Genomic DNA, 276000 nt, shown 5'->3' with positions numbered 1-276000 from the left:
GAAGTTTATCGTTCAATGGAGAAAGTTAAATGATATACACAGTCCTTAGGGAGTACAGTGTAAGATAGGGAAAGAAGCTGGTGAACAAAAGGCTTTAAAACACACACACACACACACACACAACACTCACTCACACTCACTCCACTTTAATTCATAGGATAACCAGAATGCAGTCGTACTGTTTTTTATCTTTCTTGTCTTGGATTTGAGTGCTGAGAATTTGGGGGGCTCTCCGAAATGTTAAATTGATGCTGATTTATTGAAAATGATAATGTGACATTTCACTTATGAGTCTACAATTATGTCAGGCTTTTAAGTACTTGGTTGTGATTTAAGTATTTGGTTGTGATGTTAATAGAGACTAAAACTATCTTTAGCTGTTATGTCAACCTAAATGAAGCTGTCTGGGGGGCAAGCTCAAAAAATGAGTTTATTTGGGAATAGCCGAGGAATTGCAATTCTGGACGTGCAAACTATGGTGAACCATAGGCAAGTTGGAAGAGACAAGGGGAAAGTTAGTTTTTATTAGGTGTTAGGAGGAAATTAAGGAGGGTTATTTAGAATAAAAGTTCATTGGAGAAGAACAAGAGTGTAAGGTTGTGACAATGCGTTGTCGCTGCGGCAGGGACGGATCTTCCTTCCTTTTCTTAAAAGCAGGAGATGAAATTCCTAGGTGAAGATGTCCTCCGTTGCACCAGCAGAAAAGTTACATTCTTATCATCACGGATAAGAAGTTGGGACTGAGAGAATTTTATACAAATAGGCCTGGTTAAAATAATTCTTATCGTTCCATCTTCCTGCCAGTTAGGCAGGCAGCAGTGAGTGGTATGTACGTGAGAGGTCCCCCTTCAGGGTTTCATGACTCCATTTTAAAAGAGGTTTTCCTTTATTTTCACACTTACTATGAACAAAACATGTTCCAAGACACTACTAGTCTGAGTTTTTCTGTGATGTAATATGTAGAGTTCCAGGTGCCACCAGCGGTTCTATCAACTGACTTCCGTTAGTTGGGAGTAGGACAGCTCAATTTTATCTAGAGACATGCACAGCATAACAGCGTTTGGGTCAAGGACGGAGGGCATATAGGAGGGTGGTCCCGTAAGATTAGTACCATATAGCCTAGGTGTGTAGTAGTCTATACCATCTAGGTTTGTGTGAGTACACTCTATGATGAATTGTGTAAGTACGCTCAATGATGAAACTGCCTAACACATTTCTCAGAATGTATCCCCATCATTGAGCAATGCGTGGCTATATTTCTGTCATCCTCCCCTCTTAGCCAGTCCAAATGCTGCTATTCCTGCAAGATTCACCGAAGTCTTACATCCTCTAAGGAACCTTAGTGTTCTAATTAATCTCTTTGTCCCCCAGATAAGAGAAAGAAAGAAATATAGTAATAGAAAAAAGACAAAATTAGCATTATTTTCAGAGGATGATGATGCTAAGGTGTTTAAAGCAAAAGCCAACTGAGTAAATTTGAAGATCGAATTGGCTCTATTCAACAATTCATGAATTGAGCAGCATCCCAGCTAGCAAATAGAAGGGAGGTCCAAGGAGCTATGCAAAGTGGAAGGCTGTTATGGGCAGAAGGGACGGAATAAAGGAAGTTTCTAGCAAAGAGCAGATTCGGGCAAGATCACCTTCCTTTGGGGAAGAGTAGTGTGGGGATCTATGAGGCAGATTACTCACTCATGCCGACCAGGTAATTCCAGATTGACTAGTTAAAGGTCACATTCCTGTGAGAGACTGAAAGTGCAATTAAGTCTTGATTTATTGATGTGGGACTTAGCACAAGTGACACCATTTTGTTCCTGTTTTTTCTTTTTTAACAGTTCTCCCCCTTTGCATGAGACTCTTAGCATAACTTGAAAGATGTGATCAAAATTTAAGGCATTAGTGCCACTCTCAGCTACCGCTCTGTTGGTCTCGCAGCTTTTACTGTTTCTCCGTGTTATAGTCACAGGTCATGAGGTTTTCTGCTGAATCCTGTGGTATTCACAGGTCACGACTTCACATTCATTTGCTTGATGGTTAGCAGCTGCAAACACGCATTTAAAGCTTTTGAGAGAATACAGTGCATCAGGGAGATTACTATGACTGTTACTGGTAGGATAATTCCCATGTCTGGAGTGCACTTCAGAGCCATGGTCCCCAAGACCCAAACCAATCAAAATCCAATAAGTGAAAGAAATACTCTGTTGAAGGAGTCACCTTTTTAAGCCAAGTGGCGCACTCAGTGATTTTATGTAACTAAATTTCAGCTTCCCCAGAAGTGTTAATCCAGGTGCAGCGGGTGGTGGCCACAGCACAGACACATCCTTGCTCAGCTAACAAATGATCAAGGGCTGTCATATTATCAAGAACTACTTTGAGCTGAGAGTCTAGAGATTTTCATTGGGCAGCTATTGCTTTAGCAGCGAATTCTGCAATACTTTCAAGAGTTAAGGAGGGATTTCTGATCACAGCCTCATTTGTACTCACTCCTAACAAAGGAAGTAGGGACCTGCCGAAAGAAGCACATCCTGAATCATGAAGGCCTCCTGGCAGGTCTTTTCGAATTGGATGATTAGGGGAGTTGACCAATGAAGTGTCTTAGCCTATTTGAGAACAGTTGAGTGGCACAGTTAGATAACCTAAGGGGCATTGCCCAGTTATGTGTTAGCCATCTAAGCATTTATAGGTCCAAGGAGAATGATCACCACCACCGATGAAATTAAATCCTGTTGGGGCGTAAACCATTACTGCTCAGGTGGCATTGTTCATGGGTTCCAGCATCATGAACAGATTGGAGTTTTTGATGATGAATCCAGCTGTCTGAAAGGTTGCTCTCCCTTAGTAATGGCTTGGGAGATATGATGGTGGCATTATCTTGCCAGGCCAATGCCAGAGTAAAGGAAAGAAAGAGAGGAAGACAGTGTTTCATGTTTAGTTAAAATGGGAAATCTTGATCTGGTGTCTTGGGTGGAAGCAGTCTACGTCAATGTCAGCTGCTTCTCCTGCTCATCAGTTTGATTCAGAGGTCTTCAGTGTTTGTAAAGGACCAGAGGTCAGGAGGAGCTTTCTTCCACTGTGAGATGTGTAGCCAAGGTTTAAGTCCTGGAGGTTTGGCTGCCATCTGGGTCGGGAGGAAGACCTAGTATATTCCTTTCCAAGGAGATTCAAGGACAGTCTTTGGTCTCAGTGATTCCAAATCAGAAGGATGGGAGGAAATAGGAAACATTCGGTTGGAGAGTGGTAGCCAGATATTTGAGAAAATTAGAAGAATTTAGGATCCAGTTCAGTTTACAGGTATATAACAAAACCTCAAAGACAATTAACAGGGTTAGAATCTAAATATCTACAAAGGTGCAAACATAATTTTTCTCTCTACAATTACCCCATTTTTTACCAAAGATAATCAGAGTAAAACTAATTTGTTTGTATTAAACTTGGCCTGATTATTTACATGAGTGTAGCAAGAATGGTGATTGACCACATAAGCTCTTTTAAGACTGCTTTGCTGGAACTTTTTATAAGGAATCTCAGATTTGACTCTTTCAAAGCCTCTGAGGCCAGGAAGCCGAGCCAAGTTTCAGGCAGTTCCTTACAGCTGTCTGGTCATGTCTGAATCTATGCATCTCTCTCTCAACTATGACATTCCAGTCAAAGCCTTGGTAACATAGCCAATGTTTTCAATTGTACCCTGTTAGAAGGAGAACAGATTCTTATTGAAATTATGCAAGTAACTTACTGTATTGCCATGAAAAGAACACTTGAGTTTCTAAATTCTGGAGGGATCATACAGGGAGAAAAAGTAAATGTTTCCTCTTTGTTTACAAAGGTATACTTTACCAATTGTAAATCATAGGTAGCTTAAGAGAAAAAGTTTCCTTAAATCTGGAAAAACAAAACACCAAAGAACCAGAAATGTTTCAAACAAGAAGTCGTAAAAATTGTAACTATCCTTCTCAGCTTATTCAGTCCCAGGTTATTAATTCTTGTTCTGCTTGAACCCAGTTGTTTCTTTTAGTTCTGGAAATTCTTTTAATCTTAAAAACTAATTCTAAAATTCATAAACATGTAGGAGTATCCAGGAATGTTAAAAAAGAAATAGAGTAATTGGCAGTTTATTGAAGGGGATTAGAATGCACCACCCAAAATATGCCATATGGATTATTTTGAGGTAAGGCCATTGAGAATCAACAGATACAGAAAGAAGCCTTCTTGGAGATTCTTTATCTGACTAAGAGCAGAAACTTCTAAAAACTGAGGGCTGCCATAAGTCTCTTCTCCTAAGGGAGTTTTATGGCTATGAAGAAGACAGAAAATCGGCACCAACATGAGCCTGCACAAACAAATTTTAATAAATAACCTTTATCTTTCCTTAGTTTCCCCCTATATTTACCTCCTCACAATTTACCACCCTTAGAAGCTCAAACCTCTTTTCCTTTGTCTTGTCATTTCTTCACAAATTTATTTCCCTTTGTGAAAATGGTAACAGTCTGCCTCTTTAGGATTTTCATGTCATTTCTGAGGCCCCTCCACCATATGCATATGAAATAAACCTTTTTCTCCTGTTAATCTGTCTTTTGTCAGTTCAATTTGCAAGACCCCAGTTATTGAACCTGAGAAAGTAAAGGAAAAAATTTTTTTCCTCCTCATCAACATCATCTAGAATTACAAAAATTGCAAGAGTAAATTACCAATGTAGGAAAGGATAAGCAGATCAGGTCATTTACTGAATGCCCTTAGTTACTCAGATTTATTTCTAGAACAGAATTAAAACTCCAGGAAAAAAAAAAAAGCACACGGGAGAAATAAGTACATATTAGAGGTGGCATTTCAAATCAGTGGAAAATGATAATTTTTCAGCAAATGATATTAAAGTAATTGGCTACATTTGGGAGAAAATTCAGGTGGTTCCTCCATTATTCCTCCCACCAAATTTTAGTCAGTATCCAGAAATTCAAATGACTAGCATTTACAAGGAAGTGCCCAACTTTTCTAATAATTAAAGAAGTACAAATTAAAACAATTTATTACTTTAGATCCATGATATTGGAAAGAGTGGAACAAGCTTAAATTGCGTACACTGCTAATGGTGTGTGGTATAAAAGGGAATGACCCTGAAGAACAATTTGGGAAGATCCAGTAAAGTGGCAGATGTGCATAGCTATGACCCAGCAACTCTACTCTGGGGGCCTACTTTGGAAACCCTCACATGTACGTACACAGAGAGACATATAAGAATATTAACTGCAGCGCTCTTTCTAAATTGAAAACTGAGAACAACCTAGACACTCATCAACAAGAAAACGGATAAATTCATTTATATGTGAAAACACATTAAAGTACCATATATTGTTTCTTTCCGATGTTTTATAAGATATGTGATGTACAATGAACTGCACATACCTAAAGTGTACAATTTGATAAGTTTTGTCTTGTTATATACTACTCAAACTATAACCACAATCAAAATAAGGAACATATCCATCACACACAAAACTTCTCTTGCTCCTTTGTAGTCTATCCCTGTCTCTTCCCTCTGTGCCCCATCCCCAGGAGACCTCTGATTATTTTGTCACAATAGATTTGTTTGCATTTTCTAACACTTCTTTCTCTCAGCATCACTGTTTAGAGATTCATCCATGTTGTTGTATCAGTTGTCATTTCTTTTATTGCTAAGTAGCACCCATTATATAGATATAACGCAATTTGTTTATCTGTTCCCCCGCTGATGGGCTTTTGAGTTGTTTGCGGTTTGGGGCTATTACAAATAAAGCTGCTATAAAGAATCTTGTACAAGTTTTCATGTGCATGTATGTTCACATTTCTCTAGGAGTGGGAGTACTGAATCAACTGGAAGGTGAAGTCTTGACTGTTTAAGAACCTGCCAAAATGTTTTCCAAAATAGTTAGTTTAAACATCTGATCAAATCTTTTGCCCATGTGATAAACTGGATTGTCTTATTATTATTGAGTTGTAAGAATTTTATGTCTATTCTAGATACAGTTACTTTGTCAGATACGTGTTTTGAAAACACTTTCTCTCAATCTGTGGCTGGATCGTCTATTTTCTTATGTGTCTTTTAAGGAACAAAAATTTTTAATTTTCATGAAGTCAAATTTATTGACTTTTCTTTTATAGTTTATGCCTTTTATTTTAGTTTATGCTTTATTTAAGAAATTTTTGCTTAACCCAACATCACTAAGATTTTCTCCTATATTTTCTTCTAGAAAATTTATAATTTTGGCTCTTATATTTAGACACTTATTATGATCCATTTTGAACTAATATTTCCATATGGTGTGAAACAACGATTAAGACTTTTTTTTGCGTATTGGCTCTCCAATTTCCTATCACCATTTATTGAAAAGATGATCATTTCCTCTTTGAATTCTCTTGGCTTCTTTGTCAAAAATCATTTGTCCACAGGATAGCCACATAAAAAGAATGAAGTTGTACAGCTATCTCATACCATATACAAAAATTTACTCAAATGGATCAAAGAGCTAAATGCAAGAGCTAAACCTATAAACTCTTACAAGACTACGTAGATTTAAATCTTTGTGACCTTGGATTAGGCAATGGTTTCTCAGATTTGAATAGACATTTCTCCAAAGAAGATATACAAATGGCCAATAAACACATGAAAAAATACTCAACATAATTAACTAATAGGGAAATGCAAATTAAAACCAAATGAGATACCACTTCACATCTGCTTGGATGGCCATAATCACCAAAGACAGGTAAGTGTTGGCTAGGGTGTAGAAAAATTGGAACATTCATGCTGTTGGGAATGTAAAATAGTGCAACTGCTTGGGATATTTTCCAAAGTCTGGCAGTTCTTCAAAAGGTTAAGCATAAAGTTACCCAGCAATTTCACTCCCAAGTATATAACCAAGATAACTGAAAACGTATGTCCTCGCAAAAACTTGTAAACAAATGCTCATAGCAGAATGATTTGTAAAAGCCCCAAAGGGGAAGCAAATGTCCATCAACTCATGAATAAATAACCAAAAGGTGGTATATCCATACAATGAAATATTACTAAGCAAGGAAAAGAAATGATACATGCTACAACATTGAAAGCATTAAACTAAGTGAAGAATCCAGTCACAAAAGACCACATATTGTATGATACCATTTATGTGAAATGTCTAGAATAGGCGAGTCCATTGAAACAGAAAGTAGATTGGTGGCTGCCTAGGGCCAGGGTAGGAGGATTCAGGAGGAAATGGGGAGTGACTGCTAATTGATACAGGGTTTCTTTTGTGGGTGACCTAAATTTTCTAAAATTAAATAGTAATGATGGTTGCGCAACTCTCTGAATATACGAAAAACCATTTAATCGTACATTTAAAATGCGTGAATTGTATTGTATGTGAATTATATCTTAATAAAACTGTTACTTTAAAAATCTATTGTCCATAAATTTGTGAGTCTACTTCTGAACTCTCTATGGTGTTCCGCTGGCCTGTGACTATTCCAATACCACGTTGTCTGGATTACTGTCTCTTTATGATAAGCTTGGAATCAAGTAGTTTTAGTCCTTCTACTTTGCTCTTCTATTTCCAAGTTGTTTTGGCTATTCTATATCCTTTGTAGTTCCATATTCATTTTAGGGTTGACTAATGTATTTCTTCAAAAGAACCTATTGAGATTTTCATTGAGATTCTCTCAAATCTACAGGTCAATTTGAGGAAAAATGACAACTGAGTCTTCCGATCCATGAACCAGTATCTCTCTCCATTTATTAAGGTAATCTTGGATTTCTGTCAGCAATGTTTTACACTTCTCAGTGTATAGTCCTGAATATCTTTTCTCAAATTTATTCCTAGAAAATCCATGTTTACGTTATTGAAAATGGTACTTTAAATTTCAGTTTGACCATTTCTTGCTAGACATAGAAATGTAACTAATTTTTGCATATTGACCTCGTATCTGCAATCTTGCTAGACTCACTTAAAAGTTCTAGTAGCTTTTATTTGTAGATTCCTCAGGGTTTTCTTAGACAATTATGCACTTGAAAATAAAGACAGTTTTACTTCTTTTCCAATCTGCATGTTTGATTTTTTCTTTTGCCTTACGGTACTGTCTAGGACCTCCAATAGAAGTGGTAGGTAAACATTGTTGCTTCATTCCAGATCTTAGGGTAAAAGCATTCAGTCTTGCATCCTGAAATATAATGTCAACTGTAGGGTTTTTGTAGATACTCTTTATCAGGTGGAAAGAATTCCCTTTTATTCCTTGTTTGTTGAGAGTTATTGTACTGAATGAATCTTTGTGCATCGAATGTTTTTATATATATATTAAAATGATTATTTTTTCTTTAGTTTGTTGACATGGTAAACTATATTAATTGATTTTAACATTAAGTCAACTTTGCATTCCTGGGTTAAACCCCACTTGGTCATGATATATTTTGTTTTTTCACTCAATTCATGATAAGTTGTTTGTTCAAAAATTGTGAAGAATTTTTCCATCTATTTTCATGAGGGATATTGGTTTATAGTTCTTTTTTCTTGTAATGTCTTTATCTGGTTTTGGTATCAGGATAATGTTGGCTACATAAAGTGAGTTGGACAGTATTCCTTCCTCTTTAAAAGTCTGGAAGATTTTGCGTAGAACTGGTATACTCCCTCCTGGGATGTTTGGAAGAAGGTGGGGGGGGAATAGGGAAATGCTTGTCAAAGGGTACAAACTTGTAGTTATAAGACAAATAACCTTTGGGTCCTATTGTACAGCATAGTGATTATAGTTAATGATACTGTATTGTATACTTGAAATTTTTTAAGAGAGTAGTTTTGTTTGAGGAAGATTAGCTCTGAGCTAGCATCTGCCACCAATCTTCCTCTTTTTGCTGAGGAAGATTGGCCCTTAGCTAACATATGTGCCCATCTTCCTCTACTTTACATGTGGGACGCCTGCCACAGCATGGCTTGATAAGTGGTTCCCATGTCCGTGCCCAGGATCCGAACCGGTGAACCCTGGGCCGCTAAAGCAGAGCACGCAAACTTAACTGCTATGCCACTGGGCCAGCCCCAAGACAGTAGATCTGAAGTGTTCTCACCACACACAACAAAAAAGTAACTGTGATGGATGTGTTAGTTAACTTGACTGTAATAATCATTTCACAATGTATATGTATATCAACTGTTTGCATTGTACACCTTAAGTACATGCAATTTTTATTGTCAATTATACTTCTGTAAAGTTCGAAAAAAAATGTTTAGTAGAATTCAGCCATAAAGTCATCTAGGCCTGAAGTGGAAATCAATTTCCTTAGTAGGCATAAAGCTAGTTATGTTCTTTATATCTTTTTATTAAGGGTAAAAAACAGCTTTATTGAGATATAATTTACATACCATACCACTCACCCATTACAAGTGTACAATTCAGTGGGTTTCGATATATTACATTATTGATTTTTTAAAATTGTGGTAAAATATATTCAACATAAAATTTGTCATTTTAACCATTTTTAAGTGTACAATTCAGTAGCACTAATTCCATTCAAAATGTTGTGCAACCTTCACCACTGTTTTCAAAACTTTTTCATCACCCCCAACAGAAAGTCTGTAATTGTTAAGCAATAAGTCTCCACCCTACCCTCTCTCTAACCCCTGGTTATGTCTAATCTACTTTCTATTTCTATGAATTTGCCTATTCTAGATACTTCATATAAGTGGATTCATACAGTATTTGTCCATTTGCATGGCTTATTTCATTTAGCATAATGTTTTCAGTGTTCATCCATGTTGTGTCATGTATCAGATCTTTATTCCTTTTTATCATTGAATAATATACCTTTGTACATATACACTACGTTTTGCTTATCCTTTCATCTGTGGATGGACACTTGGATTGTTTTCACCTTTTGGTTTTAGTGAATAATGCTTCAATGAACATTGACATAAAAATATCTGTTTGAGTCCCTGCTTTGAATTCCTTTGGATATATACTTTCAGCTTTCAACATCTGACCATGATGCGTCTTGGTGTAGCCCTCCTTTCATTTCTCCGACTTAGAGTTTGTTGAGCTTCAGGGATATATATTGTTTTTATCATATTTGGGAAGTTTTCGATCACTACATAGTCAATATTTTTCTGCTCTTTTCTCTCTCTCCTCTCCTTCTGTTACTTCCATTACACATATGTTGGTGTGCCTAATGGTGTTCCACAATTCTCTAAGGCTCTGTTCATTTTTCCTCATTCTTTTTTCTCTCTGCTCCTCAGATTGCATAATCTCCATCAGTCTGTGTTTAAGTTTTCTGGTTTGTCCATCTTTCGGTTCAGATTTATTGTTGGGCTCCTTTAGTGAGTGATTGTCCAGCCACACCCTTGATGTTCTCTCCAGAACAGATTTTCTCATTGTTTTTTGCAATGTACATAGGTTGAGAACTTTCAAATCTTCAATTTTGGTTTCTTTTTCTAACTTGCACCTCAAAACTCTTCCAGCCTCTACCCATTCCCCAGTTCTAAAGCCACTTCCACAATTTTAAGTATCTGTTACAGCAGCACCCTACATCCTGGTACCAAAATCTGTATTAGTTTGCTAGGGCTGCCTTAACAAATTACCACAGACTGGGGGGCCTAAACCACAGAAATTAATTTTTTCACAGTTCTGGAGGTGAGGAGTCCAAGATCAAGTTGTGGGCAGAGCTGTTTCTTCTGAGGCCTCTCTCCGTGGTTTGTAGGTTACTGTCTTCTCCCTGTGTCTTCACGAGGTCTTCCCTTTAGACGAGTCTTTGTCCAAATTTCTTCTTCTTGTTTGGACGCCAGTCATCTTGGATTAGAGCCCATCCTAATGACCTCATTTTAGCTTTATTACCTCATTAAAGACCTTTTCTCCAAATACAATCACATTATGAGGTACTGGGAGTTAGGACTTCAACATACGAATTTTTCAGGAACACAATTCAGCCCGTGACATACTTCCTGGGATGGAACCTGCATCCTGTCAGCAAGCTGGGGTGTGGGTGCTCAGGGCCCAGTGTTTTCAACCTGCTCCTACCTGTGGTAGAGTTCCACCTTCCAAGTAGGGGCTACTTGGGGTAACAGAGCCCCAGTCCTCTTGGCTACATTTGCCTGGAATAGAACTTCTGCAACATGAAGCTGAGAATGTTAGAGACTGCAGCAGCCTGCTCTCCCAGGGAGAAACTCTCACCCTAGACTGCGAGCTAAGAGGAGAGAGAGGGTCTCATTCTCTTGTAAAGCTAGATCACTCCGACTTGTAGGAGGGGTGGAGGTAGGAGTGGGACATGGCTTAAATGGCACAGACTTGCTATTCTTACCCAGATTTACTAGATTTTCCTGAGTAAATGTTTTTTAATTAGCTGTATGCCATTAGGACAATTTCCAGAAAATTTAAATTTAAAAATAATAATAATTTTTACCTTTTTTTTTTTTGAGGAAGATTAGCCCTGAGCTAACATCTGCTGCCAATCCTCCTCTTTTTTTGCTGAGGAAGACTGGCCCTGAGCTAACATCTGTGCCCATCTTGCTCTACTTTATATGTGGGATGCCTACCACAGCATGGCTTGCCAAGTGGTGCCATGTCCACACCCAGGATCCGAACCGGCGAACCCCGGGCCGCCAAAGTGCAATGTGCGAACTTAACCACTGTGCCACAGGCTGGCTCCAATTTTGATCATTTAAATGATCGTTTCATGGGGAAATGTTCTGCCGAGCTCCTTATACCACCATTCTGGAAGTCCTGTCTCTATTACTTCTTGAGTCAACTTGGCTAGTTTGTGTCTTTCAAGGAATTTGTCTATTCAATCTAAGTCATTAGTTTGTTGGTGTAAAATTGTCTACTATATTCCCATATCACTTTTAATGTTTGAAGGTTCTGTAGTGATGTCTTCTCTCTCTTTCCTGATATTATTTATTTGTGTCTTTTCTCTTTTTTATCCTTATTGGACTTGCTTGAGATTTGTCAATTTTATTGATCTCAGACAAATCGTTTTTGGTTTAATTGATTTTCTCTCTTTTTGTCATTTTTGGTTGTTTTTTATTTTTATTGATTTCTTCCTTTTATTTACTTTTTTCCTACTTATTTGGGTTTATTTTGCTCTTCTTTTTCTGGCTTCTTAAGCTTTAACCATAGTTTTGAGAATTTTCTTCTCTTCTAATATGAGTTTTTAATGCTATAAATTTTCCTCTAAGAACTGCCTGGCTATACCCCACAAATTTTGATATGTCATGCTTTCATTTCCATTCTATTCAAAATATTTTAAAATTTCTTCTGGGATTTCTTCTTTGATGCATGAGTTATTTAGAAATACGTTTAGATTCCATATATATGCGGATTTTTCAGTTATCTTTTTTTTTTTAAGATTTTATTGTTTTCCTTTTTCTCCCCAAAGCCCCCTGGTAAATAGTTGTATATTCTTCATTGTGGGTCCTTCTAGTTGTGGCGTGTGGGACGCTGCCTCAGTGTGGTTTGATGAGCAGTGCCATGTCCGCGCCGAGGATTCAAACCAATGAAACACTGGGCCGCCTGCAGCGGAGCGCGCAATCTTAACCACTCGGCCACGGGGCCAGCCACTCAGTTATCTTTCAAATACTGTTTTCTCTGAGTTTGAAAATTTTTGTAATTGAGGTCACATTGGTTTTTAATATTGTGTAAATGTCAGGTGTACATCATTATATTTCAGCTTCTGTATAAGTTACATCATGCCCACCACCAAAAGTCTAGTTTCCGTCTGTCACCATATATATGTGCCCCTTTACCCCTTTTGGCCTTCCCCCACCCTCTTCTCCTTTGGTAACCACCAATCTGTTCTCTGTTTCTGTGTGTTTGCTTGTTTGTTTGTTTATATTCCTCATGAGTGAAATCATACAGTATTTGTCCTTCTCTGTCTAACATTTCACTTAGCATAATACCCTCAAGGTCCATCCATGTTGTTGCAAATGGCACAATTTCGTCTTTTTTATGGCTGGGTAGTATTCCATTGTGTACATATACCACATCTTTATCCATCATCTGTTGATGGGCACTTAGGTTGCTTCCCGGTTGTGGCTATTGTGAATAATGCTGCAGTGAACATAGGGGTACATGTATCTTTGCAATGAACATAGGGGTACATGTATCTTTTCAAATTAGTGTTTTCATCTTCTTTGCATATCTACCCCGAAGTGGAATAGCTGGATTGTATGGTAGTTCTATTCTTAATATTTTGAGAAATCCCCATACTGTTTTCCGTAGTGGCTGTAGCAGTTTGCATTCCCACGGGCAGTATATGAGGCTCCCCTTTTCTCCACATCCTCTGCAACTCTTGTTATTTCATGTCATTTTAGTAATAGCCATTCTGATGGATGTGAGGTGATATCTCATTGTAGCTTTGGTTTGCATTTCTCTAATTATCAGTGATGTTGAACATCTTTTCTTTTCTTTCCTTTTTGGAGAAGATTAGCCCTGAGCTAACTTCTGCTGCCAATCCTCCTTTTTTTGCTGAGGAAGACTGGCCCTGAGCTAACATCCGTGTCCATCTTCCTCTATTTTATGTGGGATGCGTGCCACAGCATGGCTTGAGAAGCATTGTGTAGGTCTGCCCCCGGGATCTGAACTGGAGACCCCAGGTTGCCAAAGTGGAAGGTGTGAACTTAACCGCTGTGCCAACGGGCCGTCCCCTGAACATCTTTTCGTGTGCCTGTTGGCCATCTGTAAATCTTCTTTGGAAAAATGTCTGTTCATATCCTCTGCCCATTTTTTGATTGGATTGTTTGTTTTGTTGTTGTTGAGTTGTGTGAGTTCTTTATATATTTTGGAAATTAACCCCTTATTGGATATATGACTTGCAAATACTTTCTCCTAGTTGGTGGGTTGTCTTTGCATTTTGTTGATGGGGAAGACTTTTAGTTTGATGTAGTCCCGTTTGTTAATTTTTTTCTTTGTTTCCAGTGCCTGAGGAGACATGGTATTCAAAAAGATACTGCTAAGACTAATGTTGAAGAGCATACTGCCTATGTTTTCAGCTAGGAGTATTATGGTTTCATGTCTTACATTCATCTCTTTAATCCATTTTGAGTTGATTTTTGTGTATGGTGTAAGATAATAGTCTACTTTCATTCTTTTGCATGTGGCTGTCCAGTTTTCCCAACACCATTTATTGAAGAGACTTTCCTTTCTCTATTGTCTGTACTTAGCTCCTTTGTCGAAAATTAGCTGTCCGTAAATGTGTGGTTTTATTTCTGGACTCTCAGTTCTGTTCCATTGAGCTGTGTGTGTGTTTTGTACCAGTACCATGCTGTTGTGATTACTGTAGTTTTGTAGTATGTTTTGAATTCAGAGATTGTGATACCTCCAGCTTTGTTGGTTTTTCTCGAGATTGCTTTGGCTTGTTATTAGTTTCTATTTAATACCATTGTGGCCAGAAAGCATAGTTTTTATTATTTGAATTCTTTTACATTTATTGAGACTTTCTTTACGGCCAATCTTAGAGTCTATCTTGGTCAGTGATCCAGTTGTATTTGGGAAAAATGTTAGGTAGAATGTTGGTTGATAGAGTTATTCAAGTCTTCCTTTACTGATTTTTCTGTCTACTTCATTTGTCATTTATTGAGAGAAGGGTATTGACATCTCTAATAGTGGCTATAATTGTGGATTGGTGCAGTTCTTTTAATTTTATCATTTTCTGTTTTATGTGTCTTGAAGTTCTGTCATTAGGTGAATATGTATTTAGTGTTGTTGTTCTTTTCCATACAATTTGACAGTCTCTACCTTTTCGTGACAGTCTCTATCTTTTCATGTTTCAAAAATCTCTACCTTTTGATTTTTTTTACAGCATTCACTGGTTGTTGTGATTAAAGTGGTTAAATGTACCATTGTGCTATTTATTCATTCTATCTCTTATTTGTGATCTCTTTGTATTTTTTTTTCTGCCTTCTTTTAGAAGGCAGAAAATTTTACATTTTCTAATTCCATTTAATCTCCTTTATTCACTTGTTAGGAATAAGTCAATATTCTTTTCATATTATCTGTACTCTTTGTTTTCTTTATTTTATAAGTTGTTTTAGGGTTTATATTAGACATCTTTCACTTATTACGCTCTACCTTCTGATCATATTATTATCCTTCATGTATAGTATAAGCTCATTACAATAGTTTACTTTCATTTCGCCTTTCCTAGATTTTAGGTTATTGTGGATATACATTTTATTTCTACATATATTAGTAACCCCACATGCATTGTTACGTTTTTGTTTTAACCGGTCAGTAATGTTTTAAAGATATTTAAAAATTAGGGAAAAGTGTATTTTGTATTTACTCACAAACCTTCCATTTCCAGTGCTCTTTATTTCCTTGCGTATATCCAGATTTATAGTTGGTGTCATTTTTCTTCTGTCTGGAGGATTTTCTTTAATATTTATTATAATGCTGGGCTGCTGGTGATGAATTTTAGCTTTGATATGTCTGAAATAGTATTTATTTCATTTTCATTTCTGAAATGTATGTTTACTGTATATAGAATTCTAGGCAACCATTGTTTTTCTTTCAGCTCTTTAAAGGTGTTGCTCCGTTGTCTTCTGGCTTTCATTCAATCCAGTGAGAAGTCTGCTGTAATTCTTATTTTTCTTCTGTACACGTGTCTTTTTTGGGGCTGCTTTTAAGTTTTTTCCTTATCACTGATTTTAAGCAATACAATTATGATGTGCATTGGTGTAGTTTTCTTTGTTTCTTCTGCTTGGGGTTCATTGAGCTTCTTGGAAATATGAGTTTATGGTTTTCATTAAATTTGGAAAAATTTCATCCGTAAGTCCTTCAAAATTTTTTGTCCTATCCCTCTCCTCCTTTTTGGGAGTGCAGTTATATCTGTATTAGGGCACATGATGTTTTTCTATAGCTCACTGATATTTGTTTTTTTCCAATCTTTCCTCTCTCTCATTTTAGATGATTTCTGTTGTCTTTAAGTTCATTAATCTTCTTCTACAGTGTCTAACCTGTTGATAATTTTAACCATAGTATTTTTCTTCTCAGACATTGTATTTTCACTTCTAGATGTTTATTTGTGGTTTGTTTTGTTTCCTTTTAGATTAACAAAGGTTCTTTTACCATGCTAAGAATATAAAATATACCATCTTAGCCATTTATGAGTGTAGCACAATTCAGTAGTGTTAAGTAAATTCATATTGCTGAGGAATAGATTTTTTTACATCTTCCATATCTCCTTAAAATGCTCATCTTTCATCCTTTTTGAACATATGAACTATATTTATACTAAGTGTTTAAACATTCTTGCCAACTATTTCTGTCATCTCTGGGTCTGTTCATATTGATTGATTTTTCTTTTCATTTTAGGTCTTATTTTCCTGTCTCTTGCATATCTGGTAATTTTTTTTTGTCAAGTGCCACATAGTGTGAATTTTATTGTCTTAGTTGTTGGAGTTTCTGTATTTTTTTTCTAAAATATTTTCAGGCTTTGTTTTGAGATTCAGTTAAGCCATTTGTAATCAACTCTTCCATTTTGAGGCTTGCTTTCTTGCTTTGTTAGGTGGGTCCAGTACAACTTTTAGTATAGGACTAATTTGGTCCCAACACTGATGTGATACCCTTTTGAGAATGTCCTTGTATTAGGAGGTTTTTTTATTTGGCTAGTGGGAATATAGAGTATTACCAGCCCTGTGTGAGCTCTGGGATGGCTAGCTTGAATCTTTCTCATGGTCTTTCACTGGCCTTGAGTAGTTTCCTCACACACCTGCATTGATCAGTACTCATTTGGAGCTCTTCCTGCGCAGATCTGTCTTCTCTCATACTTCATCCCATAAATGCTCAGAAGATTTCCTTGTATGAACTCTGTATCTTTAGCTCCTGGAACCAGCAGGCTCCATTTGGGTACTTCCTGCCTGCACATAGCCTAAAAATTCTCTCCAGGCTGTAAGCTGGGGCAATAATATGGCTCACATCTTTTGTTTCATTTCTCTCAGAGATCATTATCTTTCACTGACTGTTGTCTAATATCTGGAAACCACTGTATGCTTTGTCCGGTTTCTTAGTTGTGTGTGGTGGGAGGATAAGTCTTGTTGTTTTCTTTTTAATCCAGTTGTTTTTACCCCATCATTGCTAGAACCTCAAATCTCAAAAATACTGCATATTGATAACAGATACATACAGATGTAGTAAAAGTACAAAGAAAAGCACAAGAAGGAGAAATTCTCAATTCAGAATAGTGGTTACTTCTGGGGAAGCTGGGAGAAAGAGGAATGTGATTAGGTATAAAAAGAGACCTATAGGGGGCCAGCCCCATGGCCGAGTGGTTAAGTTCATGCTCTCCACTTCCACGGCCTGGGGTTCGCTGGTTCGGATCCGGGGCATAGACCTACACACCGCTCATCAAGCCATGCTGTGGCAGCCTCCCACATAGAAGAACTAGAATGACTTATAACTAGGATATAGAACTATGTACTGGGGCTTTTGGGAGAAAAAAAAGAGGAAGGTTGGCAACAGATGTTAGCTCAGGGCCAATCTTCCTCACCAAAAAGTGTGAAAAAACAAGACCTATGACTATTTTTATAATATTTTATTTCATAAGCTGGGTATTGGGCACATAGGTATTTGGCTTAGCATTAGTCACATTTAATATCAGTCCTGAAATATTTCACAATTGAAAGATTTCAAACAGAACAAAGGATTAAGTTTTTTGAAAAGACAAACTGAAAATACTAGAAGAAAAAGCAGGTATGTCTTAGTTGTGTCTATAACCTTGATTGAACCTTTTACTCCCTCTACAAATGGATGTATAATATGTAAGAAACAGTCTTCAAATTAATATTATCAATGATTCATAAAAAAACATTGAGCCGGTCTTGTGCCCATTTCTTTGATTTTTGCCCTGAGAAGTTGATAGGGAGAATATATGTATTTCCAGACTGTTCCTGTCTTTTAGAAAAGTTTAAGGCAACTTGACTGAAGTGAGCCAACTAGAATCCTGAGTAGGGAGAATGAGGTCACATTCTGTGGATTCATTCTTCCAGGTCTGCAAAACAGTAAGAAACCATTTCCTCAGTATTAGAGGGATAAGATAGCAGCAAGACTCGGAAAGCTTCACCAAACTGTCTTCTGTTTCTACCATATGCCTCCCAGAGGAACCAGAACTAGCAATTCTAATGGCCTTGCACAGTTGTAGGAGAACTCCTGCCACTACCATGCATGTATCTCTGACTTTCCCTCCTTTATATTTTCCCCTGTGAACATGAAGGACTATAGTAGTAGTTAATTATGTTTTCCGAATATTTCTGATTCTCTGCCTTCCAGGACATGGTAGGACTGCAATTCCCAGATTCTTGGTTTGGGTGGGGTCATGTGAATAGTTCTGGTTAATAAAGTATAGGTGGAAGAAATATGTGTCACTTGCAGACTAGAGCTTTTCATTGCTGGTGTGAGGCCCTTCAGAATCTTATTTCCTTTTGTCACAGCAACCTGCAAGTTTCAGTTTGGTGGCTGCTCTCTCAGCCTGGGTCCTGGAATTAGATAAAAAATAGAGTTCCCAGATGATCCTTGATGAGATTATGATATAATCAAGAAATAAACCTTTGCTTAGAAAGTGCTAAAAATTCCTTTGTATCATTCAGTTCAAATGTCCCTTCAGAGAGGCAATCCTTGACCATGCAGTCTAAAACCCACCGCAAATATCAGTTGCTGTCTAACACAATCCCCTGTTTAATTGTCTTCATAGTACTCTTTACTTTCAGAAACGGTTTTATTTATTTGCACTTCTTTATTCTATTCCCCACCCCCTGCCCAAAAAAGCCCCCAGAATACTCCATGAGAATAGAAGACTTGCCTGTTTCATTCACTGCAGTATTCCCAGCACTTTGAGGATAGAGAGACATGAAAGAATCAGATTAGCCTAATTTTTATAGGCCATGGTAAGTGTAATGTGAAGTCACTGATGGGTAATGAGACTCTGACTACTTTTGGAGAATGGACTGGAAGCGGGCAACAGTGGAAGTGAAAGTAGATCAGTCAGTAAACTCTAGCATTGTTCTAGGCAAGATAAAGGGGGGTTGAACAAGTATGGTGTTTGTAGATCAGAAAGATAGGTCTTGTTTATGTGGGAATTAGGGAAGAGAAGCATCAAGAAGACTCTTAGGTTGCTGGCTTTAATAACTAGATAAATGGAGGTGCCATTTAATGAGATGGGGAATATAAGGGAAGAGCACTTTGGGGGGACTGTGGCAGAGAGTTGGCTATCTAGAATTTCCTTTTGACTATGTTATGAAGACATCCTCGTCAAGATATCAATTAAACAGCTAGATACTGTCCATGAAAATAATCCATAACCAATCTATAAACGAAAATTTGGGTGAATTTGTTCTGAGCTGAAATCTGAGGACCATGGCCCGGGGCCTTTCTTCCCACAGGAAGAAAGGGCACCAAAGAAGTGAGGTGTACAGAGTGGTTATATACCCCCAAGCAGGACGTTTCACATATGATTGAAATGTCCCTCCCACAATAGTCACAAGATTGCCCTGTCGGCACAGCTCTTGATGGACACCGCAGGTAGTGGGTCTGCTATCTCAGAGGGCGTAGCAGGAGGCAAGTCTGTTGTCTCGAGCTGGGCAGTCACAGGTGAGCACAGCAATCAGTTTCTAGCCTAAGGAAAGACGCTTAAGCCTTAAGGAGATGCCAACTTTGGGAGAGGGAGGGAAGTTGCACCTTTATCTCAAGGGCCTTTGTTCTTGCCATAGGGAATATCTAAAGCAGATATACAACGCGTGCTCAACAGCCACGGTCAGGCCCTTTTGGAAAGACAAGGTCAGGCCGAATTAGGTTTACACCAAATGGCTTCCTCATATTCTCCAATATATCCTATTGATTGCCATTTTTATTTGTCAATACAAACAAGTTGAACTCAGATTTGGGATGCAGATATAAACCTGAGAATTTATAAACCATTTAAGATCACCTGTGTTGGGGAAGTGGGAGAATTCCACCCCCCTTTTCCTTAAGGTTCTTATGGCTGGTCAAATAATTTAAAAGGCAGGTTAGCAGGAGAAAAATCAAACAAAGTTTAATAGCATGTATACATGGGAGAGACTCAGGAGAAACAGTAACTCAGTCATCTGGCTGAGGCTGCCTGTTTAAATTTCTTCAGCCACAGACAAGGAGGATGTTGGGGGTAGTGATTTGGAGCTTCAAAGGGGAGGAAGGCAACTCCTGGAAATGGAAAAGCAAATGTTTGGTAAATAGAACTTTGATAAGAATGGGCTTAGCAAGGATCGTCCCAGTCTACCAGATACCCAGAGTTATCTAAGGTGATGGGTTGTCCTGGGGACTGGCCTTTATTTTAAATTTCTTTTAGGCAGTTGGGGAGAAGGTGGAATGTTCTTCCTGAGTCTTCTGATCATTTATTTTCTTCAGCTTGAAATAATCCACATACCAGAGTGGCGCATCTTGAGGGGGGCGGGGGGAGGCATGCCCTGAACCCCATCACCTGCATAGGAAAAATAGATTTCAACATTTAGGGGTTAGATAGTATAAGAGGAGCCACTAAAAGTGAGAGAAGCATGGGCTATCCAGAAACCCAACAAGAAAAGTATTTCAAGGAGCAAGTGCTCAACTGCTTTGAATGCTGCTAAGAACTCATTTAAGAGAACAGAGAATTTATATTTTTTCAGCTTTATTGAGGTATAATTAACATTAAAAAATTGTACATATTTAATGTATACATTGTGATGAATTTGGACAATATGCTTACACCCATGATACCATCACCACAATCCTGGTAATAAATATATCCATCACCTCCAAAAGATTTCTTACATCCCTTTGCTTTTGTGTGTGTCTGTGGTAAGAGCATTTAACATAAGACTTATCCTCTTAAGTTTATAATGTTGTAGATCTCTAGAACTTATGTATCCTGCATAACTAAAACTTTATACTGAACAACAACTCTCCATTTTCCCCACTCCCGTCCCCTGGCAACCACCACTCTATTTTCTGCTTGTCTAAGTTTGGCTATTTTAGATACCTCATATAGGAGAAATCATGCTGTATTTGTCATTCTGTGACTGACTTGTTTCAGTTAGCATAATATCTTGTTTTTTATTGAGTTAATGATAGGTTACAATCTTGTGTGATTTCACTTGTACATTAATGTTTGTCATTCGTGTTGTAGGTGCACCATTTCACCCTTTGTGCCCGCCCCCCACCCCACCTTTCCTCTGGTAGCCACTAATCTGTTCTCTTTGTCCACATTTTTAAATTCCTCATATGAGTGGAGTCATACAGAGATTCTCCTTCTCTAACTGGCTTATTTCACTTAACATAATTCCCTTAAGGTCCATCCACGTTGTTGCAAATGGGATGATTTTGTTCTGTTTTTCAGCTGAGTAGTATTCCATTGTATATATATACCACAACTTCTTTATCCATTCATCTGTTGATGGGCACTTAGGTTGCTTCCATGTCTTGGCTATTGTAAATAATGCTGCAGTGAACATTGGGGTGCATAGGACTTTTGGGATTGCTGACTTCAAGCTCTTTGGATAGATACCCAGTAGTGGAATGGCTGGATCATATGGTAGTTCTATTTTTAATTTTATGAGGAATCTCCATACTGTTTTCCATAGTGGCTGCAGTAGTTTGCATTCCCGCAAGCAGTGTATGAGGGTTCCATTCTCTCCACAACCTCTCCAACATTTGTTACTATTAGATTTAGATATTTTTGTCATTCTAATGGGTGTAAGGTGATATCTCAGTGTAGTTTTGATTTGCATTTTCCTGATGATCAGCGATGATGAGTGTCTTTTCATGTGCCTATTAGCCATCTGTATATCTTCTTTGGAGAAATGTCTGTTCATGTCTCCAGCCCATTTTTTGATTGGGTTGTTTGATTTTTTGTTGTTGAGTTGTGAGAGTTCCTTATATATTATGGATATTAAGCCTTTGTCAGATATATGACTTGCAAATATTTTTTCCCAGTTAGTGGGTTGTTTTTTTGTTTCAATCCTGTTTTCATGTGCCTTGAAGAAGCTCTTTAGTCTGATGAAGTCCCATTTGTTTACTCTTTCTATTGTTTCCCTTCTCTGAGAAGACATGGTGTCTGAAAAGATCCTTTTAATACTGATGTCAAAGAGTGTACTGCCTACGTTTTCTTCTAGAAGCCTTATGGTTTCAGGTCTCACCTTTAGGTCTTTGATCCATTTTGAGTTTATTTTAGTGAATGGTGATAAAGAATGGTCAGTTTTCATTCTTTTACATGTGGCTTTCCAGTTTTCCCAGCACCATTTTTGGAAAAGACTTTCTTTTCTCCATTGTATGCACTCAGCTCCTTTGTCGAAGGTAAGCTGTCCATAGATGTGTGGTTTTATTTCTGGGCTTTCAATTCTATTCCTTTGATCTGTTCACCTGTTTTTGTACCAGTACCATGCTGTTTTGATTACTGTAGCTTTGTAGTAAGTTTTGAAGTCAGGGATTGTGATGCCTCCCGTTTTGTTCTTTTCTCTCAGGATTGCTTTAGCAATTCGGGGTCTTTTGTGGCCCCATATAAATTTTAGGATTCTTTGTTCTAATTCTGTAAAGAATGTCATTGGGATTCTGATGAGATAGCGTTGAATCTGTAGATTGCTTTAGGTAGAACGGACATTTTAACTATGTTTATTCTTCCAATCCATGTACATGGAATGTCTTTCCATCTCCTTATGTCGTCATCCAATTCTCTCAGAAAGGCCTTGCAATTTTCATTATATAGGTCCTTCACTTCCTTGGTTAAATTTACCCCGAGGTATTTTATTCTTTTTGTTGCGATTGTGAATGGTATTCAGTTAGCATAATATCTTCCGGGTCCATCTATGCTTTTACAAATGGTAGTATTTCCTTAATTTTTAAGTTTGAATAATGTTTAATTGTGTGTATATCCCACATTTTCCTCATTTTCTTTATCCACTTGTCTATTGATGGACATTTGAGTTGTTTCTATATCTTGACTATTGTGAATAATGCTGCAATAAATGTGGGAGAGTAGATATCTCTTCACAATCCTAATTTCAAGTCTTTGCATATATACCCAGGAGTAGAATTGCAGGATCATGTGGTAGTCTATTTTAATGTGGTTTTTTTTGGTGAGGAAGATTGACCCTGAGCTAACACACCTGTTGCCAATCTTCCTCTTTTTGCTTGAGGAAGATTGTCGCTGAGCTAACATCTGTGCTAATCTTCCTCTACTGTATGTGGGATGCTTTCACAGTGTGGCTAGACGAATGGCGCTAGGTCCATGCCCAGGATCTGAACCTCCGAACCCCAGGTCGCCAAAGTGGAGCACACGAACTTAACCACTATGCCATCGGGTTGGCCCCAGTCTTCCTCTATTTTTTGTGCGTGGGATGCCACCACAGAGTGGCTTGATGAATGGTGTGTCGGCCCACACGTGGGATCTGAACCCATGAAACCCCAGCCGCCAAAGTGGAGCGAATGAACTTCACCACTATACCACCAGGCCAGCCTCTATTTTTAATTTTTCTTTTTTTTGAGGAAGACTGGCCCTAAGCTAACATCTGCTGCCAATCTTCCCCTTTTTGCTTGAGGAAGAGTGGCCTTGAACTAACATCTGTGCCAATCTCCCTCTATTTTATATGTGGGTTGCTACCTCAGCATGGCTTGACAAGTGGTGTATATCTGCACCCGGGATCTGAACCTGCAAACCTGGGCTGCAGAAGCGGAGAGAGCTGAACTTAACCACTACACCACTGGGCCAGCCCCTACTTTTAATTTTTTGAGGAACCTCCATACTGTTTTCCATAGTGGCTGCACCATTTTACATTCCCATCGACAGTGTACAAGGGTTCCAATTTCTCCACATCCTTGCCAACACTTGCCATTTTTTGTTTTTTGGTAATAGTCATCCTAACATTTGAGATAGGTGATATGTCAATTGTGATTTTGATTTGCATTTCTTATCAGATTTGGCAATATGGAGGTTATTCATAGGAAAACGTATGAATCAAAGAGGAGGAAAAGAGAGTCCACGTAGAACTCTTTCAAGAAGTTTTGCTATGAAAGCAAGCAGAGAAATAGGCTCAGCTAGAGGGATTACGGGGTAAAGAAAAGTGGTGTTTTGTCTTTGTTTTTTTAAGATGAGCGATATTACAACATTTTTTATCATGAAGAGACCATCCAGCCTGAGGAGAGATTGATGATGCAGTAAAGAGAGGGGATAAGGAAAACAACTAAACCCCTAACTAGGTGGCAGACATAGGAGTCCAGATCACAGCTGGAAAGACTGAACATTAACAGAAGAAAAGCCACTTCCTTCTCTTTAATATGATGCAGAAGATAAATGCAGTTGTAGGAAGGATTGTACATTTAGTGGTGGGATGTGGGAGAAATTCCCTATCTCGTGACTTTTTTCTGAAGTATAAAGGAAAATCATTGGCCAAGAGAGAACATACAAAATAGTCGTTGCGGAGAGCAAAAAAGTAAGTTTTCTAAAACCCTGGAAAAGGATGACCGGCTTAAGGTTTGTGATCATGAATTTAAAGAAAGCTTGTCAGCCTGAAAGCCAGTTCTTTGTGGCCAGGAAAGAGGGCAATAATGAAAAGTGTTCTAGAGACAGCAAATACAGTAATTGTTGTAGCTTCTTATTTACCCTAAGTGATCACTTAAAGTGTATAAGTACATTATAATCTATAACAATGTTAAAGAAAATATATAGCTAACAGAAGTTGGCAAGCAGAAGGAGCAAAGAAGTGTGAGAGGTTAGGTGTGTAAGTATCTTCATCTCGCACAGAGTGAGGAGCTAATGTATAATTTTGAAAGTTGAAAATCCAAAAAACAGATGTTTGAAGTACTTACCTTATTTAAATTATATGGTTTATCATAAAATAACTAAAATACTAAGAGGAAATAGTTTAAATTATCTAAATCCTCACCTGTCATAAGATAAGTGAATCCACAATGTCAAAAATTGATAAAACAATTAGTGATTGAGATCCTTTAATTTATAAATATGGAGGCAGTCACCGGAAGAAATAAAAAAAAAAAGTGAAAAGTAATTGCCTGTGGAGAACTTTTGTTCCTCATTATTATTTTGTATGACTCGATTTTTTTCATAACAAATGTATGCGTTAGTATACTTTAATAAAATTAAAACAGAAACTATTTAGCTGTGAATGAAGGCCTTGAAGTCAGGGCCAAGCTTTGATACAACTGGGTAGGTTTTGTCGAGGTGACATTTATTTCCAGCCCCTTCCCGTGCCCTCTGATTAGCTCTCTCGGAATTGGTTTTCTCCCAGTATCAAAGGGATTCACTGCCCTCCTGCCCCTGGCTTCCTCCCACCTTCACTGAGGAAAAGCACATCTCTGGTTGTTTTCTGCTCCTCAACTTTGATCATTACAAAATGAGTCTATTCTTGGTCTCATTCTAAAAATGATTTGTTTTTGGCTCATGGTAAAAATCAGTAATAATCTAATAACTGAAATTCCCTTCCTCCTCCTGTTCCCATCCCTGCCAAATATTATTTAATGTGTGATCTCATTTAGGGAGATTAGATGGGAGAGTTTTATATGCATGTTTTTGTTGTTTTTTAATCTCAGAAACAGAGGGTTAAATTGATCAGATGCTTCACTTCACGGTGTATTATTACTATGGTTCATACAAAGTACCTCATCTGATAAATTTATCCCCTTTTATTTTCATCCCCCTCTCTCATTCTCTACCCACCTTGAGAATTTTAATTCTAAATAATGAGCTCAAAAGAATTCATCTCTGTTGGCAGACTGTTAAGGCACTGGGATAGGTAGGGGAAAATTATTTGGGAGTGTGTGAGAAAGAGGCCTTCCCAAGGAACTTCAAATTACACCATCTTTACAGGGCTTGTTTTATTCTTTTTACATAATGATTCAGTAGTCACTATCAACTGGGACTGGAATTAGGATGGACTTTAAATCTCTTGTTGAGATGTTTTCTTATGACAAGGTCTCATTAACATCATTTAAGCAGAGTATAGCACAACACCCCAAGCAGGTGGGTGCTTAACCAGTATTATCATGCAATGATAATGATGATGTAAAACTACAGGCTTAAGGTAAGGGTTGATGACTTATTCACCACACACCTTAACCTACATTCTTAAAACACAGATGAAACTCATTAAATTATTTTGACAGTTTTATATGCTTCATCAGCATGTTGGATATGGGATAAACAAACGGCCTATAATTAACTACAAACAATTATTTCCACCATTATTAACGTATGTTCACCAATAACACTATATAACCTACACAACAAAGAGCATCTACTTGCAAGAAATGCAGCACATTGTTTTTTATTTCCTGTATCTCATTTATTCAATACACATTTTTTCCATGAGAAACATTATTGGTGTTAACACTCATCCAAAAGTTCATTACTTAATGCAAACGATTTTCTAGCTAGAGAAAAAAATTGTATATATTTCTGTAGATTAGAGCACATTTTGCAACATATTTTGTAATTTTCCTCTCAGAAGTATGAAAACTCTAAAGAAAAGATTATGAAATATATTGAAGTGAAACCTCTTAAAGGCAGGAACTAGCTTATTTTTTTTCAGTATTTTCTTTTGTACTTCTAAATAGAGTCTGGACTTTATCTTCACATTGTTTTATAGAACTCATATATCTGTATTTTTCTTGAATTTGCATTATTAGGTCCACAAGAGACGTACTTTTTTTTTTAACTTTTATAAAATACTCAATTTGGGAAAGTCTGTCCTACTAGATTTCAAACAACGTGGGAGCAAGATCTTGTTTGACTTCATCCACGTATATCTTTCAGTAACAAGTTTCAGTGTCTTGCTCATAAATATTGTTTAAATAAAGCATGAATGCAAAATTTTCTTTTTGTAGTATTTTATACTTGTTTTAAAATAACTTCAAAAGGGTTTAATTAAACATAGAAGTAGCTCCCCTCCAAAAATTTCTCTCCTTCACTATTTGTGATCACTAAGAGGAACCAGAAAGAACAACTCCCCAGCAAGACAGTGAAATATAAAAAGAATAAGAGAGAAAAAGAAAGGAACCTTGTCTTCTATACCACATTCACTTAAGACAAAAATAGGGAAGTTATTTTTTTGCTTGAAAATAATATTATGTATTCTATGCTGCAGATATTCAATTTTATATCATAGGAAACACTACTGTTCTACTAGGAGGCAGTGTAAGTGTGAGTCCTGGCTCTGCCGCTTGTTGTGAGACCTTGGTCAAGCTACCCGACCTTGCCAACCCTTACCGTCCCGGTCCGTAAAAGGTAGTAACATCTAGCTCCACAAGCGATTGATCGAATAAGGCTGACAACACAGCAATGACACGTGCCAAGCGCTCCTATGGCACCTGTCATCACGAGCAGCAGTTCAGTGAAGTTCGTATCTCAGCGACTCGGTGGGTCAATGCAGTACACGTAGAAGCACACTGATGGGAATGCGTAGGTTGAATTTCATTACACAGGTTAGTATTAGTCAGGCATTTTACTAGCTGGACTCTGAGTATTGTTTAATCTCACTGTGTTTAATTAGCCAAATTCAAAATTAGTAATTCTGCGCTCAGGTTATCTCATTCTCCACGGCGCGGTCAGAGAAGACACTGCCTCTTGAGGACCGCACACTGCAGCGTTTGCAGTGCGCGTTTGCTGTGGCGGAAGAGAACACCGACGTTCAAGCCCGGGCTCAAGCCACGATCTCTCAAACCATGAAGACATCCGCAGCGAATTTACAAAAAAAAAAAAAGGCAGAGCAACACCGACATGTCAATCTTCTAAAGCTTCCGAAGCCGCTGCCGGAGACCAGGGCGCTGGCGCGCTCGCGGCACTGCGACAGGGGCGGGGCCGCAGCCGTAAAGCAGCGCCCCAGACCACGTGGGCTCCGACGCGGCCCGGTGCCCTTGGAGGCTCTCTTGGGGGGTCATGGCAGGTTTGGTGCAGGGCAGTGGGTCCAGGGCTCTGGACCTGCTCCGGACCCTGCCCCGGGTTAGCCTGGCCAACTTAAAGCCGAATCCGGGCTCCAGGAAACTGGTAAGTGGCTGGTGGCGTTGCGGCCAAGCGCTGGCGCCCGGGGCGATGGAAGCGGCCCTGCACTGCCCGCGCTTTCCGGGGACTGCTTATTCCAGAGGGTATTGGGATGGAGGTAGGGTTTCTGAGTCCCTGTTCTCCTTAACTGCAGAGGAAAATCTTCTCGCGTGGTGTCAACTCAGATGGTTTATGCTTAAAGCATAATTATGCTAGGGCGTAGGAGCGAAGTCGCACTGCAAAATGATTGTCCCGTTCAAAATTGGAATTAAAATGAAGGACTTTTCCAGTATAGCTTCATGGGAAAGAGTTGAATTGATTTATTCCGTTAGATGTCTCTTCAAATCACTAAATACAGCCAGAAAAGCTGTTAGGTGACGTACTGTAATTTTGAAAATCAGTTCGTTGCCTTCGTGAAGTGACAGGAAGTAAATTAAGAAAAATGTTTTCTTTATAAATTAATCTTTAAATAAAATAATGTATGGGTAGCAATGACATATTTACAATTCCAAAATAGAATTTCTTAACTATCATGTAAGCTTTGTTTGTTGTGGATGTTTAACTCTAGGTTTTTTTCCGTTCGAGCCTGTTGTAGAACCCTTATCCCCATCCCATCCTTGGAAGTTTGCCTTTGAAACACAGCTTGCACTTTGGTTGCAAGAATTAGGTACATCTTCAGAGGCAAAGATGCTGATTTAGAGTGTTTGGACGCTAGAGCAGCTAGGACAGTGCTTGGCACAAGGTAGTGTTAGCTAGTACTGGTTGGTTGGATGAATAAATGGTGTAACAAAAAATATACAACGAAAAGATGAGATACAGTTTATAAAAAGGCATCTGTAGATCATAAAACTTTGTTCTTTCCTTTAGGAAAGACGACCGAGGGGGCGGAGAAGAGGTAGAAGATGTGGCAGAGGCGACAGATAAAGGAGAACGACAGAGAGGAACCCGGCCCCGACTGGGCTTTGAGGGAGGCCAGACTCCATTTTACATACAAATCCCAAAATACGGGTTTAATGAAGGACATAGGTAGGTTGCTTTGCTTTTTAAAGTAGAAAGCCCTGTTTTTCGCTGAGAATCACCTAAAAAATAGCTTGGTAGAAATTGATAGTCACTTTGAAGCAAACTTTTGCCCCTGTTCCCCTGAAGCATCTTTAGTCGTGCAATTAGTTTGGAATAGTAGGGAAAATAGCCCAGACATTGAGACTGCAAAATGGAGATAATGATGCCTGCTCTCCTGGTTGTTTAGAGGCTTAGCAATAATATATATAAAAACCTGGCTCATTGTGATTACCCAATAAAATGACAACTACCATGGTTACTTTGAGTTCCATTAATGCATAATTCAGATAGTGGGTTAAATTTTCCCCAAATTTGTTTGTTGATTTGTGTGAATGAGTGAAGTAAAATGCTTAAGAGGCAAAGTATTTTTAGCAAAATAAAGGAAATACTGGTTTTGTTTCGTTACCAAAAATCAAGCAGTATAACGTTTCTGTTGTAGTCAGGAGGGTCTTATTTTGTTACCATCTAAATTGTTGGAGGAAAATAGAGAACAAAACTTTTAAGTTGATTTGGAGAACTTAGAGGAAGAGAGTTGAGTTTTCCAACTGTTACTTTCTTGTTTTGTAGCTTCGGACGCCACTATCAGCCTTTGAGTCTCAACAGGCTGCAGTATCTTAGTGATTTGGGTCGAGTTGATCCTACTCAGCCTATTGACTTAACCCAGCTTGTCAATGGGAGAGGTGTGACCATCCAGCCATATAAAAGGGATTATGGTGTCCAGCTGGTAGAGGAGGTAAGTCTGGATTAGTATTTTTGGAGTTAGATAGGAGGCTATTTCTGATTTTCATATAATCTATACTCTGCCTCCTTTGTCTTATTCCTTTTGAATTGTTATAACCATTACATAGTGGTGATTGTGTTTATACTCAGTTGTGGTTTTAGAAAGCCAGCATGATCACGTCAGGGGCCTCTGTTCCCATGGTCCGGGAATGCTCTTCTCCCGTGTGTCCGTTCAGCTTGTTCCCTCCCTCCCTTTGGTTCTCTGTTCAGATCTGATAATATCAGAAAGGTCTTTTTTGATTTTCTTTTATAAAGGAACACTCAGCCCCCACCCGCTTCCCCCACAGTCGTACTCTGTCTGCATTACTCTGCCCGAAAGTATTTTTTCTTTGAATATATGAACACCTGACATTTATTACTAAGTAATGCATTTATTTTTCATTGTCTTCCTCAGTGTGATGTAAGTTCTTTGAGAGCAGGTACTGTGATTCATTCCTATGTTTGCAGGATTGGAAATATTGGCTCATGAATGATAATAACTCAGTATTTATGGAAGAAAGGGATCAAATCCAATTCTAATACAATTGCAGCAAGGACTTTTCTATTTATAGACATTGGCCAGGCATTTCATAAGCAAATAAACGTGTTGTTAATTAACTGCTCCTCCTCCTTGTTGTCAGTAATGTAACTGTGTGAGTAACTTAGTGTCCACTAGAGGGAGGCATATGCTTATGGAAAAACCTTTTAGATTCCTTTGAAAAAAGAAACCTTACGGATAAAGGATTTTCAAATAAGATGATTTGAAGATAGATTACCAAATATGCGATTAAGTCTCAGTATCCTACTCTGGGTGTATAAGGGAATGCACATGTAAATTGACATGGAAAAATCCGTGACCTCTTCAGCTGTTAAACTGCGCATCCCAGCAACTCACAGGTATGTGTCTATTAAACTAACAAAAATAATCCTGAAAGCGACACCAGGGCAGTGGTTGTGTGAGTACAGTTCCACATCGTTTACAGCGCTGTAAATTGATTTCCGATTTGTAGTAAATAGTGGATAATAAGACTTTCTGATCCTTCAGCATAAAATTACCAATTTGGAAAGACATGTTTTCAAGGAAAAACAAAATAAACCTAACTGATAGAAAGACATTCCTAAAAATGCTTTTAGCACCCTAAAATACTGAAACTAACCCCAATGTCCAAGGATGGGGAGTGGTCAAGCAATCTATGGAATAGTAATTAAAAATCACAAATTATAGGGGCTGGCCCTGTGGCCTAGTGGTTAAGTTTGGCGCCCTCCCCTTCTGTGGCCTGGGTTCAGTTCCTGGGTACAGACCCACACCACTCGTCGACGGCCATGCTCTGGCAGCAACCCGCAGACAAAATAGAGAAAGACGGGCAACAGATGTTAGCTCAGGGTGAATCTTCCTCAGCAGAAAAAAAAAAAAAAATCACAAATAATATGGCAAGACCTTACTTTATTGAGTCAAACGTACCATAATTATTAAAATGCAGGTCGGTATCATAGATGGAAAAAGTGTATCTTAGAAATTGATGGAATATTTTTTAAATATATTAAAGGTTCATAATTAATAAAAGGAACTTGATTGGGAGCCAGCTTGTTTCAACCACACCAAAATAGGAAAAAATTCTTATCACTACAAAAAGAAATGGTAATGATGCCATCTTTTTATTTTTGTCATAGTTTCTTGTTTTGAAATTAAAATATAGCACATCCTAACTAAAGTGATCAAAAGTAGAACTTAAAAAAGTTCAGGACTACATTTTTCAGTGTTGACCATGGTAGGGAAAGGTAAACTTATTTTCTGTCAGTTTAGAGGCTGTAGTAAAGTCAATAATGAATGCAAAGTGAATTTCTGTTGTCCTTTGCTCCCTTTTTTCTTAGAGGGGGTGACCCCTCCAAAGCTCAGATATTTTATTCTTTCGCTGATTCTAGCCCACTCGTCCCCCTCTTTAACCTTCTCTTGGCCTCTTGCTTGTTAAGGGATAGGAAGATAAGTCATGATCTGTATCCTACAGCATAATGTTGTGGTTAAGAACACATACTGTGGCTGGACTGTCTGGGTTAGAGTCCTAGCTTTGTGATTTTGGGCAAGGTATTTAACCTATCTGTGCTTCAGTTTCCCCATCTGTGAAGTTGGTTTAGCAATAATCCTGTCATAGGGTTGTTATGAGGGTTAAACAGCCAACTATTACCGAAGTACTGGGAATGGGTGCTTATATTGGTGTCTACGAAATACATCAAGTGAAAATATAGTCATCTCTGCTCACAGGGAAGGAAAATTGGTAAAAAGAAGGGGGCCTAGAAAATGTAAAAGAATTTGATGTTATTTGATAGGACCTGGAAGCAGAAGTCTTTGAAGTAGGAATTGCTGTTACATTGTGGGCATTTTGGAGGAGGAAACACAGTGTAAAAGGAAGCTTGCCATAGTTAATTTACTTTTAGCCAAGCTAGCTACTCACAGACTATTTTGACGTGTTACAGGGTGCTGATACCTTTAAGGCGAAAGTTAATATTGAAGTACAGTTGGCTTCGGAACTAGCCATTGCTGCAATCGAAGAGAGTGGTGTTGTTACTACAGCCTTCTGTGATCCCAGAAGTCTGGGTAAGCTTGCTCCGCAGTCATTTTCTTCTCTCCCTCTTTGTCTCATGCTGGCTGCATGTGAGGATTGTAAAAGTCCTCATGGCTGTTTGACTTGCCGTTTGGACACCTCTGTTTTCTGTTTCAGGATTTCTTATTAGTGCTGTGGCTGGTGGAGCTCTGTCCTCTGATAGACCTCAGCCAGTAGGTCATAAAAAGGTTTTGTTTTTGTTTTTGAACACAGGGCTTAAATACAATGTTACCTATGTCTAGAAACTCACTAATGGTTGGTAACCCAGGAGTAACTCTGACTTTCAAGATACAAACTTTTGAAAATTAAGCATTTCCATTTGTTTACTTAAAACAAGCTTATTTAATTAAAAGAGTTCTTGGAATTAAGTTCTCATCTTGGTCATATTTAAAAATTAATGATTATAAAATACCATTATTAAAAGAAAACCATCATGTAAATAAAATAGTCAACATTTGCCTTTCTCTTTTTTTAATTTAAAAATTGTTTTAGAAATTCTATGCAAACCTGTTCCATTCTTTCTGCGTGGACAACCCATTCCAAAACGAATGCTTGCACCTGAAGCACTGGTGCCGTATTATACTGATGCAAAGAATCGTGGTGACCTGGCGGATCCGGCCAAATTTCCTGAAGCAAGACTTGAACTCGCCCAGAAGTATGGTTATATTTTACCTGACGTTACTAAAGATGAACTCTTCAAAGTTACTACTCGAAAGGACCCAAGGCAGATTTTCTTTGGTCTTGCTCCTGGACGGGTGGTGAATATGGCAGATAAGAAATCCTGAAACCTACAGAGGAGAATGTCCTCAAGTATTACAGCTCATGAATTCCCTTCCAAGAAAGCAGAGTTGGAAAAGAGGACTGGAAAAGGAGGCCATGCGATAAAACAAAGAATTGGTGCGGTCACTGTGTTTGAGTGATGTCTACGACCTGGCTCTCAATAATACTTTCATCTTGGTCATTGTATTATTTCTTATCATAGTCATTATCAAGGAAAGTCTGCCTAGCAATGGCTTAAACAAATTAGTTTTTTTTCTTATTTTTTATCACCTAAGAAGAATTGGTAGTGACGGTAATAGCCATAGCAGTTCAATAATCTTGCAGTTTCTTGGATTTGCACATTCATCGCCTCCCAAGACCCTAAGATGATCACCATGGCTCCAGTAAGAATAACCTTAAGGGCAGGGAGAAGCGGGGAGAATGGTTCAAGCTATAGCTGCCCTGTTCATAAGGAAGCAAAAGTTTTCTCATGACCACCCCTTGCAGACTTTCATATACATCTTATTATCCATAGCTGTGTCATTTGATTCCCTCTAAGGGCAATGAGGCTGACGCACTGAGACTTAACTATGCCTGCCTCTACAGTTGGTAGATGGGAGAGGCAGAACATCCTTGGGGATGGGAAATTGATTAGCCAACCACTAAGGACTGCCAACGTCATCAAAAAAGTTATTCATTCAGTATATATTTGTTGAATGTCAAGTATTCTAGGTTCTATTTAAATAACATAATATACATATATTTTATAGGGTACTTGATATTTACAAAATATATTTTTATAAATATAAAATAATTAAAAATACTTTAGAAAAGGTGCACTACTTCAAAAAAAAAGATCATAATAGAAGTTTTCAATGTACATTTTTTAAAATGTGCTTTCAAAAACTGTACCTAGGCATTCTGGAAAATGTAATGAAAACAGGTATTGCAGTTTGAATGGTACTACGCTAGAAAACAGAAGTAAATAGTTGTAGCAAAAACTTGTAGATATAAAGATGTTTCTGTGAGAACATAAAGGGCTGATGTACCCATAATGCACATGACAGAGGGTTTAACAATGTGCTGCCAGGCACCGTAGCTTTTATATACTCGTTGATCCGTTGCTGCTGCTATTAAGTTGGTTTTTCTTACTAACGCAATAGGATAGACTTAGGGTAGATGATAATAACACATTGTGTTCTGTGAGAAAATATTGGGCCGTGGAAAAGAGAAAATTAAAAGGGGCGATTTAATTTTGAAGTTACATATATGATCCTGAAAGAGATAGAGAAACAACAGGAATAGTATTATCTTATAATAGCACATCTATTTATTTGGTAAATTTAAGACAACTGTTTAATAGTATCTTTATTATGTTCAAGATTATCATTATTATGTTTAAGATATTATTATTATGTTTTTAAGACATAATTTTCACTCTGAGCTCATTAGTAACAGTATAACAAAAGTTGAGGCAAATTCATTTTTGTTTTCAATCTGAAAAAAGTCACTTTTGGAAGTTTCAAGAATGGAAAAAGTGCTATAAATGTGTTTCATTAAATTGTTCTTTTAAAAATGTATTTTGAAAGTCTACAACAATGTATGAACACACCATTTTACTATTAATTTCTTCTCCTGTACATATCCGTGAGACCAGAATAAAAATGGACTATTTTCCTGGCTAGATATGCATTTATTTCATAAAGGAGCTCCTAATTGCGGAAATACTTGGGTGAAACCATCATCTCCATTCTCTGGATCCATTCCCAACGTCAGATGGAGAGACGAATGTGACTGGATTTCACCTGTTCAGCTTGTAACCCCAACCTTTGTCTCCACTTGGAATAAAGTTGTGTACTTTCGCTATCAAAAGGAACTTCCCATTCACCATCTGGCCCTTCAGCAGTCCCCTAAGCACTAAAAATAAAAGTAAGACTAAACGGGTGAAATTAATTTTAATGATTTGTTTTAGTTAAGCCAGTATTTCCAAGTATTGTCATTTCAATATGTACGTAGTGTACACTTAGTAATGAGATATTTGATCTTCTTTTTTTGTACTAAGTTTTCAAAATCTGGCTTTTACAGCCTATCTCAATTCAGACTATCTGCATTTCAAGTGTTCAATAGCCAAATGTGGCTAATGGCTACTGTGTTGGACAGTCCAACTCCAGAGTATCTGGGATTTAGCTACTCTGTTTCCAGTTGACTAAAGCAGCACAGCTACCGTGACAATCAAGTTCGGTGGTGGGTTAAAATAGTTCTATATGAATTGATGTGCATAATGAAGATGCATGCCTAATTAAAATACAAAACCACCTCCCCTTGGAGAGAAATCAAGCAGGTACCATAAGCCAAAACATAGACCACACATCAGAAAATATTTAGATAATCATCACAAATCTGCTTTTAATTTTGAAATATTTGAAACATAACCATCCAATATTAGAAGACTAACAGAAAATATTTGAAGTAATCCAATAGTACAAAATAGAGGCAATAAAAGTTATGAGTATTTAATAAATGTTGTGTTTAATAACATGGATAATATAGCCATGAAGTATCTTTAAGTAAAAAGAGTTAGAAGACACTGTGTCTGATATTACTTCATTTTGGGTAAAATAAAAACATTTATCATTATTTGAACAAATACATAGTAAAAAACATTGAAAATGCTTATTTATGTTTTCTAAAGGCACCATTTTTTGTTCATAACAAAAAATAAAATAAGGCATGGCACTGTGCATGAGTAGCTAATCTGAAAAACCTTCCACTGTAAACGCCTGGATATGCAAGACAAATTATATCAAGCATTCTTGTACCTGCAAAATTGAGGTCATATAAAGGAAAGCACAATGCCTCGTTTTCCACAAAGGAGGAGGAGTTCAGAACAAGCTCAGTCAGCATCCAGTGCTGAGGCTGGTGTACCGCTTCCCTAAGTTGATGGGTATGGGAGGATGGGCTGGGGAGCTTCTCTAGAACCTAGAGGATTGGGTTTTACTATCCCTACTGGAAGAGGAACTCTGTACTGGGACCCTGAAGGATCCGTGTTTCACAATGAAACCCCTACAGTAAAACTAACCCTCAATGAAAAACTTGGCTGAAATAGAAACCCACAAACACAGGGAGTTGACAGACAAGTCTTTGTTTTTTTCTTGGACTCCAGCTGGGATTCCTCTAAGAATTTGTCACTAAATGTGTGCCATCCAGTTGGTGTGGCTTCAGTGTCCACCACAACTGTACCTAGGAAAAGTCTAAGCCGAAAAATAAATATAAAGTATATTCTAAATTAATTGCATTTCCGTAGCAAGAGAAACTCTACACCCAGGCTACACAACAGTTTCAAGATAAAGCATTATGAAGTTTTAGCTTCTAGTATAAATATAAATTTACAAATCCTATATTGGGGTTTCTATTGTTAGATAACAAATTCTTACAAAACTACTGGCTGAAAACCACCTTTCCATATACTTATGGGTTCTGTGGGTTTAGAATTCAGGAAAAGCATAGGAGGAAGCTTCTAACATGTTGCAGTGGGTGTCTGGGGCACAGGCTCGTGAAGACTTGACAGGTCAGGGTGACTCCGTGGCTGGTGGCTGGAATCAATCAGGTAGTTTCACATGTCTGTGAGTTGATTTTGGCTGTAGTCTGGGTCCTCAGTGAGGGTTCACAGGAGCACCAGCATTTGGCCTCTCCGTGTGACTTGGGATTTCCACTGCATGGTGGCCCCAAGGTTCCAAAAGCAAGCGTCTTTGCAAACAAGTCAGAATCAACATTGCCTTTCATGACATAGCTTCAGGAGTCCTGCAGCATCACATCTGCTATATTCTATTTGTTAAAAGTGAGTTACTTATATCAGCTGAGATTTGAAGGAAGGGGACACGGAAACTGCCCTCAATGAGAAGAGTGTTAAAGGATTTATGGACATATTTTAAAAACACCACAGTCTGCATTTGGGCTACAAATTATTTAAATTCCTCTCACTTGCAAAACATACTTACCTTCTCCCAAGACCCCTCAAAAATTTGATTTCATTACAGCATTTGGGTCCGGTTTCAAGGCCCAGGATCTCATAATCTAAATCAGATCCAGGCCAGATTAAGTTCTTCAGATACAGTCACCCTTGATATGAAGACCTGTGAAGCAAAGTAGTAAGTTTTCTGCCCCCTCTAGCCACACCCCTCTTCCAAACATACACATCTGTGGGGATACAGGCATTGGATAACTGCTACTGATATACCCACTTAAAAAGATGGCAAAAAAAAAAATTTGTTATGTAACAGTGATACAGTGTCGGATACATATGCTGTGTATCCACAGCAATTCTGAGGTACACCCAGGTGCATGCTGGCAGTTCTCTGATGTAGGCTCAGCCCTACTCTCTGGAGGGTTTTTTTCTTGCTTTTGTTTTTCCCCATGGTGCTTGGCTTTGACTTCTGGTTTCTTGGTTCTGTACTCTGACAAGCTGCACGGTATTTCCATAGATAAAGCATGACAAATTATGAGCTAAAGATGCCAAGTTATAAGGCCCATTATGAAAAAACCTAACATGATTGAATGTAATTAATATCAACTGAAAGTAGGTTTAGAATGCTAAGAATTTATAAAAGTGGTATGATAAATTATAAAAAGCATATTTTAAATGATTAAGACACAATCTTAAAATCTAAAAATAAGATACCACGAGGGTAGGTATAAAAAAGTAGAATTTTATAAACAAAAGTTTTATTAAAATTTAAAACACCTTACACGGGTAAAATAACAGTTTAGATACAACTGAAGACAGAATTAGTTAACCAGAAGAAAGGACTAAAGGGAATGCAGATTAGAGTGAAAAACAAATATGTAAGGTTTAATGAGCTTGTGGGATAAAACTGTATGGTCTAACATATCTAATGGAATGTCTTTGAGGAAAGGAAAGAGGCAATATATGATGTGAAAATGATTGAAAATATTCCAGACTTATCTTAAATCGTTAGATCCCAGAAGTATAATTACCCCCCAAAAGGATAAGTAACAATAAATCTATACCTAGAAATATTCTAAAGGAAATTTCAGAGTCAGATCTTACAAGCAGCCTGGGAAAAAAGACAGGATAACTACAAAAAACAGTAAGCTTGACGTTAAAGTTAACATCAATAAAATGTCGAAAGATAATATTATATATTCATGGTGCTCAGAAAAATTAACTATCATTCTAGAATTCCAAGCCCAGGTAAACTACCATTAAGCGTAGGCATGAAATAGACATTTTCTAGAGAAACCACGAGGCAGGAGGTGTCTACCACTTATAGACATTCATAAAAGAACTTACAAAGGGTGTCATTTAGGAGGAGGGAAGTCTCCACACTAGGAAGGAATAGGATACTAGATCCAATGGGGATCGAAGAATCTGTTAGATACATGGGTAAGTCCAATTAAGGTTTACCCAAGTTCTGGAGATATAAAAAATTATGGGAAAAGAAAATTGTGTAAGACAGGAGGCAGTGGAGTAACTGGAAGTAACAGATAATAAGCATCTTGTATATCTTGGGAGGAGACTAAATCATAACTCACTTTAGACATTCTTAAATGAATTACGGTTATTAAAATTGTTAAAATATCACAAAAGTCAGAGAGAGAAGATAAAACTCTGTTTCAGGAATATAGAAGAGAAGGGACTTTGAAAATTCTCATGAGACAAAAGCACTTAGAATATTGCAAACACCATTGTAAAGGTATACTGAAATGCTCATGATTGAAAGTGTAACACCTCGGCTCCAAAAACAAAGAGTGAATGGACAGCTGGAGTGGAAAGTGAGAGCTGACACAGCTGCTGTGCCAGGAGGCACGTCTGTATAGTGGTGACCGAAGGCTTGGCTGATAGTCGTCCACAAGACAACGTGTAAGTTCTACACTAGGGCTGAAAGGGAGCACCGATGCTTCAGCCGTGCTTGTGGCAATTGTTGATAGTGGTGATCAAAGGGCTTGAGTGCTAATGGTCACATAGGATGTGGGAATTTGAGCAACAGATTTGAGCATGAAGCCTGGACTTGCAAAGGATCTCTGCTCTCCGTGTAAATGTGGACCAAAGAAAATGCCCACCTTCAATAGGAAATGAAAAGAAATATTGTCTGCTTCAGTTCTGGCTGTGGGAAGGGTAGAAAAAAAATTTTCCCCCTAACATTTTATGACCACATGCTTCCATTCACATGGATTTTTGTGCTCATATTTGTATTGCTTTACTTATGAGGTCTGGGAACTCAGACGACACAGGATTTCTGAGATAAAGTCGCACCAAATGGAAACTTTGAATCTAAAATAACAAAATACAAAGAGGAAGCAAGCTATCATGATGTCAGCAGCAGACAGAAACAAATCGCATCACTAATCTGTCAAGAAAAGCAGAATAGAATTATTGGACGGAGACTATGTGGTGTAGACTGGCTAGCTGTTGTCTCAATGTATTTCATCTTCCTCTCGGATTCAGAGATGGAGTCATTACATCTCCAAGTTTCCCTTATGGTTGGCTATGGCCATATGACCAAGTTCTGGCCTATGGAATGTGTCACTTTCAGGCCTACTTGATAGAAACTTCCAAAATACAATCCTCCATTCTCAACCTTGCAGAATGGAGAGAACAGTATGGGTTTGGAGGAGGAGGATCCGATGTATACTCAAATAGGCACAAGGAAGACCACTCAGCCCCAAATACCTGTTGATCTGATTTCTGTTTGCAAGGAATATATGGCACAGAGACTGATTGCGTTTTTGCAGCAACAGCTAGCACTAAACAAATCAATAAACTATAAAATATGTGTAAGTGATTAAACAGATAAAAGAAGGAATTGAAAATAAGAAAAAGAAAAACTCTTTCAGTAAGGACCAGGCAGATTTGGAAAAGAACCAAAGTGAATACCTATAAATTATATGCGTCATCTTGTATATCTTGGGAGGAGACTAATCATAACTAACTTTAGACATTCTTAAATGAATGACAGTTATTAAAATTGTTAAAATATCACGAAAGTAAAAGAGAGAGAAGATAAAACCCTGTTTCAGGAATCATATGAAAGCCTGGGGGAGGGTGTGGTCTTTACTCCCAGGGATCATCATCTGTATTATTGATCCTTCAGCCAGTTGCAGCTATGTGACAGTGAGGTCCAGAGACGGTCCTCTGCTTCAAGCAAATTTGGAACTATTCCCTTTAGCGGCTGCCACTCTGATCCTAGATTAATCCATAAAGGCTATGATCTTAAGCATTTTCCATCAAGCTAATGAAGCTCAGCCATCAGGGTTCCTACACTTGCTTGCACTCCTTAAGGGCCTTGGGATAAAATCCAGCAGTTTGTTCACCTGGTCAGAGATTTTTTTGTAACGTTGAAATAGTTTTAAATGCAATTGACTCCTGTCTCCAACTCTCAACTTTCCCTACATCCCATATTCTCTCGTATCAGAAGGCTTGAGAACGACAAAGCTGACTTAGGGTATGACTAAATTTGGCTGAATGGCACTGATTTTTGTGGTTTGCAGTCACATCTGTATTAAGTTATTTAGAACAGATGTAGCAAGATGACCACTCTCCACTGCGCTCATTTATCCTGCACCGTTGTGACACAACAGTGTCACAAAATACGTCAGGTGCAGCGCATGTCCTTTTTTTCATTGGAGTAAAGGCTTCTACCACAGTTCCTCATGCTGTTGACTATTTCAATATTTTACAATAGTTTACATTTTCTTTGGGAATTTGGCTATTATGTGGAATATGTTGACTACAGAGCAACTTGAGTTTTTCTTTATCATTTAAATGTAATAAGATGCTCATTATACAGCTGTTCAAGCCTTGTAAGGTGAGTACAGCAAGGTTCTGAAAACTAAAACATATTTTTGCTGAATTAGAGGAGAAACCCATTCACAAATGAGATGCAAAATATGTATTTAAAAAGCTAATAAAGTTTGAATCCTCTATCTTAACTGAAATGACATTTGGAAGAGTTTCAATGAACCCTGTTAGAAGTGGCAGATTCCTGGTTGGGTGTAGGAAGTTGCTGTGGCTGGGTGGCACGGAGGCTCCAATATTTCACATCCCTCGGTTTCTGTGCCCTTCGCCATGTGACTTGCAGCGTCTGCCAACTCAGCCCTTCGAAACAGGCCTAGACTTGTGAGCTGCTTTGGTCAACAGAGTGGGCAAATGTGCCAGTGTGCCAGTTCTGACCCTAGGCCTTCAGAAGCTGTGTGTGCCTGTGGAGTTGATTTCCCCTCTGTCGTGATCATGAGAACACGTCTGTGTAGCCTGTTGGGGGATCAGGAACCATGTGGAGGAGAGATGCCTCACTCCCCCTAGAGGACATTCCAGACCAGCCAGCACCCAGCTGACAAGCCAGCTGAATGCGGACACCTGAGTGAGCCCAACAGAGCTCGGCAGAGCCCGTCCGAGACCAGCGCAAGCAGCCAGCTACCCCCGAGACTGTGCAGAAATGGTCAGTAACAGGTTTTTTGTTCTACCCAAGTTATGTTTTGAAGTGGGTTTATTATGCTCGTTATTGTGACAACAGATGCCTGACATAGAGGGATGCATTCTTTGTTTTTGTTTTTATTAATGAAAGAAATAAGAGGAAAAACAGCTAAGAATTAGGGAAATATGGGAAATGTAATAAAATGAGCCCTAAACTTCATAGACATTATTCAAATACTGTAGTGGGCTGCACGGTGGTCCCCAAAAGATATGTCCACATCCTAACCCCTGAAATTGGTGACTCTTACCTTATTTGGAAAAAGGGCCTTTGCAGTTGTAGTTAAATTACAGATTTGAGATGAGATCATCCTGTAGGATCCAAGGTGGGCCCTCAATCCAGTGACAGCTGTTCTTATAAGACACACACAAGAGAAGACAGACATAGAAGAGGGCGAGCGTGAGGACAGAGACACATTGAGGGATGTGGCCACCAGCTGAGGAAGCTTCAGCCACCAGAAGCCACAGGGGCGTGAAGTGGATGCTCCCCGCAGTCTCTGCAGGGAACGCGGCCCTGCCCGACAACTGGATCTGAGAATCTTGCCTCCAGAGCTGGAGGAGAGGACATTTATGGTTTTTTTAGGCACCAAGTTTGTGGCAACTTGTTACAGTGACCCTAGGAAATTAATGCAGGTACCCAGAAGTAATTTGTAGTCAAAACATTTTAGATTCTGACCAAGCCGCTGCCTCAGAAACCACACGAGCCTCTTATTGTCTGTGATGGTCTCTAGGGAATGAGCTGGTCAGAGTCAGGAAGGAGGGGCTCGAGACCTTCCCATCTGTTCACCAGCAGCGATGCCCTGACACTCACCTGAGCAGGTAACAGCGCTTCCCCGGGCCGTTCAAGCCTCATTATCTTCTTCACCCTGGGATCACGGGATTATCCAATTCTTTCTCTACCACAAGTATCAGTATTTTCCAAGATTTTTGTATCTTAATGTCACGGTCATTAGCACTTCCTTAGGCCCATTCCTCACTAACTTTAGTAAGCACATCCTGCTTAACACTGTTCAAAAATTATTTAAATACACTGTTTTCGTTGTCCCTCAGTCACAAACAAATGTAGATATTAATCAAACAGAATACTAATCTGTGATAGGAAAAAGCTGTAACCAAAGCCCTGTCAGACACAGTACGTCCGCTAGTTCCTGTGACTGCATCTATTTCTATTAGGATTTTATGGATTAAGCACTGAAGATCCTAAAAAATAATATTCATTATGTGAACAGTATTTCCCAAGTATGACAGAAATATCACTAGTGGCGTTTAAAATAAAGTTATCTACCACATGTTGGGATTTTTAAATAAGTATGTATTATTCAAATAGATATTAGGAAAAAATAACACACCAATCTATGTCTCCACATGTATTACTTCTTATGACAATGCTAAGTTTAAAAAAAAAAAAAGTGAGAAAGGGGCCGGCCCTGTGGTGTAGTGGTTAAGTTCGGCACATCTACTTCAGTGGCCCAGGTTGGTGGGTTCGGGTCCCAGGTGCAGACCTACACCACTCATCGGCCATGCTGTGGCAGCATCCCACATGCAAAATAGAAGAACAAACTGGCACAGATGTTAGCTCAGGGAGAATCTTCCTCAAGCAAAGGAAGCTTGGCAACAGACGTTACCAAACAAACAGAACAACAAACAAAAAACAAGAGTGAGATAAAATGCTGTGGTATAAAACACAGCAAAAACAATGAAGGAGTAGGGAAATGACTTAAGTTTGGAAAATGCCACATCATACATACCTTATACATTTGCTAATTTTTCAATTATGTAAATTCTAGGAAATCAATAAAAACTAATAATTCTTAGCCCTAAGATCATTATTAAACGAGAGTGCTCTGAAGATCAGTCTCTCCTCCACTGCTGGCAACCTTCACAGTTGGCATCACAAAATCCTCATTCACCAGTTTTCACATGAGTAGTAGCCTCCTTCAGATTACACCTCTAAAAAAGTACTGCAGCCTAATAAAACGTCCCAACTCTGTCACATCACACGTCTACATTCTGAGGAACAGATAACAGAATTATACACGTGGAGAAGGAAAACTGCAGAATACTAATTTTCTACATACTCAGAACCTGCCTTTCCTTTGAGATTTGGATACAGTGGCTAGAATCCATCTAACAAGAAGATAATGCCCTAATACCATACTGGTATAAAACGTGCACTTACAACTGGCCAAGCACAACAGAAGTCTCTCTCGCTCTGGTAAACTTCCACGGCAGGCGTTCCTGGTCAGCAGGCGGTCTGTTGCAGGCCGACTCAGGGATCCTGGCTCCTTCCATCTTGCAGCTCTGCCCTGGAGCTTCCTCGTTCCCTGCATCCAGCTGACTGAAGAAAGCAAGCCTGGAAGCAGCAGACTCTTGATGAAGTATCATCGAGACGTGCTCTGAGACAATTCTCCATGTCCCAACCAGCTCTGCTTCCATCTGCTGACCTTTGACTTTCAGTATCTGGTCAGACATAACTAACAGTAGTCTTGCAATCTTGACTCGAAAAGCAGTGTTGGGACCCAGGGCAGACTGCCCCCAAAATATGCTACAAGGGCACACTGATTATTTTGACTTAGTTATTTGAGAAGCAGCTGATGCAAAAATTGCACTTTGACCCTTTCCATTTCCCCCTGAAAGCAGCAAACGAATCTCCCATGTGAAAAACTTCCACGAGGCTGACCCAACGGCATAAGGGTTAAGTTGGCGTGCTCTGCTTCGGCGGCCCAGGGTTTGCAGGTCCGGATCCCGGGGCGGACCTAGCACCGCTCATCAAGCCACACTGCAGCGTCATCCCACATAAAACAGAGGAAGGTTGGCACAGATGATAGCTCAGGAACAATCTTCCTCAAGCAAAAAGGGTGGGGCTGGGGGCAGGGAAGGATTTCAGGCCAGGCTGCCCTGAGGCCACCCTTGTGTGCTCTTTTATTATCACCTAGAGTCCAAACTCTGCTTAGATTGCTTACTAATGAAGCACCCAAACCTAAGTATCTTTGTCCTGTCAAATCCTCACAAATTTAGTGTTTCTGTGTGTAAAAAGTATAAAAGCTGCCTGCTTTGGTCACTTCTGAGCGTTAGTTTAGGATCTCCCACGTGTACGCATTACATTCGAGTTTTCTCTTTTAATCTGTCTTGTGTTCATTTTACTATGAAGCCAGCCACAAGAACTCAAGAGGAATAAGGGGAAATTTCCCCCTCCCGGACAGGGGCATCTACCACTTCCACTCATACCTGCTTTGCCGCAAGGGAATCTGGAAAGGTGAACCTGGAGCTGTAGAACTGTATCTTATGGAAGGACAGAACCGATTTAGATGACAGAAGCCATCTCTGCCACATACCAATGCCCAAAAATTATCATATCGCTTGTCACTCTACCATTAATGAAGGCTTTGCAAGACCTTCAGAAACCTTTTCTGAAGAACGCAACTGTCCCTGGAAGAGCATGCCTGGACTTACTACCTCCACGTCTGTAACACAAGGGAGCCACAGACAATACCAATCATTTATCAGTTTAGCTAATCAGCCAAACATGAATCCCTTGGTCCCACCCATGGAGAGATCCTGATTAAGAGAGTCTGGGGTAAGGACAAGGATCTGTAGTTTCAGAGAGCTCCCTGAGTGATTCTGATGAGCCAGATTTGGGACCCCCTGGAGTAAAGTCCCTTCTAACTTCAAAAAAAAATAATATAAACCTAACATATATTTACTAGACAGAGAGCTGAAGTGTGGAGAAGAGGGGAAAAAAGGAGAAGAAAGGTGAATGAGGAAGGAGAGTAAACAAACGCACTCAATAGGGATGTCACACAGGGATTCCAAAACAATCTCTCATGCAAAATGACTCTGAGGAATGTCACTTTTAGCAAACACTGCCTCCACCTCCCACCCTGAAATCCTAGGGTGTTAAACACCACCCATATGGAAAACCAGATTACAGACCCTGAAGATTCTTAATGAAAACGATTTGGTCTCATTTTTTGAAAGACTATAATTCCTACTACCTCTCCTCGAATGATCTAAATTGTCTAAGCTATTTGTAAAAGCAGATTACCACCTTAGTTTAAATTTAATGGTTTTATAGTTATATGAACTTCTATAACTGTGATTTCTCATTCTAGAATAATTGATCCAATAATACGCATCAAATTCTGGTCCGGAATCCACGATCAGCAGAAATCACAAGTGAATTACACACTTTGAAAGAAGTGGTTTGTTGCTTGCTCTAGGTTTAAAACACAAAGTTTCCATTATCCTTAGTAACTGACAAGCATGCTGGGCTTTGGCTACATTTGATGATTACACTGCTATTATTCCAAATGCATCAAACAATAAATATCTTTTTCCTATTAGGCTTCCTATTACCTTACTTGTTTTTATTTAAAACTTTTCGTGTTTTTGTTTAAAGGGGGAAAAAAGCATATAAGAGAAAATAAAGAGAAATAGGAACATGAAACACATTGAAAAGCACTGGCAATTAAGACTGAGATTATCCAGCTTCAGCAAAATGCATCTGAAACTAGAAGAGCTGAAGTACTTAAAATTTGTTTTAAGAAGCCTATGTTCGGATCTCCAACAAGCACTACATGTGTCTCAAATGCAGACATCCCTGCTATGGAAGGACTCTCCTGGCTGTCAGCTTAGTAAGGGGCTGACTCTGCTGGAAAGCATGACATTACACAATTACAAATGCTTGACAGTTCATGTGGTTTAGACAATTTGAGCACTCTGAATTGAATACCAAACAAAAACAGTAGTGCTATTTGGTTTCATATCATTTGACTTATGGCTCTAAAACATCTTTTAATTTTTTCTGTATTTGTTCATTTTAAGGAGTGACTGTCATACTACGGTGGCTTAAAATAAAGTTTACAATATAACCAATGTTTATCTAAGAAATAGTCCTCATAATATGAGATAATTATGATACAAAAACAATTATCAAAGGCTAGAAAACAATAGGCAAAGGGAGAGTCCCCAAAAGTGCCCTTTTTAGCAACCAAACTGCCTAAGCAAAGAAGTAAGATTTCCCAAATCCTATGGTGTGATCTTACCAATTTCTAATGAACTGGAAGATGCAATCCTTAAAACTAAAAACAAAATCCAATTACTTTTCTGCTTTAGGGACTCAGCATCTGCTAGAATGACACTCATATACGCTGGTTTAGAAACAAACCTAAGATAAAGAAAGCAACTTCAAAAATGCGGGTATATACAGCCTTCCCTCTCCACAGTCTTCCACACTCCCATTCCTATTTTGACTTTTCCTTTTTGTCTCGAAACTCCAACGCTCTCAGGCATAACAGTCTTGTCTGGCTGTCCTCTCCCTCTGACCAGGTCTGACAGAGTGTTAGGAGTCAGCCAGCCTCTACCGTTTTCACCTCTGTATCCACACACACCTTTCCTCCCCTAGGAAACAGGAGGAGTCGTGGTACCAACCCCCATATGCTCACTGTGAGGCTCAATCCTCAGTTAACTGAAGGAGAGCTCTAGTACGGAATGTCCTTAGACCAGTGTTTGGCACCTGGCAAGTGCTCAGCAAGTATTAACCATCATCATCATCAAAAACAATCTTCTGTTTGATATCCCTACTGCTGAAAGTACTTTCAGACCATAATGCTGCAAGAACATATCTTCTCCACCATCACCCCCACCAGATCTTTTTCATACAAACTGAATAGTCCCTGTGTAGACAGACTTCGCAAAAAGAAAAGACATAAGTGTATGTTTTTTAAAAATTTGGCAGGTACAAAAAATAATTCGAATATGTGCGAGGCACTAAGCATAACATAAGAAAACCCTGAGTACAGATCACAGTTTAAGAAAATTAAATTCAGGGGGCCAGCCCCATGACCAAGCAGTTAAAAGTTCTCTTGCACACTCAGCTTCAGGAGCCTGGGTTCACAGCTTCGCATCCCAGATACAAACCTACTCCACTCATCAGCCATGCTGTGGGACAGGCATCCCACACACAAAACAGAGGGAGACAGGGCAACAGATTTAGCTCAATACGTTTCCCCACCAAAAAAGAAAAAAAATTAAATTCCTATCTTTCAGTTCCGTTTCGGATCCCTATCACCTTCTCTCTTCTAATAGAGCTACCCACTAATTTGAATGTGTTTGTAATTAATCTGCTTTATTACTTTGCCATATCTGTATTCCTAACAGTATGGACTTTTGCTTCACATGTTTCAAAACTTTAAAAAGGAAAAATACTATGTGCATTCTTCTGGAAGTAGCTTTTTTTCCTCAATATGATATTCCTGACAATAATCCTCAGTGGTGCAGGTGGCTAAAATCCATTCAGTTGCACTCCTATAGGAATACAATTTATCCATTCTCCTCGGATGGACACTGCTTCCAGTTTTTGCCTTTTACAAACAGTGCAACTGTGAGCATTTTGTCATGTCCTCAGGCACTCACATACATGCGTTTCTCTGGGGCACCAGTTTGCCAATTTTAGCATGCATTAAACCACCTGAACGGCTTGTTAAGACTGAAAGCTGGCTCATCCCCAAAGCCTCTGATTCAATAGGTCTAGGGTGGAGCCCCAAATTTTGCATTTATAAGAAGTTCCTGTGAGATGCTGAAAACACAATTTAGAAGCACTGCTCCAGGATAAAGACCCAGGAGTAGAATCACTGGGTCAAAGTGTACATCCATCTTTAACTTTACTAGGTAATCCCAAAGTTATGGTACCAATTTGACATCTCTACCAGTTGTGTGTAAGCATTCCAGTTATTTCCGACCTTCCTAAACAGCAGACATTGTCAGATTTTTACACTGTTGCCAACCCAATGTTATGAAACTATACACCACGTTGGTCCTAAACTGCCTTTCCCTAATTGCTCTAACCAAGTCGAGAATCTCTGCATGCAGGTTTCCTCTTCTGTGAGATGCCTACTTGGGTCATAGGCCCATTTTTCTATTGTTCTTACTGATTTGTCACTGTTTACCTTTCTAGATACAATCCTTTCTCAATAATACGTACTGAAAATATCTATTCTCAATTGTGACTTGTCTGTTCACTTTCTTGATGGTTTCTTTTCATAACCACAAGCTGTCAAATTAATGCTGTCAAAGCGGTCAATCTTTTCCTTTATGGTCTACACCTTCTGTGATCTGTTTAAGAAGCTCTTCCTTGTATTAGACTCACACAATTACTGTCCTACATTGTCTTCCAAAAATTTCATAGTTTTGCCTTCTGTATTTAAGCCTTTAATTCACCTGTAGTTGATTTTTCTGAATGATATGAATTAGAGATGTATCCCACTGTCAAGAAGTTTCCTATTGGCTAAGGCCCACAGATATAACCAACTATAACTTCAGAGAGGATAATGATTCCTGTTAACCCCTACCTTATTGAGGTTTATTCTGCTCTCTCATCGAGGCAAACCAAACACTGGATAATTTTCATACGGAAAACTTGGAGGGTTATTAGCAAATTAGTCAGACTATGATCCCCACCCCACCATACTCCAGGAAGAATCCTTAAAAATACCACACACACAAAAAAAGAGGCCAGCCCTGTGGCCAAGTGGTTAAGTTTACACACTCGGCTTCAGCAGCCCCAGCTTTTGCCAGTTCGGATCCTGGCTGGCACGGCCATGGCACCGCTCATCAGGCCATGCTGAGGCAGCGTCCCACAGAGCACAACCAGGAAGGCCTACAAGTACAATACACAGCTATGCACTGGGGAGCTTTGGGGAGAAGAAGAAGAAAAACAAAGGTGCAAATCGTAAAAACAAAAAACAAATTTTTTTAACTCTAAATTTAGTCTTATTCTAAAAAACTGAAAGTTGAGCATTGGGGAAAGTGTGGCAAAATGAGCATTCTCAACAGTACTGGCTGGAATATAAATCTATACAAACTTTCTAGAGGGTTATTTGCAATATATCAAAAGCCTTAAAATACATATCTTCTTTGAGCTATCAATGACTCTTTACAGAACTTATCTTAAGGAAACAACTGAACAAAATACATATTTAGGAATATTCACCATGGAACTCTTTCTAATAGAAAAAATTGGAAACAGCCTAATCTCCAACAACGCAGGATGGGTTACAGACGAAGCTGCTGCAGCACATCCATATATGGTCATGCGCCATCTAAGGACGTTTCAGTCAACAGTAGATCACGTAGATGATGGCCATCCCATGAGATTAATACCACAGAGCCTACATGTGTAGGAGGCTATGATAGAAGAAAATTTTATATATTGAGGTGTATGGGGAGCGCTTGGTTTAAATGCGATTTGGACTAAATTTTATTTAAACCAAAGAAGCCTGACTTACAGCCTGTCAAATGTTCGTTGTATATTGTCCCAAAATAAAGAATGTACTCTTTTTTTTCAATATTTCTTTTTCTGTCTATCTCCCCAACCCCCCCTCCACCCCCCCACAGTTGTATATCTTAGTTGCAGGCACTTCTAGTTGTGGGATGTGGGACGCCGCCTCAACGTGGCCTGATGAGTGATGCCATGTCCGCACCCAGGATGCGTACCCTGGGCCGCCGCAGTGGAGTGCGCGAACTTAGCCACTCAGCCACAGAGCCGGCCCCAGAATGTACTCTTTAAAGGTAAGAACCAATGCCTCTCTTCTTATGACACCAGTACTTTTTGAAGGTGAGTGTCCTTTCCCATGACACTGGGGTCATGCTGACCCACTGTGCATGTACTAATCTATAACAAAGTATCTCCTTGAACCCTTGAGAGAATGTACCCCTGTCACACTTGATGTATGTCTGTTTGGAAATGGTATATAATGGTGCTGAAAAATCACTCTTCTTCACAGCACTTACGAAGGCTGCACTCCCAGGCTGCAGTCCTCAGCTTGGCTCGAATAAAACTCCCCGCTGTAGAATGACTATTGATTATTCGTGTCAACAGCTCAACCATCTAGGTTTGTGAAAGTACACTTTATGATGTTTGCACAATGATAAAATCACTGACACATTTCTCGAGAACGTATCCCCATTGTTAAGCAAGGCATGACTATAGTGGAATACTATGATGATTACATAGCTGTGTTAATGTGGAAAGATGTTTCTAATAGTCTGGTAATTTCTAAAACCAGTTAACAAGATGCACATATGATATTCTTTTATTCTGAAATATTTATGGAGAGCCTTGTGTATGCCAAGCACCAAGCAAGTGAGTGGTAAACAAAAAGAGATCTGTTCCCTGCTTCTAAGGAGCTTACAAGCTTTGGAGGGGGATGAGGGGGAGGGAGACAGGCCACATACATATCTTCCAACTGACTCCTGTTGGCATATTAAAGGGATATACGTTTTGAAAATACAGACCATTTCTATGTGTCTGTGTATCTATGTAATATCTGCAGCACCTCATCAGCATAGTCTACAAAGAGAACACACACACTCAGCCGTATGGACTAGGAAGTGGGTCAACAAGAGGATACTTGGAGCAACTGCCTTGTGATGAACTGAAGCACACAAATCTTCTACAAAAATGCTCTAGGAGAAAATCTAAGAAACGCAATGTAGTTATGGAAAGTCATCCACTGGAAGACAGATGCGAGACAGATCGCAGAACCACAGAAAAAGAATTGGAACAAAGAGCTTCCGCTGTTGACAATTCAAGACTAAGACTGACCAAGATCAGGTACAAGTTCTTGAACAAATAACTGTTCTTCTACAAGTCTACAGCTTTACCCTTCCCTACTATGTTGGGATCTAACAAATAATAATGAAGCCTCCAAGATAAGAAAGATCTCATAATTAGGGTCAGGCTCAAGGGATTCTGACATTCTATATTCATTTCATTTAAACATCTGCACTACAATCAGTAAACTTACGAGAGTCATTAATTACAAAAGGGAAAATTTTTTTCTTTGGAGCACAGAAACATGTCAGACACCTCAACCAAGAGATCAAAAGTTAACATTCACCAGCGATAAGACCTATCTACATCACACATGTGCCAATATGATGCACTGAGAAGGGAACAACCTCACCACTGTGGTATTCTTGTCACAAATGCTTAACCCTCAATTTAATCATGAAAGAACACCAGATAAATCCAAACTGAGGGACATTCTGCAAAATAACTGACCGGTACTCTGGAAAAGTACCAAGGTCACGAAAGATAAAAAACTGTCACAAATTGGAAGACACCAAGGAGACACCATAACTAAATGCAGTGTGGGCTACTGGACTGGATCCTCGACCAGAAAAAAGACATCACGGGTGAAACCCGAATAGAAACCTTAGATTAACTCTATCAACTGCCTGGTTTCAATAACCGCACTATGGTTACATAAGAGGCTAACAAAGGGACGCTGGGTGTAAGGTATATACGAATTCTCCGGGCTATTTCTGCCATTTTTTTCTACTTCTGAAATTATTTCAAAGTAAAAAGTTTGTAAAAGTAACTTCAGATGAATGATAAAGAGATATGGGGGATCACTCAATAACTCTTACATAAAAATATGCTACCTCCTCGGGGCTGGCCCTGTGGCTGAGCGGTTAAGTTCGTGGGGCGCTCCACTGCAGGTGGCCCAGTGTTTCGTTGCTTCGAATCCTGGGCGTGGACATGGCACTGCTCACCAAACCACGCTGAGGTGGTGTCCCACATGCCACAACTAGAAGGACCTACAACGAAGAATCTACAACTATGTCCTGGGGGGCTTTGGGGAGAAAAAGGAAAAAAAAAAACTATGCTACCTCCTCCAATAATTGTGCTAAAAAAAACCCAGTAATTGCAAATAAGGCGTAAACCAGAATAATCTGTAAGTATTCACTAAAAACCTGTGATTGGGATAATCTAGAGAGCCGACTAACTTTCCTAGGGCACTGAAGTCTCTCCAGATAAATAATCTACCTCATTTTCCCTATTAATCTTTTTTAATTCAATTCAACTTATATTTATTTAACATCTACTATGGGCATGGAACTGTGCTGGGGCCTGATAAGATTTTGATACATTAAGAACATTTCAGTACACAAAATGACAAAGAAAAACATAGAGTAACAAAACTGGAAGGAACTTTTCACTCCCATACAATCTAGCAATCAATACCGGCACCCTTTTTAGTGTGATTGCTGCTAGGAGCTCAAGTGCATCCCCTTCAGCATAAGCGGTTCTGCACTTAATTATTGCACCCTGCATTGAGGATGCCAAAATGACTCTAAAATATATCCTATTTTAAGTACTTTTTTTCCATTAATATTATGTTGTTGGTGCATTACAGTACACAACACAAAATTAAAGAACTTGATTCTCTGAACGTCAAGGAAGGGTCAAGCTGGTATAAACCCACAGACGTTTACTTACTATCCTCTTAGAAGAGGTCAAAGGCAACATCACAGAAGGCCGGGGTTCTCAAAGTGTGCCCTCAGAGTCAGCAGCTTTAACATCACCCAGGAACTTGTCAGAAATGCAAATTCTCAGTCCCAGTGCAGACCTGCTGATTCAGAGACCCAGCCCAGCCATCTGCGTTTTCACAAGCCCCCCCAGCTGACTCTGATGCACCATCAGTTTGAGAACCACTGATGGAACAGCAGAAAGACTGGCCCCGTGAATCTGGAGGCCTGATTCCGATCCTTGCTCTGCCACTAACACCTCTACAATGCATTAGCCGCTCAGCTTCTGTGGGGCTCAGCCTCTGATCAGTGAGGGAACTGCAATAGCTCACTACCACAGTCCTTACACCCTAATTTGATAACCATGAAAGCATTCATTTGTATAAGGCCTAAAAGTGAAAACACCACTGCAGTATTTCACCACGTATTTCTCTCTTTCATCCAAATGAAACAATTAAAATTTTCTCTGGCATCCACCAGCCTCTGAATCAGACTTAACATAGCTACAATAATTTCTTCTGATTTTAAATAAAATTCTGTTTACTACTTTGCTGTAGCAAAAGCCATATAAATGCTAATTTTACAGTTTCCATTTAGTTCTCTATCAAGTCTATTTTGGAGCAATTCCTCATAATAACAAAAATTCCAAGAAACCCACCTACTACAGACTGAATTGTGCACCCCCCCCCCCACACACACACACACAATTTTGATGCCGAAGCCCTAATCACCAATGTGATGGTATTTGGAAATGAGGTCTCTGAGAGGTACTTAGGTTTAGATGAGGTCAGAACGGTAGGGTCTCCAAGACGGGATCAGCGTCTTTAGAAGAAGACGAAGAGAGACCAGAGTTCTCTCTCCATCTCTGCCATGTGAAGACACAGCAAGAAGGTGGCTGTCTGTAAGCAAGGAAGAGCCCTCACCAGGAATCAGCACCTTAATCTTGGACTTAACCTCCAGAACTGGGAGAAGTAAATGACTGTTGTTTCAGCCACCTGGGGTTATGGTGTTTTCCTAGAGCAGCCCACAATGACCAACACACTCACTCAAAATACCCCTCTGCTGTGGGCATAGTTCAGAAGAACTGTGCTCCAACCTCGCATAAAGAACGTGTGTGATCAGACCACTGAAGTACTCAGCAACTATGAAAGAGAAAGAATTTTAAAACGTACAGATCTAGATACTTCCATTACTAAGAAACACAGCTTAATTTCATCTCCTAAGTCATGGATTTATAAACCGCGATTCTTCTCACAGCCTGTGGAAACTATGACAAAAACCTCTCAGGGGAGATGATAAAGAGGGAGAGAGGAGAATCAAATAAGAAGAGTCCGTTTTATAAAGGTTAGAGAGTTCTCTTCGAACACAAACCTAGGTAGCACGAATGTGGGCAGAAATGTCCCATCAATCAAGTGAATACCCACTAATCCTTGAGACCTAACTCAAATGCTGTATCCTGCAAGCTCGCGCCACTCCTTCCCAGGCAGTCAGACATAAATTACTCTGTGCTCCCCTCTCTCCATTTCAGCACTGAGCAAAAGGCACTATACTTGTTTATGGATCTGTCTCTTCCACCAGACCTTGAAATCATCTAGGGCAGCGTGTTACTCTCTCCAGCACCTAGAATGGTGACTGGCATGAAGCAGTTTGCTCAAGTGGAGCCACTCTGCTTGGCTGAATACAAGAGGAACTCTCTGTGCTATCTCACAGCTTTTCTGCAAATCTGAGATTATTCCAAAATAAACAGGTTTTTTAAAAAAGGCACCAGGAGCCAGTGTATTATCAGTAATAATCACACCTGCCTTACATGTCACGCAAGAAGACACCAGCTACTAGAGAGCCTTGCCTCAGTGTTTTTCAGACGTGCCAGCAGGAGTCAGTAACCTTACATGGAGCAAACTTGAAAAAACAATGAGTAACAAACATCTTATGCTAATCCTGACCTTAACTTTGGTCAAACTGTTTAACTTTAGTCTCAGTTTGTGAAAAGGGACTAGTAATTCCGACCCTGCATTGCTGGCCGGGCTACATGAAGTCTACAGAGTATACATCAAATGAGCTCTCCTAACGATGTTCTAATCAATACGTGTTAGTGACCTTCCCCAGGCAGTGTTGCATCTGGACTAACGCTTCACCGCAAACCAGGTGCGTACTGTAACTAGTTCCACCGGCACGGGGACTGGAAGTCCGACACAATCACCATTCGGGCTATGATTACCTAGAAAATAATCCTACATATGTGTCCACAGATGCCAACCCTGCCAAGATGTCCTAGTCCATAAACCCAATAACAGGCTATTCAAAACTCAACGCAACCGCAGGGGTCAGCAGCTCCTGGCACCCACCTCCCCCCGACTAAGCTCCAAAAGCGGGCACGCACACTCAGGCCGTGCTCGCCCACTAGGAAGAGGTGGGTATCTCCAGGGACGATCCCGCTGCTGCCAACAGCGACGTGCGGCAGCCTGGGGTCTCCCGCTAGTCGCTGAGAGCAGCTGGACCCTGAGTGGCCAGGACCGTCCCCTTCCAGGCGTGGGGCGCTCTCGGGCACCAGCATCCTCAACCGAAGGAGGCGCGGGTGGCAGCAGCGCATCGGTGCGCTGGGGAAAACAGGGCGTGGGCGGGCAGCCACGGACACCACCGCCCGGACTAGAAACCTCCCCCCACCGGCAGCTCCCCGCCTGGGCGCCCGCGTTCCAGTCGGAGAAGCCAGGCGGTCGGAAGCGCCCCGACTGCGTGCAGGGCTGCGGGCGGGGGCGCCCGGGGCGCCGCTTCCGCGCCGAGAGCCCGGGCCCGCGGGGAAACGGAGGCCCGCCGGGTCCCCGGGAGCCCGGCTCGCGGTGCGAGCAGGTGACGGCGGGGCAGGGCGGCTGCGACGCCGCGCGGGCGGCGGGCGGGTGTCGGTCGAGTCGGGGCGGCGCCGGGAGGGACCGGCGAGCGGGGGAGGGGCGGAGGCGGGGCGAGGAGGGGAGGAGGAAGAGCCTAGGGCCCTGGCGGGACTCCCGGCGCCCAGCTGCCCGGCCCGAGCCCTCAAGCCACCGCCCCCAGGCCCCGCGCAGACGCTGGACGGTCCCCGCCTCCAAACCTCCCCCCAGGCCCGGCCAGAAAATAACTTCCCCGTTTGCCGACGGGATCGTCTCGCCGGCCCCTCTGACTGACTCCTCCGGCTCGTCGTCTTCCGGTGATGAAACCGGAAGTCCCACCCCTCCCCAAGAGGAAAACGGAAAGCCGAAGGAGTCAATCTAAGGAAGGGGAGACGCAAACATGAAGATATTCAAAGAGATAGTCAAAAAGAAATGATATACTAAAAAACTGTTTTCATAGTTAATAGTATTACAGGTACAAAATTAGGTTCTGTCTCATCTACCATTAAAATAGTTTTAAAAGCAGTTATTTAAACAATAGACTGAAACATACATTTAATAGGCATAGAACATGAATGGATCATTTTAAAACAGAGAGATGTAAATTTTTAAAAATTAGATAAAGAAGTTTGGCCAAAATAGTTCATCAAAAACTGCCAAAAGCAGATTATGAGAGTTTCCATCCATTAAATGAGAAAATACCAAAAATCTAATGCTAATGGTTAGAAGGTGCAGTAAGCTGGACAGCACTCACAAGTGTCAAATGGGTCAGACTTTCTGAAAAGCAATTCAGTTGTATCTAAGAACAACTTTAAAACCTCATCATTCACTTTGAAACCCAGTATGTCTACTTCTAGGGGCCTGTCCTAAGAAAATAATATGAAAAGGTTGCAATGATGTATACAAAAAGATGTCCACCACAGGGTCATATATAAAAGTAAAAAACTGAACAACCAACGTAACAAGCATTAAAAAATGGTCATATAAACCAACATATGCATGCATACGAAGTATTATACTGCCATAAAAATATCTACCAAGAATATCTAATGACAAAGAAAAACACTTCTCACATGATTTTAACCAAAAGCAGATTTTAAAATATTATGCATAGCACATTCAGTTGTGTAATACCCCCCCAAAAAATCAAAATATTAAAGTGGATATGGGTAATTTTTTTTCAGATTCATTAGAATTTATTAATTCCTCTCAATTTCCTACAACGAGCATATAATGCCTTGACAACAAAATTTAGAACTATTTTTAAAGAGGTTTGGGGGCTGGCCCGGTGGTGCAGCAGTTAACTGTGCACGTTCTGCTTTGGCGGCCCAGGGTTTGCCAGTTTGGATCATGGGTGCAAATATGGCACCGCTTGGCAAAAGCCATGCTGTGGTAGGTGTCCCACATATAAAGTGGAGGAAGATGGGCAGAGACGCTGCAGCCCAGGGCCAGTCTTCCTCAGCACAAAGAGGAGGATTGGAAGCAGATGTTAGCTCAGGGCTGATCTTCCTCAATTTGGAAAAAAAAAAAAAAGAGGTTTGGTTTTTTTTTCTTTCACTTCATATACTTCTGGTACAAAATACTAAGCTTCTAACAAACCAAACCTTTCACAAATAACAGCTACGAAGTCTGGATAAAATACTAAAAAAATAACTATGTGATGGCTCTGGAGACTAAACAAAAGCTGGAAGTTTTTAGTGTGGAGTCAAGGCCCAAAGCAAGCAAATGTCAAAAGGTAATCCAGCACGCCTCCCCTTTTGGGAGGCTTTACCCAGAGGATATCCAGGGTCGGAGACCACTGACGAAAGACAGGCAGCTAAATCACAAGGGAAAAACCAGTTGTACTTCTGGATCAGAGGGAAAGTGTCCGAATGCAATGATAGCCACAGAAGAGTAAGAAGTAAATACCATAAAGGAGAGAGCTAAAGGAACACCTGAATCTATGAATAAACCCAGAAAACATAAACCATGTATGAACAAGAGTGAAAGCAGATTGCAATTAAACACCAGGAATGAGATAGGAGTGGCTGACTACTGCAGACATGACAGATAACGATGTGGTCGTAGTCAAGTCATCCGCCTGCTAAAATGAAAACACCAACAATATTTAAAGCAACACAACAAAATCCAGAGACCACACAACATAAAATTCAAAATGACCAAAATTACTTGAGTTAGGAAGAGTTCAGAAAACCGTGTCCAAATCTCAAGAAAAAGATGTATGGCAAACATGATGGCTAAAATGATGGAATTATTTTAAAAGAACCATACAGTAGCTGTTACAACAATATTAAGTGAAGTAAAGAAAATATGTTTGAAACAAATGGAAAAAAAAATAATAAATTTCAGCAAAGAAATAAACATTATTCTTTAAAAAGCCACATGTTAATGTCAGAAACAAAAGATAAAATATTTAGAATAAAAAAAGGGGCTTAATAACAAAATGGAAATGACAAAGTAAAGAATCAGTGAGTTTGAGGACAGATCAACAGCAATCATCTAACAAAAAGAATCTAAGGAAAAAGACAGAATTAAAAAAAAAAGTAAAGAGGGGCCAGCCTGGTGGTGTAGGGGTTAAGTTCACGGACTCTGCTTCAGCGGCTCAGGGTTCATGAGTTCAGACCCCGCATGAGGACTTACAACACCATCATCAAGCCATGCTGTGGCAGCATCCCACATACACAATAGAGAAAGAATGGCACAGACATTAGCTCAGGGCCACTCTTCCTCAGAAAAATAAATAAAAATAAATTTAGAAAGATAATTCTCAGGGTCCTATCTGAGGACTACAAAAGGTCTAATGTATAACTAATTAGCTAGAGTCCCAGAGGAAAAGAGAGAGAGAGAAAGAAAACGGAGCAGAAGACACTTCTGAAGAAACAACGGCTTACTCAGGAATATCCAGCTTTGGCAAAATAAAGAAGTCAGTGGACCTTCTCAGCAGATACAAGTATAAAACTGCATAGGACTGTCAAAAGCAACAATTTTATGATTCTGAAAACCATATTCAGGCAACGAGTGGAAAATGCACTTTATCCAAAGCCCTAGGTAAGAGGCTGAGAAAGGAGCACTTGCCTGGGAGACTACCATCCCCGCGACTTGGTGAGAGAGCATGCTAGCTCTACCAACACATGACTGGCACAAAGAGGAGCTATGAGCTAAGGCGGTGGAGGGAGGAAGCTATTTGGAGCAGGCAGCAAACCTCTATCGCTCTGTCAGCCAGAAGGGACCAAAGTTGGTGGGAAGCAACCAAAGAAATCTCACAACATTGGTCCACAGAGGTATGAGCCCAGTCTGGGCAACTGTCAGACTAGCAAGAAACTCAGCAAGGAGATCCTATAAATGAAAGGCCAATAAAAGGACCAGATGAAGTTCCCCACACATGCCTGGTTGACTAAGCAAAGAAACTTCGAGGGAACGTGAGAGACAGTAAAAGCCCCAGAACAGAGGCTTGGTAACTAGGTAAACTTTGAATGTGCCCCCTGTACACCCACAAACAGAAAGACAGATGGCAAAGATCATAATGGGCTCAAGGTGTTTGACTACAAATTCTGCCCAAATCATTGTGTGACCATTAATTCTTACATTTACAGGGGAAACACCCAGAGAGTAAAGCAAAATACAAGTAAGCAAGCATTTAAAAACTGAACATAAACATCAGTGTCTGTACACCACAGGGAGATAAAATTCTATGCTTTTAAGACCATGCAAGTTAAGGGAAAAAAAGACATTCTAGAAAAGTGCATCAAAATCCAAACTTACCACATCACACTATACAAAATGTCTTATTTTCAACAACAACAAAGAAAGAAATCATAAGCTGTGTTTATAAGAAAATATAAACTATGGTCCAGATTCAGGAAGAGAAAAACGTCAATGGAAAATTGGCCCAGATGTCAATGTAGCAGAGAAAGTCTTCAAATATCTCCTGTAAAGAGGTTCTAAGAACTCTTTCAAATTTTCAAAAATTTTTTAAAAATATAATAACAGTGATTCCACAAATAGGGAATGCGAATAAGGAAATGAGAATGATAAAAACAACCAAACAAATGCTAGAGATGAAAAGCACTATAAGAGAAATGAAAAAATTATTACATGGGAAAACAGCAGATTTGAGAAGGCAGAGGAAAGAATCAGTCAAATTAAAAATAGAATGATATTAATTATCGACTCAGAAGATTGGAAATGAAAGAAAACTTTAAGGAAAATGAAAAGAGCTTCAGAGACCTATGGGACAATTTGAAGTATTTCAACAAATGTGCAGTAAGAATCCCAATAACAGAGAAAAAAGAGGGAAAGGGGTAGAAGAAATATTTTAAAACGTAATAGCTGAAAACTTTCTAAATTTGATGAAATACATTGATCTACAGATACAAGAAGCTTAACAAACATGAATAAATAAAAACACGAAGACAGTCACACCTACAAACATCATAGTCAAATTACTAAAAAGAAAAAGACAATAAGAAAATCTGGAAAGCAATCAAATCCACCACATACAAGGAACAGCTACATGTTCAACAGGTGACTTTGCATCACACTGAGGAGAAAAAAATACAAATAAGAGCTGACTTAGAAGAAATAACAGAGGCCGAAAGCCAGAATAATAATACAGTCAAAGTGCTGAAAGAAAAACCATCAATAAAGAATCACATATCCAGCAAAACTATACTTTAATAATGAAGGGGCAGTAAAGACATTCCCAGATAAATAGAAGATGACAGAATTCATGTCAACACAGAATAAGGCAGTAAAGGAGGAACAGACAAAGAAAACACAGGAGACGCAGAATAATAAAGAGCAAAATAGTATAAATCCAACCAACTACATTACATTAAATGTTAATAAACACTACAGTTAAAAAGAATTATCAGATTGTATTAAAAGATCAAAACTATGTGCTAAGCATAAAAGACACAATTAACATTCAGAGACAAATATATTCAAAATATAAAACCTGGAAATGATACTCTCATGCAATCTGTAACCACAGGACAGCCAGAGTGGGTAGATGAATGCCAGATCTAAGAACAGATTTTAGGAAGAAGACTTACTAAAAAGTGAAGAGGAACAAAGAAGTGAAGGCATAAATACCGGATAAATACAAGTAAAACTACTTCCATTCTCGTTTACATAGAAAATCCTCAGGATGTAAAATACACACATACACACACACACGCCCACACGTAACAATTAAATGAATTTAGGAAATTCAAAGGATAAAAGGTTAATAAACAAAAATCAATTGCACTTTTAAATATTAACAGCATGCGATTTGATTGAAAAATTGTGCAAAAATAAATTTAACCAAAAATGTGCAAGGCCTATGCACTAAAGACTAGAGAACACGACTGAGAGAAATTAAGAAAGACTCGATGGCAGTTTCTTAAAAAGTTAAACACAGAGTCATCACATTACCCCAGTCATTTCCCTCCTAGGTAATTACCCAAGAGAAATGAAAACACGTGTTCACACAAAGACTCAGACAACAGCACATACGACAAGATATAGCAAATTGATTTACAGTGACAGAAAACAGGTCACGGGTTCCCTGTGGCAGGCAGGAAGAGGTGGTGGGCTGCAAAGAGGCATGGGGATACTTAAGGGGGTAAGAGAAATGTTCTTTTATCTTGATTCTGTAGATGGCTTCAGAGGTGTATAGAACTGTCAAAACCCATCAAATTGTGCACTTTATATAGATGCTGTTTATTGTATGTAAACTATTCTGCAATAAAGTTTTTGAGCAAATAAAATAAACAAAAGAATAAGTGAGTGAATGAACAAGGGTTTTAAAGCAAATAAGCATTATACACCTGTTGAAAAGGAAAGAATAAAATTTAAATGGTGAGGAAACTTTGTAAACAAGTTACACTTTTTAAAAAATCTCTAGTTTTGTTTCTTCTAATTTGTCTGTTTTAAGTCTTAAATCTGTCTTGAGCATAAGGGGATAAAACCTTAACAGGTTATACTATAAAAACCAGTCATAGAAACAAATCATTTAACTATGGCTATATAAGGAAAATGACCTCATATCTCATAGATTGTTTTTCGATCTGTAGAAATAATTCAGTTTTACTGCTGAAAGCAGTACCAGCTATCAGATGGAAAACAAGTCAGTTTTATCGTCTGATTCATCTTGAACACATCACGTCTGCGTAGCCCACAGAATCACAAAATGTAAAGCTATTACAGCACTACAGTAGAAAAAGCGTCACTCCCTAACAGACTCAGGAGTATAGTCTACACTTGCCATCTCTCTGTCCAAAACAATGCTGGTGGAAACAGACTCTTCCTGAACAAGAATTGTCACAATAAGTAATTGCACTATGAAACTGAATGACTGCGTTTTTATTACCATTTTCATACAGAATTTTTACATACTTAAAATTCTGACCAGAAAGGTTAGATTAGAATCACCTGGGCCAATTTGGAAATGCTAAAAGATATGTATGGACACACACAAAAACACACACTTACACACTCTCTCTCTCTCTCAGTCACACACAGACATGTTTGTTAGTATATATATTTGTTTTTAAGGTAAAGATAACAGTAACATTAATAACAACATAGTACCTCTCTCTATCTAAATATAGAAACATATCGCAAATGTATAATACTGTCCTAGTTTTGCTTTACTGCCAAATAAACAAAGCAATTAATTCAGAGGAAGGGTTGACTGATTCCTAAACTCATCATTCATGAACTTGATTATTAACGAAATTAATAATGAATAAATAAAACTGATATACCTAATTTCTTCAAAATTGATCACAATAAAAAATGCCTGCTTTGATACTATAATTGAAGTAAGTTATATAAGAACAAATGGATAATATAAGCCTTGTCTATTAATTCTTAAAACATAAACCATTTAAAAGCATTCCTGAAATCAGACAAAACAGTTAGACCACATCAGGAGAGCAACGAAAACAAAATGACCTGAATCGTGATGCAGGGAAACATGAACACCTCAGCTATCAAAAACTCACCAAGGCAGCAACATCACCCACCAAGCCTTAGCTAAAAGTAAGAAACCTGCCCAAAAGGGCTTGGAGCAGCAAAACATATTTGAAGAGACGATGTTTGAATTTAGGTACTGGGATTGAAGGTGAGTTCTAAAGTCTCTCTTCCTCAGATCCATCACCCCTTCCTGATACTTACTGATAAACCTGATTCATTGGCTTCTTATCGATGGCAAATAATGGAGAGCAATTGTGCTACTCTAGACAAGATCACTGATAGCAGTGAAATGGGAAAGGGAAAGAAAAACTAGAAAAAGCAGACAGAAAAAATTAAAAGTAATCAGGGAACATTCAGATATTTAAAAACACCCTTCTCTGGGTCAAAATGCCCAGAGGACATGATTTCTTAGAGCCCAACATGACAACGCACAAAATAATAATCCTAAGTCACTGAGACAATATTAAATCAGGTTATGGAGAGGTTCCAAAAGTCGAAAACTAGGAAATTAATTTTTTCAAAGGTTCTCACGAAAATGATTAAAGTTAAAAAAAAAACAAAAAACAAGAACATCATGAGACATAAGTCCCCAATGATTCAGGTCCATCCACCAAGCCATCTAAGCAGTTATGGCTGGGTGGGCAAGGCTGTGGGTTTCATGGCTGTGGTGACTTGTCTCAGGCCCAGTCATGCTGTCTCTCCCAGAGTCACTGAAGCCCTAGCAGATCACACCCAGCTCTTTGCCTGCACATTCCCATCTGCCCCCACCACAGTTCTTACTACTCTGCGTTACAACTGGCATGTGACCTTCTTGAGCAGAAGAAATAAACTCTTTCACTAGCATCCCAGAACCCAGCACAGTACTCAGCATATAGTAGGATTTCAGTAAATACGATTTTTTTAAACTTATTAAAAAAAACTTAAGCTATGTTCTATCTGCAAAGCATATTTTGATAATAACAACAGACACCCAAAATATGCCACAAGAGCATAAAGTAAGAAGTTCCTGTTGACTGCTAAGATTAGAAAGTCTTCACAGAATGGACAGAGTTCCAACCACACATTCAAGCTCAGGATGAATTTAACCAAATGGCTAAAAAAAAGTACAATGGTCCCCCCCTTACCTGTGGTTTCACTTTCTGCAATTTCACTTACTTATAGTCAGCAGAGGTCTAAAAATATTCGATGGAAAATTCCAGAAATAAACAATACATAAATTTTAAATTTCTCGCCATTCTAGGTAGCGTGATGAAATCTTGTGCCATCTAGCTCCCTCTCACCGGGGCCGTGAATCATCCCTTTCTCCACCGGATCCACGATATCCGCCTGTCAGTCACTCAGTAGCCCTCTTGGTTATCAGAGCGCCTGTCAAGGTATCACAGTGCTGGTGTTCAAGTCACCCGCATTTTATTTAATAATTTCCCCAACGTGTAAGAGCAGTCGTGCTGGAATTTGCAGATGGCAAACAGAAGTTATTGCTGTTACTCTCTCACTTTGCCCAATTTCTAAGTTTATCACAGCAGTGTACATGTCGGAAAAAACGTATATGCAGGCTTCAGTACTATGCAGTTTCAAGCACCCACTGGGAGTCTTAGAACGTATCCCCCCCACATAAGGGGGGACTACTGTATTTCGGGAGACAGGGATACTATAAGCACAAGTAAAAAGAAAACGAGAGCAACTGGGTAACACATAGGTTTTCAAAAATGGCAGCAGTGAAAGGTAAGGCTGGAAAGACAGGCAGGGCTGCAGAGGAGCCAAGAGGGGTTAACATAATGGAACTTAACAAAATGGAGGTTAACATTACGGAGCTTCACACAATGGCATGCTCCAAAGGTCACACGGACACTTAGTCCTCCAGAGCGACTCCCTCTCCGCAACGTCCAGCAGTTTCATTGCATGTAGAATACATTTTGCAAGTAAGAGACAAAAGAAAGACAACAACTTTGCTATATGATTCCTTATGTCAACACTGTTTTACCCTGGACCAAATCAGAGAGTTGATACCATAAAAATACTTCAAAACACTACGTGATGTTACGAGGAAACTACTGGCAAAACTTACTTTCGGGTGGTGATTATTATTCAAACCACACGTGATAAAATACTACTAATCATAAGAAGTGGTACTCTTATATATAATAAAACTGATATGCAATTTTTTTAAATTCTTCAATTTTGAAATCAAGTTGAAAGTACTGTGTCAAAAGACAGTGAAACAACTATCATTAATCTTCAAAACTGACAAACAAAAAAGACATATAAACAAGTGCCAGGATAATAAAAATGGCAGTGTTCATTTTTTAGAAGAAAAAAATAAATTGCACTAAAATTATTAAGCTACAAAGCAACAGAAAAACATGAGCAGAAAAATGACAGTTATCTGCAAAATTCATAAATGCGTCTTTTGTATAACCATAATGATCATATTTTATGCTGTCATTTTGCATTTAATTGCTCACCCTGGTACTTTTCTTCATAGAAGCCATCGATATCCCACAGAGCCAGATGCTGAATTGCAAAAACATACTGTGACCATGGACTTATAAGAAAGTTACTTTGCTGAGCTGTGGTGTATGACAAGTTAATTTTTGTAATTACACTTCTTCCAACAATATATGAAGCTACTGCCTATGATTAGCCTATATTATTCAAAAGAGGCAAGAAAGTATTCTCTATAAAATACTAATCAGATTTTTTAAAGACTTCAGCTGATGTGAGAAAGTTAACTTTTCAAAAAGCTTTTCTATAAGACGGCCAAAAGTAAAAATCACCACCTCAGCTGAAATATATAAGCAGATTAATATGTTAAGGCATGACTATGTTTTCCTGAATGTTATTAATACATAATGCCAAGTTATTTCAAGCCTTTAGGAAACGTCACATGCTAATCTTGGTCTTTTGATCATTACTTTTAGTTCTGCTATATTATGCTAAACATAGTATTCAAAGGATAAATCCATTAACCGTCATTTAGAAAGAAATGGCTATTGCACAATAATCTATCCGCAGGGCGTAAATTGTTTTAAATTTAAAATATTTGCAATGACGGTCACTGTCACATACTCAATAGTAATAAAACAGTAGGACATCATACATTGCTAAAACACAGGCTATTCCCTATAATATAGTATCTTTGTGCACATACTACAAAATTTGGCAGCTATTATGTTTTGTTTTATTCATTAAAAGAGAGCAAATGACATTTCCCTTTTAAATAAAACTTCCCCCATGTTGAAGCCAAAAGAGTTATTTAAAGATTAATGTTAATTATCAGGACAAAACAACCTGAGCCAAGTTTTCCAAATGCCTAGGTCAAATCTGCTCACTGGAGGAGGATATTTAAAAAATAACTATGTAATATATTTTTTTTTAAAAACTCTATCACTTAGAGACTTAAAATTTAATAGAAGTTATGTTTTAATTACATAATACTAACAAAATGGATATTTTCACTGCATTATACAAAAGGAACGTAAGATACTAAAATGCTCTAGATAAATCTGAAGTTTTCCTCAGGATTTTAATAAATATATAATGACCGATTTTTTTAATGTGTAACGTCGTTTCCCACGTCATTTCCTAATCTAAAGGGGTTTGTGTTTGTGAAGGTGTCAACTCAATGTATATTCAAGACTTAATAAAAAGTCCTAGAATTTTGAGAATCTTGGAAATCTTTTATTTCAAATCCCTCGTGTGTTTTTTTCCTAACTTGGACTGCAATTTGAGATATGCTATTTCACGGTTCCACGTCTGCTTAGAGATCACCAACTCAGACACTGATCGTACAACAGGAGAAACATAAAGCACACAGAGCTGAAACACAATCACCAATAAAGCAAATACCTGGCCTTTCGGGTCCTCTTTGTTCTGACCCCTGCTATTTAAAAGGGAATGATAAACTCTGCAGACGTCATCGGGCATATACTAAGAAGGAACATGCTCAAATCCCAGCTATTTGTATTTTTCTTTCCCCTGCCCAGCCTCGATCTTCCCTCCCTGGTCTACTTCATTCATTCTGGCTCTCCAGCCACCTCAAATGGTCCAGGGACTCATTGCCTTTATTTCCAGTCTCTACCTTACTTCTAATCTCAGCATCTCTTCCTGGATGACCTACAGATATCAAACACTCAATACAACCAAAAACAAATTCATCTTGCTCTCCTCTCCCAAACCTGCTTCCATGGAGCTAGTCTGCCAGCTCTCTACACAAAGATCAGTGCTCTAGCTATTCTTAGTTCCTCCCTCTCTCACCTCCTCCTTCACTGGCCCTTAATCCTGTCCTTTCCACATCAAAAATGTCTCTCCACTCTATCCTCTGTACTCTACTTCTACTGCCTTATGTGGAACGTCATCAACTCCAGCCTCTCGCGTGCCTCAGTGGCTCCAGGGAGAGAGCCTCCTCTAATGGGGCCTCCACAGAAAAGCCTCAGTTACTGAAGCGAGCTTCTCACACAGCCCCTGAGGACAGTATTCAGTGTCTGAATAGCTGTGCGAAAGGGAATGGTACCTATTAAGGAAAGGGACAACACCAGAGGGTGGGAGATCTGACAGCTTTGACGGTTTCAACTTGACCATAGGAAAAAGTACCAAGTAAAGCACACAGCCTTCAATTCAAAGCCCTTGACAAACTAAACCTTGTCCTCTTTCGGCGCTTCTCCCTCTTTTTAGGCCCTGCTAAGACCCACATTAGGCTGCTGACTGGTTCTAACCAGGTGTGCCTTCCAACAAGCTGCCCTCTTTGCCTAAAAAGCCCTCTCCTCCTACATCCGCACAGAAAACTCCCATGGGTCTTCCACGTTGCTGTGATATTTTCTGTGACTTCTCCAGGCCAACCTAATTACTCCGCCGTGCACCTCTGGCACTGACAAATGTTCTGTTGCAGCCAGTATCTTGGGACTGACTGCTGGGGTTACTGAAGATTACAAGGACAAGAAGTGGGATGGTTTACTTTTTGTGCCTAGCACAAAGACTTTTCAAAAACTTCATTAATTTTAAATGAAGTGAATTTGTTGGAACATAAAGCATTTTGGGAATTTAAATAAACGGAAAATAATCATTTTCTTTAAACTTAAAATGTTTGACAAGAAATGAAAAAGGTAACAAATTAGTTCTGGAAAAATGCAAACTAATTCCTATACTCCCATTCTGAATCAATCTTACAAATGGGACTAAAGAAGGAAGGAAGCGCCTGTCTGGTTTTTCAAGTAAGAGAAGGCAAAACCAATATGAGCAAGGTAAGGTTCTGCCTGCTCCACAGAACCCATGGTACAGAATCCATGTTTCCGACCTCTTGTTGTGCAGAACTCTCACGTTGCATGTATTAAGGCTGGATTTAAAGACTGTAGAGTAGTCTTAATAATCTGTGCAGAGACAGCATTTTATAGTTTCTAAGCCACGCTCACACACATTATCTCATCAACTACTCAAAGACACATCATTTCTCCACTTGGAGAGGAAGAAACTAAGGCCATTTTCCTACAACTAATACATAGAGGCTGGAATATGAACCCCCAAGAATTCTAACACTAACTACATTGCCTCCCTAACAACCACATTTTAAAGATGTCCAATACAGGCCTCAGAACACTAACCCAGGACACATACATGATGCATGCCAGGGCCAAACCACTCACCTAGCGTTCTTCTGAAGTTCACAATAAAAAACAGAATGAATGAACATTAATAAAATGGTTCACTTTTGGAGCCGTCCCAGTGGTGTAATGGTTAGTTCATACACTCTGCTCCAGCAGCCAGGGGTTCGCAGGTTCCAATCCTGGGCACGGATCTAGCACCACTTGTCAAGCCACACTTTCGCAGTATCCTACATAAAATAGAGGAAGATGGGCTCAGACGTTAGGTCAGTTGACAATCCCAAAGTTATTAAGTGTACAAGCAAAAAGAGGAAGATTGGCAACAGACATTAGCTCAGGGCCAATCAACCTTACCAAAAAAAATATTTCACTTTGAAATAGACCTTAACGAATAACTTTGCTTTAAATTATAACACTACATATTATTACATTTTACACGTTACCACATATTCCATAGACTATGTAACATAACATAGTCACAGATTCTAGCAACTAGGACGTGGAATCTTTTGTATTGGGAGGGATAGGGCTAAGGAGGAGTTGCATTATTCTGCCAACCAAAATAAGCAAGATTACAATTGGATACTAATTAAAATCCAAATTTAATTTTGAAGTTTTGTGCCCCCTCTCCATGAAATGGGTCCATGAGGAATGGACAGAAACAACTCATATCCACTTGTCTAATTCTGACAGGACATCAGATAAATAACAAGAGTGCTACTTTAAAAGACTCTGCCCAATTACCCAGTAAAATGAAGGATTTATCACATTCATTGAACTTGGAACTATTCCTTCTTATACAACTAAGTTTGACTGCTCTGACTTTTATTTTCAGAGACTGTTTTTCCCTTCTCCACTCAGGTTCACTACATTGATTTAAAATGCAGAGGGCAAAACTCAAAGACAATGACTAACTCATTTTGATTGTCAACTTGTAAGCTAGTGAACATTAGTAAACATATTAGATACTAAAAATACAGTAGTAAAACTTATAGCTCTTTACCACTTAAAAAGCATTCTTATTATCTCATTTGACGCTAGCATCACTGTGAGGTATAGTTACAGAAATATTACTCAAATTTTTCAATAACACTCAGAGAAGAGAGGTGATGTTGACAATCCCAAAGTTATTAAGTGTACAGCTGCCTCGGCCCATGAGGACAGTATTCACACTGTCTGAATAGCTGTGGGAAAAAGAATAGTACCTATTAAGGATAGAGGGGGAAAACCTAAATTCAGTAAAAACATTATAACATTTCCCCAAACTACACTATTCAATTATTTTAGATATGATCATTAGAAAAAAAAATGAAGAAAATGTATAATTACACATTTCTACTCAGTAAGAGAAATCTGAATTAATTAGAATTTTAAATTGAAAATATTAAAACAAAAATCAATACTCCTACACTAGAAAAAATGAAAATTAGAAATCTCATACCACACTGGAAAAGTTTATACCATTTCTTCAATTTCATTTTTCTATTAATGTGTGTAAACTCTGTAGAACTAGCCAAAGTAATTAAATAAAATAGACATAATATCCAAAAATCATGAAAGTTTATACATTTTGGTAAACTTTTAAAAGTTAAAATTTATCTTTCCTAATTGAAAACTGGGTTAAAAATCTATCACAAATATACAAGTACAAAATTGCAGTGAAAGTTCCATCTTTGGTATATTCACATGAACAAACAAAATAATTATCACCTCTTTGAACGGAAGTTATAGACTTTTTCAGGTCAAAATTCTGTTAAAATATAACTATTTGAAGTGTTCAAAAATTTGCATTAATGTTAATATGGCAACATTTTAATGTGGACAATAACAGAAAACGTCATTCCCTCCACAGAATTCTGCCTCTAGAAGTACATTTAACAAAGTTGGAGGAAACAGGATGCTTGTTGATAGTGACAGGCTTATTTCAAAACCCAATTATATCTGTTCATTCCCTTTTGCTAATTAAAGCAAAAGGCATCAAAATCTCTCCTAACGCTGTTCTAATCAATACGTGTTAGTGACCTTCCCCAGGCAGTGCTGCATCTGGACTAACGCTTCACCGCAAACCAGGTGCGTACTGTAACTAGTTCCACCGGCACGGACTGTAAAGTCCCGACACAATCACCATTCGGGCTATGATTACCTAGAAAATAATCCTACATATGTGTCCACAGATGCCAACCCTGCCAAGATGTCCTAGTCCAGAACCCCCCAACCCAATAAACAGGCTATTCAAAACTCAACGCAACCGCAGGGGGTCAGCAGCTCCTGGCACCCACCTCCCCCCGACTAAGCTCCAAAGCGGGCACGCACACTCAGGCCGTGCTCGCCCACTAGGAAGAGGTGGGTATCTCCAGGGACGATCCCGCTGCTGCCAACAGCGACGTGCGGCAGCCTGGGGTCTCCCGCTAGTTGCTGAGAGCAGCTGGACCCTGAGTGGCCAGGACCGTCCCCTTCCAGGCGCGGCGCTCTCGGGCACCAGCATCCTCAACCGAAGGAGGCGCGGGTGGCAGCAGCGCATCGGTGCGCTGGGGAAAACAGGGCGTGGGCGGGCAGCCACGGACACCACCGCCCGGACTAGAAACCCCCCCCCCACCGGGCAGCTCCCCGCCCTGGCGCCCGCGTTCCAGTCGGAGAAGCCAGGCGGTCGGAAGCGCCCCGACTGCGTGCAGGGCTGCGTGGGGCGCCCGGGGCGCCGCTTCCGCGCCGAGAGCCCGGGCCCGCGGGGAAACGGAGGCCCGCCGGGTCCCCGGAGCCCGGCTCGCGGAGCGAGCAGGTGACGGCGGGGGCAGGGCGGCTGCGACGCCGCGCGGGCGGCGGGCGGGTGTCGGGCGAGTCTGGGCGGCGTCGGGAGGGACCGGCGAGCGGGGGAGGGGCTGAGGCGGGGGGAGGAGGGAGGAGGAAGAGCGAAGGGCCCTGGCGGGACTCCCGGCGCCCAGCTGCCCGGCCCGAGCCCTCAAGCCACCGCCCCCAGGCCCCGCGCAGACGCTGGACGGTCCCCGCCTCCAAACCTCCCCCCCGGCCCGGTCAGAGAATAACTTACCCGTTTGCCGACGCAATCGCTCCTGCTGGCCCCTCTGACGGACTCCTCCGGCTCGTCGTCTTCCGGTGATGAAACCGGAGTCCCACCCCTCCCCAAGAGGAAAACGGAAAGCCGAAGGAGTCAATCTAAGGAAGGGGAGACGCGCGTCAGGCTGAGAGCCTGGCGGCGTCTGACCGGGAAGGCCACCTGGCACTTCCAGCGGCTCCCCGAGCGGGTAACCCCCGGGCGATCCCGCCTCCTCCCTCTCCATCCCTCCTCACTCCACCCCTTCGCTCGCCCGCCCGCGGTAAAGAACCCCGAGGGCGGTGCGGGAGAAACGGACGCGCCCGGGCCGGGCGGGAGCCGGAGGCCTGCGGGCCGGGCGGCCGGCCTCCGCCTCCACCGGCCCAAGCGATGCCCGGCGCCTCTGAGGCCTCCTCTAACGGAGCGAGGTTTTCCTGCTGTGCCAGGCGCGTGCGCACCTCCGGGTTAGGAGAACAGCCTCTGGATGCTCCTAGCAGGGGTCCTCAGAGTCGCAGACCCTAGGAAGCCACGAGCCGAATTCGGATTCTAACGGGTTCTAATGAAAAATGCAGGAGGATCGGGGTCCAGTTCTCAGAAGAGGGGGCTGGGCTGCGCTGGGCTGGGCTGGTGTCTGGCTAACACAGAGGCTGAGGGAGGGATGCGCTGGAATGAACATGTGGAGCGAGAAGAAGCCCAGACCAGGTTCTTTGTGTGTCTGTGGCCGACTGCCTTCCTCCAAGCTGCAAGTGCAGAGAACGTGTGTCACCACAGGGCTCTTGCACTGTCCAGCACACACTCACACAAGGTTTATTTTTATGAATACAACGTAAAACCAAGAACATTCGCAGTCCTCGTTATCTTCCATAAGAGCATCTACCAAATCTAACTGACAGTCCAAACCTGGACAGTCCCAAACCTGACATGTTGCCCTCCTTCAATACGATGACGTCCCCTCCTGATCATGTCACTATATACTCCCAATAAGTATACTGGGTGGTCATCTTTATCCATGTGCATATGCTTCTTTGGTAAAATTTTTTAAAGCAAATACTTAAATTTCTCTATCCCCAACCTCTTTGTCTTCTTATTATGAGTTAATTGGTCTTCTGGCTAATCACTGGGCGGATTTCTGTCATCCCTCTGAATGTAATCTATCTGGAAAATACTTCCTATCTGGCTCCCAAACCACAGCAAGACCCAGGTAGCCACATGGCTTGGGTTTGGGTAGAAAACGTGGACCCATCAATGAGAGCTGGGGAGACCCATCATGACCCGGGGAGGCAGAAAACCACGGCTCTGGACTCAGGCATCCCAGGGTTGGAATCTCCTAGATTCAATGACCTCATTCGTCCTCCTCCTCCACCCTGTGGCAGCTGAATAATTGACCAAGACACTGCAGGTCTCAGAGATTCAGCAGGAATGCAGATCAGCAAATACATCTTCTTATTTAGTGACTTGGTTAAAACTGATGTTCCCTTGCTCAAGAATGGGTCATATTTTACAACCAACTTTTGTTAATTGACTACTATGAACACCCTTGTTAAAATATAAATTGGCGTCAGGAAACCTCGTGTACAGTTAGTCCTTGGGACCTCTGCCAAATACATCAGGTAGGTCCACGGAATCTGAAAACCTCACAAGATTCAACCAAATCTGGCGAGCATGGACTGTGCTTAAATAGTGACGAGTACCAAACACCTGCGAATATTTAACCAAGAGGACTTGATGTTGTCCAGCACCAGAGAAGAAGTGGCTCCTTATGGATGCCTCAGCGAGGCTGATGCCACAGGTGGGTCCCGTTTCTGTGACAAGAGGCAGGGAAGCTGGCCCCATGATCCAGCCGTTTTAGAGATGACGCAGCAAGCTTTAAAACTGACATTTCAAGCACCCACAAAGAGATGGAATGTGTGGCACTTTGTTTTTATTTGGAATCATAAGAGAAACATTTTTAATAAACCCTTAACTTCTTCTCCATTAATGCTATTTAAATAGTGAATTCATAAAGACTGAAGTGATTTGTTTACTTATACTTAGCTGTAGAAAACTTACGTGCTTTTGTTTATTTGTTTACACCATCAAATCCAATCAAGCCAAACAAAAACATGGTCGACTGAAATGACTGATGAATGCAACCTGAGCTGACAGCTTTAAATTTGGGATGTGTTACTGATGTCAGGTTGATCAGTTCTCTGTCTAAAATTGATGCTATTTAAAGCTTTGAACAATTTAGATGTAGTCACTGAGTAAAATCCCAACGGGGTGAGAGAATTCCATCAGGGCTGATTCTGCTGTGGTGAATTTCCATGTGCGCAGGTGTCAGGGAGAGTGGCCTCTACCGATGGGGTAGTGAGACAGAACAGGATGCAGGAGGGGCGGTGGGCTGGCGTCACTCACAGCAAAGGTAAAGAGGCTTAGAATAAAGATAGACGCATCTTCTCACAAGGAATCCCAAATGGCATAAGAGTGTGAATATTGGTCATTTCTGTTTCAAAACTTTTCAAGAAAGGAAAAAGTGAAGGGGAGGCAAGAAGTGAATATGTATCACGCTTCAATAACTCATCTGAAAATGAACCCCCAGGGAAATCATGGTAGTCGGTGGGGTAGACCAATGTTTTTATTAACAATATAAAAGGAATGTGTGGTGAAAGCAACGGTGACATAAGTACTGACAGTCAGTGGATGAATGATTATGTGTCCTGAGCACCTCAGGACACAGCAAACTAGAGCAATTCCACCAATCAAATGGCAAGAGAAGTCTAATCGAAGAACCATCCTTGTGCTGGAAGGGCAGAATGAGTCCAGTCCGGGGACTACTGGGGCCAGACTTGGGGAAATCAAGTTGTTGAAGGTAGCTGTGACTTTAGAGAGGTGTGCAACAGAGACATTAAGCCATTTCCAGTGTCTCTACCTTTAAAATAGTTTATTACTGGTCCAAATGTCCAAAGACGTATTAAAGAGGGAAAATATTGTTTACTGGACAGAAATTCTCTGGATATTTAGATTCTATTCCTGTCCAGGGATGTGAGAAGGGAGATGTCAGCAGCTCAGATGTAAGCTGGAAGGTTCCCGTCGTTGTTAATGCAGCTTAGCCGTCTCAGGAAAAAGGCAGCAAATAATTGGGATCCTTCTATGTAGTTCCACCTACAAAAGAAGAAATAAAGAGAAACTGTTATTTCCATTCAAATAATGGAGGAAAAGTAGTCTACAATTTAAACAGGAAGATTTGATGACATAAATTCAATCTAAAATATGCAGCATGTCGGAAGGTTACTGATGTGGACACCCTGTGGTTTGCACACTGAGAGATCAGCCCCCTCAAGAACCTGCTCACTGTTGATTTTCTCCTTCTGCGCGTGCTCTCCATCGTCCACAGTGCCCAGCGGGAGCATCATCACACTCTTTTGGATAACATCCTGGAATATATTGGCAATTGGTGTGGTTGATCCATCCCGGATCATATCTGGTTCTGTTCCAAACACTGAAACACAGGAAAAGAAGGCATTGAATAAATTAATGAGAAGACTACCCCCAGTGATCTCCGCAAATGTCGTGTTCACTTTATCTTTCTTTCTTTTTTTTTTTTTTTTTCCCACCATGAAATTTGGTGGCTGGGATAAAGTAAGCGTCCTGATATCATGCAATTTATATTCTAAAATAGTCAATAGAGTCAAGAAGAAAACTGTGGTTGCCTTATTTACTATTATCTACTTTTAAAAAATATTTTTAAATAATATTTTAAACTAACGTTAGACGTACAGAAAAGTTGCAAAAGTAGTACAGAGAGAGTTCTCATATATTCCTTACTCTGCTTTCCCTAATGTTAACATCTTACATAACTATTGTACAATTATCAAGAATAGGAAATTAACATTGGATAATATTATTAACTAGACTCAGCCTTTATTTGAATTTCACTCTTTCCCTTCTGCTGTACCAGGATCCAATGCAGAATCCCACACGGCATTTTGTCATTGCTCCTTAGTCTCCTCTTGTCTGTGACTGTTTCTCAGTCTTCCCTTGTCTTTCATGACCTTGACCCTGCTGAAGAGTACTGATCAGTTGTTTTGTAAAATGTCCCTCAGTTTGGGTTTATCTGACGTTTTTTCACGATTGGAAGAGGTCATGTGTTTTTGGCCAGAGTACCACAGAAGATGTACCTACCTACTTTTATGGTTGCTTCACGAATTAAGTATTAGAAACACTAATATTAAATATTAGGAACACATTTCTTTGGTGTTTTGTGTTTCTTTTGTAACCAACATATGAATAAATCGCTGTACTCAACTTTCACCTGAATGTTGCAGTGTTTGTACTCAACTTTCAAGGTATCCCAGGAAACAGTTTTAATGGATATCCTGGGGTCTAGAAAGAGATGAGTTGAAACCTTCTAGGCTATAGGGACAGTTGCCAGAGATGGAGTGGGCATGAATAAAATGAAAACACACAAAAGAGAACATGCCGTGTCTTCTGGATCCACAGAGCAAGGCGTGAATGTGAATAAAGATGATGTACACTCGTGCATTGCTTAACGACAGGATACATTCTGAGAAATGCATCGTTAGGTGATTTAATTGTTAGATGGTTTAATTGTTGTGTACTCACACAAACCTAGGTGGTATAGCCTACCACACGCCTAGGTGATATGGTGCTAATCTTATGGGACCACTGTCATACATGCAGTCCGTTGTTGACGAAAAACTCATTATGTGGCAGACGACTGTCCTTTGTTGGCAGGACTGGTTTAGCACACAGACAGACAAAAAGGTGCCTTATGCATTCCTGCATTTTCCTGTATTTCATGTCTTTACTGTTGAATTTGACATTTCAATCACACATCTCTCTTCAGCTGGCATTCCATTTAACTTCCTAACTCTTCTTCCTCTTTTCTTCACCCCCAAATTTTACTGGTAAAATACTGCTACAACTGAGGGCAGTGGAGATGATTGTGTAGAGAAGTATGGCTCTCGGTGTTGGACTTGTCCTCTAATTTTTGACGTCTGTGTCCCTTGTACTCATAGACGCAGAGAGTTAGTGCTCCAAGGAGGTCTGGAGGCCATTAAACCCAGAGCTCTGTGACCGGGAAGAGCAAGTCCCCACAGGGCAGCCCGGTGCCAGCTTGCTCGCTCCACTACAGTTTAGCTTCTTCATTTTTAACCCCAGAGGACTTCCTTTACTTTCGTGCAAGTTCAGCTGTGCTTTTAAAAGTTTTTATGTATCGGCCAATATTTCCATGAGTTTTGCAGAAGGAGGGTTGGGAGGTTTCCAAGTCCATCATTTTCCCCCAAATTCAGGTCTCCAGAACGTGAGTTTGAACCCTGGCTTCGCTACTTCTAGCTGAGTGCCCTCCAGCAAATTATTTAATCTCTTCTCGCCTTAATCTGCACCCCGGGGAGGGCTGTTGGGAGGATTCATGAGACAGTGTGTGTAAAGAGCCCTGAACCACACCGTTTACCGTCAGTAATGCAGCCCATATAAAAGGAGAGTCCACAGTGAAGTTTTAAAAGTGTCTGCTTTATCTACAGCCCCACCGGGTACCACCCCTTGTTCCCAGTGTAAACCAGCAATCAAAATAGCATAAGTCTAACCTGTTTTGATGGCTCTTTTTGCTGCAAGATACTGATTATCTTTAATATTTGCGATCCATGGGTGTAGTCCTAGTGCCATAGAAACAACCATCTGGTTGGAACGATTTCTTTGGGAAAATATATATTCAAGATGCTGCTTTACCTAAAGGTAACATTTTCAGTTGTAAGAGAAAATTTTGAAGTAGCTCTCATAGCCTTGTATCAAGAAACTGATTGGAATCCCAAGCTGACGCATTCAAGCGTTCTGATTTTCCCTCAGCTCTTCCAGAGGGAGGACGCGGAGTGAGCCGGGTCTCCAGGACGGAGAGCTGCGCCCAGTGTGAAGGATGCTTGCTCCTACTCCCACCCCTCCCGAGACCCCCCAATCCCCCCTCCCGTCCCCACCCCTCCCCGACCACAGTGTCTCACTGTTAATGTCGGCTTATTATGAATTTGGGTAATTATGAAACCTTGAATGATATTGTGGGTAATACAAATATGATGAATGTTTGAGGTAATTATGAAACACAACACAAGTAGAACTTCTCAATTTGAATATCCCTCTTTTTGGACTTATCAGTATCTTAAGGAATATTTTGGGAACATTACACACTTGGAAATTTCCAAAAAGTGGGAGCAATTTCACGCTAAGCTGTGAAGGAGGCTCATTGACAGCATCTTTCTCTCTCCCCTGGGCTCCATTCCGGTTGCCATTATGGAATTCTCACCCAGAGAAAAACTCCATACTCTGAAATATTCATCCCTTCGACAAAGATTTAGGCACACCTGTCACGTGGCAGGAACTGTTCTAGGTGCTGGGACATAGCTGTGAGCAAGACGAAGACCGTCCTGCGCTCATGTAAAGTGTGTGCTGTGAGGAGGAGGAACAGTCCATCCAGAAAGGGAAGGAGGGAGGAAGATGGAAACAAAAAGACGGAGGGACGCAGAGGGGAAGGAGGATCTTTGAGAATGTAATTAGCGCTAAGACGACGATAAAAGCGGACAGTGGATGGAGAGAGGGCGCCGAGGTATTCCTTGAGCTCCCTTCTTCAGAGTCTACCTTCTGTGCAACTTGAGGTACACTGATGATAGGTCGATACTTCAGGCACGCACCTCCTTCCAGACACAAACATTTTCATTAAGGTGGCTGCTTTCAGGGGGTTCATTTCAGACATCATGGACGAACCAACGCTGGGGGTAAAAGATCCTCCGGTTAGTCCAGCCGTAGACAAGTAGCTTCTCCGTCTGTGTGTAAAACCCATCTTGCCTTTTTACGCACCATTTAGTTTTCAAAAATTTCCCATCACTCCAACTCCAAATGGTTATTTGTCTGATGACTGTAATTGCATATAATTGAGGGAAGAGATTTTTTACTGAACAAAAATCCTGTTGGTTTCTTGACATTTGTTCCAGTCCCTTCTGTATTGGAAAAAAGTGATACTTCAATGCTAACAACTGAGTTGCTCACTACTGTGTGGCATGTGGCTCTCAGGAACGGCGCTGCTGGGACAGAAGAACAATGCACGTTTGTTACCTGGTTTCCAGTCCTCACGGACATGTTCATGTGAGGGACTAGACGGATTGAAAATTTTCCTACAACTCGGCCAGGTATGACTGTTTTAGCTCCAGGCTCCTCAAAGGCGCCCTCAATCCCGTGAATAGAAAGAGATGGGTACCTCCCTAGGTGCATTAGAATTTCCTCCTAAATTGAAATAAAAGTATTTTATTATATGAAAGAATGTTTAATTAAAACTCAGTTGAATTGTATTGCTTGCATCACCAATTTCTGTACATCTGTGACACGGTTAATGGCAAGTTAATTATCGCCTCACTTAGATATGTCTGGACAAACAGTACAAGTGGACTTTCCCCTCAGGACACGAGATCTCTGCTGCCTTCGCCTGCCCAAGCCACTCCCATTGGCGAGGGCCCCTCGTCGCTGAAGTTTGCAGTTACTAGATGGCAAAGGGGCCCTTTCAGAAACTTGGGTTCATTTATAAATTTCTATCCCAGTCATTGCGATGATAATTTGTGTGCTAAATGTATTTTATTTTTCAGAAGGCTTCAAAGAACTCTGCAGATGTTTGAGCCAGTTTTCAATCTTGCTATGGCCGCTGTAGAGCTAGTCTGAGGAAGAGCTACACTTCATGATAAGAAACTCTATCGCTCTCTTCTGCATGCTTCTCCCTCTCTTGGCTGTTCCCCCAGGAACCAGCCATAGCTAGCAAACACCCTAGCAGGCAAGCGTTTTAGAAAGGAGGAGGAGGAGGAGGAGAAGGGAAAAGGAAAAAATCTAAATTTGCCAGTAACGCTTTCGGCTTTGGGTCTACTTATTACACCAAGGCAGCAGTGACGTGGCAGTCTACAGATTAGCCCCTAAGTCTCTTGGTTTTGTCTAGAAAAATGAACAATTAGGGTCATGGAGCTGGAATAACCTCAGACTATCCTCAATCTTTAAACAGTTAGGGAGCCCAGCTCACCGGCTGCAGGCCGGCTTGGGATTGAGTCCAGAAAACTGATTTGGAAAAACGCATCTGTGAAATGAGCAATTGCTCCACGGTTAGGTGCCTGAGTCCGGTGCCAGTGGGACCCCAGATAAGGTCTGCTTGATCTAGACCACAGGGAAGTGGCCTTGAAAGTGAAACTCCCCTTGGAATTAACATCTGCTTTCAGTTCTAAGATGTGCAGATAAACAGGACACAGTAAATTAAGCCTTGGGAAAATATTTGTTACCATCATTCTTTGTTCAGATTATCCATCAACTTGTGATCATACCTTGGTGTTAAGATAAATTTCTTAACCTGGCTGCTATTCCGGTATTCTTCTAGGTCCAGGTCAATGGCTTCGTACATTTTTTTTTTCCTCTTCAGTAAGAGGAGCCACGTGGTCATAGATCTGCTCTGATGTTCTGGCCCTGGAGCAGGATCACTGGGGACTCTCCTGGGCTTGCAGCAGACCTTGTGACCGGCCCTGGTCCCCACAGCAGGGCCACTGACAGCAACTCACATCCCAGAGGTGATGGTCAGAAGAAAGAGCTGGTCACCAGGCAAACTCAGCCTGACTTGGACCCGCGTGAATGTCCACCTTGTCAATGGAGGGATGAAAACACACGGCTCTGCAGTAAATTCCATTGGGTATGACTTACCTGCATTATATCCCAGTTCTCAACTCCACCTTTATATCATAAACAAGCTTCTTTTTTTTAAATTTTATCTTATCCTGAAATAAATTAAAAAGTAACACGTTCATTATTAAGAAACTTTTTTTTTTGAGGAAGATTAGCCCTGAGCTAACTACTGCCAATCGTCCTCTTTTTGCTGAGGAAGACTGGCTCTGACAAGTGACACATTCTTGGGCCTATCGTCCTCTACTTTATACGTGGGATGCCTACCACAGCATGGCTTTTGCCAAGCGGTACCATGTCCGCACCTGGGATCCAAACCAGCAAACCCCAGGCTGCCGAGAAGCAGAACGTGCGAACTTAACCACTGCGCCACTGGGCCGGCCCCCAAAATTTTCAATATATATGTTTATATATATATATATACACATACCTGAGAAACTGAAAACCATCACTCCTCTAAATTCCTCCTACATACACCATAATAATATAATAAATACTCATCTTTAATCAAAAGCATCATATCCCTGAGGTCTAGTCTATGAGATATACATCATGACCACAAAAGCCTCCACAGTGAATAAGAAGATACTCAAATCTGTTCTTTATGAAAGAGTTTTGGACCGATAGGAATGGGAGAAAATCATCAGTGACTATCTATAAAAAGACAGAAGTCAAGATTTAGCAAACACTGCTCAATATCTTGAGAAAGTACTTATCAAAGATACAATGCAACTAGCAAGTAGACGAACAGAAATGACAGGAAAATGTCTCCAGGGCAGCCAACTTAATCCCCATTCAAGTAAAGACACTTCATAAAGATACGCTTCATATTCTTGATGGGACAGTCTTTCTTGACAATATCAGAAAATTACTGCGAAGCACTGTACTTTCAAATCTTTCTGTTAAAGTCGATAATTACAAAGCACAGAGTTGAAGGCTCTATGAGGATGGATGCCTTCCACCTAGTGATTGGACACCTGCTGTGTTCTAGGCCCCAGAGGAATGAATACACAGGACAGCGCTGTCTCTGACCACAAAAGGCTAAATATCAAGTGTGACCCGACATGAGCAGACCACCAGGTGGCTGGCTCTGTAGAGACGCAATTAAAGCCAAGGTAAACACTCTACCAAAATCTACAGTAGTGGGGACGGCAGTAGTGCGATACATACCGGGCTTCCCAGCACTCTGAGAATGATCATAGACAGCAAAGCCCTGAGGTCTGAGGGTGTCAAGGGGAGCAAAATGTGAAGCGATGTCATCACTGTTCTGGTTTTCAACCACATCCTCCTTGGGTCCCTCCCTGGTCCTCCGAGGACTTTGCCCAGACTTGTGTAATCCCACTTTGGGGACAGTACTGCAGATTGCTGTGCATGCATCAGCCTCCCTGCAGGTCCTGAGTTATGGAATTCTCCTCATTTAGCCCAATCAAGCATGTTGTATACTGAGTAAATGACACAAACTCATTAGTAAAATTCAAGTCAAAATAATAAGCTGAGCACTGAGCGATTGGCATGGAGTCACTGATTGGCAGTCCACCCTCTAGCACCCTCACCAAAATCAAAACAAAACATCAAAGTACCGCCAATAATACAATCACTAAGTCTTCCCTTTAGGGTATGTCCCTCAACTTCTGCTGGCATTCTTGTGTGGAAGAACAGAGCTGCAAAGATGAATAAGAGACAGACCCTGCTCACAAACCAGCCAGAAAGATGCAGGGTAAAGAAATAACTCTGGGTCCACGTGCAAAGAGCTGTAAGAGGGGCAAACCGTCAGGAGCACAGAGAGCACACGGTGAACCAGCCAAGGAGGAAGCGTCAGGGAAGACGACGGCATCACAGTGGGGCCTCAGAGGTTGAGTAGGAGGCGACAGGCACAGTCTCAGTGGTGAGAAGAGAGATGCATGTCTGAAACATCCAGATTGACAACAACGAAGACCCGAAATACTCTAGCAGCCAGGATGCTCAGTGTCCATCTTATGACACTGAGCTGTGACATTTTTCCTGTCAATTTAGCTGGTGTTACCAGACATTACCACAGTGCGTGTTTGTGTATTGGGGGATTCAGATGTCATTAGCAAATTAGGCTGTGATTTGAGCAGCGCGGGCTCTCCACATGTCACTGCACATCTCCCGTAGAACTGCCCGGCCCGGTCCTCGGTGTAGGTTTCCACCTCGGACCCTGTTTTCTCAGGACACAAAGCAGCCATCCCAGCTGCTGGCTCAGGCTGTGCCAGCAGACACGCATCCTGACAGGAGAGAAGCGACATGTCCTCCTTTTCCTTCCCTTTACATCCTACGGCGCCGTGATAGTTGGTGCGTCCTTCCGGGCTTCAGAAACAGTTCAGACCTTCACCGAGCCTTTCCAATCTAAAAACTTCTTGCCTTTCCCCTCACTTTCCACCAAGGGGGTCATCTCCTGCTATGTTGATGAGTTAGATCATTACAAGAAATACTTGAGCTCACTGCCGCAAAGTCTACAAATATCCCACCATTCTTAACCATCAATGACTCCTCTCCTGATTCCATTGAAAATTCATCTTGATCCTTGGTTTAACTGACTGTCTCCCTTCTTCCTCCTCTCTAGAGAAGTTTTATTATTGATTCCAAACGTCATGTTCTCTGCTAGCAATCTCCCCTCCCCTCCCCCATCGAATTCCTTTCACTCATTCAATCTCTTCATTGTTGAAAAACAACAGCCTCTCCTGAACCCATTTCTCTCTAGTTCTCGCCCCACGTCTTCCTTCCCCTTCACAATGAAGCTGAAAGATCAGTGTTCATGGAATTACCAGCTCCTCACTCCCCCACACTTCAGACAATGGTCTGTGTATTAATCAATCTTGATAATATCACAGCTATCTCCCCAGAATTAAATCCAAAGAGTGTTTCTGCATCTTTCTATTACTTGGAACAGGCGCAGAACCGGGCCACGATTTTCTTTTGGAATGATTCCCTGTCCTCCGTTTCTCGACATCTCAGGCTCCTGACTGCCTGTGAACCAAGCCCCACACTCCCTGGTGTCCTTCACAGGGTCCTTCTCACACAGCACTATTGCGAAAGCTCAGGACTCAATGTGAGCCCTATTCTCTCCATTGACCCCACGTTGTCTCAGTACTCTTGTGCATTTCTTCTATTGCTTCAATGCCTTCCACTGTTATCTCTATGATGACGATGTCTAAAAACCACGTCCAGATCTTATTTCTGAGCTATAATGCTCCAGGTGTATGTTATAGGCACCTTAAGCAAACATATTTCCAACGGAAGCTGTTAACTCCCCCTCGCCAACTAGACACCCCTTCACCTCTCAGTCTCCGATCTCGTCTGATGACTACAGTTGACATCCAGGGAGTGATGTTTAACGCAAACTCTCAGAACCACCTGACAGAACAAGCACTGCTGCTGCGAGCACACTGAGCAGTCACCCTTCATCTCCGCCCCAGGATCCACACTCGTATTCCTACTCTATACTCCGTTTCAGTTCAAAACGTCAGGTCCTCCGAGATCCCTTTGTTCAAAAACTGCTGCTGAAGTAAGCCTTCCCTCCCCGCCTGTTGTCTGGTGACTTTCCCTTCAGGCCACTGTGGAACAAATTAGGACATTCTTTTGATTGCATATTGTGTAACCTTTGAAATTGTCTCAAATAATTGTAAAATGATTATAATCACAGTGGATATTTGACAACCGAGATATGAAAGTAGAGAGCAGAATCCTGATTCTATAAAAACAAATGCATGTTGACCTCTGCAGGGAAGTCTTCATCCTCTGTCGCACCAAACAGCATCATCCCAGGGGATGAGACAGTGAAGCACGAGGCCTGTGCTCATTAAAGAACAAGGTTCCTGCCAGGAGGCCAGTAAGTTTGTTTTTCCATTGTTTCACCTCACAGTTAGACGCTTTGCGTGCCCTACGTGAGCAATTCATTTGATTTTTTTTGTTTTCTTTTCCAGATTGGCGCCTGAACCAACATCTGTTGCCAATCTTTTTCTTCTTCTTCCCCTTCTTCTTCTCCCCAACCTCCCCTCCCCAGTTCATAGTTGTGTATCCTAGTTGTAGGACCTTCTGGTTGTGCCATGTGGGATGCCCTCTCAGCATGGCCTGATGAGCCGTGCCATGTCCCTGCCCAGGATCCGAACCCTGGGCTGCTGAGGCGGGGCACGGGAACTCCACCACGTGGCCGTGGGGCTGGCCCCCCAACTCATTGAATTTAACATGTGCTCTCTCTCTCTCTCTCTGGGTTGTCTTGTTTCAGTTTCGATGGGCTGGGGGAGTAAGGTGAACATCCCTGAGGACTCCCCTTGCTGAGTGGACATGTGTGGTCCTGGTGAAAGCCCTCACCCAGTGGGGCTCCTAGAGATGTGACTCAGGGCCACTAATTCCCTTTTGGTGCCTGGCAAACTGGGACTCATCTTCCTCTGTCTGCTATTTGCTCTGTATTATGTCTGCTCCTTTGGAAGACAAAAATTTGTGTCCAAGGTAAAGTTCCAGAAATGCTTCCAGGGATGATGATGGGACTTTGATTTCCAAGTGAGTATTTCTGGCATCTGATTCAATTCCGTTGTCCTTAATCAAAAGCTGGCTCGTTCTGGATTGGTTCCATCCTTTCACAGCGATAGCACCATCTTCTACGGTCATTACCAAAAATGATCATTTCGTTTGAGCTCTTCCAAGCCACTGCTGTGTTAGTACTTTATCAAGTTAAAACACTTAATTTTACATGCCTGGGTTTCTGTTTTGGTTTTTTGGTTTTTGAAAGCAGCTGAGCATGTTTGAACTGAAAATGAAAAGTATTTATTATGGAAGTACCCATGCTACCTCATTAGGATAGAATAGGACATATCATTTATTTGTTATAAGATGCGAAAATTCAGAAGTTTTCCCTTGATCGGTAAAATTGCCCCTCTCAAGAAAGGTTTTTTTCTTTATGTTCAGTAACTTATTTTGGAGACCCACGGGGTCATGTCCAGTGAGATAGTTCTGTTGGAGTGAGGATAGTGCTGCTACAACCTGTCCTTCGTGCCACCTGCGACATGCCCTACTCTGCACCAAAGACCAAGGACGGTCCTTCTGAAGACAGGGCTATGTTTGCATTATGAGTTGAGAGATGCTGAAAGACCTCCTATGGTTTCCCTTATACCCTACACTACACAAATAGACACTTATGCTTTTAAGTCTTGACATTTCATCTCGAGTGTCTGTTAAAACGTGAGTATCTAGGATAGAAGCGGCTGTCCTCCAGAATCTTACCAGGGTTTCCTGCTGGCCACTTTGGAGGACAGAGCAGAGTGACCCACTAGGGAGGGGCGCATGACTGCCGGGCCTTGGGGGAAGAGCTGACCGGAAGCTGACTCACCAAGGACTGTCCATGCTTGTCTTGGTTTGCAGTGACAGCAGCTGAACGCAACTTAAAGGATTTTAATTTGCATGCAGCTTTGCACAACAACTTTCCATCTTACTTCATCCTCCTTGCTTCCTGTGACATTTGGGGATGGGATAGTTTCAGGGATTCACTGAACTCGTTTACAGTGTTCAAATAGTCTTGTATGATGTGTGCGCTTGTTAATTGAGGTATAATTGACATATACTTTATATTAGTTTCATTTGTACAATATAATGATTTGCATGTATCGTGAAATAATCACCACGATAAGTCTAACTAACGTCTGTCCCCAGACGTAGTCAATATTCATTTTCTGGATGAGGACATGTTGTGTTTTAAGGTGCAGAAGAATCGGTAATGATGTCATACTTTTCCGTATGCAACTTGATGAATTTGAACATAAGTGTCCACCCATGAGACCATCACCACCATCGAGGCCATAAACATATCCATCATCTACCAAAGTTTTCTCCCACCCCCTTTACTATTATCATTATTTTGCTTTAAGAACACTTAACAGAATATATACTCTGTTATAAATTCGAAGTACAAAACACAATACCGTGAGATTGCTACATTATACGCTAGGTTTAATTTTTAGAGGAACCTCCAGACTATTTTCCATCATTACAGTATTAGTTTACGTTCCCATCAACAGTTGCAAGGCTTCCTTTTCCTCCACAACCTCACCAACATTTGTCACCTCTACTTTTTTTGATAATAGCCGCCCTAACCGGTGTCAAGTGATATCTCCTTGTGGTTTTGATTTGCATTTCCCTAAAGATTAGTGATGCTGAGCACCTTTTCATGTGGCTGTTGGCCATTTGTGTGTCTTCTTTGGAAAAATGGCTATTGTACTCCTTTGCCCATTTGTTAACTGAGTGCCTTGGTGTTTTTGCTATTGACCCGAGAGATGAAAAAAGAAAAAAATGTCCAGGCATTATGGATGCTTCCCAGTTGATGCAGATGATTTTGTCTTTATGGTGATGACAAAATATCGCGTTGTGTGCTTTTTCTTCAGCAGTTATCATAAGACTAGCAGTAGAATGGCAAAGCAGATAATCAGGATCTCCCGGGTTTCCAGTTTTACAACACAAATAAGACGAGTGGTAAGGAATTTTTGATTATTTCAAGGAAATTATTGAGATCACAGTCCGTGGAATGTAGGACTGACAGGTCCACGAGGAAATTAAAGTGAGGACATGGTGATCTGGCATCACTTCCGATCTGAAGGAACAGGTATCTTCTGTATGAATGTTTGAAGACATATTGGAAATCAGGAATTTGTGGTGGATGAATACATTTTCTGAAGGGTTTATTTCTTTATTTAGGAGGAAGATTACCCTGAGCTAACATCTGTGCCAGTCTTCCTCTCCTTTGTCCGTGGGATGCCTCCACAGCGTGGCCGATGAGTGGAGTAGGTCTGCACCTGGGATCTGAACCCGCAAACCTCAGGCCCCTGAAGCAGAACACACGCAACTTTAACCACTCAGCCATGGGGCTGGACTCTAACTTATTTAGTTGTGAACATGATCGTTTGGGTTATGTAAATGTCAGGACCTGGGAGTGAGTCGCTAAGAGTGGGGTAGTTGATAATGTCACAATTGATTTAGACCCTAAAGAGGCTAAGAGCAACAACTGGCCAATGGGTTAACCAAAGGAATAGTCAGAAAACACAGAAAGGATGGGAATTGGGATCTATAGTAAGCTGGGGGATCACGTGTCCTCAGAGAGAGTGCCAGGACTTGCACAGATGAGAATGGCAAGAGCAATAAAAGAGAATAAAATCACACTGAAACAAGGAGGGGGTGTTACGAGACGGGGAGGAAAACTGAATCCTGGAGCAGTCCTGAGTTTTACCTTGAGCTTTCTGTCCTTGACCCAAATCTGCTTGACGATGTCCTGGGACACAGGTCAGAAGAGCTCCAGAGGGAGAGAGGAAGGGTGGAAGTACAGGGAAACTGAGATAATTGTCCTAAGAAGCCATGCTTCATTTCTCATTTGGGTCCAGTTTCATGATTACTTTTACAGGATGAGAGGAAAAGAAGTGATGATGGTCAAGTCTTCGCAGAGGAAGCTGCGTGATCGTGGGAATCAACCCAAACCAAAGCCCGGATTAAGAATTCCCATCTCTTTGAGGATGCGCAGTTACATATTCAGAAGGCCAGTTACTAGAATGCCATCCCACCCAGCAGTGAGGGGTCACTGGGAGAGCACGTGGCACCAGCCCCAACAGGTCTGCTGGCAGGAGAGAAGTGGCAAGCCCTTTGGAACTTGCCGTAGCCTTGCAAAATTGCACCTTGCAGCAGAGGTGAATTCCTGCGGGGTGCGCTCGCATGGGGTGCCCCGTCCAGTCCCATACACACCCCTGCCCTTCCTCAGATTTGGCAGAGATGATTCTGGGAACTGGTCTGGGCATCCCATAGCTCCACGGCCAACAATTGCTGGTGACTGTGGAAGATCTGAGCAAACAGGAGGGGACGGGGAAGAGGGCGGGAGAGAGCGATTGTGGACAGGCTCAGCAGCCAGGCAGAGAAAGAGTGAGCGCCCAAGAAGGATGTGCTGACAGCACCAGGAAAGAGAGGAGACGCTGGTGCCCCTGAGATGGAGCCCGGCACTTCACTGACGTCTCCTTGAAGGGTCCCACGTTTTCTTGCTTGAGCTCTTGCAACTTCAAGACATACCAATCCTTTTCTTTATTAAACTCCTCTGTGGGACGTAGGAAGCATAGACAGGGATTTCTTGTGGAGGAGAGACTGGATTTCAGCTGAGTAGAGCAAGGAGGGCTTTCCGTTTCACGGTGCTCTCGCATTTTCCTTTCCGAAGTATATTATTTATCTGCGCTTGAAAGTCACAGAGAGTTACCGATTCGCGGGATGATTCCGTTGTCGCCCTCACAGCGACACAGTAAAACCTACCTAGTCGGAATGGATCATTCCTTCTGTGCAATACTCCGGTAGACTCCAAAGATCATTTCAAAAGCGCTGGTATATCTCTGTTCTCAAATAAGAGGTCTGCTTCCAGGTCTCCATTTTTGCTCTTTATTGCATGTTAATTCAGAGTTGCAAGGAGGAAAGACCACATTTGCCTCAATCTTTAGATCTCTATGTGCTGGAAATGGGATTCACAGAAATGGACAAGGCCTTTGAGGGATCGTGCTGTCAACAGAGACCTTTTCCGGCATCAGCAACGTGACAATAAACCGCTGCTTGTTAGGACTTGATTGTCTATTGGAGGGATGGAGCTTGCAGTATTATGGAAATCCTCTTTAGAATTGCTTACCTTCACGTGACAGATTTATCAGTTTCTGAGAGTGATGTGTTAAAATAACCTAGGGTGGCGCAGGGCTTAAACTGGCCCACTCCACTTTGGAGGCCCGGCATTGGCACGTTCGGGTCACGGTTCTTGTGGACATTCACACCGCTTATCGGGCCATGCTGTGGCAGACATCCCACGTGTTAAATAGAGGAAGATGGGCACAGATCTTAGCCCAAGGCTAGTCTTCCTCAAGGGAAAAAAAAAAAAAAACCGAGGAAGATTGGCAATGGATGTTAGCTCAGGGTGAATCTTAGCCCTTGGGCATCTTCAGCTGTGGTCATTTGCAAAATATGTAGACCATGCATGTACTGGGCAAGCCCAGGCAGGACAGCGCAGCCGGCCTCCCGCCTGGGTGCTTGGGGCTGCTTGTTGTGGAGCCTCTGCTGGAACCGTCTGGGTGGATTCAGTGCAGAGAATGATGACAACGGACTGCCTTGCTTCACCCTCAGAGTTTCCCCTGAGTTTTCTCCATCTTGACATGCAAAGCAGACACTGTCTGGAGCCCTCGTGTTCCTCTGGGACTCGGGCTTCCCTCTGCTCCTCAGCCTGGAGAGGAGGAAGCCCACGTGTGGACTTCAGGAGATTCCTGACCGAGTTTTGTGGGCTAGCACGTCCTGGGGCTTGAAGTCCCCAGGGAATGAGCAGAATCCAATCCAGGTAGGACTGCCATGACCCAGACCCTTCAGGAAGGCAGGTTATGGTCCCCTAACCAGGCAGAGCACCATGACCAGCCGCGGGGTTTGTGGAGGGCGAAGGGAAGATGAAATGGGTCCTGGAAGAAGGTGCTTATAAATACCAGCTACCGAGAGGGAACCAGCTGCAAAACCGTGCATTTGAGGAGTATGAGTATTATTTCTTGATTCTGTTTGGAATAAGTTAGAGTGCATGATATATTTGTGTGTGAGTGAACATATATATATAGCTCTCTCTCTAAAATTTATATCAAAGTAACATAAAGACTGATGAGATACAGGTGCTGCACATGTGGGCCTCTTTTTGCTGGCGATCAGTTCATTTTTGGCCATTGGAAGCCCAAAGAGGCAGCGAGTTATTGTCCTCTGCCGTCTGGTAGGCTCATGACAAACAAAGCACTGCAACCAAAGGGTCGGCTCTCAGGAGCCTCACGGCCCTGTGAGGGAAACCCCTTGGACACGGTGTCTTCCTCCTGGGCCTGGACTAGCCTTGGGACTTGGCACTTCTCTTTCTCTGTGGCGGAAGGTACAGCCGGCTCCGGCTTCCATTTAGAAAGTCACCTTCCTGGGATGGCTGTGCCATACCAAGAAGGGCCTGGGCTGCTGGGAACCAGCATTTCTCCTCAGCTGCTGGCCGTACTGAGGAGGCCTCCCTGGCAGGGTTCACGCTGCTGTGTGTCTGGGTGACACTTGCAGCCATCAGAAAGGAGGGAGAACTCTAAGGGCCAAGCACTTCCTGTGGTCCTAGTCTTACAGGGTCTTTCCCGGGGTGGGTGGGGGGGGGCGTTCAAAATGCCAGGTGGTAACCCTCTAGCTCCTGGTCACCGGGTGGGTTCTTGGAGTGAGCTCGGAGCAGTGTCTGCTCACCACCAGACTGGAACCATTTAAGTGTTTTAATTTTGTCAGGCTGTGTTTACCCGTCATCCGTTTGCTTGCGTTCCCTGCTGGACCCCTCAACCACCCTCCTCTCACGACTCATCTCTGAAAGCTTCCAACGGGAAAGGTTCACACCCACACCATAAACGGAGCATAAGGCTGGGCAAGAGAACACAGCCCTCCGAGGGGCTGCATGGTTTATAGGCTCAGGTCCTCCTGCCCCGTTAGGATGAGTCAGAAACAACATGCCTGAGTGTGTGAACAGGTGATTGCCTGAGACCAACACACCTCAGAACCACAGGGGCCCAGATGTCACCCTGGGCAGCGAGGGAGAGTATAGGTCATTCTTTGGCCAGGATTAGGGTATCTAATGTTTGCAAGCAGACTCCACCCGTGATCCGTCAGACCCTGCCCAGGAGGAGTGGCCACGAGGTACGGGACAGAGAGGCCGAGGCATTCGAGGGAATTTCTGCCCTTCCAAGAATTGCAGAAGGAAGTGCACGGAGGCAGGAAATCCTGGTGGACAAGGAGCAGTGATGCGTCGGGAAGGATGCCCAGATGTAGCCTTCAAAGCTGCATCACAGATCTGTCCCCCTGGATACCAAACTTGCAGGGAAAGGAATTCAGAGCCGTGGACCAGGATCCCAGAGGATTCCAATCCAGGTGAAGGGTGAACATGGAGCCCCCAGAGGGGCCGGGAGGGAGGGTCCTGCCTGCCCTTAGTCCATCTGCACATGACCTTCTCCGGCCTCTGACCCTCCACATGCACGTTTTGAGCTTTTACATCGTTCTCTGCACTTAGTCTAACCCGTGCTGGCCCGTGCCATTTTAAAGACACCCGCATTCCAGTGGTTGTTGCTCTGCCTGTGAAAGTACCTCCACCCTCTAAATGCCAGGAGCTCTGGGTGCTGTCTCTGCTCCTGGCCCACGTGAACCACACTGAAATGAAGCCGTCCTCTGAGTAAAGGGGGGGCGCGGAGGTGTCCTCAGTATCCAGGGAGGGGCCTGGCCCTTCTCCCTTCTCTCACATACAATAAGCCGAGACCCTGCAAGATTTCTTCATTCCAGGAGGAACGCGAGAGTCTGTGTCTCCTTGACACGAGCACAGGAGGGGAAAGAACCAGACCGTGACTCGCAGGCTGGAACAGAAAACAGGATTTTAACATCAAATTCAAAACTAGCACTAACTACTAACACGAAAGAAATACGGCCCCTTCCCAAGTGGTAAACAGGCGCTGGGGTGGAGCTGCCAGGCCTGTGGGGTGGGTCGTCCCCTCCTCTTGGGCTCCAGGGCTCCCAGGAAAAGGCTTAGAATGTTCTTCTCCCCATCAGCATGGGAGGAGCCGGCCTGGGGCCCCGCGTGTTTCCCAGCCGCGTCCCCGCCGCTGAAGAGCAGGCTGCACTCGAGCTGTTGGAAGGACCGGGATCTGCCACTGTTGCTGGGTTCTGCGTCAGGGGTCTGGTGACTGAAGAGAAGACACTGATGATTGGGGGGGTCACACCAGTATCCCAGCCCAACACCTCAGCCCCACTGCATTTCTGCTCCAAACCTTGTCCTGAGTGTTCAGTCAACACTACCCCATTGTCCCTGACATGGGAGCTGGCATTTCGCTTCACCCATTTCACAGAAGAGGAAGCTGAGTCCCACAAAGGTCAAGGGAATTGTCCCTCACAGGCCTGGTCAGCAGTGGAGCTGGGATCCCCGTGCCGGCTGTCCATCTCCCTAGGCCCTTGGTCAGCCCGAAGCTTTCCGGAGCCCCTGTCTCTCAGTTCTGTCCCTGCCTGTCTGGACACTCACCGAGCCCTGAGCTGAGAGACGCGCGGTTCTCTTCTCTGGGCAGGAAAAACCGGCGCATCTTGCCGGCCCTCTCCTGGGGGCTCCAGGTGGCAGGACAGGCTGTAGCTAAAGGACAGAGGGGACTTTTCAGCTACCGGGAGCCACACCTCAGGTGACCCTCCCAGAGACGGCCAGCAGTTGGAGTCCCAGGGCCCCACGGGTGACCATGCGACAAGCCCCGGGACTGACCCGGAAGCCACGGGCACGGGCTCCCTGGAGCTGGCCATCAGAGAGAGTCCGCCTTGCCCTCACCAACTCCTGCCCCGCCTCACCTCTCATCCTCGCTGAGGGGCTCCATGGCCTCGAACCAGGCCCCAAATCGCTCCTCAGCCTCAATGTGGTAAAGATGGACTGCCTCCTGGAGCAGGACTGCTCAGTGACTTTGAATTCCTGGGGGAGAAAGGACATGATGCAGACGGGGCCTGGGTGGGGGACCGTGCTGGGGACTCAGACAGGTGAGAAGAGGGTCAAGGAGCTGGTCTGGGGTCTTGGCCCACATGGGAACCCTCCTTCCCTCCAATTCCGTGCAGGACTTGCTCGTTCTCACAGTTGGCTTGAAATAGCTCCTCCTGCAGGAAGGTGTCCTTGGTGCCAGCCCCTTCCCCCACGCACCAATGGGACGCCTTTCCCAGCTCTGGGTGCCGAACTCTCCCAAGAAAAGCAAGGCCCAAGGCATCGGGCCAGAGAAGGTCTTCCCCGGAGGAGTCTCTGATTGCCACAGCCCCACCCTCCGCACGGGGAGGCCACAGCTGCTCACCTCACTCCTTTTCTAAAATTGATCTCATTTCCCTGGAAGGCAGAGAGCCAAAGCCCATGAGCAACAGCCCCCTTAGCCCATAGCTAGCCCCCGTCTCCACCCTTTCTCAGGTTGCACTACCAGCAGGGTCGACCAGGGAGCAGGCGCTACCAGAAACGGGAATGGGTCCCGGGCAAGACTCTGAGCTCCAGAGCAAGGAGGCCACGGGGCTATGGCTCAGGGACATTCTAAGACAGCCCTCTCTGACAGACAGACAGACTGAGGCCTCAGGCAGGAAGGGATGCTCAGCCACTCGTGTGCTTCCTGCCTTGGAGGGGCCTGGCTTCACTCCCTGCAGGGGCGGGGCCTGAGGGAGAGGCTGAGTCCAGCTCAGACACACCCTCCAGCAGCTCCGCAGTCAGGCAGCCTGGACTGGCGGCTCACCTGGATCCTATATTCACTCATCACTAAGATGGCCATGACACCCAGCTCCCGGGGTGGCTGTGAGGCCCTCACGAGAGGACTCTGCCAAGGGTTGTGAGCTCAGGCCTCAGTGCAAGTCTCTCCTCCCAAATCTCCAAATCCTGATCCCCAGCTCCACCTCCAGGCTCACTCACCTCCAGGTAATCCTCCATGTTGGTGTCCTCAGCAGCAGTAGGTAATTGAGGAATGTGCCAAGGAAGGGGATGAGCCCCTGTGCCAGCGGGGTGGAGACGGTGATGAGATCCCGCTCTCAGGAGCCGTCAAAGACCTCTCCTCCACTCCTCACCCCAGCCTCCTGCCCAGCCCAAGCTACCCACCTAGGCGGCCTCCCCCCAATTTCCTCCTCTTCTCTCCTCCAGGAACCCCAAACTCCTCCAGGCACCTCCCAGAGCAGCCGGCTCTGGCAAAACCCAGGGTACGTGGTCCCCGCCCCTCCCTGTCCCAAATCCGTTGTGCGCCCATCCGTTCCAGGCCTCCTCCTGGTCACTTCCAATGCAGGCATTTCAGGTCTGTGGCACCAGGAGCAGGGCTGGGAGGAGAAAGGCTCCCTCTCTGCTGGTAGAGACCTCCGGCTAGGAAGGGGAGTCCCCTCTCCTGCGACTCCTGGGCCCCTCCTCCACAGGCACCCTTACCTTCTGGGCACCTGTGGGGCCCGTCTCCAGGCTGGTCAACATAGAAAGTGCCGCCTCCTGCCAGGGTGTTGACAGGGCCAGTGAGCCGACGCTCCCCTCCAAGTGTCCTCCCAAAGACCCCTCCCAGATCGGGGACCCTGGACATGTGGCCCCAGTCACCTGGTGCCCCTGCGGCTCCCGCCTCCAGGGTGCTCTGATTCCAGAGCCATCCCAGCTCCAACACTCACTCCTGTGTGACCTTGGGCCCGCCCAGGCCTCCCTGAACCTGTTACCTCGTCTGGAAGGTTTGACGAACTCTGTCTGCCTCCCACAGTCTCCTGAGGCCCAAGCGTCATCTGACCGTCATCACTGCTCTCCGCTCAAGCCTGCCTCTGGAGCCAGGTCCAAGCTCCCCACATTCCTCCCCACCCGAGCCTCGGCACCCACTGTGAGGCCTGCACCACGGCTCATCTCCCTCTGGCTCCCAGATGAGGAGACCAAGGCCCACACAGGGGCAGGGACTTGCTCAGGGGGCCCCAGAGGAGAGGCTGCTCCCCCTCCCAGCCACAGGCCCTGTCTCCTCTGCCTTCACACCACCCTCTGCCCTAGCCGCTGACCACAGTGCTGTCCTCGGGACTCTCAGGCTGTGTTCGGGCCCCCAGCTGGGCCCGAACCACGGATGGAGGGAGATGAGGTGTCTCAGGAGGCCTGGTCAAGTGGCTTCTGCCAGCCCCAACGCCCAGGAGTCTCTGATCCCAGGCCGAGGCCAAGGCCTTGCTAAAGCCCTCAGCTCCCTAGGATCCCCTCAGGGAGTTCCCCTGCACAGAATTCTTTCTTCATGCGCTGAGGATGGGACCCCGAATGCCACGTCTGACTAGCAGGGGGAGGGGGCGACCAGGGCACTGCGGGGTGGCATTTCCTTTCTGTTTTACGAGGAAACTTCTGACGTCTGGGCGGAAAGGATCCCTGAAGAAGCCATCAGTTCCCTGGGCACTTGCCCTTGCCCTCCGGGGCACATGTCATCGCCAACAAGGACCTGGGTGAGCATCCCACTGGGACTGTCTGCAGCGCCCACTTTAGGGGCCAGAGTGGGGAGCTACCGAGGGGACACAGATCTGTCCCAGGTCCAGTGTCCGTCCCAAGGCTGGGAAGCCCCTGAGTGCCCCCGGCCCGTGGGATCCGGCAGTGCCCATCCCTCAGGCAGGCAGGGTGCCCTTCTTGCGAGGCACAGTGAAGACAGAAGGAGCAGTGGGGCCCTGGCTTCCTGAGCACAGACTGGGCTGACTTCGGAAGAAAGGAAGCCCGCCCACTCGCTCCAGCCAGTGGCCAGGAGGAAGATGCAGGGCAGCTGATGGAGCAGCATGGAAGCCAGACACCGGCACCTTCTGCCAGGTCCTCAGCCTCCTGGAACAGTCCAGCCCGCACCATTCTATCCCATGCCCCTGGCCTCCTGTCCCAAACTGCCCCCACCTGCCCATGGAGCTAGCACATCCCTCTTCCTGTCCATCTTTTCCTGACCAACTTCACGTGACAGGAGAACCAAAGCTCATCCTGCCGGGTCCCCTCCCCTCTCGCTCCCCCTCCTTCCAGATGTGCAGCCTCCGTCTTACCTTCACCAGCTGCCTCCTGCTCACCCACTGGTCTTTGATGAACCTCTTCAACTTTCGAGAGCTCTTCCTGAGGGGAGAGGAAAGGAGGAAAGAAAACCCGGGGCGGTTGAAGGCGAAATGCCTTCTGGCTGAGAACCCGGAAGGTTCAAAGGGCCTGGGGCCTGGACGAGGGTTTTCCCCGTGTTCTTCGGAGCTCTGAGGTCACCGTGGGACTCGGGTGGAGGCTCTCCTGCGGTCACCTGGGGCCTCCATTCCCACTCCGACTGAGCACATTGTTTCTAACAGCGTTGGTTGCCGATGAGGGCTCCGTTGCTGCGAAGTACACCCTTGGAAATCTCCAGTGTGGCTCAATCCAGGATGTGACAAGGGGGAGCCACTGCCTAGGGTCTCAGAGAGTCTCAGAGACCCGAGCAAGGAGGCCAGTCCCCATCCCTAGGGTCCGCTGCCTCCCAGATGGTCCTAGCTGAATGAGGGGTCCATGGCAGTCGCACGGGGGATGTCTGGTCCGCCCTGGTGGTGCTTGGATGGAGCACGGCCTACCCACCTGGCAACTCGTCCCCATGTCTTTTGCAGACGGCTGATGGAGGGGCTCTGCAGAGCAGACACGATGGCACGCAGGGACGCATAATTTCCAAGGACTCGGCACTCCTGAGGAAGGGAAGGGAATGAGCTGCGACGGCGGGCTGGAGCCCTGCTTCCTCTGGCTTGTGTCCCCTCGTGGGCTTCTGCTGTCCTGGATGAGGCAGATGCCCAGGGAAGCGAGGGAGGGCACACCTGGGAGCTGATGAGTAACGCTCGCGGGCAGGAAGATTTTAGCTCAACCCAGGGCGGGAAGGGAGCTTCCCACCACTGGGACCAGCATGAAGGTCAGCAGGCCCTTGCAGCAAGGGGCCTAGGACTTTGCCGAGGCCCAGACCACCGACTTCAAGGCTGAAAGCTGCGAGAGGAGAAGGGGCAGTCCCCCTGACTCCAGGGAGGGGCTCCCTGGGCCCTGCCACTACTGACCTTGGCCACCTGAATCCACAGCTCGACGACTCTGGCCCTGTCCTGGGCCGTCATGCTGAGGTCCCCAAGGCACGTCGTGATGACGCAGCCGGACACGTGAAGAAACTGGTTGATAGTGGCCCGAACCGTGGGAGCCAGGTACTCCTTGCTCCCATTGGGCCGCTGGCACCACACAAAACCCAGGCAGTGGCGGGGCTCCACCTTCTTGAACAGCTCCTGGGGAGGATGGGGACTGTCACCTGACCCTGCCACACCCGAGCTCTAGTCTGCAGGCCCCCGCAGCCCCAGGCAGGAGGCACTGGTCAGCTGCAGCTCAGGAACCTGAGGAGGTGGCCTGAAGCTTCTGGGAGTCTCTGGGTTTTGTCTGTGTCCGCTGAGGCCGCCCAGCGCAGGATGACCGAGGACCCACTAGGGGCGGGGAAGAGAAGTCCCATTGGCTCGCAGCCCAGTCTTGCTTCCCCCAAGCACCAGAACACGGCTCACACCTGCCCATCTCAAGGGGCATCTTCCACCCGTTCTCATCACCCCCTGGTCCCACTCCCCTTTCAGCTGCACGTTCCCCCGAGGCAGCAACAACCATGGGCTTTGTTTGCCTGTCTTCCATGTAGGTAAGGACGCACTAGGTGTCTAATAAGTACGGAGGCTGTTGAGGCCTCCTGGGCCGATGGGTGAGTGACCCAGGACTTGGCAGCACTCCAGTGAGCTTCCCTCCCCCACCAGAGGGCTATTCTCTGCCCCGCTTCCTCTCTGTTCAACCTCATCCATCCGCACAGCCACTCTGCCCAGCAGGTGCCCGCCCTTGGTGTGCTCTCTACTGTCCATGTGGGGACAGCAAGGACTTGGGGGCCAGAAGGTGGCCCAGGTCACCCGGTGGGTAAGTGGGGGAGCTGTGACTTGCACCCACATCGTTGGATTGCGGCTGAGGGAACAGGAGGTCTGGGGCAGCTGATGGCCCACCAAGGCGGGCCCCACCTAGCCCAAGAGCCCCGCTGCTCACCGCATCCATCCGGGTCAGCTGCTCGGCCACCAGCTTCGGAGGGAAGTCCAGCAGCTTAGGCCTCTCCTCTCTCAGCTCGGCGCTCGCTTCTGCGGTGACTTCGGCAGCTGGAGGCAGAGATCGTCCAAGTCAATGGCGCATCTTGCTCCAGCTCAGAAGCTGGCACTGGGGCTGAAGCTGATGGCGCTCGCTCCGGCCCTGGAGAGGCCGATGGAGGTGAGGCTGCTGGAGGTGAGGCTGCTGGGTGGTGAGGCCGCCTCCAGCTCCGGCGCGGACGGTGGAACTACAGCTGGAGCTGCCTCTGGCCCCGGAGCTGGCCCTTGCTCTGGCTCTAGAGCCGGCAGGAGCTCTGGAACTGGCGCTGCAGCGGGAGAAAGAGAAAGTTTCACCTACGTACCCGACTTTACAAGACAGGAGAGACTCCGCTGTCTTGAAGGGAACCCCAGCCCGTGAACCCCACCGCAGACAGTCTTCCCAGACTGCTGTGCCCTCACCTTCCAGCTCTGCCCTCCTGGGCCCCAGATGTTGCAGCTGGACCTGGGGAAGGTAGGCAGGGCCTCCCAGGTGCGACCCAGGCCAGATGACACGCAGAGAGGCCAGCCGCATCCTGAAAGAGGGAAAGGGCGTGGGCTCCCAGAAATCCTGCATTGGGTCCAGCCAGGTTCCCACCATAGAAGACGCGGTACTGGGCGGAAGCAGTTGGGCCACAGAGCCAGAGGCCTGGCCGTCGCTTCCACACTGTCCTCCCAAGGCACCCTGCTTTGGGTCTGGGCCCTGTGCCTGCCCCTTTCCACCAGGGGGGAGTCCCACCCCGGCGCTGACTCCTGTGTGGCCATCCTGGCAGTGCAGGTGGTCATCCAGCAGGTGGAACACGGGGTTTGTGTGAGTCTCTTCTTCCCACTGCCACTCTTGGAAGAGGCTGGGACACAGTCCTCAGCCCAGCCCTCCACGCCCTTGTGCAAGTGGACTGAGGACTGAGGCCGATGTGTGAGCGGCTCCCAGACCCCCTTTCTCTTCTGGGCCTGCTGGTGGTGGTCAGAAGGGGTGGATGGAGAAGGGGAAGCGGGAGGGAGACGGGACTGTGGTGGGGATGGGTCGCCAGGGAACAGCTCAAGCCAGCCTCCCCTCTGGTTCCCAGGGGCTCTGGGACCCCACCCACAGCTCTCTTTCACTCCTATCCCCTTGCAGTAGAAGCCATCAGACCTCAGCCCTCCCAGAGGAATCAAAAGATGAGTGAGATCAGAGTTGTGCCGGGCCCGCCCCAGCCACAGTCCTCTGTCCTCTTGTTCTCCCCCAGCCCTGTTCTGTGGAGACAGGAGGCCCTCGTCTGGCACTCAAAGAACACTCAGGTCTTTAGTTGGCGCTGGGGTCCATCATGCATGAGAACGTGGGAAGAGGCCTCCAGTCGTAAAGGAGCATAGGAGGGCATCCCCTGGGACAGGGGCGGGGGACAGGATCTGTGGATGATATGGTGTGTGACTATCTGAGTCTCAGGCTGCTGCGGGGGTCCAGGGGCTGTGTCTGCTTCATTCACTGCGTTGTGCCAAGTGTCTCTAAAGCTCCCGCATGTCACAGGTGCTTAATATACAGTGTTCTCGAATGAACTCCAACCAGAAGCATCCCCGGTAGCTGAGTGGGCCTGGGGCCCCTCTGCGGCCCCGGAGACCCCTCCTTGGCTACTCCAAGGACCCGCCCCACGACCAGCTGGATGGAATCCCACACTCCCTGCCAGAGTGCTTTCCGTGTGCCTTTGCAAACTCAGAAAGGCCCCATCCCAGCGATGGGGGAGCAGACTGCTCTTCATCGGGGAGAGGGAAAGAATAACCAGGAACAACCACGGCACGTCTCTCAGCCCCTTCTGTAGAGCCAGGCCCCAGGGAAGCACCTGCCGTGGCTCATCCCATTCGTGCCCACCAGAACCCGATGAAGTTTATCCTCTCCCACTCCACTTTGCAGAGGAGCAATCGAAGCTCAGAGAGATGGAGGGCCGTTTCCAAGACACACAGCTGGCAGTGGGCAGAGTCACCACTGTGCTGAGGAGGGGCTGGGCACTCACGTAGCAAGTAGGTGGTCCAGGACCCCGTGGGAGGTGAGGACAGCCGCGCAGTCAAACACGATGGTGGTGACGTTGGCCATGTTTCGAGGCGCCAAGGCTGGTCCTATGGACGGCGGCAGCCTCTCCAGCAGGCCTGCCTGGAGGGCCCGCATCCTGCAGGCCTCATTCCGCTGCCCGAGTGACTCTCCGCGCTGGGTGAGATGAGGAAGGACACAGAGTCACCAGCACCAGCGTGAACCTCCAGGAAGTCAAGGTCTGGAGGTCCCCCAGGAACTGTGAGCCCCTCAGGGATGTGTGCAGAGGAGGGACAGGATTGCCCACAGCCAACCGGTTTCCAGGCTTGAAAAGTCCAATTTGAGTTTGGGCGGGGGGAGGATTATACGATGAGTTCCTCAGGACACTTGGCTGGCTTGGCAAGGACAGACCGCCCCGCACCAAAGCGTGCATTAAGAGCACTGACCAGCGAATCCAACACAAACATCCCCATTCTAGAGATGAGAGGACGGAAGCTTCGGGCTGCCAAGTGGCTGCTCAGGGTCCTGTGGGTCGGAACTGAGAACCGCCCTAAGCCAGGGCTGCAGGACTCCCCCGCTCCCCCACCTGAGGCTTCATGTGCTCCTGACATGAAGGGAAATGTCTGGTGGGAACCTCAGCCCTCCCCAGTCGGGAGACAGTGCACGGGCAGACAGACGCTGTGAGGATCTGGCTGACTACAAGAAAGGACGCTGGTTTTTCTTTCTTTTACACGAAAGGGAGGTTTGAGACCCTCGTTACAGAGGTTTCAGATTCAGAAAATGGCAGATTTCAAAGATGCCCCTGGCCGAGTGTGAAGCGCAAACATCAGTGTTTTGTCTACTCCGCCTAGGGTTAGGAAAGAGCGACTTCCCACCCTCCTAGGTAGCTGGTGAGGAGGCGTGGAAGTCCAGATTCCTTTGGGACTGGGCCCTTGGGACACTCCAGTGGGAAAGCCCTGGGCGGGTCCAGGGGAGGGCTCCAGATTTGACTCTGGATTGTGGACACACCCCGGTGATCTCAGGGCCCCGGGTGTCACTCACTCTCCCCTCAGTCCAGCCCCGGGCAAGGTCGGTGGTCTGCTGCACTTGCCCCCTGTCCAGGGAGATGGAGCCGTAGGACCCATGCGCCAGCTCCTGGACCATCTCCTGGGTGGAGCTCTGCAAAGACAGCGTCCGGTGGCCGCGGCGGCAGGTAGCAGGGGCCTGCCTGCACTTGCCCACAGGGGGAAAACTCTCCCGCACACCGAGCACAGACAGAGGGGCATCCGCATAGACCTCCAGACAGGGAGCGAATGAGATGACACCTCACGGGCTTGGGATTCACCTACGGGTAGGGCGGCTTGGCTCCCAGCACTCACCTTCCATCCTGCCAGCCACCACCTGGGATATGAACACGACATACCGCCAGGCTTCCAAGCCCTAACCGTCTGCTCCCGTCCAGGGTAGCTCCACGCTCATCCCTGCCTTCCGTCACTCCATGCCCGCCAACACACACACACAATAAGGGTCAAGGGGTGTGGGGCTGCCCGCATGGGAGGGTGGGATCACACTTGTGGCCTGACCCGGAGTGGCCCGCCCTGGGCTGCCTTGTGTTACCTGAGGGTTCCTTCTTCCGAATGGCCTGAGGTCTTGGAGGTGCGGTCTCAGCCAGTGTCGACAGCGCTGGAGAAGACTGTCATTGTTGGCTCTCTGTGCGCCAGAGCCTCGCAAAGAGGGGATACACGAACACATCCTCCTGTGTCGAGTGTCTCTGGTCAAATGGGCTATGTGTACAAAATGGCTGCCTGGTGACCAGAGTTCTAAGCTCTGTTGGGGTCGGTCGCCAAGGAAGTGAGGTCATGTCTCCAAGGTTCCAGGATGGGGGGCCCTTCCCTCCATCAGACCCACCCAAAGCCCCCTCGGGGCTGTTGACCGCTCACCCTCCTTGCCCGTGTCATCTCCCGAGCTGTACAGAAAGTTCCATCACAGCCCTCCCCACAGCTCCTTGGGATCGGAACCAGCGCCCCAGCTTTGAAGAGAGAGCGCCCAGTTCGGATCTCCTTTTTCCTAGCAGTTCTGTGTCCTGGAAAAGCCACTGTGCCTCTCAGGGCCTCCCCAGTCTCCCAACCTGCACGATGGGATGGCGCTAGAAACACATTCCCAGGGACGTCTTCGGGTGGACATGTGATAACGCCTCCCATATCTGGGAGGTGGTGCCGCCTGGGTCTGGTCCCCGAACTTAGAGGTGGAAGAATTACAAGAAGGGGTGGATGCAGTCGGGAATACCTCTCCAAACAGGCCTGGATTCCAGCCGTGTGATTTGGGAAAAGTCACTGCCCCTTGGGGGCTCCTTGTCAGGTTCTGCACCTTCAAGGGTTGGAAGTTCGAGGAAATTCAGATATTGTCATTCACTAGCATTCAACCTTTCCCAGTCTCCTGTTGGCCTTAGAACCAGACCCAAGCGCCTCATTGTCGGCCTATGTGGTGGGCAGCCTCCACCAAGGCTCCCAGCGCTCCCTCCCTCCTGCTGTGCACATCCTTGTGGAACCACTACATCCTGAGTAACTGGTTTCTGAGCAATAGAATACAGCCCAGCTGATGGAATGTCACATCCAAGTTTTAATTACAAAAACTCTGTCACTTCCCTCTTGCTTGCTTTCCTGAGTTCCCTCCCTTTATCTCCCCCTCTGTTTCCATCTCTTGCGCTCTCTCTCTGTCACATTTCTGGAAATGAGATAGCAAGTGGCGATGATTTCAGTTGCCCTATGTAGAGGCCAAGGGAGGCGAGATCTGAGGGAGCGCCCAGCCAACAGTCACATGGAGACTCAGACTCTCAGTCCCAATGACTCCTGACACCACCCGTGTGAGTGACTTGGGAGCAAATCCTCCCCTAGTCTAGCCTCAGTTGAGACTGAAGGTCCTGCTTCACGGAGACCTGGAGGCAGAGGCTCCCAGCTAAGCCGTGCCCAATGCCTAGACCACGGAAACCGGGAGAAGTTCAATATTCGTACTTCAGAGGTGCAACTTTTGGGAGCAGTGTTGTGAGAGAGAAACCCAAATGAACGCAGACTACCGGGTTCCCCGGTCTGGCCCCATTAACCGCCGCCCCTGCCGCAGCTCCTGTTGCTTCTCAGGCTCCCTCCAGCCGCCTGGGCAGCTTTCTGACCTCCTCTGCTCACGCTCACTTCTGCCCCAGAGTCTCAGCACCAACAGCGCCTTTCCCCCGACTCCCTGTTCCCGGACCTACGCAGGCGTGGCTCAGTCTTGTCCTTCTGGTCACAGCCTAGGTCACTTCAGTGAGGCCTTTCAGAATCTCCCAGGCACAGTCTCTGCCACCACACATCTCACATCTGGAAGCGTCTTCAATTGTTTCCTCCTTCTTGCTCCCATTTGGATAAAGTGAGCCCAGGACGAGGGGCTGTCTGCTTTGGCTGAAGGAGACGTAATTCCTTCTGGTTACCCCGGGCACACGGCTGTCTCCTCCAGGCTGAGTTTTTCCCACCACCAGTCCGTCGGGAAGGCGCACTAGCCTTCCCTCTCTCCCGTGGGGCTGGTGTCCCAGGAACACGGTGAGCCGTCCTCTCTCCCTGTCATGCAGCACCAGCCCCTCACCCCACGGCCAGAGAACTAGCACCCGGTCTGAGACTCCACCACATCCTGAATTCAGTTACTGCTGAGACCCTCCCATCCATTTGGGGATTCCCTGGTACCTCCTGAGGGCGTCTTTCCCTGAGACCCCACTCCCAGCCTGCCCTTGCTTATTCCAGTAACAATGGCCTTTCCTCAGAGCCCCCCCAGTCTGGAGAAGAAATGTGTTGAAAGGTTCTCCGTGTTAATTTTCAGGGCCGGGGGAAATTGGTAGAAGTAATTTGGGTGTTTCTGTGCAATAGTTCCCAGGAAGAAGATTCAGCCCTAAAAAGAAATGAACTTCTGACACATGGTACAACGTGGATGAACCTTGCAAACCTTACGCTCAGTGAAATAAACGCAACCCAGAAAGACACCTATGATACGGTTCCCCTTACATGACGTGCCGAGCACAGGCAAATTCATCGAGATGGAAGGAAGAATAGAAGTTCACAGGGGCTGGAGCTGAGGGTCATGGGGAGGCAGTGTTTAATGGGGACAGAGTTTCTGTTTGAGATGATGAAAAGAAGTCTTGGAAATGAACACGGTGATGGTTGCGCAGTATTGTGAATGCATTTGATGCCACTGAATTGTCCACGGAAAAATGGTTCAAATGGCCAAGTCTAGGTTATGCATACTTTGCCACAATCAAAAGGCACTTAAAAATGCAGCGGGGGGTCAAGATGCAGGTTCTGGGGCCCTCAAGTCAGCATATGGGCCAGGTAGGTGTCCAGGGTCTGAGATCTTGGACCCTGGTGAGGCTCTGGAGTGGTCCTGATTGATGCTAGTTTACAAGTTCAAAGTAACAGGATTGGAGCAATTTCACCGATTGGGGGATAAGAAAGGAAACAACTGCATTCAGTCCCATCCAACGTGGAAGAGACCTTTTTCTTAATGGGAAGCAAATGTCAGTCCTTCAAGGAAGTCACTTCTCAACGTCTCTACCCCTCCCCAACCCCACCCGCTACTCCCAGAAAGACGCCGCAGTGCAGAGCTCGGGTACCGTGGTTGTGGCCTCATCCGTGAGTCATGTTTGGGGTCAGATCCCCTGTTTTCCTTCCCCAGCCATGTGACCCTGGGCATGTCACTCAACATGACTGAACCTCCATTTCTTCAACCGTAAAATGGGGAGAATCATCCTGGTAGGGAAATTATGAAGGTCACAAGACTTTCTCAGAGGAGGTAGCACATGGCAGAGGCATTATGCTGAGAGCCGCGCCCCACAGGTCACACGTTTTCTGATTCTGTTGATACGACCTTCTCAAAACAACAGCATTATAAAGATGGAGAACAGATGAGTGAAGGCCAGGGGCTGGCCGGGCAGATGTGACTACGAAAGAGCAGCACGAGGGAGGGCTTGTGGGGATGGGACAGTTCTGTGTGTGGATTGCAGTGGTGGTGGCGCAAATCTGCATGTGTCATAAAATGGCATTGAACCGCGCGCGCGCGCATACACGCACACCGCACACACACACACACCCCCCAGTGAGCTCACGTCAAACTAGCGACATCAGAAGTCTGCGGTCTGTGGGTTTAACACTGCCAATTCATGTCCTGGTCGTGACACTGTACTAGAGTCCCGCAAGATGTTAACCCCCGGCGGAAGCTGGTGGAAGGGTCCAAGGCACTCTGTACTATTTTTGTTGCAACTTCATGTGCTTTCATATTTATTCAAAGGGAAAAGTTAACAGTGAAAGACACAACAGGACACAGCCTGGCACGTAGTAAGTGGCAAACAACACGGTTCTCGGTGACAATTCTTTGCGATTGTAATTGCACGTTCATTTCCAGTCTCTCTCCATACACAGTGACCTTGGTGAGGGACGGACACACCTCACTAACGTCGTCTGCCCTCTGCCCAGCACAGAGCACGCGCCCACTCAATATTTGTCCACTAAATCCCCCGTGGTCCCTGCGCCAGGTGTTCTTACGTCCACGTTCACGGACCCTCCACGACAACCTTAGGCAGTGTTATTCTTCGTGCTGGGCAGGTGAGGAAACTGAGGCACAGAGAGGGAAAGTAAATTGTTCCAGGTCAACACACTGGACCGACGAGGAGGTGCCATGCCCTGCTCTGGAGGAGAGCAGAGGCTGTCCATGGCAGCTCCAGGGTCCCTCACGGCGGCTCCTCTCTGCGACTGCCAGGTCCTAACTTTGAGGCCAAATAGCTTGACTTCCTAGAGGGAGCTGGAGAGAGAAGTCACCTACCTGTGGCGCTGGGGGGGGGGTCGGTGGCACCAGTGGGTTCTGTGGGAGGAGCATGGAGGTCACAGCAGCTGAGGAGAAATGGTCTGGAGTGAGACCGGGGACTCCGAGGGGGGGCATGGAGGCCACCGCGTGCATCTTTCCTATCCAGCCTGAGCCACTGATTGCGGGTCCTCTGGCTTCTTCTCCCGTGGGTGCCCTGGGATGAGGAGATCAGTCGCTCTCCCTAAGGGGCCTGCAGCACACGGTCATCAGAGCCCTGAGGACTCACCGCGGGGAGTGAGGGCTGAGGTCCGATGTGTAACCTGCTGTGAGAAAAGGAGACAGAATTGGCATGCAAGAGGGGCACGAATGTCCAAAATACAGCCCGAGGACCACCAGCCCCACCCACAACTGACACTTCCAGTCTACACGGTTCCACATTAGGATTTAGGAGCAACTATCTCTTATTCCTAAAAGGCTGACAAATCAAAGATCCAGTCCCTGTTTTCATGAGTTTGCAATTTATGTGTGAGATCAATGCGCTAACCTTGCTCGAACATGGGTTTGCAAATTGTGCTCTTCAGGTTCCAGAGGTATTTAGAGGTGCTGGCAGGGAGAGAGAGGAATAGCCAGACTCTTGAATGCCCATTGGCTTCAGAGGGATACTCTCTTTCATCTGACTGGAGAAAGGCTTCTGTGCCTCAGGCAAGGGGACGAATCACAGCCCCAGAGTGCAGAGCTGCAAAGGGAAGAGAAGGATTCACAAAGTGCAGGGCCTTGGGGTCCCTGAGCCTTGAGGGAGGTTGCTCAGCTGGAAGACTAGACACACAGGATGGCTCCTGAGGAACACTGGAGAGTGCACATCCTCCTGGGGCCCATCCTTAGCTTCAGTATGGGGTTACTAAATAGATGCTCCCCAACGACGTAGAGGCTGTCGCTGTCCAGGATGAAGGAGCCCAGCTGAGTGCCCCCACAGGTCTCATGTCTCAGCTTCCGTGACAGCCCCTCTTTTTCCAGCTTAAGGCCCACAGTGTCAGGATGGTGAGTGAGGACAGTATCATCTCCGCCGGCTGTTGCAGTTTTCTCAGGCCTGGAGCTGGAGGGACACAGGCATGGGGAGGTGGGGACTCCAGGCAGGGGCGCTGAAACGCCTCCCTGAGGGAGGGGACAGAGACAGCAGGAAGACTGACGGGCAGCTTGGAACAGCCTTGGTGCTGGGGGAGGGTTGTAAGTGAATAGGACAGCCAAGGTCCCTGAACACAGAGGACGTAGCACCTCCAAATGTTGGTGTCGGTGCTCAACTCTGAAAGGACGTTCATGATACGGCAACGCACACCCTAACAACAAAGCATGCGGCAGCGAGCGGAGGAGGACTCTGGGCACAGGACCAGGTGAAGCAAGGCAACATCAAGTTGCTTAAATTGCAGCTCTGCCACTCACTTTCTGCATGCCTCTGGGTAAGTCTCCCAACCCCTCTGGCTCCTTTTCTTCATCTGTCCAGTGAGGTGAGAGTTCAGACCTCACAGCACTTAGCACTAGTAACTGTTCGATGAAAAGCGGCCATTTTCCTTAGGTATTAATAGGGCCCGCATTCTTGGTGTCAATGGACCTGGCAGGGAGAGAGACTGAGCCTTTTGAAGGCAACACTTAGGGCAAGCAGCCGTCCTGGGATGGAGGCGGCGATTGGGCTGTGTGGGATCTCAGAGCCAGAAACATCTCAGGGCCAGTGGAAAGGGAAGACACGCTGCATCACGGCTGCAGGACAATGGCGAGGACCTTTGGAGCTGGGTCGTTTCATCCTCAGACAAACGGGTTCACGACTGGGAGGTTCACACGAGGGCTGAGGCCACCCAAGTGCTCCTGCGGGGGTTCCCACGTGCTGGGGTCCTTCTCACAGTTGGGTGTAAGAAAGGGTGCGAGTCCTTTACCGCTTGTTGTCTACATGTCGGGACCTTTGCTAAGCACTTTTCATTTTCATCCTCACACAAATTCCTCTCCCCAGTGAGAAGCAGAGTCTACTTCCCCATCTCTTGAATCTGGGCTCGGCCACATGACAGGCCTTGGCTAATGGATGTTAGTGAATGTGACGGAAGCAGAGGCTTGGGAAGCACGTGTACACTAGGGCTTGCCATTTCTTGCTGCTCCTGGAACTCGGAGCAGCTCAATGAGCCCAAGGTGCCCACTGGGGGATGAGAGAATGTGCGGGAGACCCGAGGTCCGCCAGCCAGCGGCCGACCGCAGGCACATCAGTGAGCCTCAGCTGAGATCAGCTGAGCCAGCCCCGGCAGGAGAACTTCCCAGCAGCATTCAGAACAAATCACTATCCAGCAGAATGTGGGCTAAATTGGTTCTGCAGAAAAGCAAACTGAGCCCTTCCGATTGACCGATGAGGTGGCCGAGGCACAGAGATGTTTAGCAACTGGTCAGGGACACACAGTCTTGAAGCAGGGAACTAGGATCGGAACACAGGCCTGTCAGACCCCCCAAAAACCATGTGACCACTGTGCTCTACTGCTCAGGAATCCTTCTGGGGGCGCGCAGACATAACTTGGTCTGTAGCACATGTCACATATTTAACATTCTGCTGGAACTAGGCATGTTACACAAATGGTTGAGCTGGTCAGGACGGAGCGGTGAGGAAGTGGAGAGTGTGCATCATGTCTACAGCATGTAGAAAATGTGCAGGGTCTTGACTCACGAAACAAAGAATTCCTGAAGGCGGAATTCAAATTTCAGGACTCCAGTTTATATCCCATGACTCCAGACTCACATGGCAGGATTAAGGGATGGGGAGGCCCAGCCTGGGTCAGGACACAAGCATGAAAAAGACTCATAGACTTGACTTTTTTCTTCTTTTTTTTGAGGAAGATTAACCCTGAGCTAACATGCACTGCCAATCCTCCTTGTGTGCTGAGGAAGATTTGCCCTGAGCTAACATCTGTGCTGATCTTCCTCTATTTTATACGTGGGATGCCTGCCAAAGCGTGGCTTGAGAAGTGGTACATAGGTCCACGCCTGGGAGCTGAGTGGGCCAGTTCACCGGAACCACAGACCGCTGAAGCAGAGTGTGCACACTTAACTGCTACGCCACCGGGCCAGCCCCCATGGACTCAATTTTAAAAATGAATCTTCAGAGCTGGGGTACGACAGGTTCCACGGCATCAATCAAGCCTCTATATCAGGTTCCTGGAAACTCAGGGGCTCTCAGATCCACATTGGGGCCAGATGAGGAGACAGGGCTAGAGTCAAAGTCATGACTAAGATCCAGAAAGATTTTCTGTCTGTTCAAATAGAACCCACAAATGTGGACACGTACAGACATTGCTACATTCATGCATTCATTCCAGCAAGCAGCATAAAGCGAGTGTCAACTAGGTACTCGGCGCCAAGGTGACAAATGCATAAAGACTGAATACAGCAAATGATAGTAAATTCCATGAAAGAAATACTCAGGGTGATATGGGAAGAGAAAACCTGAGGGCCAGGTGTGTATTCAGAAGTGCTACTTCATAGAAGGTGGTCTGGCAAGGTCTTTCAGAGCAGCTGATGGTTGAGCTGAGATTTGAACGGCAGTGAGGTGCCAGGCATAGCTGCTCTGCAGGAAGAGGCAGGATAAAGGCCTGATAGAGGTTAGGACATTAGTAGAACAGACAAGTGTCTGAAGTGGTTAACGACAGAAAGAAACCGAGAGAAAAGATGAAATGAGACAGCTATGAGGAACAAAGATTGGGAATGTGGAGGTCCTCACACACAGGAGAGACAAGACTGAAATTCTTTTGCTAAACGTTGTTTTCTTTCCTCCTCTTCTTCTTCTCCCCAGTGCCTCCCAGTACATAGCTGTCTATTCTAGTTGCAGATCCTTCTAGTTGCACTATGTGAGACACGGCCTCAGCGTGGCCTGATGAGTGGTGCCAGGTCCGCACCCAGGATCCAAACGGGTGAAACCCTGGGCCACTAAAGCAAACCACATAAACTCAGCCACTTGGCCACGGGGCCGGCCCCCTAGACTGAAACTCTAGCCCAACGCTCAGCAGCCCTGCTATCTCTTCCCTCCAGGGCAAGGGCACCTGCTGAAACGACAAGTGTTAAGCAACCCCAAAAGGACTACGAAGGACAGAGGCATCTCATGAGGAAACAGTGCACAGCTACTGAGCCTCTCCCCACTCTTCTCAGGACAAGAGCATGTTGATCAATCTTTTAGAAGCATTATCTATTGTTTCAACGTGGGAACCCCCAAGTAGGAAGAGAACAGAGGCTGTTTGATAGTAACCTCCTAGTTAAGCATCCTTACTGTAACTCAACCAGAGACATGCACGCCACACAATGGGATAAACCCAGATTTTAAGGCAATATTCTCATTTTTCCTGGAGACATTAGTGATGCGGATCAAATTGAAGGCATTAACACCCTCTGAAAAGTTATCTACTTTTCTTCTTTGGCTTTAGGATTATAGTGCCCTTGACACTGTCTAAATAAAGGAGAGTTGAATCTTCATTGAAGAAAGTAAATCACAAAGTGTAACCTAATCTGATGCAAGAATGGCGTGGCTTTGTCTTCTGCCTCCATTTATTTTAAGAAACACATTTATTTTAAGAAGGCTTATTGCTCCCAGAATGTGTTTTATCCCTTAACTCGTGAGAGTGTTCCTATCTGGCCTTAACAACAACAACAAAAATAACACTTTGGAGCAAAGTTGCAGCATAATAGCCCCACACTGGAGGCCAAGATGGAGAAGATCTCCAGGGCCACTATGACCTTGCCCTTGAGGCTGTGGTAGATGGGGAGGAAGGTGACGCAGACACTGCAGAACACCAGCATGCTGAATGTCATGAACTTGGCTCCATTGAAGGTGTCAGGCAGGTTCTGGGCCAGGTTAGTCAAGGAGAAGCTCCCCAGGGGCAGGGAGCCCAGGACACAGCAGAAGGCACTGACCGAGCCGTTGTTGCACACAATGATGATGTGACCATGTTCAGAATGTGCCTCGATGTCAGTGACGGCAGGAGAGGCTCCTAGCCACAGTCCATAGAGACTCAGTTGGATAAAGGAGCAGATGGGAAGATGAAGTTAGCTTCCCTGACACCAACCACTGCCCCATCCTTCTCCCTGGTGCAGCGAACTTGAAGGCCACAACCACAGTAATAGCTTTGGCCAAGACAGTAGAAACAGCCACAGTAAAAACAATTCGAAATGCGACTTGTTAAAGAACGCAGGGGGCTGTGTTGGGATGGCCGATGAAGAGCAAGGAGCAGAGGAAGCACAGGGCAAGGGAGATGAGCAGGATGTAGCTGAGAGTTCTGTTATTGGCCTTGACTATAGGGGTGTATCAACGCTTCACAAAGACCCCCAGCACCACAGCTGTGAGGACAGAGCAGCACAGAGCCATGCAGGCCAGAGCCATCCCCAAGGAGTCCTTGTTAGCCAGAAAGGTCACAGCTTTTTGTAGGCAGCGATCTCGCTCTTTGTTGGTATACTGATGATCTGGACACTTACATGCTGATCCATGTCTGGGGAGAAATGCAAAGTACCATCAGCTCAGGTTCAGTAATTCTGTCTTATTCACAGGTCCCCAAAGAAGGGCATTGGATAAGTTTAGCCAAATTGTCCTCCTTTGTTGCTCTAGACACCAAATAATGAATGCTCTGCAGGGAATGACTCCCAGTTGATAACTGCCCATCTTCTTTATGGGTAATTAAACAGAGCCATTATTCTTCCCAATAGTTATCCTGCATATTTGTGAGAGCACTTTTTTTCCTCACAAGAAAGCGGCAAGACCTATCTCACTGAGTTGTACCCTATAAGCTATGGCCTGGGGTTATTCACTCAACCAGCAAGCACTTATTGGGAAACTCCCATGAGCCAGATAATTTGCTAAGCTCCAGGGAAATAGAGATGACCAAGTCATAGACCTCACTCCTGGGGAGTTTCAAAATGACACCCTTTCCGCCATCTAAAATGGTCTCCAATATGTTTCACCTTGATTTCACTTCTGCTACTTCCGTTAATTCTAGTCACTCCTGTCCTATGATATCACAATAACCTCCTACTCTGGTTCCCTGCCCCAGTCCAGCATCCTGAGTGAAATTTCTATATATAAATGGGATCATGTTTATCACCCACAAAGACCAAAAATAAAGACCAAAATGATACTATATCACCTTGGTCTTGCCTACCTCTACTACCTCTGCTCTGCTTTTTAACATTCTCAAACCTTCATGCAGTTCTCAAACACTTCCACACCCACTCCCCCCTGGACGTGTTAATACATGCTTTTTCCTTCTGTCTGAGGCATCCATCATTCCTTGCTTTCTCCAGGTGACAAACACTCACTTTTCCTTACAGACTTAGCCTGAGCCACCTCACCTGTGAATCACAACCTCACCATGATGAGGTATTTACCTATAGGCTTTTCCAGCATCCTGTACCTTCCTCCATAACTGAACATGTCATGCTTTAATGGAATGTCTGGTTATCTGCCACTTTACACCATTAGATGATGTTTGTTCAATGGAAGTGTAGTTTGTTTGTAAAAAATAGGATTTAGAAAATGTATATATGAGAGAGAGAGACTATTTCCGGTTCTCGGTATAAAACCAATGTTCAAAGTTTTCTAATTCTGTGTGTATACAAACATGCATACTTATATAATGTGTACATATGTATATTATGTATGTATATGCACATGTTTGTATACACACATGCACACATGTATCTACAATTTCACCTTCAATAAGTCAATTTCCATTTTGTTGTCAACTCTGAGTAACTCTGTGTTTCAAGCTGTTATGTCCGTTTTGTTTTGTTTTTTCCCAAACTTTCTGGTTAGACCTCCAGGCACTTTTTAATTAGATAATCATTGTGTTTTTCATTCATTGTTGTGCTTTCATTTTCTCTTTTTAATAAACATATTTTTTGAAGTATGACGTACAATCAGAATAGAGCTCAAATCGTATGTTTACAGACTAAGAAATTATCAAAAAGTGTACATGTGTGTTAACACCACACACGCCAAGAAATAGAACATAACCGCTTCTATTTATAATCGATTATATAGCATATATAATAGATAACTGCAGTTATTGAGATCATTATTTCTCCTTTTTCAGGGGCTAGTGTACTGAATTACATTACATAAACAAAATTGGGTCATGATATGGCTTTCTTATAAAATATAGCTGAATTTGGAATGCTAATTTCTCTAGGATATATGAATTTAGTTCAAGATAAAGAGTGGCCTGTAAATTTCCTTTCCTGTAACAAGCTTGTTAAGATCTACAGAATTTAAGCTATTCTCACAAAACGAATCAAAAAGTTTCCCCATTTTCCCTATTCTCTGCAGGAGCTGGAGTGTCTATTCTTTCTTTCTTGAATGTTTGGTAGAATTTACCAGTGAAGCTGTTAGCCACAGGAAAATTTTGTGGGAGTGTTTTAAACTATGGATTTGATTTCTTTAATACATGTGGGGCTACTCAGATTTTTCACTTCTTCTTGAGACAGTTTTGGTAACTTTTATTTTCATGGTAATTTGTGAAGTTTATCTAAATTTTTTGAAAGTATTGACATGATGTTATTTACTATAGCACACATGATGGTTTCTTAGCCCATGTCAGGGCTGCGGGATTTGGGGGCTGTTGAGTCAGGCAAGGTCTGGCCTGAATCTCCCCGGGGCAGAAGGCCAGTTCAACTCACATGTCCCCACAGCTTCAGGCACCTGGATGGTGGACAGGGAGTTTGTATCTCATTGTAGGAGGAGAGGCTAAATGTGTTCCTGTCCTCTGCTCTCCACTCACACCAGCTCAGAGTACCTTGTGCCTGGGCAGGTTGGCTCACATGTGACAGCTCATGTAAATTCATCAAGGCCTGGTGTATTTTTGGAATTTTATTTCTTTTTTTAATTATTTTTTTTTTTTAAGATTGGCACCTGAGCTAACAACTGTTGCCAATCTTCTTTCTTTTTTTCTTCTCCCCAAAGCCCCCCAGTACATAGTTGTATATTCTATTTGTGAGTACCTCTGGCTGTGCTATGTGGGACGCCGCCGCCTCAGTATGACCTGATGAACGGTGCCATCTCTGCACCCAGGATCTGAACTGGCGAAATCCTGGGTCGCTGAAGCAGAGCGCATGAACTTAACCACTTGGCTATGGGGCCAGCCCCAAGGAATTTTATTTCTTAAACATTCTCTTGAAACTATGTAGCAACTGTTGTATAATTTTCTCTCTTTATTTTATATTTGAGTCAGTTTTGATAATTACATTTTCATTTTTTAAACTTTACAATGCTGTGTCTCTTAGATTCTGAAGCGTTTCCAGTCCTTTCAGTCCTTCGTGCTTTTCCCAAATGTTCCTGCCTTTTGATGATTCCTCCAGGAAGCTCTGAAGTTCCTCTTAGCTTCCCGATTATTGATGGTGGCGGAGACACAAGTTTGATGAGGCAGAAGCTTAGGCAATTTGATTGCCAGCCTTCTGCTGCACCACTCTCAACCCACAGATGTCATGCTTCTCTGCTTACCCCCTTACCTTAAGTCAGAATTCCTCTTCCTCCCCAGGGCTGTCTCCAATCTCATGTTAATATTGTTACTGTTCTATGAAGCATTTAATGATGTGTTCATATGAACAAGCATTTGGTTCTTGAATCAAAGAATCATTTCCAAAACCTACTTTGAATGTGACCTGCTTTTCCATTCATTATACTTTCCTTTGTAAACTGAATAATTTTTCTCCACATGTGTGTAATTCATTAACGTCTTTGCAGAGTGTAAGTTAGGTGATTTGCTTTCGCTGTAAATTCTAAGGCTTCAGGAGAGCCAGCTGTTGACACAGATAGAATGAGTTGACTGGGCATTCACCCTTAATTAAGTCACTGTATTGGATTTGATGATAATCCTGGTTTGAGTCTTTTCCCAAGGATCCCTAGCCCTCCATGCAGGTTTCACTACAAGAACTACCAGTATGATCTGGCCTTGGTTTTTGCCATTGAGGAAATTAACAGAAACTCCCATCTTTTACCCAACACGTTTCTGGGGTTTGATCTCTATGAAGCTCTGCACAGTGAATAGAGGACATTGGAGAGTTCCTTCATTTGGCTCTCAGGGGTGGACAAGGACCTCCCTAATTACACCTGTAGGAGAGAGAGCAAGTCTGTAGCAACACTTACAGGAACACAACAGTCAATTTCTGCCCAGATTGGAAGACTGCTAGAACTGTACAAATTTCCACAGGTAAGGCTGGATGCTATGGGGAGCGATGAAACAATGTCTCCTTTGGTGCCATTCGCAGGTGCCTAAAAAGGATGAAAAGCAGAGACTGGGTTTATGCATCTCTCAAAGGATATAATCTCAAAGAGCAAGTGCACAGAGTGTTGACGGGGTATGCAGATTTTCTTTGTTTGGCAGTCCTTGGTGCTATGATTTCACCTGCGTCCATGGATAGCAAGGTCCCAGGGACTGCCTCCTTTTACGCAGATTGAGTCCCAAGCCTGTGTCAACAAGCCATTTGTATGCATGCCATTTGCCATGATGCAAATGACTTGCATCAGAGGATGTGATGTCAGGTGTAAGGCGAAAGGATCAGAAAAGGTGTATGCCAGTCAGGCTTCAGCCAAGAACACTCTAGCATCATGCCCTCCAAAGTCAAAGATAGGAAGAGACAGCCTCACACGACCAGAGCCCAGGGCAGCCTCAGAACATTTCATGTGTTACGCATGCAGGGCTGCATACCAGTCATGTGTTCAGAACACCCACAAATCCTTGTGTCCCTGCCTGGGGAAGCAATAGTCATGCTGAATTCAGAAAATTCCAAATCAGTAACTCAAGATCAATGCAGAAATAAAGTTGCATTATTGGTTTCTAAAAACTGACCTTCTTTCTTCTTCCTCAGTTCTTTTAACCGTGTTAATCCCAGAGATCAATATGTTGTGATGATCCACTTCTACACCTTCAACATTCGTTTCCTCCATTATTTATGCTGTTGTGAGAACATGGGACTACGTGGGAAATTCCTCCCTTTTCTCACTCTAAAGCAGAGGATACTAGCTGGAAAGAACCCCAATACTCCTCAACATCCAAAACATCTATGACTAGGACAAGAGTCACACTTAACAGACTTCTATGGCCCTGGAGCATCAGGGATTTTAGGGCAGTGAAACTATTATTCTATATGATTCTATAACAGTGGGTACATAGCATTATACCTTTGTCAAAACCCGTGTTAGAGGATAAATCTCTTTCTTTATAATTTTATATCATCAGTCTTAAATAACAAAGATTCTCAATATCAGAACTAAAGAAATTAAAAGTAGTTTAAAAAAGAAATCTCACCCCCGCCCCGACAATTATAGTCATCTCCTTACAGAGACGATGGAGAAAGGGTGCGAGACAGGACAATGGATAAGGAGGTGTAAAAAGGACTTGGATCTTTGGAAAAGGAAAGGAGATGTGGGAGATTGAGAGAGAAAGCTTTATAGGAGAGAGAAAATGAGTAATAGGTTTGGTGAGGTGATAAAGAGGAAAGAGTCAGAAATAGAACTAGTACTGAAACTGATCTGGGGTTTAAGAAGCACGTGCTACATAAACCCAAGAATTTTGGTTGATGGAAAACCATGGCTTAAAACAGTGACAGATGGCTCGTGACACTCCACTGAGTTCACAGAAAAGAAAGGAATAAAGACCGAGAAATTCTAAACCAGGTCTTATTAAAAATTCTTATGATGTTTATCAGAGAACTCTTTTATCTTATAAGCAGCCAAGACGCAGGGGTTCTCAAACCTGACTGTGCACCACCATGCCCTGGGGAGCTTGTTCAAATGGATTCCTAGCCCGGGACTCAGATTCCGATTCAGCAGGGCTGGGGTGGAGCTGGGAAATTTGCATTTTTGACAAGCTCCCAGGTGCTGCTGGTGTTGCTGGCCTAGAGGCCATACTTTGAGAACCACAGCTCACACCCTGAGTCAGACTCTCCACGAGGATTGCTTCAAGCTTTCTCCGAAAGAGTTTTAATTAATTCCTACTGAAATAGAACTTTTTTTCCAAATAATATAAGCTGCATCATGTGCATTGATCATCCATTGAACAAACGTTTACAAAGTGTGTACCACTTGCCAAAGCTCAAACTCAGCACAGAAAAGGATTCAAGACACAAAGACCCAAGAGCAGGAAGTTGACTTGAGGCAGTCCAGGGTCTAAACTGAATTCCTATGCTCTCCTTCACTCTTCACTCTTTCACTCATGTGAAAATGTCTCTACCTCTTGTCCCCCAAATGCAACGTGCAACATTACAAAGGGTTACGAATCCACCAGGGATGTAGGATTTATATCAAGTTCTGCAACGCACAATTTTACAAACAACACAGAAGATTGAAACAGTAAGTCCAAATAAAGTAAGCCTTAGAAAATGAGAATGGAATTAGATGCAGCAAAATTGAACCAGTTTCTTAGACTATGGTTTGAGATTCTAGAGAAAAGTTGCCAAGCTGAGGAAAGACGCCAGCAAGAAAACAGGCAATAGAACTGAAAACTGAAACCATGTCTACAATTGAGTTTTCTTTTATTGGTTGCTTAAAAAAACAAAAACACAGCAGCGAATGTTGAAAGTACTCCACACCTTAGAGTCTTAATTCATTCTGCAATAACTTTAGCTAATAGAACAGGATTTTCAGCCAAAGCCCAAGGCCGTCCGTAGTCGGAAATGTTACTAAGCAAACAGAGTGGCCTGAACATGTTATTACCAAAAGGAACAACCAGGAAACAAATGGGAATCATGACAGTATAACAGCTGATGTTTTCCAATTTTTCCAGTTCCTCTACTAGATGTTGACATTGTATTAACAATTTAGTCTTCTCTTCTCATTTTGATTGTCTCTACAACCCTGGAGAATTATTACCTCTTTGCACAGCAGGCTGTTACTTCTAGAATTCGCCCAGAGAATATACACTTAGATAGTTGTTAAACTCCTAGTAACTCAGGAAAATCCCTTCTCTCTTCAATCCAGCCATCCTCCCAAACCCGTATGCTAAATGAAAGTGCTAGGGTTTTTGTGAAAGCATTAGATTCTGAGTCTCACCTCCTCTGAAATTCCCTTTTAGTAGGTCTGAGATTTACTTTGGGATTTATATTTTCAACAAATACCTCTAAATATTTCTGATGATCAGTCCACAGAGAAGTCTTTGGCACCACTGTTAATGGAAAGGAGGAGTGTATATATTCAGCTGGCTTGACTAGGAACCATCTGCTCCATTTTGCAGCTGGAGATGAATGCCATCATAGCACTGCCTGCCCGCCCCAAAAAACTTGTACCAATACAACTGGAAACTACCTGTGTGCCTGTCAACCTGGTTTGGCTCCAAGTAATGGAAAGCCAACCTTCACACGTGAAAAAGTAAAATGCACTGGTACGTACTGATAAAGCCCAGTGCCTACAGACACGCATATGAAGTCCACATGTTAGGTTTATTAACTTACTGCGACAAAGAAGCACACCTCCCATGGGGAGGCCTGGGTGTCTCAGTAAGATGCTAGGCTGGGCTTCTTGAAGGGTCTGGCCTCCTGCCAGGTGGCTTTGTGGAGAGCTAAGACAGCAAGAGTTTCTTCTGTAAATGGTGCTGTCAAGAAATGAGGGCAATCTGATGATTGGGTATCTTGACTATTAGGTAGGAGATGAGAATAATGAAGTCAGATAAGAGCTGTCCTGGGTTCAGAAGCAGAAGCATCCATTTCAGCCAGGAGAGTGGAACATTTAGGAATTTGTTAGAAATATAAACTGCCAGCTCCCACCCCAGACCTATTGAATGGAAATCTCTGGGAGTGGGGCCCAGCAGTCTGCTTCAACAAGCTCTCCAGGCAGTGCTGATGCACACGAGAGTTTGAGAACTACTGTCTCAGGCCAACTTACATCATACTCTGAAAATGGGGCACAGTACACATCATAAATATCATATCAATGGGGCCCAGTGGTGTAGTAGTTAAGTTCACACCCTCTGCTTAGGCAGCCCGGAGTTTGCAGATTTGGGTCTGGGGTGTATACCTACACACCGATCATCAAGCTGTGCTGAGGTGGCGTCCCACATGTAGAATAGAGGAAGACCGGCATAGATGTTAACTCAGCAACAATCTCCCTCAAGCAAAAAGAGGAAGATTGGCAATAGATGTTGGCTCAGGGCCAATCTTCTTCACCAAAAACTTAATTAATTAAAAATCCTTGGGGCTGGCCCTGTGGCCGAGTGGTTAAGTTCACGCGCTCCGCTGCAGGCGGCCCAGTGTTTCGTTAGTTCGAATCCTGGGCGCGGACATGGCACTGCTCATCAGACCACGCTGAGGCAGCGTCCCACATGCCACAACTAGAAGAACCCACAACGAAGAATACACAACTATGTACCGGGGGGCTTTGGGGAGAAAAAGGAAAAAATAAAATCTTTAAAAAAAAAAAGTCCTATCAAGAATTCTTGCCCACCAACGCTGGTGATAGGTTATACTATATTTTTATATAATAAAACAGGGTCCATGGCTAGTATAGTGAATAGTCTCTAGAGATGAAATAAGGACTTAGAGAGAAATATTTAGGAACTTTTGAAAGCAAACACTCTTCATTAATGTTATTGTCTCCCTGGGTCTCCAAAACATTTTGTTTTTCCTTTTTTACAAAACTTGATTCTATTTCACTGTTAGATACTTGCTGCTACAGGAATCTGAGAAGACAAATGGGGAGAATGTTTTCATCTCGTAAGGTCAGGTAATTCTCTCTCCAACGTCTTTTCATTCTTAGAAATCAATCCTGACTGTTTTATACTTTTATTTGTTAAAAATAAATTTTTAAGAGACTATGAATCCCAGATGAGTTTCACGCCATCATCACCTTGTGTACTGGGCGTGAAAAAGTGCAGACGTGAAATACACTTAAGTCTCTTGTAACAGTTTTGACTATGCTGGGAGGGAGATTTTTCTCCAATTGTGAACTCAAATGTACCAACCCTATTTATTCATCAGATACCCACCAAATCAAATGCCACTTTTTAAACTGCAAGATGATAACTAAAACATCATGAGGTGTGTACAGAAATTCTCTGTACTACCTTTACAACTCTTTTGTAAATTGGGTGGAGAGGTGACTATTTGCCCTATGGTATCCCTGGAGTGGGGCAGTCCCATATACACATGAATTTAGTTCTTACGCTCTCTGGTCTTTTCATTTCACATATTTGCCTATTTTCATATCAGGAACAAATTATTTAATGAATGCAGCTTTACATGTTTTAATAATTCATAGGGAAAGTACTTTATCATTAGTCATCTCTTTAAAAATTTGTTATATTCTGATTTTCTTTTTGTGTACAGAAATTTCCTCTTCTGAATTTCAGTTGAGCATGCCTTTCATTAAAACTAAATACATTGAATGCCACAAAATATCACTCAAGTGTTCAATTCAGATATTAAATCTCTTACCACTCAGATTGTTTTCCATATAGTCTTTTCCTGAGAAGAATTATTGGAAAACTGTATTAACCATCTATAAATGCATAATTAGCCCTAAGTTAATGTCATGGTCACATGAACTATCAGCCACTCAAGGTCTTATAAGTCCAAGTTAAATAGACATATTTCTATGAAGCCCAGATCTCTGTGGTATAAAGAAAATGATCAAATCACCTCTGCTGTGCTTTTTCCTAGCTGAATTCCACACGTTAGCAGAGTAACAGCGGACACATCTGCTCTGCCTTGGCGAGGCTGTCACATGGGTGTGGAGAGGGAAATGCTACACTCTCTTTAAATATCTGAACTGCTTTCTTGTGTTTTGACACCTTTTCATGCTTCGTGATTCTCAAACGTGGCTATACATTAGAATGGTTTGGAGGGCTTTAAAAAATGTACTGATACCTGGGTCTCAGTTGAATCAGAATCTCTGAGGATAGAGCCCTATTGTCTATATTTTTTTAACTTATCAAAAGGTTCTGACGCACAAGGGTGTTTGAGAACCATTATGAATGGCTCCCCAGGTCTCCTCTCAATCATCTGGATAGCGGGCCAGTCTGCTGGAATTCACTGTGAGTGGAGAGAGCTGGCATTTAGCTGGATGATATAGCTATCAACTGGACAGATTTTCTGTTAGTTCCTACAAATGGAAGGTACATCAATGTATGGACAAGCTGACAAAATATTCTCTAGGTACGTGAGTAAGGAGTGCAAAAGCCGTCTCATAAACCGTTTTGGAAAGACTTAGCTGAATCCCAAACGTGATCTTGTTTTCACCTGAGGCTGGAAGCCAATTCATTCCCCTCTAGCCCTGCCTCCTCATGCCTGGAATAGTTTAAATAGCACCTGACTTGCCAGTTCCTCAGACATTTTGGAGGATTTCTTTCTGACAACATGTTCACCTGAGGTATTTCAAGGGAATTTCACTATTATTTTCCATTCTAATTAGTCAGCTCCTCTGAAGCCAGTTGTATTAAATTATATTTTCCGTGAAAAAATAAACACTTCATCCAGATTTTCTAGTTTATGTTCATGGACTTCAGCAAATTGTTTCAATAAGTTTTCTTCTTTGCAGTTAATTCCATTTCCACACCAAGTCTGCTATATTCTGATTTTCTTTTTGTGTACAAAAATTTCCCTTTTTTCTGCATTTCAATTAAGCATGCCTTTCATTAATACTAAACACATCGAATGCCACGAAATATCACTCAAGTGTTCAATTCAGATATTAAATCTCTTACCACTCAGATTTTTTTCCATATAGACTTGTCCTGAGAAGAATTACTGGAAAACTGTATTAACTGTCCATAAATGCATAATTAACCCTAAGTCAATGTCATGGTCACATGAACTATCAGCGACTCAAGGTCTTATACGTACGAGATAAATAGCTCTTTAGAGCTCTCGTCTCCTTAGTTTCATGCATTTGAACTGTCATAAACTAGGAGAGGTGAATTTACTTTTTTTTTTAACTTTTAAGATTTGCTTTATACCTTTTTAATCTTTTCTTTATGAAGGGAATATTTCTATTTGCTGTTGGGGTATAACACTTGAAGTCAGCTTTAAAGTCAACTTGTTTTATTATCTTTTTCTCTAATTAAACCTGTCAGATGTTCAGTTTATGACCCTGCACATAATGGGTAAAAAAACCTGAAGAGATTATAAACTTCAACAAAGTTAGGTTTGTAACATAATTTTCCAGACCTCACACAAAGCCTGGATGTGGATTGCTTTACAAGTGGTCTTTAATGAACTTCAGGGCACATAGAGTACGAGTTACCCAATTTGGGCCAGGAACAGAATGGAGGACTCACCAACCAATTCTCTTGAGGCTAGAATAACCATGACACAAATTTGGGTAGTGAAAAAGTGATTTTTGTCCCATTCCACCGACAAATATAGATGTCATCCTTCTAAAAAATGTGTTAGCTAATAAAATCCAATAAGGTATCAAAAAAGAAAAAAAATTTATGATAGGTATTCTCTTGGCTACCTGTATGCAGTAGCATAGAGAGTGAATGGCCCTCCACTTTGACAAACTAGAGTGAGGGACCCACAGAGTCATGAGCAATGATCCCTGAGACTCTGCCCAACTCTAAAGGGCTCCAACGGATTCTCCTGTCCCCTTCAAGTGAGGAAGTAGAGACTTTCAAAATTACAAAAAAAAAAAAAAAAAAAAAAAAAAATCTCCTTAGCCATCTAAAATTAGGCAAGTCTACCACCTAGTGACCAACTGTGAGCATTTCTCAGTCATTTGGTCTGACTTAATTAGAATCATTAATTATTCATAAGTTTATATTCAACAAACATGCAATGTTCACATACCAGACACAATGCTAGGCATCGGAGATACTAAAACCAGAGAGGCAGAGTTATTGCCCTACAGGTATGCACAGAGCACTAGAAGGGAAGAGACAACTAAGTGAACGAATAAGTAAATCACAGGGCAGTAGTTGCTATAAGTAACCTACACCCAACGCTCTGGTTCACCCTTAATTTTAAACAAATCAGAACCTGAGTCTGGGCATAGCAAACCCAAGTTCTTCATTGGTTACAGCCGGTGACCAAAAAGAAAAAACGAAGAAAAAGGAAAACCAAATCAAAAGTAGCAACAGTGGCTTTTACAATGATTTTCACTTAACTCTCTCAGAAACACTACACAGTTGTTTAGATGTTCACTTTCCCAAGTTTCCAAAACTGACTTTTATAGTACCTCCTGGCATCTTAAGGATACAGAGTAGATAAACTCTTACTTTCTTTTTTGCTGAGGAAGATTGGCCCTGAGCTAACATCTGTGCCCATCTTCCTCTACTTTATATGTGGGATGCGTGCCACAGCATGGCTTGTCAAGCGGTGCGTAGGTCCACACCTGGATCTGAACTGGCGAACCCTGAGCCGCCGAAGCGGAGTGCATAAGCCACCCGGCAGGCCCCAATAAACTCTTACGTTTTTAGACGATAATTTATACATACATATTTGAAAGTCAGCTGCAAACTATTTAAGAAAGAGAAGCCTCAGAACATGTGCATTCACAAGCTAGGGTGAAATGTGGTAGCAAAGTGGTTTAAAGCAAGCGTTTTGAATGAGATGGTCCTGGTGTGTGTCCCAAGTTGGCTGCTTACCCAGGAGGACTATTAAAACTCTATGCCCCAGCAGCTTCCCCTGCAAAATGGCAAGAGCAGTGATGCCCTCTTCAGACGACTGTGGTGCTGAGCGTGAGACAGGAGGTACACAAACCACCTAGCAAGTGCCGGGCAGAGCGAAGGTACAATAAGCACGGACATCCTTACTCTTGTGAAGAAGTTACGTGGATTGCTTCGGGGAAGACAGTCCCCAACGCCACAGACTCCTTTCCTTACGCAGCAGAATCTCAGAGTAAACACTGCTTGAGCTGGGTCCCTCTGCAACTGTTAGGGCCAGAAGTGAGTCATTTTGTATCCACCTGCTTTTAGTTCTCTCAGCTGGAAAATTCATCTCCCAAGGCCAATAGGCTGGGCCCTGCTATAATGTAGCCAAGTCAGCTGCCAGGGAGACAAAAGAGAACATGCAGACGTTTGCTCTTAGAACCATTTTAACAGTAAGGCAGCGGGGAAAGGAGTAAGCGGGTGTATTCTCAGATGTTGTAGTTACAAAAGTAAGGGTTGAGCATGAAAGGAAATTCATTTGGGGGATTAGTTTTTCTGCAATTAGCAATTCAACATCACCAATTCATTTCAACTAATATATTGCCCCTTGTAAAAAAAAAATGGAAAAAGTGAGTTTAACTTATGAATTTTTGAATGTCTAAAACGATATTTATATATAATTACAACTTTCTAATTCTATTTAGACAAGTAGACTTATGGTCAAACTCTTCAAAATTCCATGAACCAGAAACACTAGCATCACTTGGAGCTTGCTAGCAAAGCAGAATCTCAGTCCTCATCCCTCACCTTCTGAATATGAATCTGTATTGTAATAAGATCTCCAGATAATTTGCATACACATTAAAGCTGGAGAAACGCTGATACAAGTTATGGCGCTTGCATATTGCAGTACCAGGTTCAGAACACTAGGAAGAGCCATTTCATCAAATTTCCTATACTTTTTAATGGTGACTTTAGAAATATCGCTATAAGCCGTTTTTGCAATTAAATTTTCCCCCATTAGAATAACATTTTTCTCTTTAAAAGAAAACAAAGATAATACAAAAATCTTATGTATAATACACAAGTTGTATTTGATGAATGATTGTGGAGAAGAAATGTTTTAAAATTTCTCTATTAGTGTCTAAAATATTTTAGAAAGACTAAAACAATTATTGTCCTAAAAGTCCAGGTAAAATTTGAAAATGATATGACATTATTTGTATTATAGGTGGAGATGGAGCTACAATAAAAATAAGTAAATTAAGTTGAAAAACTTTTGCTTTAAACTATGGATGTGTGTACGTGTGTGTATAATTTATTTCAAGAAGCACACTCATTAAAGAAATGTGAAAAGATCTAAAAACAAGGATGGCGTCATTTTATAATGATATAAATAAACTATGATGAACCTTTAACCCATTAAACTTCATCATCAAAAACATCTAGTCAAGGTCACCGGTAAAAATGAACTTCCTGCTTCTTTCCTTTAGAATAAACAAAGAAATGTATAAATTGAGACTTCAGGCTTACGAGCTACAGGGAACTCTTAGGCCAGGCTAAGTGGCAAAAGAGAGCACTTCCAACAGTTCCTTGCCCCGTGCTCCTGGGCCACACAGCACGCTGCCACGGGCCACGATCCCCTGGTTCCAGTCTCCACACAGCAAGGACTGCTGAACGCTTCCAGGAGGGTGAAACACTAGCAGCTCCTTGAAGCACTTTTGTCTTCTCCCCCTCCAGGTCTTCGGAGCAGGCTTCTGGCAGACAGGCGCCCAGCTTGTGTTGGGCCTAAATACACTGGGGGAATTACGGGAATCTTTTCTTTCGCACCAGTCGATCGGCTCATGGTCCTCCTTCAGTTAGCATGAATATTCATCTCTTATGTTACTGCTGTAAGATGCAAATGACTGCGGATGGATGAAGAAACCTGACAGAGAAAGGAGAAATTCAGAGAAGTAGTTCATAAGCATATGAAATCTGCACAACCTTACTAATGATGAAATAATCATCAAAGAATCCAGTGTTGCGAGAATGTGTGGAGCGGGGTTCTCTGTAGCATCATCGGTAGGACTGCATTTTGGCCCAGGCTCTTAGAGCGCAGCTTGACAGTATTTGCCAAATAAAAAATACTCATACTTCTTGGCTCAAAGCCATATTCTAAGCTATAAATGGTATTCTGACACCCGAAGCCTGACAAACTTGCCTGCAAGTTCCCCAAATTACTTTCATTTTCCTGAGTGCCTGCCACCTAGGTTGACGCTATTTATTCTCATCTTACAGAAAAAAACAAAGCAAACAGAACTTTGGTCCTTGTAGCCAATGAATCTTCAAATCAAGATTTCAAAATATTGTTCGAATATTTCCCTTAGAAATACCAAATAGCATCAAAAGCAAATGCAAGGGAAAGGGGCTGATGGTGTTCGACGGTTAAAGTGTCTTACATTTTTTGGAAAAGGATTGTGAAATAAAGGCTTTTCTGGAGGGCACAGTGACCCCATGGGCCAGCTGAGCCACGCTGCCTCCTGCCTGCCCTGTAATTACTCAGGCCATCAGAAGTGGAGAGGGTGTCCTGGTCCTGGCTCCACTCCCTATTCCAACAGCTCCTCCACAGCGAGAACCTTTTGCATCTCCCAGCAAGCTCTCAGGGTGCGGGGGGTGTGTTAGGTGTCACCGTCAGAAAGAGAAGTAGTGTTGCAAGTCTATCACAATACAAAAAACAACCAATGAGGCTGTTTGGGCTTTCCAAGCACACTACATAATAACCGGCCTAGTTAAATAATGAGACACGGAAAAAATAAGAAAACAAAAGTTACTTAGACACCTGCACTGAACCATAAGGAATGTCCCTCACTTGCTGCGACTCTGACCTGGTCTGAACCCTAGCTCCGTGGTTAGTGTATTCACTGTCACTGGGAGCAGAGCAGGTCTCAGGGGAAACTAAAGAAAAACCACTTCACTGATTCATCCCTCTCCTGATAGACAACTTCCCCCATCACAAATTTCTTGTGAAAGCATGCAAATGGTAAAGTGCATTCGCTCATTTTACCTTGTCTTCCAGGCGCCCTGCTCGATCTCCAAAACTGAGATTAAAAGGCGCATTTTTATAAAACACTCATAATTTGCTACAAGTATATCTTAAAAGCAAGAAATAACTGACATTTATTGAGTGCTGACGCTGTAGAGGCCTAGGTCTAAGCTCTTCTGTAAAGGAACTCAGCCTCACAGCGAGCCTTGGCTCATGGGAAGGGATGCCTCGGCGGTTCTGAGACGCCGTGCTCAGCCTGCGCCTGCGCGGCGTGAGTGAGCCTTCCGCCCGCGCCTGCGCGGGGCGCTCATCGTCCCACCTGCGCAAACAGTTGTTTTCCTGGTGGCATAAGGGGATGCCCACCGGCTGGCAGAAAAAAAAAAAAAACCCTCGAGGAATATTTGGAAGGGCTGTGGCTGTGCTCTGAAAGCTTCGTGACACCTCTGGTAAGGTCCGGAAAGCAGCAGCACCAAAACTTGGAGAAGGGGTCTCCGAGTCTCGACGCAAGACCAGGAGAAAAGGGTGGAGCCGTCTTTGAGGTGGCCATGATGGGCCAGAGAATAGCAGCCGGGTTGTGGAGACAAGGGGACATCATTGACCAGGCCAACGAGAGATTCCGGAAAGTTGGGCTCTGAATAGAGAAAGATCTGGAAGTATCCAAATTTACATTCATATTTTCCTTCTTGTATGTATAAGATTGAAATGATAAAAACCTGACTCTAAATCGATTTAATAAGGATTTCTTAGAAAATAGAAAATTGAAGCGATGAGACAGTACTGTGTCATAGAGCAATTGGCAGTGTTTTTTCTTAGTGGCTTATAAAAATAGCAGTACATCTTACAATTGACACATTTTAGACTTGTTGAAATATGGCCCTATTTAGGTTGATTTTACAGGTGAGGAATGGAGGCACAGAGAGGTTAAACAACTTGTTCAAGGTTGCACAGCTAGTTGGTGATAGGATGTGAACAAAACAGGCTGCCTCCAGGGCCTGTACTCTGACTACCCAGGTGTGTGCTCATTACCCACCTCGGTTGGGCTCTGCGCTGGCTTCTGGCTGGCCTCCTCCTGCGTGGCCTCCTCCTGCCTGGCTTGCCTTTGATCCTGCCCGTTTTCTGAACCCAGTTCTCCAGGCTTCCCCGATAGTTTGAGTTCAATGCACAGTCTCTGCTTGAATCAGCCAGGGTCAGTGTCTTTTGCCGATGAACACGCCGGTGAATGATGGGTGCAGGAGATCTCTCCAGGAAGTAACTGTGCGCTCGTGAGGTCTTCCGTTTGTTGAGGAGGGCTGAGCCCTGTGGCGTGGGGGGTGAGCTCTGGGGCCTAAATGGGCTCCTTTGCTTTGTCTTTTTCTCTTCAAGTTCTGCAGTGTTGGTGACGGCATTGGACCTTCCAGATTTCCCAGTGAAACTCAACTCACGTGTTTGCTGTTGGTGCCGTCATGTCTACGTTGACACCGTTTCCTTAATGCAGTGAGTGCCGCTGGGCAGTTGCAAACATTTATGCGCTCACAGTACCCAGACTGGATTATCTGCCTTTAGCGCACTCTGAGTTTTCCTCTGTAGTAATTCAGACACTGCTACATTTATTGTTTATGATTATTTGTTTGATATCTGCCTTCCCCATTATGCTAAGTTCACGGGGACAGGGATCTGAGCTGTGTAATGCCTGGTTCTAGGTAAGCGCTCAGGCACCATCTTACTTAGTTGAGATTTTAGAGCCTCAGGGCCACAGAGCGCCTCTGATTATATACTGTTAGTTTACACTAGAGGAAGCAAGCTGAGGTCTGGCAAGAAGATGTCCCTTGTTCTGTGTCACAGCTTGGTGGGGCTGTCTGCGCCAAGATCCGGATTACCTCACTCCCGGGTGCTAGTTCCATCCTTCAGTTCTGGTCTCTGTCTGGGTCCCATTGTATATATCCTTCCTGAATATTCTATAGAGAAGAAGTCGGTGCCAGTTTATTAAGCCTAAACAAATGTGTTTGTAAATGTTACTTTGCAATGGTGCAGCCATGGTTGAGGAGATTGACCAGGTGGAAGCTAAACAATGGATGAAAGTCAAGGTTGAACCCAGGCATCCTGGGAAAGGAGAAGGAGCGAGTAATGAGAAATGGAGCGGCAGCTCAGGAGTGGAGCCACCGCTGCTGCAGGACGGGAGGAGTAAGCTTGTGTTTCAGGACAAAGCTGCTGCTGAGAGGGGCTTAAGTAGCTTCTGAGAAGCGGGGAGACTGGTATGCCTCTTCATCCTTACCCCAAATCTTACAGTATGCCTGGGGGCTCCACCAGAGACAGAGCTCTGCCTGGGGTGGGAAAGTCATGGGGCTGGTTACTGGGTGGAGGGATGGGTTGCTAAGACGTCTCTGAAGATTTAATGTGCTGTTAGGAGAAGGATAGAATCTGAAATCCTGTCATGTGTGGTACCTGCTGGTTCCTTTTCCTAGACCATGCCCTGGAATCACCGTCGTTGGGCCAAAGTGCCCCACTGCAAACAAGGACAGGCTTGACCAGAGTGCCCAGGCATGGAGGGGGCAGCCTGGGTCACCCACACTTGTGGTGTAGAAAGGAGCTGCTGTCAAATCCTCAGATGGAAACAGTGGAAGTGACTTCAAAAGCAAACTATTTTGCCTCAGAAAAGGTATAAGAGGTGGCAACATTTTGCTACAAAATCCTGCCTGTAATTTCAATTCATATGGAAACAGGAAACAAGGAGATGGGTGAAGCTCTTTAGGAGAACCCCTGTGGAGCCCCATGAAGATACTGGGGCTATACTAAAGATGGTAGAAGTCTGTGTTTGCTGCTTGTCATACTGGCCTTCTGCTTGACCCTTGGGGGAGATAGGGTTTGGGGGATGCACAGGACAGGAATTTGAGGACACGTGCGAGGACAGCTGCCGGCTCCACCTGCAATTCAACCCAGCTGCTGTCACCTTTTAACAGAAAGCCTGGTAAGAACTCTAGCTGCTTGCAGTGTCGTGTGTGTGTGTGAGAGTGTGTGTGTGTATGTGTATGTGCACGCATGCTTGTGTGAGGGAGGGAGAGAGCACCCCTAGGAAAACTGGAGCCTAAGCAAACCATGAGGTCCTATTTTATGAAAAGGAGAGGAGCTTATTAGCCACCTGAGGAGCCTAATCATGTGAATGGGAAACACTGACCAATGGAACACATGAAAGTTGGGAGGTCAAAGCTGTAAACTAGGTGGACGGGGCAGCCAGTGTGTCGGCAAGAGTCCCTGCTAAAAATATGGATTATTATAAAGATCCTCAAAAAGTTTGAAGCTCAGCTTCAGCTTTTGATAGATTCATTGTCTATCACACTAGCAAGCCAGTTAATCCATCGTAGTTTTTCTTATTTACGCATGATGATACTAGCAGGTTCTGGAGTGAGATTTTGTGGATGAGTATCCGTTATGCCATTAAGACACAAGGATGAGATAAGGAGTCAGTGTAGTATTTGAAAGAAGAGGAAACGTCAAAGCAGTTTTGCTTGGAGTGGCAGCGGCCGTCAGTGGCACATTGGGGAGGCGCCTGCCCGGTGTGCTGGCTGCCCTCTGCCCTTGGACCACTCTCTCCTCTGGCATGTAGAGCATCAGACGTGTCTCAGGTGTGCACCGCCTCCGACTGCTGATCACCTAGCAGTTGTGGCCTTTTTCTTTAGTGAGTCTTTTCTGAGCGGTAACGTTTGGAATGGCTGTTGGAGAAGTAAAGGCTCCCGCACTATGGCGATGGTTATGCCCCTGATGCTCCCCGGCCTCCCGTGGGGGCACGAGGCGGGTGGGTGTGCCAGGCAGCAAGGTCCTGCTCATGTCCCTTCAAGATACTGAAGCGCCTTTATAGTTATTTGACAACCTCCATCCCTCGCCTAGGAGCTATGAACTGGCTTGTCTGTTTGCTTTATAAAATGCCTGTGTTCTCTTAAAATCTTTTCTGGGTAAGATTTTTTTCATTGGTTTTCATGGTGATGTTCACATAGTCAGAAACCATAGGCAAATTCACTTAAAAAAAAGATAATCTCTTACAAATGGTTCTGTTTCTTTCTCTGGCTATTTGGTGTCAAGATGACAAGTGGCTCATAGGTGTGGGGTCTGTGTAGGAAGTCTCCTACACGGCCACACTGAGAATGTTTATTGTAGAAAGGGAACTTTTGCCCTGTGAAGTCACCTCCTCCGAGTCACCAGTAGCTTTCTGATATTCTATCACAGGAAATTCCTGGTGGTCCACAAAAGCAGTCTTCTGAGTGCAGCTGCAGAGAGAGAGAAAATAATTGCTGAATTTGACAGTAAGGTCTGGGGACCAGTGTTCAGGGGCGGCCTCGCACCTGGCCCCTGAGAAGTGCAAACTGGGAGGCTCTTTGAACAATGTCAGAATAATCCAGGGAACAAAGGTCAACTGACCTCTCATTGTAGTGCATTTAATGCGGAGAAAAAGGTACTAGAGGATGTCTTTTGTATCCCAACAAGGTGGTGGGGAATTATATTTAGATTTGGTTTCTTTGAAGCTGTAGTTAACTGCCCCCACCCCATGCCCCACTTTTACCTACACTTGATGTTAATTATCAAAATCTCAGCTTAAAAGTTTGAGTAAGACAGTGGCATGTTTGAAGCATCAGATTTTGAATGAACAACTGTCTTAGATCAGTGATTTCAACTCAGAACACTAAAATGCCTCACTCGCTTTACAGATATTTCTCCATCAACCTCAATTCCTTGTGTGACAAAATCCCTTAATTCTCTGGACCTTAGTTATCTCATCTGTAAAGAAGGGAGGGTCATGAATCTCTAAAGGCTCTTCAAGATTTAAGACCCCGGGATCCGAAGCCTTTCCATGTCCCTACCTAGGGGAGGAGCAGACGCATCTGTTGCACGGATGGGTGAGGAGCCTATACCGTGTGTCTGGGTCATGCCCAGAACTTGTGAATGATGCAGTGCAAGCATCCTTTTCCTGGACTATCCATGGCTCTGACTGTGGCATAAGAATTAGCATTAGCAACACCAGCCTCAAAGAACAGTACAGGCTGAATTAGAGTTGACTTCTCTGAAATAATTCTGAATCTTCATTTAAGGTTGTTTTGGGCTCTTTGAAGACTTCTTTAACAGCTGTTTTCTCCAGAATCCCGTGGAACAAATGTAGGCTTTGCATTCAATCTTCAATGTTCTCTACTGATACGTTTTGAGTGTCTTCTGTGTGCCAACTAGCTTGCTTGAGTTGGTCCACCTTGAAGTCCAAAATCTCATTTGGTGTTTTTGAACTGCTGCAATGGGATTAGCCTGAAGAACACTTCAATATCCCCATTATTCTCTCGGCAGAAGATGGAAGGCCAAGGAGAGGCATAAATTCATAGGGCCAAGGCAGTGATGAAGTTGAGAAGGAGTGATTCAATAGTCTTTGTGGCCTTCTGTCGGCAGCCTGCGTTTTCTAGCCATACAACTGGCGGCAGTTACACACCTCCCACCAGCCGCAACAATTCATGGAAATTAATAAATGCATTTATTGGGAGAGGTCATGGGTAAAACAGGAAAATCAGTCCCCCAGCTTCCCAGACAAATACTCTGGGATCGAGTTTCAATAGAAACCAGCAGCCTCCTTCACAGCACTGAGTATTTATAGCAAACAGAAGTGGTTCAGGTTCTTAGGTAGTTCAGGGAGGTTAAGTATGGTTCTTGTGTTTGTTTAGTTAACAAATGTGTTTGGAGGTTTGTCTCACAAAATATCAAGTACTAGAAATTCTAGAATTTGAGAAGACTCAATTAATGAGCCTGATTGTCCTCCTGTCAGATTGTGGTCGTAAAGAAACAAAATAATTTTTGCTTAAAATTGACATAGAGTTCAATGGAGTAAGAACAGTCTTCTCAATAAATGCTCCTGGAGGAAGTGAATATTCACATGCAAATAAGTGAAACCAAACCCCTTCCTTATATTATACACAGAATTAACTCAAAATAGATCATAGGTCTAAATCTAAGAGCTAAAGCAATTAAATTTTTAGAAGAAAACAGTAAGTCTCTGTTACCTTGGATCAGTCAATGGTTATTTAGATATGACCCCAAAACCATGAACAACCAAAGAAAAAAATAGATAAATTTGACTGTATCAAAATTTAAACTTTTTGTGCTACAAATGATATATTAGGAAAGTGAACAGGGAGCCCACAAAATGGAAGAAAATATTTACAAATCACGTATCTGATAAGAAACTGGTATCCAGAATATATAAAGAACTTTTACAAATCAACAACAAAAAGACAACCCAATTAAAAAAATGGGCAAAGGATTTAAGTAGACATTTCTCCAAAGAAGATGTACAAATGGCCAATAAGCACATGAAAAGATGCTCAACATCATTAGCCACTAGGGAAATGCAAATAAAAACCACAAAGAGGGACCGGCCCAGTGGCATAGTGGCTAAGTTCACACACTTTGCTTCAGTGTCCTGGGGTTCGCTGGTTCAGATCCTGGGAATAGACCTACACACCACTCATCAAGCCATGCTGTGGCAGCATGCCACATAGAAGAACTAGAATGACTTACAACTAGGATATACAACTGTGTACTGGGGCTTTGGGGAGGGAAAATAAAAAGAGGAAGATTGGCAACAGGTGTTAGCTCAGAGCCAGTCTTCCTAACCAAAAAGCATAAAAAAAAAAACCCCCAAGAAATACCTCTTCAAATCCACCAAGATGACTATAATCAAAAATACAACAATAACAAGTGTTAGCCAAGATAGGGAGAAATTGGAGCCCTCATATGTTGGTGATGGGAATGTAAACTGGTGCAGCTGATGTGGAAAGCAGTTTGGCAGTTCCTCAAAACATGAAGCAGAGAGCTACCATATGAGCCAACAATTCCACTCCTATGTATATGCCCAAGAAAATTGAAAACATATGTCCACATATAGCTTGTACGTAAATGTTCACAGCAGCATTGTCCATAATAGCCAAAACATGAAAATAACCCAAAAGCCCATTAATTAATGAATGGCTAAACAAAATGTAGTGTATCCAAATGTGGTATGCGATGGAATATTATCCTACCATAAAGCAGAATGATGTACTGATACTTGCTACACTGTGGATGAACCTTGAAAACACTGTGCTAAAGGAAAGAAGCCAGGCACAAAAGACCACGTATTGTCTGATTCCATTCATATGGAATGTCCAGAATAGGTAAATTTATGGAGACAGAAGGTAGATGAGTGGTTTTCTAGCGATGGGAGTGGTAAGGGGCAGTTGGAGGAATGACTGCTAATGGGTTTTGATATTTGGGGTGATGTGACTGTCCTAAACTCAGGTCATGGTGATGGCGGCACATCTCTGTGTAAACACTAAAACCATCGAGTTGTGTACTTTACATGGGTGAATTTCATGATATATGAGTTATATCTCAAATCTTTAAAGTACAGTTGGCGTGTAGGTAGGTAGGTGATAAGACGCTGTGATGTAGCTGCACTCTCTAGGCCTGCTGCAGCCCATGCTCCCTTTTTCTGCCCCTCATCAGATCCTGGCCCCAGGCAGCCAAGGGGAGGCCTTTTCCAGCTGGGCTGTGAGAAGGGGAGGGGCAGCGGTTCCATACTCCTTCCTCCTCCTTGTCTGGGTCCCCTAAGCAGAAAAGACCAAATGAAGTCACTCAGGCTGTGTTTGGTTACTGAGAAAAGAAAAAGGCGGTCTATCACATTGAAAAACTTACATATGTATTAGTATGCCTTTCTCTCCGGAGCTCTAAAGATGGTTTTTAGTTCCTCATAGAGTCTTTTTAAAGTGTAAATATTTATATGTTACAATTGACACTATATGTGACTCTCTGTGTAGTTCTTTCCAATTATATGTTTACAGTGTTCATATATACATACATAAAAACATACACACATATGTAGAATATGCATTCGTGTTTTTGCTATTCCATTTTTTCTATTTTAGAGTCTTAGTCCCTTTTTTATTGTAATGTGACTTACTATGGAATCTTTTTTGTTAACCATAGCTGGTTGTGGTGTCCATGAAAACACACCTCTTAGGTTTTCTACCTGCAGAGAGTGTGGCTGGACACAACTCTGTTTACTGAGCTCTGCTATCCATCTCTATATTCATGCAGAGGACACGTTGCCCCTGGTAGCTCCCAGCGAATGGCTGAGCACACGAGAGAGTCTAAGGCCTGGTCCTGGGATGCCTCTGACAGGTTACTTTGGCTCTGAGACTCCTGGGCCCTAGAACTTCAGCTTTGCTGAAACTTTTCCAGAACTACTCTGTAGTCTTCCCTCCTTCAAGTGTCCAAACTTCCTCCTTTAACAAAGTGGGAGAACATGTCATGTGGGACACTGCCCTTGTCTGCTCCTGGCTGATGGACCACACTGGACTCTTAACCCCTCTCAGGGCTGTTGGTGGTGCCTTACTGCTCTTGATGCTTTTTTAGGTTACATTGTTGTTCTAGTCTGATCAGCCAACCCCCAACAGAACATTGTGGCCTGTGAAACTGATCCATGTCCTGTGTTTGGCTTTCTGGACCATTTGCATTCTGACAATGGTGAGCCTTTTATTGCAAAAGGCACTCAACAGTATGCTGCCAGTCAAGTATTTGATGGAGCTTCTGTGCTCTCTACCATTGACAGGCATCCTGTGTTGTTGTGTACTGAAACAGCCTACTCAAAAATCCACTAGAAAAAAATTTATAACCCTGCTTCCTCACCTTTTCCTGGTCGACACACCTTGGTAAGACAGTTTAGTCACTGAATTATTTTGCAGTCCCCAGAAAGGAATTGTTTTCTCTTGGCTTCTTCCTGGGTAATGATCAGGAGGGAAGAGATGAGGGTGGACATCAAGAACTGTGAAGGGTTTATCCTACTTGCAGACTAACAGGTTAGCCTTCTGTCATTTCAGTAATATAGGCAGAAGACATGAGACTCCTGGGTCAGAGACAAAGGACTGTGCTACTCATGGCAATAGCAGTAGTCAGAGTTCTCCAAGCCCAGTTCCCATAGGGTAATGATGAAGGGCAGGTGAAATCTGTACATGCAGTGAGTTGTGTACAAGAAAGGAACCTCAAGTTTAAGAAGCCCAAATTTTTAATAATGGTCAATGAACCTGCCTCAACTTTGCCCTAGAGGGAAACATTGTTACACTGGAAAGGTAACGTGGCTGCCCTTTGCTCTGGAGGAAGACGTTACCTTTATCCCCCAAGGCTGTATGCTAGACAAACATTCTGGAAAAAAAGAGTCTAGAACAAAGAGAGCCAGTGCCTTTGCTCATAAGATGTGTAGAGAGACACCCTGGGGAATTGTCTCCCCATAGTGATATAGACCTATTTTGAAAATTTTTGATTCTGCTGTTAGGATAACTGGGCATGATACTCCTTTCTTTCAGCTAATAGCAGTTCCAGGCTGGCCTGGTGGTACACCCCCTGGGTGGTGTCTTGGCTGAAAGGGAGGCCTAGGGAATTCAAATTTAATTCTAGTTCAGCCGTCTGGATTCTCTTGTTGGATTAACATGGCCCTAGATCATAAAGATAGTGATCACATGGTTGAATAGGCTGCTTGTCAAGTCCTCTGACGGTGGCCCACACAGGCCAAAGTTGGGGAATAAGTGTTGTTATGGATGCACTGTGCCCCCCACTCCAGCAAATTCATATGTTGAAGTCCTAGCCTCCAATTTGACTATATTTGGAAATAGGGCCTTCAGGGAGATAATTAAGGTTAAATGAGGTGATAAAAGTGGGCTCTAATTCAATAGGACTGGTGTCCTTATAAGACGAGGGACAGACACCAGTGATCTCTCCCGCTGTCTCTGCACAAGCACAGAGGAAAGGCCATGTAAAGACACATTAAGAAGGTGACTATCTGCAAGCCAGGGAGAGAGACCTCACCAGAAACTAACCCTGGCACTTCGATCTTGGACTTCCCAGCCTCCAGAACTGTGAAAATATAAATGTCTGTTGTATAAGCCCTCCAGTCTGTGGTATCTTGTTTTGGCAGCCCCAGCAGACTGATACAAGTGTTCTGTGTACATTTTATGAAAGTGCCCTTGTCCCTCTTATACTTGACCCTTCCAGAGAAAGGTTTTGGCGTGAGTAGGGGCATATTTGGACAAAAGGTGAAGTTATAGGTATTGGAATGGACCACACCAGTTTTGCGGTGGTAGAGGGAGAACAATAACCCTGGCACCTGGGGAGGGAACATCTTAGCCCTCAGGAGGTATGAGGGAGGGCATGATATTAATGTTAACTCTCTGGAGGCTTTCTCAATTAGGAAAACACCCTGATGCAGCTCCTTCACACTGTTGCACGTGACTTAAATTTAAGACTGCTGGGTCTGGCATCCTCCTCCATATGACTCTCACCATGATTTGATCATCATTTACCTTAATGTGACTGAGGAATCTATTGGAAACCACAGAGGTGGGCCCTCCCGTGCAAAACACCTGTTGGCACCACTGGATGTCTTCCCCATCCCAATTCCCATAGCCATCACTCCCATCATTCTGTGGGGTAAATGAATACTGCTCTGCTGGTGCTGTGTACAAAGAGGACAGGTTGGATGGACAGTCCTTCAGGCAGTCATTCTAAAAACAAGGACTGTATTCAGTTATACAAACTGAACTGGGACTTTTAGACATACTGGCTGGCCGAAAGGCCATGTCATCGTCAATCTTTTCACTTCATCCCAATGATGTAGGTCTCATTTGAATGGTCTCAACAATTGTAAACTTTCTTTGCAGGGGCACTGTGCACACTCTCAGCTTTGTACTTCTAGTCTGGAAGCCAGGTGTTGATTTTCCTTCCTCGTGAAAACGTGAGAACTTGACCCTAGGGATGGTCATAGGAGACCTTTGAGTATTTAAGGAAATACCACCAAAAGATCATGTAGCCCTCAGATGACTGTGGAGATCTCTCCCAAAGATGCTAGCCTTGGTTCTCAAGGGAGTATTGTGGAAGGATAACTGGCTTGTTATTTGTGTGTACACTCCAAGTAGTTTTTCCTATAGTGGAAAGTGTTCAATTAGAAAAGATGGTGTGGAATCTGCCCCTGATTTTAGCTGAAACGATCAATGATATAACTTCGTCTCTGAAAGCCGCTGGGACAGTCTAAACTCATTGGCCAAGCTTGTTATGGTTGATAGAATTGCCTAGACTTCTTCCTTCTGTACCTGAATTAGTTCCTTGGGCCAAGTTAAAAGATCAATACAGAAAGTTAAAGAGAAAAACACTTGGATTCCTAAGATAGACCCTGATGGTTTGTGAAATTTGTTCAGTTTGTTGGATCCAGGACCCTGAGGGACATGGTTGAGGTCAATACCGCAGGCTGGCCTTATCCTGCTGCTTGGAGTCCTATGAGTACTAGCCTTAACTAAATGCCATAGGAGACAAATTGAGTGGGTCTGGTCCCTGCGTCTGTTGGTCAGATAAATTGAGGTAGATCACAGAGTGGCATACTTATGGGAAAACTTACCAGAAACCAAGCTGGTGCAGAAATGAAGTGTGGATCTTGTGGGAAAATAATTCTCCATGGATCTCTTCAGTTCTTGAAAATCTTGCTAGCAGAAGTACTGACTGCCTTATGGTCCAGACTATCTTTTCCCCAGGATATTTATATAGCAAATACCTCTTGGACGATAGAAATAGTGTCTCCCTCTGGAGCAGAGGGCAGGCATGCTTACTGCTCATTATAAAATATTTAGGTTTCCTAAGCTCAGGGGTCTCTTCTGTACTGTAACGCAACTTGCTATGTGTGCAGATACCCACCTGAGCTCATCTGCATCCACCCCACGGGGCTCAGGGGCAAGAACTGATGCCCATATGCTGATGCTCATGCTGCTCTTGCTATATGGGGAGTAATCAGTTTTTTTGTCCCTCACTCAGGAATCTCAGGCTAAACTCTCAGACTCTTCACAGTTCTTATGTGAGTATTATGAGTAGTAAATGACTGTTAAGTATTCCGTACATCATGAGTTCGAGAGAGGGAAGGAATGAATTAATATGCATAAAAGGACTTTATTCTCTCATAATTTAAAAAAATTAAAACCCCTGACTCTTAATGAGTTTTTAACACAGTTTCCCTAAACTTTCCAAAGTAGCAGAAGGTCTTTCTTCAGCCAGCACGACCTGTTCACCTGTGTTTGTCGATATTACCTCTTACTCTGTTTCTGTGTTTCTCTTTATTTTTCATCACCTTTATTTCTCATTGCATGAATAGGCTCATTGACGGCTGATGATTGCAGGAGGATTTTTATTTTGGGGCTAGAATGACATTAATAAAAGACTAAAGTGTTGGAACCCACTGAGTGATGATCTACAGTTGGCTCAGGAGGAATGTAGAAAGAACCTCTGCTGAAGACCGAAAGATCTTAGGGTCTTTTAAATTTTATTTTATTGGGTAAAATATACATAACATAAAATTTACCATTTCAACTACTTTCGAGTATACGATTCAGTAGCATTAAATACATTCACATCATTGTGCAACCATTACCACTATCCATTTCCAGAACTTATTCATCATCCCAAACAGAAACTCTGTGTCCATTAAACACTAACTCCCCATTGCTCTCCACTTACCCCAGCCTCTAGCAACCGCTGTTCTACTTTCTGTCTCTATGAATTTGCCTATTCTGGTACCTCACGTAAGTGGAATCACACAATATTTGTCCTTTTATGTCTGGCTTTTTTCACATATGTTTTCAAGTTTCATCCATGTTGTAGGATGTATCATAATTTCATTGCTTTTTAAGGCTGAATAATATTCCATTGTATGCATACAACACGTTGTAAAAAATCCATTCATCAGTTGATAGACACTTGGATTGTTTCCACCTTTTGGCTATTATGAATAATCCTGCTATGAACGTTGGTGTGCAAGTATCTGTTTGAGTCCCTGCTTTCAGTTCTTTTTGAGTAAATACCTAGAAGTAGAATTACTGGATCACATGGTAATTCTGTGTTTAACTTTCTGAGGAGCTGTCAAACTGTTTTCCACAATGGCTGCACCATTTTACATTCCCCATAGAAATGCATGAAGAGTTCCAGTTTCTTCACATTCTTGCCAACGCGCTGTTTTCTGGTTTTTTAATGGTAGCCGTCCTAATCGGTATGAGATGGTATCTCATTGTAGGTTTGATTTGCATTTCCCTAATGACTATTGTGCTTATTGGCCATTTGTATATCTTTTTCAAGAAGTGCCCACTTTTGAACTGGGTTGTTTGGTTTTTTTCTTGCTGAGTTGTAGGAGTTCTTCATATACTCTGGATACTCTCATTGTGAGTTTGATTTGCGTTTCCCTAATAACTAATAATGTTGGTCGTCATCTTCATGGCCTTGTCACTTATATATCTTCTTTGGAGCAATATATATTCAAGTCCTTTGCTCATTTTTTAAAAATTGACATATAACATCATATTAGTTTTAGGTGTACAAATAATGATTTGATATAGGTACATATTGTGAAATGATTACCACAATAAGCTTAGTTAACATCTATTGCCATACTTGGTTACAAATTTTTTTTCTTGTGATAATAACTTTTAAGATCTACTCGCTTAGCAACTTTTAAATATACAATAGAGTGTTGTTAATTATAGTCATTATGCTGTATATTATATCCCCAGGACTTATTTCTTAGAACTGGAAGTTTGTACCTTTTGGCCACCTCCATCTGTTTTGCTACTCCCCACTCCCTGCCTCTGGCAACCATCAATCTGTTCTATGAGTTGGCATTTTTAAAAACAATTTTTTCATTGGTTTGTCTTTTTATCATTGGATTGGAGTAGTTCTTTATATAGTCTAGAGAGTAGACCCTTATTAGGTATATGATTTGTAAAAATTTTCTCTCATTCTTTAGGTTGTTGTTTCACTTTCTTGATAGTATCCTTTGATACACAAAAGTTTTTAATTTTGATGAAATCCAATTTATCTACTTATTTCTTTTGTTGCTTTTCCATTTTGTTTTCTTCTAAGAGTTTTAGAAATATATCTCAGGTTTAAGTCTTTGACCTATTTTGAATTTATTTTTGTATATGGTGTAAATAAGGATCTGACTTCAGTATTTTGCATGTGGATATCCAGTTTTCCCAGCACCATTTGTTGAAGAGAATGTCCTTTCCCTATTGAGGGATCTTGGCACTCTTATTGAGGATCCTTTATTTGGGATTTGACCATATACCTGAAGGTTTATTTGTATGCTCTCTGTTCCTTTCCATTTGTCTATATGTCTTTCCTTATGCCAGTACAATATTGTTTTGAATACTGTAGATTTGCAGTAAGTTTAGAAATCAGGAAATGTGAATCCTCCAATTTTGTTCTCTTTTTTTCAAGATTGCTTTGGTTATTCAGGGTCCCTTGAGATTCCATATAAATTTTAGGATGAATTTTTTTTCCTGTTTCTGCAAAACACACCGATGATATTTTCATAGGAATTTTATTGAATCTGTGGATCCCTTTGGGCAGTATTGTCTTTTTACCAATATTAAGTCTTCCGACCATGAACACAAGATATCTTTCCATTTACTTATATCTTCTTTAGTTTCTTTCAATAATGTTTTGTAGTTTTCGACATACAAGTCTTTTGCCTCCTTGGTTAAATCTATTCCTAACTAATTTATTCTTTTTGGTGCTATTGTAAATGGAATATTTTTATTAATTTCATTTTCAAATTGCTTATTGCTAGTGTATAGAAATGGAACTGATTTTTGTATATTGATGTTGTATCCTGAAACATTTCTGTACTTATTTATTAGCTCTAACAATTTGTGTTTGTGTGTGTGTGTGTATGCTATAGGGTTTTCTACATATAAGATCATGTCATTTGCAAACAGTGATAATTTTACTTTTTCATTTCCAACTTGGATGCCTTTTATTTCTTTTTCTTGCCTAATTGCTCTGGATGGAACTTCTAATGCTATGTTGAATAGAAGTGGTGAATGAAGGCATCCTTGTCTTCTTACTGATCCTAGAGAGAAAGCTTTCATATTGTCTTTTCCCCATTGAATGGTCTTAGCACCCCCTGTTGAAAATCAATTGGCCGTATATACAAGAGTTTTTTTGAGTATGATATTAGCTGAGTTCTTTTTAATGTATGGCCTTTATCGTGTTGAAGAGGTTTCCCTATATTCCTAGTTTATTGAATGTTTTATTATGAAAGATTGTTGAATTTCTGTAAAATGTTTTTTCTGCTTGAGTTGAGTTGATCATGTGAGTTTTTCCTCCATTCTATTAATGTAGTGCATTGCATTGACTGGTTTTTGTATGTTGAAGCACCCTTGCATTCTGGAAATAGGTCTCCTGGGTCATGTTGTATAATTCTTTTAATACGCTGCTGAATTCAGTTTGCTAATATTTTGTTGAGGATTTTTGACTCTATATTAACAAAGGATACTAATCTATAGTTTTCATTTTTTGTAGTGTCTTTGGCTTCAGTGTCAGGGTAATACTGGCATCATAGAATGATTAAGAAGTGTTCCCTCTTCTTCAAGGTTTTGGAAGAGTTTGAGAAGAAGTGGTGTTGATTCTTCTTTGAATGTTTGGTAGAATTCACCAGTAAAGCTGTCAAGTCCTCAACTTTTTTGGGAGGGAGCAGGGGTGTTGATTACTGATGCAATCTCCTTAGTAGGTCTATTCAGATTTTCTATTTCTTCATGAGTCAGTTTTAGTAGATTACATGTTTTTAGGAATTTGTCTATTTCATTTAGGTTATTCAATTTTTTGGCATACAGTTTTTTAGCATAGTTTTGCAAAACTGAAATTTTTATCCATTAAACAATAGTTCCTCGTCCCCCTCTTCTCCAAGCCCTTGGCAACCACAACTCTATTCTATGTCTCTAGGAATTTGACTACTCTTAGGTACCTCATATAAGTGGAATCATATGTATTTGTCCTGTTGTGACTGGCTTATTTCCTTAGCATAATGTCCTCAAGGTTCATTCATGTTGTAGCATGTGTCAGAATTTCCTTCCTTTTTAAGGCTGAATAATATTGCATTGTATGTGTATACCACATTTTGCTTATCCACTCGTCCACTGATGAGCATTTGGATTGTTTTCACCTTTTGGCTATTGCATAGTATTTTGAGTCACAGTAACCTAACTTTGAGAAACATGTCTACATTTGTGAACTTTTTGAACTTGGGTAACTTAATTTCTGTAAGCCTCAGTTTCCTCATCCTTAAAAGAGGAATAGTGATGGTACCTGCATTGTGGAGTTATTGAGTTAAATTATGAACTATATTAAAAGCACTTAACACAGAGCCTCAATTAACATTAATTATCATTAGCAGGGTGGCACAGGAGAAAGGGTTTGGCTTTAGAATCAAATAGCCCTGTGTTCAAATCTCAGTTGTCTTGCTATCTAGTTATGTAACCAAGGGAAGTTATTTGCGTTTCAGTTTCCTTATTTTAAAAATCAGAATAACAACATTCATTCCTTCATACAACAAACATTTATTGATGCCTACTCTGAACTTACATGCATTCGTCTCTGTGATGGGATACAAGTTAACAAAACAGGAAAATAAACCCATTCCCCCCTGGAGCTCACTTTCTAGTGGGGTGAGAACTGAAGCAGAAAGAATTCTCGGTCACGTGTTACACAATAGTAAGAAATAAGGCTTGTCAATCAAGACTAATAGTTTATTTAACAAGCCCTACAAGACCCTGACCTCAATTTTCCTACCAATCCCAAGCTAATATGTCATAAATTGTCCGATTCTGATCCATTCCCCACCTTGCGAGATCATTCTTAACATCACCTAGCCCAAGCCCTAAACCCCTACAAATTGCCTGCTCGAACTTCTCATTTTTAAATATTAGTAAGATTCTGTCAAGATGGTCTCCTTCCTTACTGCAGTAAATCTAATAAACTTAACTTGACTTCATCAACAGGTTTTTTTGGTGGTTGTTTGGGCAGTTGGTGGAGAATACAAACAGTAAACAAAGTCAGTCAATTATAGAGTTGTTATAAAGAGATGAGGTGAGAGAGCTAACAGGAAGAGGGTTTTGCAGGGCAGGTTACTTGACTTCTTGGACTTTACTGTGAGTGAGAATGAGAAGCAATTGGAAGGTTTGGGCCAGAGAAGTAGCATAATCACATTTATGGTTCAGAAAGATGGCTCTGGCATTGGAATTGAGAAATGACTGAAGAAGGCGAAGGAGGAAGCCAGCAGACCAATTAGGAGTCTCAGACTTGGGGGTGGAAATGAATTTGTCAAGAGGTGGTTGGATTCTTTATTTTGAAGGTGGAACCAACAGAATTTGGTGATGGGTTAGATGGGGATGTGCAAGAAAGTAGTACACCTATCTTAGAGGATGTCACAAGCTTTCAATGCCATGATGCTTGTGGTTTGTCAACTAATGGTAAGTACTCAGTAAACAGCAGCCTCTCTGAGGATTTACACACATTTCTCCTCTGCTTGGAGCCATATTTCCCTGCCTCTGGCATTTGATAAATGGAGATGACACTTTCCCCATGACACCTTTTCCTGAAGCCCTCAGTCAGGCTTAGGTGTCTTCTGCCTGCTTCCATGGTCCACTCTCCTTTGCATGTGCTCACTTGGAGCCTGAGCACTGTCGACTGTTACTGTCCTTTACTTGTTTCTGTCCCTCTGCAGACTGCCATCTCCATGTGGCTGACTTCATCTCCTGTGTTCATTATTGAACACTCTGCACTCAGGACAAAATCTGTAACACAGCCAGCACTTAGCCTAAACTTGTTGTTTCTTATTAACAGCTTATAATAATCTGTCATGGGGAAAAAGGATAGTTCCTTTATCCCAAGTATGGAGTTTGGGGTTCATTCACAGGAATTCCACTTACATGATAAAGTCATGGAGAAAAAGCTCTCAACCATGGCTAGTTGTGGGCAAAACTGCAAAGTAGCCAAAGCTCATGGATTTTTTGCATTAATTTTGATTTTAAAAAATATTTCATTGAAGTGTTATTTATCTTAATTGCTGAGTTTTGGGGTGTACCTGGGAGATTACTGTGTTTTTTGTGCCCTGGAAAAGTGCCTCACCCATCTCACCCTAGTCCTGATCCTGCTGGAGATGCAGGTAAGTGATAAGGAAGTGATAAGAAGTTGTGGGATGTGGATTTAGGGCGTGGTGTTTTTCTGAGTGTTACATGAGGAGTTTTGAAGATAAAGTCTTCAAGGCCCCAAGCTGGTTGTATTAGTCTGCTAGGGCTGCCATAACAAAGTACCATAGACTGGGTGGCTTAAAGAACAGACATGTATTTTCTCACAGTTCTGGAGGCTAAAAGTCTGAGATCAAGGTGCCCAAAGGGTTGATTTCTGGTGAGACTTTCTTCCTCGCTTGTGGATGACTGTCTTCTCTTCTCTTTATATCTTCACATGGCTTCTTCTCTGTGCGCATGGAGAGGGAGAGATCTCTGGTGTCTCTTCCTCTTCTTATAAGAACATCAGTCCTATTGGATTAGGGCCCACCCTTATGACCTCATTTAATCTTACTGACCTCCCAAAAGGCTGTATCTCCAAGGACAGTCACATTGGGGGCTAGGGCTTTAACATATGAATCTTGGGGGACAGAGTTCAGTCTATAACAGTGGACACTCTGTTTCCATTTAGATCATGCTGCCTGAAGTGGCAGTTTGGAACTAGAAGACTGATGGGTCAGGGTTTGAATTTTGACTCTCCCTCTAATTAGCTTTGTGATCTTGGGCTAATTACTTACCCTTTCTGAACCTCAGCTTCCCCATCTCTAACCTAGGTTAATATTTCTGATCTCACAGGGAGATAAAGAGGCTAATCTGAGATGTGTGGAGAGACCTCAAACACAATTCTCAGTAAACATTAGGTTCCCTCTCTTTGGCAAAATAATTGGAATTCAGGAAACAGACATGGCCCTGTAATTAAGTTAAGGAGGCAGTTCTGCTCGTCAGCTTTAGGTAGCTAGATGGCTAAAGAGTGGCATCACACACAGACCGTCTGCTGTGCCTATGAATTCCAGTGGCTGCGTGCCCTTATTGCTCACAATATGAGATCTTCAAGCAGACATTGGGCAAGAGTCCCAGGCCCCACAGATATCCTTAGGTCAGACAGGAACCTCTCCACAACTGTCAAATAGGAGGGAAAAGTGCTGACTCATGGATTTGTTTCCTTCTGATTCTGTGTGGCTGTTATCATGTTCTTCAGGAAACATCAGCACACCCAGCTATTAATAATGATGATGAAATGAAGTTTCTGACTAAATCCGGGGTGGAGGTGAGGGTCACCTGCCCGGCTAACCTACCCTTCTATCTGTCCAGGAAGGAAGGGACCTATCTGAAGGCAGGCTGAGAATCCCTCAACTTCACGCAACAGGGCAACCCAGGCCTCCTGAAGGTCATGGTTGGGTGGGAGGTGTGGATGTTGTCATTGGCAGATTTTCTCAACCATTTCCAAAATTCCTTAGTAGGCAGAGTCCAAATAAAGCAGCAGTATCTAAGGCATTACAAAGTCTGGGACAACGGTCCTCATCACATCACAAGATGAAGTATTTGTTTAAATTAGTAGACGACCATATTTACACCCCCAAAATAGGTGAAATGTTTTCCCTGGGGACTTGCTCTAACCCTTTACTCCTCTTTCCCGTCAAAGCATGGGAGTTCACCGATGAAAGCTCGTGCCTTCCTGTAGTTCTTCTCCTGCTCTCCCTACATCCCCTCCGCAGGCCCAACCAGTGTTGACAAGCAGGAATATTGTCACATAAAGATTTCTGTTTGATGCCTAGAACCTTCTGGAATTTGTGGTTACCAGAGTGAATTGCCAGAGAGACTCTCATTCTGTTTTTTCTCCCAGAAGGTGAAGGACAGTTATGGCCATGCCCCTCAACGAATAGGCCATCTTATGCAATTGCCTGCGTTATTGGGTTTAGAAGCTCATTCTTTTACCCATAACCTAAGTGGAAAACTTCACTCAGGTGATGGAATAAATATGCTCCCATTGTCCAACAAATTCAAACTGAACTGACATAAGGGAAAGTTCATTTCAACTATTTTTGGTCCTTTCCCCTTATCAAATTCATACTTGAGAAGTTTTCACAACAGAATTTAATTTCCAGCATTTAAATCCGGTTGATGATTAACTCAAGGAACCCAGGAAGATTTCCTGTCGCAATCTGTTACCATAAATAGAGGAGTCAAGCTTACTAAAGCAATTAACTTGGGTACGTCACTCTACATCTACAACTGCACCATTCGCTATGGAAGCCACTAGCCACGTATGGCTTTTTAAATTTAAACTACAATTAGTTAAAACTGAAAAATTCAATTCCTCAGTCACACTAGTCACATTTCACGTGCTCAGTAGCTACATGTGGCTTGTGGCTACTATACTGGGCAGGAAGGTGCAGATTTCCATCATCATGGAAAGTTCTCAGGGACAGAGCTGGTCTACAGGCTGAGTTTCATCACCTGAGAAGGGGGTAAAAACACCCCTCAGATATCAGAGGACATGGTGCACGTGGAAATACTTTGTATGTTGTGAAGTGTAACACAGTGTCAGTAGGCTTGCTTGTAATTTGGATGGATGCAGAGTGGATTCCAGAATTTCTAAAAAAAAGTTTTATGAAACACTCTGGCTCTTTTGGCATATATGTCTGATAGTTTTTCAAGTCAGCCCTATTTCTCCCATTATAATCAGCAGTGCTGAGAATCCACCTTTCCTGGGCAGAAAGAGAAGGAAGTCCCTGTCCACTCTAATTCTCAGATTCCCAGATGGTCCTCAAACAAGCAGTGGCGCCCCCTGGACAAGCTCTGTAGGACTTCTTTTCACCCCAACCCTTAGCCTCATATTCTGAAACAGCACAGTATCTGTGGGAGGGCATAAAACTATCCTCCCTCCAGCCCCACTGTCATACATAGACCCTAGAAGCCTCTGCCCCCCACATGCTTGTCTTGGGAATTATGTGGTAGCGATGTATACTGGAAGAGGAGGGGCTTTGACCTGAAGTGGAAATGGGTTGGCTCTTGCCTGTCACTTCTTAGCTATGTGATTTTGGCAAGTGACTTAGCTTCCTTGAAGCACAGCTTTTGTTTTTGTTTTCTTTAATGTGTGTGATTGGGGATAAGGCATTCACTTTGCGGGATTGTGGTAAGAACTAAGTGAGCACATGGGCCTAGAATGCTTAGCACAGTGCCTGGCATATAGTATTTGGCACATAAATGGTGCTACAATGAATGGCAGTTGTATTTACCCAAGAGCTGTCCTCAGTTCTGGGGGAAAATGGTGTTCTCTTTCTCTTGCAAAGTAACGGGAGACTCTCAGATACTTCATTGTCCAGGTGTAGATCTGTCTAAACATCTGTGGGATGGGACTAAACAGCTTCAAGTAAATGTCCCAGCAACAACATGCATGTTGCAGTAAATCCTGTTGATTGTCCACCTGTCAGCCATCTCCACCCTCCTTCCTTCCCTTGATAATAGAATCTAGATTTTGTGTCAATGTCTGGTATTCAGGGCTCCCTCCCAGATCCAGAGTGTTGAACCTTGATTGGTCCAAGCTATTAGGTTAATATTATTTGTTTTGCCTTTGACTGATACAAGAACCATCATGTGACATCATTCTGACAAGTGAGACATAGAGGAAGTAGGGGGAGGGGGAAGATCCAAGGAAGATTTCCTACCCATAAAAATGAAAGAATATCAAATGGAAACCCCGGACCTTGTTCTTTGACCCAATGTTGTTGTGTCATAGGTAATGACTGGAACTGTGGCCCTCTTGTGTCTGTGAGGGGACAAGCTTGAGGACCAAGGCCAACGTACCTAGATAGCAGAGGGGAAAGATGGACAGAACCTGCATCCATGAGGACATTCTGAGGCTGTTATATTAACCAATCGCAGAATCACCGTATTTCTAGGTTTCTTGGTAAGTGAGACAATACATTTATTTTGTTCTTTGAATCAAATTAAAAGTTGGAATTTTCTCTTATTTGTAGCTGACAGCATCAAATACATTTGCATTTTCCATTACCTATACATGTGCCTTATATTCCCTACGCAATTCTAATGTGCTTCTTGGATGATATGCTAAGTCTTTCATCCTTGTACAATCTCATAACATCCATTTCAGTGTCCTGCACGTGGTAAGCACCTAATACATAATTATTATTAAATGAATGTGGAAGTGAAATATGGCCCCTGAAATTACAGACTATTTCCAACAGACCCTCCACCGCAAGATATTAAGATAGAGGGTTGGTGGTGAGGGAAGGCCTGAAGGTCAATACTTTGATAGATTCTACCTTTTCCTATTCTGTATGCAGTATATCATCCTTCTGGGAACTCTGGCTTAGAAATTTGATGTTATCTTTGACTCTTTCTTCAACGTTTACCCCTCATATCTGAAGAGTTGCCAAGCTCTGGTCATATCACTTTGGCTTTTCAGCTTACCCAGGATAATCAGGTTCTAGGGGAAATCTGGCTTATACTGTGCAAACAAATGAAACTGGTCTGAGACAGAAAGGCCATGCATTTTTTTCTAAGGGGAACTGTGTCTTTTCAGGAGGAAAGTCTACTAGGGAAGCTAAATCAAGATTCAAAGGCTGCCTAGTGGGTGGAAGGGAACAGAAAATGAAGATGCCAGAGCAATAGCCCACTGTCCCCAGTCCTCTAGATGCTGTCTCCTGGTCTGGGTGGCCCCTGTTCTCCCTGCTGCTGGAGACTCACTGTCCCTCCTTCTCTCCACATCCTTGCTGTAGCTGCCCTCTCAGCCCCTCTCATTATGGCAAAGGCAACACTGCGTTCTTTTCAATTGGTAATCATTTCTGATGATCTGAAAACGTGTTCTCACTCTTCTCACAATGCTCAATGTCATGAAAGGCTGTATTTCTCCTGGTCCACACACACGATCTCCTCCTGACTTAACATCGCCCCCTCCACCACTCTTCCCAATAGGCTGCTGGGCAGTTAATGTGCCTCTTAGCTGAGTTTCCTAGTAAAGTTGTTACCCCGGGAGAAATATTCCCACAGGGGATGGATGGCTTTCTATTGGAGGTGAGACAGAGGGCTTGTGCACGTACAAAGGTCTGAGAAGCTGTGGTTCTGCAGTAGGCTCTTGTGTCTTCATCCCCAGCTGGGCAACTTCCTGTGTTACTGCTCTCATCTGAAAAAGGTACACAGAGAGTTTTCAGGATGAAATCTCATTGAGATGCTGTAAGTGATTCTATCTTTGTACCAAGAAACTTTGGCTCTTTCATCCAGTTTAGAGAATAATAATTTAGAGAAATGAATAAGAGAAAGAAGAAAATGTACCAAGAAGGGAAATAAAAGAGAAAACAAGTCAAGAAAGAGAATTTAGTGATAAAAAAATGGAAAAGAAAGTGATTGGTTAGAGGCTTAGAAAACAAGAAAGAACGGACCACTAACAACACTGAGAGCAAAGGAAGTTCACATATAAAAAGAAAATAAAAATGATCCATGAAATAGATAAAAAATGGGAATAAACCAAAGTGAAGAAGATGATGGTGTAATCTGAGAAGACTGACATATGCCAACCTGGCTACTTTTACTAAAATAATTTTTCCTAGTAAATTTTAAGAATGATTTATTGCCTAATGACTGGTAACATTCTTTATTAGGTTTTTTTGTGATACTACAAATATAGTGAACTAGCTTTCTTGCTATTTTTAAATGACAGTTGCCTGCTATGTCCTTCACGATCCTTTCCTTGTGGAACCTAGAATTTTAGAAGTGCAAGGGGCTTGGAGAATATCTAGTGTTTGATCGTTTTAGAGAAACAGAAACCTCAGTCTGAAGAAGCGACTTGCCCAGGGTGGTGTAGCTGGTGAAACAGGGAAGTCAGGAGGTGACTGTCCTGAGCTGGGGCTCTGAGCTGGCCTGGTGCCCACTGAGGCTCACTCTTTCCCTCTAGGCTCCCGATTTGCAGACCTATTCCTGTCCACCTACCTATTAAAATTTATTTGGCCTGTGGCTCATTCTTACTGAGTCTAATGAATTTAAATGAGTATTAAAAAATTACTAAGGAAGTAACATTGTAACATGAATATAAATTAATATTAAAAACTATTACTAAATAAGTAACATTGTAACATGTTACTACATAATAGCTAATATTTATAGAAATTTTACTATGTGCTAGGAATTGTGCTCAATATTCTACATGTATTAACTCATTTAATCCTTAAATGAGTAACAGTATAGCATGTTATTGATGGAATGATTGACAACTTAGCTAATATTTATATAAATTTTACAATATGCCAGGTATTGTGCTGTTAAGGGTTGAACTTTGTCCCCACAAAATTCATATGTTGAAGTTCTAATTCAGAATGCTTCAGAATGTGACCTTATTTGGAAATAAGCTCATTGCAGATGTGATTAGTTAAGATGAGGTCATTAGGGTAGGTCCTAATCCAATCTGACTGGAGTCTTTACAGAAAGGGGAAATTTAGACATAGAGACACGAATAGAGGGGAGATGACGTGAAGACACAGGTAGAAGACGTCCATCTACAAGCCAAGGAGAGAGGTCTGGAATGGATCTTTCCCTCACAGCCCTCAGAAGGAACCAATTCTGCCAACACCTTGATCTTGGGCTTCTGACCTCCAGAACTGTGAGATAATAAATTTCTGGGGGCTTTTTTTTTGAGGAAGATTGGCCTGAGCTCATATCTGTTGCCAATCTTCCTCTCCCCCCCCGCAAAGCCCCAGTGCATAGGTGTATATCCTAGTTGTAGGTCATTCTCGTGCTTCCATGTGGGATGCTGCCACATGGCTTGATGAGTGGTGCATAGGTTGGCACCAAGGATCCAAACCTGCAAACCCCAGGTCACTGGAGTGGAGCACACAAACTTAACCACTATGCCACCGGGCCAGCCCCAATAAATTTCTGTTTTTTAAGCCACCCAGTTTGTGATACTTTGTTATAGCAATCCTAGCAAACTAGTACAGGTGCTAAGTGTTTTACAGGTATTAACTCATATAATCCTTACCACGAAACCTATGAAATATGGAAAATGGAGGGAAAAAGTTAAATACCACTAGAAGGAAGCAATCAGCCTAATCCAGAATGCAGAACATTCTTCAAGATAAATGATATGGTTTCTCCAACAAATAATGTTATGATTTTAAAAAAGAGAGAGAGAGACGGAACTGTTATAGAATAAAAGTGACTTAAGACACATAGTAACCACATCCAACATTTGGACCTTATTTGCCTTCTAAGTGAAAAAGCCAATTGTAAAACTACATCTCTGAGACAATCAGGGAAATTGACTGTGGACTAAATATTAGATGATTTTAAAGGATTATTGTTAATTTTGCTAGATGTGACAATGGCCTGGCAGTAATGTTAGAAAACACATAGCCTGATTAGTCAAGATGAGTGAAATGGCATGATGCTTGGGATTTGGTTTCAAGGAATTCAGAAAAAAATGCTTGGGGCTAGGTGATGCATACATGGTGGTTCATGCTACTATTCCCTGTGCCATTAAAAATATTTTTGAAAATGTCCATAATAAAAAGAAAAAAATCTGTGAGATTCTACACTGCTCTTTTACAGACAAGGAAACTGAAGCTGGGAGGCATTACTAAGTGCCTTGGAAGAGCTGAGCTGTGACCAGTCAGTCTGTCTCCAGAGCATGATTCCAAATAGGTGTTTAAATTATTAATGTTTAATGACCAGATGACAGTATTTTCCTATCCATCGTACACCAATCCTCCGAGATATGCACCCTCATCTGGGGGCATCCCCGTTTCAGAGGTGGAAGCAGAGGTAATTTGTATAAGGTCACATATTCACCACAGAACGCTGAAACCAAGAGTGGAATCCAGATTTCTTGACTTCTAGTCAAATGCAGACACCAGATCACATGGCCCAAGTGCTTCAAATTTAAGAGGAAGCATTTAGGGATGGGTTTTCTGTATCGAGTCCCCTGTGGACAGCTTCCCCCTGGGCTGCTCCCTTACCTCTATGAGCCTCAGACGTCCACTATGTAAAATGGAGAGAATAACCCCCCACCCTCACCCACTGTGCCAGCCTCCCAGGGCGCTGAGGTGCAAATGAAATGATACACAGGAAGGGAGGTTGGTTAACTGGAAAAATGTCGCATGAATGCTAGCCTTTTCTGTTTGAGCAGTGTCACTTACCACTTGGCCTGAAAGAGGAAAATGTGGTGCCCTCAGAACAGGCAATTTTGGAGGCAAAATGGGGCATGGGAAGGTTCTTACAAAGTCATCAGATTTACACTTAGAAAATTTTGTCAGCTTGAGATAAAATCAGGGCATAGATGGAACACACTCAGACCATTCCTGGGGGTGGCTTTGAATTCCTGACCTTTCTCTTGGCCGTTGGGTTGTGGATGGTACACTTTTAGCCCTAACTTCTCAGAAGCAGCCTGTATTATCCATCAGGGCTGTCCATCCAGTTCAAGTTCACAGTGATAAATCTCATAGCCTCCAAGGGTCCTCACAAAGGTGGGTGTGGTGGGCTGATAGCATGCATGATTAAGTGCTTTCCGGTGTCAAATATAGCTGTAATATACTACAAACAGGCAGTCGAGTTTTATACAAACTGATCTGGCTGCTATCAGCTGCTCTGACATTTTATACTAATACTTAAAATAAATCTAGAAACAGGAAAGAAAGTACAGAATTATTGTTTTAAGCAGCCTGTGTGAGCTTATCTTCAAAGTGGCAGAGGTTCTATTGTATTTAGAGAAACTGCTCACTCCACTGGCATAAAGGTTAGTAACAGGAATGCTACGGCCACCGCGAGCCAGTTTCCCATGTGAGCGCTGGGCTCACCACACAGCCCTCACCCGGGCAAAGGGCTCTGTCCATTTTCATTTTCTTCTTGCTCACCTGGACCTTTCAGTGCACCTGAAAGCACCAAATACCTTTCAGAAGCAATTTGGAATTTCTCCTTAAAACAAACCAAACCATCATGGTGCTAAGGGTCATGCTTAAAGTCTGAAAGCATTTCCCCTTTTGTAACGTCGGTCTTGACCTCCATATATGGTGTATGCACGTGTATCTCTCATAGCTGAAAATGAAAGGAAGCTTGTGCTATTCTGGATTTTCTCTTTGGAAGGAGAGTCTGGGGGAGAAGTGCACCATTAAATAGAAACCCAACTTTTTAAAGAGAATATAGAAATCATCTAGCTCATTCAGGAATTCTCAACTTTGGCAATGCATTAGTCACTTGGGGAGTTTTTAAAAAATATTGATGCCAAGGACCCAATGCTAGAGTCCAATCTAATAGTTCTGGAAATTTTTTCCCTAGGTGATTCTAATGGGCAGTAGGGTGGAGAAACACTTAGTTATTCCAGGGGTTCATGAGACAGAAGCTGCACCTGAGAGTCAGAAAGGAGGGGCTGCTAGGAGCCCACAGACAGTGTGAGGCACACACGGCCAGGTTGGGACCCGCTGTGCGGTTCAGCATCTTTGTTCAACACTATAATTTATTGGTACCTTTAACTGAAATAAATCTAAGAATGGATTGAATGCTAAATACTTAGCTAAATTTGCAAGCATTGGGCTGGGTTTCTTCCTCATAGCTCTATTTCCTAATTCAAATTACCTTTATTTCCTATAGACATAAAGGATTTTATTTTTATTTTGTCATTTCTGGAAACTCCTTTATTTCTTGGTTCCTCTTTCTTCTCCAAAACAACTTTGCATAGATTTGAGCTATGAAAGACTTTAGAAGATTGATGCTCATGTTCACTTTGTAAAATTGAATCAATAATTAAAAATAACGTGACAGAGAGAGCACAGAGTAGAACTGAATTAAGTTGGGTGGCTACATTGAGTACCGCTTCTGAGTTTACTTGTGAGAAAACTTGCTACTCCTTCTATGCTAATGTCCTCATTTTTGGTGAACGTTTTCTACCAAGTAGACAATACATGCAATGTATGATTATGGAGATTATGTTTCCAGAATTTTCTGGGATAGTCCCATTTTATATATCCAATCTTTATGTTCACATAAAAAGTGAAAAGGACCTAGAATCTTCACTATTTTGATATCCAAATGATGTCTCTGAGATTATACTTGAATATTATAAAAATTCCTGGTTGGCTCATGTGTTCCAATTTTTGGTTTGGAGAAGATGGTCATTCTACAGATGCCTCTATGATGCTGATGGAACCTGCTCAGGGCCCTAAGTGTAGGTGCAGATCACTGCTGGCCTGGAGATGGTAACTCCTGCTCTTCTGGTTCTGTCTACTCACCTGTGGGGAATGAGTGACTCCTACAGCCAGGACGACAGCACAGTGCAGAGGCCCAGAAGCTGCTGGTCTCATCAGCTTGTCCCACATAGCACTTCTTGAAAAGTAGCAGAAGAGGCCTGGGAGGCTGCTTTGGATAGCCATGACCCACTCTTCATTCTTCATCCCCTTTGGTCATGTAACTGTCCACACTCCCTGACTCTTCTAGTATCACTTCCTCCACTATCTCAACCCCACCTTCTGTGTGCTCTGTATCCTTACTGCATCTGGAATTAGGCCTGGCTGGACACTGCCATCTCCTGTCTGGCTATTACAGCAGCCTCTTTACTGTCTTTCCTGCTTCGCCGTTGTTGTCTTCCCATTCCTTATTAACCTGAAGCATCTGGTCATGCTCCTCTCATAATTAAAAAAACAGAAAATTGATTACAGGTGGACTTTAATGAGTCTCCTCCACGTACTCCTCCACATACTTTCCAACGCCACTCTCAGCCTCATCCCTGGCCTTTCCGTGGGCTCACTTTTTGCACTCCCAGCCATGGGTGCACTTGGGATCATGGATATCTGTGTCCTGACCCCAGAGGTCCTGTTCATTAACCTGGGGTGCAGCATGAGCATGGGGACTTTCCTAAGCTCCCAGGTGATTCTAATGGGCAGCCAGGTTGGGGAACCTCTGCTCAGTGTTTGTGAGCTACTTGTGCGTTCTCTCTTTTCCTGGCCTTTGCACAGGCTGCTCCCTCGGCCTGAATGTCCTCTTCCACCCACTTCTTTTGGCTACCTGTCCATAGATTACTGACAAGAGGAGGTTGTCGGAGAGTTCAGTGTTAGCTGTGAGGCAGGGCGGTCTAGGGGAGAGTCAAGGGAGATTTCACACTTAGAGGGCCAGCAAATCATCACTTGTAAGAATATGAGAGGAAGGGCGGTAGTGGAGAGGGGCCCTCCCTCATGGAAAATGGCCTTTGTCTTTTAACTCTGGCTGGCTGTACTTCCAGACCATGTTCTCTGATACAAAGGAAGATTGGAAATGAGATACTTTGGGGAGCTTGGAGGCCGTTCCATTCGTGAACTTCTTTGCCCTCTACAAATTCTTTGCATAGCTTGCTTGCTTACACGCAACTTTCTTGCCACTACGTGTTACAGAAAGGCGGGGTCCTCAGGCCTCCAGGTCTGATTTGCCTAATTGGAGATGGGAGGAGTGGAGGCAGGGAGGAGTTATTAAAACATCTTCAGGAACTGTGCCAGCCACAGTGATGACTCCCCAAAGATAGGAGCGTGTATCGGCTTTGAACAACCCATTCTATTTGTACAACAAATGGAGAGCAATTCAGTTGATTAAAGCAGCTTGAAACTGATCATTTCCTTCAACCATCTAATTATATTTCATACTCTCCTTTCCCCCACAAACATTTTTGACATTTTCTTCTTCTGATTCATGCAAGAACTTACAGCTTTTATCTTAGAAGACTACAAAGGAAATTTAAACAAAACCCCAAGTTCATGTAAATAAAGGGGCATTTTAGGTCAGTCCCAGTCCCAGCCCTGCATAACACACTGATTGCTATGTGCATTCCCTGGTGTTCACAGACAAGATGCAATTCAGATCACTGTGAATTTTAGATACTGTGAATAATAGTAAAGAACACAAGGTCTGGATTCATTCTGGCCCCAGCTCCTTTATTTACTAGTGTGACCCTGAGCACATTCCTATCACTCTGTTCCCCATTTTCCTCATCCCAAAAGTAGATATGGTAATAGTACCTACCCCAGAGGTTAGTGTGAGGTTTAACCCAGCAATTCCTTATGAAGAGCTTACCTCACACTTAGTAATAAATGTTAACAATAAATATAACTAAAAAAGTGTTTCAGGATTTTGTGTTTTCTGGCAGAGTCTTCATCTTAGTATTAATAGCACCACTTTCTTTAAATAGGTACAGCAAATAGTTCCCAAAAGTTAAAGACGGTACAAGAAAGTCCCCCTGTCCAAGATTAAGTCCCAGCATCACATCCGACTATCTGTGCTTGACCAACACAATCCTCAGAACACACATTTTAGACCTAGAAATCATGTCACAGGTCCCGTTCCCTCATGAAGAGGTAAATTTCAAGTGACAGAGAGGCTCAGTGACTCCAGGTCACAGAACTGGTTTAGTGGCAGAGTTGTGATGAGCTTTTTGGGTACCATGTTTCCCCAGGACACCAGGCTTCTAAACTTCATTGAGCATAACTTCCCTGAGCACACCAGGCCAGGTGCTAATTTCTCCCATCTCACCAGCTACCATCTTATGGTGTCTAAATTTACTGGGTGTCAGAAACGTTTATCACTTCTGGAAAGACAAATTTGTAATAAAAATACAGCAGAACATTTTCATAAGGACACCTTTGCTGGCCCACATCTTACCAGCTACCACCTGAAGAACTTCGGTGTAACTTGCAGAGGTAAAGGATGAGGACTGATGGTGGCAGGACAGGATGAAGTATTGCACAGTCACTTCCAAAGAACGGACCTGTAAGTTTACAAGATTGAACTGAACAGATATTCAAGGTTTTACTTGAAAGAGAGAGAAATACTGAGCTTTTCAATCTTATAGCTGTAGGTATAGTGGATAGTGATGTCTCATTATTGCTTACTGAGAGGGTAAAGGGGCTTCTGCTTAAATCAGTACTACGCAAGCAGCACGATCAGAGCTGGATAGCATCTAAAACTACTAGGAAAATATTTCTGCAAAAGGAGAGGAATTCACCAAAAGAAAGAATTGGGAACTTTAAGATATTTAAGGTTGATGATATATATATATACACCAGTATATTCCCTCCCTTGTCCCCCACCCCAAGTTATTCTTCTCTTTAATTAACTCGCAAATAAGAAGTGTTGGATGACCACCAAGCATGTAACTGAACTGAGAGACTCCTCTCCCTGTGGTTTCTTAACACAATCTCAGACCAGGCCTCTTGTCTCTAATCACACCATCACACTTACAGCCTCCTAGTAAGTGAAATCTTTGGGTCTAGCAACCCTGAGCCTCATGTGCAATCCTAACCTCACCTGCGAAGTGAATATACCTCAGGTGATCACACTGAGCAAACCAGGCACCTCCTCAGTCGGAATTTCACCAAATGCCTTTGAGATTGCATCAATCTCGGGCTCCACGAGCAGAAGGGAGGGGCATGGGCAGTGTAGTGATGACATTGTTCAGAGATAGACATTGATTAGATGGCCCCTAGTATCGAGGGTCAATCTCTCTGGGTTTAGGGGGTTGCTTTGCTGTGACACCACCTGTAGAGCCAAGACAATGCTTAATAAAGCTTAGACCTGCAACCTCAAACTGGACAGAACCTAAACAGATAACCTTGGGGAAGATCCTTAACCTGAGTCCCTCAGTACCTGCAAGAAAGTCACTGTAAGATTAGAAAATGTAATTACATCTGATAAAGTGATTGCCAAGACATTGTTTGAAGAGAGGACTTTATCAGCCCTATTGTGTGAAGGTTAATGAAGACCTGGCTCTCCGGCCACTGGTCTCTCACTTCCAGCATAATGAAGTCTGATTGTATTAGAATGCTTAGAAAATAACTCAGTTGTCCTTAGAATTCCAGCACTTGGTGATTTACTCCATTTAGTATAAGCTAGCTATCCTTGGAGCCCCACCAATCTGGACCGACATTATTGTGAGATCTGTCTACTGACAGAGATCCAGTTGACTGGCTCCAGGTCCTCCAGTGCCTGCTCTGTGCTCCTCCCTACCTGAGCCTGTGCCTTGCAGAGCACTGACTTCATCATACTACAGTTCTGTTTCCCTGACTCTCTCCTCCACTAAGAAGGAAAGGCCCTTCAAAGGCAGGCACTCATTTTGTATTCCCAGAGCCTAGCACAAATTGTGTTTTCTAAGAGCCAATCCCCACATGATTGCTGACCTGAACTAAACCTGCTTGGAGAAATCTTGGGTTTTCCTATTAGTGAATATTTTGAAGATGAGTGAGGGTTGAGTGGACCAGAGGAATCCATGAGGACCCACCCGTCTCCCCTCCCTGGCCCTATGGAATGGGTTGACTATTTAACTAACTCTTGGAGGGGAGGAGGAGGATTGGGTGGGTGGGGGCAGAAGCAGAGGAGAAAATGGGTAGTGAAAGGATATTGTTTACTCAATTTTTGAACTTGATGTGATCATCTAATCCACACTCCTCATTTCACAGATGGGAAACAGCTTGAACAAGTTACATGGAAGGATAACTTATTATTTTTCTGTTATATCATGTCAAAGTTTCCACGTGACATTCAGTCACCCATACCTATGTATTCACCAAGGCTGGTGGAGAGAATGCAGTGCTTACCTAGATACATACATAGTTCTATTCTTTTACAGTCAGATAGGAAAGAGATTAACACCTTAATGAATCAGGGGATTGGGTATAGATCTAAAGAGCTGAGACTCAAAGAATCTTAAAAGTATGTAACACAGCTAGACACATAAAAGCAGACATTTTAAGTTAAGAAGATCATAACATGATTTAGAAAATGTCACCTTAGTCTTGTTCATCCAAAATTAGGTTTGATCAAATGGTCCTAACAGGAGAAATGGGCATTGTGGTTTGGTTCCCAGTAAGTCTTCCACCTCCCTTAGCCTATTTCCACCTTTCCCATGGAGCTTAGACCTAATGGGCTCCCTGTTAAGCTGAGTAAGTTATAAGTAGTCCCCCAACACCCCGACCCCCATGGAGGAAAGGAAGAAATACAACTTCTGCAAATATGGAAAGGAGTTATCAACTCATCAGTGTAAAAACGGGAGGTAGGGGTGCTAAGAAGTGGTACACCTGTTACTAGTGGTTCATGAAAGAAGTGTGCCGTGGGAGCAGCTCGAGGACCATCCTTCCCTATAATGCTTGTTAATCAACACAAAATACAAATAACTGACTTTTATAAAGAACTTTTACCTACGTTAGGTCACTTTGTTCCTCAAGACTATCCTAGTGAGGAAGATAGGACAATTATCACCTGCATTTTATAGATAGAGCAAGGGACACAGCAGGGAGGCTGAGCAGTTAGCCCATGGTCATCCAGGGAAGGGGTGTCAGGGGCTTGGATGCTTTTCTTCCAGTTACACTTCACAGGCTCCCTGACGAGACATAAGAATATACTTTAGACTCTGCAACTCATTCCTTTTCAAAGGAATTAGCCTAAGAGACCCCAGACCCAGCCTCTCCTTTCTGTGTACCCCCAGTCTGGCAGGCATTCTTGTCTTGGGGTCTTGTACCCAGCTCAATCTGTACCAACATCCTCTGACCCACATGGAAAGGAAAAGGCAAAGAACACAACCACAGACCATTCTGGTACTGACAACATTTTCCCTTCTTTGAAATATTGGGGTTTTCATTTCCTTGCTTCTCTGTAGAAACCACCAGCAAGCAATGCAAAACCTCCCTGATAGAAGCCATCACCTTCTCCATCTAAGGGGTGAGGTATGAAATAGATGATTTGCAGGCAATTTCCCATCATCGCAATGCCTCCTTATTAACCATTTCCAATTGGCTGGTTACCCAGTCCTTGTGCAGTCTACGGCAATGCAAAGATGTCATGTGACCCAGACATCTGTGTGCAAGAAGAACATTCCGTAGCCGTACAGTTGTTTTAGTCCATGGATTTAAAATCTACTTAGTATTAATGCCCATTCCAGGCTTACTTACACCAAAACAGTCTCTTGCAATTGAAGTTGGCCTTTAAATGCCCTTTAAAGTGAAAATATCAAGCATCCACTGACTTGCATGAAACCCTTAAGAGCATCTTCCTTGTGTGTGAAGCATCCCTCTTGTTCCAAAGGTGGCTTTGTGGATCTGCAGTAGGCTCTGGGGTGGCAATTCCAGAGATAGTTTTTCCCATGTCATCTCTCTGGAAACATATGCTATCATCTTGACACTTAACAAAAATCAGAGCAAGGTCATGAGATTTCTAGTGTCCTCAAACCAGAGCAAGGAGCCTGGAAACCATCCTTACTTACACAGCCAGCAGGGAGGCAGCCCAGGCAGTGAGAGCAGAACCATCCTCAGGGGTAGAGTCCTGGAGACTGAAAATGAAGGCAGAGATCTGGAAAACTGGGATTTAACCACCTTGTCTTTGCATTTGTCACAATGGGACATTGTGAGGTCTGGGCTCCAGGAGACAATAGACTTCGATAGGACCTGATACCCATTCAGAAGGAGAGCTTTACATCCTGTCTCTTCAAGCACGCTGAGCTCCCTTGCACTTTGTTCCTGCTGCACACAATGTGTGTGTAGCAGGGTGTTTGTTCTGATTCTCTTATTGTACTTCCTCTTCCATTGCTTTACTTCTGCTCTTGACTGACAGTGAGTCCAGGGTGGCTTTTCTCTCTTGAAGTGCCGGGCGACTGGTCACGGAGCTCCACTGCTGAAGTATGCAGTACTGCTTTCCCGGCCATTTTAAAATGAGGTGAGCATGTTGCATGAATTGATTCTAAGGGCAGGTCCATTTGAATGTGTTCGTACCTCAGTTTCTCCAAGTGTGAAATCAGCCCGCAGATCAAACCCCTGGCTGTATTAGATGAAGAATCTACTGTTTGTTAACAAAGGGCCACTCTCATTTTGATAGGAGAATGCATTACAGATATAAAGCATCAAAGGCTTCATAATTTTACCAAAGAATATAATCTAGTAAAGAGAAAAATAAAAAAGAATAAAACTATGCTCATAAAGAGGCTGATTATAGTATAAACCTGAATGTAATATTCATATTCAATAGCATACAACTTTTACAAGGTGGTCTATTTGGGAGCTTTTTTATAGGACAATGTGAGAACTGTACTGGTAAATGAATAAGTCACATAAAAAAGTAGAATATAAATAGTTTATTCCTTGACAGAAACTATGTTTGTATGTAGACCAAGACTGCAAGGTAGTAGCTAAAAATAAAAATAGTTATGATGGGGCCAGCCCGGTGGCACAGGGATTAAGTGCGTATGTTCTGATTCTGCAGCCCAGGGTTTGCCGGTTCAGATCTGGGGTGCAGACATGGCACCGCTTGACAAAAAGCCATGCTGTGGTAGGTGTCCCACATATAAAGTAGAGGAAGATGGGCACGGATGTTAGCTCAGGGCCAGTCTTCCTCAGCAAAAAGAGGAGGAGTGGCAGCAGTTAGCTCAGGGCTAGTCTTCCTCAAACAAAACAAAACAGAACAAAAAAATAGTTGTAGTAAGAACAAGAATTATGGCTCTTTAAAATCTTTAGCATTTTAAATCCCTTGATCAAGAAAAACGTTCCACTGGTAACAAGACAATTCCTGCAGGAATGACAGTTTGTTCTGTGGGCCTGGAATGTAATTTCCTGCATAGGGAAACTTTTGTAACTTTGCAAGTTACATTTGCCTATGGCATGTTCTTAGATGGTCAGAACCGTGGGTTACACCCTCACTTTGAGGTAATCCCCAAGGACTGGAATGCACAATGGGGGCCCTGGAACTAGGGTTACCTTTTCTTCTTCCTGGAAGTTGTTATAAAGGAGAAAATCAACAGGAGTCAGTCCATTCCAGAGAATGCCTCACAAGCGTTGTCTCCAATCCCATGAGTATTAGGTGTTCGTTTTAGAGACGGGGAAACTGGGGCTCAGGTATTGATTAAGTTACTCAAGGTCGCTCAGTGAATAAATAGATATAACGAGAGTTTGAGCCCAAGTCTACGCTCCAAAAGCCATATTCTTGCCATTATACCACCATGCTGCCCAAAATATGTTCACAAGAGCACACTTGCCTATTTCCCGAATGGAATGTAACTCCATTTGACTAGAGCAGAATCTTTTAAGTGAGTTCCCTGGCCAGTAAGGCAGTGCCAGGCTGGGTGATAATAAAGGGTACTCACTACTCTAAGCACTTTTCATGTATATTCTCATTGAATCCTCACAACATAGCTATTCCCATTTTACACTAGAAACTGAGGCACAGAGAAGTTAGCAACTTGCGCCGAGTTACACGGCTTGTAAATGGCAGAGCCAATGTTTGAACATCTGGCCCCAGAATACCATAGGTGATTAAAAAAAATTCTTTTAAAACCTGTAAAATACATTTTTTCTGCATTTCTTGGATCCAAATCAGAGGACAAAGGTGTAATCAATAAACATTAAAAAATAAAAATACTTCCTTAGTTTTGTAGCTCTGGTTCACCAGGGAAGGTGTTAAAGGGTGGACTCTCTGAGGGAAGTGCTCCAAGCTTATCAAGTAGATAAGCTAATTGCGGCTTTCCTGTGATTTAAGCTTACCTGACCCCAGCTCTCCCAGGGATCCTAGAAATGCAAGGTTAACCCTCCCCAATCTCTTCCCTGGGAAAATTAATTTCCTTATTTCCATCCTCGTGAAGATCTGACTCCTTTAATGCCGGGTGCTTCATTTTTACCTTTGACTGAAAAGAACCAGACATCTATGGCAGAGGCTAGCAAGCCTTTTACTTATAACCCACAGTTAGACCACATTTTATATATGACCCAGTACAGAATCACACACACACGCACACAACTGAAACAAATTTCATGAAACATAGTTTATCCTTATCCACTCCAATATGTTTTCTATTTTTTATTAAAAGAATTCTGATTACAACTCTCTAAATTGGTTGCAGGACCATAGAGTGGAAAACTCTAGCTAGGAACCCTAACGTCATGTTCTCACAGAGTTTTAGAACTGCGCCCTTAAACACGTCTCTAGAACTATTTTCTCCATTTTCACATATCCTGGCTATTCATCCACTTGGTCAAGAGGATTCAGCTCTGGGATGTTCTACCATAACCTGCATCTTTGCAATCAGGTTTGAGAACTTTGAAAGGTTGGTTGAGAACCTTCTCCAATTGCAAAGTATATGGCTCCTTTCTCTTGTCTCTCCATCAAACACTCGATGAATAACAGCTGGCCTTTGAGCTTGTTAAATACAGGGTACAAGGATCCCAGTAAAACTCTCAGCTGTCCAAAGGTATAAATCCTATGTTCAGGGAAATGGGGAAATAGGAGAACAGGTGAAAACACGAGCCCCAGCCTTGTGGTTAGCTGCACACTCACCTCTCTTTGACCTACTTCAGGGAAGGGTGGTGGAAGGGCTCTTCTTGGATGGAAATAGGAAGCATTTATCACATCAACTAGAGTTTTTGTATCCTAGAAGGGTACAGGTTGTCTCTCATTTGCCTTGTCACTAGCGAGTACATGCTCACTAAGGAAGGAGTCTTACATCACGGGAATACATGGAACATGTGTTAAATGATGAATTGATTTGTTAATGCTGGTTGACAATATGTGACTTTTCTGCCCAGGCCATAAGCATAAGGAAGGGAATGCTAGAGAATTTCAGAGCTGGAAGGTCCTTAAGTTAACCTGGTCCCCAACGTGTGTGTTAGATATGAGAAAGCTGCAGTTCAGGGAGTCACCTCTCGAAGCTTCTGCAGTGGTAAAGTGGTGTGTGTGTGTGTGTGTTCTTACACTTTAGCTATGCTGCCCATACACCATGGATTTTCTGCCTCTCCTGATTCCCCATTTTATCCCCTTTAGAACTCGACATTGGCACACAATGGGTCTCAGTTTCTTTTAGAATATACTATTATGTTAGTCTAGCAATTTTTGAGAAAGGAACAAAAGAAGAGGTGTGAAATTTGGATAGGAGGCACATACATGTAACAGCATTAAATCATCTTAACCATATATAAAGTGTGAAGCTTTCCAGCCTCTACCTTCCAGGCAGAATCAGTTACCTTTATTTCTGTGCTGTTACTGGGCGGGGCATCCAGCTCTGTGGTCCACTGTTTGATTTTAAAATGGGAGACATAGAATGTATACTTATATAGCAAGAAACAGAATATTTGAAATAAACAGAATATTTGGAATAAGTAATCCCAGAAAAGTCAGAATATATACTCATTCATTCATCACACAAGTATGCTTTGTGCACCAGGAAGTGGAAACACAAAATTAAAAAATGACACATTTTCTCACTGAGAGCAGTAGGTAAACAGATGATTACAACATAGATAATGATGGTCATAATGGAGGTGTGGATGCCAGCACAGTGCTGTGGGATTTCACAGGTGAGTAACAAATTCTGTCTGAGAGAGTTATAGAAAGGTTTAAAAAGAGGTGACGCTAAGTTGGATCTTTGACATAATTGTACAGAAAATCCTAAAGATCTACAAAATAATTGTTAGAGCTAATAAGTAAATTTAGCGGAGTTGTAGGCTGTAAACTCAATATAAAAATGTATTTCTATATACTAACAACAAAAAAACAGGACAATGAAATAAAATTATACTCCATACAGAGAACTAAAACAGCATTGCAGAGAGATATTAATGAAGACATTAGTAAATGAGTGGAAAGATATACCATGTTTCTGGGTTGGAAGATTTAGTTTTACTAAGATGTCAGTTCTCCTCAAATTGATTTATAGATTCAATGTGGTACCATCAAAATCCAACAGGCTTTTTAGGTTTTTTTTTTTTAGAAATTGTTAAGATGATTTGAAAATGTTTATGCAAATGCAAAGGATCTAGACTAGTCAAAACAATGAAGAAGAAGAACAAAGAAATACCATATAAGGCTACATTAATTAAGACAGTATGATATTGGTGTAAATAGAGCCAAATAGATCAATGGGAAAAAAATTAAAACTTCTAAAAACTTCTGCTCATCAAATAACACTGCTAAGAAAATGAAAAAGGAAGCTATAGTCTGAGAAAAATGTTTGCAGGGTATATCTGACAAAGGTCTTGATCTAGAATATATAAAGAATCTTGCACATCAACAACGTGAAGAACAACCCAGTTGAAAAAACGGGCAAAAGACTTGAACAGACATATCACAAAAGAAGATATACAAATAGTCAGTAGGCTCAGGAAAAGGTGCTAAACATCATTAGTCATCAGGGAAATAGAAATTAAAACCAGAATGAGGTACACCTCACACTCATTAAGACTGAAAATACCAAATGCTGGCAAGGATGTAGAGTAACTGAATCTCTCATACGTTGCTGGTGGGAGTATAAAATGGTACAGTCAGTATGGAAAAATGCTTGGCAGTTCTTTATAAGGTTAAGTACACACATAGCTGATGACTAAGCAATTCCTAAGAACTATGAAAACCTATGTCCACAAAAGGACTTATAGAAAGAGTGGTCATAGCAGCTTCACTCATAATAGCCCCATCTAGAAATAACCCAAATGGCTATCAACAAGAAAGAGGATAAACCAATAGTAGTTCAATCCCACAAAACTAGACAGCAATGGAAAGTGGTGAGCTACAACTATGAGCACAACATGAATGAATCTCATAAATATGATATTGAGCTAAAGAAGGCAGATGCGTCTACAAAACTCATCAAACTGTACAGTTAAGATCTGTTCATTTTATTGGGTGTGAAATTTATCTCAAAAGTAAATTGGGTTTTTGAGAATGAGTAGAAGATTCAGATTCAGGTTCAGATTCAGAAGAGGGGAAGAGAATTCTGGACAGAAGTAACTATTGAATGAGGATTGATAAATGTGATTGACACTTTTTTTTCTTGTCATGATGATAACTCTTGTGTTGTTATATCATGTGATTTGTAGAATTGAAAAGAAGCAGGGAGGAAAAGGACAAAGAAGTAGATGGGGACCAGATCATGAAAGACTATACCAGGCTAAGAAGACTATATTTATTCACTAGTAAGCAGAAGAGTAATGCGATCATAAAATCTGGAAGGTTTGTGGGGTAGGGTGAACGACCAAGAGCAGAGGGTGGTAAGTTTTTCTCTAAAAGAGAAGACAGTAAATATTTTAGGCTTTGTGGGTGGTGTAGTCTCTCTGGCACCTGCTCAACTCTGCCAGTGTAGTGTGAAAGCCACCATAGGCGAAAGGAGCAAGAGTGAATGTGTTCCATTAAAACTTTAATATGGACACTGAAATTTTGATTTCATGCAACTTCTGTGTGTCACAAAATATTACTCTTATTTTGATGTTTTCAACCATTAAAAAAATATAAAAAACCTTTCTTAGCTGTGAGTCATCATAGTCATCTTTCTGGATAATGGTCTTTTGAGAACTACCCATGTGCCAGAAGCTAGCCTCCCAACCACACTGGGTAGTGACATCACCATGACCTCCACTTCAGAAACAAGGTACCAGTGCCCAAAGGAGTGAAGGAGCTGCCCTTGGAGCCCAGCGTTGGTGGCAAAGCTGCACATGGACCTAGGCATTGGCTCACAGTTAATGCTCTTGTCCAGAAGGCCATCAGGCCTCCTATGATACGGATCAAAGGCATCATTGACCAAGAATATGTTTAGTGCATAAATTTATGTTTATAAGAATATGTTTAGTTGCATAAATTTGGAAAATAAAAAGCTAAGTGGCTAGAAATATGAATAAAGTGGACAAAAATCTTAATTATGAGAGACCAGCATATTTCTGAATAGGCAAATTAGTCAGATGAAAAAATAATTGAATATGGAGGACTAAAATATCATAATGAACATGCTTGATCTAACAGACATATAAGGAAACATTTGTTGCCCCCAAAGCAGAAATCGTGCATACCATGATCAATAAGCAGAGTGCAATAAAGTTAGAAATGAACAATAGAAGCAAGTTAGGAGAAAGAAAAACCTAGGCACTAGGAAATTTAACGATATACTCCTAAATTACTCCTGGGTTAAGAAAGAAAGAAAAATGGCAATTTAAAAAATGTGCAAATGAACGAGTGCTTTTCATACTAAAATCCAACCAAAGCAGCTTTCAGAGGTTTCCTTAAAAGAAGAGAGAAGTTTGGACACACACCAGACAGACCCTCACAGAACACCATGTGAAGATGGACGCACAAATGGGAGTGATCTGTCTAAAAGCCGAGGAACTTGAAAAATGGCCTGCAACCACTAGGAGCTAGAGAGAGGCAGGGACAGACTCTCTCTAGTCTCTAGAACTGTGAGAGAATAAATTCTGTTCTTGAAGCCTACCAGTTTGTGGTATTTTGTTACAACAGCCCCAGCAAACTAACATACTATGTAAAATTTTATGTCAGTAAATTTGCAAACCTAGATGAAATGGGTGATCACCTTGGAAATATAAATAACTAAAATTGACTCACAAAAAGGCAAAACACCTGAAATCATAATAAAAATCAGCACCCTCAAAAAAGTAGAGACTGTGTAGTTTTATGAATAGAATCTACCTAACCTGCAAAAAAGTAGATAATCCCCATGTTATAGACAGCATTTTAGTGTGTAAGAAAAATGGCTCACAGTCATTCTACAGGGTTTAACATATGCTGCTAATAACAGCAGAGAAGGGGAGCACACAAAAATAAAACTGCAAGAATGTCTTATTTATGCATATAAGTAGTAAATTTCTAAGCAAAAAAAAATAAAGGAACCATCAACAAAGTGAAACGACAACCTATGGAATGGGAAAAAATATTTACAAACCACGTATCTGATAAGGAGTTAATGTCCAAAATATGTAAAGAACTCATACAACTCAGTAGCAAAAAACCCCAAATAATCCAATTAAAAAATGGGCAAAAGACTTGAATAGACGTCTTTTCAAAGAAGATATATGAAAGGCCAACAAGTGCATGAAAAAAATGCTCCACATCAGTAGTCACTAGGGAAATGCAAATAAAAATCACAATGAGTTATCAAGACACAGCTGTTAGAATGGCTCTCATCAAAAAGATGATAGATTAATGCTGGGGAGGATATGGAGAAAGAACTTTTGTGCACTGTTGATGGGATTGTAAACTGGTGCAGCCTCTATGGGAAACAGTATGGAGGATCCTCAAAAAATTAAAAATCCAACTACCATACGATCCAGCAATTCCACTTATGGAAATACATCCAAAGAAAACAAAAAACACATTCAAAAACATATCTGCCTTCCCATGTTCACAGTAGCATTATTTACAGTAGCCAAGACATAGAAACAACCTAAATGTTTGTCTGTGGATGAATGGATAAAGGAGCCGTGATATATATACACAAAGGAATACATGCATTGAATGAATATATTCAGCCATAAAAAACTACAAAAATCCTGCTATTTTCGACAACATGGATGGATAGACCTTGAGGGCGTCATGCTGAGTGAAATAAATCAGCGAAAGACAAATTTGGTATGATCTCACTTGTGTGTGGAGTCTGAAAAACCAACCAAACAACAAACAAACTCATAGAAAAAGAGATTAGGTTTGTGGCTACCAGAAGCAGGGGGAGGGAGAAGGGGAATTGGAGACAGGTGGTCGAAAGGTACAAACCTCCACAAGATACATGAGCGCTAGGGATGTGACGTGCATCACGGCGACTCGTTAACACTGCTGTGTGATGTATTTGAAAGTTGTTAAGAGAGTAAAGCTTGAGTTCTTAGCACAAGGAAAAAAATTTTTTTTCTCTTTTGGCTCTGTCTTTTTGCCGTAGCTATGAGATAACTAAATTTATTGCAATAATAATTTCACAGTATATGTAAGTCAAACCATTATGCTGTATACCTTAATCTTATACAGTGATGTGTGTCAATTAGATCCCAATAAAGCTGGAAAAAATTTTTGCAACAGAGACCATAAAAAATAACAATCCTTTATAGAGTGCCTTTCACATAGCAAAAGCTCAAGAAAATTACAGGAAAACATGTATTATTTAACAAATACGTTATTTCATTCCCACTGTCACCTTGCAAAGGAGGAGTGTTTTATACATGGGTAAATCAAGTGGAGCTCATATTTGAAATTGTATTATCTGACTTTTAAACTTGATTTTGCCCCTACATTCTCCGGCCATTCAGGATGTGTGCTGATAGAGTCATAGGGAAATCAGGCCAAGAAGAGACATCGAGACCTGAAAGAAAATATAGTCTGAAACCTGGTGCTGAACGTTGCAGTAGGTAGACTGGTAGAAGCATCTGTTCCGACCCTCAGCTCCCCTCCCTGTGCCCACAGTGGCACCTGATGATCACTGGCGGAAGTGGACTGAGTTGTCCTGCAGATTTAGTCAGTCCTGTGCAAGGCTGGCAAAATGAATAAATAGACAAAGCAGTCCAGGCGTCCCTGGGGAACCAGCACTCTTATAACCTAAGTGAATCCAATTCGCCCGGAAGTCTTCTCCTCCTGATGTGTGCCCACTGCTGGGTTAGCGTCGAGAAGACTTGCCTGGATCAGAGGCCTTCCTTCTGTTCCCACAGGGGCCAACCTGTAGGTTATTTTTGTTGTCAAGCCCCAAATAGCCTTCTTTTGTAGCCCTATCACAGTTATAATTTTTCAAGCAATTTTTGTTTTATTTGTATTCTTTACTATATTCCATGTTCCAGGCAGAACCTTTGTCGGGTTTGCTTCCATTATGTTGTGAAGGGATCCTAGCCCGTGTGGTCTTGTGCACACCTTTGAGGTTCTTTGAGGTAGACGATGCAACTTCCTAGGATGCTTGAGGTGTGAGGGCTGCTGACCCAGCTCCACTCCACTTCCAGGTTTGAGGGAAGGAAGCTTTACCCGAAGCGTCTCCCACACAGACACTCAGTGAATAAACATCCATCGGCAAAGTAAGTAGAAGTGCTCTGACCTCACCTTGCATGAAAAGATCGCTCAGTATAGACACAACATTCCAATGATCTAGAGCAGGGAAGAACAAGCTAAGCTCTAAGCCATATTTTTGTAAATGAAATTTTACTGGCACATAGCCACATTCACTCATTTAGGTATTGTCTGACTGCTCTCCTGCTATGACGGTAGAGTTGAGTAGTTACAGACACGCTGTGGCCCACAAGCCTAAAATATTTGCTATCTGGTCCTTTACTGCAAAAGTGTGCTGCTCTAGAAGCCTAATTTGGAACCCTCTAGTTGGCACTAAGCCATCGGAAGTCCTGCTAAAGCAACAGTGAGGCATGGACCCAGCAGGGCCTGAGCCTTGGGGGCCATTCTGAAGGATGTGGAGACAAGCCTCATTGTTGTTAGTCCCTGTTCATGCAAGGATGGGCAGAGTCTGAACTTTAAAAAGGAATTGTGATAAAATATACATAACATAAAATTTACCATTTTATCCATTTTTAAGTGTACGATTCAGTGGCATTAAGCACATTCACATTGTTGTGCAACCATCACCACCATCCATCTCCAGAACTTTTGCAACATCCCAAATTGAATGTCTAAACCTTTTACACCATTTCTCCCATGTTAAATGTTTTCACCAGCAAGAATCTCCTTCCAACATTCGTCATGGTAATTAGTAAGTCTCTGGTGTGAGCAGTGAATATCCATTTTTGACAGTCAGGATGTTAAAGAGAGCAAATCCTTTGTGCCAGTTGGGATCTGTGTGGCAGAAGGCTGACAGAGCTGCCTCTCTTCAGTGTCTAGGATGTGCAGCTAGCCAACAGCCTGAAGAATGCATTCTTGATGTTATGTGGGTGAATTCAAGCTGAAACTGGCTGGCTCACACACTCGCACACTGATTATACTGAAATAATTTAAAGTAAATCATAAATACCACTGCAACCAGTACAAAGCGTGGCCCTGGATGCTTAGCCGGGGCTCAGTGAACATGTGCTAGGGAGAGGATAGAGGAAAGAATGAATAAACCTACTCTAAATGCAAGTGCAGAGAAATTGTCTTCCAGACCTTAACTTTCGTTACTCACATTTTTAGGAAACACTTCCATTTTGTGGTTCTCTTTCAAGAACGTGATTGTTTTATAGTTCTCCCAACACTGATAAGAACAATTGTTTTGAACTGGACATTGCCTAGCAGTATACCAAAGTCCTGCTTTCCTAGAATTCTCCTGCAGAGTCACTCCTTCCTGCTCAGCTTCCTTGATATATGGGCAGTGTTCACATTTCCACTGGGGCTGACTGATGCAGGGGGATGGAGTTCCATCTGGATTATAAATGTGCAGACTTCCCTCACTCTCCTGCACAGACGTGCCATAGAGCAGTTGCTCGGGTTTGCTCTCTGATGACATTTAAGATGGGACTAAATGGTTGTTCTGTCTCCTATTCCCTTCCCAAATGTGGTCAGAGGCCCACAGGGAGGGCCGGGGAAGAGTGAGAAGAACTTGCTGTATGCTTTTACATGGTGGATGAGTAGGGGAGTATGGAATTATGGTTGGGGGAGGGGAAACAGGAACTACCTCGCCTTCCACCCTGGGGGACCAGGGGCTGGAAGAGACCTTAAAAACCAGCAGGATGATCCAACAAGGGGTTAATTTCCAAAACATATAAAGAACTCATACAACTCAACAACAGAAAAATGAAAAACCTGATCAAAAAATGGGCAGAGGGGGGCCAGCCTGGTGGTGCAGCGGTTAAGTGTGCACATTCCGCTTCTAGGCGGCCCAGGGTTGTCCAGTTCAGATCCCGGGTGTGGACATGGCACCACTTGGCACGCCATGCTGTGGTAGGCGTCCCACATATAAAGTAGAGGAAGATGGGCATGGATGTTAACTCAGGGCCAGTCTTCCTCAGTAAAAAGAGGAGGACTGGCAGTAGTTAGCTGAGGGCTAATCTTTCTCAAAAAAAAAAAAAGGGGCAGAGGATACGAACAGACATTTTTCCAAAGAAGATGTACGGATGACCAACAGGCAGATGAAAAAATGCTCAACAGCACTAATTATTAGGGAAATGCAAATCAAAACTACAATAGGATATCACCTCACACCAGTCACTATGGCAGTAATTAACAAGACAAGAAATAACAAGTGTTGGAGAGGATGTGGAGAAAAGGGAACCTTCATGCACTGCTGGTGGGAATGCAAACTGGTAGAGCCACTATGGAAAACAATATGGAGATTTCTCAAAAAATTAAAAACAGAAATACCATGTGATCCAGCTATTCCACTACTGGGTCTGTATCCAAAGACTATGAAGTCAATAATTCAAAAAGATATATGCACCCCTATGTTCATTGCAGCATTATTCACGATAGCCGATATGTTGGAAGCAACCAAAATGCCTATCCTAAAATGAATGGTTAAAGATATGGCATATATACACAACGGAATACTACTCAGCCATAAAAAAGACAAAATTCTGCCATTTGTGACAACATGGATGGAACTTGAAGGTATTATGGTGAGTGAAGTAAATCAGAGAAAGACAAATACCATATGATTTCACTCATATGTGGAAGATAAACAAATAAGCACATAGATAAGGAGAACAGATTAATGGTTACCAGAGGAGAAGGAGGTACAGGAAGCTCAAAAGGGATAAAGGGGCACATGTGTATGGGGGTGGATAAAAACTGGACTGTTGGTGGTGAAGACAACACAGTCTATATAGAAACTGAAATGTAATAATGTATACCTGAAATTTATGCAATGTTGTAAGCCAATATGACCTGAATAAAATAATTTTTTTAAAAAAACACCAGATGGATGCTCCTACTGGGCAGATGGAGAGAGCTAGGCCAGCAGGAGCTAAGCAGCACGCCAGAGCAACCACTCACACACTTACTGGAGGCAGAGCCCTGGCAAGCCTTGTGTCCACATCCCCCTGACTAGAATGTATAGTATACTTGCCTGGATTGGCTATTGTTGAAAAAAAAGATAGAGCTGAAGGGGTTGGCCCAGTGGCTGAGTGGTTAAGTTTGCCTGCTCTGCTTTGGCAGCCCAGGGTTCACCAGTTTGGATCCTGGGCACGGACCTGCACACCACGCATCAAGCCTTGCTATGGTGGCATCCCACGTAGAAGAACTAGAATGACCCACAGCTAGGATATACAACTACATACTGGGCTTTTAGGGAGGGAAAAAAAAAGAGGAAGATTGGCAACAGATGTTAGCTCAGGGCCAATCTTCCTCACACACACAAAAAAGAAGACTTGAGTAAAACATAACTTCTGCTGTAGACATTTAAATAAGGACTTTGGAAGTTAGAAGGGACTGGAGAAATTTATTAGAATGGAGTTGGTCTAAGCACAGTGATAGGAAGATGGTAGTGACAAGGGACATTCTATATAAGCATGGATCAGTAGATGGGCCCACACTCAAGGGTATTCAGCACCTGACCTACCCCACCCCTCCTTCCCTGACTAGAGCCTTGCAGGTTCTTGGACAGTACATCTCTTTGTCTTTAACCACTGTCCTCCATGTGCAATAATTCACTAGGGCAAAATTCTGGTTCTCTGGCAGAGTTGAAGTCACTTCATAGGTGTGGGCTCACATCGTCCTGTCTTGCTGATCAGGACTCTGGGATGAGAGTGAATTTTTTTTTTTTTTTTTAAAGATTTTATTTTTTTCCTTTTTCTCCCCAAAGCCGCCGGTACATAGTTGTATATTCTTCGTTGTGGGTTCTTCTAGTTGTGGTATGTGGGATGCTGCCTCAGCGTGGTTTGATGAGCAGTGCCATGTCCGCGCCCAGGATTTGAACCAACGAAACACTGGGCCGCCTGCAGCGGAGCGCGCGAACTTAACCGCTCGGCCACGGGGCCAGCCCCGAGAGTGAATGATTTTTTAAAGTTATTTTTGACATGGATTAGCTTGAGATTTGACTTGTCTTCCATATTTGCCCTTGTGGGCTAAAGTTGGTCCTGGATTTGCTTGTATACACCATGATGGGCCTTGCGCCATTTAGATTAATATGGTCATCTACTTCTCCATCCTCAGTTAATCATCTCAAGTTTTCCCTCCTTTTAACTTAATTTGGGAAGGGCTGGGAGAGACAGAGGGAGAGAGAGAAAATGAATGTGTGATTTGAACCAAGTTATCTTGGCATATCTCTTTAAAATTGAGTTGGATACTAACATTAACTTCTGACATGGAAGTATTTATACTAATTTAGGATATTAAATTAATGGCTAATAATAACTTTTTTGTTTGTTCCTGAAAGCTATAAACAAGCCAATGAGACCTTTTGGGCATGTTTGTGTTATAATTCTCTTTGGGAAGTTCAGTGTTAGAGATTAGTGAGATAAACCAACCAGTCCGCTGATCCCAGTTTTTATTTTTCCTTTTTTAAAAAGTAAAAGCTGGAGAAAGGAGCTGGCTACCTCTGAGGTTGTTTAGATTGTGTGTAGTTTTCTGGAAAACGTCTTCATCGTCAGGGTGAGAAGTTGAAGGTTTATTTTTATGTGTCTCTGTTTTTAGCTGCAGATCAGCATTGCTGGCTCACGGTGGAAGCCCCTTTGTATGAAACATCCCTTATTGCATTTGTCCCTTGAGCATAGCACGTGCCAAATTGTCATTCCTACGACTCTGGTTGATGTTCGGGAGAGAGGAAACATCTTGATAATTCCCTGAGATGTGTTATGTCAGAGAAAGTGTGTCATAGATCCTCAACAGCTCACACAAGGGCATCGCTAGGGCTATGATGCCAGGTGCCAGGCCTTCCAGCTCACCTGCTCAGGGACTGTTGCCCATCGCCTCTCATTGCCCAACTGTGTACACTTGGCTGCCATTTTCTCAAAGACACTTACGCAGTGGTATTTTGTAACGACGTCAATTCTTTTCCTGTCTGACCTAGAAGATTACGGTGACTCAATGCTGGCTGGTCAACCTTAAAGATTAAATCGAGGACATTAGCTTAATGATTTTAACAGCTAGTGTAAAGGATTTTCCAAGTATGAGGATGATGATACAAAATAGGGTTGGAAATTTTATTCAGTTTTAAAGAGAAAGTAAGTAACACAGCTCAAGGCATACTTTATGATTGTATTTCTTAAAAAACAAGCTTCATGTTTTAAAATATTTAAACAAGAATAGGATATAAGAGTCTAATGGAGAATCAACATATACTAAACTTATAAAATGCCCTATTATGTGAATGAATATCCAACCATATATTGGAAACTATGCAAGAATTGTTATTATTCTATGATTAGGATAATTATTTTCTTAGTTGAATTCGTTTGCTTCCATTTGCTCTAGTTCAGTCTTTCTCAAATGTTCATATGCATAAGAATCTCCTGGGGAGTTTATTCATAATGCAAATTCCTGGGCCACATTCTCAGACCTCAGTAGGTGTGGAGTGGGCCCCAGGAATTTTAAATAAGCACTCTTGGTGATTCCAGTGCTGGCAGTCGTGGAAATGGAGACCCTTTAGCCAATAATTAACCACTCTCTGGATGCTGACAGACAATGGAGTAAAAGTAAGGATGCCAATGGCAATTAAGCTTTATAAACATACTTGCCCTGAAAAAGAAGCTCCTGCACTCTTTTTATTTCAACTTCTAGTATCCTAGAGAGGCACATAGTTTCGAAAGAAGGGAAAAAAGCACTGGCACAATGACTTCTTTGTAGTGTTTGGTATATTGTCTAGAAATATTTGGAAATATATCCATTAGAAAAAAAATTCCTGCCTGGAATTTGGTGGGGACAAGTCTATGACATGTGCCCTGAGATTTTGCATCCCAGCCCAATGTATCTGGTCTGGAGTGCTTCAGTGGTTAGCTCTGTGTCTTTGTTATTCCACTGAAAATGGAGGGGCTGGAGCACATGGTGCCGGGCTATGATGCTGGTCACACAGGACTGGGAAAAGCCTCTGCAAGCTGGCTGCATGGCCCTGAGCTACCTTGCAAAGCTGTAGCTGGGTGCTGGAGTGCTGCACCCAGGCCAGAGGGAAGAAGAAAGGTGAACAACAGCTTCCTCCTTGTCTCATGAGTGTGATTTCCCTCAAATTTAGGAAAGTCCTATCTTTTCTCTTTGAGGAGAATCAGGCCACATGATTTTATTTTCAAAATGCTAGGCATGGACTCTACAGATGAAAAGAGAAGCAAGAAAAATGTCAACAATACAGAAGCTCTTTTTCCTTTGGGATTTGTTTTTCCTGCTCCTATTTTGGAAGGCAATGATCATTTGAAGCTTCTTGGAAAGGCAGGAATGCTGTGTAAGATGACCGACTCCATCCTCAGTGCTTTGTGAGTCCTAAATCAATTGCCTATTGGACTTAGATATCCCATAGGAAACACAAATATCATGTGCACAAAAGTAGGTGTACTATTGAAATTACATTCACATTTTTGCAGAAATAGAAAAACACCATCCTAAAATTCATATGGACTCTCAGGGGATCATGAGTACCCAAAACAATTTTGAAAAAGAACAGCAACGTTGGAGGACTCATATTTCCTGATTTTAAAATGTGTTACAAACCACAGTAATCAAAACAGTGTGGTACTGGCATAAAGACAGACAAGTATACCAGTGGAATAGAATAAACAGCCCAGAAATAAACCTTGCATATATGGTCGAAAAATCTTTGACATGGGTGCCAAGATCACTCAATGGGGAAAAGACAATCTCTTCAACAAATGGTGTTGGGAAAACTGGATATCTACATGCAAAAGACTGTAGTTGGACCCTTTTCTTACATCATGTGAAAAAAATCTTCTCAAAATACGTTAAAGACCTAACTCTAAGACCCCAAACTATAAAACTCCTGCAAGAAAACATAGGGGAAAATCATTATGACATTGGATTTGGCAGTAGTTTCTTGGATATGACACCAAAGTCATAAATAAAAAAAGCAAAAGACAAATGGGACTATGTCAAACTTAAAAACTTTTGTGCATCAAAGGACACTATCAACAGAGTGAAAAGGCTGCCTACAGAAAGGGAGAGAATATTTGTTCTTTGTATTCTTCCATGAGATGGTCAGTCAGGTTTAGCCACAAAAGCCAACACAGGAGCGGTGCAGGAAAGGAAAATTTTTTATACTCACAAGCCCCAGAGACAGGAGGTACACCATGCCATGCGGGGCCACATGTGGAGAGCACAAGGGAGCCAGGCCAACCTAGCAGTGGTGGGTTGAGAGACACAGGTGCCTTTATTGTGGGTCAGGGTGGAGCACACAAGCCAATGGCATGAGGGGATTTCATTGGTGTGTTTGAAGGTCATTAGGTCACAGTCAGGGGAGGGCAAGAAAGGAGCTTGTGGCAGGGACCAGCCTTATCACCCTGTGCACTTAGCTGCCTGGGCAGAGTGTTCACAGCCTGTTTGTGGGGTTGTTGAAGCAGGAAGAAAACAGGAACTTTAAAAATTTACACTACAGTTTGCAAATCATATATTTGATAAGGGGTTAATATCCAGAATATATAAAGAACTCCTACAACTCAACAACAACAAAAAATCAAATAATGTAATTAAAAAGTGAGCCAAGGATTTAAATAAATACTTCTCCAAAGAATATACAAATGGCCAACAAACATATGAAAAGGTGCTCATCACCACCAATCATTAGAGAAATGCCAATCAAACTACAATAAAATACCACCTCGCACCAATTAGGATGGCTACTATCAAAAAAACATAAAGTGACAAATGTTGGCAAAGATGTGGAGAAACTGGGACTCTTGTACCCTCCTGGTGGCATTTTAAAATGGTGCAACCACTATGGAAAACAGTGTACTTGTTCCTCAAAATATTAAAAATAGAACTACCATATGATCCAGCAATCTTATTTCTGGGTATATATCTAAAAGAATAAAAAGCGTGGTCTCAAAGAGATATTTATACACCCATGTTTATAGCAGCACTATTCACAATAGTCAAAAGGTGGAAACCACTGAAATGTCCATTGACAGATGAATGGATAAACAAAATGTGGTATATACATACAATGGAGTGTTATTCAGTCTTAAAAAGGAAAGAAATCTTGTCACATACTACAACATGGATGAATCTTGAGAACATTATGCTAAGTGAAATAAGCCAGTTTCAAAAAGACAAATACTGTACAATTCCACTTATATGAGGTACTTAAAGTAGTCAAATTCATAGAGATATAAGGTAGAATGGTGGTTGCCAGGGAGTGGGGGAGGAGGGGAGAGGGAAGTTAATGTTTAATAGGTACAGAGTTTCAGTTTTGCAAGATGAGAAAATTCTGGAGATGGATGGTGGTGATGGTTGCACAACAAGGTGAATGTACTTAACACCACTGAACTATACACTTAAAAATAATTAAGATTTTAAAAAAAACCACTAAGTGTATCAGTATCATTTTTCTGTGACCCCTTCCCCCAATGCACCTTTAGAATTCTTTGCTGCTAGTCACCAAAACTAACTCTAAATGATGTTAACTATGAAAAGCAATTGATAGCAATATGCCATATTTCATTGATTTGAAGATGTACGCTTTTTCATATCCTAAGATGTCTGATATCAGAACCCTTCTCACAACCGATGGCGTTTGTAGTGGATGAGGTGCTTACTGCCCAGATCCCCCCTGCAGCTCCATCTCTTGGCGTGTTGACAGAGGACGGCTCTCAGCTGGGCGTCCCTTCCTGGGATTTGCCTCCTGTTGGAGATAGCTGCCTCCTCCAAGGCTGCACCCCACATTCAGTGACTATTCTATGTGGGAGTTCAAAGATCTGGCTCCCTTCCCTTCATGTGGGACAACTCTGAAGGGCCATCAACTGCAGAGCTCCCTGTGGGTCTGCCGAGGCCTCCATTTCTGTCCCATGGCAGCTCACCTCCTCCCCTTCCTCTGTCCTGCTGCCCTCATTCGCTGGCACATATTGTTCTGGGGAGCCTTCCTCAGCCACCCTTGCACTCAAATCTCCTCAGAGGCTTTTTTCTGGGGAACCTGGCCTAAGAAAGCATGTCACCATTTGATTGAGAGTCTCTTTTTCTTTCTTAATGTTCCATAAAAGAAAGGTGTGGCTTACCATTAATGGTGTCTTAGATTCCATAAAATAAGCTGGAAGTTAGCCAAGGGAAAGAGTGGAGGAGGTAGGAAACAGGCCGAAGCGGCTGGTGGGGACTAGATCTCAAAAGGCCTTGTAGGCTATTCTATTGAGTTTAGACTTTGTTTTGAAGGAAAGTAACATAAGCAACTTTGGTTTTTGGAAAGATCTGCCTGGTTGAGGGGTGGATAATAGATGGGAGAATGCAGGCTTTGGAGCAGAGGAAACAGAAAGCGGCTCTTTAAATAGTCTATAGTGGGGATGGTGGCAGTAGAGATGCTAAGGTTGGGGGTATGCAAGCGTCCTTACAGAGGTGGAATCTAGAAGATTTGGTTACTGTAATGGTTGTGCAGATTTCTAGAAAAGAAAGACTCTGTCTTGGGTACTACGTTCCAACAAGCCTAAGATGTGATTGATTGCAGTGTGTCATGATTTTATGTGCCACTGACAAAGAAAAAGGATGTTCCCAATCAAACTGCGACCTGCTCTGGATTGTGAGAGACTTCCTAATCTCAGATATGTCGAAAAGTGAAAAAGTGTGCATATTAAAATTGAAAAAATGCAATACTTGTCCTTTTGAGTCAGTTTAAGCCATCTACTCTGGGGAGTTTCCTGCATCCCTAAAGCTGAGTTAGATGCCCCTCTCAATGCTTTTGTAGCAATCGGTGAGCGTAGTCCTGTTCTGACATTTGTCCTGTTACCCTAATAACACTATTTTACACTTCATGAACAAACATCCACAAAGCCTAACATGTGCCCAGCTCTCTTCTAGGGTCAGCAATCAGCAAATGGACTCAGTAGGAAAAAATCCGACTGCATCTCCATTGCTTGTTTTCTTGCCTCCTGCCTAGTGGACTGTGGGCTTCCTGGCAGAGCACCACTGCATCCCCAGTAGCTGGTGCAGTGACTGACACCTACTGAGCACAATAAGGGTTTGTTGTGAGAATGAATGAATACATTAAAGGGCTTTTCTTTTGTAGTAACTAGTTTAGTAACTCACCCTGAGCCAGACCGTTTGAACTTCATGCTTCAATCATTTCAAAGAGCCTGCCTCAACTTTCTTTGCTCACTCTGACCATCTTGAGCTTTGCTGCTGGGTTAATCTGCCCAGATTACTGCCGTTATTTGACCAGGGTCAAAATCCTTTAAAGGCTCCTTGTCACCCACTGAGAGAAGTCTGATGTTCACTGACTCCTCTCAGTCTAGTTCCAGCTCGTCTTTCTAAACCCACTTCTTACTATTCCCCCATAGGAATCATGATCTGCTCACAATTCTTTAAGTCCTTCCTGATTTTGTCTTTGCTTGACTATCGTCTTAGTCTTGCATATTCACTCCTTTTCTCTCCCCAAATCCTAACCATACACTAATACTAACTTCAGATGCCAGCTTATCCTGGATCTTTTCTTAGTTGCAGTGGTTCACAAAGATTTATTTCTTACCTCCATCAGCTATAACTTGTACCATCTAACTTATGTCCCTTATATTATGATTTAAACATTCATTTCTCGCCTCCTTAATCATGTGGGAAATTCTTCATGGGTGGGAATTTTATAACATATTTATATGTTCTTTTGCCTAAACACAGTATATGGCAGAGAGAATATATTTAGAAATAGCTTGGTGAACAAATGAATGGATGTTAATCTACTGGATGTCTCCTGCTTTTCTCCCCACCTCGGTTCCAGTCCCCGGGGACTACTTTCTACTCTTCTAGTAATTTTTTTTTCCCTGAGAAACCTCTAAATTTCTAAATAATATGCTTCTGTGTTGCTATTTCTTGATGGATCAGTTTTATACGCTTATTTCTATTACAATAGGATCACAAATTCCCTTTTTTCTTGGTTCATTCCCTTGTTTTACTGAAGCATACCCTCCAGTAGCACTCTAAGAAGGAATAGATGAAGACTATTTCTCTTTTTTCTTAATCAAGTCTATTTTTAGAGCAGTTGTAAGTTTACAGCATAACTGAGGGGAAAGTACTAAGATTTCTTATATCCTTTGTCCCCTCACATGCACAGCTTCCCCCTTATCCATCTCCCCGACCAGAGTGGTACATTTGTTACAGTTAATGAACCTACATTGACACATCATAATCACCCAACGTCCATAGTTTACATTAGGGTTCATTCTTGCTGTTATACATTCTGTGAGTTTGGACAAATGTATAGTGACTTGTATCCATCATTATAATATCATACAGAGTATTTTCACGCTGCCATAAAAATCCTCTGTGCTCCACCTTTCATCCCTACCTCTCTCAACCCGCAGCAAGAACTGATCTTTATACTGTCTCCATTGTTTTGCCTTTCCCTGATGTCAAATTGTTGGAATCATACAGTATGAAGCCTTTTCAGATTGGCTTCTTTCACTTAGTGATATGCATTTAAGTTTCCTCCATGTCTTTTCATGGCTTGGGAATTCATTTCTTTTTAGCACTGAATTATATCACATTGTCCGGATGTACCATCATTTATTTATCCATTCACCTACTGAAGAACATCTTGATAGCTTCCAAGTTTTAACAACTATTAATAAAGTTGCTATAAACATCCATGTACAGGTTTTTGTATGGTCATAATTTTTTCAACCTCTTTGGGTAAATATCAAGGAGATAATTGCTGGATTATATGCTAAGAGCATGTTGAATTTTGTACCACCAAACTGTCTTCCAAAGTGGCTCTATTGTTTTGCATTCCTACCAGCAATGAATGAGAGTTTCCATTGCTCCATATCCTTGCCAACATTTAGTGTTGTCAGTGTTTTGGATTTTGGCCATTCTAATAGGTATGTCATAGTATCTCATTGTTATTTTAATTTGCGTGTCCCTGATAACATATGATGTGGAGCATCTTTTCATATGCTTATTTGCCATCTCTTTGGTGAGGTGTCTGTTAAGGTCTTTGGCCTATTTTTTAATCAAGTTGTTTTCTTACTTTTGAGTTTTAAGAATTCCTCGTATATTTTGGGTAACAATCCTTTATCAGATGTGTCTTTTGCAAATCTTTTCTCCCAGTCTGTGAGTTTTCTCTTCATTCTCTTGAGATTGTCTTTCGTACAGCCGAAGTTTGTAATTATAATGGGATCCAGCTTGTCCATTATTTCTTTCATAGATTGTGCCTTTGGTGTCTTATCTAAAAAGACAGCATCTTACTTAAGGTCATCTAGGTTTTCTGAGAGCTCTATTTTTTGATTCTTTGCATGTCTAAAAATGTCTTTATTCTATCCTCATACTTGATTAATAATTCGGCTAGGTATAGCATTCCTTTGGAATCTTGAAGTCCTGTAACATTCCAGCCTTGCTGTTAAGAAATTTGATGACATCGGAACTCCTTTTCCTTGGTTTGTTACCTGTTTTACTTCTGTCTTCCCTTTACATACAGGAAGTGAAATTTTCAATGATATGCCTTTGCATGAATTTAAAAAATTAATTGTGGTGGCTATGTGGGCACTTTAAAGCTACTAACTTATTAGAGAAATGTTTTTGGTATTGTTTTTTATGATTACCCGTCTTCTCAATTTTCATTCTTTTTTCCTGGAATGCTGCTTACCAGAAGTTCTAACTTCTGAGTTCATCCACTACTTATCTTATTTATTTCCTGTTTGCTATCTATTTACCTTCTTATCCTGCTTTCCAAACATTTATTTGATTTTAACTTTCAATGTTCCGTTGGATTTTTAAAATTTCAACTCTGATATTCATTTTACCCATGGTCCCTTTTTTCTTTAATCCCTTTCATATCACCTTTCTTTGAGGCTATTAATTATGGTTTATTCTGTTCTCTATATTGTCTTTCTCCTTACTGTTCTCCCCTCACTTTTCTGTTTGTTTTGGTCTTGGTGACAAATATCTTCCATTGGCCCCACCAATCTGCACTCAGGTCATACACTCCATCCCTCTGCTTTTTGTCATGGAGACTGAATCAACAGGTTCCTTTGCCTTCTAGCTTCTCTTTGGGCTTGGCTGTTGGGAGAGTGGGATAGAGGAGAGTGTGCATGGGGTATTGGTTCCGTCAGTTCCTCCTGACAACTAGACAAGGCTAAATTCTTCTACCAAAGGCCACAGTTCTGAGTGAGTGACCACTCCACACAGCTACCTTCTCCAGATGTTGGCAATTCCTCGTTCCTGCTTATTCACCCTGGGCACTGCCTACTCTTGTCAACTATCCCTCCCTTAAATTATCCTTAAATTTCCAAGTTTGAGTGTGCCATCTGTTTCCTTTCAGAACCCTAACTGATACAATCTTCTTCAGGTAAGAAGACTTCTTCAAACGTATAGTGATCTTCAACTGTCCCTTCATAGCTAAGAGTGAGGCAGTAAAAAGCTGATGGGAAGCCCTGCTGTATTGTAGGGGCTTGTTGCCTGGTGAGCTTCGCCGTCAAGACATAGGGGACAATCATTTCATTGGGGTGCTCCCAAATGTCACTATCTGGATATATTTTCTCTGGGACTTTCACTGGAGAATAATAATTCTCTAATCTCCAGCTGCTGGGAGGAGGATGGAAAGGTGACCATAAGCATAGCTCCTGATATCTGGGAGCAGGGCAGAGGGCTAGAACTCGAAGGTCCACATGTGGACCTGCACTAAGCGTCCCATGTGGGCACATCTACTCCTGCCCTGTCCTGGCTCTGGGCTTGGAAGGGAGAGTAGAAAGGAGCTACCTGCTGTGGGATGATGTGGGGGCCAATTAGGGTCTAGGTCTTCTGTGTCCACAATTTCACACAGTTTCTTGTTTGGAACAGCATCTTCTCCTTGCCTTCCGTGAGAACTTCCCTGGGATAAACTGGCCTGCCTCTCAGCTGAGTCAGTTACCACACCTCCTTCTACGTTGTGCCTTCACAATTTACTGAGATTTCATGACTGTTGTTGTTTCTTCTCCCTTTCTTTGTATAATTTGGGGTGAATATATTTTTTTATTCTTTTACTGTCATTTTGGGAGTGATTAAAAAAAGGTGTGAATGCATATAAATGCTATTTTTAGGATTAAAAAAAAGGAAATTTTTTTTTGTAAGCAAAAGCAAGAGACAGTACAGCCCAGTGGTTCAGAGCCTGAATCCAGCGCTGTGACTTCATTTCCTCCCCTGTGAAAAGGAGAGGAGTGTAAGAATAGCACCTCCTTTAGAGAATTTCTGGGAAGATTAAATTAGTTACTATTATAGGGTGCTCAAAAGAGCATGTAGTACATAGTTAGCACTACCTAAAAGGACAGTAAAACACACATGGTTTCAAAATATTCTCTTAATAGAACAGCTGTGAGCAATAGGCCCCTGATACAGGGTTCTGAGATTCCTTTACATAGTTCACTGGAAGCTAGTTTTACCAGGAGCTAGTGGTTGGCTGACCCAGGGACAGAGATCATCTGGGGTCGTAGTATGGAGCTTTCCAAGGTTGAGGAGAGGAAGATAGGCAGAAAAATTCTGCTGCCCTTTCATGAAGCAGGCCTGGAGGAGAGAGGCTGGGGCAGGCCTGAGGAGAGAGAGGGAGGCATTGGGAGTGGGTGGCCTGCTCTGGGTCCCCCAGGTGCTCTCATCCTGCTGGGTTAGGTCCAGGCTGGTGTGCAATTTAGGCAGCACTGCAACCTGGAAGAGTAGGAATCTGCCCAGAATGTTCTGGAAGAACTCAGCAAGAGACTGACAGTAGGAATAGGCAGTAACTATGCACTCTAAAGATCTACTGCTTAAACAATACTATTAAAAACACAGAAAAAGGATTTAGAGAAAATCAATCAATACATATTTAGGCTGGGATGAGTATTTGAAAAAAGTCAGGGATGCTTTAAAGAAGAGAAGACAAAACCGACTTGCTCTAACTTAGACTCCTCAGGGCAACAGAGGAATATTGTAAACATGGCCTGATTAACTTGTAGAAACCATGGCCTTTGTAATTGTCTTGCTTATCAATCCAAGAAATATTTACTGAGCACCAACTATATGAAGACAGGGTGACAGTGTTACAAAGGAAAACCAAGCACCATCCTTTTCCCCTGGGGGCTTTCCATCTAAATGAGACATTTGCAAAAGTCACTAAATCAAGGTAATATGATGAGCAGTAAAGTTAACTGATGTTATGGAATTTAGTAGAAGAAGAAATAACTGATCAGTAAAAACGTGGGAGAGATGGGGTACAACCTGGGGTTTTGTCCTTTCTCTTCTGTTGCCTGGTCACTGCCTCTTCCTCTCCTCAGACCATATGCCCAGCAGAGCAGAAATACCTGTGTTCCTCATGCAGGTCACGCTATCTGTCACTCCAGGCCTACAGCAGGTAATCCATTACCTTGGAATGCTCTTCCTGCAGCCCCTTCCTTTGTGGCTAACAGCTGGGTGCTACCTGACTCACCTTCAAGTCTCAGCTGTAACACCAGCTTTTCCTGGGGCCTCTTGTGACCTGATAAGGGATATTTTCCCCCTTTGTATAATAATTTAATATATTCCAGCCAAACAAAGTATTTGTATCTTTATTTAATTCAATTAAAATAGACCCACATGATATATTATGTAACTCTCATTATATACACATTATATGCTGATTACTCAACTGTCAGTAAACCACGAAGGGTGCCAGTGACGCTCAGCACGGATTAACAGTCTCCTAAATGTAAGGGGCATTTTTCACATATTCTCCTAGCACTCCTGTGTACCCGCTGGCATTGCTTAGCATGCTGCATTGAATCAGCCGTTTAAACACTGCGTCTCCCTCTAGACTGTGGGCTCCCTGTGCAAGTCTTGTGGACAGTTGTGCTCCAGCACCTGGTATCCAACACGAATATGTGATGAGGGCACAGTAGGGAGGGAGAACAGCAAAAGGGAAACGCATGTGTGTGCGTGTGTGTGGCAAGACAGGATGAGTTCAGCTTTTGTCCCCTGAGAGTGAGCAGCCTATAAACTGGCATGGGTTCCCACTGGCAGGCAGTGGGAAGTGGGTAAAGAAACTAAGTCCCAGCCTGCAGAGGAAGATAGCGGTCCCTGGCTTTAAAATTCCTGTTAATGTCCGTCCTTGCTAAGCAAAGTGTGGTCTGAGGACGAGTGGCAGCAGCATCACCTGGGAGCTTGTTAGACAGAGACTCTCAGGCTCCACCCCAGATTGGCTGGGTCACAATGAGCATTTTTACAGGCACCTCAGATAAGTTGCACGCACTTTAAAGTGTAAGAAGCATGCCCCAGACGATGCCAAGGCTTCCACGATTCCACTGACTTGATTTCTTTTTTTAAAGATTTTATTTTTTCCCTTTTCTCCCCAAAGCCCCCCGGTACATAGTTATATATTTCTAGTTGTGGGTCCTTCTAGTTGTGGCATGTAGGATGCTGCCTCAGCATGGCTTGATGAGCAGTGCCATGTCCGGGCCGAGGATCTGAACTGGTGAACCCTGGGCCACCAAAGCGGATCGCGCAAACTTTACCACTCAGTCCCGGGGCCAGCCCCCATCCAATGACTTGACTTTAAATTTTGTCCAGTCACTCCTTACTTCAACACTCCCAACATTTTCATATATTGAATTTTTCATACCCTCTTGCAAACTGTTGAAAAAGAGAAAATGTTAAAAACAAGAAATTAATTTCCATGCAAAGAGCAGAGACCATTCTCAACATACCTTGTGTTCTCAAAAGGGACTGAGTGGTGTAACCATGGCATAGTCAAGTCCGCTATCAAGATCTGGCCGTGCATCAGTTGGTGACACAGAACCTTGTTTTGAGGTAACTTCCAGCTCCGTGGATTTTTTGCATCAGCCTCAGTCCACGTCAGAATCTTTCTTCATAAGAATGAAATGGTGTTTATTTAGTGGCAAGCATATTAACTGTTTTCTTTAATAATGAGCCAATATTGATACATTATCATTAACTAAAGTCTATACTTTATTCAGATTTCCTTAGTTTTTATCTGATGTCCTTATTCTATTCCATATCCCATCCAGAATCCCATATTATATGTCATATTACGTGTAAGGGGACATTACATGCCTCCTTACGCTCCTCTTGGCTATTGACTATTTCTCAGACTTTCCTTATTTTGGGACATACTAATTTTAACAACTCTTTTATTTTTAGAATGCCCCTTCTTTCCCTAGAAGAGCAGAATCCTGCTGAATGAATTCATATAACACTTTAAATCAGATTTGAGAAAATAAAAGCCTGATAATGAGCTCCTGGAGGGTGGGAGTGTGTTACTGTAATCAATCTATGGCTCCAGAATCAAGCGCAGTTCCTGGAACAAATAGGTGCTCAGTACACAGAGTAGCCAATTTCTTGGTTTATTCTTTAGCATGCCCCTACTAGGTATGTGTGCATTGGGGTTATAATGATCAGTGGGAGAAGGTCCTGCTCTTAAACATCTTAGAGACAGAGGTAGAGACATTTAAGCGGAATAAAACTTTTTTTACTTGGGAGCCTTGCTGGACCCACCTAGAGAGTTTGGTGAGGGAGACAGTGATCCTTTCTCCAATGCCCTTGGGGTTAAGGCTGAGTCAGGAAAGCCTTTCTAGGAGAGTGAATCTTAAAAGATGACTTGGTGTTGAACCAGCAGAAAAGAGGAAAAAAGTTCTGTGTTGGTTTGTTGTTATCATTTGCTTTAGTAGCTGATATTTGGAATTATTTTGGTTTAGATTTTGAGACTGAATCTGTAGTTTCAAACTAACTGGTAATATCTATCTTTTTGAAAATTTGTTTACTTTATGCCAAAATCTAACTTCCTGATTAAAAGAAGGATAAATAAAAAGTTGCCTTTTGAGTAGTGCTGCTCAATAGAACTTTCCATGATGATGGAAGTGTTCTGTATCTGTGCTGTGTCATATGGTGGACACTAGCTACTTATGTCTACTGGGCACTTTTAATGTGGCCTGCATGACTGAGGAACAGAATTTTAAATTTTGTTAAGTTTTAATTAATTTAAATTTAAATAGCCACGTACAGCTAGTGAGTATCACATTGGACAGTGCAGCCTGGGAACACTAACAAAGTCTACTGGGCATCACAGTTTAAGAAGACAACTGATTTTAGGGGAAGAAATGGATTAAGAAGAGATGTAACTTCCTTGAAATATTGAAGATTTTTAATATCAAAGGGAACATGACCCTGAAAAAATATTATTTTCTATGTTCCTCAGTGCATTTGCCTGGAATACTGCCTGCTTGGTTAACTTCTCTCTGCACAGGCAGTTGTGTAAAAGATTGTTCTGTGAACAAACTTGGTGATCAATTTGGGAGACGTTGTTTATACTGGACAATTTTTTTTGTTTGTTCTCCATTGAGGCGTTTTATTTGCATGAATGTATTACATCCCTAGAAAAAGAATCCCGGAATTTTCCCTCCTGTGTATTTTTGTCTTGCTTCTTCTTGGTCCATGATGCCAGCAGAGATTATCAGTATAATGACCCCAAACTGACCGGATGGGAGCAGGTTATTCTGCCGTTTTTCTAGATCTTTGGGTTGCACCTCAAATCTGGGGCTGATCACACTTGTCTAACCTGCTGGTGAGGTTCACAACAATATTTCCAGCTCTGTGAGCATCAGTGATTTCAAGTTCACCGACGTAGCCGTGCTTCATCACCACAGTTAGAAACCAGATGTTGACTTTGGAGCACATCTAATAAGAATCTAGCATTCGCCTAATTTTTTCAGTGTTGTTGATGCTCTTGAGAACATCAGCCAGGACATTCACGTGCACCATTATGGCGGAACAGAAAGATGAGGAAAGAGTTGGACAATTTTGATTATCTGTCTGCACCAAAGATTTTCCAGCAAGAGGTTTGCAACTTGTAAATATCTTTCAATTTTAAAACATAGGTATAGATTAACACTGTCCAACTGACATTTGTGAATGGCAATAGAAAATGCATGTATAATAGGGAATAAGGAAAATGTCAGAAATACTTACCTTTTGATGGTTTAAGGGGTTCAGAAGTCTCTTAATAAGAGAATGATTATTCTCAAGTCTCCCACGCCTTTTTATAGGGTCCACAATTTTCGGTGTTATTCTCCTTCCACGAGCTATGTGATTTTCGCCTAAATCGTAGAACCAGTGAAGAAATGAGTTATTTTGTATGTTATCATGTGTTGTGTATGACGTTATCATGTGTTATGTATGACATTATCCATGGCCCTTTTCTTACAACAACAAATGATGGCATTTTGGATAATCTAACTCAGTGGGCCTAAAGGCCTAAGGCCTCCCCAAGATGTGCTACTTTGGCACGTGGAATATTTTGAACTAAAGGCAATTGAGACCCTGTGGGCTCAAGAGAAACATTTACTTCTCCCTTAAATAATTTTAATTGGCAGCCTTGCCCATAACATGAGTTATTATCAGAAATAAATTTTATGACCTATCTGCATGTCGAGGCAAACCTCTAATTACTGAACATCTGCTCTTCTTATTGTCCTGTGAATTACCCTCCTCCCCTCTGAAGCCTCAGGACCCTATCCCATTCCTTAGCTCAAGGTGACCTATATACCTCATTTTACCTTTTTGTCTCTGAACTTCTCACATATGTGGGGTCTCTGACTCTCTCATATGTATGGGGTTGCTGCATATACAAAATTAAATTTGATTTTCTCCTGTTAATGTCTCATGTCAATGTAATTCTTAGAGCAGCCAGAAGAACCTAGAAGGGTAGAGGAATATTTCTTCCTCCTCCACAGGCCTTAACGTTGTTTTTAACTACAGTACAGTGGAGAGGAGCCAGGAGCACTTCTTTTCGGGTAAGACACTCTCTCGAGGGCAGGTGTAGGGGGAGAAGGAGAAGGAAAAGGAAGGAGGGAGGGAATGGGGCCCTTGGGAGACGGAGAGGAACAGGGTGTATGTGGGCAATTTCTTCAGCTTTAAAAAGGACTCACAAAGATGTATCCATACTTTTACCTTTTAGCCGTGTAGATGCAGGTGAAAGGGATTGCTCACAGAAAAACTGTGAGGTTGGGCCTGGGAGAGAAGGAAAGAGACTGATTTTTCCCAGTTTAGTTTGCTCTTCTTTTTGACGTTTGTTCTATATGCAAATAGTATCTTTTTAAAAATAATTGCATTTGAAATAATTAGATTTAACACAGATGAAAACATGAAAAGCTATTCCATTGTTAGCAACTCTTGAATTACTAGAGATTAGTGTCAACTTATTTTATGAAATAAATTTCTGTTTGAATCTATGACAGTCATTCTCTATAGCCTTCTTTAATTTCTCTCCAAAACTAGAAAGTGCCCTGAGAAGAATTATCTCTCCTTCTCTCCAGGTCTGACTCCCTGTGAACTTCTCCTGTCTTCACAGCTATTATGCACTTGATTTCATTTTCATAGCTATCTGATCCTGCTGTTGGTTTCTCAGCTGACTTACAGCTGGGGTTGAACAATGCAACTGCCCGATGCTGTTAGCATTGCATTTTCATACAATGTCTCTCTGTTGGTTTGCCTCAGGTGTTGTGGGAAATCTTCTAAAAGGAAACTTATCAGGTGTTCCCTAACTGTAGCTACCAACCAACTCTGATAACAACACATCTTTCTAAGTACTAAATTTCTAGATTTTTAATTTATTGGGACTGTCATTGCTGCAATAATATTCCAATAAAGTACAAGAATTTGGAAACTACAGTCTTGTAGTTTCTGTGCCTCTTTTGTGAACACTTCAAGTAGTCTTTTGATACTTTTTTCGCTTTACATTTCCTAACTGAAAGTCAATTAGCCTTACTCAGTGAAGAACTTTAAGATTATAATTTTGTAAAATAACAATCACTCTGATGAGCATAACTATGACCAAGTCATATCAAAATAATAAGGCTCAATTTGGGCAAAGAAATAAATTATTTTCCCAAATCATGAGAAATTTCTGATGAATAGTTCATGAGAAACAGAAGCAATGAACTTATGCATAAAGATTCTATTTGAATTAATCTCAACTACATAAATGTTCCTTACTAAATCTAACTTTTGATAATGGACAAGAAAGTAGGAAGCAAGAGAAATGGCTTCTATAGACCTAACTGGAGACTTACCAAAGACAAACCAATGGAGAGAATGATGGAAGTAAGTGATAAACCCTGGAATTAAGTAATCATGAAAATTTTTAAAAATTAATTTTGAAAGCCATAAATTACACAAAAGTGTTACGAATGATAAAACAAGCAACTATATACCCTTTATCCAGATTTACAAGTTCTTCAGATCTTGCCACATCTGCTTTCTGTCTCCCTCTCCTGCGTTCATCAATACATTAGCATTCATTTCCTAGGAAGGGGACATTTTCCCACAAATCCCAATACCATTATCACACTCAAGAAACATTAATTCAATACTATAATCTAACGTATGGTCCATATTTCAAATGCTCCTCTTGTCTCCAAAATGTCTTTTAAAGCTGCAGTTTTTTCCAATTCAAAACTCCCTCAAGGCTCACACATTGCGTTTGGCTGTATTTTCTCTAGAGTCACATTGTGTGGGAAGTATGCTCTGTGCGATGGTACCCTCCATTTACACCACCAGCCAAGCTCTCCTTGATCACACAACAGGAAAGCTCACAGCCAGATTAAGATGCTGAAATCACGGGGTTTAATCAATTAAAACATACAACAAGCAGCAAGGGGATGCAGACCACACATATGTCCCGTTTCTCTTGGGCTTCACCTTCCTGTGGATGCTGTGATTACTCGGCCAGAGATGGGCTCTGAGCCAGTGACCCCAGTAATGGGAGATTTCAGGGACCCAGACACACACTTGCTTTGTGGGAGGGACACAAGGCACTACAGCCATGGGCCAGTTAGCCTGATGAGCAGCTGTGGAATGAATATCACTGATGAGCAGCCAATTTTAGGGCCTCGTGAATATTGGGGGCCTAATAAAAATCTTCTGTATATTTTGTAGGGCATGAATATCTAGTGCCTCTTTGTTTTTCCATCCCTTTCCATCTGTGTGGTACATTCAGGCTGCATTTCATCTAGTTTAGCTATACTTAGAACATCTTATGAGTTCTACCCACGTCTCACAAACTGCTTGCTTTTACACTTAATTTCTCTGCCCTCCTTACTTGCTTTCTTGTCTCTATAACAGATTCTAACATTCTTAAATAATATGACATACACAAGTATCTTTTAATCAGAACAGTTCCCTCTCTCTTGTTTTTTCACTGCACTGAACTTTTTGAAGAGTCTAGGCTAGTTGTCCTGTAGAATATTCCATATTCTGGATTTTTGATTTGTTTGATTGCTTTCTCATGACTAAATTCAGGGTTAAACATTTCTGGCAAGAATTCCAAGAGGCACATAATGTGAAGCTCTCCTACTAAGGCTCATTTTGCTCCTTTAGTTAAAGTTGTCGCTGCCAATCCCCCTATCATAAAGATAATCTGTAGGGTGCCACTTCTAGACCTGGTGAGTAACCTATGTCCCTGCATTATCTTCACCGGTGGTTTTTCCATCCGTTAATGATGATTGCCTGGATCATGGTTGCAGTAGGGGGTGTGAGTGGTGATTTTCAAATTCTATCATTTCTTCTACAGTCATTAAATGGAATTCTTCTGAAAAGAAGAGCTTTCCCTCCTTCCCCTTCCTTTCTTTTGGAGTGTCCATGGATTTTATTTTTTCATAAATTCAATGTATTATAATCCATCATGATCACTAGTTTTTGATGCTCAAATAATCCCCAAATTCGTGCAGTGAGAGCCTCTCTAATCTGGATCCTCTGTCTATTGAAATACACTTCTCATCTTTGAGCACTTCTTTGCTTTCTGACACAGCCTGGTGCTCCAGCCTCACATTATACCTCCTCTGCCCCCGACCTGGAATCAGTGATTTCTTCAGGGAGACTGGTGTCTTTTAGAGGGGAAATGTATTTGGAAATAAGGATGTGGACACTGGGTGCACTTATTGCTAAAGTGGGGTTATTGTTTGTAGACCATTTCAGTGGACGGAGGTAGGAAATATACGTATGTGGGTACACACATACACATGCACACCTCTAACTTCTAACACACCCCTCCAACCCTCCAATATCACAAGGTTCCTCTCAGTTTTCTCCCATTAAATATTTATATCTCCCCTCTCCCACAGTGAAAACCCTGGTTCCCAGTAACAGTATACTTTTATTCATTTGCTCTATCCTTCAATACGCAGAAAATGCTTTCAGCATTACATCTATTCCACTACCAACGACAAGCCTACTAGGTTCAGTTTGACTTTTTTTGCAATTTTTTTGTGTTGAAAATACACATTTCACTAAGAGTATGTAATCAGAGCACAGTAATTCAAAAGTTATTTGAATTAATTCTTTTATCTGTGTGGTGATGTGATCAATTTGATGTACAGCTAGCTTTGTGTATTCAATTTTAGGGTTTCATTTTAATCCTTTTTTGTAATTTAAATTTTGTTTAAATATAAAAGTGTGCATTCAGAGAAGTCTCACTTCTATCCCTGTCACCTCCATCCTTCTCTTATCTGCTTCCTGTATAAAATTATTCTTATTTATTTCTGCTTTATCTTTCTTAAGTTTCTCTTTTAAAAAAATAAGCATATGCTTATAGTGTGTACTTTTATTTCCATTTCTTTCTTACCAAAAAAGTATCCTATTATATGCATTCTTTCACACTTTGCCCTTTTAATTTAAAATTATGTCCTGAAATTGCTCTGTATTTGTTCATAGAGATCATGTACATTCCTTTTTAAGGCTGCATAGTATTTCATTATGTGATTGCACTATAATTTGTTCAGCCAGTCTCCTAAGGATGGACATTTAGTTTTTTTCTAATAGCGTGCATTAAAAACAATAGCACACAGAATAACCTTGGGCATTTGTCTTTTATTATATTTGGCATGTTATTTTTCAGGGTGAATTTATACAAGTGGGATTGCTGGTCAAAGAGTGCATAGTTTTATTAGATCTTGCAAAATTCCCCTTCATGGGGTTTGTACCATTTTGTCCTCTTAGTCCTAATCTTACAGCAGGACTGTATGCTCATTGACAGACCAAGAGAGTGCTTTCAAGCTTTTGAATTTTTAGCCATCTGATAGGTTAGACACGGTATCTCAGGGTGCATTTTACTTAGGAATTAAACTGAGCATCTTTTACTATGTTTAAGTGCCGTTTGCTTATTTTTTTTGTGAACTGCTATTCATGTCATTGTTTAAATAAATATTTTTCCCCTCAATATTTAAAGTGCTTTGTAAATCAGAGGCATGAGCCCTTTGTTTGTATAGAAGCTGCAAATACTCTCTCTCAGGTTGTTCCTTGTCTTTTGATTTTCCTTATGGAGCTTTGTTATTGTCACTGTTATTACAGAAAAGTTTCAAAATTTTGTGAAATCAAATTTATGACTCTTGACTGTTGTTTCTTTTGGATTTTGAGTCGTGGTTTAAAGGTTGTCCCCACATTCAGATTACAAAGGAATTAGTCAAACTTTCTTCTAGTATGTGTATTGTTTCATTTTGTACGTTTTGATTTCTTATCCATTTGGTGCATGGACTGAGGAAATTTAATTTCCAGTTAAAAGTTTACCATATTGCCTCTCAAAGAAAGCTAATTTTAAAGTGAAATCTCATTGAAAAGACAAAGAACTTACATCTAGAATATATAAAGAACAACAAATCAACAAAATAGGGAAGACAACTTGGTATAAAAATGGGCAAGAGAAGTTCAAAAGGCATTTCATACAAGAGAGAATCCAAGTTTTGGTGAGGATAACACTCCGAGCACATGCCCTGGTGAGGACCACTTTGGCAGACTGTTTGATAGGAACTATTACACTTAAGGATGCACCTTCTTCATAACCCAACAATTCTATCCTTAGGTGTAATCAAAATTACACCTTAGGTGTAATCAAAAGAACTAAGTGCACATTTCCCCAGTTGACATATATGCTTTCAATGCAGGGTTACTTTTACAATAGCCTTGACGTGGAAGCAGCCCAAATGTTCATCAACAGCAGAATGGATGAATAAATTGTGGTATATTCATTAAAAGGGAATACACCATAGCAGTGAAAATGAATAGGGCTACATGCAACAATTTGAATAAATCTCATAAATATAATGTTGAGTGACAGAAATCAGATATAAAAGAATATATATTATAGGATTTCATTTATATAAAGTTTCAAAATTGTTTTAACTTAACTATAATGTTTAGGTTGAATACTCTGTTGGTAAACTATAAAGAAAAGTTGGGAAGTAATTAAAATTAAAGTCAAAATATTGGTTATTTTGTGGGGGAAAGAGGGTTTTGTGATTGGGAAGAGGAAGACAGACGAAGCTTCTTAGATGGGTGCAATGTTCTGTTTCCTGACCTAGATGGCTGTTGCAGAGTTTTTGTTTTAGAAAATGGTGATATTGTACATTTATATTTTAGATTCTTGTGTTATATTTTACAATAAAATATATACACAAATATTTCTAAATCCCACTAGACTGTGTTACAAACAGGAAATTACCTAAAGGAAAAATGAGCAAAAGATATAAATAGGCAGTTCTTAGAAAAGCAAGTACAAATGGCTGAAAAAATATGAAAGCATGCACTCATTCATAAGTAGCCAGGAAAGTAGAAGACAAAGTAACATCAAAATATCCCTTTACGTGAACTAAACTGACATGTTCAAAGGAGCAATAATACTTGTTACTGATGGAGATGAGGCGAGAGGGATCCTTCCACACATAGAGAGTGTTACAGCCTTTTTGGAAAACAATCTGGCAATACCCATTAAAATAAAAAATGCATGATTCATTCAATCCATAAGATTCACTAGCACATGAGAAACATGTGTAAGCACTGTTGTTATAGCACTGTTTGTGGTTAAAAAGATTAATAGGATAATAGTTGAATAAATTACAGTATGCCATAGGACAGAATATTATGCAGCACGAATAAAGAATGAATTAGAGACATACTGATTGATTAGAAGATAATTCTATGAAGTTTTGTTAAAAGAGAAAAGAAGATGGAGAGAAGTGCATAGAATGCATTCCCATTTGTATAAAACAGTCACAACTATGTATGTTTGTATATATATATATAACACATATATACACTATATATACATATATATGCCCATGTGATTATATAACCAAAGAAAGAAATATGGAAAGATGCATACAGGCATACCTTGTTTTATTGTGCTTTTCTTTATTGCAGTAAACAGATATTGTATTTTTTACAAATTGAAGGTTTGTGGCAACCCTGCATCCAATGAGTCTAATGGTGCCATTTTTCCAACAGCGTTTGCTCACTTCGTGTCTCTGTCACATTTTGGTAATTTTTGAAATATTTCAAAAACTTTTTCATCATTATTATATTTTTTATGGTGATCTGTAATCAGTGTGATCAGTGATCATTGATCTTACTATCATAATTACTTTGGGGTGCCAAGAACCATGCCCATATAAGACGGTAAACTTAATCAATAAATGTTGTGTGTGTTCTCACTGTTCCACCGACCAGCCATTCCTCCATCTCTTTCCCTCTCCTTGGAGAAAGGAGACACAGCCATATTGAAATTAGGTTGGGTAGTAACCCTACAATGGCCTCTAAGTGTTCACGTGAAAGGAAGAGTCACACATCTCCCACTTTAAATCAAAAGCTGGAAATGGCTAAGCCTAGTGAGGAAGGCATGTTGAAAGCTGAGATAAGCTGAAAGCTAGGCCTCTTGCACCCAACAGGTAGCCAAGTTGTGAATGCAAAGAAGAAGTTCTTGAAGGAAATTAGAAGTGCTACTCCAGTGAACACACATATGATAAGAATGCAAAACAGCCTATTGCTGATATGAAGAAAGTTTTAGTGGTCTGGATAGAAGATCAAACCAGCCACAACGTTCCCTTAAGCCAAAGCCTAATCCAGAGCAAGGCCCCAACTTTCTTCCGTTCTTTGAAGTCTGAGAGAGATGAGGAAGCTGCATAAGAAAAGTTTGAAGCTAGCAGAGGTTGGTTCATGAGCTTTAAGGAAAGAGGCCGTCTCCATAACATAAATGTGCAAGGTGAAACAGTAAGTGCTGACATAGAAGCTGCAGCAAGTTCTCCAGAAGACGTAGCTAAGATCATTAACGAAGGGGGCTACTCTAAACAACAGATTTTTGCTGTATTGGAAGTAGATGCCATCTAGGACTTTCATGGCTACAGAGGAGAAGTCAATGCCTGGCCTCAAAGCTTCAAAGGACAGGCTGACTCTCTTGTTAAGGGCTGATGCAACTGGCAAATTTAAGTTGAAGCCAATGCTCATTTGCTATTCTGAAAATCCTGGGGCCCTTATGACTTATGCTAAATCTATTCCGCCTGTGCTCTATAAATGGAACAACAAAGCCTGAGTGACAGCAGATCTGTTTACAACATGGTTTACTGAGTATTTTAAGCCCACTATTGAGACCTATTGCTCAGAAAAAAAGAATTCCTTTCAGAATATTACTGCTCATTCACACTGTACCTGGTCACCCAAGGGCTCTGACGGAGATGTATGAGATGAATGTTGTTTTCATGCCTGCTAACACAACATCCATTCTGTAGGCCATGAATCAAGAGGTAATTTTGACTTTCAAGTCTTATTATTTAAGAAATACATTTTGTAAGGTGATAGCTGCCATAGATAGTGATGCCTCTGATAGATCTGGGCAAAGTAAATTGAAAACCTTCTGGAAAGGATTCACCATCCTTTCTATCTAGAATATGCCATTAAGAACATTCATGATTCATGGGAAGAGGTCAAAATACCAACATTAACAGGAGTTTGGAAGAAATTGGTTCCAACCCTCATGGATGACTTTGAGGGGTTCAAGACTTCGATGGAGGAAGTAACTACATACGGGGTGGAAATAGCAAGAGAACCAGAGTTAGACGTGAAGCCTGAAGATGTGACTGAATTGCTGCAATTTCATAATAAAACTTTAATGGATGAGGAATTGCCTTTAATGGATGAGCAAAGAAAGTGGTTTCTTGAGATGGAATCTACTCCTGGTGAATATGCTGTGAAGATTGTGGAAATGACAACAATGGATTTAGAATATTACATAAACTTCATTGCTAAAGCAGGGGCAGTGTTTGAGAGGGTTGAATCCAATTTTGAAAGAAGTTCTACTGTGGGTAAAATGTTATCAAACAACACTGCATGCTACAGAGAAATTCTTCATGAAAGGAGTCAATCAGTATGGCAAACTTCATTGTTTTCTCTCTCTCTCTTTTTCTTTTTTTTTTTGGTGAGGAAGATTGGCCCTGAGCTAACATCTGTGCCAGTCTTCCTCTATTTTGTATGTGGCAGCTGCCACAGCATGGCTTGATGAGTGGTGTGCAGGTCTGTGCCCAGGATCTGAACCTGCGAACCCCAGGCCACCAAAGCAGAGCACATGAACCCAACCACTACACAACTGGGCCGACCCTGTTGTGTCTTTTAAACATTGCCACAGCCACTCCAACCTTCAGCAACCGCCACCCTGATCAGTCAGCCACCATCAACATCAAGGCAAGACCCTCCACCAGCGAAGCGATTGCAACTTGCTGAAGGCACAGGTAATGGTTAGCATTTTTTAGCAGTCAAGTATTGTTTTAATCAAGGTATGTACATTGTCTTTTTAGACGTAATACTGTTACACACTTAATAGACTACAGTATAGTGTAAACATAACTTTTAGATGCACTTGGAAACAAAAAAATCTGTGTGACTCACTTTATTGTGATGTTTGCCTTATTGTGGTCGTCTGGAACCGAACCTGCAGTATCTCCGAGGTACACCTGTATTAGATTGTTAACATAAGTTCTCAGATGGGCCGTGCAGACTGTTGTAGGTTAAAATTTTGAAAAGAAAGCTTTGTTTAAAGCTTTACTTACAAATTAAGAGAAAGAGTACCAGAGGAAAGAAGTTACCTTTAAAAATGAAATTCAGACAGTATGATTGTAAATTGAAAGAAGAAAACTGTTCCCATTCAAAATTTCTGAGTTTGTACACATAAGAAAGCTAGCTCTTAAAGTTTTACTTCTGCTCTCCAAGTTTCTAAAATTCAGGCCAAATATTACTGTCAAGTCAGCCTTTACAGAACAACGATTTCACTCCCTCCTCCTCTTAAGTAAAAGTTCCAGTGGCTTTGCCACTGTCCAGCACAATAAGGAGACGGTCTCTGGCTGTCTTTAAAGACTCTTCATGGTCTGGCCCCTCTTGCCTAGCAAACCAGATTTTCCCAGCTCTTCTCCACTAGTCTCTGTGTTTCGGTTGGGTCATTTGTCACTGTCTCCATCTCATGTAATCTGATTCCCCGCAGGGTGAACTATTGCAATCCTTGCCCCAAAGGATTACTAGCCCCAGTTCTTAAAACCCCAGCTCAAGAGCTCCCTCTTCGAAAGAGTTTTTTCTAACAGCAACACCTTACCCTCATTTCTGGTCGTTGTAACACCGTAATGCGTCAGATCTGGCCAACAGTTCAGCTTTCAATTGTATGCTGTCCTAGAATATTTTGGTATTGTCTCTGGTATTTTCTGCCTTTCCCTTCTAAGTAGATTGCACTCTTTTTGAGGACAGACACAATGGTTAAATTGTGGCTATATTTGCTATTGCTTCTTGAATATACTGGTTATGTCGTAGAACTCAGTGAATTTACTTTCTGGTACATATTTTTTCTTATTTTAAAAGTAATAGCACACCCTTAGAATAAATTCCTTAGCATGGATTTACTGGATCAAAGTATATAAACATTTTACTGGCCCAAAAAATTAAAACTGATAAAGAGCATGAATAGATAAGACACACAAATAAAATTCACAAAGAAGCATGTTATACAGTGGTCAGCCAAGTATGCAGTGGAAATGGTCTCCCAGATCCCGTTTACAGGAGAATTCTCTTCTTCTTGAGCCAGTCTGAAGTCCAATGAATGAGAGCTTGTTGAGTTGCAAGCGAGATCAGGGGGAAGGGGCATTCACAGCTGTCAGGTAGAGGCAGCTTGTTTCCAGTAAAGGCTGGAAGCAGACTGCAAAGAGGGGGGCCGAGTTCCTGAGGCAGCTGCAGCGGCCATGATGTGCCACATGCCACCGAGGACCACGAGGGCACAAGGGCAGCGTGCTCTCACACAAGAGCTGCTCCCTTTTCTTCAAGCCACTGCCTAGAAATTAGGTTAGAATAGCAACAGCGTCTCATATGCTTAAGAAAACATTTTTATTCTCCAATAATACAGGGCTTGTGAAGAAACGTTACACAGCTGTCCTGTCTTCTCTTTGTTCAGGCAGAAGAACAGTAGATAGAAATGGGCCGAAATGATTATATGGTATCTTGGATTTTTAATTTTATAAGCTAAGTAGTATATTTGATAAGTGTTTTTCTAAGAGATTTCAGAGTGGCAGAATACTAAATCAAGTTACTGCTGCTAGGGAGAGCGGAGGGTGGGACAGTCAACTTTCACTTTAAAATTCTCTTTTGCATGAATTCTTATAAAAGCATGGTCATTTTTCTATACAGCTAGCTTTAAAGAGTTACTAAATCTCTTTTATTAACAGAGAATAACTGCACATCTTATGTTCACTTATACCTTTAATTTTTAAAACCATTTTTTAATTCTCAGAATTTCTTTGCTATATGTGCTTTATTCCCATTTGATAGATGAAGAAATTGAGACACAAGACAGCAGATAACTTGTCTGAGGCATCAAGTTAGTGATGAAGCCAAAGCTAGAACCCTAGTCTCCCGTATTCTAGTTGAATTATAGTCTTTTCTACTTTCTACTGGTCTTCAGGTGCTGACTAAATTCTTCATCTGGGAAGAAAATAACCATAGGAATCTTAAAGTTCTCAGAATTTTGTCTGGAATGAACTCCTTCCACCTCAATGTTCTGTTCAAATTTCAACAATATAAGTAAACTTTATTAATGTATTTTCCTCCATGATTTACTGTAATTGTTAAAATTTTCTTCCGTATTTTCAAAACTGATTTCTGATTTGCCATTTATCATCACCAAGATGTAAAAGTGAAAAGATTTTTTGTCTCCAAGTTTTTCTTTTTTTAGTAAAAGAATTAAAAAGACAAAGCAAAATATACAGCTTTATAAATAAATCATGTATAATCCATATGTGTTTTTGAATAGAGAACTGGGGAAGGATACACATTTCATGCTGATTCACTGGATGCAGGTTTCTGGTTCCAGGTGTGCACTGGTCTGAGCTCTGGGCCGTCTTAGATGCATGCATAAGGTGTGGCATTGTGCACCTGTCAGAGACATTGCTTAGGTAGTAAAAAGTCACAAACTAAGAAACTGGAAATAATAATGCCTCGCACATATAATGCCAGGCATGATTCTAAGTGCTTAGTATATATTAACTTAATTAATCTTCCCAAAAAACCATGGGATAGATACTAGCGCTATTTTCATTTTATAGATGGGAAGCTGTGGCATACAGTGACAAAGAGACATGTCACCACAGATCCCAAAAGCTGCAGAGCTGGACTTAAACCTGGTTGTCTGCAAGCTGCTCTCCACCACAGCACGCTAGCGCCTCTCTAGAAGGGAAAGCTCTGGGGTTTACAAAATTTCCATTATCTCAAATAGTTCTCTTAGAATCATTTTCCAGCTTTTGTTTGCCCTCACAGTTTGACCAATATCAATGACATTTGAGGGGATCAGGTCCCCAGGTGGTAGCAGTGATGTGCACATTTCACCACTCTTAATTTAAGCAATGCTTAGTCTCCTTGCTCTCCTAGTAACTGCATGATATCTAACTCCTTGTTTATTTTCTTTCACTCAGAATTCAATCTTGAAATATACTAAGTTGATAAAGGGCAAGATGAAAAGAGAGAATGGAAGGTTTCAATGTCAGCCTGAGGCTCCTGTGAATGTGTACTCTCTGTTTCCCGCCCACCTCCCCCTTTGGAAAGCATCCCCAACACCAGGCAGGTGCTCCCAGTGAGGGCCCAATCAGATGCAAATTTCTGGTCCCAAGTTAAGATTTTTTTTCTTCGTGTTATCTATCACCCAGCCTTGAGCTAACTAGAAGGACCCTCCACCTCCAAAGAGAAGGCACTTCATTTTCACACCCACAGGCCAGTGATGAAGACAGGATAAGAGGCCCTTTGAGGATCAGATATTATGTGACAGACCTTTAGAACAAACATTTATGGGGGTGTTATTTTGTATAAGGCAATTGCAAAGAGCAGTCTCCTCTCTCTAATGGGTGGTAGACTTCTGAAAGCCTGCTAATGAAGTTTAACAGTGAGGATTAGGACTTGAGACTGGAGGAATTGGAAGAGGCTGGCTGGAGGACGCTCGATTTGCCTTGATTCCAGACAAGTTTAGAATGCCTAAAAAGGAAACTTTTGGTTTTTCAGCCAACATGCCTCTAACCTGGCTCACTATATTTGGGTTTTCCAGACTAATATTAATAATTTAAGACTTCTATTCAAAGCCTGCAAAGTCTCTTTGCTCAGTTCTTCTGAAGAAGTTTCAATTCTCAGCCTGGTTTCACTGCGTAAAATACTTGACAACACGGTGAGAACTATTCAGATTTTCAAAAATCTCATCGTTGATCTGACCATCTGACCCTGGCTTTAGAGAAGTCGCTATTCATCATTCTCAGGAACTTTGGCACCAGGTCCAGGAAGACAGCCCACAGGGGGCCTGATTTCTCCCACTGCCACTCCTCAATGCCTGGCAAACTGGTTAACTCCTTAAAGTGTTAGGAAATGTAAGCTATTAAAATTACAGAACTGGAGAAATGGTCCCAGGACATGCAACTTACACCGTGTGACTTGTTTCAATGGTTGTTCCTGTGGAAACCTGTTACACCTATTCCAGCAACATTGATTTCTGTGCCCTGTCCCAGTTGCTCACACTCAACGCAGGGTGAGGCCTGACCGCCACCACTGGCCGGAAGGAGAAACCCAGGGCACCCACTGGCATGCAGAGCAGATGTCCAGGATCTGGGAAGTGAATAGTTTGCTTTTAGGCTGCACTTTAGTTTGCCTGAGAGAGATGTTGCTTAGCTGTGTAGGAATTTGGCTATTTGCTATAAAAGAACCGTTGTCACTTTGAATGAATGCATGTGTGTGCATAGAAAACAGGGAGAGACAGTTTTATTTTTCATAGCACGTTGGTTCTCACTGTCTGCATCTTATCCATACTCAAGTGCTGTGTTTGTTTGCTGTAGTTTTACCAGTTGAGGTCCATTTTCCTCAGGGCTGATACACTCTCCAAGCTCAATTGTAAGGCGAAAATTGGTGTTTTGAAACTAAGTAAATCCTGAAACTGCTCTTAAGTAGAGGTATTTCATGTTCCACAAATGTGAATGGACTGCTTTAAGTGGAAAAGGAATGCAAGTTTTAGTCTGCCAAATAAAATCTGGGGAATCATGGAATAGCGGAAAAACTTTTCTTTGTTCTCCCTTTCTATTATTTAGTAAAAATAAGCAAATTTTTACTGATGGTGAATTTTTGAAGTATCCCACACACTTTTGAATAAATTATTCTCATGTTTGACTTTTCTCTTGGGAGACTCCTCTCTCCTTGGGAGGCAGTAAGGGAACCTCAATAGAATGCAGTATGTATCTGTCATTTTCTGTGGAATCAAAATCAAGTTTTCTAGAAAACGTTCTTGTAACTTGTGCCACAAAATCATGAAATTAGTAGGTTTAAAGAAATTTGGCTATGGATTCACAGAGATAAAAGCGAAGACAAATGTATGTGTGGTAGGCAGTGTGAGTGAACTGGCGTCTCTGTGCTTGGATAACAGAGCCCAGCCACCTTGGTCAGCTGCCCGCCCCTAGGGCCCCTTCCTCCTGGTCTCTCCAGCCATTTTGTCTTTGCTGATTAAAATCCTCCTTGAAGAGGGGCCGGCCCAGTGGCGCAGGAGTTAAGTTCACACGTTCTGCTTTGGTGGCCTGGGGTCTGCTGGCCCGGATCCCGGGTGCAGACCTATGCACTGCTTATCAAGCCGTGCTGTGGCAGGCGTCCCACGTATAAAGTAGAGGAAGATGGGCGTGGATGTTAGCTCAGGGCTAATCTTCTTCTTCTTCAAAAAATCCTCCTTAAAGGCTTCTTCTAGTTTGTGTTTTTTATATGCAACGTGTTTTCACATCATTTTTGGAGTCTCCTTTGGGAGGCTCATTAGGAACCTTCTCCTGGATTCTGGACCTTCTTCTGAGGGCTGTGTCCCCGACATCTGGGATGTCATCAGAGCCTGGACGTTGAGTCAATACTTAAAAGTATAGCTAACAAAGCCCTTTGCCTCGGATATTTATTTTGTTTCTTATTTGGCTAACTATTTTGTCTTGATTTTTAAATTTTTGTTTTGGTGCTTGCCAATAGCTCTCTCTCAACAACAACTGGAATATTCCTTCCACTTCCTTACTTTAAAGAGAGAGCAGAGATGTTTAAATTAGTCATGGGATAAATTCTGGTGTGACTGACAACTTGCCCTCAAGTCTTCTACTCTTTTTTTCTTCTGGAAAATAGACGTGTTATTTCATTATTCAAGCAATAGTATTGCTTGAATTTTTAAAATAATTTTTTGGAACAGTTTTAGATTTACACGAAAATTATGAAAATAGTACAGAGAGTTCTCACATACTCTGCATCCAGTTTCCTCTATTGTTGACATCTTATGTTAGTGTGGGATATTTGTTACAATTAATGAAGCAATACATTATCATTAACTGAAGTTCATACTTTATACAGATTTCCTAAGTTTTTACCTAATATCCTTTTTCAGTTCCAGATCCCATCCAAGATCCACCTTACATTTAGTGGTCACATCTCTTTAGGCTCCTCTGGGCTGTGACAGTTTCCCAGACCTTCCTTGTTTTTGATGACCTCAACAATTTTGAGGAGTACTGGTCAGGTATTTTATAGAATACTCCTCAATTGTTGTGTTGTGTTTTTTTCCTGATGTTTTTCTCATGATGAATTTAGCATGGAGTTAGGGGTTTATAGGAAGACCACAGGGGTAAAGTGCTGTTTTCATCACATCATATCAAGGGTACCTACAGTCAACATGACATCACTGTTGATGTCGACTTTGATCACCTGGCTAAAGAAGTGTTTGTCAAGTCTCTGCACTGTAAAATTACTTTTCCCACTTTCCACACTGCACTTTTTGGAATGAAGTTACTGTGTGCAGCAAACCCTTCAGGAATGGAGAGTTATGCTTCACCTCCTTAATGGTAGAATATCCACATTATTTGGAATTCTTCTCCACGGGAGATTGGTTTCTTCTCCCCTATTTATTTATTTACTCAATCATTTATTTGTATCAGTATGCACTCATGGATATTTACTTTACACCTTGGATTATAATATAATACTAATCTATTTATTTTGTAGCCCCGATTATTCCAGCTTTGCTTTTAGGAGTTCTTTCATTTGGCTCCTTTGGCATATTCTCATCAATGTGAGTATGTTTTTGAGCATTTTCTTATTTCTTGGTACTACAAAATGCCCCAGACTTATCTTGTCTATTCCTTGTCCCAGTCCTAGAATCAACCATTTCTCCAGAAGCTCTGGTTCCTTTTATTGGTGAATAGTATTAGAAACCAAGATCTGGGCACTGGTTTTGCTTTTTGCTACTGGGCTATCATTGCTTCTATGTCCTTTTAGCTGACAGAGCAAGGAAACATATGTGCGTATACTAACCCATGTATACACATAAATCTATAAGTATTTCTGTGTGTGACCATCCATATCTATAATTAAACTAAATATTAGTTCATGCTGAAGTATCCAACCGAATACATTACCACATTGATTACTCTAGTGTCTTCCTCTTGCTTCTCTGTAAACTCCCACTCCAACAGTGAGAAATAGGACTCTCATCATCTGCCGTCCATTTGCTTAGTTGTTCAATTCCAGTATACATGTGTCACGGTATTAGAATTGTTAACCTGCACCCCCATGGGGAACAACTTTATCAGTTAGAGCACAGTGCTCATATACTGTGTTGTTTGCCTTTAGTCTTGTGAACTTCACTCATTTCCAGAGTTACTTAGATCAGTACCTTTCCCTCCAACGCCTTCAGTAAGGTTGTTCATACATTTGTAATACAGTTAGATTCTCTTGTCATAGTCTGAATTCCATTCTGGGATACCCCACTTCCTAAATGATTTTTTTATTTGCATATATTAAGGATCACTCTATGCTGTAAAGTTCTATAGGTTTTCACAAATGCATAGTGTTGTATACGCACAATTATGATATCATACAGAACAGTTTCACCACCCCAAAAAAAATCCCCTGTGCTTCACCTATTCAAAGCCCCTCCCAATGCTTGTAAGCACTCATCTTTATCATTGTTTTGCCTTTCCAGAATGTCATATAATTGAAAGCACACTGTATGTAGCATTTTCAGACTGGATTCTTTCACTCAGTAATATGTAATAAAATTCATTCATGTCTTTTTGTGGTTTGATAGCTCATTTCTTTTTATCCATGAATAATATTCCATTGTATGGATACACTGCAGTTTGTTTATCCATTCACCTATTGAGGCATATTCTTTAGATGCTTCCAGTACTTGGCAATTGTAAATAAAGGTGCTATAAACATTCACATGCAGGTGTTTGTTATGGACAAAAGTTTTCAAATAAGTAGGATAAATATCTAGGAACATGATTACAGAATCATATAAGACTATGTTTAGCTTTTTAAGAAACTGCCCCACTGTCTTCCAAATTGCTATATTATTTCTCATTCCCACCAGCAATGAATGAGGTCCTATTGCTTCACACCCTGGACAGCACTTGGTATTGTCAGATTTGGGGATTTTAGCCACTCTCATAAGTATGTTGTGGTGTCTTATTGTTAAGGATGTTCTATGTTTAACTTTCCCCTGAGAGAATAGCTAAATACTTAAGAGAGTGTGTTGAAAGCTGACATATGCTACCTTTTCATTAGAATTTTTGAAGAGTTATATTGAAAGTCTTCTAAAATAAAAATTTAGGGGCCAGCCCAGTGAAGTAGCAAAGTTCGTGCACTCCACTTCAGTAGCCCAGGGTTCACTGGTTCAGATCCCAGGCCTGGACCTACACAGTGCTTATCAAGCCATGCTGTGGCAGGTGTCCCACATATAAAATAAAGGAAGATGGGCACAGTTGTTAGCTCAGGGCCAGTCTTCCTCAGCAAAAAGAGGAGGATTAACAGTGTATGTTAGCTCAGGGTTAATCTTCCTAAAAAAAAAATTAACTATAATGTAAGCATATATGGTTTAGTAAGTCAAACCTTTACAGTATATGTTTGTTTAGTTGGTGTATAGCCTCTTTATGATGTGAAAATTCCAAAGAATAAATTATTAGAGATGCAATCAAAAATGATTAATTTACTATTTATTGGACACTTTCTATGGAAATAAATAGAAAGAAACAATATTCAAGTTCTTGTTATACAAATTTATAATCTATTAGGTTTGAAAGAACCTTGAAATAACGATCCTAGATAAAGTTGATGGAGAAGATTCATTCTTTTTTTTTTCAAGATTGGCCCTGAGCTAATATCTGTTGCCAATCTTTTTTTTCTTCTTCTACTCCCCAAAGCCCCCCAGTACATAGTTGTATATTCTAGTTTTAGGTCCTTCTGGTTTTACTATGTGGGACGCCACCTCATCATGGCTTGATGAGCGGTGCTAGGGCCACACCCAGGATCAGAACCAGCAAAACCCTGGGCCGCTGAAGGGGGATTGCACGAATTTAGCTACTCAGCCGCAGGGCCAGCTCCCACAATTCATTCTTGTTAGAAACTTGAGGGGAAAACTTTTTATTTAACCTTGTAGTATCTTTCTAAAAAATACAATTGGCATGAAAGGATATAAATTTTTATATTCCATTTTGTATTTTTAACATAAAAGAATATTAAATTCAACAAAAACTTTCTTTCAGTGGGACTTTTTGCATAGTTCTGGACTTCTGCCTTCTCTGCCCTTTATCCTGGCCCGAATTTCTGCCGTAAGGCCAGGTTAATCTTTGGCTGCTCCTGCAAAGAGCCAGGGAACTCATCTATCTTTGATTGTACAAGGAGGTAATTCCTCAGTCCTCCCTGGGATTTGGGTTGGGTAAGAATGATTTATGCTGGTAGGTAATTTTATTCACATTTCTTCATTGTCTTAGAAGGCTGAAGTTGAGTAATGATGTAACCTTTAACATCAGCAGGCCTATTTAACCCTACATTTGGTTTATTTAAGTTAATACCATCCGGTAGTTGCCTATTTTGATTTTCCCGAATCTTTGAACTTTGACCCCTCTTTATTCTTGATAAACCTGGGGTCTGCCCTTACCATCCTGCTTGGTCTCTTGAGATTTGCAAATTGCAGGTCTGATTTGGTTTAGAAAAGACATTCCTGTGTGTTTTAAAAAACCTCCACCCAGCAATTACTGATACAGTCACGGAATAGACTTGAAATCACCAGTTACAGGATAAAGGAAAGATAAATCAGTGGGAGTTGTGTCTCCCTGTCATGAAATCTAGTTTTTGACCCTGAGAGTTAGGAAGTCTGATGGTCACCTACTGCTTTGTACTTGGTCTTTAACTCCTCGCACTGAGTGTAGCGCCCAGCGTGTTCCGTTTGAGTGGCCAGCTGCTTTGGCCAGAGGATTGCCACAGTAACGCTGGGCTTCCAGGTATTCATGTGGGTGGTGTGAAGAACTGGAAGTGTTCCCAAAATTTTCTTAGTGTTCCATAATCACCTTCAGGTCTGACTCATTTGGGGCTGTCATGTGCTGAGGCTAGAGCTGTGGATTTGAGGCAAAAATCCATCAGATGTCAGAAGTCAAGCTGTCATTTCTGTCTGTCTAGAAGCCAATATCATTTCAAAGCACATTTCAACTTTAAATCCCCAGGGAAGAGAAAAGTGAGATCGTTTACACTGCATCAGTCCACAAGAATAACTTTTTATTACAGCAGAAACAGCTCAGGATCATTGTAGAAAATTAGAAAGTAGAGCAAAAATGAAAATTAAAGCCTATCACATTCCCTTCACCTCAACTCACCATTATAACACTTGTGATAGCCGTCTGAATATTTTTCTATATGTACAAGTAAGTACATTATTATTATTATTAGCAAAATGATATCATACTGTACACACTGTTTTGTGACTTTTCTGTCAGCCAACCATTTCCATTTTAATAAGTTTTCTTCTCATGTACTATGCAAACCTTTTTCAGATTCCCCCCAAATGTCTTTAGTGCTGGTTTTGCAAGTCAGTATCCAATATGATGTCATGCATTGCATGTGGTTGTTGTAACCTATGCATAAGGAAAATTTTCCATTTCTATCAGCAGTTTCTTAGGAGATACCAAAACTGAATATTGTGTTTCATCAGAACTGATTTTAAGCAACTGACACGGATAAAACATCAGAGACTTTGAGAGACCCTTGTACATCAGAGCCTAGCTGATCCTAACTGAAGGCTTCTTCTTGACCAACAGACGATGGGGCTTGTTTTCACCAGTCTTTTACTGTGGACTCCACCCTATTCAGAGTGTTCATTCCTTAGTTAACATAACCAACACACCTATACCCCACCACCTTCAGCCCCCTGACTTGACCCCAGTGTGACTAGTCAGTGAATTTCTTTATTGGGGTGTGTTTCCTTGCCTGGTCAAGAAATAATAAATTGACTTTGTATTTTCTTTTTCTTTGATCTCTGGTGATCTCTGCTTTATTCTTTGAACCTACAATATTAGAGAGAGTAATTAGGAAGCTCTTGATGATGGTATCAGGATTATTAGGCACAATGAGTTGATCACTGAAAAGGTACGTTAAGTTGAGCCATTTGGTGACTCACCCTGGAGAAGGTGGCTCAGCCCATGTGCCCAGCTTCCCCCTTCCAGGGCTCAGCTGATGCTGGCTTACCTGTTGGCTCTTCCTCCAGGGCTGCGAGATGCCAGTGGTCCGTTTTATGATGTTTTCCATTTAGGAATTCTAAATCTGTTTCTTTGAGGTTGGATAGAGCTGTCATAGGAACAATTCTTCTGAAGTTTGTTTATTTCACCAGTCTGCAGGTTTTCCCAGATTTGTTAGACAAATAGCTAGATTTTTGACCCATCTATGACAATAAGTAGAATTCATAAGGCTTCTCAGGCTGCACCTTACATGATGCATAATTTTCTGAACTCGTCCAGGGTCTCAAATTGCATTTAGAAGCGCTTCATTTTGGTTTGACAAATCAATGTCTCTATTTCCTTTTAGCTTTAATGTAACAAAAAAAAAAATGGATTTATTTCTAATTTTTGAAGTACGTATTGCAAATAGTAGAGCCGTGAGTCAGGGGGATGGTCCTTCTCTATTTTTTGTGGGACATGCTGTGTCCCACTGGGCAGAGTGTTTACTTGCTTCAAGGTTTAGTTTCCTCACCGCAAAATGGAGATAACACTCCTGTGGCAGAATTATTCCTAGGATTGAAAAATAGAACTGCTGGAAAGCATTTTATGGTACTAAATAAATGTTTTATGGACTAAATAAATGTTTTATGGACTGAAAACAATTTATTACTTTAACTTGCAATTTCTGTTATCTTTTTAAGTGAGTTATTATAAATGATCCCAAGAAATAGTTGGCAAAGCTCCAGATGTGGGGAGACGAAAAGGTGATGCAGACCTTGCTGTGGTTTGGGGCCCTTTAGTTCAAGGTCTGCAGGGCTTTCACACACCTTGGAGTCTGCCCTTTAGCAGGGAAATCAGGCTTCCCCTGAGAAAGCGACAAGTGCCAGAGGGAGCCATCTACTGAGATCACTTTTCATTACACCAGGAAAATTTTGTATTTAGAATAGAAAAACTATAGCATAACACATGTTGGTAGGAGGTAATAATCTTAGTAACAATGATTATGATGGTAATGGCTAATTTTTTGTGTATATCAACTATAGCATCAGGCACTGTTCCAAGTGCTTTATGTACATTAACTCTTAATTCTTACTCTAGCGTCATTAGGACAACACTATGATAATCATTTAGGCTGGTACTTCTTTTTGCTATTTTTACTTTACCTTTTTTGTTATGGTAAAATACATATAACATAAAGTTGGCCATTTTAACCATTTTTAAGTGTATAGTTCAGTAGCACTAAGTATATTCACACTGTTGCGTACATCGCTATCATTCATCTCCAGAACTGTTTCATCTCCCCAAACTGAAACTCTGTATCCATTAAACACTAAGTCTTCAACGGCCCCTCCCCCAGCCCCTGGAAACCACCATTCTACTCTCTGTGTCTGTGTGACTATTCTGGGTCCCCCATGTAAGTGGAATCATATAACATCTGTCCTTTTGTGTCTGGCTTATTTGACTCAGTATAACATCCTCAAGGTTCGTCTGTATTATAGTATGTGTCAGAATCTTGTTCCTTTCTAGGCTGGATAATATTTTATTGTATGTACATACAACATTTTGTTTATCCATTTATCCATCTGAACACGTGGGTTGTGTCCACCTTTTGGCTATTGTGGTTAATGCTGCTATGTACAAGGGTGTGCAAACATCTCTTCAAGTCCTGCTTTCAATTCTTTTGGGTATGTGGCCAGGAGTGGAATTTCTGAATTATATGGTAATTCTACATTTTGTTTTTTGAGGCATCACCATTTGGTTTTCCATGGTGGCTGTTACCATTTTACATTCTCATAAACAGTGCACAAGGGTTCCAGTTTCTCCACATCCTTGCCAATACTTGTTATTTTCTAGGCTGGTAATTCTTGAGAAAAGTCTAGCAACTTGATGGAAATAGAACAGAATTGAAGCAATTTATGGTATTCATAAATACAAAGCCTTACAGTGTCGTACTTCAACAATGCATACCTTTGATGGGTAATCTTATGAGAAATTTGAACTTCTTTCAGTATTTGACTATTGCTGGGGACGTTGTTTTTAATTAATGAAAAGACCTGCAGTATGCTTGGGGAAAATGCATGAGGTTTTTATGCTAAAAATGGCTTAGATTAATTTAATTATTATTCCCACATGGGACTGAAGAGAGCTCTGTCACCTCAGGATAGCTGATCTCATTCATGTGAGAAACTAACTATTTTGAAGTCAGAACTGAACATAGTTTTACAAAAAGAAAATATTAACAAAAAAAGACATTAAAAGGTTTGGAAAAAGATCCAAAAGGCTTTCCGGACATCAAATAACTCTTACAAATCAGTTAACCAAAATGAAATAGCCATAGAGGCTATGTTCATGTGAATTATTCATGGATTCAGGAGTCAAGGGGAAGGAGAGTGAGGCTTCATGAGTAAGGAAGCCCTCTTTCAGTAATATTTGCTCACCCAGACACTCAGTATATATTTTTAATGCTTTTCATATTCTATCTATGGTATTTAATCTCTTCTGAGATGGGGATCTCTATTATGAATTATTTTAAATCATTCTGCAAAATAAAATTCTTTTTCATATCAGCAACCTTTTCTTCTTTTTGAGGAAGATTAGCCCTGAGGTAACATCTGCCACCAATCCTCCTCTTTTTGCTGAGGAAGACTGGCCCTGAGCTAGCATCCATGCCCATCTTCCTCTACTTTATATGTGGGATGCCTGCCACAGCATGGCTTGACAAGTGGTGCATAAGTCTGCCCCGGGGATCCAAACCGGCGAACCCCGGCTGCTGAAGCAGAACGCGTGAGCTTAACCATTCCGTCAACAGGCCGCCTCAGCAACCTTTTGTTTTTTGAGGAGTAAGGCGAGGAGCATGTGTTATACCTTAAAATTGGACCGTTAAAAGCTAACCGTGAAGCTTTTCAAAGATCTGCTGTCTTCTGTGGTTGTGACAGTAATTGTCCCTTTTCTGCCACTTACAGAGGATTGTGCCCTGCAGCAGTCAGCTTCCTCAGCTTGTTTCGTCTTGTTCAGAACACGGGGCTGTGTTTGCTCTTCACCTTTGCCAGGTAAACTTACTGTGAAAGAACCACAAATGTTCTCTCCTCCCTTTCTGTTGCCATCATCCATTCACACTACTAAGAGTCATTTCTTTCTTTTCTTTTCTTTTTTTTTTTGAGGAAGATTAGCCCTGAGCTAATGATTACCAGTCCTCCTCTTTTTTGCTGAGGAAGCCTGGCTCTGAGCTAACATCATGCCCATCTTCCTCTACTTTATACGTGGGACGCCTACCACGGCAGGGTGTGCCAAGCGGTGCCATGTCCGCACCCGGGATCCAAATCGGCGAACCCGGGGCCGCCGAGCGGAATGTGCGAACTTAACCGCTGCACCACCAGACCAGCCCCAAGAGTCATTTTTTTCGAACATGATGAACCAGTGATGCAAAAGCATCACAATACCAAAAAAAGTGCAGAAAGTTTGTCATAAAAATCACCTGTGAATGTCAAATCAGTATGCTGTGCACCCAAAACTAATATAATACTGTATGTCAGTTATACCTCAATAAAAAACAGGAATCATGTGTGAATCAAGAGTAACCCTAATTAGAGGGTGAGGAGAACATAAAGAATTAAAATGTGATGTGACTGAAGTTTAGACTTGAAAAGCTCATCCTTAAGTTGGAAATGGAAAGAGACAATGGAAAGGAAATGAGTATTTACTGTAAAATTACTGTGTGCTATTTATTTTCCTGGATCTTTGGATAGTCAGCTTTAATAATCACAAATGTCCAGTAAAGTGGACAGTGTCATCTGCATTTCATGTATTAAGACATCTTAGCTCATTTAGAGAGTTTAGGTAATTTTCTGGAGGTTAAAAATATAGCGGTATTTCTATGGACCAAACACTTAGAGTTCTTTTCTTTTGAGCTTTATTTTCAGTGTTTACATCTCAGCAAGACCATTGTCTTCTTTGGTTTGATCCGCTTGTTCATTGTTGTGTCTGTGGGTCCTTCACTCAAACATATTTGGGATTTGTCTTCCAAGTCAGTTTATCACAGAAAAATAAGTATCTCTGTGCTATTGACAGTTTTGTTATTATTTGCATCTTTGCTCGTTTTTCCATTTTACTGTTGTTCCTTTTTCTCTTTGAGTTAGAGAAGATATGCTTTCTTCTATGACATAAATTGCAAAAGTCTTTTTCTATGTTTATCATTTCTCTTTTGTTTATAGAGTTTTTTGCCATGCAGAATTTTTTTAAATCACATGATCATTTTATTAACTTTTTATTTGTTTTATGGCTTTGGCTTTTGTTATAATTAAGTTTAATTGAATTGCCATATTTAAAATGGTCATCTCCGTTCTTGGATTTTTAGAAACAATTATCCCATGTGCTCTTCTTGTCCTTACACTGTATCCTTTTTCTTTTTTCAGAATTTTAATCTTTCTGGAACTTATTGTAGTGTAGAAATTAAGGTAGAAATATGTTTCTCGTGGAATTGTGTCCCTCTAAAATTTTCATGTTGAACTGCTAATCCCCAGTGCCTGAGAATCTGACTTTATTTGGAAATAGTGTCATTGTACATGTAGTTAATTAAGAGGAGGACATACTGGGGTAGAGTGGGCCCCTAATCCAGTAGGACTAGTGTTCCTAAAAAAAGGGGAAATGCAGACACAGACACCCACAGGGAGAATGTCATGTGAAGATTGGAACTACGCTGCCACAAGCCAGAGCCAGAAGCTAGGAGGGATGACGGAGCAGGGCCTTCCCTAGGGCCTTCAGAGGGAGCAAGGCCCTGCCAACACCTTGATTTTGGACTTTGAGCCTCCAGAATGTGAGAAAATAAATTCTTATTGTGTAAGCCACTCAGTTTGTGGTACTTTATTGTGGCAACCCTAGCAAACCAATAAAGAATGCAGATGATTTTTTTCCACTTGGTTATCCAGTTATCCCAAGGCCATTGATTTGTAAAGTCACTTTTATAATATATTAAATTCATGTGTGTATATGAGTTGACTTCTGTAATTTCCAATCTGTGCCATTGTCTGTTCACAAAAGGTAACCCAGTGTTTCAGGCACGGCTGCTTTATGCTGAGCTTTGACGTCTGGTAGGACAAAAACACCGCCATGACTCTCTAGTTTTTAAAGTATGTTTCTGGCTTTTCTGGTTTGATAATTTTTCCATATGAATTTTAGAAGTTTCTTTTTATTCAGTGTTCTTAAATATTGCTATAGTGTTTCCAAGTGTGTGCTGTTTTTTCCCTTTACCTTTCCTCTTTCAGAAATTATGGACTCAATCTAATTCTTTAATGATGGGGTTTTTGGTTCTGCTACTTTTTCCTCTCCATTTGTGTATTTTTCCTTTGGTGGTTCTTGTTACCTGGATTTTGGCATTTCTACATCTATCTATGATACTTCTTAACTCTTAAAATATTTTCTCTTTCTCTATCCTTTCTTCCTTTTTTTTCCCTGGGAGAGTTCCTCAATTTGATCTTCCAAATTCAATTTGATCTTCATTTGTATCCCTTTTACTTTTCATCCAGCGATGATCCAACTATTACATTTCTTATTCCTAATGTATTTTTAATGAAGGACTGACTTCAAGGGCACAAAATTGGATTAATCCTAATTCTTGTTCATTACACAGTCTCAAAATTTGTCCAAGTATTGCCTATTTATTAATTCACTTATAGATAATGATACGTTAAGCCCCTGTAAACCCACCGCCAAACACAAAAGTTAGAATCTTGACGATGACTGACATCTGACAATGGGTTCCGCATCCTGTGCTGCTCTTCCTTCCACCATAGGAAGTCATTAGCCTGAGTCCTGTGTTCATCATTCCCTTACTTTTTTATTGTATCCACATTTCCTAAAAAAATATCTTTTAATTTAATTTTTTTGTTAACTTTTAGAAAGGGTATCATGCTTTATGTCACTACTGGGAACTTACGTTCTTCACTTGTTATTATATTGCTAAGATTCTTCCATAGTGGTGTCTCCTGCTGTAGTTCGTTTGTTTGGCTCCTGTATAATACTCCTTTGTGTGAATATTAATACATTATTTTTCATGCATTTTCTCTTTGATGGACATTTGGGTAGTTTGCAAGTTTTGCTGTTGTAAGCAATGCTACTATGAACATTCCTGTTCTGACGTACCTGTGTAAATCTTTCTCTTGGCATGTACCCAGATATGTGAATGTTCAGCTTCTAAAAATGATATTAAACTGTTTTCCAATGTGGCTACCCCAAATTGCACTCCCTTGAGCAACGTATGAGAAATCCTGTGGATTCACCTCCCTCCAATACTTTTTATTGTCACAGCTTTTTAATTTTAGCTAAACAAATGGATTTATAATGACTTCATGTCATGGTCACGATTTGTATTTTTCTTGTCTCTATGACACTGGGCATCTCTTCATATCCTGGTTGTCCGAATATATTTTCTCTTCTGTGAAATACCTGTTTATACCTTTTGCCCATTTATCTATCAGGTTATATCTGTTTTTCTCATTGATTAATAGGAATTATTTATGTACTGTTGATATTAATTCTTTTTGGTTGCATGTAACTTTTTATTTTAAGATATATTTGATGTAAGAATTCTAAATTTTAATAGAGTTAAATTTATTAATCTTTCCTCATAAAGTTAGCTTTTTTGTGTCTTAAAAAATCTATAATAGTCTCAAGAGCCAAAAGAATTCACCTGTATATTCTACTAAGATTTTTGAAGTTTCATTTTCATCTTTGCATTGCCTTTAGGTAAGCTTGCCTGTTTTGAAAAGTTTACCTACATGGAATCATAGATTACATGTTCTTTTGTGACTGATTTTTTTCTCAATATTATGTTTCTTAGTTTCTCCATATTTTTGCATGTAGCTCTGCCACAGTTATCCATTTCATTGTTTTACAGTATTCTATTGTATAGATATTTCACAGTATATCTATTCTATTTTTATTTATATTTAAGTTGTTTCGCATTTTGGCTATTATAAATTATACGTCTCTAAACATTCTTGCCCTTTTCTTGATGTACCTTTAGGGTATCAAGGTGCATTTGTTGGGTAAATATCTAGAAGTACACTAGATGGGTCAAGGGCTTTGTTCAAATCTGATAGATCAGTAGCTCTCAAAGAGTGGTCCATAGATGCTGGGGGTCCCTTAAGCACTTTCAGGGAGTCTGTGATGTAACAACTATCGTCATAATCATAATGAGACGTTATTTGCCCTTTTTCACTGTGATGACATTTGCACTAATGTTGCAAAAGTCATGTTGGGTAAAACCTCTAGTTTCTTAGCCTCACTCAAGGCGGTGGCACCAAACTTTACTAGTAGGCATTGTTTACTACTTCACTGCTGTGCACTGGCAGAAAAAATAAATAAATGTCAGTTTCATTTAAGAATGCCTGTGAGGACATAGCAAAAACTATTAATTCTATTAAATCTCAATCCTTGAGTACGTGTCTCTTTAACATTCTGTGTGATGAAATGAGAAGTACGCAAAAGGCTGTATACTGAAGTATGGCGGTTCTCTCGAGGAAGAGTTCACTAAAATTTTGGAAACTTGTTTTTCTCACTGTGAGTTTAGTCAGTTTCCCATTGATTAAAGACTTTTTGGTGGGATCCAGCAGTGATAATGATAAACTTGACTTTTTTTTAAATAACGTATGATGGAATGTGTTAATATTTGGAAGATCTTTATAAGCCACTGAACGAATATTTTCCTGATGACCTGTGCATTATATTGCAAAATCATGTATGGTTAAACACTCCAGTCAAACTAAACTAAACCAGTAGATCTTAATGTAACAGAGCACAAAAATTTCACTGATATGATTTCTGATTCCACGTTGCAACCTTTAAGAAACCACCACTTGCCAAGTTTTGGTATAGTATCAAAGACGAATACCCCAATTATCTGAGAATGCTAATAAAATACTCTTCACTCTTTCAACTACGTATCTGTATGAGGTTGGACTTTTCTCATTAACTTCAATCAAAACAATATGTTGTTATATGTAGAGGACAGATGCTTAAGGTGGCCCCTGTGATCCCCACCTCCTGGTGTTTAAGCCCTGATGCAATCCTCCACTCTCAAGTGAGGGCAAGATCGATGACTTTCTTTTAACAAATAGAACATGGTGAAGGTGAAAGAACACACATGATCATATACTGGATTGCATGATTACATTACTTTCGATTCTAGTGCTGTCTTGCTGGAATCTCACTCCCTTTTTGGCTATGAGGAAGCAAGTGGCCATGTTGGCAAACCCCACATGTCTAGAAACTGCAAGTCGCTTCCAGGAGCTGAGGATGGCCTCTGACCAATAACCAGCAAAAACTGAAGCTCTGAGTCCTATAGCACCATAAGGAACTGAATGCTGCCAACAATCATATGAGCTTAGAAGCAGATCTTTAATAAATAAATATTTGAAAATGTCTCAGTTTTAATTTCTACTATGATAAATATTAATTGATATAACCTACGTGTATGGGCTGAATGTGTTCTCCCTGCCCACCTCTCGCTCCCTCCGACCAGTGCCTCAGGATGTGGCTGTATTTGGAGATGAGGCCTTTAAAGAGGTGATCAAGTTAAAATGAAGCCATTAGAGTGAGTCACAGTCAAATCTGACTGGTGTCCTTATGAGAAGAAATTTGGACAGAAAGAGACACCAGGGGCTGGTGCGCAAAAAGGAAAGACTATCTGAGGACACAATGAGAAGGTGACCATTTGCAAGTCAAGGAAAGAGGGGCCTCAGGAGAAACCACACCTGCTGGCACCTTGATCTTGGACTTCCAGGCTGCAGAACTACAAGAAAATAAATATCTGTTGTTTAGGCTGCCCAGTCCGTGGTATTTTGTTACGGCAGCTATAGCAAACTAGCATGCCACATAAAAAACGTTCTTTTGAGTCATCAATAATTCTTAAGAGTGTGAAGGGGTCCTGAAAGCAAAACATTTGAGAACCACTGTGATGGACAATTGCCAAATTGTTTTCTAAAATGTTGTGCCAGTTTATACTCCCGCCAGTAGTATGAGAATATTCCCATTGTTCTATATTCTCAGCAGAAAATTGGTATCGTCAGTCTTTTCAGTTTAAACAATTCTCATTTTAATTTGCATTTCCCTAATTACTTATGAGGTTGAGTACGTTTTCATCTACTTCTTGGCCATAGAACTCATAAGTGCCTGTGTTTTCATCTACTTCTTGGCCATAGAACTCATAAGTGCTTGTCAAAGGCCTTGCCCATTTTCCTCCTGAGTTATCTTTATTTTTCTTAGGGATTTGGAATTCTTACATCCTTGACGCAGGTCCTTTGTTGTTTGTTTATGTTCTAAGTATCTTCTACTCTCTCGCATATGTTTTCACTCACTGATTTGTGTCTTTTTATGAGCAGGAATTCTTATTTTTTAATGTAGTCCAATATATAAAATCTTTTTCTTTTATCTTTTGTGCTTTTTGTGTGTTTAGAAAGGTTTCCTTACCACAGACCAGGAAGCTATTCTCCTGTGCTATCTTCTAGAAATTTTATTTGTTTTTCCTTTCACATTTTGATCTAAAACCTTTTTGGAATTTAGTTTTGCGTGTGGTGTGGGATGGGTTGGAGTCTAATTGTTTCCCACGTGGGTGTACCATTGCCCTGGCGCCATCCAGTAGAAGGCTGTTCTTTCCTCACCACTCTGCAACACACTCCTCTCAAATAGCAGACATTGGTTGTATGACAGTCTCTCTGGCTAATGAGTCTCTTCTACTGGTCTGTTTTCCTATCTTGATGCCAGCATCACACTGTCTTGTTATTGTAGTTTCATAAGTCTTCATATCTGGTAGAACAATTTTTTCACCTTTTACGTCTTCTTCAAGAGCTTGACTTTTCCTAGTCCCTAGCTCTCTATTTTAATTAGCTTCTCAAGTTACGCACGTCACACACACACACACACACACTTCATTGAGATTTTCATAGGCATTGCATTTAATCTATGGAGGATTTTGTGGAAGAATTGGTATTTTTACAATATTGAGTTTTCCAGTCCATGAACATAATATACCCCTCCATTTATTTATGTCTTCTCCAATTTCCTCGAATATTTATAGTCTTCTTTGTAGAAGTCTTGTGAATTTCTGTTAGATATATACTAGCTACTTGATGTTTTTATGCTACTATAAATGGTATATTAAAAAATATTTTCTAGCTCCTTTTACTGATTTAGGGAATTATAATTCATTTTTGTCTATTGACCCTGTGTTCAGCAACTAAACTCACTTATTTATTTATTTTTTTGTGAGGAAGGTTGGCCCTGAGACAGCATCGTGCCAATCTTCCTCTCTTTTTTTTTTATATGGGATGCCACCACAGCCTGGCTTGACAATCAGTGCTAGGTGCACCCAGGATCTGAACCTGCGAACCCCACGCCACTAAAGCAGAGCATGCAAACATAACCACAGCGCCACCGGGCCAGCGCCTCACTTATCTTTTTAAAAAAACTTCTTATTTAAAAAAATTCCAAACATATGCAAAAGTATACAGAATAGTACAGCAGACTCCCATCCCCATCACTCAGTTTGAATCATTATCAAATCATAGAATCTTGTTTCATTTCCCCACTCCCCCTCTCCAAAATACACAAAATATTTTGGGAAGTGCATCCCTGGTGCCCTGTTATTTAATTTGTATCTATGTCAGTATTAATTGAATGCATTAATTTTAAAAATGTATGTGTAAATCCCTTTGGATTTTATTCCCACAAAATCATTATATTTAAATAAGATTTGTATTTCTCACTTTCCATGGCTTATACATTTCACTTTTTTTCTTGCCTTGCCATCCAGGTTAGCCCACCATTACCACAGAAGTAATGATAGCCCGCATCCTTGACTCATTCCAATCCCAGAAGGTAAGCTTCCAACATTTCACCAGTACATATGATGTTTGCTGTAGAGTTTTTGTAAATGCACTTTGGTTGGTAAAGGAAGTTCTTATCTATTTTTAGTTTGCTCTAAGAGTTTTTATCTATCAAGAATGGATGTTATGTTTTATCAACTGCTTTTTCCTGCATGTATTGAGATGTTCATATGATTTTTTTCTGTAATTTTATAATTAATTGATTAATTTAGTAGTTAATTGGTTGGTTAATTGATTTTTTAATATTAAACTAATCTTGTTTTCATGGAATATACTTAAGTGCAAAGTATTAGCTTATTTTCATTTGCTGGAATGAGTGTATTAATACTTGATTTAGAAAGTTGTGAGCGAGATGGCTTCATAATTTTCCCTTTTTGTAATGTCCTTGTCTTTTTTGGAATTGAAGTTATACCAGACTCCTAAGTAGAGTCAGGGGCATGGAAGAGTTTATGTTTAGAAGAATTTTACAAGGTATGAAAGAAAACAACTGAAAAAATTTTCATTTCCTTTTTAAAAATTTATTAGTGTAGTATAGATAAGCAAAACAAATTTTTGTTTTTCTTTGTTTTTTACATCAAACCTTAAGAGTTAGGGGCCACCCCCATGGCTGAATGGTTAAGTTCGTGAGCTCCACTTAGGCAGCCCAGGGTTTCACCAGTTTGGATCCTGGGTGTGGACCTAGCACCACTCATCAAGCCATGCTGAGGTCGAGTTCCACATAGCAGAGCCAGAAGGACCTAAAACTAGAATATACAACTATGTACTGGGGGGCTTTGGGGAGAAGCCCCAAAAAAGAAGATTAAAAAAAGAATATTGACAATAAATGTTAGCTCAGGCACCAATCTTAGAAAAAACCCAAAAAACCCTTAAGAGTTAGTGGCTCACTGTCTGAGCCTATGAAAAAGCTTCTTAGGAATGCTCTAAAATCTTCGGAAAAATGGATCTGCAAAATTTCTAATGCAAGTGTCCTAGACCTCAAGCTCAAGTCTGCTGATAAGAATATGTTGAACATTGCATTATTGTGAGTTGAACACTCCAGGAGTGTGCACACACTGGGGAAGATGTCAGCATAATTTAGCATTTTCTCTCCCTTGACCAAGACTGAATACAGACCTAATAATGATTTTTTTTAATTGTGGTAAAATATACATAACATAAAATTTACCATCGTAACCATTTTTAAGTATATAGTTCAGTGGTATTCAGTACTTTCGCATGGTGGTGCAGCCATCACCACATCCATCTCCAGAACTTTTTCATAACCCTGATCTAAAACTTCTTACCCGTTAAACACTAACTCCCCATTCTCCCTTCCTTCAGCTCCTGGTAATCACTGTTTTGCTTTCTGTCGCTGTGAATTTGATACTCTAGGTACCTCATTTAAGTGAAATCACATAGTGTTTGTCCTTTTGTGACTGGCTTAGTTTACTTAGCGTAATGCCCATAAAGTTTCATCCATGTTGTAGCAGGTGTCAGAATTTCCTTCCTTTTGAAGGCTGAATAATATTTCACTGTATGTATATACTACATTTTGTTTACCTATTCATCTGTCCATGCACATTTGGATTGCTTCCATCTTGTGGCTATTGTGAATAATGCTGCTATGAACATAAGTATAGAAATATCTCATTGAGTTCCTGCTTTCAATTCTTTTGTGTATATATAAATACTGTTTTTTGGATCTAGAAAAAGTTATTTTCAGTTTAGTTCAACCCACTGTTTAATTGAGCACCTTTGTATGTGAACCATGTCAAATCACATGGAAAATACTGATGAAAAAGAGAACAGATTCTAGCTTGTGGAAGGCTAACAAGTTTGATGGAGGAGCATTATTTAAAATAATAATAATATTTCACATTATTGTTTTATTATGTATGCCAGTAGCTTTCATTAAGGACTTGTAGCATATTATCTAGGGAAATGGGCCCAACAATAGCGTACATTCTGAATTCCTCTTTTTGTAAGGTAGCCAAAAAATAAAAGTAGGAACTATGACTGTTGAGAGTGAGTGTAGCTCTGTTGCTTAATCACTGTGTTACTCAAAGCCATTTACTGATCTCCCTGTAGCATGGGCTTGATGCTGCAGTGTGTATGCCTTGTGGTATCACTGTGGAAGCTGGAAAGGACCTCTTTCAGTGCCCTGCACAGGCACTCTCAGAAGGAACAACCTGGTGGCCCACACATACTACACCATGGAGGCTCCTGAGCTTCGGAATTCCTGGCCCTCCCTCTTGGAGCCAGAGATGGGGACCTGTTCCTGTCCACAGCAGGGGCTGGCTTGGGGGTGGAGAGACCAGCCGTTTTCAGTATCAGCCCTTGACAAGGGTTGTTATTTTTCCTGTCATGTTTGTTGGGGTCCAGCTCAAGTTTGTTTTTCTTGCAGAAAGGCAGGAAGGCCAATTTGGAACACACACAACTCACATGTCATCGACGATGTCTTGGCCCAGCACTTGGCATTGGCTCTCTGACAGTTAAAAGGCACAGGGTGGGTGAGCCCCAGCGGCCAGCACTGAGGAACAAGGAAAAGGAGGGAGAATGCAAGATTCTTATCTGCTCGGCCCGCACAGGCCCCCTCCATTCTTTTCCCCCTGCTTACTCCTCCCTCAAGGGACTTCTGGCTTCAGCTCACACAATCTCCCGCCTGGAGAGGCCCCGCTGTTCAGTGGCCGCCTCCACTTTCTGTCCACCTCTTCCTCTTACTGAATGCGTGAGGAAGCATCCCACCCTAAGGAGGGGAAAAGTCTGGATCAGCAGAGATCCATGCAGCAATCTTGTGGGAGGCAAAAGCAGGAAGAGGGAGAAAGAGCATTTTCCATTTTGGACCCAAGACAATCATGCAGTTATTTGAGAAAAGCTTGGTATTTTTCCACCCAGACTTGAGTAGTGATGGGAGTCACCATATAGAAATTTTCACTGGCTTTAAGTATTAGGGTGTTCAATGGAATGATATGCTCCTGAACGTATGTGTGGGTGCTTGATGAATCTCCAGACCTAGCGTGTGAAGACGCTGGGCGTTCTGAAGACCGAATCACAGCATCACATGTCAGTGAAGGAGCACGCTTGTTCCAGAGAACCTTGATTGGGTAAAATTGGAAATAAAAAATCTATATAAGCAGTAACATTTCTAAAATGTATTCTGACATTCCCGGTAGCTAAGTCTTCCTCGGTCAATCTCTTGGCAAATATTTTAGGGAGTTGGTGTTACTTTGAGAGTATTTAGCCTCTCAAAGTGTCAGTTTTCTTCCCTGTAAAATGACTAATGGTGGGCTTTCTTCGTGGAGTTTTGGAAGGATTCAGAGACACCGTGCTTAGCATAGTTCCTAACACCTAGTAGTCTCCCCCAAAGTGACAGCTGTTTTTGTGATTCCCGTGTGTTCATCACTTCTTTCTAAAATATTATGGTGGCTGTAGTTAGAAGCCATGGCTTTCAAGCTGTCTTTGAAAAATTACACTTCACCTAGTGGTAGAAGATTAGCACATTAAACATTCAAAAAATATTTGTTGAATGAACTAATGCCTTTATAATTTTTCCTCTTTTGCATATTTTATCTCCCAACTACACAATAAGGCAGAAGCCTTGTTTTCCATTTCCTTGAGGTAAAATATATCTTTCATGTAAGATTTTTATTGTGTTGAAGTTTCTTTTAAGATGGATTATATGTGATCCCTGCTATCTATTAACATATTTTCCTTGCTTACCAAGCCCCTCACAAATCGTATGCCAGATGAGGTAGACCACATGTCCCAAGATGGCTGCAGCAATGTCTCCCATCCCATAGGCTCTTGTGCAATGTAACCTCATCATCCCCATCAAGAGATGAAAGCTCGGGGCCGGCCCGGTGGTGCAGCGGTTAAGTTCACACTTTCTGCTTCTCAGCGGCCTGGGGTTTGCCAATTTGGATCCTGGGTGCGGACATGGCACCACTTGGCACACCAAGCTGTGGTAGGCATCCCACATATAAAGTAGAGGAAGACGGGCACGATGTTAGCTCTGGGCCAGGCTTCCTCAGCAAGAAGAGGAGGACTGACAGTAATTAGCTCAGGGCTAATCTTCCTCAAAAAAAAAAAAAAGAGAGATGACGTCTCTTCCTCATCACCTTGAATGTGGGCTGGCCCTGTGCCTGCATTGACCAATGCTATGTAGCGGTGGAAGTCAGGTCCTGGGACTTCAAGCCCAAACATGAAGAAGCACTGACACTTTCTGTCTTTCTGTTCTTGGAAGTCCTGATGGTAGTCCAGCAGGTAAGCAGTCTGGCTGTTGGAGAGACCCTGTAGAGAGGACATGTGGAGAGGGAGACCTCCTGAAGTTGCATATAAAGAGAAGTTCAGCTGTTACCATGTCCCTGCTGAGCCCAGACCCTAGCTAACCTGCTAGGCAAATGTGTCCACAGGACGTGGCCACAGGCAAGTCCTGCAGAAGAACCACTCAGCCCAGCCCAGGTTGCAGAATCACGAGCAAGTAAATGATTATTATTTTAAGCTACTAAGTTTGGGAGTGTTTCGTTACGTGTAACAGATAATCAAAACACCAGATAAACTAATGTTGAATTTGGGTTGAATTATTTTCAAATGTTTAGTGAGAAGGGTGTGTGATAATTTTTTTTTGATTCATGCAACTTTAGTTTATAAGTAAGATCTTGTGAAAATTGCATACATGACAAATATTGTGTTTTTCTAGATATACCAATTAGAGCTCTCTTTTTTGTGTTTTTATTAACCATTTCTTTTTGCTGGTGATTTTACATTAGAATACAAAGTATTTTCAAAGTGTTGGTCCCAATTGATCTTAATGAATATTGGCCTTTTTGAGAATTTTTTATTTGATCTTCTGTTTAAATTATTTAGGATACACAGTACTTTTACGTGCCCTCAAAGTAGGAGATGAAATTGCTTTGTAATTTTACACAAAAGTTGGGAGTGAATTTGACCTATTAAATATTAGTAAATATTGCATTCCTAATTCTGACAAAAACATTGATGTTAAAAAGAAAAATAAAGGTTATGAAAAGCATATGAAAGTGTTTTGAGCTCCCAAGAAGCAAAATATATATAAATGCAAATAAAATAGAAATATCGTTATTTTCCTCTATTTTATTTTTGTAATTGTGGCAAAATATAGATACATACAATTGGCTATCTTAGCCATTTTTAAGTGTGCAGCTTAGTGGCATTAAGTACATTTACATTGTTGTGTAACTGTTGCACCATCCATCTCTGGAATTTTTCGTCATTTCACACAGCAACTCTGTCCCCTTAAACACTGACTCTCCATTGCCTCTGCCCCAGCCCCTGGCGAGCCACCATTCTGCTTGCTGCCTCCATGCATTCGACTACTCTAGGAACCTCATATCAGTGGAATCATGTGGTATTTGTCCTTTTGTAACTGGCTTATTTCGCTGAGCATAAAGTTCCTCAAGGTTCATCTGTGTTGTAGCCTGTGTCAGAATTTCCTTCTTTTTAAAGGCTGAAAAATATTCCATTGTACTTATATACCACATTTTGTTTATCCCTTTGTTCATTGATGACCCTGTGTCGCTTCTACCTTTTAGCTATTGTGACTAATGCTGCTATGAACATGGGTGTACAAATATCTCTGAGTCCCTGCTTTCAATCCTGTGTTCCTCTTTTAAAAATAATTTTTTCAAGTATAGCTGGCAAATAAAATTGCATACATTTCTTGTTTTCGTCTTTTAAGAAAAAGCATTTATAGTTGGTTTCCTCTTTCCATAGAACTCTAGTTGGATTTGTTTTTTGGTACCAACACATAGTTTATTTTATAGCACTTTGTAAAGGTAAGCTATAAGTCATCAGGGCTTAAATTCAAGTATTCTTTTAAAAAATTCTTTTTAATCTCTAAGTTGCTGTGTGATGCTAGGCTGGTTGCTTTACTTCTCGGTGATTCAGTTTCCTCATGTGTAGCGGTGGATAACAATACTTGGGTGTGGTTGGTGGTGAGGAATGAGGTGATGTGTGTCAAGGGCCTGGCATATGATAATGGTGCTCAGTCAGGCTTAAGTACCCTTTAATTCCTGCCCCCTGCCAATGCTGCCAGCTTTATTGAGGTATAATTGACGAATAGAATTGTGTGTATTTAAGGTGTACAACTTGATGTTTTCATATATGTATGCATTGTGAAATAATCACCACAATCAAGCTAATTAACATATCCGTCACTTCACATAGTTATCTTGTGTGTGTGTGTGTGTGTGGTAAGAACACTTAAGATCTACCTTCTTAGCAAATTTCAAGGGTACAATACTGTACTGTTAACTATAGTCACATTGTTGTATGTTAGATCTCCAGAATTTATTCATCTTGCATAACTGAAACTTTGTCCCCCTTGACCAACATCTCCCCATTTCCCCCACCCCTTAGCCCCTGGCAGCCTCCATTCTACTCTCTGCTTCTATGAGTTTGACTATCTTTGATTCCCCATATAAGTGAGATCATGCAATATTTGTCTTTCTATGTCTGGCTTATTTCACTTAACATAATGTGCTCCAGGTTCATCCGTGTTGTAACAAATGGCAGGATTTCCTTTTTTTTTTCAAGGCTGAATGATGTTCCATTGTATGTTGTTGCCTATGAGATGTATATACATGTATACATATATATATATATGATACCTATCACATTTTCTTTATCCATTCATCTTTCGATGGATATTTAGGTTGTTTCCATGTCTTGGCTATTGTGAATAATGCTGCAATGAACGTGGGAGTACAACTGTCCCTTTGAGATATTGATTTCATTTCCTTTGGCTTATACCCAGAAGTGGGATTGCTGGATCATATAGTAGTTCTATTTTTAATTTTTTGAAAAACTTTCATACTGTTTTCCACAATGGCTTGATCTTTCTGTTTCTGTAAGCAATGACATTGGGATTTTGATAGGGATTGCACTGAATTTATAGATCACTTAGGGTAGTATGGACATGTTAACAATATTAATTTTTCCAATCCGTCAACACAGTATCTTTCCATTTTTCAGTATCATCTTTAATTTCCTTCATCAGTGTTTTACAATTTTCAGTGTACAAATCTTTCACCTGTTTGGTTGAGTTTATTCCTAATTATTTTATTCTTTTTGTTGCTATAGTGAATGGAATTGTATTCTTAATTTCCTTTTCAGATAGTTCATTGTGTACAGAAATGCAACTGATTTTTGTATGCTGCAACTTTACTGAATTTGCTTATTAGTTCTAACAGTTATTTTGTTGCATCTTTATAATTTTATGCACAGATGGTCATGTCATCTGAAAACAGAGATAATTTTACTTCTTCCTGTTCACTCTGAATTCATTTTCTTTCTTTTTCATGTCTAATTGCTCTGACTAGGATTTCCAGTACTTTGTTGAATAGAAGTGTTGACAGTGGGCATTCCTGCTTTGTACCAGATCTTAGAGGAAAAATTACCCCATTGATTATGATGTTAGCTGTGGATTTTTCATATGTGGCCTTTATTGTGTTGAGGTAAGTTTCTTCTATACCTATTTTGTTGAGAATTTGTATTAAGAATGTATGTGGAATTTTTTTTCCTCCCCAAAGCCCCAGTGCATGCTTATGTATCCTAGTTGTAAGTCGTTCTAGTTCTTAAGTGAGCCACCACCACAGCATGACAACTGACAGACAGGTGGTGTGGTTCCATGACTGGGAAGTGAACCCAGGCTGCCGGAGTGGTGAGTGCTGAACTTTAACCACTAGGCCTTCAGGGCTGGCTCTGGATGTTGAATTTTGTCGAATGCTTTTTCTGTGTCTATTGACATGATCATGTGGTTTTTTTCTTTCATTCTGTTAATGTGGTGTATCACATTGATTGATTTGCATATGGTGCATCGTCCTTGCACCTCAGGGAAAATCTCTCTTGGCCATGGTACATGACCCTTTTAATGTGCTGTTAAATTTGGTTTGCTAGTATTTTATTGCGGATTTTTGCATCTATGTTCACCAGGGATTTTGGCCTGATAGTTTTCTTTTCTTGTGGTATCTTTGTCTAGGTTTGGTGTCAGGGTACTGCTGGCTTCGTATAATGAGTTTGAATTCTCATTGGTTTTTGATCTTAATAGATAAGCCCATTCTTCTATAATTTTCGCTTGCTAAGTCTAGAAATGCCATTTAACTTAATTTAATTTAGAGCTTACAAGAGAAATTTTCTTTAAATGTGTTAATTAGTTTTCCTTTAGTTTATTAACAATCTATTTACTTCCTTTTACTTCTTGCTAAAATCATGATCCTTCTCTCGGTTTTGGTTTCCTTCTCTTCTGTTAAATGTTGATTGTGAAATTGAGAATCTTCATACAGAGGTAAATAATAGATAATAGGGAAAGAATAGTCTGTGGTGATGGCAGTGAAGTAAACTATACTCCAGACCATCACTTTAGCAAAGTCTCCTTTTCATTTTGGAGAATGGAGGGTAATGTCACTCTCCAGGGGAGGCAATGACAGTGGCAGTGGGACAGGTAGCTCCCCCGGGATGGGAGGGGAGCTGGGTGGCACAGAACATCAGCAAATGCTACAGCCAGCAGTGAGGGCTCAGCTCGGATGGTGTCATTGTGTTTGCCCAGATGGGATCATCAGTTCTGGAACCTTCTCTTTTTAAGTTCAAAACCCTGGCTCTTGCTTCTAGCACCTCATCCTGAGTGTCCTCTACAAGTGGTACAACCACCCAGACATCATAACCTATTTGACTACAAAAAAGGTAAACTTGCCAGGTTCTAAGGTAAGTTTTATGATCATGCCCTTTATTTAGAATTCTTAGCAAACAATTTGTCCACAGGGAGGAAAAAAAGTAAGACATTAAAAACTCACATTTATGTTAAAGCTACTGCTCCCTAAATAAGATGCAGTTAGTTTCACATTCATAAATGATTGTAAGGTTAAGATCTTTTAGCATCTCATTAAAAATTCATAATGGCTATAATTAATGGATAAAAAGTGCAGCATTTACCGTATGTAGATTAGTATTTAATAGGTTATTGCGACTTGTTTCTAGATCAAGAGGCACCCTGGCTATTTTGCTGTCTCAGAAATCTCTTCACTCTTCCTACTGGAAGAGATCGACATGTGAAGAATATATAATTTCTGAGACTGTAGGTCACATTTTCCTGATTCTTTGCATATCTAGTCATTTTTCATTGTATGCTGAGTTTTGAGGATGATGTGTTCAGGGTTGTTAGATTAAGCCATCTTCTTTTAAAAGGTATCGAGTTTTATTCCAGCAAGTAGTTAAATATTAGCAGGTCCTCTTGATCCTCCCAGGTGGGTCTATTTCTGTTTTGTCCTTAGTCCTAGGGTCTGGCCCTTATTCTAGGGCATATTCTTTACTCAGAAGGCAGGGTCTTCCAGGGGTCTGAGTTGCATATTTGCAGGGCTCAACAAAGTCTGTGTGTGCTGACTGTGTAGGAATCTCCCAGCCCTGGGTGACCTGGGGACCTCTGTGGGGCTCTCAGCTTGCAGCAGCTCTTCCCTGAGGGCCTCTTAGAATGTGCTGTGCACTAGTACAGTCCAGCCTTCAGCCCACGGCCGTGGGGGACACCCACTCAGACTTCTACCATCCCCTTCTCCTAATACCCATTCCCACAAATTCCAGCTATTTCAGCTGCCCTGAACCCCAATATCTGCTTCCACGAGTCACAGAGATCGGAGCTCTCTGCTCGGGTTCCACCTTGCTGTGCACAGTCTGGAGTGTGTCCCTGGGCTGAAAGCCAGGGAGAATTGGGGCTCATTTCAAGTATTTCCCTGTTCTCTAGGATTACCACCCTCTGCTTCCTGTTGTCCAATGCTTGAAAACATTTGCTTTATCTACTGAGTTCTTTTTATAATTGTCTACAATGGGAGGCTAGGCCTGCTACAATTTTCTCTGTCAGGGTTGGATGCTGAAGTCTGAATTTTGGGAGAAATAGCAAAGTTTTTAGAATAGGACCACTCAAGTTTAATTCAATTCCCTGGTGTATATTATTTTTACAACATTTTGTATATATGAGCCTTGAGAATTTTATGCTAAGTGAAATAAGCCATTCACAAAAGACAAACACTGCACGATTCCACATATATGAGGTACCTAGAATAGTCAAATTCATGGAGATGGAAAGTAAAATGGTGGTTGCCAGGAGCTGATGAGAGGGAAATTGGGAGTTATTGTTAATGTGTACCGAGGTCCAGTTTGAGATGATGAAAAAGTTCTAGAGATGACGGTTGCAAAACAATGTTGATGTAATTAATGCCACTGAACTGCACGCTTATAAATGGCTACAATGGTAAATTTTATGTTATGTGTATTCTACCACAATTAAAAGAAGAATTACAGAGCAGAGAATTGTGGGAGGGGGCTTAGAGCTCAGAGATACTGATCAATAACAAACATAGGTGCTAATAACTATAATTATTGCGTAAGCCTACTGCCATTGAGGATGGAATCGCCTGCTGCACCTGTAGTAAAGCTGACTTGCTATATTTTCCAGTTCTTGAGTCCTTTGCATCTGAGACATTGTATTAAGCTATGGAGCATTAGAGAATCAGGACGCATCCTCGTGTGCTAGGTAGGATTCCCAAGTCCTAAAGAAGGAAGAACAAAGTCCTTGCATGTCACCATGTGAAAATGTGCCAGGCCCTAGACATGTTCTACAGAAGTGGCACTCCTTTCTAGGAGATTTATAATGGCAAACTCCATCTCTTACACACTTAGCCCACAAATGGTTGTACAGGTTTAATTTGGGGTCGTGTCTGATCCTTACTTGCTTGGTACTGAAGATGTTTATCTTGGGGTTAACTGAGACAGTGCCTGAGTGGGATGAGGAAAGGACTCTGGAATCAGGCAGACTTTGGTCCAGCTCCAGGATGTCTTCTCTCTTTTTAGTTTCTGGTTATTTTTATTGTCTATTTTCATATATTACCTGGTGGTGGGCAATAGATTACAAAACCTCTTTGAGGTCTCAGTGTCCTCACTTGTAAAATAGTATAAAAATTATACCTCATAGGTGTGCTATGAAGATTAGATAATATTTATGTGAAAGTGGTTTGTAAACTTCAGAGGTGTTAATAAAATATTATCATTCTGGTACCCATCTATTCATGACTATTGTTGAGTACTTCCATCTATCACTCTCTCTATCCATCTCCCTTTCTGCCTGTTTGTATATTTTACATACAGACATATACATATATATAAGAGAGATATAAGCTCACAACTAAGTCAGTGTATTTATTTCTTTGTTCAGTGAGAACAGAAGAGAGTATGTTTATTCCTCAAGGGCCACATGAAACTCCTCGGCTTTGCACTGATTGTGTTATCCCAGAACAAAGTCCTGTGGCCAGAGGAATGCCATGTATTGACCTTAGGCCTCAGTTACCTGAATCTTACATTGTCGCAAGAGTGGATAATCAAGGTCCACTTTTTGGTCAATCAAGGTTCACTTTGAAGTCAATGCAACCCAGACTCCATTAAGGTGTCACTGTGGAGGAGCCAAGGGATGGATGTTATCAAGAGAGCTGCGGTGTCCATAGTGGGTTTTCACTGAAAGAACATCTCTGTAGATTTACATTTAATTTATTGATTCCATTTCTCATTCTATAAAGAATGTTTTTTTTACTTTTTTGGGTGGAACGGGGGAAGATTAGCCCTGAGCTAACATCTGTGCCCATCTTCCTCTACTTTATATGTGGGATCCCTGCCACAGCATGGCTTAACAAATGATGCCATGTCCGCACCCAGGATCCGAACCAGCAAACCCTTGGCCACCGAAGGGAAACGTGCGCACTTGACCCCTGTGCCACCGAGTCAGCCCCTCTGTAAAGAATTTGAGCCATCTTACAAGGGGAATTTTGACGTTTTTCTTGATCTTTCTTTGGACATTGATTTCATGAATATGCATTGGTTATAGGCTGAGCTGTATAGGTTTAATATGAATCCAGAGTTTAACCTTGCATCTTAATACTACTGTAAGACTCACAATTGATAGAAATGGACTCCTAATAGATCAGAAATGTCCCATGGAGTATGAGTGAAACACAAGAATCTAACAGAGAATAAATACTATGAAAAGAAAAAAATACACAACTAGGGTTATGCAAATATGTTCATCAACAAATGTTTGCTGAACTCTTGCCATACTCCAGGGACTCAGAGGGAAGCAGTGAACGCGAAAGCAGAGCAGTAAACACTCCCTGTCCTCTGACGCTTCCCTTCTAGAGTGTGTGGGGAGAACCCACTCTCTAGCAGAGCAGATGGCTTCCAGCGCAATGTAGAAAAAGCAAGCAGGAAGGGGGTAGGACAGCGTGTGTGAGAGTGATGTAATTTTAAAGGAAGCAGGTGGGAAGAACTCAGAGAGCCACATTCTAGCCACGACTCAGGGAAGTGAGGGCATATCTGAGTGCAGAGTCCCCAGGGCCCCTGGTGCATTTGAAGAACCACAGGAAGGCCGGTGAGACTACAGTCATAGGAGGTGAGGTCAGAAATGAGGCCCCAAAGTGGGTGTGGGGCAACTTCTGGAGCCACTGGAAGGATTTTGTCTTTCACCTGAGTGAGACGGGAGCTGTTAGGGAGAAGTTGGAGGTTGCTGTACGGAGAAGAGACCAAGGGGGCAGGGGTGGGGGCAGGAGGGCAGCTAGGATGACAGTGGGCTGAACCAGGGTAGGGAGTGGAAATGGGAGAAGCGCTCAGATTCTGGATATATTCTCAAGGTAGAACCAACAGGATTTCTTCCTTGAATCAGAGGTGGGGATTAAAATAAAGAGAGGAATCAGAGGCGACCACAAGATTCATGGCCTGTTAACTAGAAGAATGGAGCTGCTGTTTCCAGAGAATAGGAACACTGAGGGAGGGGCTGGTTTTGGACATGTGATGTTAATGAGTGCACTAAACATCTCTGTGGAGTGTAGGTGGGCATTTGAGTTTAGAAGTTTGCATCTGGATGGTCTTCAAAGCCTGGGATAGGATGCATTGGTGGAGGGAATGAGGGTAGTTGCAGAAAAGATGAGGCCTAAGGTCTGAGAGCCTCTTTTTTCTGACTCGACAGGTTGTAGCTAGAGGAGAGGAAGGGCCTGGCCTGGGCAATCTAGCTTCAGGGCCCTGTGCACATTGATGAACCTCTCTGAATCTCTGTCTCCATTTATCAGATGGGCAACACCCACTTGCCAGAGCTGTCATGATTACTGAGGTAGTTAATCACTGGACACTGCTCACATTAGTGCCCACTTCCCATCTTTCCTCTCCTAGCACGAGAGGTACAACAGGGCCCACAGAACCATTCCAAAGCCATCTGACTGAAAGCAACTTCTATAAGAAGCCTTGGAAAAAAGACAGGGAAATGTTTTGCACCTGGCTTTGCTGTCCCCTTCCTGAGCCTTGCATTTGCCACTCTCAGGAGGCTGGTCACCTTTCAGGGACCCTTTCCCTGAGCTGACTGCTTTTACCTCCTCCTTTCCCCCTTTCAAAATTTAGCTGGGTTTCTGTTCCAGTTTTGCAAACACCACTCTTACCTAGGTGCCAATATAAACTGGCCAAAGGGTTAAAGTGTTAATAGTGCTAGTTGGTAATTGGTTAACCTTCTCAATCCATCTGCAGTGGCAGCCACAGGACACCCCGTCCCCCTCAAAAGTAGTCGCTGCTGTTTTCCATCAGGGGGTGGGGGGAGGTGAGAAATTAGGAAGCTGAGATTTGTGAGAGAATCTAGAAACAGAGCAAAGATCATCCATGTGTGTGAAGTGGTTTTCACGCACGACTGAGAAAATCATGCTGTTTTTGAAATCAAGATATTGGCACTGAACAAGCACAAATGTAGACTAAATATCTGATTGTCTCATCCTGAGTAACAGCCGAGTGGCCCTAACAATAGGTCTCACGCAGTGAGAGGGACTGTGCTGGTCTCGATCTTGCTTTGTTACAGTTGGGAATATTGTGAGACGCAGTCAATTAGTGCAAGAAAAATAACTGGAAGGTAAAGTGCTTTCTGATAGTACTTAAAACATTCTTCCAAAATGCACAGGTTTAATGAAAAGAGGAAAAATTTAGTGAAGATAACACCATCGTTGAAAAACAGAGCCTGTTTCTAGAGAAGCAGCAATATTTGCCTTTTTTGAAGAAGCAAAATGTAACAGTGAACTTTGAGAATTCCAATTCTTGAACTCAGGAGTCAGGAGTTGAGTAAATTCCATTATTTTTGTAGATTGAACAAATTAACTCAGAAGTCTGTTCTTGGCAAAGTTTACACATTCTGAAATAGATTTCTGCAGCTCAAATTCTTGAATTTCCTGAATTACTTTTCTATAAAAGTCTTCTTTGTTTATTATTATTATTATCATCATTAAAGCAAAAAAAAAAAAAGAAGAATGCCCATGATTCCCAAAATTACTGAAAACACAGATGGACAAAAACAAAATCATAAAGGACTGATGACCCCTCCCCTTCAGTAAGGAGATCGACTAAGGAACAGAGACAATTTCAGTTATCATGTTGGTATTTGTCCTTTGAGAAATTTTTTCTGACGACATTTTCCTCTACAAAATGAGATGATACCATAAATATCATGCGGGAGCCTGCTGTTCTCAGTGGACAATGCACCTTGAGCATGTGTCCAGGTCTGCAATGTGTTGTTGCCAATGCAATGCAGTATTAGGTGCTGTATGGCTCCTGAGCCAAGCCTTAGGTGCTTCTGGATGGGTTGTCAACATTAGCAAAAGGGAAAAGCACAGGCTTCCAGTTATAAGGTAAATAAGTACCAGGTATGTAATGTACAACATGATGACTATAGTTAATACTGCTGTATGGTATACAGGAAAGTTGTTAAGAGAGTAAATCTTGAGTTCTCATCACAAGGAGAATTGTTTTTTCTTTTCTTCTTTCTTTTTAAAAGTTTTCTCTCTATGAGCTGAAATCTATTGTGGTAATCATTTCACAATATATGTAGATCAAACCATCATTCTGTACACCTGAAATTTATACAGTGATGTAGGTCAATTAAACCAGAAAAAGAAAGATTGACCGAATCCCCACCATAACAAAGGCTATAGTTTAGGGAAGGATGAAGAAAGAGGACGCTGTACGAACGGGCCTATGATAGAACCATAGCTTTTTGGGACGAGGAGTATTTAAGCTGAGGCTTGAAAGGGAAGTCAGAATTAACCAGACAAAGAGCAAAGGAACGATGTTCTAGGCAGAGGGATCACACTGGCACGAAGGCTCTGTGAGGAAAAAAGCATTCGGGGTCCAGGAAACCAAGTGGGGGTCAGTCCCAGCATGGCCAGCGCATTGACTTGGGAAGGTAGATGACTGCAGTGTCAAGTCAAGATCAGATGCTAGTCAAACATGATTGGGTTCAGATTTTATCCTAAGCACATCGAGAAGACACAAAAGGATTCGACCAGGAGAATGACAATGATATTTGGGTTTTAGAAAGACTCAAGTGTGGAGAGGGGCTTGGCAGGGTGCCAGAGTATGACAATGACACCAGGGATGAAGCCTCTATAGAGTATGGAAGGTGGAAACAGAGAGAGAGAAGATTGATTCAGGAAATATTTAGGGGCCGGCCCGGTGGGGCAGCGGTTAAGTTCACACGTTCCACTTTGGCTGCCCAGCGTTTGCCGGTTCGGGTCCCCGGTGAGGACATGGCACCACTTGGCAAGCCATGCTGTGGTAGGCATCCCACATATAAAGTAGAGGAAGATGGGTATGGATGTTAGCTCAGGGCCAGTCTTCCTCAGCAAAAAGAGGAAGATTGGCAGATGTTAGCTCAGGGCTAGTCTTCCTTCCCGCCCCCACCCCACCAAAAAAAATTTAGGAAGTAGATAGCCAGGCTGTTATTGGGCTTACATCACAGCTCAGCTTCCCACTCCTGCCTCCACCTTTCCCTCCCCACAAGAGCCCCATAAGGCACCAGGAGGGGAAAGAGACTGAGGAGCTATGTGTGGTTTCCAGGTTTCTGGTGGCATTATTCACTGTGGTTGAGAATTCAAACAGGAGGACTGGGGTTGAGGGAGGGAAGCAGATGATGAACTTAGTGTGGAGCATGTGAACTTGGGCTGCTTGTAGCCTGTTCCTGTGGAGACACCCAGTAGATGAGTCAACTAAGCCCTTGGTTTGAGGTTGAGTCTGATTTGAAGCTCCGTGGACAAGGATGTATTTCTTCCTCTCTTTTCCTGGCATCTCTAGGCTCATGCTATTCTGAAATACTTCCAGTGTCTTAAGTGTACTTTGCTCTCTTTTACTTCTGAGTCCTTATACATGCTATTATCTCTGCCTGCAACATTCTTTTCCCCTTATGTTCTTTCCCTACTTAATTTCTACTCATCCCGATGACATGGCTTCTTCCAGGAAGTCATGTCAGATGCACCTGGATCTGTTTTAGAGGCCTGAGCCACGTACTCCCAGAGTACCCCATATTCTGCTACTTGTCATATGATATTATAATAGCTGATTTTCTTCTTTGTATCCTCCCCAAAGTGTATAAACTTCATGAGAAAAGAGACTTTGTCTGAGTTGTTGAAAGCTTTATCCCCAGCACCTGCTATTGTTCTGACACAGAGGAAGTGTCAATAAGTAATTGCTGAGTGAACCAATGGTGACTGAGAGAAAGACAGAAAAGAGCAGAGGAATGCCCAGATTTAATGTAAAGTCGGAGGTGGAAGAGTAAACAAAGATGCTAGAGAGGTCTGGCCAGGAGGTGAGGGTAATTTATTTAATAAATTAACCAGAACTTATTAAACTATTAGTGTTGGGTGTTTAGGTTTTCCCAACATTTTATTAACAATTTGCTACCACAAACAATGCTATTATAAATGCCCTTCTACGTATAGATTTTGTGCACATTTTTAATTATGTCCTTAGGATAAATTGATGAAAGTGGAATTTCTGTGTCAAAAATTTTATGTTATTAGATTTTCGATATCTATTAGTGACAATTTATCAACCAGAAACACTGTTTTGTTTTTCTGCTTATCTCCCAGCCCTGAATTAACATTTTTAATATGAAGCTATTGTTTATTTATTTAATTAAAAAAATTGTAGTAAAATAATACATAACATAAAGTTTACCATTTTAACCATTTTAAGTGTGCAAGTCAGAGGCATTAAGCACATTCATAATGTTCAATGACCACTACCACCGTCCATTTCCAGAACTTTTTTCCATCATCCCAGACTTTCTGTCTGGGATGTCTGTACCTAATAAGCAATAACTCCCCATTCCCTCCTTCTCATTTATTTTGGAGAATTTCTTTCATGTTTTAGGAAGGAATTTGGGGTTTAATTGCATTTTCATCCAGCAACAGTAATGTTAATTGACTTTTAAGAACTTGTGATTCTGCATTAGACCAACCACTGGGAACAGGGGTGAGCAGTTATATCTTTATGCCAAGGAATGGAGCTTTGAGAAATGGAGCTTTTGAGAAAATAGTTCAGGCCCACAATGCCATAGTATAAATAGGCTTTGGGGATTTTTAGACCCAGAATAGCACCCTTTTGCAACTCTCAAAAGCTCCTCAATCTGAAGAATTTTTCATCTAATAATTTAAAATAAGCAAAGACTAACACATTTAGGATTTTGGCAGCTTATCATAAAATAGAAATAAGGTATAGAGGTGTTCTCTTTGTTTTTGCAGGTGAAGTTCTTAATCCTAAGTACTGATGATGTGTAGCTTACTAGGTGGTAGCAATTTTAAGAAGAAGGTAAAAAAAAAATTTAGTTTTTGATTTAAAATGATTTCCCAAAGAAGAGAGATTTATGTTGAAGATTGTGTTAACGTTTATATCTCCACAGCACCTTCCGGGGTGATTCATAAAAAGTCAGAATAACCCCAGGATAAGACACTAGAGATGGAGAGGAGCATACATTTGAGACTTGAGAGGGATCCTGAGGTTAAGGTATGTCTGGAGACCCGCTGAAAACAATGGCAATTTGCAGCTCTGCTAATCATTGGCTCTTGCCTATCTTTTACTGCTAGAATTACTAAGCAAAAAGGTATTGTATTGAAACTCTGGGCATAACAGGAGGGAGAATTTATGGGAGATTAACTTTCTTTCATCTTCTTACCTTTCAAATAGGGGAACAAATCTAACAAACTGAATTAAAGGGAGGTGCCTTCTTAAAGGCTTTGAAGTTTTTCTTTGCAAACAGAGTTGAATTATTTGAACCCTTTCCCTTCAAAGTAAAAGCTTTATAAGCAACTGATTCCCTCTATGCATTCCTTACTCTGTGAATTAACAGAGGGTATACAGTAAAGAGAGAATCTGATAGGGAGTGGGGGCAAGCCAGCCCCTTTAGAATATTAATAAATGCTGATGAGCTCATGTAAATGATGGAACAATATTTTTTAATGATTAAAAAGTTTTTCTCTGCACTCTGGAAGCATTAAAACCTTAGGAGGGGGATAAGGTTAACAGGGAGGAAATTCCAAATAATACGACTCTAAGATGTCTGCATCTCGGTGTTTAAATTTAGCCAAACACTGTCCAATGGTGGGGCTTTGTATTTTTCAGACTCTGAAGAAAGAAGCCACAAAATCAGGTATAAAATGTTTCTAAATTAGCCAAAATTGGTGTCTTATGTAAGTCATGAGTTTTGATGGCCACCTCACCTTCAGAATACTTTTTCCATTAAGAGCGCACCCTGCAGCGGGCTTAGAGAAACCTTGTTCCACTGCCAGCTCAGCCACTCAGCTTTCTCACTGCACAACCTTCCTGGGACTCAGTTTTCTCATTTGTGAAATGGGGATAGAAAAGGGGTTAATTCAGGAAGCTACTTCTGGAGAAGTGGTGTGGGATTATAGGAGATGTTCATTTTATGAGTTTTTTAATACTTTGCATCCAATTTTGTTTTACTAAGAAGAAAAGGAGGATATTTGGAAAAATGAAGCCATGTGTGGAAGCAGTCTAGCTCACTTTTGTAGGATGACATTGGAAGTGCTTGCATCTGGGAAATTGCTGACCTGAGTCTGGGACTCTGGGCAATGGACGAAACCTCTCTAGGCTAATGGGAAATGAGGGATGTCAAGCCCAGACCTCTTTACAGACTCCAGTGTTCTAATCTCAAAAAGTAAGCAGTTGCTTCACTTGGAGTCGGGCTCTGGAGAGCAGGAAAGGATGGGGAAGGATGTTTCTGTTGGCTGGAATCAGAAAGGGGAACCAGGCATACCTGATGCAGTGAGCATTTCCACCTTGGCTGCCTGCAGCCCGGTCTCCATGTGCACTCCATTGATTGGATGTCATGTGCACACATTCTTATGCAGTCTGGGTAAACCAAGGCAGTGATCACTCTTGCCAACTTGACCACCTCACTGCTAGTCCCTTCAGTGGGAAGGCTTTCCTTGTTCAGATTTTCTTCTCATCTTTACTGTCCCTCCTCTCACTGTATGTCTATGGGGGCATGTAAAATTTTAGGGCTCATAACTTTTTTTTTCTGTGTCTACCATTTTTTTAAATAAACTTTTATATTTTGGAATAATTTTAGATTTACAGAAAAGTTGCAAAGATAGTACAAAATGTTCACGTATATCTCTCACCCAGTTTTCTCCTTTGTTACTATCCATCCCTCTCTCTATTTGTTTATTTATCCTTTCCACTTAGTTTTATAGGTACTTAGTATTTCCACCCCAGACACATCGCCAGCTACATAAATCTCGCCTCAAGATGTTCAGACACATCAAGCAATCTATAAATTTAATATTCCTGAGGAGTCCCTCTGGATGCTACTCCAATCTCAACAGTCTGCCCTTCATGCCTGAGGATTCTCCTCCCTTCTTTTCTGTGCTAGATCTTTGGTTCCAAAAACCCTTATTTCTCTCTTCCTCGGTTTACTCATTCATATGCTTTAAGACAGATTTCTGAGAAAAAACACACGGCAAATAAAGATTTGCATGTCTAAAAATGTCTTTATTCTACCCGCATACTTGATTGATATGTTGGCTGTATAGAGAATTTTCCTTCCAATTCCAGCACTTCTGTGGAGACGTCTGAGGCCATTCTGATCACAATTCTTTGTATGGCATCTGTTTGTCTTTGTTTTGTTTATTTTTTCTTTCTGGAAGTGTACAGGATCTTCATCCTCAGTCTTTTCTCCCATATATATTCTTTTTTTGGGGGGCAGGGGTTATCAAAAGTATATCTATTTCTTTCACAGTGGTCAATATTCATTCCTCTTAAAGCTTGAAATAGATTTTTTCTTCTACTTTTTCAACAAATCTAAGAAGGTATTACTTTGCTTGTGCACAGTGAGTAATGAACACATGGAATTCATCATGAGTTGTGAAAAATACACATATCAATAGCAACAAAGAAAATTTTGCTAAAGTTAGGGAATTTCAGGGTTAAACTAATGGGGATTAAATCTTGTAGATGTCACGATACAGATGTCAGAAATAGTTGCTTAATACAAATGTCAGTATTTTGCTTAATAGATTTTAATCTTATTATAAATATAAAACATATTTATTGGATAAAATACAGAAAGTTATAAAGAAACTATAGTTGTTTATAATTGCAAAACCTGTCATAATCACAGTTGACATACCGGATCACTTTCTTTCAGTCTGCTTCCATCCGTGCAATCAAAGCCTCTTTGAAAACACCCAGATTGAATATTGTCCCTTCATATTGGCTCTGTTACTAGACAATTAGGTTCTTTCTAAATTTTCACTATTAGAAATAACTGCATGTAGCACCCCTTCATATCAGTATTACATTTTAAATAGCTTTTGAAAAAAACTTGACAACATTCTTATTATGGGACCAGATTTATCCTAAATATTGCTCTTGAAAGTGTGGTCTGTGGAGCAAAAGCTCCAGCATCCCCCAGAAGTGGTTGGAAATACATAATCTACCAGACAGACCTACTGAATTAGAATTTGCATTGATATATCCCTTTTTTTTTTTTTTTGAGGAAGATTAGCCCTGCACTAACATCTGCCAATCCTCCTCTTTTTGCTGAGGAAGACTGGCCCTGAGCTAACATTTGTGCACCATCTTCCTATACTTTATATGTGGGACACCTACCACAGCGTGGCTTGACAAGCGGTGCCAAGTCTGCACCCGGGATCCAAACCAGCAAACCCCGGGCCCCTAAGCGGAACGTGCGAACTTAACCGCTGCGCCACCAGGCCAGCCTCAATATATCCCTTTTTTAATGCTATCTGTTTATGTTTCGTGGTTGCAATATCTTCTCTTAGTTAATATTAATTTAGGGGGCCAATTTCTTCCCGTTGCATAGTCTCTAGTTTCTTCCAAGTTACTTTCTCCTGTTTATTTTGGTCTCTCTCTCTCTGTCATTCTTTCATGATAGACCATTTCCTCAGACATTTAGTAATCCTGGTCATATGCTTATACAGGGGGAGACGAACAAGTGGGTTGGAATAACACTGGGTTGGAAGCTCTAATGCATGAAGTATTTGCTGCCTGGTGATGGGTCTGGGCTGACAAGTTTCACAATCTCTAATATAAATTGTTTAGGTGTTTCCTCCTGAGCATGTCCTATTCTCTGGAGACGACTATTCCCATCTCCTGCCTGGAAAGGGAAGCCTGCCTGCCAGCTCTTTGAAAGCTGAGTGGGGGAGGAGCAACAAGGCCTCAGCAGCCAGTTCCCTTGTTTCGGTGTTGTAAACCCACCTTTGTGCATGGTATCACCCCATCCAGAGACTAGATTTTTTGCTCTCTTCAGACAATAACCCTCCAGTTTTTGCTCTGGCTGGGGAGGCAACTGGCGATCTGGTAGTTGCTTATGTAGACTTTCAATCAATCCTCTTTATTTTGGTCACCTTTGTACTCCTACTTTCAGAGGTCTTGAATGTGGCACTTCTGGAGGCTTTGAAGGCTTTGATTTTCAACTCTCCTCTTAGGATTAAGTTGTCTTGGATCTGCTGATTCATTTGTGACTTACCTGTCTGCTTTCTAGTATCCAAAATGATTGATATGTCTGTCTTCTCCCTTCTTGTGGATTTCTGCCTTAATAAAATCTTGTTTCTGTCATGTTAGTGGAAATGACATCAAATCAGTAGAGCCAAAAGTAGATGCATTTCCTCCACCTGCTCTCTCTGCCATTGACAGTATTCGTTTTTATTGTTGTTATTATTGTTATTACTATTTTCTCCTCTTGATGCCTTTTCCTTTCATTACTTGCCTATCTTGTGACAAAGCAGTTAGGAGAGAATTTGCCCAATATTTTAGATAGAGTGTCTTTGAATTAGAGATTTCAAAACATTCATCTGACAAAAATTATTCTGATTTCTTCATTTTAATGACACAAAGACCAAGGAAAAGAAAGATTAAGTGACTTAGAGCAGAGCTGAGAAGATAGCTGGTCAAATGTCTCACGCTATTTAATGACTTTCCATTCCAACAGCAAATTTACTGCACACTTACTTTCCGAAGGAATGATGGTTGCTGTCAATAGGGTCGAAAGCCTTTATAACAAAATAACTCCACTGCAGAAATGTTCGTAGGCATTCGTTGGCCTAGTGGAATAACACAGCACAAATCCTGGAGAGGCAAAAGTCTGCTGTGGTTTGTTGACTTGTATTTTCAGCACTACCGTACTTCTGAGAGTGGTGGTGAAGAAGTAGTAAAAATAACACTTAAAACATATTGTAAAAATGAGATGACTTTATAGTATTACGTCTTACAGTATGATTTTAATCTGATTAATGTTTCTCTAGAATACAAACTGAAACCTGTAAATAGTTTTGTGCTCTTTAACACTTGGAACTGCTTTTTACTTTTTGGTATTTAAAAAAAGTCATTCCTTTTATATAAAGCTTATGGTTTCCTTTATTTCCTCCAGAAGCTTGGAAACTTTTTGAGAACTAAAAGAAGATAGATAAGCACCAGAAGAAGCTACCCCGCAAATTTAGTGGGATATGTCTCGGTGGCATTCCATCAGCATCACATATGGAAACTGCAGTCCCTGCCTCTGCGTTTATTCACGTGCTGGGTCAGTCAAGCTGCTAAAATGAAAGCAAATAAGAAAAATAGGAAATAACATGAATCAGGAAACAAAGAAAAGTAGGTAACATTTTTCAAGTGCCTGTATGTGCCAGGCTTTTTCATGTACCCCAGTGTAGGCTCTGGAGTCACCAGGTTGAAAGGGAGTCTTTGCCCTTTAGTTTTTTTTGTGGGAACAAAAAACCTTAAAAGGCCTATAATTGAGAACTTAATATAGTCAATGTCCTAGGCCAGGAGTTTTCTATGAAGAGTAATATTAATATAGTAGATAGCAACTGTCTTCAAGGAAAACAAATCTGTAATTTGCGCTTACTATGGCCATATACTTTGTTAGGAGCTTGCTGCAAAGAAATACACATAGACAGTCGATCCTCATTATTCACAGATTCACTATTGTGAATTTGCATACTTTCTAGAATTTATTTGTGACTTCAAGATCAATACTTGCTGCACTTGCCCAGTCGTTCGCAGACATGCACAGAGCAGGGAAAAATCTGAGTTGCCCGACTGGCGTGTTTCCAGCTGAGGTGGAACAAGACAATGCTCTGCCTTCTTGTTTAAGCTCTCACATTGTAAGCAAGTGTCCTTTTCTCTGTCTGTTTAGTGACACATCTTTTGCATTTTTGTTAGTGATTCCACTGTTTAAAATGGCCCCCAGTGTAGGGCTGCAGTGCTGTCTAGCAGAAGTTCTTGAGTGCAAGAAGGCTGTGATGATGTGCCTTAAGGAGAAAATGTGTGTATTAGAGAAGCTTTGTCCAGGCATGTGTTATTGTGCTGTTGTCTGTGAGTTCAAGTTAGTGAATAAACAATATGTATTGAATAAGGGATCTTTAAACTGAAGCACACATAAAACAAGTTCCGTGTTGATCAGTTGGTAAAAATGTTGTGACCAGAAACTCACAAGATCCTAATCTTGTAAATACCCCAGGAGCAGTTACGGTGTTCATTAATTCAGTGTTCACTGTGACTTCATGGAACACAACTACTTCAAATAATGAGAATTGACTCGTGTGTATGTGTGTGTACACACACATGTATACATAATACACAAATGAAACTATCTGCAAGGAAAACAAATCTAATTGGGAAGGTAAAATATAAGAATAAATCAAGGCAACACAAAGGGAAGCATTTGAGTGCCAACTTAGAGAGACTAGCTAAAACAAATTGACAGCTGAATGGAGAATGAGTTAATCTAGTGGACTAATTCTTGGTAGCCAAGTAGAATGCTTTCCTGCCAACAACATGGGGCAATGACACCCACTGCTTGGCTGCTTTCTCCTTATTTTTCAGTACAAAGCTGTATTCAAAATAAGGATAAACATGTTCATGCTAATTTTATATGACTCTTCCTGGTAGAATAACTGCTCTCATTTGTGGCACGTAGCAGAGCGTGTTGCTTTGATCTTTTTCTGCCATCTAGGCAGCACAACTAGAACTGCTACTTAATGTCTTTTGCGCTGGTTTATGTTCCCTGAAAGTGACGGATCGTTCTGTTTGTAATCTACATCTAATCTGTATTTCTGCCAAGTTGCAATTCTTGTTTTTCCTATTTAGCAGTGGACCAAAGCATTCGAGTGAAGAGTTTCAAATCGAAGTTTGTAATTATCAGATGAAAAGGTTAACTTAAAATGGCTGCTCAGAGGAGAGAGATTTGGATCAGTTTGACTTTTTCGATCATTTAACACGATCTCAAATGCTTGAAGCAACTTCAGAAACTCTGGCTGAATTTCAGCCAAGGGCTGGTTTCCCCCACCTCCTTCTTCACTTCTCATGCCTGAGACCCAGAGAAGAGAAAGTCCGTAGCCTAGATATAATGACTCACTGAGTCCATTAATTCACGGTTTCTAGGACTTGATCAGTGACCACAGGCTTTGGTCATGGAAGAAACTCCAAATTGCTTATTCTGTTTCCTTTCTTCTTCCTCTTCCACATCTGGTGCTCCTAGGTCATTTCTCCAGAAGCACATCTTAGCTGCCTTTGGTTGGCTCTCTCTCCTCCTTTTTACTCTCTCCCCTGTCTCTCCCCTCAGTAGCTTACTTAATCCAGCATCTTTATATTGGAACAATTAGTTCCAAGTTTCCTTCAGGTTTTCTCTATGCCCCCAGTTTCTCTACTCAGACTCCTCAGCTCTTTCCAATCAGTTTCCAAAGTCATTTTTCTAGGTGATAATCCATCTCTCATCTAGGATCACCTGGTCTTAGTTTTATCCGAGCTTTTATCCTGCCAGCCCCACAGGTAGTACAGGAGAATTTAGAATAGCTTATCTAAGTTTGGTTATTGTTAAATGCCCTTGGCCTCAGTAGGCACAACTGAGAAGAGGAAGTCCATCAACCATGGGAAAATGAGCAGGTGGCCTTGACAAGAGCAACCTACACAGTTATACATTTTCTTGGTGGTCGGCTGCCATTATGTGAGTTCGGTGTTATAACAGTAGATGGATTCAGTTACACTAGAAAGCACTGAAATCTATAAAAATAGTCTAAAGGAGAAAAAAAGAGGGATCCTTAAAAGTATAGGATTGAAAGCACTAATTCCAACTATCACATCTTACAAATGAATTAAGTCATTTACAACTATCACACTGGAACTAGGACCGTAAGTCGAGTCCACAGACTTCTAGTTTCCAACTAATTAGTCAACTATTGGCAAATGTTTATTTAGGTTTCATTATTAAATTTCATCCTCTTCTTTAATTAATCAGTATAGTGAATTAGTTTAATTACCTTTTTGTAATTATTTTCAGTGTTCTTGCAAATAGATGTTTTTAACAGCTTTGTTGAGGTATAATTAACTCACAATAAATTGTACAGATTTAAAGTGTACAATTAGATAAATTTTGACATAAGTGTACATTCACGAAACCATCACGACAAAGCAAGAAAATGAACATATCCATGACCATCATGTGCTTCCTGGAGCCGTTTTATAATCCCTCTCTCCCATCCCTTTTTGATCTTTCCCTGTTCTCTATATTTGGCAACCACTGATTTGTTTTTGTCACCGTAGATTAGTTTGCATTTCCTAGAATTTTATCTAACGTACAGTAGGTACTTGTTTCTGTGTCTTTTTCTTCACACAGCATAATGTTTTTGAGATTCATTCATGCTGTTGCCTGAACCAGTAGTTTGTTCCCCTTCATTGCTGAGTAGTATTCCACGGTCTGGGTATACCACAGTTTTTCTCTTCACCTATTAATGGACATTTGGGTTGCTCCCTTTTGGGGCCATAGACACAGTTTCTAAACTTTGGCACTACTGACATTTTGAGCTGGATAATTCTTTGTGTGGAGGACTGTCGGTCGTGTGCATCGCAAGATGTGTAGCAGAATTTCTGGTCTCTACCCACTAGATGCCAATAGCACCAGTCCCCCTCGGTTGTGACAACCAAAATATCTCAAGACATCGCCAAATACCCAGTAGGAAGCAAAATCACCTCGAGCTGAGAACCACTAGGCAGCAAATGATGTTGTTATGAACATTCAAGTACAAGACTTTGTATTGAACACATGCTTTCCTTTCTCTTGGAGCAAAATGGCTAGGTCATTTAGGTATATGTTCACCTTTAAAAAAAACCTGCCAAATGTTTTTCCAAAGTGGTTGGATGTTCCCACCAGCAGTGTATGAGAGTTTGAGCTCCTCAACATCCTTGTCACCACCTGGTATGATCAGTCTTTTACATTTTACACATTCTAATAGGAGTGAAGTGGCATCTTGTTGTGGTTTTCATTAGCGTTTCCCCAATGACTGACAACATTGAACACTTTCATGTGCTTGTCTTCTTTGGTGGAGTCTCTCGGGGATCATTGTCCTTCATTGCCTAGTGGCCAATGTCTTGAAAACCATTGTTTCATATATTTTGTCGTTTTTTAGTTGTTTCTTGTTGGGGGGTAGATTTGGTCCCTGTTACTTCATCTTGGCTAGAAGCAGGATCTCAACATCCGGCCATACATGCTTTTCTAGCACTTTCTCACAATCACATAACCCCTGCTGTCGTCATCCTCTCTTTTTCTTCAATTTCAAATCCTTAGACCTTTGATTCTCTTGCTTTTGGCTTTGAAAGTTAGTGTCCTTAATGAGGAGTTTATAGCATGTGTTTTCTTTTCTTATCTTTCTGCTTATGCCTTTGCTACTGCATCTTTAAAAATTACCAAAAAAAAAAAAAAGAATAAAAGTTAAGAAAATGGTAAGGCAAGCCACGGATTGGGAGAAAATATTTGCAACACATACAACTTTTTACAACTTATGCAATTTAATAATGGTCAAAATATTTGAAAAACACTTCACTAAAGGAGATATACAAATTGGCCACTGAGCACATAAAAAGATGCTCCTCATCCCTAGTCATCAGAGAAATGAAAATTAGAACTACAGTGATGGTCCCACACTTTCTCGAGAATGGCTGTTATTAAAAGGACTGGCAATACCACACGTGGGGTAAGATGTAGAGGAAGTGGAACTCACACATTTCTGGTAGGAATGCACAATTGTGTAGCCAATTTGGAAAACGTAATGTATGATTTAACTTATAGGAAATCCTAGAAATGGCAAAAAACAGTAATGACAGAAGGCAGAGCAGTTTGTGTTGGTAGTTACACAACTGTACACAATTGCCCAAATTTATCAAACTTTACACAAAAAAGGGGGGGAATTTTATTGTATGTAAATTATACATCAAGAAAGCTTGGAGGAAAAGTAAACGGATGATACTTACATTGGAAAGATAAATGAGGAATAACTATTTTTTAGTAAATGGTGGAGCAGTGCAGCTTCTGACCTGCCATCTAATTCAATGTTTAGGCTTCTTTGCAACTTGTTGTTTTGCTTTTTCCACGACTGTTTTGAAGAAAATAATACAAAATCTTTGAAGTACCTTCAATTTTTCAATGAAAACTTCAATATAAATACTACATAAGTCATTATGAACATGCTATAAATCCAAGCCAAATTGCAAATATCTGATTAGCAATTTAGGTGGGACATGCAGACAGGCTCTTGACTCCATGTATTTTCTTCCTTTGTTTAGAAAAAGTGTGCTGTGGACTGTGATATATTTGTGTGGGTAAAGTACTGAAAACATACCGAAATAAAGAACACTACAAAAACTATGTACTTCCCTCACTGAGGAATATTAAAATCAAAGCCTGATTTGACAGCTCAACTGCTGTTGGCCCAACAGTAAGTGGTGGTATGTTCAGTAGTGATCTTGTTTCCCTTGGGTCTTTGAAACCTGACATCCACTTTGATTTTTTGAGCCAAAATGACCATGAATAGAAATATTGTCAGAATTTGCTTTAAAGACATAGGCAGTCAGACCATGGAAGCATACAGAGGAGGAAGGGCCCCAAATTGTAAATCTCACTGGGCAGAAGCTGTTTTAAACATAATTTCTGGAAAATCCCTTGCATTTCTAATCCACAGTGTGGTGCTTTAAGCAGGGCTTATCGATCTGACATCCAAGGATGGTGTCCCCGTGGAGACAGAGGGCTTGTGCCTGTGTCCCAATGTCAGGACAGGCTCTGCCTTCCTCTCTGGCTGTCTCCTCTCATGCTTCGTTGCCTGCAGGGCCTCCTGCCTTCTGATCTGAGTTTAGAACACATTTCTCTTTCTCTCTCCTTCTCTTTTTTCAGTAGACTTATCAATTTCCTCCAAAATCAGATATTTCTTATTTACATATTGTCATAAGTGATAATAAAATCTTGGTTAAAGCCATTTTTTTGAAAAAAGTATGGCATACTTGTGCCCTGAAGTAATTGCTGATTATAGATACAAGGAGCCCCTGGGAGATGGGTTCTTGGGAGCATGGGGCTTGGAAGTCAGATTGGGTCTGAATACTAGCTGTGTTGTGGCTTCTGTTCTTACTAGGTACATGACTTTAAGCCAGTGCAGTAACCTTTCTGGGCCTCAGTAAAAAACCAAAAATGGAACAAGAACACATTGTAAGGGAGTGGAGGCGGGGAGCAGGCGCTCCTTTAAACACAGTGATTGGGGTGGACTTTCTGCCTCTCCAAGGAGGTCAAAGTCTGACTCAAAGAATTGTGCCCTTATGTTGGTTTTCATTTACGTTTCCCTGATTACTAATGATATGGGTATCTTTTCATTTGTATGCTTGGCTAGTATTTGAATTTGTCCTTTTGTGAAGTTCCTGTTCGAATCTCTTGTCCATTTTTGTATCATCTTCCCTTATTTTTTATTGATTCATTAGGAGTGTTTTACTCTCTTAATGGTATGTTTTGATGAACAAAATTGAAATTATGTGGTCAGATTTCTCAATCTTTTCTGCATGAAGCTGTGCTTATTGTTGAGGTTTTTTCTCTGACTTGGTTTCCTTTAATCCCAGCGTTGGATGCACCTGCTCTGTCCAGTAGGCGGTACACGCTCAAGATGGTAGATCGTGGGCTTCCAGCAATGACCCTGGGCCACAGAGCGTATACCCATCATTCTTCTTCATCGTCCCAGAGACAATGCCAAATGGCGCATTCTTCTTTTCTGAGCTGTTGTGTGGTGTGTCCCATGCTGTCTCTGGCCTCAGTGGACGCTGCTCTTCTGGGAACACACTTCCTTTCTCTTCTGATGCTTTTCTTCCACCTCCTTTGGTAAATGCCCACCTCCTCTGGAATCTCTTTTGTTCCCCATCTCCAATTTGAGCTTGGATTAGGACCCCTTCATTGGTCTTCCTGTTGTGCCCATTCTATACCATGATCACTGCCCTCTCCACAAGGCATACAAAGTATTAGTGTTTTAAAAAAAGGAGTAAGTGCATTAGCACTCTGTACTGTGTATGCTATGAGAGGATCAGGGCAGCTGACTAATCCTCCGAAGCCCAATTCCCAGTACAATGCTTAGCACACGATGCACACCCAATAAAGCTTGGTGATCCAAAAATTAACTCTGAAAGCATTGTCAATGTCATCAGCCTGATGGTTCTGTTTGCAGACTTCATTGTTACGGTGAAAACTTTCTCTTACTACCATTAACTCATTCTAGGATTTCTTTCCCAGCAGAGAGGGGCTGGTAGTGGGTTGGGGGTGGATGGGAAAAACAGGAGACACTTGGAAATGTGCTAGGATAACCAGAAGGCCTCAAAGCCAGCTGTGGATACTGGATAAAGGCCATAATCAATCTCTGCCCCATGTCCCAGAAGAAATAGTTACTTCACATTTTGAGGAGACTTGCAAAGCCTGGCAAAGGCTAAGAGTGAGCTCCTTGTGTGGCTTGGATGAATTTGAAGCAGCCACCATGTGTATTTTGTGCTATTCATGCTGTTTATCTTTTAAAAATAGGGCAATGGTTACACAGCTGAAGCCCTGAGCCTGCCCAGCTCCCTGCAGGACTCTGCCCGCTCCCAAGCTTGACAGCACTTCCTTCCTGACCTCGAGTGGCTTCCTGCTCTGGCCTTATCGCACACAAAACTTGACACTGCACTGGAATGCACTTAAGGTCCATACATGGAAATTTCTTGCTTTCTACATTTACAAACAACTCTCATCTACAAAATGCTTTATTTATTTCCAGACTTACACTTTCTTGACTCTGGTAAGGTAGGATTATTACAACTCCAGAAGAGCAAGGAAAAAACCACTTTCCATCCCCATCCTTCATTTTTACCTGAAATTTTAATCTTTCGTTTTATGAGTCAAAGAAAGAAATAATAAGTATGGCATATACGTATGCATTAGTGAGAGAGGTGGTGGGAAGCTACAGTGTTTATAGGGCCTTTGGGAAATGGATTCCCATGTATAGTGAATTCTACTTTAGGTGATTTGCTTCGTTTTATTATGTCTCCACCTTAAAGAAGGACGGTGAGTAGTTTGCTTGTGAATATTGTTATATGAACAAGTAGACTTTTAGTTCTGACATCTTTGGATTCCCTTGCAAATTTTAAGTGTTTTGGTAACTATGAAGGCTTTTTTTGTTTCTCATCATCTGAGCTCTCCTGATGTACCACTTTCTTTCTCCCATCAAATTTCAAGGTGGGTATGAGATAATCTTCACACGGAAATTAAAATTGGGAATGCCAAATCCATCAAAGATAAATGGGGATCACAACATTTTTGGAGCTTAATTTTCTGAGCCATTTAAAATTGACGAAGATAATATAACAGAAGGAGTTTCAGTGAAATAGGGCATGAACAGCTCTTTAATTTGCAATGCATTAAATAAAAGCTATTTTGAAAATAATTTAAAATTTGGGATGGTGCTGATCTGGAAAATTCAAGGGGTTAATGGAGGAGAAAAGTAGCATAAAGGAGCTTTCTGGGAGTGTCTTGGCGTTCTAAATTCAATTGCTTTTCATGAGCTCATCAGCCTTCTTAAGATATTACGATCTTTTCCCCAGGCAAGGGGGGATTTCCTCAGCTGTGATTAAAGAATGCGCTGGGCTGTGTCCTCCGAACTCAGAAGACCTCACTGGAAACATGAACTCTCCTGGAACCTTTCCCAATTTTATTTCAGAGGAATTCCCCCTTGAAGAACAGCTCCCTCAATGGAAGGCAGGGGACAGAGGAAGCCTTTTGAAATGTATTTTTTTTAATTTGAAAGTTGACAAGTCCCCCCACCTTTGGAAACTACTTAAGTAAGAGTCAGGGAAAACAGTTTGAAGTCTCTTCTTTAGAATGAGTAAGTTAAACAAGTTGAGGATACTCAAAAATGCTCATTAAAGGTGAGCAATCATCCTGAGTTATTTCCAAGTGAACTTGACTTCACTCCCGCAAGGAAGCCTGGGGGGCCGTGTGGGTGACTGAAGTGTAGGGCTTTTGCTGATTCCTAAAGAGCAAGGCAGCTTTCATTAAGCTACTACATGTGACTGTAAACCCCCTGTGATATGCTGTGAAGGAGTAGAACATGACAGAGAAGAATAGGGGACTGACTTAGGCTTCCAGTGTGAGGGAAGGCTTCTCTGCGGAGATAGTTTTTAAGCAGCAGCAGTGGCCAGAGGGAGGAGAAGCAGCCCTGAGAGGAAAGGAGGGAATGGCTGAGGTTCAAGACCTGCGGGTTCACAGCACCCCTGTGAGGGCGCAGCCCGTAGGAATAATGAGAGGGGGACGTCGGGGAGGTAGGCAGGGGCGAGATCATGCAAGTCCTCCTAAGTCATGGAAAGAGTTTGGGATTTTTTTAAATTGTAAAATATATGTAACATATAATTTACCACTTTAACCATTTTAAGTGTATAGTTCAGTGACGTTGTCTATTCACATTGTTGGGCAAGCATCATCCATCTCCAGAGCTTTTTTCATCTTGCAAAACTGAAACTCTAAACACATTAAACAACAACCCATTCCCCTCTCCCCAGCTCCAGGTGGCCACCATTCTGCTTTCTGGCTCTATGAGTTGATTACTCTAGGTAAAAGTCATGTCAGTTAATTCATACAATATTTGTCCTTTTGTTAATGGCTTATCCATGGTTCCTCCATATTATAGCATGTGTCAGAATTTCTTTCCTAAAGCCGAATAATATATTCCATTGTGTGTATATACCACCTTTTGTTTAGCCCTTTAGCTGTTGATGGACAGTTGGCTGTTATGAATAACACTGCTATGGACAGTGTTACAGTGTTGCTGTAAAACCAGTGTACAACAATGTACAAATATCTGTTTGAGTCCCTGTTTCCAATTCTTTTGGATGTATCCCCAGAAGTGGAATTACTGGATCACATGGTAATTCTAATTTTTAATTTTTTGAGAAACTGCAATTCTGTTTTCCACAGCAGCTGTACCATTTTACGTTTCCCCAGCAACACAGAAGGGTTCTGGTTGCTCCACATTCTCACCAACACTTGTTATTTTCTAGTTGTTTTTTTTTTTTAATAATAGTCATCCTAATGGGCGTGAAGAAGAGATTGGAATTCTTAAGTTAGAAGTCACTGCATGATTTTAACAAGGGAGTAACACTATCTTCTTTCTTTTAAAACAATCACTCTGGCTGCTTGATGGAGAACAGATTGAAGTGGGAGGAGAGAGCAGCTGGGCAGAATATTATGGAAGTGTTCTGGTGCCAGGAAAGGAGTGATTGTGGCATGGAACAGGGTGGTATTTTGAAGAAGAGAGATACACAGATTCAAGATATAATTTATAAGTAAAATCTATTGGTCTTAAAGATGGATTGAATGTTGGGGTGACAGAGAGAGAGAGGAAAATAAATAATGGCTGGAGGTTTCTGAAATAACTGGGTGGGTAGTGGTACTATTTTCAGAGATGAGGAAGACTAGGTGTGTAGGAGTAGTGAGTACCAGGATTGGAAATGAAATGCCCATAAAATATTCAGTGAAAATATCAAGAGACAGAAAATTGGATTGGTAACGTGGAGAGAGGGGAAACTGACTCAGAAAAGTTAAGTAAGTAACTTAAAGTCATACAGCATAGACTGCAAATGAAAGAATCAAATGCAAATCTAGGATTGTCTGAGCACAAAACCTAGTCTGCACTGCCTTCTAGTCGGAGCAGATCAATCTCTAAGAATTTGGACTAAGGACTACGTTTATCCACTTTGGAAAATCTCTAGTAGTAAAATGAAGATACCACATCCAGTAAGAAGTGTGAAGTTTAGAATGCAAACCTTGAAGAGCTTTTGAGAATAAATAAAACAACATGTATGAAATGTGATAGAAAACAACTGAACAGAGAATCTGTCTCAGAAATCATGCTAACAGAGTCTAATAAATCCAGTTGCCTATTGCCGGGAAGCAAAGATCATATTCAATCTCCTCCCTGACTTTGGAGGCAAGGATAGAGTTTTAGCCACGCTCCACAAGAATGGCAGTCTCCAGTATTGTATTATGTACTTGATACAGAGGGATTTGTACTGATGAAAGGATGCTAGCATGATAATAATGACCAGAAAGGACAAGTGATTACAGCATACAGGTTAAGAACAAAGGTTCTGAATTAGAAAAAAATGAGTTTGAACCCACTTACTAGTGGCATGTCCTTGAGCTGGTTATATAACCTTACTTACCTTCAATTTTATTGTCTAAAAGGAAAAACAAGTATCATACCTGGATCTGAGAGGCATTTCGAGGGTTAGTTTAGATAGTATATGTAAAAGACTTGGCTTAATAAAGACTAGTTATTTTTTAAATCATACTACAATGACTGTTGAGTAGATGCTTTGCCTCTGGAGAAAGGTCAGCTTGGTAATTTAGCTTGGGGGGTCTGGGAGTGTCGGGGGATGACTACATTTATCATTAGGTAGTAAAGTGACACTTTGTTCCTAAATGTCCAGTTTTCTTGACAATTCAGTGACTTTTCATCCATTCATATTTTATAGGATTAAATATACAATGTTTAGAACAAATTAGGGAAGCACTCTAAATGTTTTTCTACATAGAGTACTCACATAATTAATGACTTCTGCAGCATTAGCTAATAACTTTATAGTTATTATAAATATAACTATATAATATAAATATAACTATAACTAAGTTAAAGAGCAGAGGAACATAAAGCAGAATCGGCATGGTTTGGGCACCCATAGAGTGCTGAGTGATTAGGGAAAAGTCCATGCTGCCTTTGAGAGTCAATGGCTGGAAGGAGTAGGAACTGATCCTCGAAGCAAATGACAAGTTTGACGTCATCCAGTGATCATCAGGTGATTAGAAGTAGGGACTGGGGCTTCGGGAAGGTTCTGGAATTGGAATATGTCGTGGTGGTCAATTGCATGGAGATGGGACGTAGACAGGGAGATGGCTGGGATCACCCATGGGGAGGCAGAGTATGGGCGTTTGTTAGAGAAGGCTGTGGAGAAAGAATTTGAGACTGACTACACTGTGGAGTTGGAGAAGAAAAAGGAGCCAATGACACTAGCAGAAGGGAGTTCTTAGGATGTAGAAATCCAACCAGAAAAGGGCCCGGGGTCACCATATCTAAGAGAGGCCAGCATTGGAGTCATCAGGGGGTTAGGATGGAGAGCAGGTCATGGCACTGTTTAGCTCCCAGTAACTAGTGACTCCTGAAGTGCCCGTTTCAAGGACTCACGGAGAAGTTTCATCCTCAAATTAAAAGGAGATGGGACGTTAACTTGAGGGGTTAACAGGGAGAAGGAAATATTTAGAACAGTCTTTAGAGAAGGATCTGCAGTAAACTAAATTTGGTCAAATAATTATTTTCTGGAAAATTGCCTCAACTGTAGGCACTCTCTTGAGCAGATTATATAAATATAGAGTTTTTATGAATTACAGAGATATTCAGAATAATACTTACACTACAAATTCCTCAAAGTGACTAAAATGTTTAAAAAACAATGTTATATTTTCTCCTTATGTTTTAACTTGGCTTAACACACCCAAACTAAAATGCTCTTCAACTATTTTCAATCAACCTTTTGAGTTTTTTTTAATTATTGCTTTAAAACTTATTTTAGTTTTAAAATAAATTTGAAAATTTATTTTCTGAGTTTGTAGTGCCCCCTAATTTTGCTGCATCTGATGAGAGTTCGTTTTCCTGCAATGACTGACCCTTGTTAAAGCTTGTTATGGAGCTTACAGAGACCCCAACGACACTGCCCTGGATAACACAGAGTCAAGTTTTATTAAAAAAGAAGACTTACTTTTCACTGAATACCCTTTACATTTTTTGAAGTTTGCATCATGTGCGTTCAAAAATACATAAATATAATTTTAAGAAGTAGCTTTGTGAGGGACTGTCCTGGTGGCGTAGTGGTTAAGTTGGCATGCTCCGCTTCTCTGGCCCGGGGTTTGCAGGTTCAGATCTTGGGCATGGACCCAGTACCGTTTGTCAAACCATGCTGTGGTGGCATCCCTCATAAAGTAGAGGAAAATTGGCACAGATTTTAGCTCAGAGACAATCTTTCTCAAGATTGGCGACAGATGGTACTGCAGGGCCAACCTTCCTCATACGCACACAAAAAATTAGCTCTGTGAAAAGTTTATTCCATTGTCCTTGTTTTTCATTTTGTCTTGGATCAGTAAAAGCTTTGTCCTGAGACTGACACTAGATTGCAGATTGGCCTTTGAGAACCTCCGTCCTAACGCACTTTCCAATTACCTTTAAATGAGGGAGCACCCAGGCAGGAAGGCAAGAGTCTTGCTGGATCTTAATCCCCTCCCTTTGAGAAAACGACACATTACGGAAACTGTTGGCTCTCAGGAGAGGAGTTGTTATTTCCAAGATTGAAGAAGAGATACTCTATTTCAAAAGATTCACCTCTTTCCCTTTTATCTATCCCTGTTTGTGTTGATTCATATAAGGAAACCTAGCCTCATAGCACTTTCCTTTTGAGGGTGTTTGTAACATTAGTGTGCGCCAGAATGCCTGAGTTTATTAATATGCACTACACATTGTGTTTATTTCTGTTTCATCAAGGTTTTGCCAGATTATGGCCTGTCTGTGCCTGATAGTGACTATGTTTGTGTGTGAGCACAGGGTCATCTGATAACGAATTGTCGCATCATGCGCTTAAGCGATGTTTAAAATGGGTGTAAGCCAGAAGAGTTTCACTCCCAGCACACTTTTAGAAGGTTCTATCAACAAAAGAAAGTTCAAGGTATCTTAGAAGAGGTCATTGATTACAACCAACGTCTTGATCATTCTGCACTTGTTCCTTCCTGCAGAGACACAATTAAAATAATGTTGTACAGTAGAAATTTTTTTATTGTTGGAGGAAGGACACTTTTTTTCGGAGGTAAACCAATGTAAAATCTATCTCCTTTTTAGAAAGATAAAAATTAATCATTTTAGAAGTTCACTCAATGCCTATTATATGCATCAGTTCCAAGTTGCTGTTTATTACGACTTTCCCTGCCGAATCCCCGGCCACGTGGGCAGAAACTGGGAGAATTGTGGGGGCAGGATTCTGTGTCATTCCCTTTTGTATTCCTACCACAGTTTTGTGGCACACGTTGAGTGCCTAGTAAGTTTTTGTTGAAAGACTGGATGAATGCTGCAAATAAATCCAGTTACTAGGCAGGAATATTAACTAAAACATAAACTTTGGCTTGTAATATTTATGCCATATTTTTTGTATTGATTGCTAATCTTTCTGATTTATCAGTGCTATAATCAGCTATAAAACTGGAAAAGTATGGAAAATATTGGAAGAAAGCTCTGCTTGATAGCTAAAGCTCAGCGACATTGTCACTCCCATCACAATTGGTTTTGTGCTCCAGAGAAAATTCCAAAATTAAAAGTTTTCCTTAATATTTTTTGCCCTTGGGTTCTTCTCCTCAAAACTATGGGCATATCATCTTGTTATAAGTCCTTTGAAACTTAAGACAATGTGCAAAAGAAATGAATTTGTGTTCTCTTCCGTGAAGTCTGGTAATTTTAGTAATCCGTTGCTCTATGAGATACAAGGCAACTCTGCTTCCTCTGTAGTCTGTTTTTTCTTCCTTTCTTTCAAAATAACCTGCCGTCTTTCCAAAATAAACATGAAGGGGAAATACATTAGTGGGTATGTAATCACCCAGATATCTGTAGCGGCATGCCTCTAAAAAAATAGTAAAAATAAAATAGTCATCAGAAATGTATTCTGGTTTTACAAGACTTGTTAGTGTTATGTTCTTTTCTTTATAAGATTTTTGAAAAGAAACAGTTACATTCAAGTATAAACTTTGCCAAAGTAAAAATTAAATAGCTATCTGCCTAGAACATATTTTCTCATAATTTTAGATCTCTAAAGGTTACAGTTTTGGGTGAACATCATCAAAATAATTATTTCACTGATTTTTAGCATTCTAGACTTACAATATCATTTTCTATTTCTATTCAATATTTATGAAGCCTCTTTCTGATGATCTTATTCAATAACTGTTAATCATATAATTGTTATATATCTTAATCATAAAATGCATATTTAACAGTCATTTTTAGATACCTTGAATTTAAAGATACTTTTAGGATTCCTTTTAATCTTCAAGGACCTATGTTATTTAAGAAACATTTAGAAAACTGGCTTGCTCAAAAGACTTCATCTCCAATACAATGAGTCTGGTGAATAATTCTACTACTGTCACTTTATGGCTCAGAAAATACCATGATCATTCTCCTTTCCCTCCTCCTTCTCTTAATCTGCAGCCTTTTCATGATCAGCAAATATTTATTTAGCATCTATTCTCAATACTGTGCAAGGGGAGTTCAAAGTTTTCAACTACTGCGGTTAGACCTCAAAGCAAAAAGCTGCCCTAAAAGTCGAATCCTGACTCATTCTATATTATTACCATGGCCAGGAACAGATCATTAGAAGTATAGTACTTAATTTATTAATAAAGACCCTGTTCTTTTGGAGTCTGTGATAATTTGTAAGGAGCTAAGCAAAACTATCTGCCTACAACCTACCAAATCTGAGGATGGTTTGCCAAACAATTTAACATCCTCCTAAGATAAGAGTGTTTACTCCTCTGTTAGACAAGTCAGCTGCTTTTGCCCAGACACACGTTTATGAGGCCTGAGGATGCGACAAATCGTTCTTATCCAGTCACTAAAATCACAAGGAGGCTTACTTGCAAACAGACCTTAATAGCCACGGGAATCTTAAAGCTAAAAAAGCAAATTACAAAACGTCTTCAATTTAGACTGGCTGCACCCACAAATTTAAAATTCCCTGACAGTAACGTATGGGGTGTATGAACCTTAACTTCCCTTTGAATGTTGGCTTATTACAATTCTACATGCTAAAAATACCCCACTGTTTACTCTCTTGTGAGTTAGCCCTCTGACCAGGACTCTGGCGGGAGAACCTCGGCGACTGAGATCATTGGCCTTGGCTAAGACCCTCATTGGTGAGGAGGGTCACTTCTGAGGCTGGAGGCCTTGACCATGGCATGATGTCAGCCGTCATTCCCAGTGCCTGTCTATCTGAAATGAATGATGCTTATCACTGTGCAGCTAGGGCTTGACTTGGGCTTGAGGTGAGGTGGGAGGAACAAATATCCTCTGCTCTGGACCCAGGAATTCTACATCATAGTCCTTTCTCTGAATAGTTACAATGGCTCACCTTGCTCAGCCAGTGGAGGTGGCAGTAAAGCTGCCCAGTTCATAAACGAGAAGAAAGAAGATTCTGTCTGCTTTGTTCCTGTGGATGTACCAGTGCTGACCAGGTATGAAAGGTTTCCTGTTGATGGATAACCAATTGGCTTCCAACTCACTGTGCTGGGGTTCCTTGGCTGCTCTTTGAGCCATCAGACTTAATCCCCCGGCAACAAGCTCGTCCATAATCATCATAGCTTTAGTCCTTGGATTATGACTAAAGCTCTTGGAGATAAGGAGGAAAAATTCAATCAAAATGTGTAGCCACACTTCCTCAGAGCAGAGCTGTGGAGCACTTCTGACTGTATCTTGGAACTAGGCAAACCAAAATGCCTAGTTTTAATTAGAATGCGAGTAGTTGGTATGGTTGGAGCTCCTTCTTTTCCCTGCAAGTTGCCAAGTAGGGAAAGTTCAGTGTTGGAGTCGAAATCCCAGGCTGAGCAGTCGGCCTGCCCTCCTGCGCACTAGCTCTGAGACCGTGCAGGTTGCTACATGTGTCCCCTTAGTTTTAACACCTATAAAAACAGGGATAAGAAGAGAGATCCTTCAAAAGATTCTTAGCAGGTTCCTTTGCAGGATTAAATGAGTTAATATCTGTAAAGTGGTTACTCCAGTGCTCATCACAGTCAGCTGAAACATAGGCTTACTTGTATAAACACAGGCTGTTACTATCACATTTCATGTGAGAATGCAAGAACTCTGATTGACTCAAATGATGGAGAGGAGGAAGAAGAAGGCAGAGGAAAGGAAATTTTTTGGCAAGGGATAAGGGTAACTTCACATATATTACCTAATAGAGTATTTCCTTTAATTCTCAAATAACTTTGTGAAATAACTAAACAGCTACTATTTTATGAGAGCCAGGAAGAGAACTAATTTTTTCCAGCTTTATTGAGGTGTGATTGACAAATAAAGATTGTGTATATTTAGTTTGTACAGTGTGATTTTTTTTAAGATGCATAATGTGATGATTTAATGTACACATATATTGTGAAATGATTGCCACAATCAAATCAAAACATCCATCCCCTCACATGGTTACCATTTTTTATACGTGTGGTAAGAACACTTAAGATCTACTCTTTTAACAAATTTCAAGTATACAATACAGTATATTAACTATAGCATCATGCTGTACATTAGATTCTCAGAACTTATAACTGAAAGTACCCTTTGACCCACATCTCCCCACCACATCCCCCAGCCCCTGGTAACCACTGTTCTACCCTCTGCTTCTACGAGTTCAACTTTTTTAGAATCCATATATGAGTGAGATCATACAGTATTTGTTTTTCTCTGTCTGGCTAATTTCACTTAGTGTAATGACCTCCAGGTTCATCCATGTTGTCACAAGTGGCAGGATTTATTTCTTTTTTTTAAAGATTGGCACCTGCACCAACATCCGTTACCAATCCTTTTTTTTCCTTCTCCTCCCCCAACCCCCCAGTACATAGTTGTATATTCTAGCTGTGAGTGCCTCTGATTATGGTATGTGGGACACTGCCTCAGCATGGTCTCATGATTGGTGCCATGTCCGCGTGCAGGATCCAAACCAGTGAAACCCTGGGCCACTGAAGCAGAGCACGTGAACTTAACCACCCAGCCACTGGGTCGGCCTTAGGATTTCTTTCTTTTTTGTGACTGACTAATATTCCGTTGTATATATTTACCACATTTCCTTTATCCATTCATCCATTGACAGACACTTAGGTTATTTCCATATCTTGGTTATTGTGAATAACGCTACAGTGAACGTGGGAGTACAGATATCTCTTCAAGACAGGGATTTCATTTCCTTTGACTAAATACCCACAAGTGGGATTACAGGATCATATGGTAGTTCTATTTTTACTTTTTGAGGAAACTTCATATTGTTTTCCGTAGTGGCTTCACCAATTTACATTCCCGCCAACAGTGCCTTTTGGAAGACAACTAATATTCAAAGTAAACCAACTTTTGCCACGCACTGTGCTAAATTCATTACAGATTTATTGAGTTAAATCCCTGTAACTCTTAAAGACTTATTTTGTATATTTTTTTATTATCTCATCAAAAAATATTTGAGTGGCTTACATAAATTCATAACATAAAATTGTAGAAAAAATAAAGAAGTAAGGGCCAAGAAAAACGAAAGGTGAGAGTAGCAGGATGAACACAGTGAGGATGCGGTATCCTCTTAATGAGGAGTCTGAGGCTCTGAGGAGGTAAGTATACTCACAGGGTGTCCGGCTAGTGAGGAGCCGAGCTGGGGTGGAAGTCCTGTCTCTCTGAGTTCTGATGCAGTTTAGAGCGGCTTCCAAATGGAGCCGAGAGAAAGGGAAGAAAGAGAGTTTAGGCAGAACAGAAATGTAGGACAAGTGGAGAAGATGAAAACTTCACCTGGCTGTTAGTCTGTAACATGAGGTGGGGGTAGTGTGGCTGGTGAGGGACTGTCTATGGGGATGTGACAACTCAGGTGAGGAATGGGATGGGGGGGGGGGGGTGGCCTCTCTCATAGGTAAGTCACTGGGACTTTCCTTTCCTTAGAGAAGTCATCACCAGGGTCCTGAAGTTTACCTCCCGGCGCTCACATAGCAACAATCAATTCCCTGGTACTGGAAATTGAAATCCCAGAACTCTTTGAAAATATTGTTTTGAAATAAAGAGATGAGATTGTATCAAAAGCACAGATATATCTCACAGGCAGCCACCTATTCTTCCCTTGGAGAAGCTGGATTCTGAGTCTCAAGTATTCATACTTATCTTCATTCAGCAAACTTACTGAGCACTTACTATGTGCCAAGTACTGGCACGTGTGGGTAAAGAGGTAAATAACGCACAATCTAGAAACATAATTTCGTGGGGAAGACAGACATGAAGCTCATACTTATTTACTTTAAAAAATTTTTTAATTGAGGTCATTTACAACATTACATAAATTTCAGGTGTACATCATTATATTTCAATTTCTGTATAGACTGCATTGTATTCACCACCAAAAGCCTAGTTGCCATCCATTGGAGCCTATATTTAAAATACAGTGTAGTAAGTGCTCTTTTGGGGATGTGCCCCTGTCCTCAGTGCTCTGGGGGTTCAGGGCTGGAGCATCCCACTCAGCCTGGGGGCATGAGCCGAGGTTTCACTGGAGGAAAGCAGATCTATCTGACTCATGAGGACTAGTGGGCATGTGCCAGGGAAGAAAAGGAGAAGGAAATTCTAGGCAGAGAGCAGAGTGGGCAAACACAGTGGGCCCCAAAAGTCAACTGTGAGAAGAGCTGTCTGCCAGGTTCTGGGTCAGCAAATGGGGAGGCTGGACAAGTGAGGAGGAAGAGAGGTGCAAAATGAGGCTGGAAGGTGGGTTCCAGCCAGATTGTTAATGACCTCTGTGTTAAATTCTTACTTAAACCCTGCTTACTCCACAAATGATCCAGGACTGCCCAATCAAGTGCACATTTATCTCCTGAAGGCAGTAGGCCCCAGTAGGGATTTGACAGCAAAGTGACATGACCATTGTCTGGCAGTCTGGCCACAAGTGGCCTGAGAAGGCCTGGAAAGCCCAGTCAGTGGAGATGAGGGGCCAGAGTGGAAGGAGGACATGGGAATAGAGAGACACACTCAGATTTGAAGCATGATTGTCAGGATTTGGTGATAGGCTGCAGGGTCAAGAGAGGAAGGAATTGAGGGCTGACACCAAGGGTTGCTGCTTGGGGTACTGACCGGATAGTGACTACACACACTTTGGTTTAATTCAGGGGAATTTAAGCTTGGTATAGGTATGAAAACCATTTCCCAAGAACTCCTATTCGGTTTAAAAATAATCCAAGTTAGTTGTTTGCTAGAGTATCACATTGCACCAGCAAGCTAACAGGTTGCTTCTGTCACATATTAGCTATGTCATTTGGACAAATCACTCATTTCCTGAGCCTCTATTTCCTTACCTATAAAATCTGCATAATATCTATTCCCATGGAATTGGGAATTCAATTGATGATTTATGTGAGTAATCTGGTCGTGACCCAGGAGGTGGGGCTCATTACATGTTAGTTCCCTTTCAGGGGAAGAAGTATGTTGACTAACGGAGAGAAATAGTGTCAGTGAGTGGCCGGGTGCCTCTTCTCTCTCCTCCTCCCTTCCTCTTCCTCTCGCTGCTCTTCCTCTCTCCCACCCTCGCTGCTGGTCATCGTCCCCCGCTTCCCCTTCTTTCTTTTCTTCCCTTTCTCCTTCCTCTCCCCCTTCATCTTCCTCTTCTTTTCCGTAGCCAGATTCTGTAATTCAGGGAAGCTGGATATTTGTTTACTTATAAATAAAATGAGACAGGCCATTTCTGGACTTTTATTTGTGGGTCCTGAATTTAGCTTACTAAACAAAGAGAGATTTAACTTTTGGTATTTAAAATCACTCTTTCTTTAAAAAAAATCACTCTTAGACTGGTCGTTTGTCTCAATTGATCTAAGTGTTTCTAGTTTCTATCTTCTCATTAGTTTCAGATCATCAGTTTTCATTGTTTGAGAAGCGGTGGCCCAAATGGCTGAGAGGACTCAAGCTAAGCAGACACAGAGGGCTGTCGCACTGCCTTCTCATGCTGAACCTCGGCAGGACTGTGGCCCACTCAGCCTGGCTCCAGCCCACCTAGGCTTCCATACTGCAGGAGCTGGGACCAAGGGGTTCCCACAAGCCTCTTGCCACATGCTGAGCTTTGAAGGGAGTAGGCTGGCTCTGCTGGGCTCTTTGGCCTCTGTGTACTTCTGGATCATAGCACCCCAAGTCATGCTATTATTTAAATACCTTTTTGCTGTCTCTCTCCAATACTAAACCTTGAACCTTAAAGGCAGGGACCTTGTTCTATTCATGACTGTGTCCGAGCACTTAACACAAAAGCAGACACAAAGCAGTAAGTGAGTAACTGAAGGGAAAGGGTGTTTGTGTGTGTGTGAGTGTGTGTGTGTGAGTGTGTGTGTGAGTGGTGTTAGAGATGTGGCTGGAGATAAGTCTACTGCTACTCTGGCTCTGAAAGACTTTGGACTGTGTAGAACTGGGGTTATTCACCAGACATGTGTACACAGAAGACGAAGCCTTGGAGGAATTTGTCAAAGTATGGGGCACAGGATGGGGAATATAATCTATGGGACCTCTGGTCTTTCCAGGCTAGTTTCCCAAGTCCCTTTTACTAAAACTTCTGTGCAGATATTCCATTAGGAGAATGGGGCTCTTTTAAGGCAGAAGGAGCATCAAGCTACCAGATGGTTGTCTGTCATCAGCCTGGACACAGCAGCATCCTAATCTTTGCTGACTTAATGGAGTCTAAGATGTTGGCAGCCCTAGATTATTGTATTTTAACAGGAACATACTGAAGAAATGTTTGGGGCTGAGTGGGGTGGGGACATTGAACCCTCCCTGAGTTTGCATAGTGTCCTTCCCTGGGGGCTGGAATTTGAAACTCCTGCCTTGTGGCCAAAACAAAGCAATGCTTCACCCCTTTTCTTTTGGCTTCTCTGCAGAGTCTGCTTAGTTGTATATTCTCTCAGACACAGGAGAAAGGAGAGCATCACTGTGCTAGTGCTAATGTCTCGCCTCCTGGGAACGGCTTTATCTCTGTCCTTCTAGCACGTAGGCTTTGTAAATAGACTGGAGTCTCGACTTCCCTGCTTTGTTAGCGTGCACTGTCGTCAGGACCTGGAGCCGCTCGGCCTTTCTGTCAAAGACACTTGTTTATGTGTCGTCTAGAGAGCCAACTGCTGCCCAGGAGGGAGGGCCAGCCTGCCTGAGGACATGTGTCTAGAGTGTAGACCAATCTGTATCTTGTCTCCCTTTCTGATTTTCTGGCCTGATGGGAGCTCAAGTATCTCTCAAGATGTACAAGTATCTCTTCAAGACCCTGCTTTCAACTCTTTGGGGAATAAACCTAGGAGTGGAATTGCTGCATCATATGAAAATTCGATGTTGAACTTTTTGAGGAATTGCTAACTGTTTTCCACAGCAGCTGCGCCACTTTAATTCCACCAGCAGTGCACAAGCGCTCCAATTTCTCCACATCCTCACCAACCCTTTTGGCAAGGCTTTGACTTTTAAGTGGTTGATAATTATCAAAGAAATAATATGGGAATCAGTAGGCTAAGGTGACGATTCTAAACTGAACTTTGTAATTGAATCACACCTCTCCTTGAATCCTTGAATTCTAGCTTTGCATCTACCCACTGTGTAACTTTGGGCAAGTGATTTGAGTTGTCTGAACTTAAGTCTATTTATGTAGAAACCGAGGATCACGTTACTTAGTTCATAGCATTGTTGTGGGGCCTAAATGAGATAACCATAGTGAAGTACTTACACAGTCCTGCTCATGTAGAACTTAACAAATGCAACTTTGTTACCGTTTTCAAGGTTTTCTTCCTAAGAAAATATTGATTATTTAAGAATGCCATCGTTTGGCTAGTTGTATTACTACATATTTTATTTCCATTTTTGAAATGTTCCTTCATTCTTCAAATGTACAGATACACATACTTCAAAGATTTACTTTTGATCTGATCTGGAAGATGAGAAGTTGGTATAAAATTAGAGAGTTCCTGGAAACAAGCTACCTTGAGAGAAATTATTTGGCCTGATTTGAAAGGTGGGAAGGTGGGGTGGAAGTAAGACGGATGACAAGTGGAAGATCCAGCCAAGAAGGCAGCGTCTAGCGGAGGAAGACCTGGGGCTCAGGGCACCTCAATTCTCTATCAAATAACAGCACAGGCTGGCCAGGGCTTTGGGTCCTTGACTCTCCTGGACTTCAATTTAACTACCTTTCAAATAGCCATGGAAACATTTATTCCTCTTTCCAGTGACACTGCTTCTCAGGGAGTGGATGAACAAATGTAACAGCACATTGTGGATGTGGAACATAGTCGCTACACTGGTCAAAAAGTCCAAACCAGGCTCAGTTTCAATACTGCATTTCATAGTGACAGTAGGACATACCAGGACCTGTGCTGCTGAGTTCCATGCTACTTTCCTTAACGGCTTAGGAATGTCGACGGGCCTTGAGAGAGACACTAAATATTCTTACAGTTCATAGCAAATGGTAGCCCTTAGCTTTTTCTCCATTTTCTGTTTTCTCTTCCTTATTCCTCAGCTTTTTTTAAAAAAAAAAATCAAATATCACTAAAGAGCACTTGAATTAGTATCAGGTAGAGCCAGCCCCAGGGGACCATACCTTTGGCAAAGTCCTTATCAGGACTTTTTATCTGTGCTGGCCTGTGTCTTTCGCTCTCTAAAGAGGGAAATTCTGTCATTGCTTCTGGATCTTTGATTAGGATTCTACTGGCAGCCAAGTTGGACTGTGGCTCTGGTGCTCCAACCTGTGGGATTTTAAAGTCACTTTAGGAATAGTGATGGCAGGTGAGGGGCTTTGCCGTTGATGACACTGAACCTAAACAAGGGACACTTCACTTTGGGACAAAATATTCCATCCCTTCCTTGGTGGAAGAAGTTAAGATAGTCCAAAGAGAGAAAAGGTGACACATTCTAGGGAAGCCAGATAAATGGAATATTGCTCACCAATAATGATTTGGAAGCCCAGAAAAAATTTATGGTGACCCTGGAGAGGGATCTGGATTTGGATGGGAGGAAAAGTTCATGCGGGCAAGATGTGGGGCAAGTTGATCCAGGGAAAGACCATTCATAATAAACTCCAACAGAAAGAAAACTCAAAATTCCTTAACAGTGAGAACAGAATGTTAATTCTCCCTTTCTTAGGATAATTGTTAGTTTTCCATATCTTAAAATAATTAATAGAGAGCAGACATCTCCACAGGGAGAAATAAAGGTCATAATAATGTGAATTATAGCTCTAAGCAGTAAATTGTAGACCTGGCAAAAGAAATAAAAATTTCAATTCCCAGTGTAAATTTGGTCTCATTTTTGCTATTGTCCTTTGATCTGAAACAAGCATGTAGTGTTTTCTTTAATGTAGGACTTGACCATTATTATAGTTTATATAATACAGATGAACATTTTTACATAAGTCAAACAAAATTCTATATTCTAACTTAGGTAATACTGTGGAAAATGGCTATGGTATACTAATAGAAATTTTCTTAAAAACCTCTTCAACTTAAGTACATTATTGATACACTCAAATACACATATGCATCTGCACACATGTGCATTAGTCTTCAGGAAAGAAACATATATAACGACATCTCTATAATGTCTATTTTTCATCTTGAAGTTTGGAAGTGAGGTGTTTCAAAGACCTGCTCCATTTTCTTTCTACTGGAACAATGAAAGTATAAACATCTTTTAAGAAAACTGGAGGAGGATCTTATTCTGGAAAAGTATATTGAAACTGATTTACTAGACCCAAGGGATTGTGTGTGTGTGTGTGTGTATGTGTGTGTGTCTTTAAAGCACAGTTTCCATCTCCAAAAGTTATCTGAACTTTGTTGAGAAATATAAAGACACAGAATTTTTATGAAATTCCTGCAAACAACACCCAGCTCTTGATGACATGAAGCATACCCACGATAAGTTGAGGTCTCACTGACCCAATGGAAAACTACAGATTGATAACTTCTTTTGTTGAACAGCCTGTGATTTCATTAATTTCATTGACAGTAATTCTGAGTGAAATTTATGAAGGCCGCAAAGTAGAGTTAGTGAACCGCATGAAATGTCAGCATGCCCACGTAGGACTCTGCGATCTATATTTCTCTCCCCCTACTCCCACCTGCACTGTTTGCTTTGGCAGGCAGCTTTTTTCTAATCTCATTTATAATGCTTCGACATTAACCCTGACCTCACCTGAGCTTCATTACTGACAGCCCTGAAGGACTCTCTAATTCCACTGAGCACCATGGATGTTTTACTGTGGACATTTTTCTTCCCTGTAGGCAGCACCACACTCATACCCATACTGCACACAAACACACATACTCACACACCACACACACCAACATACGCATTGCACACAGACACACATGGACACACACACACGATGTCTTGGAGGCGGCATCTACAAAACCACTTTCCTAAGTTTTCTATCAGGTGGACTCTTTTATACTTCATAACCATATTGAACAATTGTTTTTCCTGCCCCTGGTCTATTCCCTTATTTATAATAAAGCAGCATCCCATCTGAGTCCTGGCCCATCGGCATAGTGCCTCTTGCTGGCCCCAGGACTAGATTTTGGGGCAAAGGGGCTGTGGAGAGAAAGGCACACTCCCTTTCTCAGCTGAGTTTGGAGTTGTGAGTTGTAATCTTGGAGCTGCTGGAAGCGGTCCTGCCACCAAGAGGGGAGCACCTGTTGGAGAAGGAAGCCAACAGGGAAGACAGCAGGGCTGTGACACGCAGTCCAGGGGTGAATCCCCTGCCAGGGCCCCCTCTCCACACTTCCCACTTATGAACACGAAGCCTTGGTTTTGCTTGAATAAGTTTCAGTTGGATTTTCTGTCACTCGCAATCTGAAAAGTCCTGACTAACCAATGATTTTTAGAGAAAATTAGTTTGTTATCTTTCTAAGATAGTTTGAGTACACAGGATTTCTCTAGGGTTGATATCTTAATTTGTGTGTTTAGTAAATACCTTTTTGCACCAGTAAAATTTGTATTTACAAGGCAAGTGGCATAAACTTAAATTATAGAAATCATAGCTGGGAGTATATTATGATGCACTGGTATTAATAATAAATACAAATATTTTTATTTTGATCAATACAATTTTTGGTTAGATATTTTAGGTATTATGTCTAGATATAAAGATAAACATATAGCCATTAATGAAAAATATTAGAGGAAATACTTAAATATTTTGATTAGAAAAATGATTTATTAAAGACAAGAAGAAAGAAATGCTATCTAAATGTAAACTAACAAATCAAATCTATTTACATAACAATAGGATAGCAAAAATATAAAAATGAAATAGTTAACATACTTAATATCTAACAATTTTAAAAAAGAGTAATAATTACAACAAAGCACTATGAGTACTTCAATCAATACCTAATATTATTACACCTGTACTTTTATTATTTTAGTACTCTGTGGGGTATTATGTATAAATATTTGTTTTGAATGAGAAAACAAGCACTAAAAATTACAAATTTTTAAAAATTAATGATGCATCACAAAAAGATCACCAAATCCAAAAAAACCCCAAAACCCTACATCGTTTATGAATTAATTGTTTGATATATCTCTCTAACACTTTTTCCTGTATGTTTTTGTGATGTACTCAAGTACCTCTCTAACATTGATTTTGTAATAGAATTTTCTAGAGAGAATAAAAGATGAATCAGTCTTTCCTCTAGTACGGCTGACAGATTTTTTAAGTTTTGATAGTGTGGACAAATTTCTTTTATCTTCACAATTTGTTATTGGAAATATCATGTAAATCTTTTCAATGATTGTCAAATTTGAGAAAACTTATAGCAAGTTTCTGACACACATGAGTGTAAGGTTTTAAGTCATTTCGAGTTTTCTTGTAAAGTAACTACTTTCAGATACTTTTAGAATTGACTACATACAGTCAATTTGTTGCTGATGTCCTTCTTGTACGTTGTCTTATGAATTTTAGATCATCTTCATTGATGTTAATAAGCTATACCACAAGCAGATGTAGAATGTGTGAGGCCACCCCACACCATCTGATGAAATGTGATGGAGGAGAAGCAGAGGGGAAAGAGACAGAGATCTTAACTGACTGTTGTGAAATTCTTTATCGTTTCAAGTTTTTAAAATTATGACACAGTAAGACTCTTCCTAATGTCTTAGAAGGGGCCAATATAAGTGGGGAATCCTAAAACTTAACTCCATTAACTTCAGCTAAATTCACCTCTGGGCAACACTGAAAAGTAGAGTGAGTTGGACTAAATCTCAGTTATAGTTTACTAGTTAGAAAAAGTGAGACATACTTCATAGCTAAAGCATTCTTCTAGAATCCCTAGGAGAAAGATCATTATACTTCTAATTTGCATAAATACAATAGTATAAGTAATTTAATTTCCTGGTCATTTGACATAAACTTTGGTTACTCCTTGAGGCTGAAACAGTGCTGATACCATGTTGGTTCCATTGGCTCCCTGAGTTGAAACTGGGAGATTAGCTTCCTCTTTGGCTGTTGTAAGAGCTGAACCCAGTATCCCAGGTGTTCCTGGGAGCATCTGGTCTTCATGAATAGCCTTCATGAATACCCTAGGAACAGATCAGACCTCTCAGGGATTCTCTAGAATTCTCTCTCCTTCCTCCACCACCTAACTGTCAATCTTTTGGAAGCCATCAGCACTTAAACAGCACAGATGAGGGGTTTAGAGTATACCAGAATAACCCCTATGTAGTTTTGTAATTTCTTTCATTTATTTGATTCGAAACAGTGAAGTTTCTCTCTTTTGAATCTCCTGCTTAGGGGGAAGGCAGCTGCCATGTTGTAAGGATACTCAAGCAATCTGTGGGGAGAGGCCCATCTGGGGAGAAATGGAGGTCTTCCAACAACAATCCGAGCCAATCTACCAGTCATGCGATGAACCACCTTGTCAGTGGGTTTTCCCCACCCAGCTGGGCCTTCAGAAGCCTGCTGCCCTGCCTGATGTCTTGGCTACCACTTCATGAGAAACTCCAAACCAAAATCAGCCTCTCTTAAATTCTAATCCACTGAAATTATGAAAATAAGTAATGCTTTTAATTATGGATTTAAAAAGTGTCCAACAGCTTTATTGAGATGTAATTCACATTATACAATTGACCTATTTGAAGTGCATGATTCAATGGTTTTTAGTATATCCACAGAGTTACTGCTGGATTTTTAAAAATTCTGGTAAAATATACATAAAATAAAATTTACCTTCTTAACCATTTTAAGTGTACAGTTCAGTACTGTTAAGTGCCTTCACACTGTTATGCAGTCAGTCTAGTTCATCTTTCCAAAATGAAACTCTATACTCCTTAAAAACCAGCTCCCCGTTACTCTCGCCCAGCCCCTGACAACCACCATTCTACTTTCTGTCTTTATGAATTTGACTACTCTAGTCTAGATACCTCACATAAGTGGAATCAGACAGTATCTGTCCTTTTTATGTCTGTCTTATTTCAATTAGCGTAATGTCTTCAAGGTTCATCCATACTGTAGTTTATGTCAGAATTTCACACCTTTCTATGGCTAAATAATATTCCACTGTATGTACATACCACATTTCCTTTATCCATTGATCTGGCTATGGACACTTGGGCTGCTTCCACCTTTTAGCTTTTGTGAGTAGTGCTGCTCATAAGCACTGGTGTATAAACATCTCTTCAGGACCCTGCTTTCAGTTCCTTTGGATATATACCCAGAAGTAGAATTGCTGCATCCTATGGAAGTTCTATATTTAATTTCTCGAGGAACCGCCATAATGTTTTCCATAGTGAATGCATCATTTTACATTGCTACCATAATTAGTCTTATGTAAAATATATATCAACAAAAAGCACATGGTCTAGTACACATGGCTTCACGTTTGGACCTTTAGTTTCTAGTACGTACAGTTACAAGATAAATCCTGTGAAAATTCCTGATGAAACCATCATTAAAAAAGTTATCAATTACTGGGTGTTGTTTAGTATACTATTGAAGTGGCTCAGCATCAGAAGATCAGAATCCGTATATCTTACACCTTGCTAAAACTTCTGGAAGCTACTCTCTTACCTTTGCTCTCTTTATGATAACTGTATCTGCTGGAGATCAGCCAGCCAGTGTGTATTGATCTGCAATTTGGGTCCTTAGGAAGAGAATATAAAGTTCAGAAAAAAGTGAAACAAAATTATTTTATTTCAGATTGTACGAAAGAAAGAATGTACTCAGGTTTACACTCTTTTAAAATTAAATCATTAAAATCAAACGCAAAAAATTGAGGATGCCTTAAAATAGTCCTCTCAGGAACCCAAAACAATATGTTCTAAGGGGACTTGTTTGTCAGGGGGGATCTTCAGGCTATGTAGCTAGCCTTAGGTTCCCAGAGCTGGACAATCCTGTGGAGAAAAGAAGAAAATATTCTGCCTGAGCTGAATCTTTGAAAATCTTCCTCATGCAACAAAAGTGATCTAGAGGGAACCCGGTGTCCTTGCCCCTGTAGCCCGTACACATTGGGTGTGGTGTGCCAGCAAGGTCCTTATGGGGAATCAGGGAGGAGCTGCTGATGGAGGAAGTTGTTGCTGGGCCCCATGGAGCCCTTGTGTTCAAGGAAGGAAAACCATGAACTGGAGAATACAATAACCCAGCTCCTACTGGCGGTGCGCAGTACAGTACCAGGGAACCACCAGAAAGCAGGCCAGGTGAAAATGAGGGCCTAGAGCATTTTCGACACTTTGAGCCACTTTGTTTTCTTTTGTCTTCAATTCAGACATTTGTTCATCACCTCCCTTAAAAGATGATTGTTCAAGATGCAGTTTCCATGTTTGTTGTTGGAAAGGCATAGCTTACACTTACATGAAGAATATTCTCTTATTAGAGCCCCCATTGTCAGATAGGGAGAATATTTAAAGTGATTTTAGAATACTTTTCCAGAAAATATTCTGGGTTGTACCTGCATTGATGGATGGCAAGCAGAGGGGTCCCCACAAACCCATCTTGTGACTGGTGAGAGGTGACCTTCCATTTTTGGGCAGCATGCCTCTAGAAGGGCCTTCCGTGTTTCCCCGTGGCTCTACTGGAGCTCCAAAATGGGGAATGTGAATACATGCAAAGAGAAGTGCTTTGAGTATCAGCAGTGCCTGAAGGTCAGCACTGGGAGAAAATGCCTCGACATTTATCTGCAAAGTCAGTGGATCAAATTAGATAAACTCCGCTGCCTTATCAGCTCTCTGATTCTAGTCAGTTTGGTTGATCCAGGCCGGGCCAGCGTAAGAGCCAAACCCAAACCTGTTTTTTGGAGATTTTTATCCCTTTTCGTTTCTCTTGTATATTTGCCTTGTCCACTAACCTGTGAGCTTTTGGAGAGAAAGGATCATGTCTCTTCATCTTTGAAGCCCCTGGAAACTGCACAGTTCGTGGTATAAAATACATGCTCAAGAAGTGTTCCTTGAATTTCAATTTTTAAAAAGATGATGAACTATGATTGGTTACATCTTCCAATTAGACACCAGACCCACAGAGTCAACTGTCTCTACCTATAATGTCCCCAGGCATCCCATCCCCACAGATGAGAGACTGAACTCATCACTATCTCTCTCTAACCTGGCTTATTTTCTGATTTTACTTCAGGTGCCCCAAGCTGAATTATGATTAGCACCTTAGCACCTCTGGCTCCTTCATCCTTTATTACCCCATTATCCCACCATCCCATATCCTACTGACTCAGTCCCTAAAGTCCCTGTTGTTTGCTACTGGATTCTTAGTGCCGAGTAGGACAGTGCCTGACACAGTAGGTGCTCAGTGACTATTAGTTGAATAAAAGAATAACAATATTTTGGGTATTTGTGGAATCTCATATGCTGATCATCCTCAATAGTTTCATGAATTATCAGCTGTTTGAAATGGTCTAAGTCTACAGCAGAAAGTAGGGAGGATGCATGACATAATTCTGCATATTTCTTTCCAGTGCTCTGATTTGATTCCCAGTCCGTGTTTCTCTCAAGGTGTACGAAGACCGTCCAGGAGATGCTCAGCATGGATGGTCCCAGGGAAGCCATTTCCTATCTCAGTGTGCATATATGCTCTGACCTAAAGGTGCTCAACGTCCTTTCCCATCTCTGCCTTCGCTCGAACCCTGACCCCAATTGACAAGAGAATGGCATTCCACTATGATACGTTGTCTGGAGTTACAATAATCTCCTAGGCATCAAAAAAAGAAACCATTTGAAATACTGTCTCCTTTAACCAAGTTAACATCTCCACCTCTATGTTTCCTGAAGAGATACTTCCAACAAAGTTTTATCTTCATATTTAATAATTATTTATCAAAATTGAGAAATGTGTTCTTGGGCTCAATTATACTAGCAAAAATTACATTGATTATTCCATCCAGGACACATTTTTAAACACTTAGAGCCAATTGGTTACAAGAAATATTGAGAATGTTAGGTTTTAATTTATGTGCATATTTTTTCCAGGAACATATGATGGACGATCAGTAAAATAAATTCTCAATCTTATAATGTATTACATTAGAATAAATTCTGAAAGGGATGTCAAATGGAAATATGGCTTTTGAGGAGAAAATAGATTGATGTCAAATTTCTGAAAATCTTATTCTAGGATTTTAAACAGATAATGGCAGTTAACAAATGACTGTGCTACTGGTATTGCACTGGATGCATTTGAGAGTGAGATAAAGAGTTTGATTTACAAATTTAAACATTTCCAGTATACTGGAAGTCACATCCTTTGCAGCTATTTAAATTTAAGATAAAAAATTTTGGATGGCAATGCATCAATATGCAAGGGCAGGAGGGAATTTTTCAGAATTCTTGAAGGGGATGGGTGTTTTAATCACTTTATAGAATAAAACATAATATTAACTAAAGGAAATATTCCTGGCATTCAGTTTAACACAAAACTGTAGAAGGTTAGCATTGAAGAACTGAAAATAGAAGTGACCCTGCACTTCACATTGCCGTAGCATAGGTGCTATTTAGAGCCAGGAAAAGTGAAGTTCGGTTGCCATACAAAAGACCTCCCCAATTGTGTATTGCTTATTTCCTCACATTGTGGGCCTCCAGGATCTGCTGGCAAATGTGGGGGTGAGTCAGGCCTGAGTGGCTGATTCCAGGGCCTAGATAAGGCATCTGGAAATCTCTCCATGAGCCCGAAGAAACGGTAAGGCAGCCACCCATTTTATCAAGGTTGCTTAGGGTGGTGCCAAGGGCGTGATCCCACCCGGTCCTGTGGTGCCTAAGTGAAAGCAGGTTTGGGCCATGCTACTGTGAATTTGCACAGTCTGAGACCCAGGCCACGTGCTGCAGGATGAAAGAACTCAGCCTCAGGAAGGAGATTCTATCCACAGAGGGAAAAACCCAGGGCAGTGCCCGGCACTTACAAGGAACCAATAAATTCTTCTGTGTATGATTCCTTCAAAGCAGCCTTAGAGATACATCCCCAAAGGTTACAACCCAGACAACATTTTAATAGCCTACTATTTCCCCTAGAAATTTGCAAGTAGTAGATAAACGGACTAAGCACCTCGCGTGCCTGTGCTATGAGTCTGTTGCCCGACTGATTCAGCCTGACTTCTCTGTGAATTCCTCCTTCCCAGGAGTTCTCCTCACCTGAGGGCCAGGCGATGGTGTCCAAGTCCCTGCTGGAGATTCAACTGGAATGTTCACAGGCACCTTCAAATCCACGTGTCCCAACAAACTCCTGCATCTCAGCTCTTCTCCTGACCTCTCTTCAGCCATCTCCCATTTATTCAAGTCCAAAATGCAAAACCATCTTCCATCTCTCACTTTTCTCTGTCCCATATCTGATAGTTTATTTATTTATGTATTTGTGTATTTTTATTGTGGTAAAATCTACATAAAATAAAATTTACTAATTTAACCATTTTCTCTTTATTTAATTAAGGTTTAATTGGTTTAACACATGGTATAGATTTCAGGTGTACATCCTTATAATTTGACTTCTGTGTATAGTATATTGTGTTCACCATCAAAATTGTAGTTTTCATTTCTCACTACACACGTGTGCCCCTTTGCCCCTTTTGCCCTCCTCTCACCCCCCTTCCCCTCTGGTAACCACCA

General features: G+C 41.7%; 3 protein-coding genes, 7 long non-coding RNA genes and 1 pseudogene across 37 annotated transcripts; 5 read left to right on the top strand and 6 right to left on the bottom strand.

Moving 5' to 3' along the window:
• Window positions 1-5858: 5858 nt before the first annotated feature.
• Window positions 5859-33411, top strand: MRPL15 (mitochondrial ribosomal protein L15). The gene is given in 8 exon segments (XM_070631627.1): window positions 5859-7746; window positions 27514-27976; window positions 28838-28888; window positions 28890-28996; window positions 29597-29762; window positions 32261-32381; window positions 32881-33165; window positions 33168-33411. Coding segments are annotated over 7 exon segments (885 nt in total). The 5' UTR covers window positions 5859-7746; window positions 27514-27868; the 3' UTR covers window positions 33215-33411.
• A 37495-nt stretch (window positions 33412-70906) lies between these two features.
• Window positions 70907-89764, top strand: LOC139085228 (uncharacterized). 3 transcript variants are annotated; one of them, XR_011543415.1, is made up of 8 exons: window positions 70907-71142; window positions 78390-78584; window positions 79805-81985; window positions 83845-83950; window positions 84045-84621; window positions 86496-86713; window positions 86806-86891; window positions 87506-89764. It is a non-coding gene; the product is annotated as an uncharacterized lncRNA (long non-coding RNA). The 3 variants fall into 3 exon arrangements; XR_011543414.1 differs by lacking the exons at window positions 70907-71142; window positions 78390-78584; window positions 79805-81985 and having other exon boundaries at window positions 83835-83950; window positions 86499-86713; window positions 86806-86895; XR_011543413.1 differs by lacking the exons at window positions 70907-71142; window positions 78390-78584; window positions 79805-81985 and having other exon boundaries at window positions 83835-83950.
• Window positions 71555-72742, top strand: LOC139085227 (uncharacterized). The gene is made up of 2 exons (XR_011543411.1): window positions 71555-71695; window positions 72507-72742. It is a non-coding gene; the product is annotated as an uncharacterized lncRNA (long non-coding RNA).
• A 1736-nt stretch (window positions 89765-91500) lies between the features above and the next one.
• Window positions 91501-97366, bottom strand: LOC103544903 (uncharacterized). Of its 4 annotated transcripts, XR_011543391.1 has the most exons (10): window positions 96964-97366; window positions 96643-96858; window positions 96182-96285; window positions 95638-95704; window positions 94049-94105; window positions 93551-93627; window positions 92955-92986; window positions 92470-92587; window positions 92159-92263; window positions 91501-91826 (listed from the first exon to the last, which is right to left on the bottom strand). XR_011543391.1 is itself a non-coding variant. In XM_070631615.1 (9 exons), the coding sequence occupies exons 1-9, from the start codon at window positions 97244-97246 to the stop codon at window positions 91669-91671; spliced, it is 1185 nt and encodes a 394-aa protein (XP_070487716.1). In that variant the 5' UTR covers window positions 97247-97353; the 3' UTR covers window positions 91501-91668. The 4 variants fall into 4 exon arrangements, 3 of the variants coding, with proteins under 3 accessions (XP_070487716.1, XP_070487717.1, XP_070487718.1); XM_070631615.1 differs by lacking the exon at window positions 92955-92986 and having other exon boundaries at window positions 96964-97353; XM_070631616.1 differs by lacking the exon at window positions 92955-92986 and having other exon boundaries at window positions 94049-94102; window positions 96964-97348.
• A 273-nt stretch (window positions 97367-97639) lies between these two features.
• LOC103544618 (ral guanine nucleotide dissociation stimulator-like) lies at window positions 97640-103866 on the bottom strand. Of its 5 annotated transcripts, XM_070631621.1 has the most exons (5): window positions 101306-103866; window positions 100751-100867; window positions 99696-99886; window positions 98134-98246; window positions 97640-98000 (listed from the first exon to the last, which is right to left on the bottom strand). In XM_070631621.1, the coding sequence occupies exons 1-5, from the start codon at window positions 101438-101440 to the stop codon at window positions 97792-97794; spliced, it is 765 nt and encodes a 254-aa protein (XP_070487722.1). In that variant the 5' UTR covers window positions 101441-103866; the 3' UTR covers window positions 97640-97791. The 5 variants fall into 5 exon arrangements, with proteins under 5 accessions (XP_070487722.1, XP_070487719.1, XP_070487721.1 ...); XM_070631618.1 differs by having other exon boundaries at window positions 97645-98246; XM_070631620.1 differs by lacking the exon at window positions 100751-100867 and having other exon boundaries at window positions 97645-98246.
• A 1086-nt stretch (window positions 103867-104952) lies between these two features.
• LOC103544617 (uncharacterized) lies at window positions 104953-106666 on the bottom strand. The gene is made up of 2 exons (XR_011543417.1): window positions 106050-106666; window positions 104953-105828 (listed from the first exon to the last, which is right to left on the bottom strand). It is a non-coding gene; the product is annotated as an uncharacterized lncRNA (long non-coding RNA).
• LOC139085232 (uncharacterized) lies at window positions 106653-110028 on the top strand. The gene is made up of 2 exons (XR_011543420.1): window positions 106653-106959; window positions 107505-110028. It is a non-coding gene; the product is annotated as an uncharacterized lncRNA (long non-coding RNA).
• Window positions 110029-126409: 16381 nt separating this feature from the next.
• Window positions 126410-275800, top strand: LOC103558022 (uncharacterized). 19 transcript variants are annotated; one of them, XR_011543397.1, is made up of 11 exons: window positions 126410-126555; window positions 147761-147931; window positions 212519-212605; window positions 220363-220427; window positions 227773-227907; window positions 229061-229153; window positions 238027-238093; window positions 238185-238288; window positions 243195-243415; window positions 269870-270042; window positions 270698-271143. It is a non-coding gene; the product is annotated as an uncharacterized lncRNA (long non-coding RNA). The 19 variants fall into 19 exon arrangements; XR_011543406.1 differs by lacking the exons at window positions 269870-270042; window positions 270698-271143 and adding an exon at window positions 275517-275800 and having other exon boundaries at window positions 229061-229132; window positions 243195-243344; XR_011543396.1 differs by lacking the exons at window positions 269870-270042; window positions 270698-271143 and adding an exon at window positions 275517-275800 and having other exon boundaries at window positions 229061-229132.
• Window positions 147925-160355, bottom strand: LOC103558020 (uncharacterized). The gene is made up of 3 exons (XR_546626.2): window positions 160241-160355; window positions 156649-156754; window positions 147925-149167 (listed from the first exon to the last, which is right to left on the bottom strand). It is a non-coding gene; the product is annotated as an uncharacterized lncRNA (long non-coding RNA).
• LOC103558021 (small ribosomal subunit protein uS8-like) lies at window positions 188115-188505 on the bottom strand (annotated as a pseudogene).
• LOC139085231 (uncharacterized) lies at window positions 269100-272098 on the bottom strand. Its single transcript, XR_011543419.1, has 2 exons — window positions 271973-272098; window positions 269100-270486 (listed from the first exon to the last, which is right to left on the bottom strand). It is a non-coding gene; the product is annotated as an uncharacterized lncRNA (long non-coding RNA).
• Window positions 275801-276000: the final 200 nt, after the last annotated feature.

The sequence above is a fragment of the Equus przewalskii genome, chromosome 8 (genome assembly GCF_037783145.1).
Source record: "Equus przewalskii isolate Varuska chromosome 8, EquPr2, whole genome shotgun sequence".
NCBI lineage: Eukaryota > Metazoa > Chordata > Mammalia > Perissodactyla > Equidae > Equus > Equus przewalskii.
Note: the sequence above shows the minus strand (reverse complement) of the source record. Positions and strands in the feature narration are given on the sequence as shown.

Excerpts from the sequence above, each read along its gene's own strand:
- LOC103544618 (XM_070631618.1), bottom strand. The coding sequence starts at position 101,440 with ATGTGTTCGTGTATCCCCTCTTTGCGAGGCTCTGGCGCACAGAGAGCC. Across the intron at positions 99,887-100,750 it reads GGGGCTGGACTGAGGGGAGA|CGCGGAGAGTCACTCGGGCA; the intron begins GTGAGTGACACC and ends CATCTCACCCAG. Across the intron at positions 98,247-99,695 it reads CTGGACCACCTACTTGCTAC|GATGCGGCTGGCCTCTCTGC; the intron begins GTGAGTGCCCAG and ends TCCCTCTTTCAG.
- LOC103544903 (XM_070631615.1), bottom strand. The coding sequence starts at position 97,246 with ATGGAAGACAGGCAAACAAAGCCCATGGTTGTTGCTGCCTCGGGGGAA. Across the intron at positions 95,705-96,181 it reads ACATGGGGACGAGTTGCCAG|GAAGAGCTCTCGAAAGTTGA; the intron begins GTGGGTAGGCCG and ends CTCTCCCCTCAG. Across the intron at positions 92,264-92,469 it reads CCCCTCAGCGAGGATGAGAG|CTACAGCCTGTCCTGCCACC; the intron begins GTGAGGCGGGGC and ends TCTGTCCTTTAG.